The 288,358-nt window shown below is 28.5% G+C and overlaps 8 protein-coding genes and 2 long non-coding RNA genes across 14 annotated transcripts in view; 5 read left to right on the top strand and 5 right to left on the bottom strand.

The window, feature by feature from the left end:
* Positions 1-25,992, top strand: part of LOC101237052 (protocadherin Fat 4) — a 48,136-nt gene extending 22,144 nt beyond the window's left edge. The window contains exons 2-9 of the mRNA XM_065791374.1: positions 6,944-7,211; positions 7,282-7,349; positions 7,439-7,586; positions 7,675-7,857; positions 8,098-8,133; positions 15,009-15,088; positions 15,336-15,653; positions 25,861-25,992. Of these exons, the coding sequence (XP_065647446.1) occupies positions 6,944-7,211; positions 7,282-7,349; positions 7,439-7,586; positions 7,675-7,857; positions 8,098-8,133; positions 15,009-15,088; positions 15,336-15,653; positions 25,861-25,895 (1,136 nt within the window). The 3' untranslated portion in view covers positions 25,896-25,992. The remainder of the gene's footprint in view (positions 1-6,943; positions 7,212-7,281; positions 7,350-7,438; positions 7,587-7,674; positions 7,858-8,097; positions 8,134-15,008; positions 15,089-15,335; positions 15,654-25,860) is intronic.
* A 15,516-nt stretch (positions 25,993-41,508) lies between these two features.
* myc1 (myc proto-oncogene protein) lies at positions 41,509-43,498 on the top strand. The gene is given in 2 exon segments (NM_001280897.1): positions 41,509-41,881; positions 42,927-43,498. Coding segments are annotated over 2 exon segments (945 nt in total).
* Positions 43,499-82,138: 38,640 nt separating this feature from the next.
* Positions 82,139-109,086, bottom strand: LOC100215517 (choline dehydrogenase, mitochondrial). Of its 2 annotated transcripts, none has more exons than XM_065791368.1 (7): positions 108,808-109,086; positions 91,976-92,210; positions 87,794-87,966; positions 83,261-83,766; positions 82,941-83,171; positions 82,668-82,869; positions 82,139-82,552 (listed from the first exon to the last, which is right to left on the bottom strand). In XM_065791368.1, the coding sequence occupies exons 1-7, from the start codon at positions 108,869-108,871 to the stop codon at positions 82,236-82,238; spliced, it is 1,728 nt and encodes a 575-aa protein (XP_065647440.1). In that variant the 5' UTR covers positions 108,872-109,086; the 3' UTR covers positions 82,139-82,235. The 2 variants fall into 2 exon arrangements, with proteins under 2 accessions (XP_065647440.1, XP_065647441.1); XM_065791369.1 differs by lacking the exon at positions 108,808-109,086 and adding an exon at positions 106,387-106,677.
* Positions 109,087-111,131: 2,045 nt separating this feature from the next.
* Positions 111,132-112,270, bottom strand: LOC136076549 (uncharacterized). The gene is made up of 3 exons (XR_010636361.1): positions 112,031-112,270; positions 111,447-111,571; positions 111,132-111,258 (listed from the first exon to the last, which is right to left on the bottom strand). It is a non-coding gene; the product is annotated as an uncharacterized LOC136076549 (long non-coding RNA).
* A 1,165-nt stretch (positions 112,271-113,435) lies between these two features.
* Positions 113,436-225,271, bottom strand: LOC100200022 (choline dehydrogenase, mitochondrial). 4 transcript variants are annotated; one of them, XM_065791373.1, is made up of 8 exons: positions 150,482-150,571; positions 134,622-135,071; positions 128,441-128,675; positions 123,852-124,024; positions 120,012-120,517; positions 114,533-114,763; positions 114,255-114,456; positions 113,436-114,132 (listed from the first exon to the last, which is right to left on the bottom strand). In XM_065791373.1, exons 3-8 carry the CDS (start codon positions 128,524-128,526, stop codon positions 113,819-113,821), a joined length of 1,512 nt encoding a protein of 503 aa, XP_065647445.1. In that variant the 5' UTR covers positions 128,527-128,675; positions 134,622-135,071; positions 150,482-150,571; the 3' UTR covers positions 113,436-113,818. The 4 variants fall into 4 exon arrangements, with proteins under 4 accessions (XP_065647445.1, XP_065647443.1, XP_065647444.1 ...); XM_065791371.1 differs by lacking the exon at positions 134,622-135,071 and having other exon boundaries at positions 150,482-150,579; XM_065791372.1 differs by lacking the exons at positions 114,255-114,456; positions 114,533-114,763; positions 120,012-120,517; ... (2 more) ...; positions 134,622-135,071; positions 150,482-150,571 and adding exons at positions 184,856-185,057; positions 185,136-185,366; positions 197,717-198,222; ... (1 more) ...; positions 213,875-214,109; positions 225,085-225,271 and having other exon boundaries at positions 113,697-114,132.
* Positions 144,050-147,041, bottom strand: LOC136077033 (uncharacterized). Its single transcript, XM_065791367.1, has 2 exons — positions 146,791-147,041; positions 144,050-146,538 (listed from the first exon to the last, which is right to left on the bottom strand). The coding sequence occupies exon 2, from the start codon at positions 145,510-145,512 to the stop codon at positions 144,868-144,870; it is 645 nt and encodes a 214-aa protein (XP_065647439.1). The 5' UTR covers positions 145,513-146,538; positions 146,791-147,041; the 3' UTR covers positions 144,050-144,867.
* A 4,332-nt stretch (positions 225,272-229,603) lies between the features above and the next one.
* LOC136077032 (uncharacterized) lies at positions 229,604-235,201 on the bottom strand. The gene is made up of 3 exons (XR_010636781.1): positions 234,528-235,201; positions 230,162-230,316; positions 229,604-229,799 (listed from the first exon to the last, which is right to left on the bottom strand). It is a non-coding gene; the product is annotated as an uncharacterized LOC136077032 (long non-coding RNA).
* A 5,253-nt stretch (positions 235,202-240,454) lies between these two features.
* Positions 240,455-242,919, top strand: LOC136076548 (uncharacterized). Its single transcript, XM_065789882.1, has 4 exons — positions 240,455-240,906; positions 241,017-241,141; positions 241,328-241,575; positions 241,658-242,919. The coding sequence occupies exons 3-4, from the start codon at positions 241,521-241,523 to the stop codon at positions 242,806-242,808; spliced, it is 1,206 nt and encodes a 401-aa protein (XP_065645954.1). The 5' UTR covers positions 240,455-240,906; positions 241,017-241,141; positions 241,328-241,520; the 3' UTR covers positions 242,809-242,919.
* A 6,828-nt stretch (positions 242,920-249,747) lies between these two features.
* Positions 249,748-250,524, top strand: LOC136076136 (uncharacterized). Its single transcript, XM_065789605.1, has one exon. It carries the CDS (start codon positions 249,748-249,750, stop codon positions 250,522-250,524), a length of 777 nt encoding a protein of 258 aa, XP_065645677.1.
* Positions 250,525-277,092: 26,568 nt separating this feature from the next.
* LOC101240826 (delta-1-pyrroline-5-carboxylate dehydrogenase, mitochondrial) overlaps positions 277,093-288,358 on the top strand; it is a 75,573-nt gene continuing 64,307 nt past the window's right edge. Inside the window, exons 1-3 of the mRNA XM_065791366.1 lie at positions 277,093-277,249; positions 277,455-277,638; positions 280,335-280,382. Coding sequence (XP_065647438.1) covers positions 277,206-277,249; positions 277,455-277,638; positions 280,335-280,382 — 276 coding nt within the window. The 5' untranslated portion in view covers positions 277,093-277,205. The remainder of the gene's footprint in view (positions 277,250-277,454; positions 277,639-280,334; positions 280,383-288,358) is intronic.

Genomic DNA, 288,358 nt, shown 5'->3' with positions numbered 1-288,358 from the left:
GCTTAAAACTTCAAATAAAAAAATTATAAAAGATTTTTAAAAATTATAAAAGATCTATCCTTGCAAAATGTTTACATTAACTAGAATAAAAATCAAGTTTTTCAAAACAACGGTTTAGGATCACATTTCTGTTATTTTTATGCTTGATGGTTTAAATTTAGAACACTTATCAATGAATGTCTGTTTTATTCAATATTTGGTGTGCATAGATAATTCTTTTACAAAAAGTCTGTTTTTAGTGCATTAATGTTTTTGTTTGTATTTATAATAAGTGGAAAATGTAATACTTTTGTAATGTGCACTAAATTATTTAAATTTCAACCCTTTATGAAAATCAAATTCCAATAATAATTTTCTATATATTTTTTTAGCTATATTATAAAGAATGATTTTGAACTTAAAGCCTTTTTACAACCTTAAATGCATTACATCCCTAACTATAAATTTTAATGAAACAACTATTTTAGCAAGACAAGTTTTAAAGTGTAAAATAAACAAAGTTACACATAATTTTTTTCCATGAACAATTAGACTAATATCTTCTTTTATCAAGTGCATCTATTTGTCAATAAATATTGTTTCATTTGTTTATATCATATTTCTATTTAAAAAGAACAAGAACTGTGGACAATGCATATCAGTAAAGAACATATTACTGTGAAATCTATGTTGCTTTATCCATCTCCAAATGAAGTACTTTGAACAGTCTCTGAATTTGTGTTTAAGAATTTGAAAACTTATAATGAAGAAGTTTTTTAACAATTATCAAAATTGGAACCATCTCAACTCTGATAGTTTTTTTGGTGAAGTATTGATGCTCCTTTTTTTCTGGAGATAAAACTGGGTATTATATGATTTCATTTTGAAGTTGTCAATTCTAAATCATTTGGATCTGTGTATGATGTTACTTTATTTTGTATTTATCAGGGTTCAGATTGTCATGAGAATATTACCTTTATTCTTGAGCAATTATGTCAATGACATCTAGAAGAATTCCGTCGTCAGATTTTAAATTAAATTAAAAATTAAAAGGCGAAAAAATTAGGCTATTCTGAGGTGATGATTTTAATTTTATCTATGATGTTCCTGGAAACCAGGATTCAGCTGCTAGCTTTCCTAGTTCTACAGATCTAGTTGAGTTATAATATATGAGAAGCTCATTCTCTATGCCTTACACACCAGCTAATTCTAAAATCTTAGAAAGAACAATAAAATCTTTTAACAAGAACTTTTGTGAAAATAGACTTGCGGAAATTTAAAAACTCTTTGTAAGCTTTATTATTGAATTATTGCTCCTGTGATTTTTTTCATAATAACTTTGGAAAATGTAATCCCTTCTGTTTTGCATATTATATTAGGAAAGTTGTATAAATTATTACTAAAGGAATGTAAGACTTTAGATCGTCAGTCTGATTTATCTTTATGTAATAGTGAAGATGTGAGAATGTGTGAAATGTGAGTTGCTAAAGATATTGAATACTCTCACACAGCAGTAAAGATTTTAAATACTCTCACACAGCAGTAAAGATATTCAATACTCTCACATACTAGTAGTCTTGAACTGTTAGTGTAATATGTGCTTTTTTACAATGCTGAAATAAGTGAGCTTCTAAGTTATATAAGTTCATTTACTTTTAAATTTCGTGCTTGCTATCCTAAAGAAAATATCACTCAAAAAATGCATGAGCTGATTTAAAATGTAACACTTTTTGTTAAACAACTATAAAACTATAAAGTTGTTAATAGAAGGAAAAAAACCTTCATCTTGTTTATGGTCAGAGTAAATATGAATAAAATAAAAGATTTATAAATAAATTTAAGGGTTTCAAACTGTTACTGTATGTTTGTATAACAATTTTTTTTTTAATGTTTATTATTTAATATATTTTTTAAATTTTAATTAACTTTTTTTAATTTTAGATTCTAGTTTAATTATTAGCTTTTGAATAAGCTGATTCTATTCTCTTTAAGTCTTACCTACCTATAGCTGATTCTATTCTACCTCTTTAAGTCTCGCAGTTTGTTTCTGTTAGAAAACAGTGTAAACAAAAGAATTGCAGCTTGTTGCTGTTAAATTTTTAAGTAAACAGAAATTTTTGTTTAGATAAAAGAATGGAATAAAAAATTAGTATTAACTAATACATATAAAAAATTTTCTAATAAAAGTCTAATAATTTAGTTATTGGATCTACTAATTTGGTCTTGGTCTAATAATTTAACTATTGGATCAACTGAATATAAAACAATTTTTTTGTTTAACAAAATAACTAATTATCCAACAATTTTTTTGTTGTTTGAGTTTTTTAAAAAATTTTTTAAAAAGAAGGTTTTTAAAATTTTTTTTTAATTTGAATAATTTTTTTGATTAAAGTTAAATAATATTATTTAAAGTAAAATGTTTAGCAAAGGCTAGGAAAAGTGAACCCTGTCATAGCATAATTGTATTAAACTTGGTTAAGAGCATTTTTATCGATTTTTTTTTTTTTTTTAACATCTTCGCTTCCAACAAGGCTGCAAGCAGCCACTAATTAAAGTTGGAAGTTACTGCAAGAGAAAAGATGAAGATTGTAGAGCAAGATAACGATTGACGGACGATTTAAAAGATTGCAAATTATATGAATCAGGAAAGCAAGATGAAGGAAGCGAATTCCAAAGAGCTGATGTTCGAGGAAAAAAACTAGACGAATAAGCGTTTTTGGAGCACTTAGGAACAGTCACAGAAAAAGGATGACACTTAATTGAATGACGAGTAACACGAGAATGAATTTTAGTAGATGGCACAAGAGACGCTAGCTCTTTAGAGCAGTGCCTATTATAGTATTTGTAGAAAAGAGAAAGAGAAGCAACATTACGATGATGTGATAATGGTTGAAGGTTGGCTGCAAGAGCAGGTCCAACTATGTTTACAATGCGTTTTTGCACCTTGTCTAAAAGAGAAAGGGCATCATTAGAAGATCCGCCCCAGATATGGCAACAGTATTCCATACAAGGCCGGATTTGAGATTTATAGAGAAAGAGAATAGAATTCAGAGTAAGAAAGTGGCGAGCTCGATAAAGAGATGCAACCTTAGCAGATGCTAATTTTGCAACTGATTTGATATATAGTTTCCAAGAAAGATTGGAAGTAAGAGTTAATCCTAGAAGATGAAGAGTAGGTGACTCATCGAGTACATCACCGTTCATAAATATAGGAAGATCTAAATTATTGCGATAACGATTGGCTGAAAAAAATTGAGTTTTATCTGAATTAAAGTTCACCAGCCACTGTGAGCCGCATGCTGTAGCAGAAGTGATATCCTTTTCAAGCTCAAATGCCCCCTCCAAGCAATCAGAGGGTGTTGGTTTCTTATCACGACAAGAATAAATGGTAGTATCATCAGCAAACAATGCCACCTTAGATGTGAGAATATCTGGAAGATCGTTAATGTAAATTAAAAAGAGTATAGGGCCAAAGATAGAACCTTGAGGAACCCCTGAAGTTATAGAATAAGAAGAAGAGTGTTGTCCATCGAGGACAACTTTTATGCTACGATTGGAAAGGAAGGATTCAATGATCTTAAAGATGTTGCCGGATACACCATAAGAAGAAAGCTTATGGAGAAGACCAGCATGCCAAACTTTATCAAACGCTTTTGAAATGTCAAGAGCGATGGCCTTAACCTCTCCACCTTCATCTAATGCACGATAAAACCTGTCGATTATTACTGTTAGCAAATCAGCTGTAGAACGAGAAGATCGAAATCCATATTGATGGTCAAAAAGTAAGTTATTAGATTCAAGATGAGAAATTAAGTGTTTGTTAATTAAAGATTCAAAAACCTTGCTTATGATAGGAAGAAGACTTATGGGGCGGTAGTTAGATGAATCAGATCGCTCCCCAGAATTTTTGAAGATAGGGATAACAGATGCGGCTTTCCAGCAGGCTGGAAAACAAGACTCTGAAAAGCACTTGTTGAATAGTTTTGAGAGTATAGACGACAGCTCCGGAGAACACTTCTGCAAGACAATAACAGGTATGTTGTCTGGGCCACAAGCTGTAGAAGAGTCTAGGCAGGAAATCACTTTAGATACAGATGCTGGAGTGATATGAATGTCAAGCAATGGATCAACCTGTTTGTTGGCAATATCAGGTAGAACGCAATTAGTGGAATCAAGAGATGATATTGATGAAAAGTTTTTAGCAAACAGTTCGGCTTTGTCTTTAGGTGAGGTGACAAAGTCTGAACCATACAAGAGAGGTGGAATTATAGATTTGCCCTTATTATTGATATTATTAAAGATTCTCCAGAAGTCACGAGAGCTTAATTTTTGAGATGAGATACGAGATTTCATGACTTGAGAATAGCGGGTTTTGGCGTTAGACAAAACCTTTTTACAGTTGTTTCTAGCAGTAATAAACAGACGTCTGTTTTCTGGAGAATTGTTTTGCTGATAAATATGGAAGTAACGGTTTTGATTGGCAATCACAGCAGCACAGTGTGAGGAAAACCATGGAGGAGAGTGAGGCTTGACCTGGAATCGTCGAGAGGGAATAAAAGATTCCATGCCAGCCTGAATCCACGAAGTTATGTAAGAAGCACATTTGTTGACAGGAAGTTGAAAGATTTCTACCCAAGGGCCATCACGAAGAAAATCACGGAAAGAATCCCAGTCAGCTTTACTGTAGTTGTAAGAGGTTCGATAATAGGGGGATTCAGGTGATGAAGAAGAATGAAATAATAGTTTTAGAGAGATCAAACTGTGATCAGAAGAACTTAAGGGTGAATGTGAAGAAACTGAGCACAGGCTAGGATCAGAAACAAGACATAAGTCGAGTAGAGAAGGTAAATGTTTCGGGTTGTCTGGAAAGGGAGTTGGAAAGTTGACTATTTGAGTTAGGGATTGAGAAAGGCAAAAGTTGTGGGCTTTAATGCCTTCAGAGTCACTGACACTAGAGCCAAGCCATTCAGAGTGGTGAGCATTAAAGTCACCGACAACAACTATATTAGCTGATGGATAAAGAGAGAGGGCTTGGTCAATATGATCAGAAATAACATCAAAAAGAGTGCAGTCTTGAGATGAAGGAGAGCGATATAGAACAAAGAGAAAGGCAATAGAGTGAAGTGGTGCTAAACGAAAGCACATGAAAGAATAGTCTGTGGATTCAAACCTAGTTTCACGACAAACAGGTGAATTCTTACGAATGTAAATGCCCAGGCCAAGCATGTGGCTATTGGAGTCTTTACGAATCAGAGGAAGATAACCATCAACACTAAGATCACAAGATGAGACAGCCGAACTCAAATTAGTCTCACAAAGAGCAAGTAGGTCTGGTGAACTTTGCAAGAGATAAGACTCAACAGAAGAAAAGTTACTTCGAAGACCACGAATATTAGTGAATGATAGGTTTAGAGAACTTGGTGATGATGATGGTTTTTTGTGTTTTATAGTTTTTGGTACTTTATTCATTTTTAAATTAGATTGAAGAACTTGACTCAAAGCATAGATAGTACTCAGAACACCGTTTAATAGCCCAAGCAATTGCCTCATTACTACTAATAAACCCTAAGCCGTAACAAAGGGCTCCAAATGTGGCCTCCGCAATGCACACCAAAAGTACAAACAGGGACACCATCCATGCGCAACATGGCACTGTTAATACTTTAATATTTTTCAGCTGTTGATGGAATCAGCCTCTCTGAGAGCTACCACAGAGTTCGGGAAACCTGACTACCAGCCGGCCTCAGAACCATAAAACTGAGTTTTAGAGCTGTACCCTCATAAGGAGATAATAGAATGAGTTGCCTAGTCATAAAAACAGTGACACAAGCAAACCCATGCATTGAGTCAAGAAGATCCAGCATTCAACATCCTAAACTGGAAACAATGTATTAAAAATACATCTGCGCCAGCCTAATAGATGAAGAAGGGGTGCGAGGCTGGTCAACAGATAGAATCTGTTTACCCCTTAAGTCTTTGCCTAGGAGGCCTTCTACAAGACAGTAGCTGGATGCATTTAACATCTGCTCAAGATGAGTATTTTTATCGAGACACCATCTCTAGCCTTTACTCAACCAAGAGCCCCAAGGCAGGGGGTGTTTTAAATCGGAGTTGGCATCTCCTAGCCTTTGCCTAAAAAGGCGTATCCTACAAGGCAGCAGGACATGAAGCAGATTGTACTGGGTTACATGTTACCAGTAGCAGGATAACCTGCTCTGACAATATATATATATATATATATATATATATATATATATATATATATATATATATATATATATATATACACATATATATGTATATATATACAGTATCGGATATATATATATATATATATATATATATATATATATATATATATATATATATATATATATATATATATACAGTATCGGACGGATTAATAATCATCATTATCTTATTATGATAAATATGCACACAAAAAGTATATATGTAGAAAATAATATTAAAATATCTAATATACTTCAACACTCATTTAGTTTCCAAACCCCAACGTAGTTAAAAAGATTATCTCTAAATTTTTTGAGATTTTTTCGGATTTTATCTGTTTGTGAATGTTTAGCTTCAAGTAAAGTTTTTTTTTAGCCCTAGCTTTTTAACAAAAGCTGACTAATTTTATTAATTGTTCTTAAAAAACAAGAAGACGTATGTCCACCTTGAAATATTAGTGTATACTGTATGTGCAATTATTAAGAGGTTCTTTTTTTAAAAAATTATGAGCATAAAATTTCCATTACTCTTTTTACTTTGGATGGTTTCATAGATGAACTTGAGTAATTAGTACATATCTTACACTAATTAAAATTAGAATATTCAATACCTTCTTACTTAAAAATATTTCATCCAAAAAAACTTTTAAGATCCAATGTAATGAACAGACAAAAACAACTAAAATTTTTTTAGTTTTGCAGCCAGTATAGATTAAACTAAAATCTCTTTTTAGTTGGATACTACAGATTTCTTCCTCGCATTTCATGGTACGATGTTGTGTATAATCCAAATGTCAACAAAAATAAAATGAGAAAATATTTGGCTTACACTATCACAATTCCAAAGGTTCAATTAAATAACACAAGAAAACGAAGAGACACCAGTGGAGCTAATCAACTGTACACTTATCCTATTAGTTTTGGAACACAAGCAGAATGTAAAGATCCTAAGAATAGCACATTACCTTGTAATGGACCACTACCTACTGATAAAAATATAATGTAAATCATTTTTGATTTTGAAATTTTTTACTTTTTCATCCAAGAAATCTTTATAATTTTATTTCTTTAGGTATCAGTTAAGTGGAATTAGTTCGATGGGAAATGCTACAGTGACTCAGGTTTTATCTAGTGACCAAGGTATAAAATTTGATGCTCTTTCTTCTTAAATTTTGATTGATTGTAAATTTAATAAGTACAAAAATGTTAACTTAAAAAATTGCTTTTAGCTATTAACATGACAACAACTTCTCAAGACATAGTGACATCTGTTTCAAAAACATATAAAAAAAAGTATTACTTCGTTGGCTTAATTACTATAGGGGTTTTATTGCTTGTTACCATTATTGCAATTGGATATTTACTTTTCTGCTTGATGTAAGTTTAAAATGGTGTTTAAAAATATGAATTTTAGAATGTAAGTTTATATAGAAGATCTTTAGAAGAAAAGTTTATTTTACAATAGGGTTTTATACAAAAACAGGTGGCAAAGATTTAAAGTTCCCATAATATCAGATAAACAGATAGCTTTCAATAATAAGTTTGATGTCCCACCATTACCTTCATCACCTTCTCCATTCAAGTATTTTTATTCAGATGTTCAGAAGGTTGACTATAATCCACATGTTAGCAATGTTTGGGATAATGTGTATGTGCTTTTAGACATTTAGTTATTTTTCATTATTATATTATCACAATTTTTTTATAATTATTGGATATTTAAAATAATATGTTTGCAATTTTTTTGAAATTTTTTTTACAATTGCTCTTGTTTAAAAAATATTTTTCATCTTTCAATTATTTTCGCTTTAATCTAACTAATTTTTATTTGGACTTTCATCATCTTTATACATTTTTATACTTTTATACATTTAACACATTTTTCTAGAATGTTATCAGACATTACTTCAAGCTCAACAATCAGGTTGATTTTCAATTTTGTTTGTATTTTTTTGCATTTATATGAATAATTTAACAATTTTAATACTACAAATTTATAATAATAATAGTAATAATAATAATAATAATAAAATTTTTTGCTAAGAGTAAATTTTTGGTAAAAGTTTACTTTCCTTCAAGTTTCTCTCCAGTGGTGGTTGTTATGTGGATTATTTTTAAAGATAAGTTTGTTTTATATTTTACTATTATCCATTTAAATGTTATTCAGCCTGCTATTGCCAATATGTAATCCAGTAACAATCATAACAACTTGCCAAAAAATCAGTTATTAAAAAAGCAATCCAAGTCTGTTCTATTTTATTTTAATCCTACAAAACCGCAACACACCAATACCGCAAGATACTTGAAGTTATTAGAGAAATAATGTATGGCTTATATTTTTTGTTGTGAGATAAAGTTGGACTTATGATGTTTTTTCAATAACTAATATAAATATCTGGCTGCTTTGCAGGATTTTTTGTTGGAAAAGGTTTGAATTAGGTTATTTTAACATTAATTCTTTCCCATTATGCTTTTATTTGTGGAAATGCTAGAGTGTTGAAAAAAAAAATTAAAAAGTGTTTGATATTATGATTCCAGGAAATCCTTTGGGGAGATAATATTACCACCATTGGCAGTGCACCACTTCTGACACATTGACACATGCTAGATCATTATAGCCATAAATTTCCTTCAAATTACAATGAATTTTGACTGCACATTTGTTTATACTGATATAATGACATAAAAACAGTGCAAAAATACTTTAGTACAAAACTCAACATGTTTGATCAAATAGAAAATATTTTCTTTGTAATTTTAACTAAATTATAATTTAGGAAATTTCTTATATTTATAAATATTTGAAAAATAGGAATTAAAAAAATTAATAAAAAAAGGTACGCCATATTTTGCTATGAATTACTTTACACCTTCAATATATACCTCCCCATATTGAATGTTTCTATATGATGCTGTCAGTGACAATTTATGGCAAATTTGCTGCAATATAAGATTGTATCACTTTATATTTCTTTCATACTGTAGAACAGTAATGATAATATAAATAAAGAAAAGAAATATCGACTTCAGTAAACGCTAGAATCCCTAAGGTTGATTGATCTAAAATGTTTTTATGTTCTATTTCTGTTATGCAAATAAAAACACAGCAACAAAGCAAGATATAAATATGCACTACTTTTGTTGTGCTTGTTTGATTGAACTGCTTGTTTGACTATTTGAATATTTGAGTAACAATTATTTAACTATTTGAATTATTTAATAATGCCCATTAAAACATAAAAAATTTAAAAAAACCTAACAAATTTATAGTAAAGGAGACAAAACTGCCAACCTATCCTTAAGGGTAGTCAGGGAGACAGAACTGCTAATAAATTTTAGTATATCTTAAGAGAAGTCAAATTATTTTCTTGAATTCTGTCAGTAGTTTTTAATTCAATCAGGCTGATTTTTATACAGCTATATAGCATGATAAATCACATAATATATATTATATAGCATGATAAACCTTTCAATAATTGTTTTAGTAGAATTTATCTGTTGTTAATATCTCTTATTAAACTGATCTTCTTTTTAGTTTCTTGTTTCACATATATAACATCCTATTTTTGGTAAGTAACCATCTAAAGAAAACTTTTAGAATTTTCTTTTATTGGCTGATGAATAACTTTTTTGAATAATAAATCTTTCTTTATTGTTATCTTGCTGATGAATAAATTTTTTGACTTATCATAATTTTTCACAAATTTTTGTCATTTTCAAATTTTTTAAAGTTAATACCCAACTTGATTCTAAAAGTAATTTCATCATCATATACTTCATCACCACTTTTTTTTTCTCACAAAAATCCAGTTTCTTGCTATCTTGTAGAAAAAATCTCTTGTGGTGAGCAGGACAATCATATCTAAACTTACACATAACGCCTGCTCCAGCTGTTTTCAAATCAACAATATTTTATTTGAAAGTGATTATAAGTTCTTTCAAATGTTGGTTGGCAATTTTTTTAGTTTCTGCGGCATCATAACTCCCAGTTATTGGAAATAGCCCCAGTTGTAGAATTGTTATAGCTTTTTATTCTTTAAAATAAGACTAAAAAATTACTAAATCCATTACTTTAGATAGATTTTTGGGAAGGTGATACCTTTTATTAGAAATAGATTGTCTTTGATATTTACAATATATTTAAAGGAAAAATTAAAAGTCACTTTTTTGATCATGCACATTGCACAATTAAATCAATTTTAATTTGAACCATTAACAAATAATCTCTTAGAATTATCAACATTCTTTAACATGAAAACATCATACAAAATTATAACATATTTTAAGATGATGATGATGATGATGATGATGATGATGATGATGATGATGATGATGATGATGATGATGATGATGATGATGATGATGATGATGATGATGATGATGATGATGATGATGATGATGATGATGATGATGATGATGATGATGATGATGATGATGATGATGTGAAGATGATGGTAGTGATGATGATGATGATGATGATGATGATTAAAAATCTTAATAAAATATTTATTAGGTTTTTGCACATCTGATGTTAGTAAAGATCAGATGTGCAAAAATTTCTTTAGTGTAATGTGCCAGTTTATTTTAGTTTACAAAATTGTTTTAAAGTTTTTAAACTAAATAAGTCATATTTTATAAAAAAGATATTGCATTTCTAATATAAATTTTGATGGACTTGATCAATGACTATGAACTTTTTTTTTTCTAAATAAAATAACTATATTTATTATAATTGGTTTACATCAATTAAAGTTGATAACTTATTATAAATATTTTGAAACAACTATTATAAACCAAACAATTGTGATTCAATTTGCATATCCATTCAGCACAATGGTGTAAAAAATAAATGTAAAAAGTCATCCAGCAAACTAAAATTTGATACACATTTATTGTTGATAATGTTAAGTAATTATGCTTTTTAGGGTTGTGCCAAAAAAATAAAATAATTGACTTTTCTTAAATAAATGTTTCTACATTTTGAAATTTTTCATTAATGTTTAATTGTCAATAAGAGAAAAAGAAGCTTGTAAACCTTTAATGGTTGTTAGGGTGTGTCGATTTTCACTTTTTTTCAAAATTTGATGATGGCTAGTATTTTTTGTTGTTGTTTTTGTTGCTGTTGTTGTTGTAAAGCAGTATTCAAAGCATAAAAATAATTTTTTTTTCGAAAAAAAAAATGTTTTAAGCTACTTTATTATTAATTTTTTGGCCTTCGCATTCATATACTAGACCATTTAGCAAACTAAAATTTAACTCTGTCTACAAAATTATGTATTTCAAAATTTAGTTTAACAAACAATGTGTAAACAACAATTATATTTTGAATATTGTAACATAATATATAATAAAAGTATATATAAATGAAATTAGTTTATTCTACAAAACGTATCTACATACAATATTAGTAAAAACCATTCAAATACTTTCGTTTGAAATATATTTCTAAATAGCTAAAAAGTTTTGATATTATGCATAAAGTAGGACTTTAAATTTAAGGACTTGCTACAAACATGCATTTAACTGTATTTAAACAAGTGTAATTGTATAATATTTATTCTACAAAACATATCTACATACAATTTTATATTAGTAAAAAGCATCTAATTATTTGTTTAAATTATTCTAATTATACTAATTATTTTATTGGTTGTTAAAGTAAAATAAAAATTAGAGCATAAACATTTTTTTAAAGTTTTTTTTTTTAATTTATTATAAAGATGTCATATACCACCAAAACCATAAGTAAATCAGCTTATCAGCTTAGTAACTCAATTGGAAAAAGTTCAGAGTTTCTTCGATCAGAACTCTCAACTTATGGAGATATTCTCAAGTATGGTTTATATTCAAGGGAGATTAATGGAGAAGATTACAGAAACTATACTTTTGATCAGCTTATAAAAGATGTTATTCCAGGAATTTTGTTATTGTGGAAAAATTCTATTTAAAGGATAGCTTTAGTTCCAACTTTTTCCTTCAGAATTGATAACTGGACTTGCAAATTGATTATATTGAAACTTGGAAACAAAAATTTAAGGACTATAGAAAATCAGGTTTTACAAATGAAAAAATAAAAAACAGATCAGGAGATTATAAATCAAGAAAATGATTTTTACTTTCCCGAGACTCAGACATGTGAAGTCTGTCAAGATACAAGATACCGAGACTCAGTCTGTGAAGATACAAATGATAAAACTAAAATTAATATTTTGAAAACAAAAAAAATATCATTTGCATACTTAAGGCGTCATACAGGTTTAAGAGAATCTGCAGAAATAGTAACTGCTGCCCTTATTGATGCTAAAATTATCACTAAAGGAAACACTTGCCTAATTATTGACCATAACATATTAAGCAAACTCAAGAAAAAACTGTAAAAGAATTGACCTCAAAACTCCAAAATGAACTAAACAATAATGGTTTAAGTTGTACTTTTTTGCTGGTAGAAAAGATGAAACTAAATTTATTTTTTGATGTTGATGGCAGAAAATTTCCAGGTTTCATAAAAGAAGAACATTATACTGTGTGAAGTGAACCTGGTGGAGATTTTCTATTCCATTTTGTTCCTGAAGAATCAGATTTAAAAAAAATCTAGAGAGGTAATTGCCAATTATTTAGTTGAATGGAAGTTTTTTAATGGTCCTACTAAAGCCAGCAATTATTGGTCAGAACCGCTGAGTAAGATGTTGAATGATGCTACCAACCTTGAAACCAAGAATTAAAAGTGTGTGAAAGCTTTTCAATTATCTACCTCAGTTTTGACATTATCATAGTTCTAAGCACTGATCAGAGCTATGCATATCAGATTGTAACATCTCTTAAAATAGGAATTCTGCCTAAGAGACTGGCATTACTAGAAATTGGTCATTTTTGTCATAGTAGATGGCTAACTACTGCCTTTAAGATTTTGAAGAATCTGAGTGTCTAAATATGGATTAACAGGTGACCATTTAAATAGGTTGAGAATGATTACTGAGTACATAGTAGGTGTGTATGTTCCTAACTGTTTGAACATTATAGTAAATTCATGCTGGGTGGAAGGATAAATCAACTTACTTAAACAGATGCAATTACTAAAAAATCAAACTCAGGAGGTAATTGGCATTGCTTTACTCACTTTTAAATGATCAGCATGGTATGTTCACCCTGAATCAGTTTTGTAAAGTATGCTTTGTAATCAAATTGAAGATAAGAGAAAAGAAGCAGTTAATAAAATAGTTGAATTTAGTTGAGCTGGAAATGACGCACTTCAATTTGGAGATCTTTTAGGTTTCAATGACTCTATCCATCATTATGGAAGCAACCTGTTTGTATGAACTTATAAACTTTAGTGATATTACTGATCCACCTTTAACATGTAATTTATCAACTGAAGCAGTTAAAGAATTTATCAACTCTCCAATGAAAGTAACAAAATAGCCCTCTCATACATAATCTGTTGAAAGATGTGTAAAAATGACATGCTATACCTTTGAAAATTTGAGTTAATGGGAAACTATTTTTTTTAGAAGAAAATGACTTAAAACTAAAAAACCAAAACATTAAACATTAAAGCTTAAAACCAAAACATACTCTTTAGAACATGGTATAAGTTATTTGACTGAGTTCGAGAATGATCAAATATTGAATAGAATGATTTAGTCTCCCCAATCACATGATCTCACTCCTATAAGATTTGAATTAAAAGTAATAATAAAAACTAATGTCTAATAACGCATAAAATGTGGAAAAAACTTATTAGTTAGTGGCATAAAATTGACTTAGACAAGTTGGATAAGTCATTAAATAGAATGCCAAGCATATGTATGACAGTTATTGTTGCTAAGGTGAATAATACGCTAAGGTGAATAAAGTAAATTATAAATTTATCTAATGGGACTTTAAATTAATTTTTTTGTAAATGCAATAAGAAGTTAACATATAACTTAGAAAGATTTTGGTTTAAGTTTTTCTCCCAATAGTATGTAAAATTTTGATGTCTTATATTGAAAAGTATGACCATTCAAATAATTATGGATGGTAGTGTATATATATATATATATTTTGTTTTTTTTTGTTTTTTTTGTTTTTTTGTTTTTGAAAGGTATTAAAATTTAATAAGAAAGCAATATAAAAAGTTTTCAATTTGTAAAACACACAGTTGATAATAAATAACTTTAAATCATCATTCATATCATATTCATAATATTTAACTATTTAAATAGTACTTAACTTTAAATAGTACTTAACTAATAGGAGAGTGTGTATTTAAAATATAATTGTTGTTTACATGTTGTTTGTTAAACTAAATTTTGAAATGCTCAATTTTGCGGAGTGACTTAAATTTTAGTTTGCTGGTCTGCTAAATAAATGTGATCTTCTTTGGAGATTATGGTAAATTTCAGTTTCAAGAATGAAAATCAAGTCCAAAAAATTATAGTTTAAGGGTTAAAAAAAGTAGCTTAAAAAAATTTGTTTAAAAAAAAAATTATTTTTATGTTTTGTATATTGATTAAAAAAAGCAAATACTTTCATCATCATATTTTAAAAAAAAGTGAAAATACAAATACCATTACAATAAAAAAACTTTTATGAATTCAAAAATAATTTAAAATAAAAATTTTGGTTTTCTTAGGTATTTTAGTATTATTTTTATCTTTTCCTTATAATATAGATAAATATGTTTTTGGTATATTTCTTTATAATTAATAATTTCTTTATTATTAATTATTATTATTTATTTAAATAAGTAGTTGTGATTTTTCTATTCTTAATTCAACTATAATTTTTTTTTTAAATAATTTAATCTAATTCATTTAGTTTTTCAATTACACAACCAAATTTTATTACGCAACCAAATATTCATGGCAGCATGTCAAGTATCCAAACTGGAGATTCAGGTATGAGGAGAAACTTAAAACTATTCAACTATTTAATTGACTATTTTTTTGTTAAACTGAAAAAACCTTAAGTTAAAACATTAAATGTTATTATTTTTCATATTTTAATGCATTTTTTTTTTTAAATATACAATATGTTATATATAAATATGTTTTTCTTGTTGTTTGTTGCAGCTTTTAACTAATTTTGTTTGGTTTACAAATTCAAATGTTTTTGCTATAATAAAACTAACAATCTGAATTTTAGAACCTGAATCAAAATTTGAGACTTTTTACTATAATTCTAACACTATGACTGAATCAAGCATACATGGTTTTACTTCTCAAACTAATACTTCAATTGAATCAAACATATCAAATCAAAATATATATGATCTTTCTTCTCAAACAAGCTGTAGTGATATTGACTCAAGTAGAAGTCAGAGTACTATAGATTGTTCAGAGGTTGTCTACACTAACTTGGATTCAGATTTAACTGATCCTAACGATTCAGACTTAACAGATCTTAATGATTTGAATTTAAATGATGTTGGTGAAGAATCAACTTTTTCCGAAGATTCGCAAGGTATTAAAAAAATATTTTTAAGCATTTAATTTTGATTTTTTATTATAGTATAATTTTTTTTTACTATTAGTTTTGTATCTATAAAAAAATTGATAAAAGTTGAAATAGAAAATTTTGCGAATGTTGAACCTGACTTTTTTTAATGATCTATAAAATTAAGGGTTTAAATTTACTATTTCAAGTACTTTTCTATAAAATTTTATGCATTATATTTTCACTAGTCTCTGGCAACTTTTAAAACAATGATGTCTTTGTACCTCTGCAAGATTAAATAATCTTACAGAATTAAAAAATATAAAAATTTTAGAGTAATAAATTTTGACTAAATTATGTGACAAAGCATTTCAATTAATTTGTTTGGTTGAAAAGATTGTTAACTTGAAAAAATTAGGTCAAGTTGAAACAGGTTGTAAGCAAAATAAGACTGATAATTACTTAAACCACTGTCACCTTTATTCTCCAGAGTGTTGGCTGTATATAAAAAGTGAATTTGTTGAATGAGTGCATCATCAAGGTGAGTTAAATAAATAAAGAGCAAAAAAAAAAAAGAAAATTGATAATCAGTAAAAGTATGAATATGATAAAACAGAACACAACAGAACAGCTCTTCAAGATCAAGCTAAAAGTCACTGTTTTAAATAATACAAAAATACTAAAAAAGAGAAACAACAAAAAATTAAGAACAGCATAAATTTTTTTTATAGTTTGTAAATTTGCAAAGTCTGCAAATTTATGGAACTCACTGCTTATGAAAGTAGTAAAACAGACTTTAAAAAATATCTTGTATATATATTAATGGATATCACAGTATGCTTAAACAGATGCTCACTGACTCACCCAATTACTGCTTTATATACTAAGCTTCATACTTGTTGGCAATTATCAGCCATATTCTTATAAATTGGTATTTTCAAGAAATTGCCAAAATAAAAAACAGCAAGTTCTGATGTCACAGACAAAACAAAAACAATAACAATTAAACATAATGAAAACATAAAACTATTAGGCATAATTATTTTTGCCAAATAGCATAATATTATAAATTGCAATCATTGATCATTCACAAGAAAATGTTTTGGATTATGACCATGTTCGGAATAAAAAATCAAGGAGTTATCTGATAGATTTCAATGCTATTAATTTATATTTGCTAGATGGAATCTTAATTTTAAATTAGACAATTTTACACCATAAATAATTTTGACTTTTACACCATAAATAATTTTGACTTTCATTGTGATGATACAATTTTACACCATAAATAATTTTGACTTTCATTGTGATGATACTTTAGTATTTTTTAAAATTATTTGTGGTTCTCAACTGAAACAAAAAAGAAAATATTTTTAAAAATCTCTAAATTTTTTTTTAGTTTTCTCACATAAAATATACACAATTCAATTCAATGAATTCATGCTTTTGATGTTTTTGTCCTAATTTTGCATTATTTAAAAAAAACTTTAAAGTATAAAGCGTTGTATAAAATGTTAATATAATATAATATAATGTCATATAAAATGTTAAGGCTAAGTATAAGTTTTGGGCTAAAGTGATGAAAACTTTTTGTACCAAGTATTTTCCCACTTTTTAAAAGAAAATTTTTTCCATTTTTATAAACAGTCAACTTTAATACTTCAATATTGTTAAAAATGATTTAATGAAATTTGATATTTGATTACTTAAAGGTCTTTCTAAACTAACATGACTTGACATTCTTTGTACAACCTTTCCTAACGTTTATTAGTTTTTGAAAATTTTTCCCACCCATGCTTATTAAGCAGCTGTGGCGCTGTGGTAGCGCACTTGCCTCAGAAACAAACCCCAGGTTCAAACCCCAACTCTGGACAAGTTTTGCAACATTGGTTAGGAAGGAGTCATGAACTTCCATTTAAATGCTCATCCGCATCTGCTCAAGAAGTCCTTGTGCTCTGAGAGCCTAAGGACTTCTTGGGACTCCTAAGAAAAAAAAAATTAAGACCCATTTTAAAACTTAAAAAAAAAAATCAGAAAAATATATATCAGTCACTAATAAGAAATAAAAAATTTTAGTGGAAAAATTGCCAACCCTTGAAAAATCTCGTAAATTTTGATTTGACAAAATTTAGGTTTTTGTCTATTTCTCACCATAGTATAAAACTTATATAGGCATAATAAATCCTATTGAATTATATTGAAACAGCCACACTAAAATTAAGATGTTTATTCGTGTTCTGTAAAAAATTTCCACCCACTCATTAACTAAGACCAATACCTCCCCCACCCCCCATCCCCACCTTGTTCATCATATCTGGACTAAAATTCCCACCCCACCTTTTGTTTCTACCCTCACCACCCAATTTATTAAGCGTCTAAGAGAACAAAGCTATTGTCACAGTTATTGTTCTTTGAAATAAAGTAGAAAGATTTTTGTTCCAATTGACGTTTCCACTGTATGTGTGTAACATTACTTTATAATCATCAATTGTTGTTGATTGCATGAATCGTTCAGTTATAACAGTAGTTTTTGTTGGTTTAACAAGTTTCTTTAATATTATCAGTATCAAGTAGTTTTAAATCTTTTAAAGCGTTTACTCCACAGCATTATTGGCATCTATTAATTATGAATTTCATTGTTTATGTTTCATTTATTTATGTTGCATACAAGCTTAGAAATCAATTGTTTATATGTTAATTTAAATTTCATTGCATTTTATAATAAAGTTATGCTAATTTTATTATAAGATTTAGTTGGCTACAAATTGGTACAAATACAAACTGCATGAGTTTCAGATGACTCTGATGTAACATCCCATTTGGTTATAGAAAACAAATTAAAAAAAAATAATTAGATTTTCAGTTATTTTAAAGAGTTTTTGCATTTGCTGGTTTTTGCTAATATTTATGCAGTCTTTTTTGTTAATAATTATTTAATTTTTTTTTCTAATAGTTATGTAATTTTTTTTTATTTTTCGCTAATATAAATATATATATATATATAAATATATATATATATATATATATATATATATATATATATATATATATATATATATATATATATATATATATATATATATATATATACACATGTTTTTCTTCCATTTTCTTTGTAAACTAATGATCCTTCACTTTTTTTAAATGTTGTTTCAGGTATTTTTTTTTTTTATTTTCTTCAATTTTTAATTCTTTTATATCAAAATATTTAGAAGCATACTTTTTGGATCAAGACCAATTCTCGCAGTTAAACTTAATTATTTCTGTTTGAGTTTTTAATTATTTCTTTATTAGATTCGATAGGCTCGACCAAATCTTAGCAATCTAGCCCTTCCTTTTTTTCTTTTTTTTTTCTTCATAAATCTTATGGAGATTGGTTTTAAGGTTGATTTTTGTGAAATAAATTAGTTAATAAAATCAATCTAAACTTTACCAAAACCTCATGCACAATGCTTCCAAAATTTTCTTTAAATCTAAGTAAATCTTTTTAATGACATATTAATTTTAATGGCTTGTAGACATCAATTATTTAATCAATTATTTAAGACATTAGTTAATCAATTAACTATGTTTCTTTTATGTGCTGGTAAATATTTCTTTATGGCTTAATATTGGTACAGAGGAAGCTTTCTTTAGAAGTAAACCTCGCTATCTCTATGTTAATACTGCATGAAGAACATAAACTGGTAATGAAAAAATGTAAAACTGTAATGTACTTTTTATTTTAATTTTTTAGGCTTACTGCTGATGGTTTTCTCCACTTGTGTTCTTCATTTTTTATAATGCTATTTTCTTATCCAAGGCATGTTTCTATAATTCTATTTTCTTATGTTACTATAAGGATTACCATTCAAGTTTTTGAGCTCCTACCTATGCCCACAATTAAAATGAAAGGTTCATTTACTTATTTCCTTTTGTAATTTCTTAAGATATTTGGTGCTCTAAATCCCCAGTCCCAGCATATGAATTTTCTTTAGAAAATTCAAAAATTCAGATTCAGCTCTCAGTTTGGTGCTCTTTTTTGTAAAAATGAACTTTCAGGCAATATTGATATAGTCTGTGTGTCTCAACCATTACTTGAATGTTCTGTTTATTTTCAAATTTGACTTGAGGAAGTTTGGTTTATGACCAAAAATTCTTGATTCTGGAAAACATATCGAGGAAACACACAGCTGTTGCTATTAGCATTAACAGCGAGATAAGAACAAACCTTGCATTTTGAATTTTCATACTTGTTGAATTTTACTTTGACTCTTTATAGCTCTGTTTATGCTTGGTTTGCTTCTATTGTTGTTGGAGTCACAGTTGTTGCTTGGCTTATTTGTTGCTCATCATCAAAGTTAAGTTTACTTTGTTTCCTAGCTTTTTTCGTTGCTTTTTTGATGTTAACATCTTTCAATCTCTTCAGTGTTTCTAGTTTATTGAGACAGTCCGTTTTGCACATCAACATTTTTAAAGCGGCAAGTGATTGGACCAATTGTAACTGTTTTTAAACATTTTTTTTTAATTTCCTTTTGAATAACCGGATTTACTACAGTATTGAAGGTTGGTTGTAGGTTGAAGTTTGTAGGCTAGTTAATTTTGAAGTTGGTGTTGGGGCTGATGCTAGGTGTTGATGTCAATTGATGAACTTTTTTGACATCGCAATAAATACCATCATGACACGAGACAATTATCAACAGCATTAATTCAATTTCTAACTGTATAATGAGTTTTTTCATTATTGACGACTAATTCCAATTGTCATTTAGCACCATACCTACAAACTATGTATTACTTGCCTTGATCACCAGAGAAGCCATTTTCATAAAAATTCAACAAATGACATGAAATGTTTTCGTTAATAACTGATTCGTTGAATTCAATTTGCAGTGTGTTGAAGTATTTTTGCTACTATTTCTTGTATGCAAAAAGCTTTATATTAGAATAGATTTGATAATAATTGATTAATTGATATTTATACGAAGAATTTTTAGAGTTTTATTTGCCAGTTTAGACATTAATTAACAAAAGTCTTATTTACTAAGTTGCAATTGAGTAGTTTTTTCAACCCCATATTTTACTGTTTCTGTTTTAAACTTAACATTTTACTGGAAATTTAATTATGAAAAAACCTTCTTGACGGAATGTAAGGTAATGTTTTAAGTTTACTGATAGAAAGTTTTACTTCCTAAAGTTTGATGTCCATTTTTCAAAAAAAAAAAAAAAAGTTATTCAAACAAAAATGTAATCAGTTTTTTAAATAAAATTATTTTTATTAAAATTTTACATCATCTAATTCAGATAAAGATTCTCTCCAAAATAATCGAAAAATAGTTTCAAATTGTAATATTTCAATATTTAAAAGAATAATAAATGTCATTACTGTTTCATTACATTCTCAATTTCTTTCTACCCTGTTTTATTCAATATAATTGAAAAACAGTTGCTGAAATTGATGAACTATTAAAGAACTTATAAAACTGATAAAATTGTTTGCCTAATTTTAAAATGACTTTATGATTTTAAATTAAAGTTGAAAATGTATTGACAATAAAATTAACGCTAAGTTGTTAACAAGAAGTGCTTTTTTTTATAAATTATTTTACCTTCATTATCATCCTAATTTATTTGATTTTTTCTTCAGCTAACGTGTGCCCCACCTTTTCAGTGTTCTTGTGTTGTAAAAAATTTAGAAGATGTAAACATTTTAGTATTTCTAAGGAGCAGTTTTATAAAATTAAGCTCAAATTAGTCAAATCTAAAGAAAAAATTATTTTCTCCAATTGAAGAAAAGTTGTATTTTTTAAAAAAAGATTTTTTTAATAATTATTATACTTGAGTAAACTTTTCAATCGGCAACGTTTACTTGCGCTTAATTTCACTCAAGTAATTTTACAAAATTTTGTTACTTTTTCCACCTCTGGTACATACATGCATGTATGTATGCATGTATGTATGTATGTATGTATGTATGTATGTATGTATGTATGTATGTATGTATGTATGTATGTAAGTATGTATTAGGATGTCCAAAAATTTTACTTGGTGTTTTTTCCCATTCTACTTGATGTTCTGATTCTAAAAATATAAAAAAATTTAATTTTACACTTTACAAAGTGATAGATGTAAAAATTGAAAAATTTGAAAATTTAATAAATATTTGAAAAATTCTAATTGTTGTTGCAATATGCATATTACTCCTAGTAAGAAAGCTTGTGATCATTACATTTAATATTTTCTTGTGCTTATTGGAGTAGGTATTCAGTATTTACTGTATACACAACACATACAAGTGTACACAGTTTATAGTACAAGTGTATGCAGTTTACAGTACGAGTGTACGCAGTTTGCAATATGCATGCTGAGATTTTATATTAGAGCTGTCTTTGTTCTTATAGTTTTTTGTTTAAGATTTGTGTTATATTTTTTTCAAATTTCATTACTGTGAAATAATATTTACTAACCTTATTTAATTTCTATTATTAAATACGATTTTGATAAAATGGGAAGAATTAAGTGTAAAAGAAAAGCAAGTGGAGAAAAGAGGAAGAATTCTATACAGACTAACCCAAGAAAGCTGATTTACCTTCTTAAATACCAACTGAATGAGCTTCCGTAGAATCAACTTCCAAGTGTTGGCAGTGTGTTGAGACATTTGGGGTATGTCTGGTCAACAAGGTGACAGAATAACACAAGAATTGAGTTTTCTCATGTTTGCCTTTTAAAAATCTAGATCAAGTTTTTTGTTTATTTTAGATCTGCAAGATTCAAACCAACCAAGCAACTGATTGCATGTCCACAAGCTCATGTAGGGTTTGATTTACTTTGTAGAGATGTACTTTGTTCTACAACAAGTAAAAGATGCATTTCTTCATCTGTAATAGAAATCTGGAAAAAAGCTGGTTTTGGTGATTTTATATTGAAGGGAGCTTCTATAAGTCAAAAGATTCTAAAGCTAGATCAGAAGTATAAAAAGATGCGAAAATTACGCAGTTTAAACTGGGATTCAAGTCAAGATACATTTGAAAAGATGCAATTGGATTTTATTGAGGAAAGTAACTGTCTCTTTGATATTTCTATTCCTAATATTGAGGATAAGATTGCTTCTGACCGTCTTCATTCTAAGAATGCAAAAGATGAGGATTTGCTTTTCTACAAAGACCAAAAGGGTGAAAGGAAACAATATATTTCAGAAGAATTTGACAAAAACTATCAAAAAGCCATGATTAACAAAGAACAAAGATATCAGAGACTGTTGAGGATAAAAGAAACAGAGAAACAGAAAATCAATACATACTTTGCTCCAGCAGAAATGCATGAACAGATAAATTTCTTTGAGTATGAAAATTCTCACCCTGAACCTGATAATGAACCATCCTCTGAAGAAGATTCTGATAAGGAAAATATCCGACATAAATCTAAACCCAAAGGTTTTCATACATATCAGTCCTGAAGAACTGATAGAATGCACAAATGCAGCTGCTGCAAGATATAATGTTGGCATAAGACCTCAAACTTCAATAGTAGCAGCTATATATAAAAAACGTGGTGTGAATCTGGATGAAATCAACTTATCAAGGAGCACATAGTTCATAAAAAAAGATAGAGCACAGTTCATAGAGCACAGTTCATAGAAAAAGGTTTGAACAAATTGAAGGATTAGGTGATCAGATAAGGCAAGACATATTTGACGCATTGAAAGAAAAGAGACTTAGTCTTCATTTTGATGGAAAACAAGTGAAGCAGATAGAAGAACAGCTGAGCATAACTGTCACAGTTGAAAGAATAGCTGTAAGTGTCACTTCCCTTGACATAAAAAGTACAGATGACATACTCTTGGGAGTGGTTCAAGCCAAGAGCTACAAAAGTTGTGATCAAGTTGAAGTTATCCTTAACATGCATGGATACTATGGTATTACAGATCAAATTTATGCTATATGTTGTGAAACTACACCATCAAATACTGGGATATTTTCTGGAGCTGTTGCCATTCTTATCTCCAGCCTAGATGTTTCACTTTATGGTTTATGTGCAGGAGGCATATATTGGAAGTCCATATTTCACACTTTATGGAGGCTTTGAAAGGTGATAAAATAAAGGGTCCAAGAAGAGGTTTGTACACAAGACTGCAAAAATGATGGCAAGATGTTAAAGAATCTCCGAATATATATGATTTAGTGAAATTTGATTGGAGTAAACTAGAACTTGGTTCTCCTCTACTTACCACAGCCAGAGTAGCCCTAGAGTTTGGAGAGCAAGCTATTACGTTGGGTACTTAGAGGTGATTACAAGGAGCTGTGTGAGTTAGTGGTATTTTACCTGGGTGGAGAAGCTCCTAACTTCTCTCTTCACCAACCAGGAGCCTGCCATGAAGCAAGATTCATGGCAGATGCATTGTCTCTTCTTAAACTCACAATGACTTCAAAGATATCTGAAGTCATGAATGAAGAAGAGAAAATCATGATGGAAACTGCTTTCTTTCTTTGTTGCAATCTGCTATACTCCATGGTTTTTGAAAGCATATCTTACTAACAATGCTCCAAACAATGATCTTAATGCTTTTAAAGAAGTGTTTCATATTAAAGAGCAATATCCAGAGCTGGGACATGCTCTACTCAAAAGTATGCAAAGACACACATGGTATCTTGTTGAGGAGCTGGTTTTATTGGCTTTTGCTGATGCTGAACTATTAAGTAAAGGTAAAGATATTGAATAGACTGTTGGAGTTTGATGTGCCAAATAAATTCAAGGTCGGCAAACCCCAACTTCCAACAATACAAGAATTAACTGAGCTGTTTGATCTTGTTGGGCCTCAGAGTTGGATTCTATTGAAGGTTGCAGACATAGACACCACTGAAGTGGAGAGTGGGATTGAGGACAAAAACACCCCTAGTCTTGAAAGTTTCATATCATTTGCGAAAAACAGTATGTGCGTCAATGATTGTGCAGAGCGAAATGTTCGGTTAATTTAAGATTTTGTGAACTCACACAAATCTGAGGAAATGAAGCAAAATGTAATGCTAGTTGCAAGAGATAACAGAAAAAAGCTCAAAAAGGAGAAAAAACTTAAAGTATGAATTACTTGTTAAATAAAGATTTTTTCCACTATATATTATTTGCTCGATTTCTGTCAAAAACCAATATTTACATCTATCTGTTTTAATGCAGATGCAAACATTTTTTTTGTGATTTTTGGACTTCTAGGTAAAGGAGAATGGGAAAAAACTACAAGTAAGTTGAAATTCAAATGTTTTGGAAATTTTGGGACACCCTAGTATGCATGTATGTATGTATGTATGAATGTATGTATGTATGTATGTATGTATGTATGTATGTATGTATGTATGTATGTATGTATGTATGTATGTATGAATGCATGCATGTATGTATGTATGTATGTATGTATGTATGTATGAATGTATGTATGTATGTATGTATGTATGTATGTATGTATGTATGTATGTATGTATGTATGTATGTATGAACGCATGCATGCATGTATGTATGTATGTATGTATGTATGTATGAATGCATGCATGTATGTATGCATGTATGTATGTAGGGTAAAGGACAATGGGAAAAAACTACAAGTAAGTTGAAATTCAAATGTTTTTGAAATTTTGGGACACCCTAGTATGTATGTATGTATGTATGTATGTATGTATGTATGTATGTATGTATGTATGTATGAATGTATGTATGTATGTATGTATGTATTTATGTATGTATGTATATATTTATGTATGTATGTATCTATATATATATATGTATATATATACATATACATATTTATGTATATATATATATACATATGCATATGTATGTATATATGTATATATATATACATATGTATATATATTTATATATATATATATATATATATATATATATATATATATATATATATATACATATACATATGTATATATATATATATATGTAAATTATGTTAGTGTATTTTACAAATAGAGTGCTCAATGTTCTTAAAGAACAGAGCAATAATAAATTAGTAAAAAACGAGAAGAAGAAAAAAGTTAGATAAGTGTTTTTTACTAACTTATATATATATATATATATATATATATATATATATATATATATATATATATATATATATATATTTATATATATATATATATATATATATATATATATATATATATATATTTATATATATATATATATATATATATATATATATATATATATATATATATATATATATATATATATATATATATATTGTGTTTAGATACTTTTGATGCTTCACGGTTTGAAGACGAATAATGAATAAACAAAAAAAAATATCGCAATATGTGGATAATTTTTCAACCAAAAGTTTGCTTGTTAATTCATTTTTATAAATATCTTATTTATTTTAAAATTTAAAGTTTTTGTTTAATTATTTTATTCATATTTTTAATATTTGTATTATAGAGAAAACACATAACAAAATTATAAACATTAATAAATATTAAATTTATTAATAATTATAAATAATTCAAATTTAACTTCTATCGTTATTATTAAACCTTCGTTATTAAATAAATAATCTATCGTTTTTAAATATGTCAATTTCATATGGGGTGTAGCGGGCTTGTAAAAGTAAAAAAGAATGTAAATTTAAAAAATAAGATCTTATTTTAGAGAAATCTTTCAAAAAATGATCATAAGTTATTATGATGTATAATAAGCTATTTCGTAACTTGATTCCATTTTAAAAGTTTAGTGCCTAAAAAATCATTTTTAAGCACAAAATATTTTTTTCTGAAAAATAATTCTTAATTAGGTTTCATTTTTTTAACTTAACCCACTAAATTACCCCACTCTATTACCCAACCTTCTTTTAACTTTTACGATACAGTATAGTACTGGTATTATTTTTTATTCCAGAATTTTTCTATTAAAAACGGTTTACAATGTTAACGAAATGTTTCTGTGAGAATGTATTCTCTTAAAAATATTTATAGTAATATGTATAAATAGTATAGGTATTTTCTTTACTAATATAGTAGTAGAGAAAATGCAAACAAAAACGTAAAGTACTTCACGATCTTAGTAGTGTTATTAATCTATATCGTCTTGGTGATCAAAAAATATTATTAAAGCAATAAAAAATACTAAAAAACCTCTGCGGTTTTTAATTAAGTGCGCTCTCTCTGCTAAATGGATGAGTTTGTTGTTTTTTCTGACGTTAATGGTTTTTTATCTAATCAATAAATTTTTAAATAAAATAAAAAAATAGAACATACCAGAATAAGTTGTGAAAGAAAAACAACGAATTTTAAAAGATAGATCTAGAAAGAAACAATCTACGAATCAATGGAATTCATTAAAAAAAAAAAAAATCATGGGATATACTGAATAAAAATTACAAACATTCTTCTCTCAAAAACCTGGATTTAAAAAGATTTGAAATTGAGCGTGCTCAACGCACTGAGTTGAAAAAAAATGCAACGACAAAATATCAAAAAAAAATCGAACCATCTGAAAGGCATGTATACCTAAGTTAACAAAGATTTCATGTATACCTTAGTTAACATAGCCTTTGGATGATGAAAATGTAATGGTACAGCATGAGTAAAACTGTTTATCTTAAAAAAATCAAGTCCAAAAACAATTTTTTTAAATGAATAGCTAAGCATTCTTAAAAAAAACTTTAATATTTTTATTTATTCTTTTAATATTTACTAAGTATTAATTATGGCTGTAATTAATAACTTTGAATCTCTTTTCTTTTTTTTAACTTTTATGAAACTGCTAGTCTTCAGAAGAAAACTTAGAACCTTGCAACCATGTTCATTGTAACATTACTTCAGATTGTTCGCATCATTCCTAGCCAACTAGAAGTATTTCTTTTTTTAAAAATGGGATTCCTACATTGAGGCCTCAGTGTAAGAAGTTCTTATGTTCTAAATGCAATTTATTTAACGAAAAATTGTATTATATTAGACGAACTAAAAGCAATTTTTTACTTCGTTATCTTAAAATAATTTCAATAAAGAGGAAAACAAATAAGCGCGTTAGTGGTGTTCGCGAAAATTTTGAGCATTGTTTGAGCACAAAAACTCAATTCATTCTAAGAATGATTAGAATGTTTATGACAGCGATAAAAAATTGTAACTATTGAAGTTTTGAACTTTTAAATAAATAAGAATTTACTAAACTGTTATTCGGCCACCTTTTACTAAACTGTTACTCGGCCACCAAACGGCATGTCGTTATCATCAGCCATCTAACGGTATGAGCAAAAACCTGAGCAATCCAATCGATAAAAGGTAACATTCAAAAAAAAAGAAAACTGTATAATCGGTGGCTTAAATATGAAATACTTTCTTTATAATAATGACCAATAACTATCGAGTTAACATTTTATATGCATGCGCTTTCTTTAGTGTATCTATAAAACAGTGTTCCCGGATCAATTGAAAATTACAATGGTTATCCCAACTTATAAACAAGGCAATAAAACATGCATTAATAACTACCGTCAACTATCTACAAAGTTGACTGAAACAAACAATTTACTTTGTCGACAACTTGGAGAGTTTTGTACCGAAAGGTTTGAAGCTCAGTAATTTTAAACAATTTTAAAAACTTTATCAAGCCTAAGCTTGATTTATTAAATCAGCAGTAAGATCCTCTATAGTCTCGATCTCAGAGCAAATTTAAACTGCATGTACTCCAGCTTAATTAAAGCTATGGCGCCACAAGAAATATATAGAGCTAATGGGTTCTTTTGTAAAATTAGAGCTTGCCGCCGATATAAATTCCAGCCATATTTACACCTTTGTCGTAACCTTCACCACAATACTTTTTCAAATCAAGTCTTATTTTTAAACAATACATCATAAATCATATGGGAAATATCCACTCCTTTTTTCTCCATGTTTTCAACACAAAGAAAGTGTTCTCTTACCTCACAGCTTTTTTTGTTGAATTTGAAGTGCATAAAGCAAAGAAAAAAAATTGTTTGTTTTATGTGTGACACCTCCAGCATCCCATCGGTAATTACTGTAATGTGTCCTGCTTCTCTAGCTTCCCTTAAAAGAGTACACTGCACCAATAGTGCAAACTCATGTAAGGGAACAGTATTGGCATTTAAAAACAAACTCTACTATTATAAAAATATTTTAAACTTTATAAGCTATAACCTTGTGAAGTTGACAACCCCTCCAATCAAGGAGTTTAAATCTCTCCCTATTATTAAATTAATTTATCTAAAAAAGTATTTTTATCGTTTAAATTTGGTCGCCACTTTTGAACAATAAGAATATTTTTTTAGATAAATTAATTTGATGAACTTCGATCTTGGTACTTGTTTTTTCTTTCAGTCTTACATTTATAATGAAATTATAAAATTATTCTTTTTATTTCAAGCTTCATCTAAAAAAAAATACTCAAACATATACAGTCATGACCAAAAGTTTGGAATCACTCATAAACTTTCACGATTTTGATATTATTGACCCAACATCATTAATGGAAATCAAGTTGTTAAATTATTAAACTCTAGGGATCACAAGCGAACACTTATCAACTGCTTTCAACACCTCAGCTGTCTGTATCTCTCTATTCACAAAAATTCAGAGGTCAATACACATCGCATACGCTATTTCTTGGCGGTAATGCATAACTTATTCCTACCAATCACAAGCCATAACTGACAGTAAATAACTTTGTGATTAGTAGGCTGATATTGAATATTTTGCTGTTGACTGTTTTCATTTTCCGTTCATTTAGACCAAGTTCAGGTCAGCTGAAAGATTACAAAAATATGCCTGATGAAAATGAATGAATTTTTCAATTAATCTGATTAATTAAATTAGAATTCTCTTGTTTTACCTTAATCATTTTATAAATAATTTATAAGATTTATAAAATTTATGATTTATAAGATGATAAAATATAAGAAAACAATAGACAAAATATTTGAAAACAACAAATTTAATTTTTTTTAAATCAAATTAGTGTGTGAAATGGTGCTTTCTAAAGAATTAACAACTGCACAATGGGCTCAGGTTCATTTTCTGAGCTTACAGAACATGTCGCAACAAAAAACTGCACAGATTTTAACGTGTCCCAGTCATCAGTGTTCAAGGCTCTGATCAGGACAGCTGTCCTTGCGTAGTTCAGCCAAAAAAGCAAAGTTTCAAAAAAGAATGTCAAAGATTACTTGAAATTTTGTAAGCTGTACAGAAACTGAATGGAAGATCAAAGGATGAAAATCATGCTTTTTAATGAATCAATTTTCACAAAGTACACGTGTTACAACAGGGTAGATCGGAGACCCATCAACAAAAGGTATAATGCAAAATATGTGACCCCAACTGTCAAACAGGTGCCAAAGACCTTGGTATGGGGCAGCTTTGACTCATCTGGGCCAGGTGGTATTTGTTTTATGCCTAAGAATATGACCATTAATGGGCATGTTTACCTGGATATTTTGAAAGATAAGTTTCCCCCATATATGAGAATACACTCCCATACCCATTTTCAATATTATGGTGCACCTTGCCACCAGACAGCAGCTGTCAGACGCTGGTTGGAGGAGGAAGGTGTCCAGTTACTTGGTCCATAGCCTAGGTCAAGTCCGGACTTAAACCTGATTGTAAATATGTGAAAAATGATGAAGCAGTTAGTCAAAAGCATCAACGTTATAGAAAATATTGATAGACGCCATCAAGCACATATGGGTTACCGGTTTAACACCTAAATATCGCAAATCTTTAGCCTGTTCCATGCCTAATCGAATAGCGGTTGTTCTGAAGGCCAAGGGTCAGTATAATAAGTACAGAATCACAAGACTGTAATTATTGTAGCTATTAACAAATATTATAAATTATTAAAAGTGAATATAGTTCACTTATAATGATTATAATGTTATAATAAATAGTATAATCATTATAAGTAAACTTTTTTTTTACTACAATATAAATAAATTCTTATATAAATAATGCTTCCAAGTGATTCCAAACTTTTTTTCACAACTGTAGCTTGTGTTTTAGTAAAAAAGTTATTATTTTTTGGTTAGTGTAGCTATAACTTTTTGTTAAGACTTAAAAAGTTCAAATAACATTTTTTAATATACATTAAGATGATAAATCTATGTTAGATAATGTATATGTCATTGTACTACAAAACTATTTATGTTATATTTATGCAATAAAGAATTCGAAAAAAAAATTAATATTACCATAAATATCCTCACATAATTAGTTCTTTTATGTTAAAAACCGTGTTAACACCATTTTAAAGTATACAGGGTATACAAGGTTGTTTAAGGGAGTTGGGAACAAGGTTGTTTACATATTTCACATTAATTTATAATAAAGGGATTCTTTATTGAAAATTTCTATCAGAATTTAGATAATACAAACTCCAAAATAAAGTTTCAAGAAACAACAACTAGCTCTAATGGTAAAAGTGTTATTAAGCAACACGGTACATCAAATAAACATAAAAAATCTTTAGTTGCCTCGGCATTTTATTACCAAAGTCACCTTTTCTACAAAAGCTACTTTAACAAAAGTAAACAGATACTTCTACAAAAGTCAGCAGCCACTTCCGTAGTATAATCTTTGGAGAAAAAATTATCAATATTGGAAACAGTATCATACAATAATAAATAATCCAACTTTTCAATTGATGGACTGGAATTCTAAATTTTTAGGTATTTGAACCAAAGTTTACATGTCCACGTGCATAATACGAAACAATTATAAAACATATATTTACGCCTTATGTAATAAAGCAACTTTTAATAACTTTAAAAAAATGTTATCTTTTATCACTGATTTCTTTGATGTAGCAGAAATAATTTTTGAAAAAGATTCCAGACAACTGGCTTATTGTAAAAATATTAAAGGGCTTACTGAGACAGTTATAAAGGATAGAAAACTGTCAAAGGATTACATTCAAATGGTGGGGAATAACGTTGGAGGCGGATTTTTAAAAATTGTTTCAAATTTTATAGAAAAAGTGACAGAATGTCAAAGAAAAAAGTTTTGCCTAAGGAATAGACAATGAAAGATACAAAGTTTTTTCCATCGCTGATTTGTTTTTTTATAATGCAAAATGGAAACACAAATGAAATTTTTAGATTTTGCGTCATTTACAGAAGAAACATCAGATTTATTTACTACTTATTATAATAAACTTTAGCAATTTTTGAGCTGACAATGCAAATACTAATTTTAATGGGATTCAAATAAAACGGACAAATAAGGTTCATTATAAATGTTTTTGATGATACATAGCAATGATACATATCGATGATACATACTGAGGTAGAAAATTTTTTTTTTTAATTTTAATATTTACTCAAAATATTTAAAGAATGAACGAAGAAAAATATATAACATAATTATTACACGTAACATAACTATTACACGCAACATAATTATTACACGTAACATAATTATTACACGCAACATAATTATTACACGTAACATAATTGTTACACGTAACATAATTATTACACAAAAATTGATATGAATGCTATTTAATATTATATAATAATTATTAAATAAAATTCTACAAATAAAGTAATAGTAATATATTTAAATAAGTCTTTTTAGATTACATGACAAATAATAATTAAAAAAAAAAACGAAACCAATAAATTATACAAAAATTTATAGTTTGTAAAAATAAAAACTCTGTTCTTAAACGCTTTAACTGACAGAGCCATTTTGTATGCTATCGGCAAGTTATTCCAATCATTTTGACAAAATTGACGAGAAATTGTGTAGAAATAATGACGAGTGTTATTATATTTGAATTCACGCATTAGGACGTTGGATGGTGATCTACGAATTGGTGGATTATGCCAAATGATAATCTCAAAACCGTTTTCTAATTTGAACTGTTGGATCAAGTTGCCGCGTCGACTTTCCAAAGTAGTAAAATTGAGACGCCAACACCTTTCATCATAATGTAATCCTATTAAATCATAAGGTACTTTTGTTGCTTTGTGCTGAATTTTTTCAATTTCCTTTTTTTAATAGGCTAAGTATCATACGTGTTGCAACGTGTATGTGTAGATTCCGTTTTTGATTATTAGATATAAAGATACCTAAGTCTCTCTATCATTCATTGCATGTTCATGATTACTATTTCCTTAACCAAGGTGCATAATTTTACATTTTGCAACATTTAATTTCAATAGCCACTCCCCTGACCATTCTATAACAATGCTTTAATCCTTTTGAAGAATCAGACAATCTGCATCGTGAAACTCAGTTTTTATTTCTTGTAACGGTTTAGTGATTTTAAAATATGTTTTATGAAATGATTTTATCTTGTCCGTTAAGTGCTTCCGCTTAACACTCTATCACCTTTCTCTTTGTTCATTATGTTCTCCTTCTTCGCAAGACTGCACTCTTTTAGATATAACTTCCGATCAAACTGACTATGCCCTCTCTTTTTACCTCTCTGCCAATATTGTTGTTACTGGTGACTTTAATGCTCATCACAATGAATGGATTGGCTCTAATACCACTGACCCTGCTGGCACTAAAGCCTATAACTTCTACATTTCTCGATCTCTTACTAAAATAGTTAACTCTATGACTCGTTTTCCTGACAACCCTAATCATTTACCTTCACTCCTTGATTTATGTCTGGTCTCTGATCCTAGCTTGTGTTCAGTTTCTCCTTTTTCTCCCTTAGGTAGTTCTGAAAATGCAATGATCTCTTTAAATCTTTCATCTTGTACTTCATTTTCGTACTGACCCTATCATTGCACCACTTACTACTACCCTAAAGCTGACTGGGACTCTTTTCCTGATTTTCTTTGTTACGGTCCTTGGGCTGATATCTTTTCCCTCTCAGTTGAAAAATGCTCCTCCTACGTAACCTCCTGGCTTCAGATAGAAATGGATGTTTTTATTCCTTCTCGTCGGTTCCAAGTCAAACCTTATTCTACTCCATGGTTTTCACCCTCTTGTGCAGCTGCTATATCTAATCGTAATCATTTTTTTTAATCTTTTTTAAAAGAATAACTTTCTTGAGAACAAACAGTTATTTATTATTACAAAAGAAATTGATGTAAACAGGTGCTGTCAGATGCTAAGGTACAATATTCTCAGTACACTAAATCTTGTATTTTAACTCAGAAGTTAGGCTCTAGAGACTTTTGGAAAATCTTCAACAGCGTTGTTAACAAAGGAAGGTTCAACATTCCATCTCTCATTCATGGGACTGATCTTATTACCTCTCTAAAGAATAAGGCTGAACTATTTGCAAAGAACTCCTCTTCTAATTCGACTCTCGAATCTTATGGCTATTCTCTTCCTTCCATTCCAATTAAACAGGTTAACCCATTATTAGACATTCAAATCACTCCAGCTTCCGTCGCTAAAGTTTTATCTTAATTAAACTCTTCTACGGCTTGTGGTCTAGACAACATTTCTTTCATAGTCTTTCAAAATTGTTCTCCGGAACTCTCTTCAATTTTCTCTAAACTTTTTAATAAATGCTTGACTGAGTCTTGTTTTCTCACTTGCTGGAAAACGGCATCTGTTGTTCCAATTTTCAAAAACTCTGGTGAACATTCTGACCCCTCCAATTATTGTCCAATCAGTCTTTTTTCTGTTATTATCAAGGTCTTTGAGTCTTTGATAAACAAATTTCTCTCATACCATCTTGAGTCAAATGACTTGCTGTCAGACAATCAATGCGGGTTTCGATCTTCTCTCTCTATGGCTAATTTGCTGACTGCTGTGACTGAAAGATTTTACCGTGCATTAGATGAAGGCGGAGAGGCTAGGGGTATTGCTCTTGAGATATCGAAGGCTTTTTACAAAGTTTGGCATGTTGGTCTTCTTCATAAGCTTGTTTCATATGGTATACCTGGGAAGGTTTTTGGGATTATCCAATCGTTTCTTTCTAACCGCTTTATTATAGTCATCCTTGAAGGCCAACGCTCTTCTTTATTTCCTGTAACTTCTGGGGTAGCTCAAGGTTCTATCCTCGGTCCTTTTTTGTTTCTTATCTACATTAATAATCCTCCCAACAACCTTACATCTAAAGTAGCTCTTTTTGCTGATGACTCAACTTTATACTCCTGCCTCGACAAAAAGTCTTCTTTTTTCGATTTCTTAGAACAGGCAGCCGATCTTGAATCGGCTGCCTGTTCTAAGAATTGTAGTGAGATCAACTTCTGTAACAGATTGGGAATCACAGTAGCTTAAGAATTTTAACTTCAAAAAAACTAAATTATTTACTGCAAACAACTATTGCGGTACTGTCGACATTCCTATATTAATGAATGGTAGCCGTCTCACTGAGTCATCTTCTTTACGTCTCCTTGGATTATCATTTACTACTGACCTATCATGGAAACCATATATACAATCGATTGCTAAATTAACATCTGCTAAGGTTGCTTCTCTTTATCGTGCTCGCCATTTTCTCTCTCCTGATTCCATTCTTTATCTCTACAAATCTTTTATTCGTCCCTTTATGGAATACTGTTGTCATAGTTGGGCTGGTTCTTTTAATGATGCTCTTTCTCTTCTAGACAATGTCCAAAAAGTCATTGTAAACGTAGTTGGACTCGTACTATCTGCTCAGCTTGAGTCTTTTTTCCATTGTTGTAAAGTTGCATCTCTTTCACTTTTCATCAAATACTATCATGATCGCTGCTCAAATGAGCTTTGATCTCTAGTTCCATCGATCAAAACTCATTGTCGCTTGACTCGTTATTCATCAGTCTCATTCTTTTACTGTATCTATCCATGCATACTCCAAAAACTTTTATAAGTCTAACTTTTCCCTTGTAACTTTTCCCTTAAACTTGTCTGAAGGGTCAAATTTGCCGACTGGCTTGTCTAATAGATTAAAATTTGCCGACTAAATTAACAAAAAATTAATTGTTGAACCCCCTCCTTCGCGCTGGCCTTAATTACACGAAGAGCTTGTTTCAACTCTTCCTCGGCAATTTTATCAGCGTTTTCCCGAGCGTCTTCGAGCTGCTTTTGAGGTACCATTTTAAGCAATTAGCAGCGGAATAAATATAAAGGTTTATATATGAATATGAATTGCTTTTAACTCGATAGATACTCTTTGAAAATATTTTTATATCCGTCAACTTTTTTGAAAACTTTTTATTTTATTTTTTTATTTTTTACGTAATAATATTATTTTTCGTTGTGTTATAATAATATATTTTTAATAATAGGCGGGATGGTATTTTTAATTTACCGAATACCATTTTCGCGCTTTTTTTCAAAAGCGCGAAAGAAAATGAGAACAACAGAGATGATCCGAAAAACTAAAGTTCAAAAATTTATTTGAATAAACAAACAGATTAAAAATCAGGTGCAACGCAAGAATTGAAAACTACTAGAGAAGAAAAGATTCGAAAAACTCGTTTAAAAAAAAGATTTAAAAGTTAAAAAAAATCAATATAAGCCATATAAAAATATAGGCGAACTAAAGCATAAATATTTGCTTATAAATACATACTTTGTTCACAATCATTTATAAAGGTATATATAATAATATATAAATATAGGTATATATGCAAATTAAAACAAAACAAAAAACTATATTTGAATATCTTAAGACACGCCGAGGAGTGTCTAAAGATATTCGATATTTTTTAATATTTTTTAAAATTTTAAATATTCGATATTCGATATTTTTATCGATATTTAATCTGGCGCGCCAGATCGAATATCGATAAAATAATATGTATTATAATTTTAAAGTAGAAAAGTAAAGGTTAGTAAATAAGCTTATGAGATGAAGCGAATTGCAGAACAAGAAAGTATATGTAGATAATAAAATTAATGGAGTAAACGGAAAAAAGAAATAAAAACGATTACGAAAAAAAAATTCGTGGAAAACTTATGCTTAAATAAAAATGCGTCTTATAGACTCAAAAGTTTATTCTTGACTTCAATATCAGCTGAAAAGAATTTTAAAAAAACCTAGTGAATATATTATTTAATTCTTAGAAAATATTATGTTGAAGCTAAGAATCAGAAATGAAGGATTCGCGCCGTACTGTTTCGTGATTCACAAATAAAGTATCCGCAAGATGAGAGTTCTGAAAAGTGACAAATCTCTGAGGACTTTTTTTTCATTGTTGTTGTTGTTTTACAAAAAAAACTAAAAATAATGCTCAAAATTTGAAACATTATTCCATAATTTTTGACTGCACACCTGATGCTAGTAAAACAAGAGCAAATGACTATGATTTTGCGAACATGCATCAATAGACCAGTAGAAATTAATGAATACTGTGGAATTCCTACCTGTCAATGACTGAACTCGTTCAGGCCTCGTAGAATTATGCATACAAAACCTTGGAAATCTTGGTTTAAATTTTCAGAATTGCAGAGGCCAAGGATATAATAACGGAGCAAATATGAAAGTTTGCAATTGTAGTGAACAAAAACGTATACTTAAACTCAATCTGAAATCATTTTATGTGCCATGTGAGTGTCTCAATCTAATTCTTGGAGACATGGCGAAATCTTCAGTCATTGGTATGAGACTTTGTGGAATTTTGAAAAAAATTTAACTTTTGTTTGGCGTTCAACACAGCGACGTCAGATCTTTAGAATTCATTTAAAAAATCTGACAGTAAAGCCTATTTCCGATACACGCAAAAAATGCTGAATCAAAAGTGTGAAACTAGTTTGTTATTATATCAAATAGCAGCAGTAAACAATGCATTGATGGAAGTGGCATTGAATGCCAAAAAACCAAAAGTAAGGATCAAAACAGCTGAGTTGGCAAAACAAATAAAAAAATTTCCATTTTTTGGTTACTTTAACCATCTGGAACGATTTATTGTTTCAAATCAATATGCAATTTGACATAGGGCTGGAACGTATAAAAAGTGTAACCGAGTTTATGAGAAAATACATAGAAAATGGATCTGTTCAAGTTTCAGCCTGTAAACTGGCTCAAAATAAGATTTGGAACTAGTCAAAATCAAATTTCTAGTTGCCATTAGCGCATATGGCAGCGCTTATAGCTGGTGTTTGCGCGCTATTTTTCTTCTCGAACTTAAGCTCGAGAAGAAAGATAGCGCACAAACAGTTCATATATATATATATATATATATATATATATATATATATATATATATATATATATATATATATATATATATATATATATATATATATATATATATATATATATATATATATATATATATATATATATATATATATATGAGGAGGTGTTAAAATCCCAAAAAGTTGGGATGGCAGAGACCTGGGAACAAAAAGACCCTTGCCTGCCCAAACAAGAGAGCGCTGATATAGTAAAACTTTCAACTTTACTACATTAAACTAAATTTAAATTTATTGTCAGATTTTAAATTTTGTAGAAAAATATTGTAAATTACAAAAGTTATGACCATGCAAACTTTACACAGCCTCATTTTGGTTGGGGGAGGGGGGGGTCCGAAAATTTACATAGTCATAACTTTTGTAATTTACAATATTTTTCTACAAAATTTAAAATCTGTCAATAAATTTTAAATTTAGTTAAAGATAGTAAAGTTGAAAATGTTACTCCATAAGTGCCCTCACGTTTGGGCAGGGAAGGGGGAGGGCAAACGTTTTAGGGCTTTTTTGCTCCAGGCCTCCGCCATCCCAAATTTTTGCAAGGCCTCCTCATTTGGCATAGCTATGAACATACTTAAGTTTGGAGTTTGCAGAATGTGAGAAAGTGTCCTATCTGAAACATCAAAAAATCCCGATGGCGCCTATGCTAACGACGCACAGAGATGTGGCGTTGTTAAACGTGGTTTTAAAAAAATTAAAATCAATTTTCCATACAATTTATAAAGAATACAATTTTCAGTGAACTATTATAACCGCAAAATGAATAAAAGAGAGATCTTTGAACTGACATGGCTTGTATATTGTTTGAAAAGCGATAAAAATTTTGCTTCTGTTATAAACTTTTTGGGAAAAGTTCTTCCCCATTCTGACAAGGAATGAATACATGGGAAGGCTTTTCAAAAAAAAAACTTAAAGAACGTGAAAAATGCAGAGCATTTTCAGTGCTTCGAACACTAGATGACATTGCGAAAAGGTTCATACTGATTCATTTAATTTATTGTTTTATTACTTTTTTTTTTATTGTTAATTATTTTTTTCGATTTTAATATTGTAGGCATAGCGAACCAAGCGAACATAAACGAGCAACAACAAAAGTTGCTTCATAAAAAGCGGATTTTTTAGAGATCTGTGTCGGAAAGAATACTGGATATTACCTTATTTTTTCTGGAAGAAAGTTTGCATTTTGTGCTTCAGACACTGCCAATGGTACAAAGAGAAATGCAATTTCTCTTAGAATGTTTGAATTACTAACTAAGTTCAATACTAATCTCAATGAACTAATGCAAAGAATACAGGACTAAGAAACCAAGAAGCACTACATGAACAATGTAGTGCTTCTTGGTTCAATTCTCTCTGAACAAGTTGATTAGATTTTTAATTCAGGAGATTGAATCCATAACACTTTCTATGGTAAAAAAGGCAATATTCTGTTACTTTATATAGAGCATAGTTTGGCGATCAGTAACATGTACTCCTGGAAAAGATATTAAAATTTCCGATAATTTTTTCGAAAATCTTATGGCAAATAATAGCACTGAAAAATGCCTTTTAGATGCTTTTTTAAATCAGGCAAAAAAAATGGGATCTTAACATTCTTGACTGTTGAGGTCAAACTTATGATAATGGTGCTAATATGAAAGGAAAAGAAAAGGGTGTTCAAGCTAGGTTTCTGGGAATGAATCCTTAAGCTTTAAATGTTCCTTGTGCAAGTCGTTTATGCAATCATTCTTATTGCTAATGGTGCATTGTTTTCCACCAGTGTAATTTCGTTTTTTGAAGTTCTTCAATATTATATACACTTTTTCCATTGTCTTCTCCTTGGTGGGAAATTTTTAAATCTCGTGTTGCAATTTCTGTCAACCCACAATCAGATACCAGATGGGAAAGCAGAATAAGCTGTGTAAACCACTTCGATATTATCTGAAGGAAATTTTAGATTGGAAGAATATGTCTCAGAAAAGAGAGATAGGGCAACAGATTACTAATGAATTTATAAAAAAATGGCCTTTCTTATTATTAATCGTTATTTGGTATGACCTTTTATTTCAAATTAACCAATCAAGTAAGCTTTTTTAGTCTTCTACAACTTCCCTTGACATATTGGACAGTGAAATAAAGGCAAAAATCTTTTTTTTTATGAATATCGCATAACTGGATTTATAAGTTTCAGAAATGTTGGATATTGAAAATTTTTTCCAATAACGCGTTCACGAAAAAAAACAACGATTTATTCATAAGAGTGTGCTGATCACATTCGGCAGCGTGAACACCAGTATGAAGCAGTTTTCTTTTTTCCATTTATTAATATATCAATTGCATCAGTTAGAGCTTTTTGAGCAGATTAGTATTGTCACAAAGCTTTATGACTTTGTTTACCGGTCTGATAGTCTACTCGAAACCTGTAATAAAAATTCTCTTCCTACATATTGCTAACGTTTGCAAACGAAACTTGGTGATATAGATTCTGAGGATTTGGAAATGGAGTAAGAACAATTTTCCATAGCTGTACAAGAAGAAAAAAAAATACTCTCTTAAAATCTGCTCATGACTTCCTTAGTTATGTCTACAAAGAAGAGCTCCAAGAAACTTATTCTAGTTTAGTTATTACGTCACGAATCATACTTACTTCACTAGTAACCTTCACCATACTTACTTCACCAGTTGCAAGTGCAAAAAGTACCTTTAGCAAATAGAAGTTAATTAAGACTTTTCACAGGCCAGTATAAATAGTCTCGCTTTTTTATCCATAAATACATTTTGTAATACTTCTATGTATCTCTAATAGGTCAACAATTGTTGAAGAACGCGTGGCTTTTTTTATCAATGCTGTCAACTGAAAACGAGGTTGCAAAGAAATTAGGTTATGAGTGCATAATAAATGTTTGTAAAGCATTAAAACACGTCGCAAACCATTTCGAATACAAAAATTACAGCAAACATTTATTTAAATTAAAGCGTTGATTTTTTTGTTTTTAGTCTCATGATAAACGATGTGAACGGGTAACCAATGTTTTAAGGCTATCGTGCATCTATTATGCGCTTTTTTAGAGTTTTAAAAAATTTGGGGGGTCCTAATGGCAAGTTTTTTTTGGAGACTCCTAGACCCACTAGCCACGGCACTGTTTGTATATATATAAATTTTATTTTATTAATATTTTGATAGTGTAGTTTCTTTTTTTAAATTATCTAATAAATATTAAATTAGTTGCAAAATTAAAATAGTTTAATTAAAACTAATAATTTTAAATTATTTTATAGCTTTTTAGTTTTAAAAACACTAAACATTGTCCAATGAAAAAAATGAAATCATAAAGCACGAACGCCTAAAAAAAGAATGTATCCATTGGATTCATTATACCCAATTATTTAAGTTGTGGTGTGTATAAACTTTGATTCTTACAATAACGTATTCGTCATTTGATAAATTCTCTCAGTTAAAATATAATGGTTACATTTGTTTATTTATTATGCCAATATGGTTTTCATTTAGTTAACATTTTTTTTAAACAGTCGTTTTTTATTTTTCTGTAAAATACAATTAAGTTCAGTATACTGCTCCAACACCTATGATGATTATGAGTAAAGCTAGCAACTTTGGTTTACTTACTAGATTTAAAGAAACCAGGTGTCGTTTCTGCATTCTTTGATCTTTTCCACGCAACATAACACATGCGCTCATGAACAGGTTCCCAATTTTTACTTAAAATTCCAAAAATTCTTAAATGCAAACAATTTCTTGTTTTGGCTGCGAATTTAAATTACAGTCTTTGTTTGGCGTTTGACGTGACAGAAAAGCAATTTTGAAAATGTATTTTGAGAAGACATTTAATACAGATATTGAGTTGGAGACGCCTCCTATGACACCATCTTTCGGAGAAACTATGTTTAGTGAATTTGGTTTTGATGCGGAACTACTATCTTTTAATTTTGCTCTTCAAGATCTTGCAGATGGTATAATAATTTCAAATGTTTTTCCTTCAGAAGTACTGCGCGACGATTGTATGTGGGGTGAAAGTGATTTTAAATTCTCCAACTCACTAGATTCTAGACATTCTAGGTCATTGCTAGTGACACCAATTAATTTTGCTTTAAATCCTTCGCCATTTCCTACTAATGATGATCCCTGTTGTGATACCTCTAACGAATATTCGATATTAACTCCGGTTGATACAGAAAGCGGTAAGATATTGTTTCTATTTTTATTAGTTTGGTTTTTGTTTTTATCTTTTTTATTTTTCAAAACGGAAACATTTTGGGTTTTTTTTATATCTAACTTTAACATATTGTTGATATACATGAAATAACAGCGCGTGATTCTTCAAACGAGTGATTCTTAGTGCAAAATAGAAAGTGAGCCGAATAAATTAGATTAAGCGTTGCATATATTCTTGAAAATAAGGAGAAACGAGAAAAAAGTAAACCTATGTTTAGTAACTATTTTTTAAGTTATTATGATTTTTAACCAGTGTAGTTATTATTTTTTAATGCTATAGTAAATTTTTTATCTCTAAAACATTTAATTGAAAAAACAGTTGTTGTTTATTATTTTTATCTTTTATTTTTCGTTATTGACTGCGAACACAGTTTGAAAAGCTTTTAGATTTAATGCGTTTAAAACGCTTAAGTGAGTTTTCTTTTAAAATAATTTCAACGCAGCTTTTGTTGTCTGGCGGTTTAATTTAAAAAAAACAAAGCTTCTCACCTTCTGCTGCAAATACTGATTCGAAGAAACAAGAAAAAAAATTATTACTTTAAACAGCCAGGTTTTTGTCTTAACTTTAGCTAAACGTGCAAAAATATTATTTGCATTTTTTTTTTCTTTTGTAAAATGAGTTTTAAAGTAAAACAAGTATATAAGATATTTTGATTGTATTAACGAAAAACTTATGAAATTAATTAAATTGTTATGTCAGGACTCAAAGCTTAGCAAATGAACTAGAAAAAACGCGTTGGGTGTTTCACGCCAATTCACACCCAGCGCCTTTTTTGCGTATAGAGTTTTTAATCTGAATGTAACAAACTAAAAAAGTTAAATTGTATTTAAACGGTGTCAATTAAGTGGAATAACGGTATTAAGGTTGTTTCAAAGTATTGCGAGTTGTAAACTTTCTTAATATTACACCTAGAAAACATTTTTATATTCACTTTTTACGTTTTATAAGTCACTGGTCTTGACTATTTTCATTCTCAGGTTTTAATCAATGTTCCTGATTATTTTTTTTAGAGGACGAAGTTGATGTAGTTGGAATTAGTGATGGATCGGTGCTTTGTGGAAACGAAGACAACTCTTTAGAAAGAAATTCTTTATTTCTTCCGCCTTTTGACAATATCAGCTCTCAGACTAGTAACAATACTGAAAGTTGCTTCGCAACATCTTTTTTTGCCGAACATTTTCTTTTTAATAAAAGAAAAGATTTAACGTTGAAAAGAATGAAAACATCAAGGTCAAAAGCCAAACGGTTTAATAACTGTTATTCTTCCGATGATAATTCAAACGGTTCGTTAAGTCCTCGACCTCTCGAAAACCGGAAAACTCACAATCATTTAGAGAGAAAGAGAAGAGACGAGCTAAAACGCAAATTCGATGACTTGCGAAAATCGTTGCCAGAACTTGAGCTTCATGAAAAGGCTCCTAAAGTGATTATCCTTACTAAGGGCATAGATCACATAAAACAACTTGAAAATGAAGATAAAAAATTAACAATTCAAAAAAACTTACTAAAATCGATAAATTCGATGTTGTCAAAAAAACTTAAGATGCTCACGCGTCAAGAAGAAATGAAGTTTCGCTTTTAAACAAAAAAATTAGGAGCTTTTTCTTTATATATTGTCTTATGTATATATAGTTATAAATTGTATATAAACTAAATATTGTTTTTGTTCAATAAATAATTTTTATGAAGCTTTACTTTATGAAGAATTTATAAACTTCTAATTTTTAAATGAAATTGAAAAGTATGAAAATGATAATTGGAAAATAATTGAAAAATAAAAATGAACTTATTTACGTCTTTTTAAATTAGGTCTGTGCTTTATAAATATATATCATGATTATTAATTGATTCACAATGTTGATCTATCATCATGGGCCTCGGAACCGGGGGACCGGGTGGGCCAGAGCCCTCGAGAAAAAAATGATAGCGTCCTTTTTAGTTGTGCCTTTAAAAAATTATTGCCCCTATTTAAAAAAATTTTTCTTTCAAATTGTTAAAAAAAAATTGTTTAAAATATATCTATTTAAAAAAATATATTTATATTTTTGTATTAACTTTTTATCTTGTTGACACTATCAAATATCGTTTTGATCAAGCAGGACAGAAACAACTTGAAAAGCTGGAGAAACTTTTGCTTTCTGAAGATGTCACAGATACCATAGCATGGATAAAGAAGACATACTCAGATATTGACACGGACTTACTAGATGTGCAACTTGGGCTATGCAGAACAATGTTTGATGAAATTCCAAGATATGTCAGTGATGTTGTCTCACATCTCACACAGTTTTCCTCTTTTCAATTATCTTCTATTTCTGAAGTTGTCAAATTGCTCAAGCTGATTCTAGTTACTCCAGCAACAAATATTGTTAGTGAACGAGCACTTTCAACAATGAGAAGACTCAAAACTTTTCTGAGAACGACGATAAAACAGCAGAGGCTGAATAATTTGGCAATGTTACACATCTATTCAAACTGCGCAAACCAACTTGATCCAGAAAAAGTTATAACACAATTCTGTAAGGATCATCCTTATAGAACAAATTTATTTGGATTTTGGTGTCTTTATTTTGAACTTGAACTATAGTACTACATGTGTATACAGTTTTATGTACCTACAACCTAAACTATTTTATACTATTATAAATTATTTCTGGTTATTATCAGCATTTTGTATTCTCATTTTATATAGAATCTAATATGTACTATAGTACCCATATATTCCCTATTCAACAAATACAAAATAATAAAATGCAATTTTAATATGTATAACTCCAAAGAAACATATAAAACATTTATTTTTGGGGTACACCAAAGGAATGCGCCCTTTTCAGTGTGGCCCCCCAGTTCATAAAAGCTTCCCAGGGCCCTGACCATAGTAGTCTTGCAACATTTGGTCGAATGTTTTCATAATGGACAGGTATGGTCTATATATATATATATATATATATATATATATATATATATATATATATATATATATATATATATATATATATATATATATATATATATACCATAACTTTCCATCATGACAACATTTGGTCGAATGTTGCAAGACTAATAATAAATTCTTGGGAAAAATATGCATGGGAAGTTTTGCTTCACTCACCGTATAACTCTGACCTTGCCTCGTCTCACTGCTATTTGTTTTCATATATGTAGAACGCGCTCACTAAAATACGCTTCACTTTAAAACAGGGTATCCGAAATTGGCTTGATTCATATTTGGTCTAAAACGACAAACGGTTCGTTTGGCATGGAATCCATGACCTACTAGAATGATGGGAAAATATTATGGCCATGGAAGGGCAATACTTTGAATAATGCATCAATTCATTTTGTAATTGAAATAAAGCAATTTTTCAAACAAAAAACCAGAAACTTATTTCTAGTCCCAATATATATACATATGTATATTTTATATATATATATATATATATATATATATATATATATATATATATATATATATATATATATATATATATCAAAATGTCACCATCAGTTGTATTTGTTTAAAATTCAAGCAGAATTTGTCTTGACTTAAATATTACTTAAAATGAACTTCGATGTAATTTAACTGTGTCACATGATGATGCAGAATTTTGTTATTTCGTATGATATGCTGAAGCTCATATTGCATTAAACTAATATAGGGCTGGGTATTATTAAAACTTTTTAATTTTGGAATGTGTGCATATTTCTAGATGTTAAGGCACTGTTTTTAGTAATATGCCACCAAAGGGGCATAATGGGGTATTCCCCATTATATCCTAAATGTTTTCGTATAAATTGTAGACTAATAGTATATGACATTTTTATGAAAATAAAATAATTTTTTATCCTGAATATATTTGTGTTTCACATTACTTAATAAGATAGTTGTAAGAATTTATACTTGAAAACTTTTTATCTTAGTATACTTTATCATACTTTTGTACTTTTTGGTTTTTAAGGTTCTATATTAAATATTAATTGTTTTTCAAGATAAATAATGTGAGAAATTATAAACGAACATCAAATCGACAGGCATGGAGCGAAAGTGTCATGCAACAAGCAATTCTCTCTGTAATAAATGAGGATCAATGATATAAAAAAGCTGCCAAAGTATATAGTGTACCACAGACTACCTTTGAAAGAAGAATAAAAATTTATTAAAAAGAATCCTGATATTAAAAAAGCGTACGAAATGAGTAAGTTCAAATGATTTATTTACGGTATAGATACAATGTATTTAAAAAATCATCGGTATTATTACTCTTTGACAACTTTAATGTAATTTAGCCCAACACAATAATAATAAATATGTAAAATATGTTATAAATCTTTTGCTATTAAGTTTAAAACAGTATTCACCCCAGAGGAAAATAATGAACTTGTTGTGCACATTTAGCAGACGGAGACTATGTTAGTCGTGCCATGGACTTTAACCGAGTGGCTGTGGATTCTTTTTTTTCATTACTAGAAAAAATTGTGGATACAAACAAAATACACGTTGAAAATATCTGGATTTTGACCAAACATGTATTTCTACAGATCAAAAATGTATCTTTAAAATTGTTTCAACCAAAGAGAAGAGACAAGTTGGATCACTCACTTCAGCTGATAGGGATCAGCTTGTCACAGCCATTACTTATTTTTCAGCAAGTGGTACGTACATACCGCCCATGATGATTTTCCTCGTAAACGAACAAAGCCAGAATTAATGGATGGAGCATCACCAGGTGACTGGGCTGAATGCTATTTAAGCGGGTGTACACAAAACGAACTGTTTATCGTTTGGTTAAAAAAATTTATTCAATATTTATGGAGCAAATTAAGCTCTCCAGTCTCTACTTATTTTAAATGGACATAAATCTCACACTAAAAATATTGAATTGATTAACATTGCAAGAGAGAATGGTATATTTCTTTTGTGTTTGCCTTCTCATCGCACACATCAAATGCGACCCTTTTAGCTTTTATGAAACCACTTGACATTTAATATGACCACAATATCAGGAAATGGTTGAGAAAAAATAGCCTACAAGTAAACTACAACAGCCTACACGTAAACTACCACAATAACAAGTACCATAAACAGCTTTCAAATAACAGACATATAGCCAGTAAATAGAAATGCATTTTCCAAAGCGAACTTTTTTTGCAGAATAAACTAATAATAATAATATAATTGAAACAAACCCTGTTGCTGATACATGCGATATGGCTGTTACTAGCCACCTCTGTGCTTCTTGGGTTGTAAGTACCATTCATCCAATGGTACCTATAACCAAAATATCTACTTTTAGCAGCATATGTTATTGTTACCTTGTATACTCCAATTTGTCCTTAGCATGGGGTAAAATGGTTTTTTTCAAAGATTTTTAAATATTAAATAATTTATTTTTATTTAATGCTATAAACTCTTTCTTTTGCCAGTTGGTAGTTTGTGTTGTATTTTGTCATCAAAATTTTTTTTTTTCTTTTTAATTATTCTTGCCTGTTTTTTGATGACGTATTCTAAAGCACCCCATTATACCCCAATTTCAGCTATACACACACGCACAAACACAAATATATATATATATATATATATATATATATATATATATATATATATATATATATATATATATATATATATATATATATATATATATATATATATATATATATATATATATATATATATATATATAGAGAGAGAGAGAGAGAGAGAGAGAGAGAGAGAGAGAGAGAGAGAGAGAGAGAGAGAGAGAGTTATTAGGGTCAGCTACTTATGCTGCGCAACTTATTTTAAAGATTTAACTGACTAAAAGCTCTTTTCAATTTTTTTCTTTGACACGCAAATTACAAAAAATTTGTTTCATCCAAGAAAAAAAAGGATGACATGAAAATTTGATAAAAATAGAAATATTAGAGAGTCATCTACGCATCGCGCAAAAAAGATTTTTTTTTAAGTTTTAACTTAAAGTAACTTTTCTCTAAAACTGTCTTTTATATATCCATTTAACTTTTTTTTGTTGATAAAAATTATTTTTAAATTTGAAAATGATTATGAAAAACAATTTTTCACAAACCATTTAGTGAGCTACGTAAATGTTAGCTACGCAACAAGAGATTTTTTATTAAATTTCCAACTAAAATTAAAAAAAACAAACAAACAAAAAAAAACACGTTTCACAATAACTCTAGTTTCATCCGCAACTCCCATTCCATGCATTGCAGCAAAATAATGATAGTGAATTTTAATTGTTTTATTATGCTGTAATTCTTCAAAAATTACAGCATAATAAAACAAGTAAAACAAACTGTTGGATTGTCGCTAAATACTTGGATTTTTGTAACATTGTCTGTTAGAAACTCAATAATTTTGTTTATGTTTGCAACGATAGATAATTTTGTATGATTGTTTAAATCAGAAACTATTGCAAGAAATTTAATTTGAAAGTGTCAAATTGCACAGGTAAAAAAAAAAATTTGTTTTTAAAGAACCCAGGAAAAATGCAATTGGCTTAGATAAAAAGTATACAAATACATTATATAATTATTTTAATAGTTCTAAAATATTTACACAATGTGAAACATTTTTGGATGAACAACTAACAGATTCCTGGAAAGATTCCACAACATTGAACTTTCTAGAAATGTTATAAAGTTTTAAATAAGTGAAGTTAAAAATGGCTTTAAATTGAGGAAAACACAAATAAAATTTGTGACATTTAACTGGTTAGTTTCGGTAAGCAGCTACACGATAATTTTTATTGAACTATTTGATGCTAAATTTTTTAGATTCTTGCAAAACTTTAAAATGAAAAATTAGGGTAACGTAAATAATTGGCAAAAAATTGAAGAAAAAAAAAATCAAAATTAAAGAAAAAGCAAACTTTTCCTTCTCAACGGTCAGCTACGCAACATAAAAATATAACTAATTTGCTTATATCATGCCTAATATTTGAAAATTTATTTTACGTGCTTTAATAGTTTGAACTAGCTTTGCTGCTGATCCATTTATAACTGTTTTTTTTTTTAATTTTATAAAAAACCAGTCGGATATATTTCTGAAAGAGAAATTTATGACTTGATAAGTCTGATTTTAAAATTAAAAAAAAAAGCCTATAATAATAGAGCAGCCGTAGCGCATTGGTTAGTGTGCTTGCTTCAGAAGTTAGAGATCCTTGGTTCAACGCCACCTGTGGGGAAGTCTTATAAAATCGGTAAGAAAGGAGATATGAACTTCCTTTCAAATGCTTTTCGGTGGTGCTATGTGAAAAGACCGTAAGAACTTATCACGGAGGACTTAGGAAACATAAAAAAATTTAAAAAATTTTACTATTACTTTACTGGTTTGGATGTTTTGTTTCTAGACTTAGCCAAAGCGTTTGATTTAGTTACTTACGAAAGATTATTGTTAAAATTGAATGCTCTTGGTTTTAAATCAAAATTATTAGACTGATGCCAGGGATTTTTAAAGAACAGACTTCAAAAAGTGGTGGTAGGAAATAATAAATTGAATGGGGAGATGTCGTGAGTGGAGTACCACAAGGATCAGTGCCAGGACCACTATTAATTGTAGTGTGTATTAATGATATCTCCAACAAAATAAAATCAAGCTGTAAACTATTTGCTGACGACACGAAAATCCTTAGAGCAATAAAAAACGATAATGACATTATTGAACTTCAACAAGATATAGACTTAATAATAGAATGGACGAACGAGTGGTTGATGAAATTCAACCAGCAGTAATGTAAGGTTATGATTATAGGAAATAACCAGCACAAAGTTTTAATAAATAGTACAGCTTTAGTCAACAAAAGCATGGAAAATGATTTAGAAGGGTACATTTCAGATGATTTGGAATGGAAATACCATGTAAATAAAGCAGTAAATAAAGCAAATCAAAAGCTAGGTCAGATCAAACACACTTTTAAATATTTAAATAAAAAAATGAAGAAATTCTTGTTTATAGCCTTTGTTCGTCCACATTTGGAATACGCAGCTTCCATCTGTAGTTCTTATCGGCAGAATGATAAAGATAAGCTAGAGAGTGTCCAACAAAGAACTTCAAGAATTAAAAGTTTGAAAGAATACTGTTATGAAGAGAGATAAAAAAAGTTAGATTTACTATCGTTGGAGAGCAGAAGAAGAAGAGGTGATTTGATACAAATGTTCAGATATTTGAAAGGATATGATATCATAAACTTTTACACAAAACCCGAAATGCTAGATAACGGATATAAAGGGGTTTTCCATTAATTACTTCAACATTTTTTGGCGATTTCAACCTCCCCTTCCCCCTTGTCAACAACTTGTCAAACATCCGGAGACCCCTTAAAGAGACCATCCCTTTCGGAAAAAATCAAATTAAAATTTATATATATATATATATATATATATATATATATATATATATATATATATATATATATATAAATTAGTAAAAAACACTTATATAACTTTTTCTTCTACTTGAAGTTTCACCATTGCTGGATCATCAGGAAGAGTAACTCTTTGTAGAAGTAGAAGAAAAAGTTAGATAAGTGTTTTTTACTAATTTTTTATTGCTCTGTTCTTTAAGAACGTTAAGCACTCTATTTTCAAAATACACTTACATAATTTACAGCACTATTATATAATATATCATATTATACTTCTTATGAAGTTCTTACTAATTTTAAAGTATGCGACCTTTGCTCAAAACCTTATAATAACAACTTATTTTATTCCTTTAAGTTTTAAACTGTTTTACAAACACAGTTATGTAAAGTATACACTACATAAATATGTCTGTCCAGTCAGTCCAGAATAGCAAATAGAATAGCAGTTTTTTTTGCTATAGCAAAAGAAACTTTTTTTGCTATTCTGGACTGGTGTAATCGCGTAACTATCTCAATATTATTGCGTAATTATCTCGTGCTTGACGCAAAACCTTGCTCTTAATAACTATAGTACTTTATTATACTTAAATGCTAATATAATGTTTATGTATAATAAAATATATTATTTTTTTATTAAATATTTATGCTATTATTTACCTAAAGATTTTGTAAAAATAGCAGTAAAACTTTTGTTCCAAAAAAAAAGGTTTATATATATATATATATATATATGTATATATATATATATATGTATATATATATATATATATATATATATATATATATATATATATATATATATATATATATATATATATATATATATATATACTGTATTTACCTTTATATGTATACAAAGCCGGTGCAAAGGGCGTGTTGGGGTGGGTGCTGGTCAATTAAAGTAAGTTTCTGGCTTTTTTGTTTTAAAATATTCCTTTATTTCACTTACAGTTCAATATTCATTTAATGAATAACTGCACCCCATTCAATGAATAATTGCACCATTAGTCGGCAAATTGGGACTTTTCGAAGCTTCGGTCGGAACCTTTTTTTAAATACTGTTGGCGAAAGGGGACTTAGACAGTTTATTTTTATTCGACAATTTTGATCTTTTTTCATTTTATATTTTTTATTCGGAGAAACCCGTACCACCCACTTAACACCTTCATTCGCGCCGGCCTTATATGTATATACTTTTACCATTATATTATACACATATTTTATCGACAAATAAACAATCTTTTTACATATTAACATGATAAAAAAAATGTCTTAGTACATATAACTGTAATAAGTATTAATGGTATCTTATAAAAGTAAATAAGTTTTTCTCCTACAGATTTAAAGACCACCTGCTAAATGTTGTTGTAAGCTTTGATTTTTTTAAATTGTATTATGCACGCAATATTAAGGGTTATTATACACCATTAAAAATGGTCAAACTATGTTTAATGGTGTATATTAACCCTTTCTTTCCTAGTTTATGAAATTAAAAAAAAACGTTACAATGGCATTCAATATTTTTAAAAAACAATTGCGAATTGGCGCGTTCATTTTTAAATTGTACTGGTTGCCATGTAGTAGGAAGTAGCAAAACTTTACTTAAATTTAAAGAAGCAAAGCATTACTTAAAATTTAAAAAAAAATAAAAAAGGGTTATATTTTTGAATTTCAAGTTTGTGATGCTATATGGCAACATAGGGAAAGAAAGGGGGTTTTTTTAGTGCATTTTAGACGTTATTAAAATTGTTAACACATGAGGCACTATAAAATACCTTTGGCGCATGGTGGATTATGGAAGCAACAACGTTTACATTTACTCGCTCAAAAAAAGTTGTCTGGTTCACACGCGGAACACATATGCTGCTTAAAGCATTTTTTCAAATTTTTTTGTTTTGAAATTGATTATTCATCAAAAAGCTCTCATTCAGAACTTTTCTCATTCAAACTTTCTGGACCGTGTCAAATCAATAAACAAACTGGTGTATGCAAAAGTAAAAATAAAAAAAAATTATTTAAAAAAAGTGAAACATATTGTTCTTCAGAGCACTCTAATTTAAAATAAAATTAGCTTAACTCGACACTAAGATTACCTAAAACAACACTTTTGAACTTTTTTAAACATTATGTAAAATAACTTTGCAAAAACATTTGTTGTGCAATAATATGCGATAAAAGTTGTGCATAACTGATTGACAACTTAAAAAAACAAACGAGTGCTTGTTCTTTTTAGATGTCAAAAACGTGATTATTAAATGTCAATAACGTGATTATTTGTTTGATTTAAGAAAACTGAAAGCATATATTTTCTTTTAATTGATTAAATTAAGAAAAATTATTTAGATGATTCTATGATTCGTTTCGATTCTATCTTCGAATCAATCACTGTTGGATTCTTTGAATCTATCACTGTTCGAAAAAACTTTTCTATTTTAATAATGCAATTAAAATAGAACAAAATAAAGAATACACAATAGTAAAATAAAATACTTTTAAATATTGTGAAAAAGTGAAACTATGTTAAAATTTAAATATAATAATCATTTTAAATGAAACGATTTTTTTAATGCATAAAAATTTTTGTAATTAAAAATGAAAAACGTTAATTTTCACAAGTTTTTTGTTAACTTTTTTTTAACTTTCTCGAACGTCCATAATGCTTTTAAAAAACTTGTGTCATTTTACCAGTACAATAATATTGTTGGAAATATTTTTTGATCTTATTGGTTATTTCATATCGATGTGATATCAAGGGTTTGACCAGTGACGGATCCAAGGGGGGGGGGGGGGGGAATCGTGGTATGCATCCCCCCACCAAAATCTAAAAGTCCTAAAAATATCATAGAAATTGAGGACCTTTTTTTTTTGGGGACGAATATATTGTACAAAATATTTCAACACACCCCAACCAAAAATCCTGGATCCGTCACTGCAAGTTTAACTTAACGAGTCAAAATTATGGAGTCAAAATGGCAGTTTGAGTTTTTTAGCTTTTTCGTAAAATGTGTGCAATATTAGATGTAAAATAGTAAAACTGTAAACTTTTTTCATAAAAAATTATAGCCTATACAACAAAGTTGAAAAAAAAAAGAGCTTATATTAAAAAATGATTTATGTAGTGGTTCTTTGCGAACACAAAAATACTATAATTAAAATTTTTAAGTGCACTGCAATTACTTTTAATTTTTTTTAGTTTAGTGGCTTTTGTTAAAGACTTTTAAACTTGGCGTCAAATTATCTTATTTTATCTAAAACAAAAACACATTAAATTTAGATGAAAATTATTCAAAACATTTCAGGTAACTGATAAGCAAGTATAATTTTCCGTTTATTCTAGCTCTAATTACAGTATTGGAAATACTCGCTATAATATTAAAATCTAATACAGCCAGAGAGTTTCAAATCTATAAACCTATCTCATTTTAACCCTTAGAACAAATTTTATTTCACAGTGTACCTTTTTTTTTTTTCTTATTATTTTTTTTTTTTCAGTTTACAAAGTCAGTCGTTATACACTAAAATAAACTATTAAAATACTTTTACAAATATATAAATATAGCAGACTAACAATACAAACTAGGTTTCCAAAAAAAGATCACAAGGATCTTGTCATCGGGACCTTATAAAGTATAATAAAATATATAGTTTTTTACATCTTTTTTAATATTTATTTATTTACAATAATTGTGAAGTGCAAGGTATTATGAAGAATACATATATATTAATCTTTTACACGAGTTAAACTGTAAATATTATAAACTAGCAAAATATTGTAAACAATATAAAATACAAAACGTGAGAAAAAATAAAAAATAAAAAAGTTCACAAGTTAAAATAACAAGAACTTGAATTTTTTCAAGTGATTAGTAATATTGTAAAATGTTATCTTGAGAAAGAATCAACTTTTTTGCTTTGTTTTTAAAAAGATGAAGAGAATTAGTTACATCAAAATCAAAATTTGGCAAAACAAGTTTATTCCACAGGTGTGGCGCACGATAGGCAAGACAGAATTGATTAAAATTTGTGTGACAAAAAGGTTTTTCTAAAAAATTTATTTTTCTAAGTTCGTATTTGTTGGTTAGTTTTAAATTGAAGAGATCTTTAAAGACTGAAGGAAACCTTTAAGTCTATCCGAGGGACAGTTTTGTTAATGAAATTTTTTTCTTTTCATTTGAATAACTATTTATAGTTCCATCCATTTAAATTTTTTCAATCCACTAAATGTATTAAGAGATTATAATTAATAGACTTTTTTTTTAAAATAACACCTATCAACAAATAAAATAAAAAAAGAAAATTTTGTTTATTATATTTGTCGATAGGTCTTATTTGTAAAACGCAAAAATTTAAGAAATTAAAAAAACGTGGTTGCATAATTATACTACAAAATTTTTCTTAAAATAACAATCGTTTCCGAACAATTTTATTTTCAAGTAGAGGAAGTTTGTGTACCTAGGGCCGGATTCTTTCAATGCTCAAATTCAAGGCCCCTGACTTGTCTTAAAATGCTGAAACTGATATAATAACATCTCTATACTAATTGCTTTGTATTAGTATGAGTATATTGACTTATACTAAACTAAACTATAAAAGTCCGTCATGTTAAAAGGTTTTAAAATTAGTGATCCTAGGTACAATAAGCTTTTTTTTTAGTTGTACCTAGGGCCACTAGCTATTATACCTAGAGCCACTCTCTGAAAATTAGAATTAACTCCATATTAAATTGACAACAAAGATATACATAAATTTGATTAAAAATTTGTTTAGTCTTGGATTGTTTTCAACAAGTTTATCTAGTGTTACTTAATTGCGACACTTAAATAAATAACAAAATTTACTAATAGTTCTGAGCAAAATTGACAAATAAGTTAAGTGTAAAATGGTAGTCCCAAAACAACCGCGAGAAAAAAAAATTCTACATTGACCAAAATTCAACAAACTAGCCCGTTATCAAGTAAGTTCTTTTTTTCACGCACATATGGGCCAAGGTACAAGAAAACTATATGGCCCTAGGTACAAGAAATGATAGCCTGATAAAAAATATCATCGAACAACGGTTGAGAGGAAACTTATTGAACATCGTATTTAGTACTTGAATAATAAACAACGTATTATACAAAAACCTAAAGAAAGCATTGGACTGTATAACAATTTAAAATACTAGCAGCAAAAACTTAGTTTAGACCACCAAAAAGCGTTTTTCAATTATAACTTGCCATTGCAAGGCTCTCTGGGAATCAAAATAGGAGTAAAGAATAAATATTTTTATAACTTATCATCTCGATGAGAAGAATTACTTAGAAGTCTATAGTTTTAAATAAAGTGGGGTGTCCAAAGGTGAATAGAGACCCTAGGTGCCCACACTTTCCCTATTCTGTTTTTAACACTTGAGCATGTAAACAGGTAATAGTTAGATAACATAAGTCTTACATAATATTTAAGACATTTATGCTACTGTGTTAGCTAAAATAGGCAAGTTTTTGAGTAATTAATGGACTATTTCTTAATTATCCTTTAACAAATGATCCCTCAACAAATAACCTTTTTTAACGCGTCTTTTGCTTTTCAGCGTCTGAAACTGTTGAAAAAATTATTTGTTTCAAGGTACTCTTTAAAAAGTTCTTTGTTTTATAAATCTTATCTCGTCTTTGCATGGATAACTGTTGGAGTTCGGTAATAAGATGTAAAAAATGTGACTTCAAAGAACAGGCGCGTATACTTCAAACAAGAATGAGAACAAACTTTTAAAGTAAATGCAAAGTTTTCACGTATATGAAAACTGAGAAACAAAAACAACGTGTTATGAATAAAGATAACAACATTGCAATCGAGCAGCGCAGTGTCTTTTTGTACGTTATAAACTCTGGAACACTCAATATCTGTTTGGTATTTTCTCACTCAATACAGATTTTGAGTGAGAAAATACCAAAACCTATTTGGTTTTTACAGTTGCTTCACAACCACTAACAATTATATTTATATTAAATTGCAAGCAAGATAACATTGTTAAGCCGAATTACAATTGCGTAGAACTTTTTTCAGTTCAGCTAAAAAATCTAAAATATCATTTATTCTTGCAACATAGGTCTGTTTCACTAATCAAAAATTTTAAAATATTAAGTTTTTTCTTTTTTCTTTTTCTTTTTCAAAAATAGTTAACCTCACATAATCTTTTTGAATTAAAAAAGCTTCATACTATTTTTATATTAAATAAACATATTAACGTGCTACCAGAAGATTGGTTTATATTATAATTTTTGCATTTACGAAGCGATGGAATTGTTCGAGAAAAAAACAACAACTCAAGTGCGACACGTATCCTTTATGATATATTTTTGGATTCTTTTTAGGCGTTTAAAAAAATGACCAATTTAAAGTTAAAAATATTTGTTTCATGAAAGAAGTTATTTTTTCTTTGACTTATTTTGTATGTAATTTTAATGAGTTTTTGAGGAGATTTTATAGATCATATAACTTAAAATAGAAAAATATTGAAAGGTAAAATGGCTAAAAGGCGTTTAAGTGAAGATTTATTTGAATTTTCGTTAATTGACTGGAAATTGTGTTTGTATTGTTTTTGTCGAAGGAATGTTAAAAGAGAAAATCACGATTCTAGACCTACCTATGAAAAAGTTGCTAAAAACAAAGAAAAAATTAAAAGAACGGACGAGTCACCAATTACAATATTATTTAATAATGTAGATACAAATATTCTAATGGATAAATTTATTCAGCATGATGCAAAGTTTCATAAGTTGTGTAATAATAAATTTAGCGATATGAAGTTAGAAAGAGCTGAAAAACATGTACTACTAAACCAACTAGAGTACAAGAAGAAAGATGATGATGTTAAGCATAATTTTTATTTAATCAATCAGCTATTAAGTAAGAGAACTTCTTTAAGAGCAACTTGTTTTTTCTGTGAAAGCTCTGACGGTGCACTTCATTGGGTTTTAACATTTGAATTGGAAAAACTTGTTAGAAAATGCGCCACTATCCTTGAAGATAGTACTTTATTAGGTAAGCTTAGTGCTGGTGACATGATAGCCCAAGAAGTATCACTCTACTTATTTGCTAAGTCTCTATAGAAGATCTAATAGAAAAGATTTCGATAAAATGTGATGCAATAGTTCTGAAAAATAAATCGATTTCCAGATTCTTGCTGAATTGAAACATATGATACAAGAAGCAAAGTATGAAGATAACCGTGTATTTAAATTAGTTGACCTTGCTTCAACGGTTATTTTTCACAAGATTGCTAAAGGGCATTTGTTCCTGCATCTTTAAAGTCATTTGTTGACACGGTTTTACATAGGAATAAAAGTAATGAATGTAGTCAAGGTTTAGAACAAACACTTTAACAATCAGTCAATTGATAATTCACAATAGTATGAAACGTGTTCGTTATAATCAACAAAAAGCCAAGATTTGAAAAAGATGAAAATTTCGATACAGTCCCATAGGTATTTATGTAGGCATAATGGTTCATACGAAAACTCGCAAAAAGAAAGGTTGTACCACGTTGAAGATGACCACTAATAATGGAAAAAATTGAACAGCCAACACCTGTTATTACTTTTGACCAGGGATTTTGTTCCTTGGGTGGAATTGGAAAAAGTACTACGGAGAAAAGGCTTTTGTCATTATGATGGGGCCACTTCATATCGAAATGGCGGCGCCTAAAACAATTGGAGAATTGTTTTAAGTGCCGCCAAATAAAATAAAACAATTGATTGAAAGATTCCGGGTTGTGCTCTACTTTAGTTAAGGCAGAGATTTCATCAGCAGAGAAAGCTGAATCATACCTTAATGCATCACACGTATCAAAAACAGGAAGTATGCATCAGGTAAATTTTAAAGTCTATTGTTTCGTTTTTAGGAAAGATGAGTTTGATTTTGTGATATACAAACATTTACTAAACATCATTGTTCAGAAAATTTTTAAGTTGTGAACGTTTTAAGGAAAAAATGTAATTCCGTAATAGATAACTGCTGCTGCTCTTCAAATTTTGACAAAACAAGCTTATCAAGACTACGTGATTCGAAATGAAAGATGTGAAAAATCTTTTGATGATTGGAGAGAAGATTGTGAGCAGGTTTATTTGCAATTTAGATTTTGGTCAATAACATTCAGATTTGAGCTTGTTATATTAGCTTTTGGGCAATCAATAAGAACAAGAAATTTTAATTTGTATAGGCAGTGCACTCGACAACTGTTTTTTGCACTGGACCATACGTATTACTTGCACTGGTTATCCGTACATTTAGCAGATATGGTTCAACTGGAAGAAACAAATCGAGAAACTGCAAGACTATTTCAGAACGGCATGCTTGTCGTAAACAAAACAAAGAAAAAATTTTCTTCAATTGGGTTAGACTATGCACATGAGAAAAGTAACAAATGCGTCAAAGGAGAAGGAGATTTTTTTTTTATAACAATAACATTAAAATTTTTTATAATAATAACAATAAAAGAACCTTAATACCCATGAAATGGGTATCAAGGGGATTTTTATATGTTCAGATACCCATTTCATGGATATCTGAACATATGAAATTGATTGAAGTTGTTTTGGTAATAACTTTTTCTTACTTATAAGTGAAACTCCCATGCATTAAAAATAAAATATTTCAAACTTTATTAAAGTGCAATTGGATTGACGGAACATTCCCAAGAACTACTTCGCTAGATGATTTGCGGCCCTGAGTTAGCTCGATGGGTAAATGAGTTTGAATCAAATTTACCATACGCAGAAAATGATGAAGATGATTTCGTAGAAATAAATTTCAAACATCGAGAGCAAAATAAAAGTCATCAAAATTGTTCTTTTTTGTTTTGTTTTAAACATCTTTGCTTCCAACAAGGCTGCAAGCAACCACTAATTAGAGTTACTGTAAGAGAAAAGATGAAGATTGTAGAGCAAGATAGCTATTGGCAGACGACTTAAAGGATTGCAATTGGTATGAATCAGGAAAGCAAGATAAAGAAAGCGAATTCCAAAGAATTGATGAAAAAAAACTTGAGGAATAAGAGTTTTTGGAGCATTTAGGAACAATCACAGAAAAAGGAAAAGAAAAAGGATGAGACTTAATAAAATAACGAGTTACAAGAGAATGAATTTCAGTAGATGCCACAAGAGCTCTAGCTCTTTAGAGCAGTGCCCATTGTGCCCAGAAAAGAAAAGCAACATTACGACGATGTAATAATGGTTGGAGATTGGCTGCAAGAACAGGTCCAACTATGTTTATTATGCGTTCCTGCACCTTGTCTGAAAGTGAAAAGTTGCATCTCAAGTTGCTGCACCTTGTCTAAAAGTGAAAAGTTGCGTCTCAAGTTGCTGCACCTTGTCTAAAAGTGAAAAGTTGCTTTTTACGTTACGAATTTAGTTGACGTAATTTCAAACATAAGTAATCCATTTAAAGAAGAAAGTCTAAATCTTCTGGTGCTTGATACCCATGATATCAAAGACAAAGAAGTGGTAAATATTGTTAATTCAATTGAGAATTTGAAGAACAAATATTTAACCATTTTTTCCAAACCAGAATAAACGAGTGTAAAGAGTCTATCTTCAATCCAATAAAACGAAATAAGCTACCACTTTTTAGTTATGTCAATACCACTTTTTAGATACGTCAATACAAAAAGGAAGTTAAAAGCTCTATCGCAAATATCTGCGCTCAAAAAGAACTGCCAATTGTTTTCGCAACTGTACATTACCTGCAAGATCCGAGATGGCAACCTTTACGAGTTTTTTGCTCATGAAAACCACACTTTTTCACCGTTTTTTTCAAAAGATGGACGGCTATACAGTGGAAATAAATCAGATCTTTTAACTTGTTTTTATGATTTGCACAGCGAACTTAAAGATAAACCCAAAGTTGAATGTTTAATTTTTCATGGAGCTGTAGTTGTAAATATTTTACCACACAAGAATTTTTGAAGATTATTCAACCAATGTATTCCAGAATTTCATTTTGGAACAGTTACAGCAAGAGTTGATATTATTTGGGGCGTTTACACAGAAAACAGCCATAAAGAATAATTAAGAGACAAAAGAGGATAAGGTATTCGTTGTCGTGTGTTGCCGAAATCAAAAATTCTAAGTAATTGACAGTCATTTCTTTGCGTCAATCAGAACAAAAATAAATTATTTAAGTTCCTTTCAGTCCAAATATCTTGTCTTCAAAGCAGATAGATTGATTATTGTGACCTACGAGGACTCAGTGATATCAAACCAAAATATCAACAAATCTAATCTTGAGCCTTGCAAACATGAAGAAGCAGACACTCGTATATTTTTTCACACATATGATGCTGCTATAAATAGTGGACTAAAAAAAGTCATGACCAGAACTGTAGATACTGATGTTGTTGTCATTGGTAAAACTTACAATTCATACTTTAGATTTTCTGCAAGTCAGAAAATATTTCATGCCATGAAAATAATTTTTATTAAAAATCACATGATTATAATTTTCTAATTTTAGATTTAGGATTTTTTCATAAGCTATATTTTGAAGAATTATGGATATGGTTTGGTACTAGCGAAATCCAACGCTTCATTTCACTGCACGATCTTGTTAAATGTCTTGATCCAAAACAGAAATATTTACCTCTAATTCACGCAAAAACAGGTTGCTATCAAGTTTCAATTTTTGATGGAAAAAGGAAAAAACTTTCTTGGAAAACTTAAGGAAATTTTGAAAGTCTCACTAACGCCTTGCAATCATTTTCCAATAGTCGCTCAAAGGAAGATATCATCAGTATTTTCCACTTAATTGAAAGACTTTTTGACCTTATATATGACTCTACAAGTTTTTACAGTAGTGTAAATGAATGCAGAAAAGACTTATTTTCATAAAAAGGACGCTTACCAGACGCCATACCCCACGCAAGACGCTTTGCAACTGCATATCTCTAGAGCTGTTTCACCAGGCTTTGTATTGCTGGGCACAATAATTATGTAAAAATCGATCACTGTTTATTCATGTGAGTGGGGTTAGATTATGGAAGACATTATTTACGAAATTGTTTGGACGACAATTCCGGAAGCTTCCAAGTTGTGCAGTGAACTTATACGATGTGGCTGCAAAATAGAGAAAGGTTGTAGAGGTCTTTGTAAATGCGTAAGAAAATTACTTCCATGTACCGCACTTTGCAAATGTGGTGGTGATTGTGAGCCTTAAATTCATTATTTACCAAAAGATTTAAATATAACGGGTCTTTAAAAATTATTTAAAATTTTAAGGGGTACCTTTTGATCTACAACATTGTGTTTTTACCTATTTATTGAACATTAAAATTAAATATTTTAGAATTATTTTGAAGTTTTTTTTTAATTTTTATTAAGGTTAAACTATTTGTGTCAAAAGAACATTTAATTATAATTAAAATGCGATTTGGTACAAAAATATTACACTTATACCCCTGACTTTTAGGTCTTAAAAGCCCTGTTTCTAGTTACCGATTTATTGTTAACATATTGTGTTTTTATATTTTTCGCTACGTTTTTAAGAAGCTTTCCATTGATGCATAAATGACCGTTTTTAAGATTTTTTTTGTGCTACGGACATGATCCGGTTACCATAGAAACAAGTGGAGCTATTTTGGAAGTGGGTCTGAGTCTTAAAATGATTATTTCAATATAATCAACATATAGGCAAAGTTTCATGCTTTACCCCATATAGCACAAAATTATATAAAATTGTCACCAATTGACTGCACTATTTATTTCTTCTATTTCTTACAAGTTTTTTAAACGACTGTCATGCCGAATCCGAATTTGTATGTACACAAAAAAACTTTATAACAAATTAAAACAAAAAAAAGCAAAACAAAATTAAAGCAAAAAAAAACCACTTACAACCAGCCCCATGGGATTGGTAAACAATGTTATAAAAAAGAAAAATTTTCTTTCGTATTCCAACCGTGTAATTAAGGAATTGTTTAATTTTTTAATAATTTTAGGGGGAAAGTACTACGGGCTTGATTGTCTTTTATAAAAGTGTTTTTTCATAAAGAAAAATCAAAAAATAAACTTATTTTATATTCTAAATAAATAAAAATTTTTTCATAATTTTGTACATTGTCATTTAAAATAAAAAGAGCTGTAAGTTATATTTGCACGCAATTATTTATATTTATTTTACTCCCTGGATTTATAGCCTTTTAAAGCCCTCTAACTTGTTATCAGTTAATTATTTCCATTTAGTGTTTTTAAAATTTTTGCTTTATTTTTATTGAGCTTTTCATTGGTGTATAAGTTTTTAGATTTTGAAAAAATAAAATTTTGTTGCTATGGACAGGTGCTAGTTTCCATGGGGACTATTTATGGTCATTTTGAAAGTGGGTAAAAAGTCTTAAAACGAATGTTTTAACCTTATCAACATGTTCACCAAGTTTTATGCTTTTACCCTAAATAGCACAAAGTTTCATTCTCATTACAACTTTCATTAAACAAATATCTTAACTTTAATAAAGATTAAGATTTTTGTTTAATGAAAGAAGTTATTACCTTTTTTTTTAAATTTTATTAAACACATCTAATTGTCATTATTAAAAATGTTTTTTTTAATTACATTCATGTTCTCGTTAGTGAAAAAAAAGGAAATATACAGTATTGGACAAAACATTTGCAACCAACATCGAATAATGCTAAAAAGTGTTTCTAATTTTACATGTCTTAAAAACAAAATGAACTATACTACCACAGCAAACAGTTCAGGAGTCTGGAGTCATAGCATGTCATGACATGAGCAATCAGCTGATAGGTGACAGCACACAGGCAGAATTTCGTTGACAAGTGCCATTTTTCAGCGGACAAAACAAGTGCAACTTTTTTGGTTTGTTTTATTTTCTTAAGTCTGGTCCGTGTCAACGTCACGGAAGTGTTTTAATAATTAAAGGAAGTATCCAGAAGTTTCCAGAAGTTTCCAGAAGCATGCAGAAGCTTTCAGAAGTTTCCAGAAGAAGCATCTGGAAACATCCAGTAGCATCCAGAAATATCCAGAAACATTCAGAAGCATCCAGACGTATCCAGAAGCTTCCAGAAGCATCGAAAAGAAGCATCTAGAATCTTCCAGAATAGGTTCACACAGGTTCATTTTACTATATAAGAGACATGTAAATCGACATGTAATTCAGTCAGTATATGGAAGTCAATCAGTCAGTATTATCAAGACAGTTTATCGAAGTGAGTTTTATCAAAGTGTTTTATCGAAGAACATCAATACAATAAGTGAAATACAACAAGTGTTTCATTACATCAATACAGTCCACATCCAACCAAGACGTTGTGTTCCACAGGGCATTATTGTATCATCACAAGGTAAATGTAACACGGTAAACCTTGAGAAGCATGATTATTTATTTTTATTATTTTTATGACTTCAAGTGCAAAAATGGCTCCCGACAGTCTTGGATTGGAACTAAGAAAGAAAATTATTGGCGATTACGTAAGTGGAATGTCACAAAAAAGTATTTGTGATAAATATCGCGTGAAAAAATGGACCGTATCAAGACTATGTTCCAAATATCGTTCTACGGGGAAGTTGGCAGCAGATAACAAAAGTGGAAGTCCGCGTTCCACCACTTCTAGAGAGGATTCTATGATCGTCAGATCCGTCAAGAAGGATCCCTGGATATCATCAGTCGAGATACAAAAGCAATTAGAGCTGCCTGTATCGGACCGAACAATCAGACGACGTGCTGTTGAGGCCGGATTGTTTTCTTGCCGCCCTGCAAAGAAACAGCTGATTTCACTAAAAAACCAGAAGAAAAGACTCCTGTTTGCTACATCTCATATTGACTGGAATGTGCAGAAATGGCGAACTGTCCTGTTCAGAGATGAATCGAAGTTCAACATCATTGGGAGCGATGGTATTTGCTGTGTACGTCGACCGGCCGGAAAACGCCTCGATTCAAGTTACTGCCATAAGACCGTGTAGCATGGTGGAGGCAATGTAATGGTCTGGGGGTGTTTTTCTGCTAACGGTCTAGGTCCAAAATATCAAAACGATGAAATAATGAACCTTTTCATGTATAAAAATATCCTGAAAGATGTTATGTTACCTCATGCTGAATGGAATATGCCAATAAAATGGGTTTTTCAGCAAGACAACGATCCGAAACACACTGCAAAAGTAGTCAAGCAGTGGTTTCAAGACAACCACCTATCGGTGATGGATTGGCCGCCTCAATCTCCGGATCTCAACCCTATCGAGAACCTGTGGGAGATCATCAACCGCAGAATTATTCGTGAAGGTGTTTGTAATAAGGATCAACTGTTTGAACAAATCCAAAAGGCCTGGGCAGCGATTTCACAAAATTTCATTGATCACCTGATCGAATCTATGCCTCGAAGATTCAAGGCTGTGATCGACAACAAAGGATTCGCCACGAAATATTGATAGCGAAATACAGCTTGGTCAACATTTTGTCGAGTTGCACTTGTTTTGTCCAGAAGGAAATCAACTTTTTTTAATACTTTTGATTAATTTATTAATTTTCGTGTACAAATAATGAACTTTGTGATAAATAAAACTTGAAGAACTTTGTCTCTAAACAGTTACATAGTTATTTGTCTAAATTGAAAAAATGGAGCAGTTTTATATAAAGAAACTAAATTAGCATTATTTGGTTGCACTCGTTTTGTCCGATACTGTATAATTGAAGAGTACACGGTCAAAAACGGCAGTCTCATTAAAAAAGTTTTGAGAAAGTATATATTCATCATTTATAAAAGTTTTAATATAAAGCACAGAAGTAAATTTGAAAAAATTATTTTTTTATTAATTTATCTGAAGTTTACATTTTTAATAAAATATTTGTAACTTTTATTAAAAAATTTTTTTTTCCTAAACTTTATACAAAGACTTTCATAAATGATTAATATATACTTTTTAAATGTGACTGCCGTTTTTTCCCGTGTACTCTTCAATTATTTTACTATAAATGCACTTTAAATCATATAAATACATTAGGAATACTCAATAAATACTTAAAAACAAAACAGTTAATTGTTTGATTTTATCCAAATGCCGCTCTCTAAAAATTAACATAACTGATATTTAGGAAGTATAAATATTGTTTAATACTTTTATATAAAATCAGCTTCCAACTAACGAATATTTGGGTTTTAAATCAATTTCGAAATTTCAAGTTTTTGAACTAATTAATATTTTATTATGAAACGCAATGTAAATTTAAAATATAAATTTTTTAAATTTAAACTTTAGTTTAAAATTGAAATTAGATACTATTTCATAATGAAATTAAAAAAAAAGGTATTAACGTCTTTTTTTTCTTTCGAAAAATTGCTATCGTTTAGTAGACGCAAAAATTATAATATAAAACATTCTTCTGGTGGCATTTAAAACAAGAAAAAAGTTAGAATTTTTAAAAACACCAGAAAATACCAACAATTTTAAGGCATATTATGTATAAACTAAACATAGCTTATTACTTAACAAATATTTTTTTTATGAGCTCTATTGTCAAAATATTGTTTAAAAAATAAAAGTAATATGAAACATTTTTTAGTAAAAAAAAATTCTGCAGATTTTGAGCATTATTGTTTTTGAACAAAAAAAAAAAAAAAAAAAGCGGAAACTTGACATTTTTAAAGCATTCATGACAGCCTGACGTCATATCAAACGATTAAACCATTACTTTTTTTTGTAGAATGAAAGACTTGTTGTTGTAAATGAAAATTTTTTTACAAGAGTTTGCAAAATGGGTAAAAACGTGAGATACGACAAATAGTGATTTTGCCGAATACCGAATATTCAACAAGGCGTTCGGACGAAGCACCGAATATTCGGCTGCCAAATATTTGGCGACTCTTAGTTATTTTAAAGGTTCCGACCTGCTTCATGGAAGTGCATATGTTAACTTATCTCTAGGTGTTTTTGTCTCATTCGTGACTAGTTTGTGTCACAACACAAATTATTTGTGGAATAATCAAACTGTTTTAACTATAGTTTTGTATAAAAGTGTCATACTCTTCATACCAATAAAAACGATTACAAAAATAGCCAGCTTTGGTATATCCTGCATTTCTGAGGTAATTTCATTTATTTATTTCGTTTAATTATGTTAACTTTTTTTCTTTTTCTTTAAATAAATAAATAAAGTTAACATCGATACAACGTAAAATGACCTCAAAAAAGTTGATGTGTGTCATATAAATTTGTGTTTTGAATTTTTAGTTTATTTTGTGATTTAAAGGTTTCCAATGAAAAGACTTCTCGTATTCTTCTGCAAGTTTCCTTACAACCACATAACTTTATTATAATTCATTATATATGCTTTCAATGACATCCATAAGCATGTCCGTTGTAGCGCAATAGTGCGACGGATTTACAAATATTTTTTAAATGCATCGGTTAATAGCCTGGGGCCGTATTCTCATCTCTCCGTTAAGCTTAACGGAGCTTTTGTCTGAAATTTCATTACATGAAATTTCATTATTTCTAAGTAAAGAAATGACGAAAATTTATATAAATTCGTTAAAATAAAACTTATTCCAAAATAAAACATTTATGTTTAAAAAATTATAATTTTAAATAAATTTTTTAATGTAATTTAAAAGAAATTTTTGACTAGCGCTCCGTTAAGCTTAAAGGGGAAACCCCCTCTAAATTTTCCCAAATTTTATAAAAAATATTTTTATTTATTTATGCATTTTAATGTATGCAGAATTCAAAACTATTTGTTTGTTTACTAATTCTAATCATTAAATCCTTCAAGTTTAGCTTTTTTTTAAGGTACCTTGAAATTTATACCATAGCAACACCATAGTAACGGTGTAGCACCTTATTAAAAATCCTAATAACTTATGTGTATTTTTAAATAGCTGCAGTAAAATGCTTGGTTTGGCTTCTTTACTCATCCAGAGAGCGAAAAAAGTCTGATTTATCAAGTCAGATTACAGCTTTATGTTATTCTGAAGCTTTTAAAATTATCAGTTTTCTTAATTTTTTAAAAAAATGAGTAAAGCGTGTAGAATAAAATCAAGAACAAAATTTTAAAAAAGGAGAAGAGGTTACTTAGGGAAAAAATTTAACAGTCTTGACAAAGAAAATATCGAAATGGAGTTAAATGATAATCCTTCTGTAACAATTTTGATTGATTCAAATAATACAACTGCCAATAATAACTCTGTAAATAACGAATCTGGATTAAATTTATTTTCTACATCTGTATCTGCAAAGAAGGTAAAGTCAATCAAAAGTTCCAGAGCTTTTACAAGAATGAAAATATCTGGATATAGGATTATAGATTGCTCTATATTATCTGACATATTTAGTGCTTTAGCATGCCCTCAATGTTAGCGATTCCACGGCTTAACAAAAAACATTTGACGTTTGACAAAAAACACGTAATTTTCATAAACTTTGCTCTCTTATATCTTTTTGTATGGTTAAGCAAGCGCCTTGAGGTTTTTAGCATCAGTTAGTGTTACTCAACCTCTTTCCAACCATATATAGAAAGTACTAAGCTTTATATGGCTTCACTTATATATTATTCACATCTTGAATCCACTTTTTTTTTAAAAACTTGCCGCGGGAACGTTTTTTCAAAATAACATTAAGAAGGTAAGATTTCCTAAGCATGCAGACACATCCAATTTGATTGAAACTTTCTATCTATAGTAAAAAAAGGATGATGAATCGAATGGAAGGGGAACATTTTTTAAATTTATACGTAAATTCTTAGTTCTCAGCATTTGAATACTTTAGAGTCGATTTATTAGGGAAAAAAGTCTTGTTAAAAAATGTTCCCTCTCTAAAAGGCAAGTATAGCCTTTTCACTTTTTAAACCAAGTATTTATTTATGTTTTCCTAAGAATATGATACTTAGGATTTTTATTTACAAATTATGTATATATTATAAGGTTTATTTTACGCTTAATTAATGACGTTTTTTGTTTTGATTTTTCGCAAAAATCCAAACAAGTATTTTTCGTTAACAAACTTTTAACAAAGTTTTAACAAATTAAATGTTTTAAAGTTTGATGATTTCTTCTTTATACTAAATTAGCTAGCCAAATAGGAAAATTAATTTTATTAACATAATACATAACTGTTTTAAATAATATAAATCTTGCTTTTGTTTAATCTTTTTGTCTGATTTCAAAATTTTTTCCAACATTATTTTGACAAAAGTATTGTCAAAATAAATAAAAATTCTTATAACAAGGTTTTTTTATTTATCAAAATTTTTGTAAAATTATTGTTTTAAAATTTTTTAAATAACAGTTACTCACATTTAGTAAATGATTTACATTCTTATTCTGAAAATGAAATAGAAAGTGAAATTTTTATAATTTGGATAAAATAGAAATTAAAAATTTAATTATTTCAAAGGAATTCTTGCTGGATTTTTCATCAAAGAAAGTTTGGTCAAAGACCTCAATCTAGCTATTGTAATTACAGACTGGCCTTTCTTAAACTGTTTTTTTCAAAACAAAAAATTAAAAAATTTTCAAAGAAAGTTTGCAAGTATGGAAATATGTAAGAATTTTTAATAAGTATTCATACAATTTTTACTTAATAAAAAATACTTCTCCATTTTTTGAGACAATGTAAGTATGAATTAGTTCATGACATACTACAATTTTATTTTAGACAAGTTACCAGACTGTGCCAACAGTTCACAACAGTACACCATACCCCAATTTTCAAAACCAAATAATATAGGTGGGTAGGCCAGTTTTTTTGTAAAATTTATTTTCGAATGTTTTATTTAATTGCTGAAAGTAATATGATTTCTGATAATCTATGTTTGAGTATTCTTTTGTTTTAGGTTTACAAGTTAACAATAGTCAAATCAAAATAGTGGTTCCAGCTATAAGCCACAATAGTGAGTCCTACTTTCATACTAGATAATTTTTTAAATAAAGACAATGTAGCACACACATTTTGCATTTTAAAAAATTTATTTATTGAAACCAAATTTGATTGATCTTATTTTACTCTAATTTAAATTTTACTTTTTTTTTTCTTTATTTTTACCTACTTTTAATTAGTTTTACTTTTAATTGTAGCTTCCAGAGTATTGTCGGAAGACCCATTTAATAGCCACAACAATATTATGAATTTTTTAAATATTGAAGATGCAGGGCTTGTGATGAAGAAAATCGTCAAGCGTGTTAAATCGCGCTCGTAAAATTAGAAAATGTTTTCATCGAGCGTGATTATGTGCGCTCGAAATAACGTCGGCGAGCGCGATCATGAAAATTGCTGAAGGCGATGCTCATTAAAAGCTTTTTATTTTTTTATATCTTTTTTTATTTGTTACATAATTCTTTCGTCAAAAAATGTTTGAATTAGTATCACACTCATGAAACTACTTCAACGAAGTAGATTTTTATACTTCCAAACTTCTTGTATATTGTCAGATCGCGATTTTATTTTTAACTATTTATATTAATAAAAAAATTATATCAAACAAAAACGCAACTTCTTATTGATTTAGTATTGAAGTATAATTTAGTGTTTTGATTCGTTGTTTTGATATATGCATTTTAAAATGTTACGCGGTAAACTTAATTAACGGTTAATGGTTTTTATATTTTTTGATATTTTTTATTCAAATTAATTATTTAATTTTTTTCTAAAATTTATTTTTTAAATTACGTTTTTTTAACCTTAAAAAAATAACACAAGAATAATTTGAAATAATAATAAATTAGAATAATAAATTTCCATTTAATAAATGTTGACGTTATTACTTTGTTTCCTTTTCGAATGCGATTGCGAACATTCTAAACAACAGAATCGTTTTAAATTTGAGTTAAAATAAATAATAGTTAATAAAAAAACCTATACTATAAACAAAAACTAATTTTAAAAATTACTCTATTATTAATATTTATTTTTATTATAAACGATGTGTGGAATATTACAAACAATAAATCAAATAAATCTTACTTGATATTTTCACAAGATTAAAAATACTCTAAATAGATTAAAAATAAAGTTTTAATTTTCTTATAGTGGTTTTCTAATTTTCTATTCTTATTTTATTTGCGCATTTTTGTATTCACATTGTGTTTCCACGTGCACATTCCATAATAGAAATTAGTGACTATTAACGACTTCAAACTGCTCATTCATTACGTTAGTGCAAAAGAGAACGACATAGTGCTTTTTATATTTTATATTAGTGCTTTGATAATAGTATATCTTAAATAAAAAATCTTTTTTTAAATATTTTATGAAAATAAAAAAATAATCCCGAACTATTGGACGAGCGTTATTTTATACGCTCGTTATAGGCTGAACGAGCGTTGTTTATCGCGCCTAGAACGTTTGAAAATACCGTTTACGAGCGCGTTTTACGAGCGGAGCGCGATCGCGCTCGCTTCATCACAAGCCCTGAAGATGGCATTGTTTCCCTCAAATATTCAAATTTTGTCTTAACAAATAGCCATTATTTAGGCATTTGCAAAGAAAAAGATAAACATGATTTGACATGGCAAAATCTCTCTGTATTTTTCACAACCTACTGTAAATACCCTATCACTAGAGTAATGCTTGCTAAGTGTCTTAAAAAATCAAAAGACCATGTTGCAAAACTGAATTGTGTTAAACATTTTACTTTAAGGAATTCTTATTTAAGCTCTGTTCTTTCTTTTTGTCCTGAAGTTCCTGAACTTAATTGTTTGCTACCTTCTGATAATTGTTCTATCAATACTTCTAGCAACTCTTGTGAATTTGTTACAGAAGATGTTTCTGCTTTTCAAAGTTGTATTACCCCAACTTCTATTGAGGTGTATTACCCCAACTTCTATTGAGTTGTATTACCCCAACTTCTATTAAGGTCTATTGTACTACCCCAACTTCTATTGAGGTAATAGAACATGAAAATCTAGTTAATAATTCTGCTAATTGTGATTTTACCTATAAAATAAAGAAATATAAATGAAGAATTGATTATCTTAAATTGAAAAATAGACAATTAAATAGAAAATGTAGTGAATTTAAAAGAAAATATCAAGCAATCTTATCAAGATATAATGTCAGAAATGTCAACAAAAGAGACACTAGTAAAGTTTGTAGGATTAACCAATTGTTGCAAATAAATTTAAGATTGGAAAAAGAAATTGATATGGCTAGAAAGCGCTCACAATCAGATCGACAAAAGGCATGGTATTTAAAGAAAAAAATTGAAAACACTGTTTTAAAAACATCTGATGAAATGAATGATTCAATCTTAAAGCAGAGTTTAAATTACTTAGAAAATCTTACAGAATTGCTTAAGGAAAGAGTAAACATTATTGAAAAAAATGTACTTGAAGTTTTTGAAGGAGGTAAATATAAGGATGAAATTCGCTCGGTATATTACAACCTTTTAAGTAAAAATGTTTCTGTTAATAATGTTGAATCTGTTATCAGAACTGTACTACAAAAAATGGCTGGAATTTCATGTGGCGCACTTCCAAAAAAATCTTTGGCTGCTGAATTTTTTAGTGAAATAAACCTTTTATCAAAAGCTCAAGTGAGAGAGGCTATGTTGAATAGTACAAACAATGTTCTTCATACAGATGGCACAAAGTATATTTTAGGGAGGTAGGTAGTTTTCAAGTCACAATATCATCTGGTAGCTACACGTTTGGGATAGAAGATATGTTCTCGGGAGAGGCACAATCTAATTTTGGAGAGCTAAAAAATTTACTCACTGATATGTCTCAGATATTTTCTTCAGAAAAGGAAAACTACGAGGATGATCTTAGGAAACTTATTTTTTCATTTAAATCTTTGATAACAGATCGCACTATAGTTAAATCAAGTTTTTTTAGCCAATTTCTACATTGGAGAAAAGCAATTTTGCCTTTTGTTGTTGAAAACTATGATGCCATGGTTACATACTGGTAAGTCATGCTTTCTATTTTTGTGCTGACATACCTGTCAATATGTATATCCTTGTGTTTTTTGTATTTTTAAGTTATTATATGTATGTTTTTGTAGGTGCACCTGCAAGTCACTATATTTATACTTGTTTGCTGTTGAACCTCTGCAGTGGTGTTGATCTACCGGTAAGTAATTATTTGTATGTTTGTTTTTACGCAATACAAGTCACTGTATGTTTCATTGTGTTTATATACCCATTAGTCATTACGTGTATGTTTGTGTTCTGTTGGACCTCTGGAGCGGTGTTGACACACCCGTAAGTCGCTATATGTTTCTTTGTGTTTATGTACATGTCAGTCATTATGTGTATGTTTGTGTTCTGCTGGACCTCTGGAGTGGTGTTGACGCACTCGTAAGTCGCTATATGTTTCATTGTGTTTATGTACATGTCAGTCATTATTATGTGTATGTTTATGTTCTGTTGGACAGTGTGTTTTGTGATTGTGATGTTATTGTTGTGATGTTTTGTGTAGATAGACAACTTGGCTTACCCTCTCGCTGGTGTCTATTGTTAAAAATGATTATTATATTGTTTTGTTACTGAAACTTGCTACTTCTAATCATTCACTAAAAGCCAAGAAATAAGTTTTAGAATAAAATAATTTTTTTATGTTATTTTAATTTTTTATCTTAAGCATTGTCAATAGTTCACATAAACAATCTCAAAGAGTAAGTTTGTTATTATATACTTATTATGCTAACAACCTGCATATATATAAGATATATTTATACTTTTTAAAATTTAATTCTTTATAAAATTTTTGTAAACTAATTAAAAAAATATTTTAAACATATGATGTATCTTTGTTTCTAATAATAATTTTTTTACATTTTTAGGTAGAGTATCTGCTGTTATACCTGCCTGTTGCTGTTGTAAGTACTCCAAATTTCAGAAAGTTCAATAGCTGTATGTTATTTTCATTGAAAATTATATTTTAACTTTATTGAAGAATCTTCTGTCTTGTAAATAGGTCATTCCATAAAATTCCAACAGATTTCAATACCTTTGCACAGTAATTTACTGACCGGTTTGAAAAATATTTAATAATTTCAAAATATGTAGTATTTGTATTCCATGATTTGTTTATGCATATTTGTATGGTGTTATTAAAATATAACCCCAAATTTTATTTTCCAAAACTAAATAAGTAAATAAGTGAAAACCATCAGTCTGTAAAAAAGATAATTCTGGATAATCTCGTCAGATTAAAAAAAAAATTGGATCATAAAAAATTTCTAGTCAAATTTAATAACGGTTGAAAAATATTAAATATATTCAAAGTCGATATGCCCAATTGGTTTGTGCAGCCCATTTGCTGTAATTTACTGACCGTTCTGTAAATTATACAATAATTTCAAAATGATGTACTATTTGGATTCCATGATTCCTTTATGCATATCTGTATGGTGTAATTATATTTAACTCCCAAATTTTATTTTCCGAAACTAAGTAAATAAGTGAAAACTATCAGTCTGTAAAATTAATTCTGATGATGACTCTGGTTAATCTCGTCTGATTAAAAAAAAATGGATCATTATGAAAAGTTTCGAGTAAAATTTAATAACGGTTTAAAAATATCAAATATATTCAAAGTCGATATGCCAAATTGGTATGTGCAGCCTTTTTGTAGTAATTTACTGACCGTTCTGTAAATTATACAATAATTTCAAAATGATGTTCTATTTGGATTCCATGATTCCTTTATGCATATTTGTATGGTGTAATTATAATATAACCCCAAATTTTATTTTCAAAAACTAAGTAAATAAGTGAAAACCCTCAGTCCGTAAAATAGATGATTCTGGTAAATCTCGTCCGATTAACAAAGAAATTTTGGGTTATTTTATTTTTTTATATTTGTTGGATCACTATGAAAAATTTAAAGTCAGGTGTAACAATAGTTCAAAAGTTATTCTAAAGTCAATATGACACCAAAACTAAGTAAATAAGTTAAAACCCACAGTCTGTAAAATAGACGATTCTGGACAATCCATTCAGAATTAAATAAAAATATTCTGGTATATTATTTTCTTATATTTGGTGAGTCAATATGGAAAATTTCAAGTCAAATTTAATAACGGTTCAAGAATTATTCAAGAGTCAATATGACACTAAAACTAAGTGAATAAGTAAAAACCCTCAGTCTATAAAATAGATGATTCTGGGCAATTCCGACAGAATCAAGAAAAACTTTTTTGCATCTTATTAACTTATAGTTGTTAAATCAATATGGAAAATTTCAAGTCAAATGTAATAAGGTTTCAAAAGTTATTCAAAAGTCAATATGATCCAAAAATACTCTCTTTTTCGGTGCCATATCACTGCAAATTTTCCATACTTAAGCTCGATACCTTTGATCAAAAAATCATCAATTTTTGCACTACAAAAAATTCAATAACTTTGGATCCGCTTAACTTCAAAGGCTGAATGACCCCTCATTTTTAAGTCAAGTCAAGCTCTATACAATGATGTAAATTGTATATGCTTATTTGAATTATATAAAAATCGTCTGGAATGGCTATCAATGTGGTGAGTGTTCATCCTTGTCATTGTCCGAAAAAATGCAAGACAAAAAAGGACTTGCCTCAAAGTTACTTATCAAGTGCTTTAACTGCAAATATGAAAATGAGTTTTATACTTCAAAACAATGTAACAGAGGATATGATATTAATTGTAGAACAATATACGCAATGCGTGCACTTGGACAGGGACATTCTGGTATAAAAATATTCACCACTTTAATGAATATGCCACAACCAATGACTCAAAATAATTATGATAAGTTTGCTGTGAAAATAGGAGAATTGTGTAAACATGTTGCTAATGATGAAGTTTTTGATATTGGTGTGTCGTGTGATGGTACTTGGCAGAGAAGTGGCTTTTCATCATTAAACGGTGTCTTTTCTGCATTATCAATAGACACTGGAAAGGTTTTGAATGTCGAACCAATGTGCAGGTTCTGCAAAGGTTGCTTTTTAAAGAAAGATCTTTTAAAAACAAACCCTACAGCCTATGCCCAATGGAGGAACTCTCACATTTGTAAAAACAATTACAAAGGATCTGCAAGCGGTATTGAGACCACTGGTGCAAAACGTGTGTTTTTAAGATCTATTGACAAGTACAAACTGCGATATGTGAATGTTTTAGGAGACGGGAACAGTAAAAGTTTCATTTATGTCATAGATACTTACCCTGGCATTCAAGTTAATAAGTTAGAATGTGTGGGACACTATCAAAAACGTGTTGGTACACGACTACGAAATTTAAAGAAAAGAGAAAAAGGTCTTGGTAGGCGTGGTTGTCTTACAGATGCAGTAATCGATCGTCTGCAAAATTTCTTTGGTGTTGCTATTAGGCAAAATGCTGAAAACTTAGCAGGTATGAAGGCAAGCGTATTGGCTACATTATTTCATGTTGCATCTTCCAAAATAAATAACTTGCACTTTCCTCACTGTCCTACCGGCATCAACAGTTGGTGCAAGTTCAACTTTGATAAAGCAAATAAAACCAACACTTACAAACCGGGTCCAGGTCTTCCAATGAACATAATATTTGAGAAAGAGGGTATAACTTATGAACCAGGAGAATTTTAAATACTGTTTTTTAGATTTAATGAGGTTGATGATTGCTTTTTTATACATTTTTTGGTGTTATTTAATTAAAAAAATTATTAATTTGTTTCTTTCTCAGTATGAAGTATTTAAGACGCCGGCCAACATTGCTCGCCAACCATTCAAGAGCCATCTTTAAAATTTTCAGTGGTTGTTTATTAACTGGTATAGAGTGTTTTAAGTTGAATAGTTTTTTTTTTTTTTTTTTACATCTGCTGTTTATGCTGTTTTAGTACCATATTATTGAATATTGGACTTTGACTTCAAAATACCTAATTTTATATTTGCAAAAAAAAATTCTGTTTAACTTAAAACACTCTTCTACTCTATATAAACACCATATAAAAATTTCAACTTGGGTTGTTTTGCTCCCTGCCCACAATATTGGCCGGCGTGAAACCTGTTTTTGCTGTTTTTTGGTAATTTTTTATGGTTTCCATAGCAACATGTGACCATTTTTTTTTTTTTTTGTACTTTTTTCCTATTTTTTTTATATATGCTATTGATCTGACAAGTTTTTTTTTTCTAAAAATTGATTTTAAAACTAGAGGGGGTTTCTCCCTTAACGGAGAGATGAGAATACGGCCCCTGGTTGTAATGAGCTTTTAATAACTTGCCTTTATACTTTAGAAAATCTTTTATTTCATATTGACAATTAATTGCTTCTATTAAATATTCATAAATAAACCATATAATCTACGAGGAAAAGTAACAACTTACAATACAAACATTATCATGCTGTTTGTGTTTTAATGTAGATGTAATAATCAAGTAAATAAATCAAAAAATTAAAACTACTAACCAGGGCTGTTTTTACCATTAGACGAGACTCGGCGGTCACCTTGGGAAACAAAACTTTTTTGAACTTTTTCATTGTAACTTTTTTTATGGTAACATTACTTATTCCCAACTTAGCATAAGGGATCAAAATATATAGGAATCAAAATCATTTGTGATCTTAAAAACAAATAGAATAAAAATAACTGTAAAACTAACTGATAACAACTTATTAAATAGAACTAAAAATTGTAAGTTGAATAATAAAATAGAAAATTCATCTATTAATCTTTCTTAACAGGTGCGCAGTTTAGAAAAAGGAAAGAAGAAAAAAAAATTGAACTAACCATATTGAATAAAGGTTTTTGCAAAACTTCTGAGGCATCAACTTCAAGATTAAAAAAGGGTAACAATATAGGCCAGCCAGACAATTATGAGTTTAATAGCCAACAGTAAAATAAAACAACGGAAACTGCAAAAGATGTTCTTGAAATCAAAGATGGTGCTCAAGTAGCTTGCTTAAAATATAACTGATGAAAGTGTGAAAGTGAGTTTCTCATGCCCAGGTTTCTTAGGGAAACTTACAAATAAGTAGAAAAAAACTAAAAATGTTTTTGCCGAAACAATTTTGAAAATGTATTATCCTAGATGCAGAAAAAAAAAAGTTTTAAACAGTGCGTTATAAAAGAAAACTTCAAAACGGTGAAGAATTTTTTCGGACCTTCAGTGTTCTCTGATGTTCTTCAGTGTTCTCTGATGTTCTTCAGTGTTCTCTGATGTTCTTCAGTGTTCTCTGATGTTCTTCAGTGTTCTCTGATGTTCTTCAGTGTTCTCTGATGTTCTTCAGTGTTCTCTATTTACTGATAAAGTTGTCTGTTTGTGCTTCAATTACAAGTTCATAAGTTTCGCTCAAAATGGATGCAATAACTGAATGGATGCAACGATTGGCATAACACCTCTTCACACGAAAAATCTTTTTTAGCACATTTTCAACTTGATCACTTAGAAGCGGTTCTGCGCAAGTCAAAAGACAAACACAACTATTGGAAGCATTAATACAAAAAAGTTTAATGAAGAAGAAAAGATTTTAAATCAGATCTTAGAGCAAGTTATATCTTTTGAAAGAATTTTGAGTGTACAAAACTTGGATTTTTTTGGCAGCAGTGATAAACGTTATGCTCATGACAATGAAAATTTTCTTAAAGTTATAGAATTCCTGTCTTTTTTTGATCCAATCATGAATGAACATCTCAAAAGGGTACAAGATAAAGACATTTTCACAATTGGGTAACAATATTCAAAATGAACTTGATTAAGTGCTTTTAAATGGTCTCAGAGACAAAAGCATTTCATTGGTTAAAACTATATAGTATAGTATATATCTTACTGCAAGGAGATAACTCCTAGAGCACAGTATAAATACAAGCCCTGCTGTTTGCAGTGTAAGCAGGAAATTATATTGTACATTTTATGTAATAGCTAAATTGTTTTATCTAAAAACCTATTTTAATGGATTCTAAAAAAGTTTTTCAAAGTTTGTAAAACAACATTATTGAGAAGATTGTTCCAAGGATTTTTATTGATTCCAAGGGCTTGATGATAAGACGGCAGTCTTCCACTTGCTCCTGTCATTATTTTAATTTTTTCTTAATAATTTTTTTATTTTTGTCATTATTTTAATTTTTAATTAATAATCTTATTTATTAATTGTATACATATAAATATACTTGTATTTATAAATAAATTAAAGTTTATTGTATGTAAAAAATATGGTGACGAAATAGATTACAAAAAAAAAAGTTATTTAAAATTACAGCTATTTCTTTTTTTTTTTCAATTTTTAAATATTCAATGCAATAAATACGCGTTCTTCTGGCTTTAAAAGTGTCTAAATTAAGAAGGTGCAAGCGCTCTTCATAGCGGAATTGATGTCGTACTTTTGAAGCTGCTGATTTTGAATAATTATTACACGCTGGAGTTGCAAATTCTAAATGCAATCTGATTTAAACTGTGTATAATTTCTTTCATTTTTGTTGTCTCTAGTGATAAATTAATTTTTAATCCATCCTAAAATGTTATTAGCTTTAAATGCAATTTCGGAAGCGTGTGTATCCCACTTGCCGTTCGATATAGTGGTAATGCCGAGATCATGTTTTTATTCAGATTTCGCATCGTTTTGCATTTTTTATGGTTCAGCTTCGTGTACGATTTTTCAGACCATTCTGTAATAGAATTTCAATCTAGCTGTAGCATGTCCAAATCTGAAGCATGTTTTATTGTATAAGCGGTTGAATGATTCGGTCAGTATTAAATCTAAAAAACTTTTAAATTTGCTGCTTGAGTTGCAGAATGATGGATAATTAATTGCTTGAAAAATTTAGTGATCCTCGAGAATATGCACAAATCGATGATCTGATAAAGTGGTGCCTACAGGTGTGTATGGTGCAACTATTTTCCATGTTAACTTGTTAAAATTTCTCTCCAAAAATCTCCAGCTAATCACATTATATAATAATAATAATTATTATTATAAGGAAAAATTAAACTCAGCACATGGTAATCAAAAAGAAACATAGGTTATTGCCAAAGAAATTCTTCATTCAAATAATCCTAAAACTAATAACGCAACAAGAAGCTAAATGTAATACATTAAAACGATACTTTGCAAGCAAACTTAAAAGTATAAAAATAATATCCAAGAAAGACTTGCTACAATCCCAAAACTTTATTTCATCATAAAGTAACCTCCCCATCAAGATACTTTTATAACATTTGGTACAGTTATCTCCACTGATGTTTTTTTGCATGCAATCAAAACTAATCTCAAATCTCATACATCGCCACGCAATATTATTCCAACAAACATTCTTAAACCATGTTCAAAATTATTTATTCCAATTATAGCTCAACTCGCCAATCTCTCATTCAAATCTAGAATTCTTCTTGTCTTATTCAAGGTTGCTCAATTCCTAAAATATCAGGATAAACAGTATTTAAACTCATTGATCTGCGCCCCATATCAAATCTCAATACAATAACTAAAATTCCTGAAAAGAATAATTTATCTCGGCTTTTTCAACGTGTAACTAATCACTCAACAGAAAAAATACTCCTAAAAGTATGCAATAACATCCTGTTAAACATTGACGATGCTTTAACCACATTCTCTTCTCTCTGGAAATATCTGCAGTGTTTGATACAATCGATCACAAACTGCTAATTGCTCGTATAAAAGATGAATTTAGTGTCACAGATATTGCACTAAAATGGATGACATCATACTTGCAATCTCAAAAATCCTTTGTTTTTATTGACTTAACAAAATCCAAATTATCAGCAAGTTCAACAGAAGTACCATAAGGGTACTTATTAGGCCCATTTTTATTTTCGATGTTTGTTTCACCCATAAATGTTATTATAAATAAACATGACACAAACCATCTGAATATACCGATGATACCCAATTACTTTCATTAACCCGGGAAAAGATAACATTACCAAAATCACTGAATGTGCTCATGTAGTTACAAAATGGTTTCTAGGATATGGATTTCTGCTTAACCCAAGCAAAACAGAAACTATCTTATTTGGATCTAGGAAACAAACTGGAAAATTTTAAATAATTCCGAAATTATATTCTCTGGAACAACACTAACTACAGTAAATTCGGTCAGAATTTAGTGAGAATCTTATCTCGCATTGTCTCTCGCTCTCCTTTCCATTTAAAATTAGAAAAATTACTAAAATCGTTTCATAGGTAACCAATCCATCCAAAAGTAGTTTATAAAATATTTGTTTTTACATATAAAACTTTAAAAACCAAATCTCATACATATCTATTAAAACTTCTAGAAACCAGAACTTCAAAAAAACAAACACAAGACCATCAGACAGTTGCCAACTTACACGCCGCCTATCAAAAACTTCCATCTCATTCATGGAGAGAGATTTTGAGGATCAAAATCTCTCTCCATGAATGCATCTTGAATATGGAATGGGTTGTCTATAAACGCACGTAACTCAAAACTTAAGAAACATTCAAAAAAAGACTAAAATACGAAATTTTTGTAGACGCTTACAAGAACTTAAAGTAAACTTGTGATTTTTGTAAATAATGGCACTTTAATTTCTAATTAATATCAATATATATATATATATATATATATATATATATATATATATATATATATATATATATATATATATATATATATATATTTAATTTTTTTTTCTTTTTATAACGATTTTTTATGTTTATCTTTGTGTTTATATATAGCCCAGTCAAGTTAGGTTTTGACATGAAAAAAATTAGGAGCAAACAAAAAATTGCTGAAAATGTTCTGTATACACTCATGATTCATATTAGAAAAATTGGCCATAAGGCTACATATACCTTTTTTACATTCGCAATTCCCAATGGATCCAGCTTTGCAGTAACAGCTCACAAGATGCAACAAATTTTCTGAAGCTGGCGGTTGAAGGTTTGACATCGGTAAAATATTTGATTACATCATTTTCCAATCTAACTCCACTGGATCAAATGATGGTAGACACGGAATGAATGTGGCTTTGCTCGAGAAATTGTTGGAGGTAATACAGCAAAATCGAATGTTCTGTGAATTAGTTTTGATGCTTCTCTGCAGAAATATCATAATAACAAAATTTATCAAGCAATATTGGCTTGCTTTTTAATCCTTATAATGCTAGGAAAAATTGTTTTCCGACATGAGCAATTTCTTTGTGTTTGGCTTCTGGCGTGATAAATACATCAACAACTTTTTTTTTGCCGTAACGGTAAGGAAATAATGTTGAATCACATCCAGACATTGCATGCAAAAAACAATTACTGCCTAAAGTAGTCTCCAAAGCCTTCTCTTAGCTTGTTTGCACTTTAAACTTTGTCTTGCTTAGTATTTTTTCCAGGCTGCACCATGAAAATATTAGTAGTTAAATCCATTAGAGCCACAAGTAATACCAGCAGATCTGTGTCTTCTCCAATAATTACAATAGGATTGTTGAACCAATGTCTTGACAAATTAATTGCTGTATTGATAATTAGTCTTTTTTTGTGTGTGGAAATATTCAGCATGCACTCCTCATTAATTGGATTTTATCCTGTTAATGAGGAGTGCATGCTGAATATTTCCAGCAATTTTCAACTTGCTCATAATTTTTTCTAGGTAATATGACAACTTTTGCTAACTATACTGCAGTAATATTACTCAAAATAAATTTCGAAGTTTGTTGTTACTTTTTAATAGTTTTTTCTATTTTTATATATGGTTTTAAATGAAATATATGTGTATTTCAACACTTATATATGTCAATAAATACTATTTGCAGATTATTAAGGGCTTAGCAATACGAAAATTATGTGTCTATCATTGCCCCGGCAACTAGTATATTTTATAAACACAAGAAATCTAAATAAATTAAAAATTAAAAAAATTCCGGATAAAAAAAAATTGTTTTAGAAAAATATAATAAGTGCTTAATGAACAATTTTAAAAAAAGCTAAAAATATAACCGCTAAAAAATATACCACCAAGTTGTTTATAATTTGTCTTTTTCAGTTTATCAAAAAATAAGTTACCCTTTTTTAGAGCTTTTTACGGAATAAGAGCTCTTATATGGTTTTTAAATAAACTATCTTTGACCAGTCGTAGGAGTTTCATAAACTGGAACGGTAATCTGCGGTAGAGGTTTTTTGCCAAGAATAACATCTGCAGCTTTTTCTGCCATCATTATTACTGACGCATTTAAATTACCACTAACATTTGACGGCATTATGGAGGCGTCAACAATACGCAGGTTTTCGATACCAAAAACTCGCGTTTCGTTGTCAACTACAGCCATTGGATCATTTTCGTGTCCCATTTTACAAGAGCAACATGGATGATAGTTCGTCTCAGCCTTTTCTCTAACAAATTTATCAATTTCTGCATCTGTCTTCACTTTTATACCTTTTAAATTTAAAAGTATATAAACATAGCTTATGTTTTACTTTTTTATTATTTTTACTCTGATTATTTTCAAACCCTTCAAAACATTTTCAGATTAAAAAAATTAATTCAAAACCTGGCTGCAGCTCTTCGCCTCTAAATGGTTTTAAGGCATCTTGTGACAAAATTTCACGTGTTAATTTGACACATTCTCGCATATCAACTATGTCTTCTTGCGTGGCAAGATAGTTTGGATTCACCAAAGGATGTTCCTTTGGATCTGCAGATTTAAGTGCAATATACCCACAGCTGGTTGCACGTAAGGTTCCTACATGAACCTAAGATAAGTGCAGTGTCATAAAAAATACATATTGTTTTGTTACATAAAAAAAGTATAAATAAAACTAACTTGATAACCATGTCCTTTTTCTTCTTTTCTCCCATGATCACTGACAAGAAATGGTAACAAAATTAGTTGAATGTCTGGATGGGGTATTCCTTCTCTCGAGCGAATAAAAGCCCCAACATCAATGCTAGTTGTACTGCAGATTCCTTTTTTACTCAAAAGCCAGATTGCACCATCAAATGGCATTCTCCAAAGTTGTTTGTGCTTATATAACGTTATAGGTTGAAGACAGCGCTAATAAAAATAATTTTATGTCACGTAAAAACTGTTTTATAAATCATAAAAAATAATAGTAGAAATAATATGTACTCATTTTAACTTACATGTTGAACATATAGTTCAAGATGATCCTGCAAATTTTTACCAACTCCTGGAACATGTGCAACACATTGTATACCATGACGAGCAAGTTCTCCTTTTTCTCCAATTCCTGATAGCATCATCAATTGAGGGGTGTTAACAGCTCCTCCAGATAAGATCACTTCTTTGTTTGCTTTTGCTTTTCGAATCTTAGAGTTTTGAACATACTCAACACCTATTGCTTTTGTACCTTCAAACAAAATTTTGGTTGTAAAAGCTCCATGTTGAGCATCTAAATTCTTTCTTTTCAACGCAGGGTGAAGGTAAGCCTGTGATGTACTCCATCTTTTTCCTTTGTAAATAGTTCTATCATATTGTCCCATGCCTTCTTGTTTATAGCCATTTACGTCTTCAGTGTATGGGTAACCAGCCTGCTGACCTGCTTCCAGAAATGCTTGTTGAAGTGGATTTTCCATTGAGCCTCTGGTTACATGTAAAGGACCATTTCCACCTCTATACTGATCTTCACCTATAAGAAATAAATGAAGTAAATAAGAGTACTGTGAACTACGCGTAGGAAATTGATAATCATTAAAAATATTTAATCATAACTAATTATTAAAATTTAATTAAGTGACAATAACAATTAAGAAAATAATTCAATTATATAAAACTGTAGTTAGCGCTTTTTTAATTTTGTTCAAAAAATAACTTTTTTTCTTTTCGCAAGTATTATGAGATAAAAATAAGCAAGTAAACCTAATTTGAAGCTTTTAAAAAGATTAAACTCCACATGTAATATCTAACAAATTTAACTGTCAAATTTGCCACTATCAAATAATATTTTCTCCTTAAACATCTGAAGAAACAGAATCTGAAAGATAATTTCCTATCGGAATTTTAGAAAACTTTACAGAAAACAATGAAAATGTCAAGCAGATCTTAGATAACCTCATTTTTTAAAAATGTAGAGTTTACTATTTATTATTATTTGTTTTTTTTTTTGTTATGTTTTCTTGTTTTAAATTTTGTTCTTGTACATATTGAACCGACGGATATAAATATAAGTAGTGAATGTTAAACCTTTGGATATATTTGAAAAAAAATGCTGCCTTAAAAACTTTAGGTGCTAATACCAAGAGCGAGAGACTTTAAAGTTGTTGTCCGGAGCTACTTATTACGTTTACAAGTAAAACATAATAATGTTATAAACTTTTCCTGGCTTCTTGAATGAATAATTATCAATTTAAGACCTTTTCTAACATTGCGTCACCAAAATCAGTTAAGTTTAAAATGATAATTTTAAATTAATGACATTTAGCAATCATGATAAGCAACACGCTGAAAACAAGTGTTTGTCTCGGAACTCTTGGCAGCCATTGCGACCGAGATTATGGCGAAAAAGTGTCGCAGCACTTTGTTTTTAAGAAAATGTAAACGAAAGTTTATGTGAATATCTAACCTATGTAAACATCAAACTATGCAATGTTAAAACATATATCAAGTTTTATTGTGTAACTTTTACTTGAAAAGTGCGTTGCGGCAATATATCCTTAATTTTGATTTACAGCATTTATTTGCTGTTTAATAAAGTCTTTTGTTTATTAAATACTTCTAAAACATGTGCCGTACAATACATATAAATGTCCGAAGTGAATGGCTTGCAGCCTTTCTGATGCAAAGCGCCATTTTTTAAACCCCACTATTTGCCTTTTTTAAAAAAAAAAAAAAAATCTTTTTCGACTTTTAAAAATACAAAATAAAAACACTTTTGAAGTTCTATATATATTATACACATAATAAATATAAAGATATCAAATACTATAACAAACCAAAGGAAGAGAATTTTAAAAAATGCGGATTTGAACCCTTGCAAAACGACACCTATGACAGAGCACTACACCACTGAGCAATTAAAATTAAGCATGCAAGAGAAAAACGAACCATTTTATAAATCTCTTAGAACCTCTGCGTATGCAGAAAAGGTGCGCATGTTAATTTCTATTGCTCATAAAGCAATTTTTTTAAATAAATTCCCTGTGGATAAGAATAGAAATGGTCGGTTTTGTTAAGATTTGTATTTTACGGGTCTTCACAAATTTTACGGAGAGCTAGGATATATAGTTAAGGAAAAGGTGTCGGTTTAGAATAGACTTACAAAGACGTATTTTAACGGGTTCGGTCAATAATAATAATAATAATAACAATAATAATGATAATAATAATAATTATTATTATAATAAAAATTATAATAAAAAAGCTCTGATTACAATACTTTGTAGTACGTTTTTCTCATTTGATACTAGCATCAACTTACAGTAACTATAGTAACAGTTATATCAGTATATAACTTATCAGTATATAACTTATAGCATATCAGTATATATATAATTTTTTTAAGTTCTGATTCACTACCAACAAGGCTGCAAGCATCCACAATTAACTTGAGAGTTACTTGAAAAAAAAAGGAATAGAGTTAAAGAGCAAGGAAATCAGTTTACAAAAGACTTGTAATGTTGTAGGTTGTATGAGTCAGGAAAACATGAAGATTGTAAAGAGTACCAAAGGGATAAAGTGCGGGGAAAAAACAAAATGAATGAAAGTTTTTGTTTTTTGCGTTTTTGGACCTTGTCTAGAAAAGATAGAGCATCATTTGAGGAACCAGACAAAGTATGAAAACAGTATTTCATACAGAGGCAAATAAGATATTTTAGGTAGAAAATGCAATCAGGAGTTAGAAAATAACAAACACGATTAATAGACGCAATCTCAGCAGATTCTAATTTAGCAATTGATTTTGTATAAGGTTTTCATGAGAGGTCAGTAGTGAACGATAACCATTGTATGGTCCAAACCATCTAAAGGTGAACATGGAGAAGCTGAATACAAGTTAGTGTCAGAGACAAGACACAAATCAAGGAGTATTTATTAGGTTTTTATGGAAAAAGAATCACAAAGTTAACTATCTGAGTAAAAGATTGGGGAAATACAGAAGTTATCGGCTTTGGTGCCAGCAGGGTTAATGATGTTAGAGCCTAGCTATTCAGTGTGATGAGCAATAACATACAAGTCATAAGTAACAACAATATTGACAGAGGGAAAAAGAACGTGGTCAATTTGATTGGAAATTACACCTATAAGAGTGCAGTCTTGAGAAGAAAGAGAACAACAAAGAACAAAGAGAAAGATAATAGAGTGAAGAGGTGCTATGTGGAATCGCATAAAGGGGTGGTCAAATTATCTAAACCTGATTTTTTGTCAAATAGGTGATTTGATGCGTATGTATACCCCCAAGCTAAGCATGTGACTATTAGAGTCTTTGCAAATCAAAGAATAATATCGATACCAAGATCTGCAGAAGGAATAACCAAATATAAATCAGTTTCACAAAGAGCAAGCAAGTCTGGTAAAATTTAACAAGCAAGAGGTAAGATTTAACTGATGGAAAGTTACTTTGAAGACTACAAATATTTTTGTATGATGTATTGAAAAAGTTAGATGGTGGGGATGGTTTTTAGGTTTAACATTTTAGATTAGTTTGGGCTCCTTATATGGCCTCGACAATGCACACCAAAAGCATTGACAGGAAAACCATTCATGCACAACTTGGCACGGTTAGTACTCTGTAATTTCACAGTTTTTAATGGAATCAGCCTCTTTCAAAGCTACAACAGAGTTTGGGAAACCTTACTACAGCTGGCTTCAGAACCATTAACCTAAGAGCTAAAGTCTCATTAGGAGATTAAAATTTGCAATTTTTAATTGTAAAGAAAAACTGTATTAATAAAAAATATCTTCTTTTAGCGTAAGTACCATAACACTCACTCTGATATAAAATATGATATAAAAGTTAAATTTATCACATTATATATGAGAATATATAAATTTAAATCTATACGTAAATTGCAATATATGGGCAATATGCAATATTGCAATATATGGGCATATGGGGTTTTTGGTGTATGGTACGCCTAATTTTATCTGTCTCTGTAATATTAGGTAGGAGTACTATACTCCTTACTATTTCAGTGTTTATTTTATTGCTTTCTTTTTTAACAAAAACTTTTGTAACTTCTTCAGCATATTTCTTCTTGTATCAAGAAGAAATGTTTCTCAAAGTAGCTAATATTCAGAGTATTCACAGTACTATAAGTTTTACCAATTCAGTAAAGGTAAAAACCTAAAATCTTGCGTGAGAGTATAATTAATAGCTATAAATTGCAAAATTTTCCCTAAATATAGATATTATTTAAAATATTTAAATAGCAGAAAAATCCAAGGCACTTTCCTGAAATATAATATAATGATACATAATTTCACTGGTAATTTCTGGTTGAGATCATAAATGCAAAATGTAAGCCAAAAGAAATTCCGAAGTTATACAATGGATAAGGAGAAATCAACTATAAAAAAAACAGATAATCTACCGGTAGCAACGAAACCTACCGGTAGCAAAGATAATCTATCGGTAGCAAAGTGCCTAAATGAATAAACTTGCAACAACAAAAAAAAAAATTAAAGTAGAATTTAATCTAAAATTAATATATGTACAATACCAAAAGAATGGTTTTGTGCTTTTTTAAAGTATGGTAAACAATCTTTATATGACCATCCTTTAGCACCTTCTTTTTCCCATCGGTCAAAGTCTTGAGGATGTCCGCGTACATACACCATTCCATTAAGTGCTGATGATCCTCCCCATACTCTACCCCGTGGCCAATACATTATTCTAAAGAAATAACTGGTAGTTATTGCATAGTTAAAACCATGTTAAAAATAATATACCTCTCCCCCCTTAAAAAAAATAAATTCTGGATAAAAAGACAAATTTTACAAAATGTTAAGGATGCTTAAAGTTAAAACAATTATAAAATATTTTCATCCAAATTTATAATACCCACATAAAATGTGAATTAAACCCATTAAACACAAGACGCATTAAAATGTCTATAGACGTCTAAAAATGGTCTAGGTAGGGACGCAATGTTAAAGACTACTATTAGACATCTTCTATTAAAGAAAATTGATGCGTCTTGAACGAAGAAATTTATGTTTTTTAAAATGCGACTTTATTAAAAATATCCACGTACGTCTTAAAAAAGGCCTAATATCAACAATGTTGTTATATCTCTTTATACGTCTTACATATGTTAGATATATTTAAAATAATATAATTTAATAAGACGTAATTTTTCTAAACGAATATCCCTCTGTTGCTCATTTTAGTATTTATTTAATTTTTTACGCCTTTTTTTGATTACGTTTAGCTTTACCTGTTTTTATGATATGAGTTTTTACATTTAAACCTGGTACATGAAACTTAAAAAAAAAAATGATATTGATTTTATCTCTGAATTAGTTTCTGCTTACATAAAATATGTCAGACATATTTTCTATTGATATATTTGGTCATAATTTATGTTGAACATATTTGCTGTTTCATAATCGTGAAGAAAAAATCAATCTAACAAATTTATTGCATATTTCAGCTTCAATTTAAAGAGTAAAATGAAAATAGTTTAACTAATTTGTTGCTTTTGTGCAATCAGTTTGCTTCATAATATATATTTATTTAAACATACAATACAAACAAACTTCAGTAGTTTCACAAAGGTTTTTTTTTTTTTATCCTTTTCAACGATGTATTTGATAGTATTGACTAGTATTTATTAGTATTGGCGATTTTCCTAATTAGAATGTAAAAATCATTTCAAACTTAATTTTTATTACTGAAAGTGGTTTTTATTAGTATGGCTAAGATTAAAATTATTCTTTTGATTAAAATAATAGTTAAAAAATCAAAAACATTTTTATTTGTTTTTAATAAATGGTTGATCCTCAAAAGCTTTCATAATAAAAAAGTGAACCGCAAAAGATGTTATAAAAGAAACTTTTCACAGAATTTAAATAATTTTGTGTCAAATTAAAGTCATTTGAGCTGGAGAACTTGTAATATTTCGCAAAAGTTATACTCAGCTCCTTATATTCATATAAAGAAGATCAACAAGTAACAATTTATAACTAATTACGAATAATATACTTAAAGTAACAATAGTAATGATTTATTTAACAAAAAAATAATTGACATTTGCTTTATAACTGCGTAGTTAACTGCCATAAACTTGCATAAAATGTTTTGAGTGAAATATATAATAAAATAATTTTTTTTTTGTAACATTTAGTTTTCCTTATGATTTAAAGTCAAAAATCGAGAATAGTTTATTGAATGAGGAAGTGAAAAGTAAACTTGAAATTAATAAAGAAGGAGGAAAATGTAAAATGTGCAAAAAACTTTTACAAAGACAAATTAAGTAACCTCAAAGATCACCTTCTTTAAAAACACAAAAGAAAAAACACTAAGAATTCAAAATTTCTATAAATTGTCACAGCATTAAACGCTATATTCAACATGCATGTGAAAATATGTTTTTAATAATAAAAGAAACTAAAAAAACCCTTATGTTGTTGATGCTTGATAGCACATCGCGATATGGAAGAAAAGTGTTTGAAGTTAGCTGCAGAAATTTCAAGGACGGGGAAATAGAACATTAGGTATAATTACTCAAGGTGACAGTTTCGCAAAATATCGGCTGCTTAATAAGAAAATGTGATTGGAATATTTGAAAAATGTGCAAGTGATATTTAAAATTCACAAAATGTGCAAAATTCACAAGATCAAACGAAAGTAGTCCTTTATGGTGACAAATTGATAGATTTTGAAAACAATGAAATTGATTTTGGCGCTTTAGAGAATGAAGAAGAGAATTATAGTGAACTCATTCAAATTCCATATCTCATTCTTCTTCATCATTGTACCTCTTACTACCTTAAAGCTGACTGGGACTCTTTCCGTGTTTTTCTTCGTGATGACCCTGGGGTAGACATCTTTCGACTTCCTATTGACAAATGTGCTTCTTACATAACTTTGTGAATTCAGGCAGGCATGGAATCTTTTATTCTCTCTCGACAATTCCAGGTCAAGTCTCACTCTTCTCCATGCTTTGTGGCGTACATGTTTGTCAGGTAGCTGCCAACGACGTATTGCCAATGTTTGAAAATGCATTGAATAATATCATAAAGGTTGCTATTGAATCCAAAAAAGTAGCGTATATTTAAATAATTAAAAATCTAAAAAAAGTCTTGTATATACATTGCACCACGTTGAGATTCCACTTTTTTGATGATAGAAGGTTTTCATACCAACGCAGAAGCGTATCAAAGGTTAAGACAAGACAAACTTCTGAAAAAGTACGCCGTTTCATCAAATATACTGGAGAAGGAACAAGAAGGTATTGTTAATGCATTTTTAGAATCAGATGAAGATATTCGTCAACTATATATTAAATGGGGTTTTAATGAAGCGCGAGTGACATTAGACATTAAATCCAACATTCTTGCTTACTGGAAGAAAAATCAGAAAACAAAATGTCATCGGCTCTATGAAATATTGCAAATAGTTTGCGGTGCATCGTTCTCAAGCATAAAAGTTGAACGTGATTCGCTATGGTTTACGGCCATCTACGTATTCCCATTTTAAATGATTTCTTAAACTCTATCATAGTGGTAAAAACCATCTGGATTTAATTGATAAAAAAAACTCGTTTAAAAAACTTAACTCACATTTTCTTTTAGTCAAGCAATCGTTTTTCTACAAGGTCTCTTAATTTGCCATTGAATCTATTGAGATTCCATTTTTCGTTACGGAAACTTTTGAGGATCAACTATTAATTAGAAATAACTGAAAATGTTTTTTTTAATTATTATTATTTTAATCAAAAGAATGATTTTAAGTTTAGTCATACTAATAAAAACCAATTTCAGTAATAAAATTTCTTTTGTTTTTACATTCTAATAAGGGAAATCGCCAATACTAATCAATACTAGTCAATACTATCAAATGATAGAATGTTGAAAACGATTAAAAAAAGCCTATATGAAACAAATTAACTGATGTTTGTTTGTAGGGTTTGAAATAAAGTTTTTATGAAATATAATTGATTGCAAAAAAGCAACAATTTTTTCAAACTATTTTTACTTTATTTATTAAATTAGCTGAAATACGCAATAAATTTGTTAGATTGATTTTTTCTTCTAAGATATGAAACAGCAAATATGTTCGAAATAAAATTATGACCAAATATATCGATAAAAAATATGTTAAACAGAAAATAACTCAGCAGAAAATAATTCAGACATAAAAATATGTCAAATTACGTCGATACAAAATAGGAGGGACATATTTTATGTCGGCAGAAAATATGTCTCAGACATATTTGACAGGTAACAACCTTGTACTACGCATTTCCAAAAATGTCAAATCTTGTACTAAAAACCATTTTACAAACTATTAAAAATTCTATATGGCAATTAGCCGGAGGAGAATAAACTAAAAAAAAACAACAACAACAATAACAACAACAACAACAACAACAACAAAAACAACAACAACAACAACAACAACAATAACAACAACAAAGTAATAATTTTTATTTAAAAAAAACCAATGCAAAAACTTCAATTTCTACACACATTACACAAACTCATGAAACATTGAATTTCCCAACTCAATATTTAACCTTAGAAATTTTATATTTAGTTTTATAATACTATTATCTTGCTGTTTTCTTTTATATTAGTTTAATCATTTCTTATAATAAAGCATAATATAATGAATATATTTCTAGAATAAATTTGAACAATACATTTATGAGTATAATCTTTCATTATACAAAGATTACCTGTTATTCATGTGAGACTGTGGTACTGTGTTATAATACCAATTATACTTGTCGTTTTGCAAATTGTATTGAATAGCACCTGGCATATGTATTTTCCAATTCCACCATGAATCTTGAGGACCAGCTTCTAATGATAAAACCCTGTTATCAGGATTTTCTGAAAGACGATTTGCTAAAACACATCCAGCTGATCCAGCACCAACAATAACATAGTCGTGGGAGGTACTCCAAGTTACTTAAACAAAATTTTTCTACGGTTAATATTTTTTCATAAACTTGTGGTATGGAGAAAATTTAATAAATTTTTTTTATAAAAACTCTTTTAATTTATCAAAAAAAATTTCTCTTATTAATTTTAATTTTGGTTTTAATTAATTTCTATAGAAATTGCTATTAATAAAAGCCTTTTTTATATTTGACTTTTTTTCTACATATGTTCTTATTTTACGTTTACTTATATATAGGAAAAAAACACTTTTCTACACAAATAAATGCAATTTTCTTAGAAATTAATAGAGTTTCTTTAGAAATTATATTAGAATTTCTGTACAAAATAGAAATATATTGCAATAAAAACAGCTCAATTGTTGCTCCGTTTCCTAATTACAAAAACAAAACCCGGGTTTTAAGATGAGTTTCCACTCATCCGATTTTCTACGGGAACAGGAAAGGGAACGGAAAAATAATCACGTGAGCATGCGCAGTTTCCCTTTAGACAAATAAACTTTTATTACTCATGTTCACGTGATTATTTTTTCCTTTCCTTTCCCGTTTCCGTTGAAAAACGGATGAGTGGAAACTCGCCTTAAAACAAGTTTAACACGAAGAAGCTTTCGAATGAGCGTTTTAGCCTTAATGCGGATTTCAGTGACAACACGACGGAGTTGCAAAAAAAGCTTTTCAAAGAACTAAACTTAAAAGTAACATACATTAAGTTATTCGAGCGCGACTTATAAAAATAATTTTTTTTATTTTAAGGACATTTTTTTAACAACAAAAATGGATTCAATTCAGATTAAAAATTTTAAATCAAACTTTTTCCATTTGATAATTTTTTACTGCTTGATGATGGATCAGACCAGAATCTAAATTAATTTCAAATAATCTTGAACCTTGCAAAGTAAATTACTTTATATCTATGATATTAAAATATTCTTTTGATCAAAGTAAATTTATTGACGTTAATTTACGTAGTTAAATAAAAAATTTCAAAAACTACAACATTTATATTGAAGAATATTGTAAGCAAAAACTCGGTGTAGTTTGAATGACGCAAACTCGTATATTAATTTCAAACTGCTTAGTTTGAATTTAGCACGAAAACAAATTAACGAGCATTAACGAGCATGACGAACATTAGGACAAGTCGCGACATTGGCATTTCTGACTCTGCACAGTGTGTACCAAAGTGTGTACAGAGTGTACCAAAATAACAAAAAATCAAATCAGCATTGCACGGTGAAAATTTGTCACAATAATGAAGACATGTTTATTAGAGGAAATATCTAGTTAAAAAAACATTAAATATTAATTTAAGCGTAATTTTATGCGGTTATTTACACGTTAATTTGACATGTGTTTCAAAACGCTATTTTGCATTTTTTATTTATCAACTTTCTTAAGCTACTATTGTTTTAAATTAACTTCATTGACTTTCATTTTTAACTATATTACTTTAATTAAGAATGTTTTTTTCGCTCAGGCTTTTAAAAACAATTTAAAAGAATACCTACAAAATCTTTCATTACTGTTATAATATATAAGTTTTGTAAATATAAATCTAAAAAAATTATTTTATGACAAATACATGCATCGAAAATTTTTCACCAAAAAATAAATATTTTTTTTGATATTTTTTTATATTATATAATTACATGGTTATTACTTCATTTATGCATTTTATATATAAATATATCTATTCTAATAAAAAAAACTTCGAAAAATATATTGGCACAAAAAACTTGATTTTGTCCCACTGTGCTCTGATCAGAAGGTTTTAATGATTGGCGTTTTAACCAATAAAGCAAAAAATAGTTAAATAAGTTATATATCGCCTATCTTAAAAAAAGTAATCACAAAAGAAATTTTTCAACTTCTTTAGGGGGTCTAAGTTAGGATTGTTTTCAATATTACGTCATTAATAAACAGTTAAAGGTTTCATAATGGCATATATTTGAAAATCAAGTGGTTCCTTTGATTAAGAAACCAACTTGAGTTATGCATCAACTGTTTCTTTAATTAATAATATCTTAACCATGGATGTTTTTAACGAATCTTTAAAAAAAGAGGCATAATGAAAAAATGACTTATAAGAACATTTCTTATATTTTTTTCTATAAATATAGATAAAAAAAGTTGAAATCTGATTAAAAAAAAACTTAAAAAAAGCTACAACTTTAGCGACAATCTTGAACCATTAGAAGAATAGTTATTTATTTAAGCGTAATTTTAACGATAGAAGAATCTTTATTTATTTTAGTTTTAATTTATTCTAATTCATGAGACTCTTTTTCCAGCATAGGCTTGTTCGCCGTAAACAAAAACTTACGAAAATTTCGCCTTTTTATATTCCGTATTTCAAGTTGCTATTGCGGAAGTTGTACTTGCGCAAATTCACCTTCCGTAACGCATGAAACAAAAAAAAAAAAAAAAAAAAATTATTATTCCGTAATAACCCTTTGTGAAATAAAACTTACGAAACAAATCATTTCGAAAGAATATTTATTTCGAAAGGTTAAGAAAAAGAGGACAGGGGGGGGGGGGTGCTGAAAAGGAATTAAGGGGGCCTAACGCAGCTAAAATTTAAATAGAAAAAACTGAAACTTTGAATTAGTTTCGAGGGAAAAAACAACTCTTCCTCCGCAACATGTCTCTATGCCAGTTTTTAAATATATTTATATATATCAAGTACCGACTTTGGTTTACTTTCGACTTTCGGTTGTTTATTGCCTTCGGCTTAGCAGAAATGGAGGTTTACTGTTTATTTTCTCATATATAAAAACTTAGTAAAATTGGTTCCATTACAAACTTTAATTGAACTTAAAGTGTTGTTTGGCCGTTGTCATTTCATACTGAATCTTGCAATCAACTTATCACTACCTTTCAGACTAGCTACAGCTCTAAAAATTTCAGCACTTGTATAGTCCTGGTGAGCTTCTATGCTAAAATTGTTTCCAGGGACAAAGACCCGGAAAAGGGAGCATTGTACGTGCCCGATTTTTTGCTGCAAAACCTTTCAACTAAATTTTTACTGCTCTCCAAAATAGCTAGAGCTTTGAAACTTTCAGCAGTTGTATTGTCCCAATAACGTTAGGATGTTGAAAATTAAAATATTATCAGGGCCAACGATACAAAAGGCAACAAATGCCCTTCCCACGCTGACTTTTTTTTTTAATATAAAGGAAAACATTTTATAAAAAATCATTGAACAGAATGTCTTTAAATTTTTTTTAAATTTACTTGCTGTTATTGAGGTAATAAAAGCGAAAACGAATATAACAGCGCACCTCAAAAATAAAAAAATTGAAACTGACTAAACATAAAATTATTCTATTTGAAAACAAGTAAGAGCTATTTTTAGGCATTTTATTGCATAATTAAGTTTTGGCATTCGTCACTTAAATTAGGTCTTTTTTTGATTTCAACATAGACATTGTTTCCTGATTACGCAATTGCATTCGTATGTTAACATTGTTCAAGTTATCTTCATTATTTAACTCTTATTCATTAAATGACATTCTAGAAAGTATATTTTATGAAAGTCTTGATTTTTTTATAGAAGTTTAAAACTGAAACTTATAAATATCATATAAAAAATTAGTATTTTAATTACAAAGTTAATTATACGTATTTGATTCATAAAAAGTAATTAAATATCTTTATTATGCCGCGTTTCGTAAGTTTTTTTCCATTAAGAACTGTTTTGCAAGTTGCGGTGCGAAAGAGTTTCGTTTCGAAAGAAATTTGGTTTTTGATCATTATTTTAAAAAATAAAACCTTAAAATATTCATATGATGCAATACTGAAAATAAAGTTTTATCATAAACATTTTGGTATATAAAAACTTTTCTTTTTACAATTATATCCGTTTGGCCAACAAAATTTTTTTATAGACTTCAAAACGTCGTTTAGAGAAAGAGCTCGTTTCGCAAGTGCGATTTCCGTAAGCGCTACTTTCGTATGTAGCAAAATAGTTTTATTTCGTAATTCAACTTGCGAAAGGCTACGTTTTGTAAGTAGCATTAGCGAAATGAGCATCGACGGTTTTTTTTGTTTTGTAAAATTCGGTACGAAAAAAAAAATTTCTACTTCTCAATATCCTTCCGAAAGAATTTTATTTTTCCGGAATTATACGAAATCTTCTGGTTAACAACTCTATTCCAGAACTCTTTTTTTAAACGTTCTACGATATTTATAATTTTCTTGAAGTTAATTTAAAGCTCAAAATTAGAAAGTCTTTAATCTATAATCTATAATAATCTATTAACAAAACTTTTCATTAAATACTTAAAATCGAAAACAAATGGTACGAAGTTATATATATGCTGTTATGCTGAACCTTTTGAAAACCTTTAAAAAAATGTAAAAGAAACAACCTATTACATAAAATTACTTGAAAAATTTAAATTAAATTCAAAATACACTTTAACGTTGTATAAACGCACTAAAACGTTAATAATAAGAGTAGGCTACCAGTAGCAACAAATAAGAGAAAGCTAATGGCAGCAACAAAGCTTCCGAATTGGGGGACGGTGGTTGGTTTTTCAATTTATTAATTTTAATATTATAATTACTTGATCAATTTTAAACATGCATTCATATTTTATATTTTTATGTTATTATATAAGCGTTTTGTTTGCAGAATCCAGAGCACTATCCTGCGCACTAATATTTTTTGTAAGTATTTTTAGTGTTGTAAAAAGTATAAATAAATAAATGTGAATAATAACGAAACATGAGATTGTCAAAACCAGTTTGAAACTAGTTTTAACTGCTCTTTTTTTCATATACCCCAATAGCGACTTTCCATTCTTCATATACCCCAACAGCGACTTTTCATCCTTCATATACCTCAACAGCGACATTCCATCCTTCATTAACCCCAACAGCGAGTTTCAATAATTATTTCTTTTTTCTTTTAATGTGAGACCGCACTAAAAATTTTTTCTTGTACAATATATAACTGATTGAATTATCCGGATTGCAGTTAGGTCGGAACTTAGCATTTTATTAAGACTTAACGTTTAATCAGTTAATTGTTTTAGAGCTGATGAATATAAGGAGATCATTATCTTTAAATATTTTTATAAAGTGCTTCTTATTTTTTTGTTGGCCACTCCAGTTCTTAAATGCTGCTTGACCATTATCTCGAAACTAGGGTTGGCTCTCTTATTTACTTTTTTTTTCTTACATAAGTAAATTTTTATCAAAAAACAAATTACATAAGTAATTTTAAACGTTTAATGTAAATTTACATTTCCGTATAAGTAATTAATTTTTTGGAAACGACTTTCACTTAATAATATAAGTTTTTTTACTTTTAAAAGTAAGTTATATAAAAGAAGATTACATCAAAAAGTAACTTACTTGTACATGTAAAAGTAAGTCACATGAAAAAGCTGTTTACTTTTACATTTGAAAGTTAATTACTTTTGTAAGTTACATTACATGATATAATAGTTCTTCAAACTGTAATTTACTTTTACCTATAAAAGCAACTAATTAGAATAAAATTATATTAAAAAAAAACTTGCATATGAAAATTAATTACATAAAAGTAATATGCTACCAAATGTAAATTAAATTTACAAATAAAATAATATTTTTTAACTAGGAATTTTTTATTTTAAAAGTAATAACAAATCTTATTACAAATAAATTATATAAAATAGAGTTTAAATTACATAAGCTTACATTTAATACAATTTGTAAAGTTAATTAAAATTTTTATAAGGTTTTTTCGCCACTTTAATAAAAAAAAAGGTCTCATGCTCAAAAGTATCCCCAGACCCTGCAAGTCTTGGTCCAGCACTGGTTTTAAGAATTACTGTATTTTATGGGCGTGAAAAATTTAGAACTATTTATGGAAATATTTTTATCTGCGTGTAGTATCTGTGGCCTAACTACAGCAAGGCCAGTGTAAGCAACATTTACTGTCCCTCAAGCAACTAGGCCCAGGGCTGTGAGGTTTTGGAGCCTCAAGATATATTTAAAGACTTTTTGTGGTTTTTTTATTTTATAAAAAACAGAAATTTGGCACCTGGACCAGTATACCTGACCAAAAATATTTTGCGACGCCACTGTGTAATATACGTATAAACCGATTTATATGTAGATTAAGAAATAAAACTTGTGGTGATTGGACCTTGGAAAAAAAAACATTTTACCCTAAAACATTTACCATCCCTGCCCCAAATATGAGTGCAGCATAATTAGTAACTTATATTTCTTATTTTCTTACACTAAATTTAAGTCGACAGGTTTTAAAATTCAAAATTCAAAAGTTATGATTATATAAAGTTTACAACCAAACCGAATAAGGTGGTCGTTTCAACATTTTCCTAAACATTCTAATGTGATATAAACATAAATATAATTAAGTTTGGCACTTAAACATGTTTTATTTACCAAAAGTAAATTTATTAACCATATTCATTGGTTTTTCATAATTATATTAATATTACATCTCAAAATTTACGCAAGTAGACATCATTATATTATTGGTTACCATAAAGTCTTTAAATGAGTTTAATACGGTTTTTAACAACACATTAAAAGACATCATTTGTACGTAACTATTAATAATACTATTAGTTAAAGATGCTATTGATTAAGTAATTCTAATCGGTTTGGTGATTAAAGAAATCGCCGCATTTTCAAATTAAGGAACCTTTTAACATTGCTTTTGACGTGGTATAATACCACGCACTATTTGTAATTAAATCAATTTAATTTTGTATTTTGTTTAATTTGTATTTTCATGGATAATATTTTTTTCAACCATTTTATTTATATGTTAAAATAATAAACTTATTCAAAACTTGTGTTGTTTATGCAATATTTCTTCTGTTTTAGTATGTTATTTTAGAAAAATTTTTTCTCTTTTTTTTTAAATAACATACTAAAACAGGAGAATTTAGTATTTCAGCTACATATATATGAATTTTTTAGGTATATTCCCAAAAATATAAAACTATAATTGTCAACCAAAATAAACTTATTAAACTTCAGAAAACAGATGATCATCAATTTTTAATGACAAGTTTTTAATGACTAAATTATGTACAGATATTTAGGTAAAAATATAACTATTATTGTCTACTTCTTGCCCCTACCATTTGTATATTTAACAAAAGAAAAGTAATTATTTGTAACGGCAAACTTAGAAAAATAAAAAATTATAAAGATTAAAAATCAGCCATTGCATTAAAGAATGTCTTTATGTAATAAAAAAAAGCAATAATCAATGACCAAATTAAATTCAAACAAAATTAATTTGATAGTATTGTTTGAAAAATACGAATGATCTTGTAGTCTATAATAGTCTTTAATATAAGTCACTTATTAAAACTTAATTTTCTTCATTATTCTTCGACAAATTTTAACGATGAAATCTGCGTCATTTGATTATTTATTTACGAATGCTTTCACTCCGAACTTTTGAAAGAGGAACAGAATTTGATTGTCAGACGAATTTATAACTTAATTAAAGATAATATTTCCTAACTAAAGATAATATATCTCCTAAATAATTAGGGAGGTTGCTCAAAATTTATATGGTCATAATTTTTGAACAACAAAAGATTATTGCGTGACATTTGAGACTAGTTAATGAACTTAAATTTAGTTTAAAATGTAAAAAAATGTATATATAAATGTTATAAACTCGTTGCTCTCACAAAAATGGCAAGAAAGAGAGGTTAACATTTTAGGGGTTTATTGTTAACAGATTTCGATCATCGCAATACTTTTGAAAGCCTTTACATAAACATGAATATTAAGATGGGTCATATTTTTTTAATTTATTGTCACTACTATAAAAAATTGCTATGATATATATAAAAAAAAAAAAAAGAAAACGATGAAAATTCGAGCTTCCTTCAAAATCTTAGGGGGGCAACTTTTGTTTAAACTTTTTAAGTAACGCTTTTCTACGTAGTTCGAATTCACCAATACTTCGTATGAAGTACTTCAAACTTTATTTAATTAACTGTACCCATATTTGACATTGACCCTATTTCTAATTTCATTTTTACTTTATCACTCACTGTTCTATTGTATAAGGTTGGTGAATTATAATCGTACGAGTTAGATGTCACGTAAAGAAGCACGTAAAAACTCTTGCAATTTTTTATAATTGATTTTAAGGGTTATTTTGATGACTATGTAAGTAAAGAATTGTCAGGGGAGTTTTAATTTGAATTATATGATCTGTATATATAATTTGCATATATAAGATACTACAATTTGTAAGATATTATAAAATAAGATACTATAATTTGTATATATAAGGTTTTATGTAATGAACGTGTAAGAATCAATAACTATCAGATAGTTGTTTTTCAATATACAATCGCCATAATGCAACACTCGCAATATTGTGAGTGTTCTGAATTCATATGGTAATGTTAATATTGAAATATGCATACTCTAAATATGTTTTGATTGTTAATGTTAAAGTTTAACGCATTATAGAATTGTTTGAATGTTTGTGTATTGATTTGTTGGCACTTGATATTTACGTTCACAAGAGAACATAACTTTTTTTGATTCATTTTTTGTAAATGTGGATTTCGAATGATTTTTTATTCTTATTCTTTTTAGATTGCAAAACGAACTTGAAGGAAAAGTTTATCAAAACCAGAAGTGACATAAAATACTTAGTATATGGCCAACTTTGTAAATTTCCAGAAAGTCAATTGCAGACAAAAGTAGAAGTCTTTAAGCATTATATATACATCAGGCACACAAAGACTTTCTCACAATCCTTAGACACTGAAGAACCATCAATCAGAGACGTAAATAAGATAGTAGCTGATGATTTGGTAAACATATGGTCAAGGGTGGGGTTGCCAATGGTTTTATATAACGGCATTCTGAAAGGCTTAGATTGAAATTGGTTACTGATACAAAACGATTGAGGAATAATGTTGATGAAATAAGAAATTTATCTACGTTTCAGTGCCAACTTGGTTCGTTCAATAAAGTATTTTAAATTTGTCCTTGCAAATGTGTTAATCGTGGTATCAGGAATCGGTCAAACTGCCATTGTTTTATCAAAGTTCCTTTTAAGGAATGGGAGTATTGGCTCGATCAAAAGAGTAATTGTAAAATTTACATTGGTCAGATTGACCATAAAAAACCCAGAATGACTCCAAAAGCAGAAATTTTGTAAAGAACGGGAAATTCAGTTTGGAAAAAAGAAACATGCCACGCTTTGTCAATGACAATAACTCTTTCCTTCAAGAGCGATAAAGAAAGCAGCTGTTGTGATGATAATGGGCAACAGAGATGCATGCAAAATTGTTAACATTTGCTTGAAAGATATATCATTCGATTCACCACAATAGATATTAGATCCAGCAAAATTAAGTAGACAAAGAACCTGTGGTGTCAAAGAACATGCAGAAATTAGCCACAGAAATCATTGGAATCGGTTTTGATGGACGTATAGACAAAAAACTAAGGTTAGTGGAACAAGGCGATGGTAAAGTTAGCAGGACCACTTCCATCAAAGAAAATCATTACGTTATTTGCTCATATCCAACAGCAGCTATTTTGATCAGATTTGTCCACTAAGTGGTAAAGCAGCTGATTTTGCAAAAGACATCATTTCAGTTTTAAATGGCAGAAATTCTCTTATGACTTTACAAAGTGTTGTTTGTGATGAAACCAATGTAAACATTGGCTGGAAAAATGGTATCATTTGTTTACTCGAAACTCATATTCGTTTACTTAAAACTCGTATAAGCAAACCTCTTCAATGGTGTATTTGTTTGCTTCATTTGAATGAGCTTTCTCTCAAAACAATTTTCACTGCACTTGATGGCAGTACATCTGGTCCTACTGTATTCAAAGGCATTCTTGATGAACAACTATCTTTTGATGTTCATTTTCTACCGATAGTTGAATTTGCCAGTGTAAATGAAGTACTCATTGAAATATCTGGTAACGTCATTCATGATTTCAGTAAAAATCAGAAATACTTGCTTAAGACATGCAATACTGTTATCCGAGAATTCCAAAATTTGGATGTAGAAACGAAGAAGTATTTCACAAATACTTCTCCCGGAAATCTCAATCATGCCAGGTGGCTCACATTTGCCAATTGCCTGCTTCGGTTATACGTGTCGACCGTGAAACCCACGATGAATTTGATAAAAGTTGTTGATTACATCATCAAAGTTTACTGTTTCTGTTGGTCTTTAATAAAGAAAAATTGGTAATGCGTTAAAGGAGCACGGAATTTTTTCATGATTATGAAATGTATTTGTAGTTTTAATCAGCCTAATACAATACCAATTGTCCAGAAAGTATTGCGAAGAAACTGTTTTTTCGCTCATCCTGAAAGTGTTTTGTTGTAAGCCATCAAAGATGAAGGCAAAAAAAAAAACGGTCGATGCAGCAAAGAAAATCATTGCATTTAGAAGAAAAGAGAATACTGATGGTGTACATGTTTTCTCTCAACAAAAGATTTCTCTCAATTTTCATGCTTTCTCGTAATTAGAAATAATACACTGGTCAAATCTCTCCTCCTTCGATTTTATCTGGAGTGAATAATGAACACCTCTTAATCAATATTACAAATGACACTCTTCAATTTTCAAATTCCTTAACATTTTAAAAAAGGCATTTTATGCCATTTTTAAAATGTTGAACGTCTGGTTAAAGAAGTATCTAGAGTATCTAAGATTGTCACAACCCATGAAAAGTGTCATGGAATGCTTGTTCTCCGTCAAACTCAAAACTCGAATATCGAAAAATCGAAAGTAAGAAGGACTTTATATAAGGATTTTGCTTTTTCACATTCTTTTTAGTATACAAATGTAGCTTTTATTCTTTACGTGGTCTTTTTACTTATTTTCAGGTAATATCTCAGTTCAGTGCATCTCATACCCTATATATAAGCAAAGGTTGCCCCCTTTAAACTAAATTCAAAAAGGCTAATATTTTTCAGGCAGTCATAATACATGGTATAGCAACTTTTCCCAGTAGTAACGAAGCAAAAATCAGAAAAATTAAAAGTATGACCCACTCTAATGAATATATAACATGAATATATGTTTGGAGTTTGCTCCATGTCATTATATAAAGTTAAATTCTCAAACAAAAATAAAAAGCTTGCTACGGGTCTGATTTTAAATGTGATTGGAATGTGGTTGTCTAAATTTTGTAAATAAATATGTGATTGGAATCTGGTTGTCTAAATATTGTGATTTGCACTTTTTTAACTTTTTTACTTTAAATTTTTGAAAATTTAAGGTAAAATAGTAACAAAAATTTACTGAAAAAAAAGAACTTGATGTTATTTTATCTATATGATAAAATAACATCAAGGCACACTTTTCTTCACAATCGACCATATAATTTCAAATTTAGAGTGTGCTTTTTTGAACCATCCTACTAAATTCGCTATATTAAATAAATTAAAATAAGCGGCTGTTGTGGTTATAAAAAGTTATAAATTTTTTTTAAGTTCATTACATTTACTTTTTTAACTTTAATTTTTTTTTTTTTTATAAATCTTGATTTTATTTACATCAGTTATTTAAAAGTTTTTTTTAAAAGACAGTCTGGTTTATTACTTGCTTTGGAAATGGCTCGGCGTTTTGCAATTTTATTCTAACTTTTGTATTTTGGCTTCATTTATTTAGGTTGATTTATGTTAAAAATCTAACCAAAATGAAAGTTATTTCTGGAAATGACTAACAGGAATAATTGTTAAATAGACTAATTGAAATTAATTCATACCAGACAACAGTTTTATGAATAGCTATTAATAAATAAACAAAAAAAAAAAAGGCTAAATTCCATTTCCATTAGAGTGATTGTTACGACCAGAGCCTCCCGAACGGGAGGTGTAGGGGTAGTGCCAACCCCCATCCCCAAGCTGTTATATATGCATTTGAGTTAGCACATTTGTACATTTAGCATTTCAGTTGGCAAGTTTTGAAGTATAGTTAGCAAGTGTCAAATATCGAGGACCTTTTTTTGTGTGTGTGTCTCTAGTTGGCAAAAATACGCTACCACCTCCCCAAGAGAGACCTCTTCGGGACAGCCCTGACAACGACCGCGCTGAATAAGAGAAGCGAAAAGCAGCAGCATAGCTACAAATATGCCCGGCTCCCTTACGGTAAACTTTTATCGGGGCCACTAACCTATTTCTTCCCGACAAAAAAATTAATACTAAAACAAATAAATAATAAAATAAAATGCCTTTTCAAAGCTTTTTAGCAAAAAATCTTTCTTTCTAAAAAGTTATAAAAAGTTACCCCAACTTTAAAGAAAAAAAAAATTAGAGGAAAAAAAAAGAGGGTTTGCCCCCCTTGCCCAGAAAAAAATCTAACATGCATGTTTATCGGAACTACACAAATGCTGTCAAGATAAAGTAAAATCAAAGTAAAGTCTGAAAGATAAAGTTAAGTAAAAAAAAATTAAAAAACAGAGATTCAAAAAGTGGAGTTCTCCAGTTGGCTCTGAAAACAATTTTAACCTTTACGATTATTAAATTTACACAAATGCTCCTCCAGTATTTGTGTAAATTTAATAAACGTACAGAGCTCTAGCTAGTTTGGAAGGTAGTGAAAAATCAATCGCAAGATTCCGGGACAACTGATAGCCGATAAAAAACTTATGAAGTCAAACTAACGTTTGAAAAAAATTACAAGTTTATTCTAAATCACTATTTTAATTGAATAGGGTTTTATTTTTCTAATGATCATGGTGCAGGTTGGAAACCAACGCAACAAAAAGGAGGTAATTAGGGTGCCCACAGCCTATAGTAGAAGATTGACCAGCTTTCTATACCATCTTTTTTCAAATAGATTATATATGATAAAGCGCAATAAAAGATTATATCTGATTAACACTCTTTTAATCATATAATTTATATCAGATAGTTTAGATTTTTTTTTAAACTGTTTTTTATAAAACTGTTTAGCAGACGATGTCCTTGGGGATACCAAAAATGTTAAATTACGTCATATTGCCATATCAAAATATGGTAATATGACGTATCTTGATTGAAAAGCAAATATAAAGAAAAAACTGGAGAAAAAGCGCACTCTAACACAGTGACTTAGTCAAGATTTGCATGCATATGTAGCATCCAGTAGCGTAGCTGCTAGATGCTACACATGCATGAATTACCCATAGCTTAGAAACTATGCCCCTTTCTCCCGCCCTTTCCGCAAAAGTTACATAATGACTACTAATGGCTTTCTGCTTAACACAAAATAAGAAATAAAAAATCAATGATTATTAAGCAGCTCCCTATTAGCACTCATGCGGTAAGGAGCCCGTCACTACACTACTGGTATACCCGCATGTTGCCTATATTTGCTTTTTTCTTAGGTACCTTGTTTTCATTTGGCGCCCTTTGGATATCTGCCGCCCGGGACAACCTGTCCCTTTTCCCCACTCTCCCCCCTCTCGGCGGCCCAGAAACAGGAAATGGATTTGAATACGTTACCTCAAAATTTATGTTAAATCAATATGAAATGACTGTTTTTTAAGAAAGTAAATAATATAACTTACATTTTACTTACTTACAAAGTAAAGAATAAAATTTTAAAGACAAAATTTACTCTTACTTGTAGTAAATAGCAATTTTTTCAACTTTCTTTTATGTAAACCGTTTTTGCTAATTAGTTACTTTTACACGTTAAAGTAATTTGTTGTTATGATGTCGTTTTATTTTACTTTGTAAAGTAAGTGTTATGTTTTTTAAATATTATATTAACGTAAGTTTACTTCATAAATATCTTTTTTTACATATAAAAAGTAAATTACATTCGATGTAAATTTTTTACATACTTATAACCAAAATTACTTTCCAAAGTAATTTACTTAACACGACTTTCCATTAAAGTTACATTTACAAGTAAAAGTAAAAATGCAAATTACTTTTACTTGAAAAATAAATTACTTTTTCAAGTAACAGTCACTCATTTGAAAAACTTAACTTAAGTAACTAAGTTTTACATGTTATATAATTTATGTAAAAAAAAAACCGAATTACTTTTAAATGTAAGTTACATAATTTTATATGAGTTATGTAGTGTAATTTACGCTTAAAACTAATTCGCGTTTTTACATCAAAATAAGTAAAAGTGCCATCTCTACTCGAAATAATCCGAACTCATCTTGGTTGTAAAACAAATGAAATAATAAAAATATTCCAAATCACTCACAAACTTCTATTCCATAGAAAGTTTCCATGGTGACATCAAATTAACTTCGGCTTTTTTTCAAATCCTAACTTTCTATTGTTTAATAACACGTTAGCGGGGTGGGTAAGAATACCTCCTTTGTGGACTACTATCTATTAGCGGGTCGGGTATTTTTACCCGTTTGAATGAATTTACTTTAAAAGCGGCACAAAGTAATTTTACTCGATTGGTTTACATATGAAACTGATAAGACTAGCTCGTACTTTTTTGTTTAGACTCTTCAGACTCTTCAACGTAATTTCTTTAACATTTGTTTATATAATAAAGATAACGAAAAAACCATCAATTTTGTTATGTTATTGTTTACATTCCGATTGCTCATAATTTATATGCATAGACTAAGCAATCTCTAATCGTTTTCTCTTTTATATAAACATTCATTAATTAAGGAATGTTAAACGGATATTTTAAAAATATTTCAGACAGTTTTTATTAAGCTTTTGACGATCAAACATCTTTTTTTAAATATTTTTTTATTACAAAAATTTTTGTCGCAAAAAATGGATTCTGATAGTGGTAGTGACAGTGAAGTTTACGCAGACAATTTATCGCAAATTGCAAGTGATGCCGATATTGCAGAAGTTGAAAGCGAGTGTGAAAGTGATGAGGACTTTTTTCATCCTAGAAGACGTAGGACTTTACCCATACCGCCAAGCGATTCTGAAGAAAGTGAGAATGAAGAAGTGGAGTGGTCAGAATATGACAATCCTCCAATTATAAAACAATTTTTAGGACAAAGTGGCGTTGTTGTGATACCAAGTGATTCAAAAAGTGTAGCTGAAGTTTTTCAACTTTTTATAGGAGATGATTTATTTGATTACATGGCCAAAGAAACTAATCGTTACCATCAACAAAATATTGACAGGTTTAAGGACAGAGCAAAAAGTATAAAATGGAAAGACGTTTCTTCGGTAGAATTAAAAAAAATGTTGGGATTACTTCTTCTTATGGGCAAAGTTCGCAAAGATACCAGGGATAAATATTGGTCAACAGAAAAAGCAATTGCAACCCCAATTTTTGCGGGAGTAATGAGTCGTGATCGTTTTCGCCAAATATGGTATTCTTGGCATTTTTCCAACAATTCAAACGATCAAAATGAAAGAGACCGGCTTATAAAAATTCGTCCAATTATAGAGTATTTCTTACCCAAATTTGAGAATGTTTATAAGCCGCAACAAGAATTATCATTAGACGAAAGTATTATGCCGTGGCAAGGTTGATTATCATTCGAAGTGTACAACGCATCTAAAATCCACAAATATGGGCTGCTCATACGAATGGTCTGTGAAGCAAAGAGTGGATATATTTGGAATTTCAAAATATATGCTGGTGATGGCAGTCGTCTTCTAGAGACAGTTCTGCAACTTTTGCAGCCATACGAAAACTTGTGGCACATTGTCTACATGGACAATTACTATGATAGTGTCGAAACAAGCGATGTCTTGTTGCAACACAAATTTCGAAGCTGCGGTACGATACGCAAGAATAGAGGCCTTCCTGAATGCCTAAAAAATGCAAATTTAAAAAAAGGCGAATCCATGTTCCGTCGCCGAAAAGACATTTTATTGCATAGCTGGCAATCAAAAAGACCCGTAAGAATGATAACAACAATTCATTCCGCAAGTATTGTCGAAGGCGCAAATGTTGACTGGAATACCAAGCAGAAAATTTGGAAGCCGATATGTGTTATCGATTACAATAAGTATATGAAAGCTGTCGACCGCGCTGACCAATACTTATCATATTACTCAATCGTAAGACGCACAAAAAAATGGACAAAGAGGACAGTCATGTTCATGCTGAATGGCGCTCTATTTAATGCATTCAGAGTATTCAAAACTTTAAATAACAACTCAAAAAAAAGTTATAAAAACTTTCTACTCGATGTTGCCAAAGATTGGATAAGTGGTAAAGCTATTGATAATTCGGATGATCCAGTACCAAGTACGTCTGCATCTACACCCACAAGAAGTGATTTACCACACAGACTATTGGATGCCAAAAAACATAAAATTGTGAAAATAATTACAGTTGGTGGCCTAAAAAAGAACCCTCAAAAACAATACCGGGTCTGTGCTACATATAAAAAAAAAAGTTTAACGTGCTTTAGTTTAACGTACTACTACTACTACTACTACTACTACTACTACTACTACTACTACTACTACTACTACTACTACTACTACTACTACTACTACTACTACTACTACTACTACTACTACTACTACTACTACTACTACAACTACAAAAAATATAATTGAATCAAAATATTAGTTATATAGTTAATTAAAAATAAAAGAGCGAATATCAAAACTTGATACTGAAAACTCGATGCACAAAATCATTTTAACTTTAAATTAAAAATAAAATGCCCAAACTTACAAAAGTGACGGAAGATACTTTTCAACGCTAAGGAACGCGGCAAGTGTCTGTTTATACGAAGCATTTACGTTTTGAATGGTATTAAAATATTTATTGCTGTAAATGCGCAAATTATTTTATTTGCAACTATAAAAATATCGACACAACTGCAAAAGTTTTGGTTTTAACTTCAATTTGCATTAAAGGCGACAAAATATATTTTTGTACAATAATACAATAATATTTGTCAATGTCTATCAGCCTGCAGACTATACTGTTTATAATGTTTTAAGCCATTTCAAAAAAAAGTTATCTTTATTATCTGTAAATAGAAAATAAAATTTCAATAAAAAATAACCGCGATAATGTGCGATAAAAAATAAAGCACTTAGGTTTACTGTAGTGAAAAGATGTAATTAGATACATTTCGATTAGAAAGGTTTACACGTCTTTTATTTGTTTATTTTAGGATTAACTTGATGGCGCTTATGAACTCACATGGCAGTTTAAAAAAAAGTTTAATGATGGCACGCTAGTATTATGGTATACTGAAATGATAGCATACTGATATGATATTATACTGATATGATATTATACTGGTGCGACTAAGTTCAAATATTATGGATCACAATTTCTTACTTTCTGTTATCTATTCACTTTTCAATTAGTTATTTTTTTAAAGAGTACCCAACACAAGTTAAGTAATAGTTCAAAAAATAAGAAATTTTACAAAGATAGTGTTTATAGTATGAAGAGCTAACTCAAGCTAAAATGAGTTATTATTTTTGTAATTCAAGAGTAATTCAAGCAAGTGTATTATTGTTTTTACCAATATAATTTGTTGGGAGGAATTCTAACAGGTGTAACTTCATGTATCAAATCACCATGTTTATGTAATCAAAATTTATTTTTTTAATTTAAATCTCCATTTTTTTACCGACAAGCAATTATTTAACAGTATAATTTTAGCGGTTCTTAATGTAAAGATTTTGTATTCTTTTTAATGTATTACCAACCTTCGAAATCAAGACCTCGTACTTTTTTTTAGTTTCTGCATTTTTTATTATATTTTTAAGAAAATCTTTGTTTGCAATTTCTCATTTATTTTTTGGTAGAATCTTCTTTTATAACTCTTTATTTTTTTATATTTGTAAAATAAAAGGAAGAAAAACAAAAACAAAAAAATATATTTGTTATTAATATATTCACGTGATGCCAACAAACACCAATAGAACACATGTCACCAGATTTACTATAATCAAATCCGCAATGCGTTGTCATTTGCATTCTTTAGAGGAAGGTGTACCAGCTATTTCAGGGTTTCAACAAAATGTTTTATATACATCATATAAATTGAGTTCAAATGCAAGTTTAAAGAATGAAAAAAAATGAAACATCGATTTTTCCTTAGAAGTATGCAGTTTCTTATCTTTGAAACACTTTGTATTTAGCCAGAAAAAATTGACTTATAAAATTAAAAAAGTTGAGGAATTACTTATTGCATATATGCAACGCAATATGTATAGTTGTTGTAACACAATACTATTGTATACTATTGTGTAACAACAATTACGCCAAAGAAAAAAAGTTTTCTCATGATGTTATTTCCCAGAGAAAAAGTTAAGGTAAAAATGGCTTCACCAAGTTATATATATATAACTTATATATATATATACTTACACCATTAGCAATGGTATGTAGAGCGTATATTGGACCCACGTGGGCTGTTTTATGCGCCCAAAGTAGGAAGTCCATCTGATACCCATTAAAAATTGTCCGCGGTTTTTCAATCGATCCTATGTGGCCTAGCCCATATAGTTAGTCCATGTCGGACAAAAAAAACTCCAATGTTTTTAATGTTTTTTGTTTTTCTTTATAAAGTTTTTGATGGTTTGCCAACATTGGACCGAATTAAAACCTGTTTTCTTTTATTTACTTTTTGTTTATGGAACTGATGGTTAGCCCGTACTGGACCCAATAAACTTCTTGTTTTTTATTCACTTTGAACTATGTCCCAATTTTGATGGTTATTCCATATTAAATCTAATAAACTGTTATTTTTGTTTTAATTACTTAAACCTATATAGAATGTTCGATGGTTAGCCCATTTTGGGGTCAAATAAATTCCTATGTTATTTTATTTACTTTGACCTATATGGAAGCTTCATTTCCTTTATATTTATTTGAATTCGAGACACAATAAACAACATGTTGATTATTATAATATTTATTACCTTTTTATGTAAATCCAAGAACCTATATATATATATATATATATATATATATATATATATATATATATATATATATATATATATATATATATATATATATATATATATATATATATATATATATATATATATATATGTTCGCAAAATGGCTTATTGGTGAGCACCATTTTGCGAGTGACATTTCAAAATCTTTCGTACATACCGATGTCAAAGCATAGCGGTGTTAAAGCATTGACTCCTAAAAATAATCAATGAAATATAAATGTAAAACCTCATTCTTGTCTTTTATCTAAATCATATGCAAAAAAAAAAGGCTCTCACTAATTTTTAATATAGAATAATAACCAAAAGAAATTTATCTAGTGTTTGTATTAAAATAGTAAAGTAGCATATTAAAAAAATTTATTTTGAACTATGAATACTTACTATAAATAACTTGGAACACCTCAGTACTCCTTAAAACTTTTTTTGTCTGCTTACGCTGAAAATTAAACTGTAGTGCGAAGAACTTCGTCAATTTGTCTTCCTTCGAGCTCGGCTAACAAGTTAACCTGCAACACATTTAATCAAACATATTTTAAGAATAATGAAACAGAGTCTTAGCAAATCAGGAAATTCATGAAAATGAATAGTAATAATTTTCAAATGAAAGATTTTTAAAGAAAAACCTAAAAAATTGGAAAACTAGTGAGAAAAAATGTATTTTTAACTTTTCTATAACAAAAATTTAAATTTTTTTTATTTAACAGCTATTTAAAAAATAAAAACTCCTTACAAAATAAGAATTTAAAAAATGTTATATAGAAGCTAAATTGAACTCAACTGCCCTAACTCTTACCCTTGAGCAACTAATGTAAATATGAATAAAACTTATACAATAAAGTATATTAAAAATAAGCCCTTTGTTCCGGGAAAAACAACTCATACAGTTAAATAAAAGGTTGTAAAAAATCATTAAAAATTGTAATACAATAAAAAAATGAAAGCAGTTTAGGTACGTAGTATCTTACAATTTTGTTTGCAATATTGCTATCTTTAAGTTTTATTTCCATTGCATCAAACGGTTCTATGGTATCCATATATAATATCATTTCATATGGTATCTGTGATGCCTGCACTGTCACATTGCCTTGTCGAAGCATAGCATTTAGTATATTAGTGTGAATATTCTGAGTTTGCTGAATACCCACAAACACACGTTCAGCAACTTTACAACCAATGCATTTGTTGTTTTCATGTGTAACACGTATGTGTGTATATATTATATATAAATAAATTTATAAATATAAATAATTTTATAATGTATATATATAACTTATAAATTTATAAATATAAATAATTTTATAATGTATATATAGAATATATATAACTTTACTGAGTTGTACGAATTAAAGATTCAAAACACAATGTACAAAAAAGATTTCTCAAACTAATGAACCTATATTTTTGTTCTTATTGATGCGTGTTTGTCGAGACAAATAAAATTAAATGGAACCGTCAAAGTTCAAAAAAGGTTATTTTTTAGAAAAACTTTAGACTTAATGAATATGGGGATTAATGGAGCTAATATGTATGTTGAAAGGTATTTTTAACATTAAAAAATTCAATAAGCTTTTTTTATAAAATGGAAACACAAATATGAACGGTTTTTAGGTATGTGACGGAATATACTTTTTTTTATATAAGCATGAAGTATCTGTTTAAAACATTATTTCCTTAAAGTTTCAATAAATGCTTCAGCCTTAATAATATACCCTTTTTCACAAATGTTTACACTAAAAAGTTTTATTCAGAAATGTCAGGAAAAACTCTCAAAACATATATAATGAAGTTAATTTACGTCATTTTAGCTATTACGTCGCTAATTTTTTTAATAGATTAAACTTCCCACATTGTTTCAAAACTGTTTTGGTTTCTTATAAAATGATACAAACTTTCTTTAAAAAGATTTGGCTTCGCAAAGGAAGTAGAAAGTAAAAAGTCCTTGCTCCATAAAAATCAGTTTAATTTCGTTGAAATTACATTTTTTAAATACGTTTCTTACAATATGTATAAATAGATATTCAAATATATTTATAAATAAAAATAGAATTACCTATTATCTTTGTATGTAATGATTTTATATATAAGGAGAAAATTAAATTGATAATGATAACATTATATTGATAAAAAAAGTTTTCGGTCATTTTCAAACATAAATTAATATTTAAATCTATTATATCATTACTTATTTTTTTTACCATTAAAAAGTATGAAGAAAAAAGTTAGCTAATAATTTAAACTGCGCTGCTTTAAAAACTGCATTTTGGCCAAATTTTAAGAGTTTTTAAATTACTGCACCTTGGTAGGATCATTGCAAACGTGGGATTCAGTTCTGAAAAAACTTTGAAGAGAGCATAAAAAATGACTTGAAAGTTTTATCAAATCTAAATTTTTATTCAAATGACATAAAAGTTTAAAACTATTTTTGTTAAATAAAACATTTTCTTGAAATTTTATTTTAAACTTTTCAAAAAACATCCATTTTCCAAACGACATAATATATTAGCTAAAGAGTTGTTACAATGGTTGTTTTAGTAAAATTAAAAAATAGGTATCAACATATAAGATATAAAAAAAATGTTCATGTAAAAAACATGTAAAAAAAGTTATTATCATAACTACAAATAAAATAACCACAATTTTAACTTGTATTTAAAAAATTGTCTTTGTTTCTTTTTCAAAAATTTATCAAAAGCTATGATATGCTCTAAAGAGCTTCTCACTGAACATGAGCTCTTAAAAGGTTTTTAAATAAGTTATTGACTGGTTGCAAGAGTTTCATAAACTGGAACTGTAATCTGTGGGAGAGGTTTTTTACCAAGAATAACATCAGCAGCTTTTTCTGCCATCATCATTACTGGTGCGTTTAAATTACCACTAACATTTGACGGCATAATGGAGGCGTCAACAATACGCAAGTTTTCGATACCAAAAACTCGCGTTTGGTTGTCAACTACAGCCATTGGATCATTTTCGTGTCCCATTTTACAAGAGCAACATGGATGATAGATTGTCTCAGCTCTCTCTCTAACAAATTTATCAATTTCTGCATCTGTCTTTACCTTTAAACCTTTTAAATTTAAAAGCATAAAAAGATGATTTAAGTTGATTTCATTTTTATATTATTTTGTTATACAATGATTATTTTAAAACTCTTTAAAATATTTTTAGATTAAAAAATTAGTTTAAAACCTGGCTGTAGTTCTTCGCCTCTAAATGGTTTTAAGGCATCTTGCGACAAAATCTCGCGTGTTAATTTGACACACTCTCGCATATCAACTATGTCTTCTTGCGTGGCAAGATAGTTTGGATTCACTAAAGGATGTTCCCTTGGATCTGCAGATTTAAGTGCAATATACCCGCAGCTCGTTGCACGTAAGGTCCCTACATTAACCTAAGAAAAATGTATTGACACAAAAACAAACATTTCTTTGTATTTTTACACTAATATACCGACAAATAAAACTAACTTGATAACCATGTCCTTTTTCTTCTTTTCTCCCATGATCACTCACAAGAAGAGGTAAAAAAATAAGTTGAATATCTGAATGAGGCAATTTTTCTTGCGAGCGAATAAAAGCCCCTACATCAATATTATTTGAACTGCAGATTCCTTTTTTACTTAAAAGCCAGATTGCACCATCTAATGGCATCCTCCAAAGTCGAGTGTACTTATATAATGTTACGGGCTGAAGACACCGCTTAAAATATTATAAATCATTTTAAAATAATTTATACTACATAAAAAAAATTGGATGTCTAAAAATCAAAATGGTAGAATTATTCATATTCCAAAACAAACAAATATAAAATAGTATGACATATTATTTTTCTTTGCATAACTTTTTTACTTTTTTGCATCAATGAATAATAAGAAAATTTCAGGTCAGCGATGAATAATATATATGGTTTTAAAAGACGCAGGCGTGTATTTACTATGAGAAATTAAAAGTGCTAAACGGAGCTATTTGTTACTAATTCTCCGCATTAATTTTTTATTTTTTAAATCATAATTTTTTTTGTTTGTTTCAATTTTTAAAGCTTTTAATTTAAAAACTTGTTTAATTTTTCAAAGATAGTATTACCGCTTTGATTAACTGTGAGCCTAAAAAGACCACTTTTTTTGTTTTAAACGTTTGTTTACATTGAAAAGTTTTATGCATTTTCGTTCTTGGAACAGTTTGCTTTGAGAGTTATAGTTTAGCCTTTGTCATGACGGTAATATAACAGTAATATTTAAACTATGAAAATTGTTGTTAAAACCATTTTAATCTTTATAACAACTTTGGTACAGTTAAAGAATTTAATTTTAGAAGGCCGGAGAAAATACGTTACTTTCTTATTCGATAAAAATGGCGTCATAAGTTCAGTTATATTTTTTGGGGAGTTTTGAAGAGTTTTTTTAAAAAGTTTTATTTAACTTTGAAAAAACATAAAAAAGTTGCGAGAGTTGATCTTATGTGTTACCAGAGTTGATCTTATGTGTTTTATATGTGTGGATTATTTACAAGCTTATATTTACTTTCAAATTTTTCAATCTAAATTTAATCTCTATTCAGTTGTTTAATTTTTGTTTTATTTTTATAAAAAGCAATGTTACTTTCTGGTAAGGAATCTGTAAATGAAAAAGGTCTTTTTAATACAGCAGTCTGTTTTTCCCACTTGCGGGTGACTTTTTTACTTTAACTCCGTGTATTCTGATTACCCAGCAATATTGCGATAAAACATCAAAAAACTGATATTAATAAGAACCCGGCGTGACATTTGAAATTTCGAAATAGAAAAATCCGAGAAAAATTCAGTAATGATTTGCATTTGTAAACAAGAAATGGTAAAAAAAAAAATTCAAATATTTGAATAGGTTCCATGCTGAACTTTGAAACAATGAATAAAGTATAAGTTTTGTTTTCTATTCTATAGTGATAAAAGGCCCTTGAAATTTAGCGAAAAACTGGAGCCTTGTTTACAAAACTTTATAGGCCTATAAGTACAAACTTTGCACCTCCTTGTGAAACGGCATTAATTTTACTGATCAAACTAAGATACTAGTAAAATATAAAACGGAAAGTGTGGGTATCAGGGCTTAACATTTTTTCCTCACACTACGTGTACAAGATGCAGTTTCTTTCTATATAATAGCAAAATAGAATAACATTTAGAATTTACTTTTGACTAATGTTTGAGAAATAAAAATTTTTTTTTTTGTCTTTTACATCTATTGAAACCACTTCAACTTGAGTTTGACTCTAAAAGTGATTGGTTGTTGTTTGTAGATAAACTACCTTATTGATTAATAGAACTGCCAAGGGAGTCTTCTTTCATACTATCTTGAAGTATGTATCCATTCCTGTGATTTACTCAAGAAATTTTATGGAGACTAACTTGGCAATTCATCTTGTTGTGCATATTTTAAACTATGTAGATTACCAGTGGAACGTTGTATGAGGTTTTAAACTATGTAGATTACCAGTGGAACGTTGTATGAGGTTTTAAACTATGTAGATTACCAGTGGAACGTTGTATGAGGTTTTAAGGCGCTTGTTTTGCTTATTATTATGCAGAAATGATACTTAAAAATATATGTTGTCTTCTAGGCTATTACCGGAGCATGATCTCGGACCTGTTTTCTAACCAATGCATTACAACTATTTTGTTTATTATTTCTTAAGCTTAAGAATGAATCTGCACTTAAAACGAAAATCCAAATATGTCTTGCTTAAAAGGAAATTAAAAAAAAGATAAGAAACAAAAAAACAAATCGAGTTAAATCTAAATAATTTGGGAAAAAGAAATTTTTTTTAAAAATAACATAACATTTTAATAAAATATATACAATGCTAAATTTTAAGGAAACTACAAACTTAATTAAAAAATTTATAAAAACTTTTATTTCATCGTGACTTTAGACAGGTTATGAATTGTTGTCTGTTTTAGGCACATTGTTTTTGGCACATGTTTTAGACTCAGACAAGTGGCAAAAAGAGTATAAGTAATGGTGTGTGTATTTTTGTTATAACAAACAACTAATATGATTTACCAAAAATTTTATTAAAATTTGTTGATAAGTAACAAATAAAAATTTTTAAGCTTGATTTGTAATTTGTGAATACGACTAAAATATATTTAAACTAAAATATCTTTTGTACTCATAACATTCTTTGAGATTTTGTTTTTTTATTTATTGCAAAACGTGCAGATATCTTTACAGTTACTATAGCAACAAACTATCTTTAATTTGAGTTGTTTTAGTTAAAGAAAAAACAAGTATCATCCAATCAGAAGTGATTTACTTTTACTTGAAACCAGAAGAAGAGATAATATGCACAAATAATTAAACAAAGATTTCTATGATTTTTTTCAGTTTAGAAATGAAAAGAAATCCATAATCTAAAGGAACGGCTGGCAGTAATAAGCCATCTAAAATGAGAAGCAAGACCGAATTATAGGTTTATTAGGTTTCCACACTCATATTTATTATTGCTGTTTTAAATCTAAAACCGTGATTCTAATAAGTGGAAAGATTTCTAAAAATGGTCGGAAATTAAGTAATTCACCTGCAGTTGATTGAAGTTTTGTTGCTATTCAGCTTTTTATAAAGGAATTCAGTAAGTTTTCCTAATTCACAAACCAATTCTTATTTGATAACATTTTTCAATTTAATTCAACTATAAAATATTTTATTGTTAGGGTTAGTTCATTTGTATGAAACGCGCATAAAGATTTAAATTCAACTAAGTTAACTTTATATCCAACAAAATGATAGATCCTTTCTTCCTCCTCCTTCCTTCCTTCTCCTTCCTATCCAGTAATGACATTAGTTGAATCAATGTTTTTAATAATTTTTTAATACCAATATAAAACATTGTTTGAACTGACTAAAAATATTCTTTTAAAAAATTAGCGACTGTTTTGGCATCTATTTTTTCTTCAGGTAATTTTTTTTGATAAAAAAAATTAAAATCTATCAGCTTGTTTCATGCATACATCGAAATGTTCTTTGTCTATAGGTTCTAGAAAAAAATCATTACATTCTTTTACATTTATATTTACTTTGTTACACCTTTTTTACTATCAAATAAAATACAACGTCATTTATATTTGAAACAGCACCTTAAAATTAAAATAGCAACCGCGGCTCAGTAGTTATAACACTTTCTTTAGAAGTAAGAGGGTTCGATACCATCTTAGGCATTTTTTTAGGTTATTGGTAAAAAAAAGAAACATAAACTTTCATATTAAATGCTCCATTACTTGACTGTTAGGTCTGAAAATTGAAAAAAAAAATTCTCATTTTTTTTTTAGATTTTAATTTTTTTAAACTCAATCAATTTAACGACATTAAATTATTCTTGCTGATTTTTTTTAGTCAAAAAAAGTGCATAGCTTCTTCAAAAATCAATCTTGAAATTGAATACATTCTTTAAAAACCATCAATCAATGGAGCTGTAGTCAAAACTGCAGCAATCCCAAAAAAAACCTCTTAAGTAGAGGGAGATGCCAAAGACTAGACCACTGTTTATATACATGTTTTATAAATTTGCACGCATTTATGCCATAAAACACTGCCAATTTCTTTTGAAAATATCTCATATAATCACAATCTCCTCCTAATGTTGATATTGTTATGTACGTTTTTGAAAAGATTCTTAGAAAAAAGAATATGGGTAATACTTATATAGGTAATATAATACAGGTAATAATTAATTATTATTGTTATAAATATATATTAACAAAAACAATGCATTAAGTGTTTACGTAAGGTAAGCAGCATTACTATTTGAAAATATCCTAGATACATCTTTTCAGAGTATATTGAAAGTATAGTATTCTGAAAAAGATGCTTCAAGCCAAACTGTGGGATTTTCAATCGGTTACTGTTTCTGCTAAAAACACGCTAGTGTCTGAAGACATTGGCGTGTTTTTAGCAGAAATAGTAACCGATTTCTGCTAAAAACATGTCTTCAGACACTAGCGTGTTTTTAGCAGATTCACTCAACATCATTCTAAAACAGTCCATTCGTGAAAAAAAAGCCCCTGAATTACCATTATAGGTGTGTGCGTTATATTAAATTTATTAATATTTATACAAAAAAGTTGCTCATTTTTTATATGTAAACAAATTAGGTTGTCTGGAACCACCTTCCAAACATGTGTCCGATACCACCCGATCATTCCTCATTCACATTTACTAGTTTTAAAACCAGTTAATTAGAATATTGAACAAATTTTTTTTTAATAACTATTATAAATAAAAATCTTTAATCAATAAAAAGTTTGTTTACATAAAAATTAGGTATATTAATACGTGAATCAAATATGTTGATACATCGTTCTTCCGGTGGTGGGAAACAAAATCTTGCACTACGAGCCAATTGCTTTGGCATATTATGATAGATATTTTGTATATGCAGTATTTTCACTCAAATGATGATTTTATAGTATTCAAAATTACATAGCTTCTTTAGTTTAAGCTGAACATCAAATGTTCGGAGTTACCCGCCGTTCAGGGGTACCCGACTTACCCCTTCATACACATATATGTATGTATATATATATATATATATATATATATATATATATATATATATATATATATATATATACTATATATATATATATATATATATATATATATATATACATATATATATATATATATATATATATATATATATATATATATATATATATATATACATATATATATATATATATATATATATATATATATATATATATATATATATATATATATATATATATATATATATATATATATATATATATATATATATATATATATATATATATATATATATATATATATATATATATATATATATGATTATTACTATTTTTTATTTAATCGCGTCAGTCGAAGTAAATTAATTAAAATTACCATTTTTACGGATCAATATTTTAGTATATTAAATATGCATTTATACTTACTTGTTGAATGTATACGTCAAGATGATCCTGCAAATTTTTTCCAACTCCTGGAACATGCGCAACACAATGTATACCATGATGAGCAAGTTCTCCTTTGTCTCCGATGCCTGATAGCATCATTAATTGAGGGGTGTTAACAGCTCCTCCAGATAAGATCACTTCTTTGTTTGCTTTTGCTTTTCGAATCTCAGAGTTTTGAACATATTCAACACCTATTGCTTTTGTACCTTCAAACAAAATTTTGGTTGTAAAAGCTCCATGTTGAGCATCTAAATTTTTTCTTTTCAATGCAGGGTGAAGGTAAGCCTGCGATGTACTCCATCTTTTTCCTTTGTAAATAGTTCTATCGTATACTCCCATGCCTTCTTGTTGATAGCCATTAAAATCTTCGGTATATGGGTAACCAGCTTGCTGACCTGCTTCCAGAAATGCTTGGTGGAGAGGATTTTCCGTTGAGCCTCTGGTTACATGTAGAGGACCATTTCCACCTCTATACTGATTTTCACCTGCATGAAATGATATATAGAATAAATAAACTAAATAAAAAAGAGAACTCTAAATTTCACGTAAGAAAGTAAATAATCAGTAAAAATAACTAGTTATTTAGTTTTAATTAACTAAAAATAATTTCAAATATATTTTAAAGCGAAAACATTCCTTTATCAATTTTTCTCAATTTTTTTTTTCCATTTGCAAGTAGGTAGAAATAAGCGAGCAAACATAATTCTCAAGTAGGTAGAAGAGGCAGAACTAAGCGAGCAAACATAATCATCATATGCATAAAAATGTTTAAATCGATTAATAATGAAAGTAAAAAATGAGAAAGACGTCTAGATTATTATAAAGTTTTATATGAATATCTAAAAAACTTAATGATGATCTTTTGTCAGCAAATTATAAAGAATTTTTGAAGTATAAATACATAAAAGTGTCAAGAAACTTAAAAACTAGCCGACAAAGACTTTGTTTAGCCTGTTTCTTTATCATTGGCATAGGGCTCACTTTTGTCTGCAAAAGAAAAAAGACCAGCAAAATAGGTTAAGACCGATTAAATTCTGGCTATAAGAGTTGAGACACTAGTAATGCTGAAACAAACCTATTTCTCACTTGTCATTATATTGCGTAAAATGATTGGCTTTCTTGCTAAGTTTTCAAAAGAGTTTGTGCGTTTGGCGTTTTTCACCAAATCCAAAAAGAGAGCTACAAAAATTTCTTTTGTGTGTCACAAATGCAAAAGGTTAAAGGGTTAATGCAAAGAGTTGTTTTTTTCTAAAGAAGTTGTCTCCAAAAATTTTTTTTGGTGTTTGTAAATGCAGTGAAGAACAACACGTGACTTTGAGGTCCTAAAAGATGCAGATAAACACAAGCTTGGTATCAGCTATTGCGGAGTAGCAGTTTTAAGCAAAGATGGAAAAAAAAAACTGAAATTAGATAAAATATCACGGATCAGTTAATGATGTCATTAAATGAGAAGTCAAATGGAAATGGAGGGATGGAGACAGACTCAACGAGCTGTTGAGAGGTTACTCAGTACGGAAAACAAATATGTTGAAGCAAAATATAAAGACGAAATTCAGAATTAGATCAAGTGGAAATATTTAGTTGAGTATAACAATGACGTGACAACAGATTAAACAATGACAACAACAACTTTATTGAGGTTAACAACAAACTTTATTGAGGCGCATGCTAAAGACACAGATGCATGCTAAGTTGAGAGAAAGGAGTAAAATTGCAAACAAACCAACAATCATGGATTTACATAAGACCTGTTTCCAGTTGAATCCTTTGACCGTTCAAAACTAGCAATTATGTCAACAGACCTTTTGCAAAATATTGTTTGTTTAAAATATATAGTTATCTTTTTGGTATTAAATAATTATAAATAAGAAATCTTCTTGCATAAAATAGCACAAACAAAATATTTAGAACTGGTGTTATAGTTTGGTTGAGATCATCTGATGCAAAGTGATATACTAATTGGAAGCCAGGGACAGAAATCAAAGACGTTTCACAACATCTAGTAGACGTGCATGAGATGACAAACACATCAGACCAAGATTCCCTTAATCCTTGTTCCATAATCCTTAGGTGGAAATAGATGTGAGCAACAATCGTGAAGAGATTGTGGAAAATAATGAACAGTATAGTGATGGTTTTTCCCAAGTCTTTAGGAAATAGAGGTGTCTTTGCAACAATTTGCTCAAGAGATATGCACGTTTTAAACAATCTTGGTTACTATTTATATGACCCTTAAATGTCAAGGAGAAGTTCGATTATATTGCGTAAAATGTTGAAATGTACTTTGATGTTAAGAGATTTGTAATTTATGTAGGCTTTTAATTAATTATTAATTTATATTTGAACCGATTGTAATTGTTTTCTGTTTTATAAGCATTTTCATAACCACAACCATATTTATTACTTATGTAAACAGTTAAATTAAAGTTCACAGTTATTGTCTATATCTTTATTACTCTTAAACTCTAAAAGTTGGATACTTTCCAAAACGATATTTTCAAACGCTAAGACTACTGAAAAAATTAAACTGGATTGTGAAACAGAGTTATAATGTCATTTAAACATTTAATCAAGCTTCACGTATCTTTTAAGGCAAAATAACTCTTGTAGACTTGAATTACCTTAAAACTTCTCAACAACAAATAGTCTTCTCAATATTGAAATATCTTTGTATTACAAAACAAAATTTAAAATAATAAAATGAAATCATAAATGACACAACAAAATTAAGTTTTATACGAAATTTCAGTTTTGTACAAAAAGTACAAAATTTAATTAGTTAAACCATGAAACTAATCTTTTTCAGAAAATATTGACTAAAAATCAAAGTTCTCAAAAGAAGCAATGGTAATGTAACAGAAAGTTTTAAAAGATTAAAAGTAAACCATCAAATAAAAATTCGATAATAGGAATGATTTTAAAAAAATTATGCACCTTAACATTTGGATTCCCCACAATATTTAAGATATATATATATATAAGAATATATATATTAAGATATATATATATAAGAATATATATATTAAGATATATATATATAAGAATATTTTTTATTAAACAGCTAAAAAGCAGCTGCTTTTTTAGCTGTTTAAGAAGACAATTTCAAATTAAAATTTTTAAAATCTTTAAAAAGTTATGAAAATATCAAGCTGGTTATGTATATTATCATTTTTGAAAAGTGTAATTTTTTCTTTTCATTACTATGTTTTGCCATCTTAATTCGTATTTGAGCGTTTGTTGCTATGTATACACATAGAGTGCTTTTTAGAGTCTCTCTTTGAAAACTCGTAAAATTGTTATTTTACGAGTTTTTTTAATCATTTTTAGACCAAAATTTCTCATGCTTAACTATTCACTGACAACAAATGCAAAAAAATATTTATAAAACGTTGATGTAAAATGTTTTTGCACGTATATCACTAATTTATATTTAAATTTGCCCTATTCACAGAAATGTTCTTTTGCAAAAGAAAATCCTTCGAATTCTTCTGAGATACAAGATTATTTCACATATGTTTCCTGAATGAACGGATAAATATCTCAAGTTTTAAATTTTTAAAATGAGATCTACAAATGCAAACAATGAGTCTTCTTCATTGATAAATTAAAAAAAAATTTGGTTAATTCTGATAAAGAGAAATAGCAAAAATAGAAAAATTGATTCTACCTGAAGCAAAGTTAAACCTACTGGTAGCAAAGTCCCTAAATGAATATTGTGGCAACAAAAAATTTAAACAAAACGGTTATTGGGCAAAACAAAACAGTTATTGGACAAACTTTAAAAAAACATTTAGTCTAAAATTAAAGTATATAAAATACCTAAAGAATGGTTTTGTGCCTTTTTAAAGTATGGCAAACAATCTTTATACGACCATCCTTTAGCACCTTCTTTTTCCCATCGGTCAAAATCTTGAGGGTGTCCCCGTATATACACCATTGCATTAAGTGCTGATGATCCACCCCATACTCTACCCCGTGGCCAATATAGTGCTCTAAAAGAAACAATTTGTAATTATCATATCTTTTAAATCACATTAACAAAATTGTTCCCCCTCCCTTAAGAACCTGGATTAAAAGATGAAAATTTTTAAACGATGTTAAAACTTCACAAAAAAAAATACTGCAAATCAAAGTAATCATAAAAAGTATTTCAAGTCTAATCCAGGTCTATAATAAGTTTGTCTTTTAGTTTGATTGACCAGCACATTAAAATTTAAAGTAAAATATTTTACTCCATTTTTAAATCAAAGTATTCAAATGGTTACAACTGTACAACTTGCCATTTCTTGTGGAAAGAAGGAAGTTCATCGACTATATTTTTAGTCACTGATAAAACTAAAACTGGTAAAGTTACTGAAGAATTTGTAAAAAGCACACCTACAAAGTTCTTTAGGTTGACAAAGTTCCTCAAATATAGTTCTTCACATTGATAGATAAGTAAGTTAAAGTTTTGATGTACTGAAAAACTAAGTGCTAGCAAAATAATTCTATATTTGTAATTTTGAGAATCTTAAAAACTTTATCTTTAAAGTATGTACTCCAATAAGATTTACTCTCAGCGAGTTTTGCCTGCGGCAAAACTCGCTGAGAGTAAATCTTATTGGAGTCCCTACTGCATTAATTAAATGTTCATGATTGGTAGTTCTCTTTCCAGTAGCTTTATAGACCAAGGTTTCTTTTAAAATAAATTTGAATTGGTCGTTTGAATTGAGGTACTGTTTTTTGACCAAACGCTAAACTGCTTAATATAAATATAGATTTTTATCAAGATTTTATGAGGAACACATTTCATGAATGAATTTTAAGTCATTGGAAAAAGTATAGGCAGATAAGAATTGGATTCGTCGGAAAAAGTATAGAGAGTAAATTTTGGCAGTCTTTTGAAGTTCAGACTTCAAAGGCACTTTAAAAACCTCATGTTTTACAATGTCCACCTAACATTGAAGGATGAGAACATTCTGGATTAGAAAAATATCTGTACAAACTTACAAGATTGCTCTGTTTTCTCTCTACAAAGCGTCACAAAAATTGAACTTAAACTTCAAAGCGTCACAAAATTGAACAATGCAAAGAAATGAGTCTGGTTATTTCAGTCTGTTACCAAAAAACTTTTTTCAAAAAAAAATTCCCTCTTTTCCGTGTCGTTTCTTTATTTCTACATCGAGGACGTCAATTTTTCTGATTTTTGTGATGAAAGATTACAAGTGTACTTTTACTTTTGGAAGAGGAATATAATGCATTTATGGAATCTCTAAGAAAATTGACTTCGACGTCAGATTCGAATTCATCAATGCTGACTTCATCTTTTTCGAAAGGCTTTTTGGACAGAACTTTTTGAACTGCCGAATAAATTCCATACGTGTAACACGTTTGATACTCATTTGGAATTCATTTCTAAATTTAAACATCATGAAAGCTCCATCCGTAACTTAATCGTATCCGTAACTTGTCGCCAATGTTCAACCCATATTAGGCAAATTTTTCTGTGACAGCTGATGCAGCTTTTTCAGCCGACAGAAATACAGAAATTTGAGTTAAACCCAGATTCCAGAATGTGTTTTTGATGAATTTTAATTTTCAATAAAATGTAATCATCCAGTAAGTTTACGGTCACTTTTCATGCTAGCTGCTAACTTTTACCTGACTGAATTGATTGCTTTTTATTTTTTAGAAAATCGTGACATTTTTCATACATTGCAAATCGAAAAAAAGAGCTACTAACAATCGCATGAAAACTAAATCTATCCAGTGATGTAAGTCTTGAAATCACTTCTTCAATTGATTGCTTTAAAAAAAGTTAAAAGTCTAAGGCTTTTTTGATTTTGTTGCAGCTTCTGTTGTCAACTTTTCCGGAGTTAGTGTAAGGGTCCGGGTCAAATGCGTTTTATCGAATACAAATACAAATACACAAAAAAAAAAGGTTTATTCTAAATATCCAAATATAAAATTAAATATAAAAACATGTAGTCAGCTATTACTAAATACAAATGTAAATATTTGTAATTTAATGTCAGAAAGAATATAAAGATTTTTTTAAGACCAAACTGATACAATGGTCTACTATATAAAAGAATGAAAACAAGCCTCTCTAACAAATATTAAAAGCAAATTTTTAATTCATTTTAGTGTTAAAAAAAAAAAGAAAAAAAGAAAAACAACATCTTTGTGTTTCCCCCAAAAACACAGACTAACCTAGTTTATGGAAGTGCAAATATATTTCAATCAAATACAATTATAAATGTTTAAGTTTTTTTTTAGTCAATACGCGTACAAATACGCCAAATTAGCCAATTTTTACCAAATACAAGTACGTATTTGACCTCAAACTTGGTTAGTATAGTAAATATTATTATTTACCGAAGTTTATTGATATAATTTTACCGGTAAATATGTAAAACAATTTTACCGATTACCGATAAATTTTCGGTAAAAGCTCAACCCTAGCTATAATATTAATCATTAAAAAAAACATTGTAGGTTGAGGAACATAGACTTGTCATGACCCTTTTTATATGGATCCTTTCGGATAGTATTTGAATAATATTTTAAATTTGTGACTAAACTGCGATTTCAGTTTATAAAATATATAGTTCATATATATATTGCTAAACACTTGACATTGAATCAGCGTTGGATTTGCATCAGAAAAAATACCCAACATTTTCGATGGTTTTACGGTTGAAACTAAATTTCAGTGAGCAAATCCACGTTTTGCGTATTTTATAAAATTCTGACCCGAATATAATAAGCGTTTCAATACCGAATTGGTTTTTAATAGTGATAAGTTATAACAAATTTTGCTATAATATATTACAAATAACAAATTTTGCTATAATATATTACAAATAACAAATTTTGCTATAATATATTACAAATAGTTATTTGATATAATAAACATATTAAATTATTTATCTATCGAAAATTATTATAAGAAAATGAGTATAAACGGTTGAAATAAATTTAAATAATTCGGGTCAGGATTTTATAAAAACGCAAAAACCTGATTTGCTCACTGAAATTTAATTTCAATCTGGTTTTACATGCGTTGACCCAATGTATGTGTGCCAGCTGGGTAAGATCATTGATTTTATTTTATTTTTATATTAACCAATTTAATGGTTTATACATTCACGTTGTGATGGTTTTTAGAGATAAATACCATAATTCAGGTCGTAAATGGAAACCATTATTATTCAGAGATAAATACCAAGTACCATTAAAGATATAGCTATATATGAATTATAAATAAATGTGAACTTTATAAACTATACAGTTCACAGAGCCGAAACCGCCGGAGGGCAAGGGGGGCCAAGGCCCCTCTAACAAACAGTTTTTTATAAGAAACATATAGTAAAATATATAGAATGACTTTACTTCTATAGCATTTATTTTCTTGAGATAAACTTAAAATCTGCGAAAACTTACCATTTTCTTAATACGGCATTTTATTGCAAAAAATGAAGTATTTATTGTAATACACCTGAGGTTTTTACACAATTCGATTGTCAAATCGAATAATGTTATCATTAACTTTTTTTTCAAATTATTATCAGGACTCTATTATTAAAACTAATTTAAAAAGGTTTCTTTTAATTATTATGAGTTATTAATTTCAAATTTTTCTTGATCATAACCCCCCCGCCCTTTTTTTTTTTATTCAATCAAAGAAACCCCAGTACCCCCTCCCAATATCAAAGTTGTGGTTACGGCTCTGTAGTTCATATACATATATATATATATATATATATATATATATATATATATATATATATATATATATATATATATATATATATATATATATATATATATATATATATATATATATATATATATGTATATATATATATATATATATATATATATATATATATATATATATATATATATATATAACTTCATAGTTTATATATATATATATATATATATATATATAACTTCATAGTTTATATATATATATATATATATATATATATATATATATATATATATATATATATATGTATATATATTATATATACATATATATATGAACTTTATAGTTTATACACTATATATTTCATATATATTTTATTCATATATAGCTATATCTCTAATGGTATGTGGTATTTATCTCTGAATAATAACGGTTTCAATTTACGAACTCTTTCATGGTATTTATCTCCAAAGACCATCACAACGTGAATCTAAAAACCATTAAATTTTAAACCATTAAAATCTCATATTATATCCATTAAAACCATTATAATTTCAATACTCTTATCTAACTTTTTTATTTATTTTATTTACATTAGTCTAATTATTTGTTTTGATTATACCAATCAAAACAAAATAATAAACATAAAAAGTATATTTAAAAATAAAAAATATATATATTCTTTATAACGCATTCATTATGTAAAAACTACCTGTTATTCATGTGAAGCTGTGGTACTGTATTATAATACCAATTGTACTTGTCATTAAGCAAATTAAACTGAATAGCACTCGGCATATGTATTTTCCAATTCCACCATGCGTCTTGAGGACCAGCTTCCAATGATAAAACACTGTTATTAGGATTTTCTGAAAGACGATTTGCTAAAACACATCCGGCCGATCCAGCACCAACAATAACATAATCATGAGAGGTACTCCAAGTTACTTAAAAAAAAAAGAAACAGCTACTTTTACTCTACTAATATATGTTTTTAATGTATGTATGTAGTAGTACGGGATACTACATACATACACTACTACATACATACACTACTACATACATTCATTACGGTGTACTTTGGTACACCGTAATGAATGTTACACCACATTTCCTAATAAAACGACCATTTCATAAAACCCGATTGACGCGCAACATATATAATTATATTAGTCACGCGACTTTTAGATATTAGTTGTAGCGTGACATGTAATCTATTTATTTGTCATGAGGCATCTTTGACACTTTTTTGTTGCATGTCACCAAACTCAATTTGTCACGCCAACAATACGACCACGAAATTAAGTTTGTATTAAATTTGAAACGTTAATTCGGGATTGGTGACATACGACACGATGCTACTTTAGATGTCCGTAGACAAGTAAAATGTTTAAATGTAACACCATACTAAAAAAAAAGAAATAATAAAAATTATATTTTATTTGTTTAAAAAAAAAGCCATCATCAAATATAAATAATAAATTTTGAATTGATTTGGTGTTTTTAGTCTACGCGACGAGTTTTATGATTTCAATATGTCAATATTAAGCATCTGCGTATCGTTATCGAAATATCGAAACTAACCGATATTTTTCATGATAATGGGTTTCGATATAGATTGCTATGATCCGATATGTTTTGATATGATTCCGATAAAATATCGTTTGGGTTTCGATATGCACGATATCAGTATCGCTTTATAGCGAATAATATCGCATAATTTATCGGTAAAAAATGTATAACGATATTTTTTGAGCTTCGATATGATTCGATTCGTTCCTATAAAATATTGTTTAGTTTCGATATTTTACAATATTTTGTATTAGATAACTAAATCTTAATTTGTTTTATATTAGATATTTTGCAATATTTTGTATTAGATATGACTAAATGTTAAGTTATTTTGCAATACATTTTCTCAACTTATTGATTAAAATATGGATAAAAATTAATAATCGCCTGATTTTAAATTCCATTTTTTAGATTAAATTGTTAAAAACGGCTCAGGTGGTTAGGAGAACAATCCAACTGTTTAGTTTTTTAAATAAAACATACCGTGGTGTGACCTAACAAAGTCCTATGCTTTAAGAAAGTCCTAATTTAAGAAATGACAGGTTTTGTATATATAAAAGAAACATTTGCGGAAAATAATTTTGTTGTTTTAACTTGATATATGGGGTCATGATGATTTCCTAAATGTATTAATGTTTTAATCGTTTGTGGGTAAATCAATTTTTAATTACAACAATTGTAGTAATTCTTAATTGAAATCACGTGACAATTGAATCAAGTTACTATTCTCAAATCATTCTTTAAACGATCATCAAATATTAAAATATTTTCACTTACTCTATTTTTTATCAAATCATGTTACATACTGATCGTTTAAATGCCTTATATGCCAAAAATCAGTACAAAAACAAATCTATTTTATTTTTTCAAATATTTATTTATTCAAACAAATTTGAATGATAAACAAATGTTATAATTATGGAGTGTTTGAAGATTTTTGTTATTATTATTAAATATATATATACGTTGGAAATACAATTTTAAAGAAAGCTCTATAAATTTTAGAATGCCTTCTCAAAAATAACGTTGTAAATCTTTTGAAAAACTTATAGATTATAAGTACATGATATGTATTTATATGTATTTAAAATATATAATTATATGTAATATTTTAATATGTATATGTATTTATATGCAATATTATTATATCAAATCATATAAAAATCGTATCATGTTTCATATTAAATATAATATGAAACATGATACAATTAATACATAATATGATTCATATGTGATATGTATGCCATGCGTTTTAAAACATTCTGTCATTTCCAGCGTTTTCTGTGGTGGGTTTTGTCTTGTATGAATTTAAAGCATGAGCAATGATAACAAGCGTAAGCTGCACAAATATCAATTAGTTTATGGGTAGTACTAGTTAAGCTTACTGTGTTACAAAAAAATTCATTTGATGAAAACAGCAATAATGATTAAGTATCACCGTCGCTGTTTTCATGAGAATGTAGAACAGATGCCGCGCTAGCTCATAGACAAAATGTTACTAGTATTATTATTATAAGTTGCATTACTGCCTCAAAGTCACAGGAACTTCAAATTACCGTCAGTTTTTAAGCAGATCGAATCAGATATTTATTCACACTTTTATCCTTTAACAGCAAAACATTGACACTAATTGACTTTGGGGTGTTATAGATGAATTTTACGTAAATAAATACATTAAGTCATCGAACTGAATTTAGCGTGGAATCTGCTATTAAATAAATAAAATGCATCTACAGCCTAGAAATGCAAGTTAAACATCAAATAAAACCCAGAACAAACTGATAGTGATTTTTCAAGAGTTGAAACAGACTGTTGAATCATTATACAATTTTATAGGCCTTTTAATCCTATTCGACGAAACGACTAATATATTAGGATGAAAAATATTTTTTTAGGCGGTATGTTTTATTGATAATTCTAGTGATAGATTTAAAATCCGCAAGTACATTCTGAGTTTCGATTCACTTAAAAAATGACGTTTTCTGCAATTGAAAATACTATTGAATCACCGCAATAAATGTGGCCTGCAAGCAACAAAAAATATTTTGAAAAAAGCACAATATCTCAACAAATCGTAAAATATGTTCAACAATAGTTGGTAAAGAAGGCGGGGCTCAAGGTAAAATGCATTATAATTTTGCTTCATTCACTGCCCTGCGCATTGTCCTAATCTAGTCGTCGATATTTCAAAGTTTTTCAAGGAAACACAATGTGGAGGTACCTATTACCTCTTGTGTCATTGTTGTGTGAAACGTGAATTTTGGTAAAATTTGCAGTCAGTTACAAAACTTGACCAAAAAGCGAGTTAAAACGCAAAAAAAGTACCCAACAGTTATAGTGTTTTTGCACTTCACCAACTTTTGTTATATGTCTTGTGATTATCTCTATATACTCGACGATATTGGAACCTGTTTCTCAATCATTGAGCATTAAGGAGGATATACAACTTATCAATTTGTTGTGAAATTTTTACCCGGTTGTTTTTCATGCTCTGCTTATTGCTTTGAGTCATACCGGTAATGTCATACCAGTTTCTTTAGTAATTTCTACTGCATAAAAAATCTTAACTTTAAGGGTTTTCTCTACAGTAAAACTATACTCTACTTATTAAACCTTGAAATTTTTAAATTTAGGAAATGTTGACTGACACTATTCTGATTCCCACCGGCTCATATGAAAAACAAAAATCATTGATTTAAACTAAAATAAAATAAAAAAGTTTTATTGTCCTATTTTTTTTCATTTGGACTAGTTCCAGAATAGTCCGGAAAACCACATAAGTTTGGCTAATTTTATTCAAAAAACGATAAGCCCGTTTATTTTATAGAACTTTACAAAATATACTATAAATCATAGGGCTTTATAATAAACCATATACATGAATATAATGAACAAATCTACTAACTGATTCTTCACTCTTTGTTTTCTTTTAATGTTCATTAACGTTCTAATGCTAAACGATTTACTTTAAATATTTGTGGCTATAAAAAAACCTTTTATTTTTAATTTAACGCAGAACTGTCTATCAGTGTTGTTCTCCATTTTAGTTCAAGATATATAATTTTTTAAGGATAAGCAGTTAAAGTTTTTAAATATAAAGTAACAGATACTTAGCATTTTAAATTGTAGAATAACTAGATTGTTATATGTTGTTGCATCGGGCTTCAATAGAGTATTTTAAAAAAATTATCTAACAATTCTACTAAACTAGGAACATTTTGAGTTATTCCTAATTTCCTTAATTTCATCAATTCTTATCAATATGCATACTATACTGAATTAACTACATTATTCTAAATTTTTATTGATAAAATAATTTCTTGCATTGATGGAGATTATCAAATTTAACAGTTTGTAAATGATATCAAGTTGTACCAATCGAGAAATGATTAAAATTATTTCAGCCCAATCAGATATATACTTGACGAATTATGAGTCTCAATACAAATGCATACTCCCAATATTCTCATGTTTAAAGACATGAAAATTGTATTAAAGACAGAGAATGGTTAAGGGATAACGTAAAGAGGGCGAAAGGATTATTTAGAACTCTTTTCACACCTTGAGTAAGAGAAAAGATACAAAATTTAAATATATTTTTTTTTAATAAACAATAATTATTTAAAAACAAACTTTATTTACAAATAACAAAAATATAAATTTTTTTAAATTTTAATAAGTTTATAAAACTATAGACGTTAAATATTATTTTACTCTGAAGCCTTTTTCTTATAAAGATATGACACAATGAAATTTAAAACGGAATTACAATAGCTAGCAAGATAATGAAGGTACAAAAAAACAAATTACTATTAATTGATAATACTTCTGTTAATACCGGTGTCGATATGCAGTCAACCTTATTTTATTATCATTATTTTTTTTTTAAATTTGAACATTATATTTTGTCGTTGAATAAATATTACAAGCTTCATAAATTTACAACTAAAGTTATTTTAGTCTTATCGCTGATAAATAGCAAAAGAAAGGATCAAAGACGTATAAGGATCCTATTGGTCAAAAATCTAGAAAGGTACTTTTCTTCACTACACTATCATTACTACAAGAGGTAAATAGTGTATTACTATCTATTATTGAATATTTTCCAATTCATTTAGAATTCTATATAATTAAGATAAGTCTAAAGTTTTTAAACCCTCCAAATATAATATAACTTTCTTCCAATTCATTCAGATTGCTATATTAATCATTCAGATATTGAATCCTATGTGAATTGAGATTTTTTATTTTTTATAAAAAAAAAAATGTGAGTAACTATTTATTTATTTATATTGTTTAAATTTATTTGTATAAAAGTTTTTATTTATTCATATTGTTTAAATCTACTTGTACTAAAGTTTTTATTTCCTTAAAAAATTTAGAAAAACTTTAAAAAATAAATCTTAATTGCAATGTCAGAGGGCTAGCTTTAGTTTTACAAGTTATGTGAGAAAGAAAAACTCAAATGACAAATTCTGCATAATTACAAATAAATTCTGCACGATTACTTATAAATTCTGCATAATTACAATTTTCATTGTATATGTTTACTATCCCATGTGGCACATAAAACTTCTTGTCATTATAAAACTGTTTTAAACTTCTTTTTGAGACAATAAAACTGAAAATATACAAAAATTATATTTTAAAACCTGAAAAGAAATTCTTATAACTGCATTTCAGAAATTTTTCTCTACCGTATTTATGTGATAAAAAAGGTATATGAGTCCCATCTAAAGGGCAAATTCAGAGTTGAGAGGCGATCAAGAGAGTGTAACCCTTAATCAATATATAATCACACTTTATGGTAACAACACTTTATATTAACGAATATCAAAATATTTAGAAAAAAAAAACAAAAAAAGAAACACGAGTTCAAAATAAAAGAGGAAGTTAAAGGTTTCTCTACATCTCATACTTTTATTTTAAGGGTCCTATATTGCTATTCATTAATAACATTGCATCTCCAATACAGTAATTTCTATTTTCATTTGAACTTGTTTTCATTTTATTACAAGTGGAATGGAGAGGCTTCAGAATTGATTAGGTTGTCGATTTTAGGCCCTCTCTAAATAAAGTATACTTAGGTTGTGACTTTCTCCGTAACCACTGACCTATATAAAACAGTTATTTCAGAGATCCATATCCAGTTTTATTTTTCAAACTGAACAACAGTTGATATCTTAACCATTATTAATCAAACCCACTACAGTTGAACTGATTTTCTAGCATGTTATTACAGAGCTAGTGATAACATTATTGAACTTATAAAATGTCAATTTATAGTAGAAAATTAGTAACAAATAAAAAAAACTTGTTACCTCTATAGAAACATGGTCCAATCAATAAATCTTTACGAAAACACAAAAACACGAAAACACTGTGGTGCAAACTTTTACTTCTTTATTTTTCTTTTCTCGGTTTTTAGCTTATGAAATATATTATTTGTTTAAAAACACATAAAATTAATGAAAAAATGCAAGTTTTTTTATTGAGCATTAGTTGCCGCTGTGGTGCATAGTGTAGCGCATCATCGGCTAACTATCTAGTCTTTAAATATGAAATCTATTTCCAATGGACCGGAGAAAAACACCACATTGTTCTTGTTCTTCAGAAATATTTCTTTTTTTTTAATCTTTTCTTCTTCAAAAAATTTTTTTTTTATCTTTTAATATATACTTTATTTCTTATGGATCGAGGAAAAATACCACACAGTCTTTTATTCTTCAAAAAAATTTAAGAAAGTTGACGGATCACCTTTTCGTTTATACCTAAAATCAGAATGCAATTTTACAAGAAAAAAAATTTAAGTCTAAAGGGTGACAGATAGTAATATTAAATTGTAAATATCAATACTCAAGTATCACGATAATAAGTAGTATTTACGATAATTACTTTTCATCTTAACTTTGAAATGCTGTTTAAAAGATTTGCAGCTTGACAGTCAGAGCCAAGTGTGGTACATAGATTACTTACCTACTACATCAGCAATTACTTCAAACAGATGAAGATGATAGCTTAAGCAAATGTTATTTTAGAAAAGTGTTTAGTTTAATCACTGTTAAGAGTTTGGCAGAAACTCTGTTGAGGTGCATAAGAGGAAGCTGAATAATTTTGTTTAAAATTTTGATCAAAGTTTCCGCATTTTCGAGTGTAAATAAGAACTCCATTTCACAAACAATTTGAGAAATCGCGACAATATTAGTATATCCAATACAGAATGATTTGTAAGTGATATACACAATTGTATTATATTAGAAGAATACGTAAATGTATATATTAGAAGCACTGTTAACAGTAACATTACTTTTAATACACCTGCAAATCACAGCTCTAATATTACGACTAAACTTATTATTGCGTTTGTCACCATATTAGTCATGCATTTTTAGGTCATCTTATCTTTCTCTGCATACAAATTTTTTATTATAATGTCTTTATTTTTGCATTAAACTGACAAATTTTTTATTATAATGTCTTTATTCTTGCTTTTAAAGAGAGTTTAAATTTCGTCCTTTTTAAGCGTTTCTTGTAATTTTGAGACATGAAATAAAAATATTTGTTGATAAAAAACAAAATTTTTTGGAGATATAAAACAAAATCTTTCGAAAAATAAAATAAAACCTTATATTTTACATATTCTATTTACATATTCTAATTATATTCTAATTCTACATATATTTTTAAGTTGGTTAGTGGTTGTTTGATATATATTTTTTAATGGCTTCATTTTTTTAATTTTTTTGTGATTAAAGTCTTTCTCTTTTTTTAATGGCTAAATTTCTTTTTTTTATAGTTTAAGTAATTGTAAGGGATATACACAATTTATTACTTTTTTAATTGTTGAATTTTCTCTCTATATCAATACAGGCCCGTAGCAACCGGAGGGAGGGTGAGAAGACAGGAGGGGCAGCAGGAGGGGTTTTGCCCCCTTTCCCCCAATAGTTTTTGAAATAAATAATTTGAAAAATGACTAAAAAAAAGAAAAGGTTCTTAAAACTATTTTGGGGTTTTTTAATCCAGCGCCGACCCGCTAATAAAATTTTTGATCCTGTAATAAGCATGTCGACTTGATTTGATTTCTTATTTAAGCAATAATAAGTTGTTTTTGTTTTAATAGTGAAAAAAATTTTGACTACAGCGAATAAATATATTTTTTGACGAGATTGTTGTATGAATATTGGATAGTCGTGGCTAAGGAAATTTGTATTGTTGATTTGAAAATTTCTTGGTTTTTAACGGTTAGACTTTTAGCTTTTTTCAAATTCTTTAAACAATTGGTAAATGGAAGATGAGGAACTAATGATGAAGTTGGTGGAAGATGAGGAGCAACGAGAAATAAATTGTTGTACACAAACTATTTGTATATTATTTGTTTTTAAAACTTATTAGGAAAATTTTGTAGTACTGTTTTGTTTTTTCCATCTTTCAACTTTTGACTTTAAATAGTAAAGTTCCATCTGTTTTCTCAGAAAAGTTGAGTCTTGAAAATTGACGAGTGTTAAAAGAAAAAAATAATTTATGAACAAGTTTTTTTAAGTTTTTGATGATAAGCAGATATTTTATGCGTTAGAAAAATCTAAATAAAAAACGTCAATTTAATCAGATTTTAATATGAAAATTTTTTTTAATCAAGTATCTCTAAAAATAAAAATCTTTGATTTTAACTAAAAATGTTTAGTACAATTATAATGCATTTTCAGGACTTTCTTAACAGCGGAAGAAACACAAAGAGTGCCAAATCATTCCAAAATGCTGTGCATCCTCCACTCTTTCCTTTCAAAGACCAAATAAGTGTTTTAGAAGTAATTCCACCAATGGAATTTGGTTTGCTCATTGGTGTTGTAAATCATATTGTAAAAAATCTTGCTCAGATGTGGCCAAAGACAGTTGATAGGCTTGCTTCACTTCATATTCCTCTTCTGCCTTACCATGGCGGGCACTAAAATGGCAATGACTGCATGAAGCTATTGAGGAAAGTAGATGGATTAAAAAATTTGGCTGAGTCTAAGAATGCATAAAAAGCATTTGATTTTTGTAACTGTTTGACATTGTTCAAGTTGTTTCTGCTTGGCTGTATTTTGAATCTGGAAAATGAGTTAAAAATTGAAAAATTCAAGACAAGTTACCTAAAGTTGCAAATTTCAGTTACAGCAAAGCTCACGCAATCTTTTTCCTTGTACCATAATTCATTAAAGTGAAAAGACAACTGAGACAATGCACTCTTACTTCAAAACCTATTAGTAGAGATATAAGCGTAATAGCTCTCACCCAGATTACCCCAAACAACTTTTGAACTGTATTTTGGATTACCACAGCAAAAAAAAATTTAAAGTTATTGTCACAAAATGTTTGTAAATCAATGTGAATATTAAAAGTTCTATTGAATTGGCTTATATGAAGTTTAGAATATTTAAATTTTATTTTATGTTTAAAATATAACATTTTTGAATCTGTTCTTATTTTGTTTGAAATATATTTTTGTAGTTTGGAGAATTTTTTATATAAGATACTTATTTAAAAGAAATGTTTTTCTAGGACTTATAATGTGGTTTTTAAAAAGTGAATATCTCTTCAAGATTTTAATTCTAGATTTTAAAATTAGACATTTTAAGTCTTAACATCTACGATTCAAAAGAAAAAATTCTACGATTCAAAAGATTTTGATGGAAAGTGTTTTTGGTATTATGACTCAAAATTTACAGGGTGTGATTTATTAGCTCTGAAGTACAACACCTTTACAAAAAGGAATTATCGAACCTTCAACATCACCATGGAGATCACAATAAGTTGTAACAAGAAAAAAGAGGTTGAAAAAGTGCCTAGTAATATATAGTCAAACTATCAATCACCAGATCCCAAATAAACAAGAAGATCTCTCATATACTTTATTTGAAGCTGGTTTACATTATTTTACGCGTATGCCTTTTGATTTGACAAACGGAGTAGCCCAATTTCAAAGATTTTTTATTGCTGATGAGAAGTTGAAATATACTTTTGCTTATCTATATAATTTGACAATGTGTGGAGAGACACAAGAGAAACATGACTACAACCTCAAACGCTTCCTTTTAGCTAAAGCTAAGAGTTTAAGTTACAACAATGAAAAATGTATTAGTTTTATTATATCTCTGAACCTTCTTAACTTTGAAGTTCTTTAATCAACACCTCTACTAATGAAACTCCACATGAAAGACCATTTACGTATCAAAAACGTTCTGCTACACAATCACATCATGGCTTACACAACCTGGCACGGTATTATTAAAGAGATATGTTAAAAATTCTAAGTATGAACCTGACGTAGATGAGGTATTCCTAATGGAAGCAAACCCACAATATGCGCTTATCAAGCATGGCAATGGTCCTGAATCTACGGTTTCTATTCGTAATCTTGCGCCTCTAACCAACACACTGGCACTCAAAAAGTTCAAAATCGATAAAAGATGTCAACGAAAACTGTTTCCAGATCCTTTAAGAACTCTTTTTGTACATCACAAATCTGTTGAAATTAAAATCCTAGCTGCTTGTCCAAGATTTTTAAATGACATTCAAATCGACCATTTTTTTCTAATACCGTCATTGTCCGGTTTAAATTACTTAAAGCATTTGTGTATATTTCTGGTTTTAATTAAAAAATTTTGTGTTACTAAATATCTAAAACTCTATTAAACTAAACTAATAAAGTTTTGGGCTTTTATAAAGTAATTATAAACGGAAATGACAACAAATGTGAGAAGTAATAACAACGATATTATTCATCCATGTAAGTATACAGGGTGCGTAAAAAGTTCCCGCACTCCTCTGGCAACGACGTTATTTCTCTTATTTTAAAGCATACCGTTTATTTTACTGCATTATTTATGCTCTTCTCTAATCTTTGAATACGTTTTAATACTGAAGTTTTTAGGTTCCATGACGAAATCAAGAGATTTGCGGCCGGCAATCGAGAGGCTAACTAAAGAGAAAAAGAAAGCATCGGAGATCGCTCGTCTTCTGAATGTTCCGCGGCGTACGGTTTACGATTTATTAAAGCGACTTGAAGAAACTGGTTCCATTGATGATCGTCAACGTTCTGGAAGACCAAAAACTGCAACTTCGGGTAAAATTGTCAAAAAAATACGCGACGAGATTCGGTACAACCCAAAACGATCGATGAGACAAATGGCCAAGGATGAAGGGATTTCGGAAGGTTCAGTTCGGCAAATCGTCTACAAAAAGCTCGGAAAACACCCGGACAAAATTTAAAAAGCTCACGGACTTACTGATCGCATGAAAGCCACTCGTTTGGCCCGTTGCAAGGAGCTTCTCAAGCGATTCAAGAAGCCGGCGAACGCCTCGACGATTCTCTTCACGGACGAGTGTCTCTTTACTGTCGAGCAGTTTTTGAACCATCAGAATGACCGGATAATCGCTGGAAACGTTCAAAAAGCAAACTAGAAAGATCGAATTGCTTCAAAGACAGCTCACCCTCAAGCAGTGATGGTTTTCGGAGCGATTACAGGAGACGACAAGATGCCATTGGATTTTGTTGATCAAGAAGTGAAAATAAGAGCTCAAAACTACCTGGATGATATTTTGACGACTGAGCTATTAACTTGAACCAATTCACACTTCGGACAGCGGTTTTGGACGTTTCAACAGGATTCCGCCCTAGCCCACAAAGCAACGGTCGTCCAGGATTGGTGCAAAGCCAATTTTCCGGGTTTCATCACACGAGAAGAGTGGCCACCAAACAGCCCGGATCTTAATCCCCTCAACTATTCCATTTGAGGAATTATGAAGGCCAAGGTTGGAGCTGTTCGTCATCCAAATTTGAACTCTCTACGGCAAGCACTCGAAAAAGAATGGGCCACTCTTGAAGATGATATGGTGTCCGCCGCGGTTGAAGCATTCCCTAAGCGCCTCAGGGCGTGTATCAAAGCGAAAGGAGGACTTTTTGAGATCTGACTTGTTTTTGTTGTTTTGTATGTTATCAAGAATAAATGTTTAAACTTTTGGCACACTATGATAATTCTACGTGGTTTTACGTCGTAAATACTGAGTGCGGGAACTTTTTACGCACCCTGTAAAGTCTTTATCTTTGGCAACTTCTTTATTTTTTGGAAAATTATGAATTAAATCTTTAAAAAGAAGTATTGAGTATTATACTTTTGATATGCCCAACAAATCAGCAAATCATGATGAATCTAGAGTAAAAGTGTGTGCACCATGTGGAAAAAAATAATTTCAAAAAAAAAAGTCTCAACAGTTTGCAATCACAGAAAAGATAGCTGAACAAATTATAATGTATATAAATTCAGATTTTGACCTTGTAAACAGCAAATATCCTCTAAGTATATGCGGTACCTGCAGAATAACACTAAATGAACCAGACAAACGCCAAATTATGAAGACATATTATTGATAAAAGAAACTAGAACTAGAGGAGATAGAGAATGCAATTGCTATATATGCATCACAGCAAGGTATATTGGTTATTAACTCGTCGTTAAAGGAAGAGGTTTTAAAAGAAGATTGACTTCTAACGTTACTGAAGACAGTGGCTTACTGACTACTGCCGGAATTAGGAAGATTTCTTTAAAATCTTGTTCAGGTAAATATTATAAGCTTTTGCATTTATATATACATATAATAATAAACAAAAAGAGTGATATTTTTATTCGAAATTTATAAGTAATAATGGTTCAAGTTCAATAATCATTTGTTTGTATTGCAAATCAGAAATTGGAAAGGGACTGTCCCATTATTGCAAGCAAACTAAATCAGCAAAAAATATTGATTTTTTTTTTTAAACAAAACTTTACTAGAAAAAGAAAAAGACTAGTTAATAAATTCATTACTTAAAACTAAGGCAGATAATCAAATAGATTTAAGTAAAAAAAATATATGCTTAGAGCTTCATTCAAAAGGAAGATACAAATGACAAATCGTTTTAAAACCTGATATAGCCAAAAAAGTCAACTTTTCAAGCGAATGCGCGAATAACTTTCAGATAAATACTGGAGTATCTTCAAATGTGATGGAGAAATTTACTAATTTTTTTAGATCCATTAAAGGTAAAAAGACTGTTCCTGCTTATCACAGAGAACAGGCATCAGAAAAATCTAAATCTTTGAAAAATTTATATCAGATTACACAAGATATGTTTGATGAAAGGGTGAATCTAAAGAAAAAGCAAAGAGAATAATTTGTTAGGCAGATTCACAAAGCTCAGTTCCTCCAAGTAAAAAAACCTGGAGGAACTGAGCTTTCCTTAAAAAAAAAAGATCCTTGTTTTCTGAAGGGGGTACAGCTGGCAAAAAAAAAAGTTAACAGGTGTTCACAGATTAATAATGCTTCGTATAGTACCTCAAATCAAAGAATCTAATGAAAACATTAAACTGCTGTTTAATCTAATTAAGTTAGATAGAATTCCTTTTGTTTTTGTATCTGATTTTAAATTAATTTTGGTTGTTAATGGTCTTCAGAAAGCCACTTCAACAAACCCTTGTCCATATTGCTATGTTAAATTACGGTCATTCCGAGGATTAATTACACAAGTGGAAGAAAATATATGCGATGTAAACTGCAACTTAGATATTTTTTTGAAATCTTTGAACAATAGATGTGCAGGTTTGCGAACATATGGTGATCTGAGAAAATGCTACGAGAGGTAAAGTTTTACAACATAATGTTTTAAATAATTTTCTGTTATCAAAGTATTTTTGCCCGTTTAATAATAAACACTTTAAAATATGTTTAATATATATTTTATTAGGCTTCAGCTATTAGTAGGAATAAAAAAAAGATATGCCCCAAACACTATGAGCACAGTGAACCTTCCACTTTTCAACGAACCAGAATCTATGTTAGTTATAGCTAAATGCACTTTTCCTGAATTACATTTAATACAAAGATTCGTCAAACATGTTTTTTGGAACGGAATTTTGCCACTTTTAGGCAGAGAAAAAGTCATGCTATGGCCCTTAAAGTTAAAATTGATTTCAAAAAATTACCAGGTGAGAGTTTAATAAAAAATTTAGAGACTGTTTTTACTAATTAAAATCAAATGAGTAAATTCGTATATTGTATCGTATTTTGTTTAGGGTGAGGTCTTTGAAGGCAATGCATGTCGTAAGCTACTTCAACATGCAGATAAACTTCTTGAAGCTGATGCCCTTGGTAAAGTTAGCCCGTTATTGCTGTTACCTTTAGTTTCATTGCTAAAAGCAATAGACAATGTTGTCAAATATTGTTTTGGAACTGGAAAGGTTTCGTACAATTTATTTCATTATTGGCAAGTTTTGAAAACAATGTTTCAGGCAACAGATTTATCTGAAACTCTCAATATGCACATAATTCTTAAACACATTGAACAATGCCTTTATGAACTGAAATCAGATTATGGACTTAGACATATATCTGAACAAGCCGGAGAGTCAACCCGTAGGAATTTTTAAAGTCTTGGTCACGATATCAAATTAATATAATCACCGATGTGTCTTATGGGGAGCGATTGATGAAAGCTGTTGTGGAATTTAGTTCGAGAAATTTATAACACTTTTATTTTCTATTTATTTTAATTTTTTTCGTTTAAACCCCGTTTTTTTCAACATTATGAAAATATTGATAAAAACAATTTTTAACTTCTTTTTATTCTAATTCACTTAGCAATTGCTCCAATTGGATTTATAGTATGCAAAAGTGTGGGTTTTTTGTGTATTGTAGATTTATGATAACTTTCAAAAGTATTGCAGATAGCTGAAGTAATTAATAAATAGTAACAACTTTAACAACAAGAATCAATTGAGACTGCAAATCAGTTACAAAAACCACATGAGACTGTGTCATTGAATCTTCTTGCGACATCCAGCGAATTTTACCAAAAATTCGTAAGCGCACGGCTCCAAATTGATTGGAACTTTGAACAATGGACTACTTAAAACTTAAAGATGTCGGGGAAAATGTGATGAAATTGAATATATATACACATATATATATACATATATATATATATATACATATATATATACATATATATATATATATATATATATATATATATATATATATATATATATATATATATATATATATATATATATATATATATATATATACATATACATATATATATATATATATATATATATATATATATATATATATATATATATATATAAATATATATATATATACATATATATATATATACATATATATATATATATATATATATATATATATATATATATATATATATATATATATATATATATATATATATATATATATATATATATATATATATATATATATATATATACATTATGGTCATCAGGAAGAACTGAGTTTCTTTCTGATGAACCTACTGATTGAGAAACATAATGTTGAAGACAACTGAAAATTAGATAGGAGATTTTACTCATTTATTATTGCTTTGTTCTTTAAAAACATTGAGCACTCTATTTATAGAATACACAAACATAATTTATATATATATAAATATATACATATATATATATATATATGCATATAATATTAAATTGTATATCTATTCTTTAATCTTTAGTAATACACGTCTTGTTGTTAGAAGTGGAGACAATTTTCTGAATTTCAGACAATCTTTTCTCGTTGTAATTAAGTGTTGTAGAAGTGATTATATATATATATATATATATATATATATATATACATATATATATATATATATTTATATATATATATATATATATATACACATATATAACATACATCAGAATAATTATTTTTTTAAAAAATTATATTTTTCTAAAATGTATTTTCAATTCATAAACAAAAACAAAAGTAATGAAGAAAATTTTCAAACAACTGAAGAATTATTTTCACTCAGCCATTTCATTAATTATGGTTAAGTTACTTTTTGAAAAGGCACGATTTATTAGTGTTTCATCGGTCATGTTGAGGCTCTTTTTCGATTAACTACACCACATATGCTAAAAAACATTCAACATAAGCGGAGGATGTCGATATATTAAAAAACATGAGACACAAATTATAAAGATATGGCAATTCTTTTCTTTTCTCAAACCAAAATGCATTATAATGAGTTTTGTTGGTGAAACTATGGTTTCTTAAAACGTTTACAAAGTTATTCCTTTCTTTATCAGCTAGGTGTCCGATGCTAAGTTCTTTTTTGTTGTACTCTACCTGATCCAATTCTATGCATTGATAAAACTGATCAAAGGCTTCATCGTCAGGAACACTTTTTTGAGAGAAACTATTATTAGAACCACTTGCTGTCAAATCGTTTTTTTCGTTTTTTTTATTTAATTCGATTGCCAAGTTTACTAATGAACTTAGTCGAAAATTGACTGTGGCTTTTGCAATCGGTCTTTGATACCATAGATAAAGTTTAGAAACATTTAAAACTGCAGCAGCTGCATAAACAGCAGAGTTAAGCTCATGCTAAAATTGTTTTTTTACATTAGTTATCAGCAATTCGCAAAATTTTTTATTTTTACCATCTTTTTTAGCCATTTCCTCATATTGCATGATTAATAAATGTAAACTTGGTACCAAGTTACCAATATGTACGCGATTTTTTTAATTCAAAAGCGTAACTCTATTTGCTGGGAGCATCAATGATAAATAGAATTCAATCTCTGCTTGAGTAACTGGACATTTAATAGTTTCAAAACAATGTTTTCTATGTGCTTTGTAGAAACAAATCAACATTAAAAAGCTTGATGACCAACGAGTTAAAATTTCGTTTCTTAATCTATTTTTTTTTGTTGAAAGATTCGGGCAATTTGAATTGTCTAATGAGTTTTTTAGCAAATGAACAAAGCAATGACAAATAGTTTTTAATCGTTTGCATGACCTCACAGTATTACGTATAGAAATATTAAATTTTTGGTTTGTGCATGCAAAACGAGGTACTTTTCTGCTGCCGAGTTCAAACTCTAATTGATCTACTATACTATGATCCCCAAATTCATAATTATCAGCATCATCAATTCCAGTAGCATCAATCTCAGCATCAATCTCATTAGATAGTTTGCTGAATTTAATATCATTTGGGATTGGATTTATTTCTTCAGTAAGCAATTCGTTAATTTCAGGTTCAATTTTGTTTTCAGGTGAATCTTTCAGTTCCTGATCATTCTCATCACTGTCGTCATTCTCAAACAATTCTTCCCAAAAGTCTTCTTTAATCCAATTGCCGTTTTCCAATTCATAATTGAGCATTTGTGGAAAAGCTCTAAGAAAGCTTTACCACCATCACTCACATAACCGTCAACTTTAGATTTATCGAAATCATATTGATTTATTATTTGTTCCGAAACCAATATAATATTTGCAGCATTATGTGGGCCACTCATTCGTTGAAGACCAAGAACTATTAGCTTTTTACTGAAATCAGCAAAGGTAACCTGGCAAGATAAGGCAAAAAATTCAGCCAGCTGGCGGCTATATCACCTATTAATGTAATAGTTTTAGCTTTTCTAAGGCAGTTAGTGATTGTTTTTTTTATCTTTTCAACTACCAAAGGAACTATATTATAGACAAAAGACTTCTCGCATGGTAAATGAATTTTATGACGCTCTAAAAGTCTTTTTAGATGAATGTTACCTAGCTCTTGTGTTGCCAAAATGGATGACATTACATATTTAGTTAGATCCATAATATTGTCATCTAACAACGAGTCATCATCATTATCAAGACTTATATCATCATAAACCGTTTTCCAAGCCATAAAATCGTCTTTGCCGTTACATTGTGTGGAATTAAAATGCTTAAAAAAATTACCACTTTTAACTAGTGGTTCATGTAATACCTTATAGCATTAAATGCAGGTAAAATGTAATTTTTCTTTCTTTCCGGGCTTAAAATCGATTTCGGTTCGTCAATGGAAAAAGTTTAAAACCGAACTGTAAGTTTTTTCAGTGTCACCAAATTTGAAAATTTTACGCGGAAATTTATTGTTTTTCAAGTTATGTTTAATTTCATTAATCTCTTTAACATATCGTTTAATACTTATATTTGTTAATAAAGCATTGCTTATGCTTTCGCTGCACGATGGTTGACAATTTTTATTCGACAATACGGCTTAGGCACGATTACTTATATCAGAATTTATTTGTTTATTTACAGACTGATTTTCTTTATCTTCTTTATTAATACTTTTTTTTTTTTTTTTCTCAAACTCTTTACATTAGAGCCTGAACCTAATTTTCGTTTGGCGGATCTTCCATACATGTTAAAGCAAAAAATCTAAAATAAAACTTTTGTTAAGCAAATAAGCAATATTATAAAACTAGTTTAAATTACATTACATATATAAATTACTTTAGTTTATATAAGATTAAAGATTAAAATGATTTATTTTATTTATCTAACTTATTTACTATAGATAAAAAGATAAATACTTGCATCTTATATACATCTATAGCCTCATAAAAGTAACAAAAAATTATAAAAAAAGTCATTATTTCAAATACAAACGCTAGAAGTTTATCAACTTACAAAAAAAAGCAACTCAAAGTTTATCAACTTGTAAAACAGCAAATTGCAAACTGTTATTTGAAGCAAGATCATAAAGTCATTAAAAGCAATGCTACTTACTCCCTAGAGGCTTCAAGACGTGATTTTCGACACGCAAACCTTAATAATTTATTTTAAAAAACAAATTATAATGGTTAAATTATAATTTAGTGTTTTTGTTTATTATTTATAAAAAAATATATACTTTAACAACTAATTTATATTTTACACTCAAAACAATTGCGTATTTTTACGCAAAATACTCAAGAAATATGCGTATTATGAGTTGTGTATTGAGTATTCTACTCAATAAAAATGCGTACTACGAGTTGCGTATTGAGTATTATACTCAAAGAAATTGCGTACGTTGAGTTGCGTATTGAGTATGATATGAGTAGCATACTCAATACGCAATACGCAAAAAAAAAGGTGCGTTCGGATGTATGATATATATATATATATATATATATATATATATATATATATATATATATATATATATATATATATATATATATATATACACATATATATATATACACATATATATATATATATATATATATATATATATATATATATATATATATATATATATGTATGTATAATTTTTAATGTATTCTATAAAATAGAGTGCTAAATGTTCTTAAAGGAACAGAGCAATAAATTAGTAGATAATATAGATAGTAGATAAATAGTAGTATTCGATATATATGTATTTACCGAATGTTTAAATATTTAAGAACGCTTAAGATATATATATAGTGCAACTGATATTATATCTATATCAATAACTATTTTTTCGTATTTCATAAAAGTTGTTGTTCCAAGGGAGTTAAAATATTATGGGGAGTTAATTTGTTTCGCTAACAGTGGTTAATTTATTTCAAGGGGAGTTAATCTATTTCAAAATAGATAAACTCCCAGTTTTATTCTTTACGATGCGGGAGTTAATTTACTATAGGGATTAATTTATTTTATGGCACCAGCATTTAGTCATTTGTCTTTCAAAACGCAATAGCTGTAATTATAAAAGCTAAATGGATTTGTTTAACAACAAAAAATAGATTATTTAAAGCCAAAAAAGCATTTTCAATAAATTAAATCGCATTAAAAAGTAAGTTACTTCGATGAATTTTAGCATTAGATTTAGTAAAAATGATTTTAAAATATTAGATTTTAAAAATCTGCGCTGTTCTCTGGTCTGTAAAAGTTTAGTATCTTTTATATCGAGTAATTAAAATGTTATAAAAACTTTTCTGGTTGAAAAATGACTACGTTTCAGTGGTATATTAAGGCTTTTCAGGCCTGGTGTTATTTTTAAAGCAGGACATACTTTTCCATGTTATTAATCAAAATTTTTATTTGTAGACTTTTTGTTTTGAAGAAAAATCTTTTATTTTGAATCAACCCTCCTTAATCCAAAACTACAGCCATATTTAATTGATCGATTTTATCTTTGTTTTTTGTTGAGCTTGTTTACATTTGTAGTCGTTTACAAAAAACAAAAAAAAATACTAACAAGGCTTCTGAAAGACGATCATAATGATCTTATCGTCAGAACCTTTTATAAGTTTACAACTGTTTTTAACAAAGACATAAACAAGTATGAAAATTAGAATAAAGTGTGTTGTAAATTGAAAATGTTTGGAATGAGTAAAAAACGATTTTATAGTCATGTATTTATTCCGTATTATTTCAGTTTTTGAGCTGGACTTTATGGTCAACATTATTGAATGTCTTTGTGAAGTCAATAAAAACACTTAATATATAGTGAAATCGTTGAAAGGAATTTGAGATTACTCGTACAAATTGGATAATTGCATGTTTTGTGGAACTTTGAAATATTTTAGAATTATTATTTTTAAACCAAGTTGATTATTATATTAAAAATTATTGGAAATAAGATAACTGTATACACTAATGTACATAGTACGCTGTTAGATTTTTGAAAAAGTTAGATGAATATATGTTATATGTTGATAGTTACTGATATTATAACCTACTCAGTGCCATCCCGAAGAGGTCTCTCATGAAGGGTGGGGGTGTCGCATGTGTTTTTTGCAAATTGGGACCTAAACAAAAAAATATAATAAAAAAAAAGGTCCTCGATATTTGTCATTTACCAGCTATACTTCAAAACTTGCAAACTGAAACAACAGCTTTAGGGAGGGGGGGCGGTACACCCCTACACTACAGGTTCAGGATCCCTGAACCTACTCCTTTTTAAAATCGGAATAACCTTTGCATAATTTAGTCATTTAGAAAAAACTCCTTAGCGGACAGATGAATAAACTTTAAATATAAATATCATTAAGATGATCATAACCCTCGACAATTATGTCACTAAGATCATTATTATCACTATTAGTTCCATCAGCTCAAATAGCTCCTTTTTTTTTTAGTGATTTGAAAGCACTTATGAATTCATAAAAAAATAATTCTGAGTGCATATCTTTGGAACAGTTGCAATTATCTGTTGGTACTAAAAAATAGTTAAAAGCAGTAAAAGGAACCTTATTTGCTAATTCAGAACCGATTTCAATAAAGAATTTATTAAACTCGTCAGATAAAGCTTTTGATTCATCTATGCATTTGTTTTCAACTACAATCATCTGTGGGAGGGAGCCTGAGCATGCTTTTTTGATTGCCAGTAATTTTTTTTCATAACTTGCCAAGTGCACTTAGATTTATTTTCATATTTGTCTAATATTCTCTAAAGTTTTATTGGATATAAAGGGCTATTTTTGTTTTTTGTTTAATTAAAAACATTTTTGTTTTGTTTATTAGTTAAATTTAGCGTTGCATAATTTATGAACGATTCCTAATTTCTGTTTTATCTTTAATGACTTTTGAAACCCTTAATAACCGAAATGTTATTTATGTTTAATGTTTTTTCAATAATAGGTAAGTTAGCATCGTATACGGCGTAAAATGCTTTAAAGAAGGTCTTATAAATGGTGTCGGCATCTCTCTTGAAATTGGAATCTTTAAAGTTAAGGGTCAGAAACGTTAGGTTTAAAATGTCTAATTGAATTTTTTTTTATTTTTTATTTTTGTAGTTATTATGTGCTCCCATAGATCATTACGGTCTTATCACAGAGCACAATGAGAGAGCATTTGATTGTTTACCCTCCTTCCGTACCAAATTAAAAGTTATGGTATTGTCAATTAGAGACGTTGAGTTTTTTGTTACCCTAGTTGGAGGATTAATCAAACAGCTCCAGCAGTTTTACACTTTAAATAATTTTTTTTTAATAAACGAGCGTTAATTTAACATGTTGAACTTTGTATTACAGACTCGTAAAATAGACAATTAAATGAAAAATTAAACCCTTTATTGTAATTATATTAACACTAAACAAACAATAATCACAAAAGATATAACTGTAACATGTAATTGTAAAACATTACTTATATAGTTAGTCTCAACATTTTGTCTAAAATAATTATTCCTTTTCATCATTCATTATTCCTTATATTATTTCAAGTTATTAAAAAAAAGCGATAAACTAAAAATAAAGTGAGAATAAAAAAATTGACAATGAAAACTCAATGCACATAATTAATTTATAAACTTTTTTAAATATAAATACATTGTAAAACTTTGTTTATAAAAGTTTAGTTTTTTTATATATATAACAAATATAAATATATAATAATAATAACTTACAAAAACGATGGAAGATACTTTTTAACGCTGAGGAACGCCGCAAGACCCTGGTATTACTAAGCATTTATAGTTTATATTTTCCTAAAATATTTATTGCTGTAAATATTTAGTATTATATTTATAAACATAAAAATAATGTAACAGCTACAATGGTTTTAATTGCACTATAATCAATATTAAAGGAGACAATACTTTTAATAATGATTTAAATCAAATTTAGCCATTAATTATAAAATTAGTCATAATAACCAGTAAAATGAAGGAGCATTTTTTTTAAATACTGTACAACTAATATTAAGCAGCACTTAGGTTTACTTCAAAATATGTAACTAGATACACAACAGTTCTAACGAATAAGCTTAAACAACTTTTATTTGTTTTTTTAAGGATTAACTTGATTATAGTTCATTATTCACACCATGTAGGTATTTTAAAAACAGTTTAATGATAATGATGTACTGATATGATAGTATTCTACTAATACCAATTTTTTGTATTATGGTGTACATTCAATTTTAGTTTATATTTACTTTACATTATTTACTTTTGCATGAAGTTATTTTTTTAAAGAGCACCTATAACATAAGATAAGTATTAGTTCAAACAAGAAAAGTTTATTCAATAATGATTATAGTGTGGAGCCAATAGTAACTTAAGCTAAATTGAATTATTGTTTTTGTAATTCAAGCTCATTTTGTTTTATTGTTTAATTATTGTTTTTGTCAATTCAGTTCATTGAAGCTTTTGTTAGGAGGTATTGTTAGGAGGTATCGTTTAGTGATTACTTTATGTAATAAAGCACAAGACCTAATCGAGTTTCTACGTTTTTATAAGTTTTGTTAACAAAATATTTATTTACAATTATTTTTTTGTTTTTCAATAAAACTTTAGAGAATATTAGACAAATATGAAAATAAATCTAAGTGCACTTGGCAAGTTATGAAAATATAATATAATACAATATATATATATATATATATATATATATATATATATATATATATATATATATATATATATACACTGTTTTCACTCTTTGTATATATAATTCTTGTAAAGAAACTTTAGTTGTTTATTTACTGTATCACGACTAACATTGCAAACTAAAAAACAAATGTAAATGTAACTTTTGCAAGGTTTACAACTTTCCCTAATTTTTTGCCATGAAGTTAACAATTCTTCATAAATAAGCATTTTTATTCTACAAAAAAAAGCTAATATCAAGTTGACAAAATTTTCAAAAGTTCATGATAATGAATGTATGTAGTAGATAGTGCACACATAAACATGAAAAAAGAAATAGAATACCAAGAAATACATTATTGTCACCTAATTTGGTTTATATACCGCTTGTATTTTATATATGTTCTATACCTGAATATAACATTATAGACAATGCTGAAAATAGTAATTATAACTGATATTAATAATACTAATCATTTTAATATTAATAATTACAATAATATTAATAATAAATAATTTTTGACATTCATTCCACATGTTTAAATTTGTTTGAATTCAGAATAAAATAAAATTTCAATTGCTGATTTGATGCTCAGTAACCAAGTAGTAATGTTTGCTACTTAGAGAAAAGATATTTTGAAATTATGAAATAGTATTAAATCCATTCAAGATTTATGTGGAGCGTTGAAAATGTGTGTAATTTATCATCCTATTATTATCATTGTCTATAAAATAATTCTGAAATTAAAAGTAATTTGTGCGTGTTTGACACGGAACTTTTGGCAGCCATTGCAACCGAGGTAATGGTTAGAAAAAGTCGCAGCACTCTTTCACAAGAAAATATAAACGAAGTGTATGCAAATATCTAATTTTTTTTTATTTTTATATATGTTTATTTTACAACTAGAAAGTAATTAGAAGTAACCAATCACTTATTGGCAGTAAAGATATATAAATTTAAATCATAAATATAAAGTTCGAAATATACAAGGTAAATATAAATATAGTTGCTTACAACTCCGAGACATGAATAAAATAAATACTAATTACAACAATATAATATCGTGTAAGTAAAAATAATCCGAGAAATATATCTCTATATTACTTTAATTAAAATAAAAATACAATAAATAAAAGTAAATCTGCTGATTTTTTGGAGGAGAGTTTAGATGTTTCACTATAAGGTTATTTACCACATTTCAAAACAATGTTAGTGTATAAATATAATAAAAACAAAATTTGTATAAGATTGATGAGCTTGCAAAAGACTTAAGTCAGTCTTGTCATCGAGTACCTATTTCTTAGAGGTGTAATACACATAAAAAATCAGCATACGTGGTATATATGTATGTGTTACATGTATACCTTGTTATTAATATTATTTTTTTTATCGATTTGTTTTAAAAGTTAAGTTACATTTATTTATTTAAATTTAAAAAAGTTCCTTACAGTTGTTTAATTTGATTATTGTAGTTTTTAACTTTTTTTACATTTATGTAAGCTTCTTATGCAATGTTACAACTTATATCAAGTTTTACAGTTTTACTTTTACTTGAAAATTGCATTGCGGCAACATCTTTATAATTTTGATTTATACTTTTTTTTGCATTTATTAATTATTTAGCTTGCAGCTTTTCTGAAGCAAAATGCCGCGGTTCAAATCTTTATGCTGGTACACTTTTTTGAAGTTCTATAGGCATTATATACATAATATATAAAAAGATATTATACACTGAAATAAGGAAGTTAGAGAACTTTTAAAAAAGGATAAAATTTATAGAAAAATCTAGACACCAGGAAAAATTTGTTGCGCATATGTCATAATATAGATAATTACCTTATTGATGTGCTCAGGTAATTAGTCGTAATAAGCTGCGGACCCTAAGGGGATAAGTTTTTGAAAGTTACGTTCTAAATGTCTTTTAAACGTTTTATAAACATTTTTAAACGTTCTTTACCTAAGAATGTTTAGAAGACGTTTAAAAGACACTTAAAATACTTTTTAGAACGTAAGTTTTAAAAATAAATGCCGGCTGGGGATCTTTATAATTTTATTTTAATAACAAAAAGTCTTTTTTGTTAAACTAATTTATTTTTTATTTTTTTTACAATAAATATATTATGGGTACGTGCGTATCAGTGATTTACGGCACCAGACAAAAACTGCGACGTTTTTTTTACTGTGTGCTCGAAGTAGATGTTGTAAGAATGGATTTTTGTCGTCATTTTTTTAGAATTGTATATCAACTAATAATATATTTTAAAAGTAGTTTGTTTTAAGTTTATTAAATTTTTTTTTCAGTAATTACCATTTTAGTGATTTCATTGCTATTGAAAACTTCGTTCTTGTTCCGAAAGTGAATTGACATTGATAATATAATGTTTATTTTTTCATAGTCATATTTCTATACCTATTTCTATGTACCTGCCAATTTTCATTAAAAAATAATGACACGTTTATACCCTATTTTTGCAAGCAGCAAAGATACCAAATATTCTTATGTTGTAGAGGCTTGGGGAGATGGGGAAGAGGTTGTTGGAGGGGGTTTCATGATTACAAGGTTTTGTACATTTGATTTTTTATTCATTAAAAATTATTATTATTTTTTTAAAAAATGAAACTTTTATTAATAATATTGGTGACTTTTAAAAGTTTTTCAAAACATGATTTCAATACTAAGAAAAAACAAAGAAAAAACTATACTTTATATTTATAAATATTTAAATGACTCTTTTATCCTGTTACCTATAATATAACATTCTTTTTTAATTTGTAATAATGAATAAAAACTGATTCAATAAAATAGTTATTTTGATTATTAAAAAAGTCTTTAGTTAAATTTATTATGGGACCTAAAATTCATCTATTGGTGAAGCCAAAAACTATTTAGCTTGTAACTTTATACTGCCAGCTCATTTAAATATTGACTGTAGAAATTGACATATATTAAATATATTCTTATTCAAGATATAATATGGCAACTAAGAAACGAAAGCATAAAGAGAATTATAAAGAGTTAAGAGGTAAGGTAAAGGGCTGGCCATATCATTTTAAATAAGCTAAATCAGGTTAATGTTCGCAAAGAAAAGAAAACTCTTTATTTTCGGAAAAAAGTTAAAGAAAATGTATTTAAATTTACAGTTAAAAAAACTTCAAAATCTAATTTTTATTTTGAAACAACATTTGACATTTACTCAGAGCAAGTTATCTTCTCAAAAGGCTATTTTATGCCAACAACTTGCTGAAAAAAGTTCTGAAATTCTTGTATTGCAAAATGACATACTGATTTTACAGGAAAAAACGAAGCAAATGCAACAAAAAACAAATCAAATCAAATATACTTTAAAATAAGTAGTAAAATTTCAAGGAAATTTTAAGTACTAATATATAGTAATAGACACTATGTCATAAATGGACCCTCAGGTTGTACTTTATCCAACTTAAAAACAAAATATCCCATCATATAGATATTTATTAGTAAAATTAAAAACTAAACATTTTAGAAATCCAGGGGTGCATTTTGAGACAGAGGTGGTTCAAAACCGTATTGAAAATACTGATAATAGGAGGGCCGAGGTGTCTTGACGCTCAACTTGCTAAATTTTTATATAAAATATACAAATATATTTAAATTTTTGGTTTATATCCCCCTTCCTACACCTTCCCCAGAAAAAGCATACACTGCGATCCTTTCAATGTACTAAGACTCGCATTTTATGGTACATTGTAAGACTTGTTCGAATACTAATGAAAATAAATGATGACTTCATGCACAAAAGTAAAAACTTTATTTTTATAACATCTTTATGCTAAATTTTTATACCTTTATCTTTATATAATATATCATCTTATAATATTTTTTTAAATATTGATTTTTGCAAACCCAAATCCGGCCTCTCGGTGATTTGCAGGAAGAGGATAAATTTTATAGAAAGTTCTATAAAGCTTAATACACTGACAGATCTTTATTTAATTAAGTTACTACATGGCATTTATAAAGTTAATTGATATTGTCTTCAAGATACTATCTTCGACTTGACGAGAAGCCTGAAACTGCCTAATGCAAGCTCACTCCATAGTCTTTGTGACTTACATTTCTTTTGTATGTGGCCAAAGTTGGTTTAAACTTGAAGTGAATTGCTACTACAGTTTGTTCTGCAAATCTGGTTGGATTTTCTTCACAAAAAGGAACAATGTTGGTTAACATCATGTGGACCTTCCATGTTATGGGTAAGGTGTAATTATAGTCTTTTGAAAGTTCTATTAGGTAATTAAATGAGTCTTTTAATCTAGAAATTCAATGCTTGACATTTTGACTTAAGATATCAAAGAAGCAGTCATCCAAAACACACTTTAAATCTTTGAAACATGTAATAATAGGTATTAGCTGTCGACAATCATAAAGGAATGCCACCTATAGATATTGAGATTATTCAATATCGTGTTACAGTTCACTCCATCAAACCCTCCTCAATCATAGACATGTCTGAGAATGTATTTTCCAGACAGCCACTGATTAAAGTTTGGCCAGAGAGTAAAAACTAGGTCGCTGAGAACATTTATAAAACCCATACGTATATGTAATGATGATGGAAGAATTTTGTTTATCAGTCTAAATTCTGGATCTTCATCAAGATGAATAAGCCTTCTTCGTACAACTTTTTAGTACAGCTGTGCCGTTTCTTTTTTTTCTCCCGCTGCTTGAAATTCCGAAAGATGAAGAGTAAGGCTTCCAAAAGTTCTTAGAGTTCCTGCATTTATAGTTTTTTCACTTTCACATGATAAACATACATGGATGCCATCATGGTCAGATAATCCCATAATTATGTTAGCCAACTTTAAACCCCAAGCAGAATGAAAACTCAGGCTATCTTGCTGAATAATATTTAAAACTTGTTTTATATTCTTATATGTTTCAGGAACATCTTCAGCAATAGCAATAAACTGTATACGTTGCACACCAGACCCCATATATTCGTCTGATCCCCGAAATTTACTTCTGTTTTTTATTATTATTACTGTTAACTTATATTTCATATCCATCAAAGATGTTAACAATTATTTTCAATGAACCTCCTTATCCATTAATTGAAACTCGTACAATGGTATTATAAGGATTCAACGCTTTCTCACTTTTAATGCTCATAACAAAATCTGAAAAAACTTTTACAAAGACCAGGTTTCTATCAACCTTTTTATCCCCAGCTTCAATTTTCATGGACTGAACACTGTAATGATTTTTTACAGTTAATTCTAACAGTAACTTTTTCAATTCTGACTGAAAAATTCTCTTTCCTTTGTCCTTGTTAAGAGTAGAAATCAGTTTTCTAGTTCCTCTATTTGAAAGATTAGGATTTATTCAAAGTTGCATGAATGTTTCAAAAGAGATTTTTTGGATTTGATCTCTGTCTCCTTTGTTCTCAGGACATTCAACTCTTATTATCAGAGTTTTTCCGTAAGTGGCTAAATAAAATAGATTACCTGAATTTACTTGTTCTATGTTCATCCTTGATTAATGACGCCGCCTGCTTTGCACTGTGCATACCTTGTTCTAATGCCAATGATGTAAGGGTTTTTCAGCAATTGATTTGCAGCATTTGTGCTCTAAGCCACAAACTAAGTATATGTTCTTGATGATAATTTGACTATACCAATATCATGTAATATTCCAAAACTTTCTGCATATATTACCTACTATTGACAGACATTTAGAGCAGATTTTTAATATGTTTTCTGGAAGGGTAGAAAAGCTCTCATCGATTTCAATTGTAATAATGTCAGACTTGCGCTTCTTAGAAATCCAATCAATCTAAAAAATAATTATTTAGAAATAACATTTGATCTTTTTATGACAGAATTGACATTTGAACATCTTTATATTTTAGCAGGTATTATAAAATTATATTTTAACAGATGCAATTAAATTAAACCTAACCTTTTTTACCTTCTGTGTCCTCCCGGTCGGTGGTTTCTTTATTTTTGCAAACATGAACAAATGCAGAGGCGGATCCAGGAATAATATTGACTGTAGCAAAAGTAAAACCAGATAATCCCAGCAACAGGGGCCCTTTTTTTTTTATTTTTTTTTTTTAAACTCCAACAGATACCCTTCTTCTAAAAAGTCAAAAGTTTCAGAGGCACCAAAAACCTTAGTTATAATTACATTAAAAATAATAAACAATTAAAAAAATTTTTGTGATAGCTTTCAACATTAATCTAGCGGGCATTGTAATCAAAGTTTAATAGAATGAAAAATAATATCAGAGCTGTTCTAAAAAAGCAGAACTGATTAAAAGTATGTGATTTAATAGATGTTTATTGCAAGGTTATTATTAATGATATAAACAATATAGCAGTGCTTTTTTTCTAAAAAAAAAGGTGTCGGAAATCATTATTACTATATCATAAAAAATTACGACAAAGGTAACACTTTAAAGTTTTTTTAAAAAGGTAAAGGAACGGCGTTCGGTGCGTTTGAGGAGAAAAAACCCACTGCAATATTTTAAACGCAAAAACCTGTTTTGTAAGGTTACTAATAAACAAATTTATCCTTACCTTAATTGTATTCAACATTCTAAACTGTTGGCTAATGATCAATAAATTAAAGTTCAAATCATGAAAATTTACTAAATTCAAATCATATTTCAACAGTAGGCAACTAAAACAAAATAATTGCAAAAATAGAACTCAATAAATATAAAGAAATATAAATTTCATAAAAAGTAAAAAAACCTATAAACATTTTTAAAAAAGTCTTATAAGTTAAATATAATAAATAATAATAAAAGTATTCATGATAGCATTAAAAAAATATCCTGTAAATATTCTATCAGTAATAAATAAAAATATCCTACATATATTCTCTTTCTATATCTCTTTCTCTCTATCTCTCTCTCTCTCTCTCTCTCTCTCTCTCTCTCTCTCTCTCTCTCTCTCTCTCTTTCTCTCTCTCTCTCTCTGTCTCTCTCTCTTTTTATATATATATATATATATATATATATATATATATATATATATATATATATATATATATATATATATATATATATATATATATATATATATAGATATATATATATATATATATATATATATATATATATATATATATATATATATATATATATATATATATACATATATATATATATATATAAAGAGAGAGAGAGATTATATATATTTATATATATATATATATATATATATATATATATATATATATATATATATATATATATATATATATATATATATATATATATATATAATCCGTATAACTTTGAAGCAATTATATCTATTCATCAAAGTTCAATATATTTTAAAATTCCATTTTTTGTGGAAATGCAGTTGCAAATTTATCTAAAACAATATTCAAATTAATTTCAACATCTCGATGAATGTGCGACATTGCAATACCATTTAAACGACCATCCCCCATAGTATTGCGCAAGGAAGTTTTAATTCTTTTTGGAGTTGATAATGATCTTTCGCATGTACATGTTGTGACTAGTAATGTGCAAAAGATTCGATGTATAGTGGACATATTGGAAAACGTATGGTCATTACATTTTTGTAATGAATATGAAATGGTTTTAGGGGCACTGTCAGAGTGATTTTTCCAGTAAACTTTCCACATATCCAACTCAGCATAAAAATAGCTTGGTTCTGGTAAATCGTTTTGATATGTATGAACAAATTCATTAACTTTTTTCCTCCACTCCTTGTCAGAAATTAAATTTGATGTTATAATGGAGAAACTATCTAGCAATACTAAATTTTCTAAAGAAAATAAAGAATCTAGCTGTATCAGAATGTGATCAAGAAAAGGAATTGAACAAGTTACTCGATAATATTCACTTATATCATCTACTTCATGGTTATCACGTTGTGTTTGTTGACCACATGTTCTTGGTTTAGATGGCATTGTACTAGTAGTTGCGGCTATGCTAACAGCTTTTTTATACCATTCTGTGTGTGTGAAATATCAATAGAGCTCCGAAGAGATATAAGAGTATTCTTTAAATTTTCCACATCTTTCCGAGCTTTTGAGAAACTTTGATCAACTTTTTGCAAAGTTTTTGTCAGTGGTTTTGTATAGCCTTATAACTTCTTCACTATGATTAAGGCAATGATAAGCTTAAAAGAACAACATATTTCCACATATGCAGAAGCATCACCTATGGATTTGTAGTTCCATGTCACATCTTCTTTGATACAAATAAGAGATGCAATTTTAGCTGGATATAATTCAATAAAGGCTTCAAGACCATCAATCCTTTCAATTCACCTAGTTCTACAAACATTGATTGTATTTTGAAAAGATGATGTTGGACAATTAATTTTTGTAGATAGATCTTCTAACCTTTTTGAAAAATTATTAAAAAAATCAGAGACAATTCGAACATGATCCATCATATCTCAAATGGAAGGAATTGCACATGCTTTGGCAACACATAGATTAAGTTGATGGGAAAAGCAGTGGACGTATGGAGCTTTATGAAAATCTTTTAAGATTAATGCTGCTACACCACAAAGATGCCCTACCATGTTACCAGCCCCATCTTAACCTTGCCCACGACAATAAGACATTTTCAGACCAAGTTTATATATACTTTTCTTGATCTTGGTTGATAAAGAAACTCCACTTAAGCCAATATTACAAGAAACAAAATTTAGAAAATCTTCCTTAACTTTACAGCATTCATCCACATATCGATCAATTACAGCCATATGTTCTGTTTGGCTAACATCTGAAGCTTCATCAGCTAAAATAGAAAAAAACTTTGCTTTCTTTATTTTGTCTGTCAATAGCGATCGAACAACACCTGCAATATCAATCAACTCATTCTGCACTGTCTTTGATTGATAAGTAGCATTTTTAGGACCATTTTTGAAATGGTCACTCAAGGTCTTGTCACTGCATAATGCCATCAGATCTACTAAGCATTGGAAATACCAGCATTAGTACATTATTTAGCCACATGTTTGGCGTCATCTCTTTGTCCTCTAAGCGGTATATTCTGCCTACAACAAAAAAGAATTGCACGTGATATTGAAAATAAAATTTGTTAATTTCTAGAAATATTATCAGATAGAAATTTATTGAGTTGCAAATTAATTGATATGGCTTTATTACGATATCGAAATTTATAAAATAATTGAGTAGTTAAAGAGGCTTTTCCGAACAGAACACAAGAGATACAGAACAACCCATCATAGTATTTTGAAAAACACAACCATGAAAATTTTTTGAACCAAACAAGGTTACATTTACGATCATTAGTTTTAGGAAATATATAGTCAGAAGGTGCGCACATACGTTCATTAGAAGATTATACTTCTCATGCTTTGATAATTTTTCCACTTTGTCTACAAACAACCCAATATCAAATTTGTTACATTCATCTTCTGTAGTTGTTTTTCATAATTTACATGCAGTTTCGGAATCGTTACACCTAATATGAATTTTTTTAGTTTATTATTTAAATAAAAGATGAATCAGACACAGACAATGGTTTATTGTTCACAGAAAAAAAATTCTTAATACACGCTGAGGGTTTAGTCAAATTACTTTTTTGAATAGTAGAACAGTGGGGTATTTGAACAAGTTGGATATTTGAAGTGCGTTTTTCTCCCGATTCTACAATATTTTTTGTAGAATTTAAACTTGGTTTAGTACGAGCAAAATTATTTCAAAGTTCTGGCTGAGCGCTTTTAAAAGATACCAGAGGCGCTTAGTGATTAGGTTTGAAAAAATGCATTTTTCCCATATGTGTAAGGTTTCTTGGAATTTCTTTTTATGTGTCAACTTTGTACAGCATCAAGTGAATTATTTGATTGGGTTTATCGAATTTCTTAAAAGACTGTTGGTACAATGTACTTCAAAAGAGATATTCTAGACATGCATCTCCTGTAAAAGGATAAAAAATTTTTAAAGGAATCTAAAACAGAAAATAAATATTTACACAATAATATTCATATTATAAAACAATAAAATTTAAATGCTATATTACACAAATAAGAATATACTTTTAAAATATTTGATAGACATCACACAAACTAAAGATGACCATACACCAGATTGAGAATTATTTAATGCTTCAGCCAAAATAGCATCAACTTTAGACTTCTTAGTCTCAAACGCAGTATATGCGACATTGAAGATACCTAACAAAAAAGCGGATCTTTCTGATAGAAAAATACCACTTGAATGCCCAAGACGAAAAACAGGATGCAAAGCAAAAAAATTTGCGTTCTTGTATAATTCTATTGCACAAAGTTTCCAAAGAGTTGGTGCTAGTGTATTTTTTTCGATTAAAGCAATGGAGTCAGCAGAAAATAAACATATATATATATATATATATATATATATATATATATATATATATATAAATATAAATATATATATATATATATATATATATATATATATATATATATATATATATATATATATATATATATATATATATATATATACACACACATTTATTGATTACCATATATATAACATTGCTGTGGCTAAATATAGGGTATTCAGGTTGTGGTGCTTTGACTGGAAAAAGATGTTTTACGAACTTTAGGAATTGTTTTTATTATGAATCAAGAACTTCTTAAAGAAGTTCTTTTAATAAAGCAAATCTAACTAAAAATTATCTGTTTATCCACTGCGCTGCTCAGCTAGAAATCAACAAAAGCTATAAAAAAATATTACCTGACAGGCACCATGGAATACTTTTTTTCGTCTATAAGTTTATAAGCATACAACCTTGCCAAACTATTACTTGCTGCAGCATCTATAAAATCATCGGCTGCACTAGACAATTTATGTAAAATATATATTCCCTGAGAGTCTCGTTGCAGAAATTGCTTAATTCGGCGGAGTTACATAATTTAATCTGATCTTTTAAATAATGATTGTTTGCTTTTAACGCTTGATACAGCTCCACTTCTTTCATTAAAATAGTTTTTTAACCGTACATATAGTAATATTAAAAAAAAGCATAAATAAGAATCCAACAACATCTTCTCTTGGTACCATGCAAGAATCGCAACGCATATTTTCAACTGGGGAAGTTGGTGAGACGGGTGTATAAACAAAAAATTTCAATATATTTGTATATTTTATGTTAGATTTATTTTTTATAATAAAAATCTACCAAGTTGGGAGCCAAAGCCCCCTCCTTTATTAATATTTTCAATAATTTGGAACCCCCCTTCCACACCAGTCTAAAAATGCACCCTTGGATTTTTAAGTTGTTTAATTTTTAATTTTCTAAAAAACATAATATGATGGAATATTTTTTTTAAGTTGGTAATAGTACAACCTTAGGATCGCTTTATGACACATTATAGACAATGATGGAAATAGTAATAATATCTGATATTAAAAAGACTAATTGTAATAATATTAATAAAAACACTAATAAAAATAATAATAATAATAATAATAGAAGCAGTAATGATAACAATTATAATAGAAGGAAAATTTCACAAATAAAGACAATAACAGCAGCACAAATTTATTAAATAATGACAGCAACAACAAGAATTTAGTTCGAAGTAGAGAATAGTTGAATGGAAAGAGATAAATAAATTGAAAGATAAATAAAGAATGCCAAAATTTAGTACTAATAATAATATTATAATTAGAATGAAAAATTTAAAATCTAAAATTATTACTTTAAAAGTAATAAAAACGAAGTAATAACGGAGCACTTATATATGACATGCTTGAGTGCCAGATTCCTACACAAAGTGAGCCAACGCTGCTCCGTTGAATTGGATAACAAACTAGCTATCTATTTACTCACATTCTGCATCGCACAACTGTGAAGCAAATGATGCCTGAGCTAGGTGTAATTTTAGGCTTACTGACTGAGCTGTCTCAACAAAAATCTGACACTTGGTTTTGATGCAATAACACATGAATACTTAAATCAGTATTCATGGTTTTAGCTAAAGATCGACTTCCTGAAGGTACAAATTACAACTATCAGAGTCACAATACTAAATCTGTTGATAATCTTGACAAGTTAAATAGTGTCTTCTACCAGCTATAATTCACTGATGTGTGAAGCATTAGAAGCATAACTAATACCATGAGTTATAGAGTTGCAATAAACTGTGCGACAGTTACTAAGTTAAACCTTGTTAAAGTTAAAAAATAAAACTTGACTTTGGCTTTTCACCTAATGAAGCCATAAATCGAATTTTCTTTAATGGGGGAGGGGTCTTTACTATTGTTTTCTTTTATTATGTTTTTCTCCCATCATACTTTAGAGTTAGAATACTATTGTTATACCATTAATAGCAAATATTTTGTCCACAAATTTAATTAACATTATTTTATCTAAATTATCAAGTTGCTCGACAATTTGAATAATTACTAAACTTTTAAAAAAGATAGTAAAAAAACTCTCATTCAAACTTTGCTTTTTTCTATCATCCATATTTTGGCAATAGCAAAACGGCTATTTTGAAATCTTCCTTTTTTTATTAGCCATTTGAAAAATGGCCAATAAAAAAAAAAAGATTTCAAAAAAGCAGTTTTTACTTTATATTTTGTGAAACCTTGCACTTGATGCTTCCTTCTTGAGTCTCGGCTATCAAAAGAGCAAAATATGTCTTGTATTAAAAATTTTAGAGATCTTCTAGCAGAATAAAACAAGCAGAAATTATGTTAATAAGCTTGTCATTCATAGAGCATAAACTGGTTAACTATTTCTAGTTTATTGAATTAAGTACTCCCAAAAAAATGTGATATTCAAGGACAGAGTGCAGTTTAGATATATATTTACAAGCATTATTTTAAAGTTGTTTTTTACTAACTATATACCTTCAACGTGATCAAAAACAATATCCTCAACCGATATAAAAATTTTCTTATTTATGAAAAAAAAAACATTCAATTTTTATGTAATCTAAAATCTTTTGAATATTATATCAAAATATACCAGCAGTAAAAAAAAACACTGTAATATATAATATTTATAAAGTAAAGAGTCAAAACAAAACATCTTGATATTTGTATTTAATATATATATATATATATATATATATATATATATATATATATATATATATATATATATATATATATATATATATATATATATATATATATATATATATATATATATATATACATATATATATATATATATATATATATATATATATATATATATATATATTTTTATATATATAGATATAGATATAGATATAGATATAGATATAGATATATAAGGGTATACTGTATTTTTCAAAGTTTTTATAGTCTAACGCATAGGTCTTAGTTTTGTTCATTTCCTTTAAAAACACTGGAAAATAAATTTTTACCTATTTGGAGTACGATAACCCGACTTGCATCAAATCATGTTCATACAATTTGCGCAATATTTGAGCTTACGAACGTTATTTGTTAAAAAGGTAAATATTCTTAAAGCAATTTAAATAGATAATTTGTATTTAGATTATAGTTATCTACTAACAAATATTTAAAATAGATAATTTGTAAATAGATAAAAATTATTAATAATTATTAATTTAAAATAATTTATTTGTTATAGCACATGCTGATGCTTTCAAAAGGATAAAAATACAAAGTTTATTGTCATTTCTTATTACAATTTTATACAAACGCAATAACATCACGGTCAACACACCAATACCGATAATAGACTTGAGGAATCCTTACCATCAAATCACAAACGGCAAATTTGGAAGAACTTTGAAAGAACTTTATCACATTTTAAGCATAAAAGATTCTGTCTATATACTTCAGGCTGCAGTAGAAGCAATACATCTGAGCTGTGATGATTTCTCGATAAAGAAATCGTCTATTCGATGCAGTCGCACACAAAATATATATATACATATATATATATATATATATATATATATATATATATATATATATATATATATATATATAAATATATATATATATAAATATATATATATATATATATATATATATATCTATCTATCTATCTATCTATATATATATATATATATATATATATATATATATATATATATATATATATATATATATATATATATATATATATATATATATATATATATATATATATATATATATATATATATATATATATATATATATATATATATATATATATATATAAATATATATATAGAGATAGATAGATAGATATATATAGATACATACGAGGCCGTAGACAACTTTTTTGATGTTTGAGCTAAGCAACTTTGAAACATGAAGAAAACTCTATATTTAAATACGTTCATATATATGAGGAATGAGGATGTTATGCAAAAAATTGCAGTGATTGGAGACTGGGAACAACAAAAGATAGAACGAAAACTATAAAAACAGATTATAAGAATAATACGCCTAAAATAGTGACTGCTCACTAGGAAGAGAAAAAATTACCTGGAATGGACATAAGAAGTTCTAAAGAAGAAAGTCTGGCAATTTTTATTTTGTTTAGAGAAAAGCAACAACTAATGACTGTACCCAAACTAAAAGCTCCGGCACAAGCTAAAGCTGTGTTAAACGCACTTTATGACTGTAAACTTGATAAAAAATTACAAATAATGTGCTGTAGCACAATAGCATCTAATAAAAGGAACCTGTATACTTTTGTTACAAAACTAGACAGGGAATTACTACCTTTTGCCGCCATCACGTTTACAAACTGGTTTTAATTGTGTGATTGAAACAAAATCAACCAAGTCACAAGTAGCTCTGATATCCCAATGTTCAAAAAGTTTAGAGACAACTGGAAAAGTATTAATCTGGCTGCTATTGAAACATACCCTAACATCGTTAAACAACATTTTAGTAATAAAACATTTGAAGAATTGTTGACAACTCATAATAGCAAAACTGCAAAAAACTATTGTACGTGATGATTATCGGAAACTGATTGAGTTATCTGTTATTTTCTTAGGAGGTGGTAATGAGAAAAAAATTAAAAGCAGACCTCTTTGAACAATGCGTAAAGCGAGGTGGATGGCTAAAGCTATTTTCTCTTTAAAGATATGTCTGTTACTATCCCAGATCAAAATTAGCACCAAGGATAAATGAGCACTTTGAACTTGTGTCTGTCAAGAACACAAACTAATTTTCTCGATTCAAAGTTAACTAGAAATCCCTCCAGAGTTTTAACGTGGGATCAAGATGTTGTATATATAGAGGCATAAAAAATTATTCTTTCCCTAACTGCAGTTAATGATGCAGCTAAAAGAGCAGTAAAATTTATCAAAGTATTATTAAAGTATTATAAGTATTATTTATTCATGGTTTGATCACTGCAAAGAAAGAACAAAAGAAATTTTACTAAGCTGAGTGCAAAAGCATAGAAATCTATATCCAGAATGTAAAAAAGAGACACTTTAAGAAAATATCCAGCTTGATTGTAATTTTACATTCTTTAATAGATATTTTATATAATGTAAGTGCTTCAATTGATTTAGTTACGGGAAAGGTTAAAAATAGCAATTTTCAAAATCTTCAGAGTTTATAATATTTGTCTACTATAAATGTAAACCATACACCAAAAAAAAACGGCAATGTTTACGGGCCTGATATATATATATAAATATATACAGTATCGGACAAAACGAGTGCAACCAAATAATGCTAATTTAGTTTCTTTATATAAAACTGCTCCATTTTTTCAATTTAGACAAATAACTATGTAACTGTTTAGAGACAAAGTTCTTCAAGTTTTATTTATCACAAAGTTCATTATTTGTACACGAAAATTAATAAATTAATCAAAAGTATTAAAAAAAGTTGATTTCCTTCTGGACAAAACAAGTGCAACTCGACAAAATATTGACCAAGCTGTATTTCGCTATCAATATTTTGTGGCGAATTCTTTGTTGTCGATCACAGCCTTGAATCTTCGAGGCATAGATTCGATCAGGTGATCAATGAAATTTTGTGGAATCGCTGCCCAGGCCTTTTGGATTTGTTCAAACAGTTGATCCTTATTACAAACACCTTCACGAATAATTCTGCGGTTGATGATCTCCCACAGGTTCTCGATAGGGTTGAGATCCGGAGATTGAGGCGGCCAATCCATCACCGATAGGTGGTTGTCTTGAAACCACTGCTTGAGTACTTTTGCAGTGTGTTTAGGATCGTTGTCTTGCTGAAAAACCCATTTTATTGGCATATTCCATTCAGCATGAGATAACATAACATCTTTCAGGATATTTTTATACATGAAACGGTTTATTATTCCATCGTTTTGATGTACCTAGACCGTTAGCAGAAAAACACCCCCAGATCATTACATTGCCTCCACCATGCTTCACGGTCTTATGGCAGTAACGTAAATCGAGGCGTTTTCCGGCCGGTCGACGTACACAGCAAATGCCATCGCTCCCAATGATGTTGAACTTTGATTCATCTCTGAACAGAACAGTTCGCCATTTCTGCACATTCCAGTCAATATGAGATGTAGCAAACAGGAGTCTTTTCTTCTGGTTTTTTAGTGAAATCAGCTGTTTCTTTGCAGGGCGTCAAGAAAACAATCCGGCTTCAACAGCACGTCGTCTGATTATTCGGTCCGATACAGGCAGCTCTAATTGCTCTTGTATCTCGACTGATGATATCCAGGGATCCTTCTTGACGGATCTGACGATCATAGAATCCTCTCTAGAAGTGGTGGAACGCGGTCTTCCATCTTTGTTATCTGCTGCCAACTTCCCTGTAGAACGATATTTGGAACATAGTCTTGATACGGTCCATTTTTTCACGCGATATTTATCACAAATACTATTTTGTGACATTCCACTTACGTAATCGCCAATAATTTTCTTTCTTAGTTCCAATCCAAGACTGTCGGGAGCCATTTTTGCACCTGAAGTCATAAAAATAATAAAAATAAATAATCATGCTTCTCAAGGCTTACCGTGTTACATTTACCTTGTGATGATACAATAATGACCTGTGGAACACAACGTCTTGGTTGGATGTGGTATTGATGTTATGAAACACTTGTTTTATTTCACTTCTTGTATTGATGTTCTTCGATAAAACACTTTGATAAAACTCACTTCGATAAACTGTCTTGATAATACTGACTGATTGACTTTCATATACTGACTGAATTACATGTCGATTTACATGTCTCTTATATAGTAAAATGAACCTGTGTGAACATATTCTGGAAGATTCTAGATGCTTCTTTTCGATGCTTCTGGAAGCTTCTGAATGCGTCTGGATGCTTCTGAATGTTTCTGGATATTTCTGGATGCTACTGGATGCTTCCAGATGCTTCTTCTGGAAATTTCTGGAAACTTCTGGATACTTCCTTTAATTATTAAAACACTTCCGTGACGTTGACACGGACCAGACTTAAGAAAATAAAACAAACCAAAAAGTTGCACTTGTTTTGTCCGCTGCAAAATGGCACTTGTCAACGAAATTCTGCCTGTGTGCTGTCACCTGTCAGCTGATTGCTCATGTCATGGCATGCTATGACTCCAGACTCCTGAACTGTTTGCTGTGGTAGTATAGTTCATTTCGTTTTTAAGACATGTAAAATTAGAAACACTTTTTAGCATTGTTTGATGTTGGTTGCAAATGTTTTGTATATAAAACATATACAAAACATTTGCAAATATATATATATATATATATATATATATATATATATATATATATATATATATATATATATATATATATATATATATATATGTATATATATATATATATATATATATATATATATATATATATATATATATAGATATATATATATATAAATATATATATATATATATATATATATATATATATATATATATATATATACATACGACGCCGTAGACAACTTTTTTGTTGTTTGAGATAAGCAACTGTGACACAAGAAGAAAACACGATATTTAAATACGTTTATTTATGTGAGGAATGAGGATGCTATGCAAAAAATTGCGGTGATTGGAGACTGGGAACAACAAAAACTCCAAAACGTTAGCCCCCCTCCAGCCCCAAATAGGAGGGCAATGAGTCAAATTTGTTATTTTTTTGTAATTTTTAACTTATTCATATTCATCGACAAATTTTAAATTTGATTCGATAATCTCTTTTTGATCGGCTTTTATGACCTTGAAAAGTTTACACCCCCTCAAATTTAGGGGGAGGGGGGTGTAAACTTGATGAGGTCATAAAAGCCAAACAATAAAATATTATTGAATCAAGTTTGAAAATTATATGTTTAAATCTAATTATAAAATTATAGTTATTTTAAATATGTAACTTCATATTTAACTATAAACATGTAAATAAAAAAAAAATCTACAAAAATCTTTATAAAATATTATGTTTATGTATGTTTCTAAAAACAACACCTTTAAAAAATGTTCATCTGACGCTACCTAAAAAAAAGTTCGAAAAATGTGGCACAGAATAATAATATAAAATTTGGTTTTGTGGTCTAATGAACTTCCCTCCTCCAATGATTATAAAATTATTCAATTGTATTGAAGATAAAATCTATATCAAATATCAAAAAGTAGCTGATGTGAAAATAAAAAGTGCAGCAGAATTTCGATAATTTAACATCGTAATATACAACAAAATGATTTTAATATTAAAGCAGTAGCTAATGTTGCTGTTTCCTATGATGGAACTTGGCATAAAAAGGGTCATTCCCTCATTTAATAGTTTTGTCAATGTTGTTGCTAGTGACTCAGGGAAACGTATTGACTTTCAGGTTTTTATAAAATATAAAATGCGAAGGCATTATGGGAACCAAGAAAGATAGCGATGCAATCTTTATAAAAATATGATGCGTTGTCTTCAGTAAAGAATAACTTACTTTGGTTCAAAAGTTGCATGACCAATAGAAAGCAATTAATACAATATTAGCAAAAACAATACCATAGGCTGAAACTTGTGGTGTACCCCAAGGCTCTCTTTTAGGACCCTTATTATTCCTAGTTAATATGATTTAAATTCAGCAATAGACTTCTTAAATTGTATTTTTTTTGTAGATGACACCAATCTTTTTTATTTCCACAGAGATATTAAAACACTTTTTGAAACAGCTAATGAACAGATGGGTTAGGTTAATGAGTGGTTTATAAATAATAAACTGTCTCTAAATGTGGATAAAACCAAATTAATTTTATTTCATAAAGTAAATAAACTAAAAAATATTCCCATTAAACTGCCAAATCTAATAATCAATAACGCTAACATTAAAAGAGAAATTTCTGTAAACATTTTGGGCGTAATATAAGATGAACATTTACGCTTGATTGATCATATAAAAAGCATTGAAAATGCTTTTTATATGATCAATCAATGCAAAATATGCAAAAATATCGAAAAATATTGCCATGATATATAAGGCTAAACCATTTTTGAATAATAAATCTTTAAAAACTTTATATTTTTCTTTCAATCATTGTTATTTAATTTATTTTAATATTGCATGGGCAAGTATAAATCATGCAGAATTGTACAGTGAAAAAAACAGTCGTGCAGAATATTATTTGGAGCTGATAAAGTCTCATCAGAATCTCATCAGTCGAATTCCTGAACATGAGCATTCAAAAATCCATAAACAATGCTACATTCAGTGGCGTGAATTGGAAGCTCGAATGAAAACTGATCAGTCAATTGAACATTTGATGAATCGCCAAATTCTTAATGAAGCTGACACCTGGAGAAAAATCTTGGAACGAATCTTGTATGTGATTCTGTTTCTTGGTGAACGTGGATTGGCTATTCGTGGAAAATCTGACCTAATTGGAGATTCTCATTATGGAAATTTCTCAGGATTGCTGGAACTGATTTCGCATTATGACCCAATTCTTAAGGAACATGTGATAAAAGTTAAACAATCACAGGACAAGGGTCAACGTCTTCAGGCGCATTACTTGTCAAATCGTTCTCAAAATGAATTCATTGGCCTTTGTGCAGCTGAGGTTCGCAGGCAAATTATAGAAGATTGCAAGTTTGCAAAGTATTTTTCAATTATGGTTGATGCCACTCCTGATGTGAGCCATACTGAACAAAGTTCGTTTGTCATTCGATATGTACATGAAAAAGAACCTGGAAAATTTTTAATTGAAGAGCGGTTTTTGATCTTTGCAGATTGTGCCAAGAAGACTGGATCTGATATTGCGGAATTAATTCTGGAAACTTTGGAAACATTAAAAATTTGTTTTGAAGACTGCCGTGGCCAAGGCTATGACAATGGAGTCAACATGTCAGGAAAATATAAGGGTGTTCAAACAATCCTACAAAAGAAGAACCCATTGTCTGTATTCTCACCCTGTGGTTGTCATTCATTGAATTTGTGTGGACAGAATGCTGCCTCAAGCTGTACAGATGCTGAGACTTTCTTTGGAACTGTTCAAACCGTATATACGATCTTTTCTACTAGTCCGCAACGCTGGGAAATATTGCAAAAGAGACTTCACGGTGTGTCTTTGCATGGACAATCAGGAACACGATGGACTGAGAGACTTGACAGCATTCGCCCTTTCTATAATCACTTGAGCCAAACCATTGAATCTTTGAAAGAAGTTAAGAGCTTGAATCTCACGCCTAAAGCAAAAACTGAGATTAGAGGTGCCCTAAAATATATGAGCTCCTTCAAATGTGTTCTCATGTCTGGAATTTGGCTGAAAGTTCTCACATTGATTGACCGCTGCAACCAGGTCATTCAGGCAAGAAAAGCAACTATTTATATTGAGGTGGAAAATTTTGAAGCATTGATTAGTCAACTCAAATCTGTTCGGGAGGAATGGCCTACAATTTTAGAAGAAGCCAAGTTAGTTGCAGATGTTGCAAAAATCAGTTCTGAATTTCCAATCCACAGAAAAGTGAAACGTAAAAGTTTTTTTGGGAAGCAAATTAAAGTGATGAACAAATTACGGAATTAACAGAAGCAGAATCAGGAAAGGAGGCAACATTTCGGAGAACGGTTTTTTATCACATTTTTGATTCTGTAATTGGTGGACTTACTGCACGTTTCACAGCAATTCAAGAAATCCTTTCTATATTCTCTTTTTTGTGGAAGTATCAAAAACTGTCTGAAGCAGAAATCAAGAGTGCTTACTCACATTTTTCGCAAAATATTCTTGTGATGTGACCGAAAATGAACTGACTGAAGAATTGCTTCACATAAAACAAATTCATACTGCAAATTTTGGAAAGGAACCTCTTGCCCCATTTGACTTATTAAACAAAATTTCTGAAATGAAGCTTGGAGAACTCTTTAGAAATATAGTAATTGCATTGCGTATTTTTGCTTCAATTCCAGTGACAGTGGCTTCAAGTGAGCGTTCATTCAGTAAATTGAAGCTCATCAAGAATTTTTTGCGCTCAACTATGGGACAAGAACGAACAAGTGATCTCACCATTTTGAGTATCGAGTGTCTATTAGCAAAAAATATTGATTTCCATGATGTGATTGAAAAGTTTGCTAAACAAAAGACAAGAAAAATAATATTGTAAGAAACAACAGCTGGACTATTTAATTATACTTATATTCCAGTAATATAATAAAAAAATTTAAGCAGGCCTTTTTTTTTTTGGAGTAAAGGGGGTGGGCCCCTAAACTGAAGGATGCTCAGGGCCCCCAAATCCTGTGCACGGCCCTGTATGCAAGTTCAAATTTTCTCTTCTTTAACAAAATTAAAATATGGATGATCTTAATGATAAGATATGCATTTTCTTATAAAAATTTATATATATATATATATATATATATATATATATATATATATATATATATACATATATAAAGCTTGAAATAAAAATATAAATTTTAACATTCAAAAAATTATTCTAATGATTAGAGGAGGAAATTGGTTATTGTCAATGAGAGAATAGTGGATCAGGGTTGTTTTCATTAGCATTTATACTGCACTTACTATAAGTTTGTTATTGTTATCTACAATAAGTTTTGAAGATTTTCAATTTCAAAATTTAAAATAATTATAAGAGAAATTGCAATACACATTGAGAAATAAAACTTTTTATTTGTTTTATTTTTTTTGCAAAAATTGCTAAAAAATATAATCATTTATTTATTTTTTACATGCTAAAAGTTCCTTAAAAAAGTATTTTAATAAAAATGAATAAATTTTAAAAGTATAACTTTATTTTTTAATTTTATTATAAAATTTTAAATTTGGGGAATAGTGTCATTAGATTTAAAAGTAATTCTAAACAGACTTGATAAATAGAATATTTTATAATTTATAATAGAAAATAATGATTGAAACGAAGCAGAACAAACACTTGCAGATTTAGTATCCAATACTTAATGCAGTAGCTCAACATAAAAATTATGATAACTTTATTTAAAGCCAAAAACTGTTCCTTTGATTGCATACAAGAAATAACCGATTTGATGAGAAGCTGAAAGAAAATAATACTTTCAAGTTATTTGTATGATTTGCATAATTTTTATATTGGACTTTTTTTTTAATATTCTCTATATGTTATTATATTTTAAAAAGTTTACTTAAATTAGATATAATTTGAAAAATATAAAATTAAATTAGCAATTAAACAGAGTTTTGATATATTATATGTTTTTAGCTTTTAAAGAGTCTAATTTTTATATCTATATTATTCTGAAACTAGCAATAACTAGAAATAAACAATTATGGTTAATTAAGCTTAATCATATTAAATGCATTGAATGATGTTAATCAAGGTTATTTGCTCAATTCTGAGGAACGAATATTTATATATTAATATATATATATATATATATATATATATATATATATATATATATATATATATATATATATATATATATATATATATATATATATATATATATATATATATATATATATATATATATATATATTATCATACATAATATATAATAATTATTTAGATATAACATGCAGGTTGTCGAAAACAATTTTCTCAATCGGCAAAGAACAATCTTATCAGAAGGACCGATCATTGCCGTTAAACTTTGCTGGCAGGAGTGGAAAGGTTGGAATCGGCAACTTAAAAAAAACTTTTCTTATTGTCATACACAATCATAATTCAACTTAACTTGGTATTTGACAACTATGTGCATTAGTTCAAAAAACTATTATTATATACAAATATACAGTCATGAAATAATGTCGGCATTCAACAAAATAATAATTCTGGAAACTAATCAAAATTTATTTTTATAGAACTTAATTTTTATGTTGTGGTCTAAATATTATTAATATATAATCAAGTAATAAACTTAGAAAAGTGAGCTTTTAATTTATCTTTTATTTGTTAATAGACTAAATATAATTTATTTTATAATAACTAGTAAATATTTTAATTAAATAATAAACAGAATTAATAAATTTAGTAAACAGATAACTTTTAGTCGTAATTAGAAAAGTATAAATAATAGTGTACCGATTAATCGGCATCGGCTTAATAGGCCACTTTTTGCACAACCGGAATCGGCATCGGTCTTTTTTTATTAATTATCCGATTTCCCAATCGATGCATCGGTTGGGAAATCGGTAAATTAATAAAATACAAGATAAAAATATTAGAATATCATTGCGATGGTGTTTTTATACTGCATTATGGTAATAATTAAATAATAAATAAACTAAACTTTTCGCGTTAGTCAAAGTTTTTTTGAGAAATATTTTATTTTGACTTTGTTTACAGGCAATATTGTTTATTCTTAAGATGATATTTATAAGTTTTATAATAACAGCTTAATGTACTTATACTTTTATTGCCATAATGTTTCTTTAGAATAATTTTACTTTGCGTTGTTCTATTGTTATATTTAAAAGTAACCTATTCAAGCATTTTTATCTATGTGTATTCAAGAACTATATTTCTATACTTTATCTACTTATTTTACTTTTATTCAATTCACCCCCCTAAAGGCCATGAACGCCACTACAATCGAGGAGCCTACTTTAAATCTGGTTACAACTGTCTATCAACTTTATAACTCCGAAACACAAACCTTGACAAACAAGGCCGCTGTGCGGAGAAACAAGTTGAGCGCGGTACTAGCAGGGACGTGGTGGGGATCGAACATTACAAAATAAAATTATTTAGAAACAATTATTTAAATTACTAAAAAATTAATAAAGAATTCTAAGTAAATTGCTCATCTTAATACCATTTTCTTTTTAAAGTTGATATAAAAAGCGTTCCTCTAAAATTGTATTTATTTTTTTAAAAGTTTTTTTTCATAGCAATAAAAAACTAAAAAGTGTTTTTTAAGAAACGATCCCGAACAAGAAAGTAAGCGATCACGTCAAAAAAAATCCAAGATTCTATCGGCAATCAAGTTTTATAAATAATTGTAAAAATAATATAGTTTACCTGTTTGTTCATATGAAATATTGAAAAACACATTAGTCAAAGACTTTTTTCTCAACTTTTATAATCAACAAGCCAATAAATTTTGATGTTGATTTTGGATATTGGTTTAACGTATTTTAAGCATTGTATAAACGTACCATTATAAAATTGGGTTAGTGATATTTTCAGTATTGGCCAATGAGCATTGGAAGGATCTTGCGCCAATAATCACCTTGGTCTTAGCCCAATGCATTATGCCAACATTGTGCCAATGTAAGTCAATGCATTCGGCCAACATTGTCCCAATTATTTCATGCTAGCTGGGTAAGCTCTACGAATGCGGAAGAAGTGTACATGTTAATTATTTTTTTGCTCTTTAAGCAGCTTTTTAGAACTATTTTATTAAATATAGTTAAAGTAAATAAGGAATATGTAGAGAAATTGTGTTGAATATATAAGTATAGAAATGGTTAGTTTAGTAAAGATCTGAATTTTACGGCTCCAGAAAGCTAGGGTATATAAAAAACAAACAAATTATAGAAAAGGTCAGTGTAAAATAGATTTAAAAGAAACCGTTCTTTTACGGTTCCGGTCAGCTAGTTATTGTTGTTATGTGCGTATATATATACATATATATATATATATATATATATATATATATATATATATATATATATATATATATATATATATATATATATATATATACATATATATATATATATATATATATATATATATATATATATATATATATATATATATATATATATATATATATATATATATATATATATAAATATACAAATTAGTAAAAAACACTTATCTAACTTTTTTCTTCAACTTTAAGTTTCACCATTGCTGGATCATCAGGAAGAGTTACTAAATCTTAAAAAAGGTTTTAATTTGAATTATATGATCTGTATATATAATTTGCATATATAAGATGCTACAATTTGTAAGATATTATAAAATAAGATACTATAATTTGTATATATAAGATTTTATGAAATGAACGTGTAAGAATCAATAACTATCAGATAGTTGTTTTTCAATATACAATCGCGATAATGCAACACTCACAATATTGTGAGGGTAATTCCGCATCAAATCACCCAAAATTTAGGAAATTTTGAACCATGGGTCCTCAAATTTTTTAAAAACTTCTTTGGCTGTTGCATCTTAAAAAGAAAAGTTGACACATAAAATTTCAGCTAAAAATGTTGAGCGGTTGACAAGATACTGCAATTTAATTATTGACCTGGTTTCCCAAAATGACCCGGTTTTCATAACATTCTGAAAAAACATTTTTCTTATAAAAACAGGAAATTAAAATGATAAAGTTATGAAAATAAACATATATAATGTTTTTTTGACGCTGAATTCAATAAATGCACTTAAAATGCTGAAATATAAGAGGAACATGCTTAAAAGTTAATAAAACAACTAGTTTCTATAAACCAACTTTGGGGCCCAATATCTCAAAACACCCCCGTCAAATTTTTTTTTTTTTTTGCTGTTAATATTTTCAGCTGCTTATAATCTCACTAGGCACAAAAAATCTAACTGGAAAAACAACTGAAACATATGGAACTTTAATTTCAAAGATATATCAAATTTTCAATAAATTATTTTAAAAAACTTGCAAATAGAGTTCTGTAAAATATTAAATTTGGTTTATAGACTCCTTAAAAAAACAAAAAAAACTTTGTTATATTTAAAGAAGTCTTAATTGATAACTTAGTTATTTGATCTTAATAACTGAAAAAAACATTTTAATCAGTTTTTATATAAAAACAATTGTTTTTATTTAAAAACTAACTAAGTGTGATATTGATGTGCATTTGTTTAAAAAAAATTTTGACAACTATATTTTGTATAAGTTTATAATAACTAGTTTATAAAAAGTTCAGTTATAGAACAGCATTTATTGGTGAAATTTTATTCAAATTTTAACAAATTAACAATTTGATATATATGTAGATTGTATATATATAAATATATCTATAAAGAAAATTAACACTATCTATCAGTGTAAAAAATTATACAACAAGGATTCTGAAAAGGTTTGAATTATTTCTATATTAAATTTTTTTTTCTTTTGAACTGAAAATTAAGTAGGAAAGAAGAATTCTCTTTTTTTTAGGAAATACATTCATACTAAGTAATTTATTATAAGATGTGTTCTATTGGCTTAATGACATCAGATGCATGCAAAGGCCAACAAGATGTTATTGAAACTTTAAGCAATGAAGAAAAAATAACTATATCATTACGCTGTAACATTGAACTATCAAACTTAATAATGTTATGTGAAAGACATACTACAAAATATTTGAAAATGTATCCTAGATGGCAGAAAGCATGCTGTGATCCATTCCATAAACATACAAAGAAAATCACAAGTAAGTAGAAGTAGAACTTAAATATTTTAATATATATACTTTTTTAATTTGTGTTTTTCAAAACATAAACAATGTTTTAAACAATTGTGTAGATAAGCTTTATACAATTCAATTACTTTTAGAAAATCTCAAAGTAGTTACAATAAATGAATCACAAATCATGATGAGAAGTAGTTTAAATATTGCTCCTGGAAAGAAACTTTGCAAACTTTGTAAGCAAAAGATTGCCAGACAAGCAGATCTTAAGAAAGAGAAGCAAAGTCAGGTTGAACAAGATGAGGATTTTCTAATATCATCATTCAAATCAAAAAGACAGGAGATCAATGAAGAACTTGAAAATTTTACTATATCTCCTCTAAAATCTCATTCAAAGTCATCAAAACATATACTCTCAGAAGGAAAGCAAAAATTTGAGTGCATCAATGAAATGGTAAGTAACGTTACTAGAAAATCTGAAAGTCAATTCAATGTTCCCTCAAAACTGTGTTATGAAACAAATAACATGAAAAAGAAGGCTGAAAACTTTGATGAAATTATGAGCTTGATAAAAGAAAAAATTCTATGTTCTGACAAAAGGACTATTGTTCAACTTTTAACACTGGCACCCCCAAGTTGGTCAATATTCGAAGTACAAAATAAATTTGCAGTTACAGAATACCAAGCAAAAATGGCTAGACAAATTTTTAATAAAAAAGGATTGTTAGCTATCTCTCCGTTGTATAAAGGTAAAGTCTTACACAAAGAAATAGAAGATTCTGTTAAATTTTTTTAAGAGTCGAGTGATTTATGTAGAACTATGCCTGAAAAAAAGATTGTTAGCATTCAAAAGAACGTCCATAAACAAAAAAAACTGCTTTTGTGTAATTTAAAGGAACTATATGTATTATGCAAAGAAAACAATCCAGAAATACAAATAAGTTACTCAAAATTTGCTTCACTTAGACCAAAGTGGTGCATTTTGCCAGGTGCAAGCGGTACACATTCTATTTGTGTTTGTTCTTATCACCAAAATGCTAAATTGCTAGTAGATGCCTTAAATATTGGACTAAAGTATAAGGATTTACTTTCGAAAACCGTTTGTTCAGTAGAAAACAAAGAATGCATGCTTTCACAGTGTGATAATTGTCCTGGTAAAGAACCCCTTACCAAATATTTGTATGAGATTTTCGGAGAATACGAAGATGATTTTGAGATACACTACAAGCAATGGCAAACTACTGATCGTGCAACACTATTGAGTTTAACAGCAGATGTTCCAACATTTGTTGAACTATTAGTATCTTGCTTTGAAAAGCTACAAGCTCATTCTTTTATTGCTCGCTCTCAATCACAGTACCTTAACCAACTAAAACAAAATAAGGATCAATCAAACATTATCATTATTGGCGACTTTGCTGAAAATTATGCTTTTGTAGTCCAAGATGAAATACAAAGCTATCAATGGAACACCCAAAAATGTTCTTTACATCCATTAGTGATATACTATAAAGATGATAAAGGTGTACTGAAACATATTTCTTACTGTTTTATATCAGACGACATTACACATGATGTAACTTACATGTACAAAATATTTCAACTAATCATACCAATATTAAAAATAAAATTTTTCAATATGTCCATATAACATTTATTCACTGATGGTTGTGCAGGACAGTACAAAAATTGTAAAAGCTTTTACAATCTATGCCAACTAGAGAGCGAATTTGCCTTTAAAGTTGAATGGAACTTTTTTGCCATGTCCCACGGAAATTCACCACGCGATGGGATTGGTGGTACTGTAAAAAGATTAACAGCACAAGAAAGTTTAAAACAACCATACAGAAACCAAATTCTCACTTCAGAAGCTATCTATGAATTTTGCATTGAGAAAATCAAGGTTGTTAACTTCATTTACATAAAGGAATTGGACTTACAATTGCAATGTGAAGAGCAAAAAGAAAGGTACACTGGTGTAACAACTCTACCTGGTACTCGTAGCTTTCATCAATTTATTAATCTTGGAGATAACAGGTTTGGGACAAAGAGGTGTAGTACGGATACTAATTATACAATAATCCACAATCTTAAAAAGAAACAAGATATATTTCAAATTGATACTGTTACTTTAGGAGGTTATGTAGCTGTAGTCTATGATGATAAGTGGTGGATTGGCATTGTAACTGAAACCAATCTAGAAGAAGTTGATGTTAAAGTTAAGTTTCTTAACCCAAAAGTTCCATCAATCTATTTTAACTGGCCTGAAAGAGACGACTACTGTTTTATTCCCAACACCAACATATTGAAAAAACTATCTGTTCCACAAGCTTGCTCTAGTTCCGGTAGAAACTATGTGTTTGAAAATGCTGAAATAGAAGAAGTACAAGTAAAATGGGAACAATATTGTGAACTATTACAAACACAGTCAAAATAACTTACATCTCCGATACCTTTGAAAAGCTTGTTTATTCAAGTAACTTTTTAAATTACGATTAACTTATTTTCTTTTTATTTACAAATATTGTTTGGGAATTTCTTGAAAAAGTAACACATCTTTGAAATTAAAGTTTTATATGCTTCAGTTGTTTTTCCAGTTAGATTTTTTTTGTCTAGTAAGATTATAAGCAGCTGAAAATATTAACAGCAAAAAAAAAAAAATTTGACGGGGGTATTTTGAGATATTGGGCCCCAAAGTTGGTTTATAGAAACTAGTTGTTTTATTAACTTTTAAACATGTTCCTTTTATATTTCAGCATTTTAAGTGCATTTATTGAATTCAGCGTCAAAAAAGGATTATATATGTTTGTTTTCATAGTTTTGCCATTTTAATTTCCTGTTTTTTTAAGAAAAATGTTTTTTCAGAATGTTATGAAAACCGGGTCATTTTGAGAAACCAGGTCAATATTAAAATTGCAGTATCTTGTCAACCGCTCAACATTTTTAGCTGAAGTTTTGCATGCAATATTTTTTTATAGTTAGAAATAATGTGTCAAAATATAACACAAAAAGAAGACACATGGTTCAATGGACTGGGTGATTTGATGTGGAATTACCCGTGAGCGTTCTGAATCCATATTGCAATGTTAATATTGAAATATGCATACTTTAAATATGTTTTGATTGTTAATGTTAAAGTTTAACGCATTATAGAATTGTTTGAATGTTTGTGCATTTGAATTGTGAATGTTTGTGTATTTTTTTAAGATTTAGTAACTCTTCCTGATGATCCAGCAATGATGAAACTCAAAGTTGAAGAAAAAAGTTAAGTGTTTTTTACTAATTTATTATTGCTCTGTTCTTTAAGAACATTGAGCACTCTATTTGTAAAATACACTAACGTAATTTATATATATATATATATATATATATATATATATATATATATATATATATATATATATATATATATATTATATATATATATATATACATATATTAAAGTTCAATTAATACAGCTGCGTCTAAACTTTTTCGAAAAATATATATTTGTTTTTGTTTTAATATATATTTTTCTATATTTCGCTAATTTATAGTGATCATATATATAATATAGTGATCAGCGTCATCAGATATAATAATCTATAGTGATCAGCGTCATCAGATATAATAAAAAACGTTACAAAGAAAATCGTTATAATAAATACAATCTCTATAAATTAACAAAATCTAAAGAAACTTGAACTTCATTGTGATCTATTTTCCAATGTCTGGTTTCGTTAACAAAATTATTTGAATTAATAAGTCTAATTTTTTTTTGGTTTAGTGTTGGTTGAACAATATTAACAATGTATTTGGAGGTTCCATATGGTGGCGTGTTAATTGTTGATACAACAGGACGCATTGAGTATTCTTTTTCGAGTTTTTGCGTCTTAATCATTCTATATTTTCAAGGTGGTACGCAATCTGATGAATACATTTTAAAATACGTAGTTGTGTCTAACTTACCCTCTTTTCTTAATTTATACAATTGTTTTTGAAATTTTGTAGTAAGTGTGGGTGTTGGGTCATGATCAATAGTTCTACTATTTTTAATTTGTCCTTCTAATTTAAGACATGCATCCTTTTTGAATAGTAATGCAAAACCTATGCCTTTATCGTAGGGATAAATCCTAATATCCAAAATCATCTTTAATTTTCCTATAGAATTACGTTGTTGTTGAGTTAAATTATCTTTTAATCTTAGTTTTAACAAATTTGTCAAAATTTTAGAACAGTTTTGTCTTAGAGATTCTGTCTGTGTTGATTTACCCTGTTTTTCAAGTTTTTATTTCAACATTTGTTATTATGTCCATATAATGGATTTTCTTCTGTAATTGCACTAAATTTCGACCTTGATTGAGTAATTCAGTTGTTGCTTCATCCAAAATAACATTAGTTAAACTAAGTATAGCAGGCTTAACAACTTGATTCGCAGGATTTATTCTAAGAGTATTTTTTATATTCGATTTAGTTTCTAATTTATCATATTTTTCTTTCATTTCCGTTTTTTTCTTAATATAATGGTAATTTTTTGATTTGTTAGTTATGTTATTAATTGATTCATAGTCTTATTTATTCTGAAGAGATATATTTAATTCATCAATTAATTTCTTACTTGAGTATATTCTGTGTTTTGCTTCGTTACGAGCATGAACTAATAGTTCATTTCTGTATTCCTACATTATGTTTTTTGCTTTTTTAGTACATGTTGGAGTTTTATTTGAAACGATATTAGAATTATGTTATTTGATATGCACTTTTGAAGAAAAACGAGTTGGTTTTTTGCGTCAGCATTTCGTATCTTCAAATCTTGTAACTTTTTGGCATCATCGTACATCTTTGTGCTGTTAAAAGCAGTTATATATCTTTGAAAGTCATTTTCTTGTTATACAATACAATGTTATTGATATTACAACTGACTGGTTTTTTAGAACATATTCTTTTTGCGCGGCATAAAAACCCTTTGAATATTCGAGTGATAATAATCGGATTAGGATGCCATTTTTTATTAGACCATCTGACGTCAACATTTAATCCTGTTTTGTATTTTCTCATGCTCTTTTTAATTTTATCTTTTAATCATCAATCACTATATATATATATATATATTTATGTATGTCTATGTATGTATAAATATACGTATTTGTATATATATATATATGTTTGTATATACCAATTTAAATTCCTAAATGATATACACATTTACCAAATTTGCATAATTTTCCACCCCACAATTTACTTCTTAAAACAAAAAATATAACTTTTGCTTTAAGAAATAAATTTCTAAACTATGAAAAATGGGTTTACGCTTTTGCTGTGCATCTTAAAACAAGAAATATATTTTTTACTTTATGAAACAAATTTGATACCCGGCAATTAATTTCGTATAAATAGAAATAAATTTCTTATTTTAAAAAATAAATTTCTACAACTATGGGAAATTGATTTAAGATTCTCCTGTGCAATTATTAAATTCAATAATTTTTCACAAACCATCTTTATCTCAAAAGATTAAATCCAAAAATTTAGTTGCTTTATCATGGGTTTATTGAGCCTTAACTTTGAAAGTACTTTTGTAAAATTGGCATTATAACGATCTTTCATTTTGGTAACTTCTTAATATTTTATGCAGAAATCAAAACTACTTATGACTAGTTAACCAAGGTTGTAACAGTTTGGTTGCACATAAGGTGCGTGTTAAATTAGAGAGAAAAAAGAGTTCCACACGATTCCAAGAACATAAAAGTATGCTACTGAAACCAACTTGGCTGTATTTGGAATAATGAAATATGAACTTGGAAAATACTTAAGCATTTTTTGTTGTTTCAAACAAATACACTACATAAAATTTTAAAGCCATTGAAGTACAACGTATGCAACGTTCCAACTTTAGTCAACAAATTTTAATAATGACAATGGTAATTTAGTAATGACTGATCATTGGAAATTTTTTCTCGTAAAATTAAAATATTTTGAAAATATTACGTATGACATGACTTTTTTATTTTTACAATAATTTTTTAAAATGGTTTATTAACGCGTATATACATACGATTTATATAAGTGTAACGGCTCTTGCTAAATGACACAAAAAATTGCCTCAAAAAATAATAAATAGCATGATGCCGACTATTATTATATAGTATTATTATTACACCTACTGCTAAAAATATTTTTTGAACTAAAAAACCTTCAATAACGTTATTTCTTTTTTTATAAATTGTATTTGTTTGTTTGTTTTTTTCAGATTTTGCGATTATCAAAATAAGACATCCTCAAAAAATAAATAGTTTATCTTTGACCAGTTGTAGGAGTTTCATATACTGGAACGGTAATCTGCGGTAGAGGTTTTTTGCCAAGAATAACATCTGCAGCTTTTTCTGCCATCATTATTACTGACGCATTTAAATTACCACTAACAATTGACGGCATAATGGAGGCGTCAACAATACGCAGGTTTTCGATACCAAAAACTCGCGTTTGGTTGTCAACAACAGCCATTGGATCATTTTCATGCCCCATTTTACAAGAGCAACATGGATGATAGATCGTTTCAGCCTTTTCTCTAACAAAAGTTTCAATTTCTGCATCTGTCTTCACCTTTATACCTTTTGAATTTAAAAGTATAACAAATTTAATTTATGTTGTTCTTTGTTTTGTAATATTTTGTTGTGCTTTGAGTATTTAAAAATTGTAAAAAAGAATTTTTAAGGAAAAAATTTACTAAAAACCTGGCTGCAGCTCTTCGCCTCTAAATGGTTTTAAGGCATCTTGTGAAAAAATCTCGCGCGCTAATTTGACACTTTCTCGCATATCAACTACGTCTTTTTGTGTGGCAAGATAGTTTGGATTTATCAAAGGATGGTCCCTTGGATCTGCAGATTTAAGTGCAATATACCCACAGCTTGTTGCACGTAAGGTCTCTGCAACCACCTAAAAAACAAGTACTTTATAATAAACATTTTTTTTAACACTAAGCAACTAATTTTAACATAAGCAATTAAAATTAACCTGATAACTATGTCCTTCTTCTTCTTTTTTTCCATGAGCACTTATAGCATAAGAAAAAAATATTAGTTGAATGTCTGGATGGGGTAATTTTTCTTGCGAGCGAATAAAAGCCCCAACATCCATACTGTTTGTACTGCAAATTCCTGTTTTATTTAAAAGCCACATTGCAAAATCAAATGGCATCCTCCATGGTTTTTTGTGCTTATATAATGATACGGGTTGAATACAACGCTAAAAAATATTATAAAACATTTGAAAAATAATTACGCGTTGCGCAAAAAATTGTTTTATAAATCATAAAAACATAATACGAGAAATAATATTGTTGATTATCAAATAAATTTTGAATGGTATTACACATCTTGGCATTTTTTTTTCCTTACATCAATCATTGATAAGTAAATTTTGGTTCAAGACTCAAAAAAGTTTAACATTCTTCCAGGCGTCCAGTCGCTAGAAAGTTTGAAGAATGTTTATATAAGCTAAATGATACTAATTTTTTATTTATAAATAAAAAGAGGAAGATGGTTCTTAAGAATTAGTTTCTTTCGAGTTATAAAGTTACGCTTTTTAGATATAGTTAAAACTTTAACATATATTTCTCCATAAACCTCGAAAAATAAAGAACAAACTAAAGCTATAAAATTAAGGTACAAATTATCAAACTTTAAATTTGTTTTTATTTGCGTAATTCTGTATCATGTAATTTATACTTAATGTATACCAATGTAAATTATACTTTAAAAAAACTTAAAAATAAGATCCTTATATCTAAACGAAGCGGCCACGTTGTTAGGCTATCTGAAATTTGGGTTATAAGATTTTAGATCAAATAACGGTTTATTTAAATTTAAAATTACTTTATTTGCAGTAAGTTTTATGTTTTAGAGGCAAACCAAATATAAAAAATATTTTTATGGGTTAAGTGGAATTTTTTTATAAGAATATTTACTGAAATTGAAAAAGTTCGAATCTTTTTCAATTTCATGCAACCTCAAAACTTAACAAAGTTGTCGGAAGATGATCTAATTTAATCTAAAGCTAAAATATTACATCAAAATCACTGAGACATTTAAAAAATAAAATCCAAATAATTAATCCAATCATTTTTATTTTAAAATGATATTACAAAAACAACTTCAATAAAAGATTTAGCCAACATACTGCTCATCAAATACAGGTTTTATGGAATGCAATTTAGCCGGTGTAAACCCAGCAATATTGCTATAGATGACAATACCTGTGATAGTTGCTAGTGCAGAAACATCCTTCAGCAAATCAAAACATATTTAAGAAATAGAACGTCTCAGGAACGTATTGTACGATATCTAGGTGGACCACTTTACAATCAGTGGTCCAAACAAAGAGCAGAGAACATTGGGATATATTGAGAATACTTCTTATTTAAGATCTAAAAGTGCAGTAGTCTACGAGTTCAAGCTGAAGTGTTTTGCGGTGTTGGCGAACTCTACAGTAGCTAAAGTGAAAGTTGCTATAAATTTTTGGATGTCAGACCGTTCCGGAGATTGTAACATGTTGTTAAAAAAATTTGGTCTTGAGGATAAAAAAAATTTAAAATGCTGCGTGCATTTAATACTGGGCATCAATCATGCATTCAATGAGGTATTTTACGTCACCGAGCAGAGATTAGGGGTTTAGAAACTCTTGGACATATCACCTGGATAGAAAGCGTTCACGTCTCTGTCAACTTCAATACACTCTCTTGGAAAAATTGTCATTAGCCAAGTTACTCTCGCCAAGTCATGCAAGTCAGTGTATGGATCTTCAAAATTTTAAACAGTACGGATTCAGAGATTTAGTTTCTAATCGTTTCGGGTTCTTTGTTGAAATAGCAAAAGATTTCGTAACTATGAGTCAATCAATCCAAGACTTTTTTGAAGCGATTGTTGTCAAAAAATCGAACAAACTTGTAATAGCCGTATCAGTTTTTATACAAAACAAATGGTTTAATCCCTGTTAAGAAGTATATGCCAAATTGGCGACGTGTTTATTTTTCCGACAAGCAATTTCTTAGAATTGACAAGATAAACAGACAGACCGAGAACTATTAATATAATTCAAGTTGGAGCGGTGTGCGAGAGTTTTTTCAAAGAAAATTTATCACAACGGAAAGCTTTTTGCTGCTATTTTGGCTAAAATTATAGACACATTGACTTGATAGTTAAAAGAGATGGACTTTTTCTCTCTCCAGCCATCAATCCAGACTCTAATGACGTATGGAATGATTCTGATCTTGAAAGTGAGTGAACAGACGGCAAATTGAGCACGCGCCACTGACAAATCTCGGATGTTAGTCGGAGTTCACAAAGCTAAACAACTGCATAAAAGCATGTGGTGGAACTACTTTAATCCAGACCATTTCTAGAAATAATGTTGTGACAACCAAATACAACTTGCTGAACTCAGATTTTTCAGATATACCTGGAAGCGAGAAAAAGAAATATTAGAAATGGGCAAGGACTTACTGCAAAGTAGGAATAGTCAGGAAGCTATATACTGATTACTTAGCTACAGTGAAACAGGCTCGTCAAGTAGAAGTGATTAAACGTCAAAAATAAAGGTAAAAAAACATGGAAAAATACAATAGTCCCGCGACTCTAAAAACTGTCATATCTTTGACACGCTCAATGAGAAACAAATGATCAATGAAATTTCGTTCCAAAGTCCAACGATAGCGCCCGAAATCAAACAGCAACGATGAATAAAACTTGGTTTTGAAAAAATCAAAGTGCTAAATTTTACAATTAGCGAAGTTAGATATTCCATTCGTAACGCAATAAAACCTGAAAATGTACTTTCCAACAATATTGATACACTACTTAGTTCAGTCCTGTGAAGACATGTGAATGTTTGTTTATGTGATTAATGATATTGATTATTAAAGTGGTTCGAGTTTATGATTTTTAAACATTTTGCATAATTTTGAGTTTTTAGAGTTGATCGTATATTGTATTGGTGTCTAGTCATTTTTAACAGTGAAAAATCAAGATTATTAGAATATTGAGCTTATGAATGCGTGAAACGACTGTAAAAATGAATTTAGCAATTCGAAATTCTATTAGAAGCGGTAAAGGAGGCCACGGTTGTGGCTTTAGTACTTAAAGTTTGAGGTAGTGGCTATTTTTGGCTGCCATCTTGAAAAAAATGTACTTTTCTGACATAAATTATCATATTAGCTTCTAGAGTTGAACTCTGTGTCAAATTTTTGCCTCAGAAAACACTCGTTATTTTGAACTTTTTGAGAAAACTTTATTACTTGCCATACCCTACTTTTTCTAATTTATAAAATAAATATTATTTATATAATTAATTGTGTTTTATTAACTAGATATAAATATAAAACTTGTATCTAGTAAATAAAACTATTTTTAAATATAATATAATAAATTCTTTAGGGGGGAGGGATCAATCATTTAATTGCGGGGTAGGGGGGCGGGGTCCGAATTTGTTGTTACGCCTCTAGTCAAACAAATGCCCTATTTTAAAATTTCGAAGTTTTTTTAATTAAACTAATTTATGAATTTTTATTAGATGAGTGTAGTTGAAATTATTTGTTTCTTACAGTTTTTAAGGCCTATTGACACACCACTTATTTGAGTCTCACCTTATAAATAATTTATAGTTATTTGTGAATAGCAGTGTATGTTAGTGTAACTAACAAGACAGTCCTTATTCATATTAATTAAAATATGTATCTTTTAAAGGGGGAGAGTTAATGATTAGTGTGACTGTCTCCTACTTTTGAAAAAATAATCTTTTACAATAAAAATTGTAAAAGGTTTTAAAATAAAATTTACTTTGGTTTTACTTTTATTTTCATTTATAACGTTGCGTAAAATTTAATAATAAAAATTCCTAACTCCACCAACTTTAAAAAAAAAAAAAAATTTTCAAAATTTGAAACTAAATACTATATAATTTCTTACCAGTAAAAATTCACTATTTACATTAAAACTCCTAATAAACTTCGTTTTATTGCATTTTTTAAGACAATAATTAGTGCAAAAGAACTGGTTGGTGAAAAAGTACTTTTTTAACAGCCATTGTCAGATAATTTGACGAAGCTGTCAAATAACGAAGCATAAACAACGTTGTCTATTCTTTTTAGTACTTTATTAAAGTGAGCAATAAAAATAAGCAATAACTCTCAATAAGTTAAATAATTAAAAAGTAGATAAAAGCGTTTAATGAAAATTAAGTATAGTATTTAGAACTACTACAGCATTGCTTTTTTAAAACAATTTTAAAAAATTAAGAAATTCTTTTTTTAAAAACAAAATTTAAATAATGCAAACCTAAGTATAAAAATATATAGTAAGAAAGAAATATCAAAAAAGTTAAACACCACAACTTGAAATGCAAATAAAAACAAGAAAACTCAGTAAAAATAAAAAAACAAAAAGATATTAAGAAATAGTAAAGCTTCCTTTATATATATATATATATATATATATATATATATATATATATATATATATATATATATATATATATATATATATATATATATATACATATATATATATATATATATATATATATATATATATATCTATATATATATATATATATATATATATATATATATATATATATATATATATATATATATATATATATATATATATATATATATATATATATATATATATATATATATGGGTTATATCAAACATATATATATGGGTTATATCAAACATATATATATATATATATATATATATATATATATATATATATATATATATATATATATATATATATATATATATATATATATATATATATATATATATATATATATATATATATATATATATATATATGTTTGATATAACCCATGACAAAAGATTTTTTGTCATGGGTTATATTAAACTTCGCATTGTAACTTTTTGTGCACTATTTTTTTTTTTTTTTTTTTGCATAGAGCAACAGAGCCTGTGTCTTTGCATCGTTTTATAAGACAAAAAATACAAAAATGATCAAACTCATTTCGCTTAACTATTTCTCTTGAGCTGAACTTCACCTCTGACAAAAAAATTGCTTAAATACATTGCTCTTGTTTAAAGTTGTTGCGACTTGAAATTGCAGTTGCGTGCTTTTCGCTTACCATTTTAATTCAATCGATTAATTTGATTTTTGATTTTCTATATAACATTATGACTTAAATCCATCGTTGATGTCATTTAAATAATAGTATAGCAAAAATGGTGAAACACTTAATTTAATCGAAAAGTAGGTTTCAATTAGCGGTGTTTTAGCTGTGTTTTAATTGCCTGGAAATTATATTAAATAATATTATTTAAAAAAATGACTTAAATTTTTGTTTAATTTTAAGTTTCATTTAAAAATAAACAAAAATAGGAAAAAGAACGTTTTCAAAACACTGAGCGATTGCAAAACAATCAGCCATGAAACAAAAACCCTTCATCAGTATGTTTGTTTTATAACAATGATTTATAGCCCGTATAAATCATTGTTATAATTTTCAGTATGCAAATAGAAAAATTTGTAATGAAAAATATAATGTAAAATTTGTTCATTTGTCATTTGATCACGTGACCGGGAGAGGTAGCAGAAAATTAACATGCGTTGCAAAAAAATATTTTAAAAAGGTCACACGCAAAGGACACTACCCATTAGTATTAACTGAATAGCCATTTTATTAATTACCTTTATGATATTTAAAAAAAAACCAATAGGTATTTTAAAGTAAAAGATATAAATACAGTTTTGTTTCCCCCCATTTTAAAATTTGTTTTGATTTATTATGTGGAAAGCTTGCCATTTTGCCCCATTCGATATCTTTGCCCCATTTTCCTCAACATTTATATATTTTTTATAAACATAACAATGCTTATAAAGTTTTGTTTTTATAATTTTACAATTTACAATATTTAAAATGAAATGCTTCGATGAAAAAAGCTGTTATCATATGTTCAAAAAACTGTTACCGAACCTTTCTGATGCCCCAACCTTTTGATATTATTTGCCAAGTTGTGGCAACCCCAACAATAAAATAAATAAAGTTGCTTCTTAATCACTGCATTTTTGTCTCTAATTATTGTGTTTTTTTACTTTTATTTATATTCTTTTGTTAAGAAATAATTAGTAATATCTAATAATCATTTTAACCACCATGTTTTTTTGTTACAAATTTATATATATATATATATATATATATATATATATATATATATATATATATATATATTTATTTATATTTATATTTATATATATATATATATATATATATATATATATATATATACATTTTCTTGAAGTTATTAAGGCGCTCCCTTACGGTAAGTCTTTACGGTTTTGTATTTTAATTCCCTGTCGTTTAGTAGAAGAGTTTGCCTAAGATTTGTTTTAAATTGCTTAAGCGAAAAGAGTGTTTTGAGATCATCATTTAAAAGTGTATTCCATAATTTAGGTTTTTGATTTGCAATTGTGTATTTAGTGGCTAAATAATAGGTTTTGGATTGACTAAAGTTATTTTTTGAGAAACTTGTGCTGTATGTATGATTTATTTTTTTAAATATTGAGTAAAATAAAGGTTTTTTATCAATTTTAGTTATAAATATAAGAATTTGATAAAGTTTGTTTTGAAAACATTCAATATATTGAATGTTTTCAAAACAATACTTAAAAGTATTTTTGTATGGAGAGTCGACCTTCATTTGTAATAATCCTAATAGCATGTTTTTGTTTGCAGAGAAGTTTATTTATTTTTGTAACGTTGGTGCTGCACCAAGCAATATTTGCATAATTTAGGTAAAAACGTATATAGTTGCATAGTTTAGGCAAAAACGTAAATGAAAAGTATAAGTATTTCAAACAAGATTGGTTTAAAAACTGTTTAGCTTTATACAGTATACCAATATTTTTTGAAATTTTAATCTCAATTACATTTATATGTTTTCTCCAACTAATATTTTTATCTAGAATTACGCCCAAGAATTTTAACGATATTTCCCTTTTTATTAAGTTATTATCAATAAAAAGATTCGGTAGTTTCCATGGAAAATTTTTGTTTCAGAAGGATGATGGAATAATATGTATTTAGTTTTATTAATGTTTAAGGATAGTTTATTGGATTTAAACCATTGGCTTAGTTTATCAAGTTCTTTGTTTACTGTTAAAAATAAAATAATAATATCTTCATTAGAATAAAACAGGTTAGTATCATCAGCAAATAAAATTGAGTTTAAGATATTAAAAAAATTATTTAAATCATTAATATAAACTAGAAATAAGAGTATTAAGTATAAGGGTATTAACTTAATGATTGATTAATAAAAATAATATAACTTTTCTATTTAAAAATATCATTAACATCTAGTATTTTACAATATGTTTTATAAAACTCTTAGATAAATATTGGTATAAACAGTTCTTTGAAAGTGAATCTTCTAATGAACTGTCTATATTTATTTCTAAGGCCTATTTATTGATTTAATTTTTCTGCATCCGAATTAATAGATGCTAAATTTAAACCATTAAAATTAACAAATGATAATTATTTATAGTTTTATTTTTTGCGAGGCAATAACTTTATGAAGATATTGCGAAGCAAACGTATTAGAACAGAACTTAAATTCTAAAAAAATGTAGAAAATTAATTAAGGTTGAAAATAACAATGAAAAAATGAAAACATTCGTTTTTAAATATTATATAAATAATATTAATAAGATTAATATACTAAAATTACATAATTCGTCCGGGGGCGTCCGTTGGACGTCTTACGGACGTCTGGACGTCTAGGAGACGTCTTACGGACGACCTACGGACGATGCATATAGTTGTAAATAAAGTTCCTAATCTTGATGCTAAAAAAGGGTGATGCAAAAAGTTTGCCATTGAATATTGCGTTACTAAAATACATAATCAAACTGACTTTAATTTTCATGGAACTTATTAAGCTGAGTATTTTAAATCAAGTTTATGTGTACTCTAACGAAAACTGAGGTATTGTGAAAGCTTTACTATAAATGATAATTTTTTAAAAGTATTTCAAATCAAGTTTATATGCACTTTAACGAAAACTGAAATGTTGTGAAAACTTTATAAATTTTTTTAAAATATTTTAAGTTTTGCAATTTATCAAAACAATCATCAAAAAGAAAGTTCAGCGCATCTAAAAAAGCTGCTATTTTTATTAAACCAATATCTCAAGATTAACTTCTCAAGATTAACTTCTCAAGATTAACTGCTCAAGATTACGTTAAGAACTTATTTATATATTTAAAAAAAGTTACTGAATTTCAAAATATGTCTGGGCTTGATCAGTTTAAATTTTGGCAAAATTTTGGCACCTGGTATTTCGCATGCAGAAAAACAAAATCTCACATTTTATAAAGTTATTTTGAGAGGAGTAGCAAAAGTGTTTGAAGTTATCTCCAATTAACTTAAGATATTATCCTATAATAATTCACTGGCATCAATAAAATAGTTAAAATTTATGTTAGTTTTTTTTTATTTTAGGTCTACCAAACGACATAAAAATTAAAAAAAAATTAAATAATAGTTTTTGTATCAAACTCAAAAGTTTGAGCATAAATATTAACTTTTTTAAATTTTAGTATAAAAAAAAATTTAGAAATAAAATGAAATAACTTTAAAGTAAAAAGATATATTTGCAAAAAAAGTTACGCTCATATAGAATTTTTTTTCAGAAATGAATTTCTTATTTCCTGAAAAAAGTTATAACGGAATTGCGGAAAATATGTTCGGGTAAAACTGAACACGAATAAGTTTCACACTATTATTTGCATCTAATTAATTAGTTAGCTTTTCAACTCTATTAATAATTATCTTGTTGCAACATTATTATTTCTTATTCTTGATTATAATTTACCTACAACAAATACCTGTCCAAATCTAAACCAATTTAATTTAATTACCAAAACCAAAATCAATTCAAAATGCTAAAACATAATAGTAGTGCGATTGAATTAATATTCGTAGAAATTATGGCAAAATTATCAGATTGGCGTTTTGGTAGAACACAAAGCCAAATCATAGATATTGTTGCCAGTTATATAAAAGTTAAAAATCAAACCAGTTTATTTAAAAATGGCCTACCTGAAAAAGAATAGTTTTATAATTTTATTATCAGATGTAGTCACAAATTAAGTATTAGAGCTGCAAACAACATATCAACACTGAGAGCAGTAGCTTACACTAAAGAAATTGTAGCAAAATATTTCTAAACATGTGAATAGCAAGTTCTTGTAGCAAGTATTAATGAAAATAGTTCGTGCGATTTATGAAATTTTGACGAAATTGGGTTTTCTGGTGACCAAGGCAGGTAATCAATAATTTGCAGACGCGTCGCTAAACGTTCATTGAAACTTGTCGGTAATAATCAAAAAATGATTTAACAGTTGCTAATTGCGTTAATTCAGCTGGAACCACAATTCCAACATTTAAAATATTCAAGTCAAAGCAGCATCTATACAGCAGGTGGCGTATAGTCCCCAACGAGCACGGGACCTAAAAAAAAACATCTTTTGAACATTCGAAAGACGTCCAAAATGATAAAAAGGCGTTTTTTTTTTGTCTTGTGCTCTCTGTGTAGGTGGTCAGTCAAACGCTGAATATACAACTCACCGTCAGGACGGATGGAAGATAAAAAATTTATACAATGGCTGAATAAATTATTTATACCAACAATTGAAAAAACTCCAAGTACACATGTTTTAGTAACATAATAAGTTGCACTAACATGCATTCAGAATAGTATCAATTTAATATGCTTCCCAGCTCACTTCTGCTACATAATTTTAACCATTAGATAGGGTGTATATTATCATGTCAGAAAGGTTCCGCAAAAACTATTACAACAGCATTAGGCAAGCACACTATGCAGCAATTTATCAAAAGAAAGTTTTGTTCAGCTTCAAGCTAAACTTGTTTAAAAGTGGTGTAGTATTTACACGATTACAAGTAATAGAAGGACTTTAAAATACTGGTTTATTTTCACTTGATGTAAACAAAATTGATAATCTAAGTTACAAGTTGCTGAAATAATTAAAAACTTAACCTGCACAAGCTTAACTTACTCTAACTCAATCTGATAAAAATCTCCGCCCACCATCTCAATTAACACAACGTTATTTGTTACTTATTGAAACACTAATATTTTGCATTGAATGAAGCAGTAATTGAACTTTAAATATCTTTAAAAGGAACGTTTTCAAATCCAAAACGTCAATACAAAAAAAAATATTTATAAAAAAAGTGGTACAAAATATTTTTTATATATTTTAAAACTATTACCACTAGAGGCCTTGCAAATAATCATCAGTAGTACTGATGATTATTTGAACGGCCTCTAGTGCTAATAGTTTTAAAATATATAAAAAATATTTTGTATTGGTAATTTTGTTAGGTAATTATATTGTTTTTAATAAAAACATTGTGAGAAAAAAGAATTACTGGATTTTCTATTTGTTTCACTGTTCTGACTATTTTTGAATTTATATATATATATATATATATATATATATATATATATATATATATATATATATATATATATATATATATATATATATACCATTACTGGTTACAACCTTTCCATAAATAAAATGATGTGGTAAAAAAAATGTCTGAACATGTAAAATCTTTTTTTTTTTTGTAAATTAATCCTATCTTTTTAATTGTTAAAATTAAAAAAATATAAATTAATTGTTTTCTATTTGTAAATTAATTGTTTTTATTAAAGTTACTTTAATTAAATCACCAATAATTTAACAAGTTCAGTTTTAACTGAATTGTCGGGTAAATCTTAACATTTGTTTTTCAAATAAATTCAATTTACTAAAAAACTTTTAATCGTTTTATTTGATTTTTTTTACGTATTTAGGTAGAATACATATTTAGGTAGAATACATGTTTAGGTAGAACACAAATTTAGGTAGAATACATATTTAGGTAGAATACATATTTAGGTAGAACACATATTTAGGTAGAGCTTATTTTCCTCAACAAAAACAAAGCAAAAAAAATTCTTTAAATCGTTTTACTATAAAAATGAAATTAATTAATTATAAAAATGAGTGTTCTGCTTTACCATTTTTTATTGCATTTACTTTTCTACTTTAGAAGAAGTTACTCATATTCCTTAATGCTCTTATTCCAAAGTTATGGACTTTTTAATATGCTGTTTTTAATAAAATTTTTGTTTAATTTTTTGAAATCTTGAAAGCTTATAACTTTTCTTTAAAAAAAAAACATATAAATTTCTATAAACAGATTAAGAAGATCTTCTAATGAAATAAGTTCTGTTACTTTTTGACTTTATTAAGTTAAAAAATATTTTTTAAAAAGATAACCAGCGCATAAGAGTCTTGTGTTAAAGTATAAACTATTTCTTTGCAATTGATAGTATAAGATTTATTGTATTCAGCAGTACTGAAGAGGCAAATAACCTTTTATTTACTTTCCATAAAACACTACTATAATGAGATTGTAGAGAGTGAAAATGTTGTGAGAGAGTGATGTAGTGGGTAGTGGGATATATATTTAAATAATATAAAAAAGCAGCAGTCAGATAAACAAAGACAAAACTTGCAATTTTAAAACTTAAAAGAAAATTACAGCTTTGGCTATGATTTTAAAAATTATTTAGTGTTATATAGTTAAAAAAAATAGTTTATATAGTAAATAATATAGTTTAAAAATATAGATAAATATATAAAATATACAAATAATAAAGTTTAAAAAAATATTTTGTAGAGAACGCGGTAAAAATTTTCAGCTTTTCCATAAAATGATGATTTAGACTTTTTTTTTTACTAAAGTATAAGATTTGACTTCATTCATTTTTAAAATATCTATTTGATTTTAAGTTCAGCTCTTGTTTTAGCTGGGTAGCATTTATCTTTAGCAAACTTATCTGCATTCTAAACTAAGTTATTTGGCAATCAACTAGAATAAAGAAAAAGAATAACCTCTGCTTTTTCTACTTTAGAAGAAGTTACTAATATTCCTCAATGCTCTGTTCCAAAGTTAAGGAATTTTTTAAAATGCTGTTTTTAATAAAATTTTTCATTAACTTTTTGAAATCTTAAAAGCTTAAAACTTTTCTTACTAAAATAAAGAATAAGAATAACCTCTGCTTTTTCTTATTCTTTAATAAAAAATTTTGTAAATTATTAGAATAAAAAATAAGCTCTGCTTTCTCATTATTATATAAATAATTTTGATACCTACAATAATAAAGAAGAGCCTCTGTTTTCTCTTATTCTTTATTATCTTTTGAAACCTACCATAAAAATTTATTGGTAACCTTATTTTTGTGTTTGGCGTTGAGATGACAAGTCAGACTACCTTGCGATATACACCGTTTCATCCAATAAAATGCATAAATATACTTTCTTTATTTTGGTTAGGATAAATGTAAACAGGTAACCTACTATTTGAGCTAAAATTGAGGTTTGTTTCTAACAAATAGCAGCTCAATGGCAGCTAAAATAGCATCGAGTTCATCCAAATTTTCAAAATGTGCTTCAGAAAAATTTATTTCAAAAATATATGCAATTAAACTTACATGTTGAATATACACGCCGAGATGATCTTGCAAATTCTTTCCAACGCCTGGAACGTGTGCAACACAATTTATACCATGACGAGCAAGTTCTTCTTTGTCTCCGATGCCTGAGAGCATCATCAATTGAGGGGTGTTAACAGCTCCTCCAGACAAGATGACTTCTTTGTTTGCTTTTGCTTTTCGAATCACAGAGTTTTGAACATATTCAACACCTATTGCTTTTGAACCTTCAAACAAAATTTTGGTTGTAAAAGCTCCATGTTGAGCATCTAAATTTTTTCTTTTTAATGCAGGGTGAAGGTAAGCCTGCGATGTACTCCATCTTTTTCCTTTGTAAATAGTTCTATCGTATTTTCCCATGCCTTCTTGTTGATAGCCGTTAAAATCTTCGGTATATGGGTAACCAGCTTGCTGACCTGCTTCTAAAAACGCTTGTCCGAGAGGATTTTCTATTGAGCCTCCGCTTACTAGTAAAGGGCCATTTCCACCTCTATACTGATCTTCCCCTTCAAAAAAGAAAACAAAAAGAATAAAAAAGTAAATTAAAATTAAACAAGTAAAAGAGAAAAAATGAAAATATGTATGAAAATTAGTATGAAAATAAATAGTCATAAAAAATAAATATTGCAAAACTAATTTAATTAAATCAAACAATTCTGAAAAAAATGTTTAACCATTTTAAACTGAAAATGACGCTTTTTTAATTTTTATTTATCAAACGTAAGTCTAAAAGTATTCCTTTAAATTTTTTGAAAATTTTTTTTTCACCTGTCACTATTAAGATCATATAAATAAGAACGGTATATAGAATAAATTTTATTTCAATATACAAAAATATAATATATTAAATAGCCAATATTATTGGCTGTATATTAGGGAGCGTCATTTTTCATCAATTTTTTCAAATTAAATCCCAACCACCTGGGTTAGTTGGCTGGTTGGATAAAAATGATACTACGCTGAAAAAAAAATTTCGAAACCCGTATTTGAGGTCCCCGTTTTTACAATTTGTGCCCCGAAACCCCCACGTTATTAACCAAAAAGCAGGGACCTTAAACATTGAAATAAAACACCAATTTTTTTTCTATGAACTCTAAAAGACCTAAGTATTAATTTGGAATTGGTTAGGAAGTTAACATTAAAAAAATATTTACTTTTTTTAGACCATGAAAAATTGTTTAAAACGCACTAACTTAGTATTATTTTTAAGTATATTTAAATAGAATGACGCTTGCGATCAAATATAACTCACTTCACAAACAAAAACAATCTTTACTTTTCGAACTATTTATTCTAAAAAAATTAGAAAAGATTACGATCAAATATAACTCACTTCACAAACAAAAACAATCTTTACTTTTCGAACTATTTATTCTAAATAAATTAGAAAACGATTAAAAAACGAAATCGTGCGATACTTTTACTAAAGCTAAGAATATTTTTTTTATTAAAAAATTTAAACTTTTACTTTAAAATCTAAAATAAAAAGATTTACAAAAAAATAAAAGATGCTACCAAAAAACACGAGATCACTTTCAGAGACATTTTTAGCAATATGTCCTCAGAACTGCATCCTTTTTGCTAAAAAGAAAGCGTGGATCGATAGAGGATATAACGACGGTATATTACATGACAAGCACATTAGGTTTGCTTAATAATATATAATTATAGTTTTTTTATTTTTACCGAATTTCAATTTTGCTTATATTAATTTGTTAACTTGACTCGTTTCACTGTCTCTGATATGAGGCTACATTAAAAACTTTTAAAGCTATTAGAAAAAAATTCAATAAATATTATGTGTTCTAGGTAGCTACTAAATGATCTAATTGAAAAATGGGCAACATTGAAAAAAAATAAATAAATAAAAAAGGCAGCGCAGCAGAATTAGCAAGTAACATCCTCTCATAAAATGTAAAGAAAGTTTTTTGGATGGGAAAACCTGATTTTTTCTCAATTTTAAAGCAGAAACATGGAAACAACCTAGATTCACAAGTCAGATGAACAATTTTTAAAAGATCAAATGACGAAACGTAAAATTGCACTTGGTTAAAAGGATTTAGCATATTACCGAAAGATGAAAAAGATAGAAGAAAGAAGATTGCGACAATTAACATTTATTGAGCGACAAGAGGATCAAACTGAGAAAACTGAGTTTTTAATATCAGAGCAAAGTGAGGTCTCTTCCTGTCAGGATTCCAACTATTAGGCTAACAAGATTAAGTCAGACATTAGTGCTTTAACAGTATATCTAAAAAACTTGCAAAAGAAATTACGCTTGCAGGTGTTTCTAAAAACATATCATTTAGAAATATGATACACTTGCTCTCTGACATAGAAGTTACTTCTGAGGGCAGTTTTACAGGTTTCTTACTTTCTAAATCCATCATCAGACGTGCAAAAAAGAAAGCAGTAAGTACAAGTGCAGCTAAGTATCGAGAAGATATAATAAAAGCTGCAATGCAAAGTAAATTTCCAAAAATCGCACACTTTCATGGAAAAATTTTGCAGGTTATCACTACCGGTACAAAACGAAAAAGAGATCATTTTGCTGTTCTTGTAAATATTGATGTTGATTTAAAGCTTCTTGGCATTCTGCCAACGGAACACGGTACTGGAAAATCTCATCATGATACTTTAGCATGGTACTGGAAAATCTCATCATGATACTTTAGCAAACAGTTTGGATGAAAATAAGCTAAGAACTTATATAAAGGGTCTGCGCATTGACACAACTGCAACTAATACAAGAAAATAATCTGGCACAAACATTAGATTCTGTCAAACACAGAGCTCAATTATACTACAGTTTGCATGTCGTAGACATGTTTACGAGCTCCACTAAACATTTTGTGGAAAAAGTTCTCATTAGTAAAACTTATGCTCCTGAAAATCTGATGTTCAAAGATTTCCACGCTAATTGGAACGCAACAAAGGATAAATTAAATTTCAAAAAGTTTGAAAAAGTTGAAGTTATAGGAGCGCATCTAGAAAAACAGATTGAAGAAACTGTTCATTTTTGCAAATACGCACTTGCCAATTTAGTATTTCCAAGAGGTGATTATAAAAAACTAGTAGAACTTAGACTCACCTACTTATGTCCAGATGTAAGCATTAATGTTTATGCTCCGGGTAAGTCTCCCATGCATATTTTATGGCAAAGTGTATATATTAACTTAAAATTCAAGTTTCAAGTAATCAGTTACCCTACCAATTGACAGGTTGTTTACAAAAAGAAATCAGTAAAATGGCAGAATTTATTTTTATATTATATACTGTAATTTGTGCGTTCTTCTTTAGTTTCCTATGCATCTTTTCAAGATATAAAAGAATGCTGGCAGATGTTCCAGTATAAAAGTTGGGTAGAATTTTATGATCCAAGAGCTAATTTTGTACTAGAGGGAATTGAAGAAATATTGAAATTAATGGAGAGATATAGTTGGTATTTGGATCAAACCTTTTTTTCATTATGTCTTGGAAATAAAGAACTTGAAGATGACGAGAAAGAAAACTTGCAAAAGTTCTTTTCTCACAACCTGTTATATATTCGGCGAATATTCTACACACGTATTAATACAGTTGGTTTGTAGGAACTCGTGGTTTATTTCGGATTGTTAATTTAAGTAAAGGCGATTATAAACCTTAGCTGAACCGTCATTCATGTTTTTAAGACTTTATTGGGCAATTTAAAACTTTCATTGAATTTATTCGCCGAATATATGTAGTCAACGACTGCTCTGAACAGGTAGTTAAGCTACTGTCAGAATTTGTTAATTCTGTTCAAAATGAAGAGGACATGCAAGATATGTCGGCCGTTCAGCAAAGTAGAGATCTATTCAGAGAGTTAAAGGACAAACAACGGAGAGTGGCAAAAAAAATGGCGCTTACAATGCATATTTTGGAGAAAATTTATTTGATTCTTTTACCAAAAACATAAGGAAGGGTTTCTTAAGTTATAGTTTTACAAACTGTTTTGAAGAAAACTTTGTCTTGATTATTTACTAATTTATCATTGTTGACTTAAACATTGTTGTTATATATTTTTCTTAACAGAAAATTTATTTTTTCTACCTTAACCATCCCAGCTACATGAGATTGAGCAAAATAAAATTGTTTCATTAAAACGCATATTTTTCAAATCTAATCAAACTTTATGTAAAAATAAGACTTCAAGGTAGATAGTACTTAAATATACTGTAAAAAAAAAAAAAAAAATGGACGAATGAGTGAGGGGCAGGAAAAAGGGGGAAAGAAGCGAACCCCTCCACCACCCACCAGTAGTCCTCCTATAGGGGGTCCCTATATTAGAAATTCATTTTAAATTTAAATTTTAGTTTAAATTAATCTTCGTAAACAAGAGTTTGAAAAAATTTGTTACGGAAAGTTCGAGAGATAAAAAATTGGTCAATTGGTATATCAATAAATTTACCTAAAAATAGAACGTTTCGCCCATTTTTCCAGGGTCAAACTAATCAATTTTTTTTAAAAATTAAATTTCCAAGCAATTCCAAGTAAATATTTAGGCATTTTAGAGTTTATAGAAAAAAAAATTGGTGTTTTACTTCAATGTTTAAAGTCCCCGCTTTTTGGTTAAACAAGTGGGGGCTTTGGGGCACAAATTGTAAAAGCGGGGACCTTAAAAATGGGTTTCAAAAACTGTTTTTCAGCGTAAAATCATTTGTATCCAACCAATCAACTAACCCAAGTGGTTGGGATTTAAAAATTGTTGAAAAATTTTTTTTTAAATTTGGTCAATTTTGAAAAAGGCTTGGCATTCTTTACCCTCTGTAACTTTCAAGTTAATCCCTTTACACCGAGTTTCTAATAAGAATAATTTTGCTGCAAATTATCTCCAAATTTGTAAAACTGGAATCAACATATTAAAAAATTTAGCCTTAAACATTAAAAATATTTTGATATTTTTTCAGTTTCTATAATTTGATTTCATATATACATAGTCGTGAGGTAAGCATTTAAAAATCATCTGGCCAGCACATCATGAAACTTATCTTCAAAAGGATTAATTGGACCTTTCTTTTTTGACGCTATAGTGACTGGTCCTTTTTACGTGAACTTGATGCAATAGTCTTTGAACAGGATGAGTTTTATTTGCAGCAAGATGGGGCATCTCCACACTAACATCGCGATGTTAGATCCGTTCTTGATAAAACCTTGCCAAACAGGTGGATTAGACGGAGAGGTTTTGTCTAATATTCTCCACCTTCACCAGACCTCACACCACTACACTTCTTTTTATGGGGATACCTAAAGAACAAAGTCTACGCACAGAAACCTGCAATAGTTGTTCAATTAAGGGCAACCATTGAACATGAATGTATGAATATCCCAAGGGAATTGTTCCATTATGTGTGCTATTCCATCGCTTCGCGTTGTCAGCAGAGCGGACATCAGTTTGAGAACATGTGATAACAAGACAATAGAATGATATTTTAAGAATCTTTTGCATGGTAAAAAGTGCTCGAACCATAATAAACCCCATAATGCAATTATTTAAAGTGTGTATACACTTTTTGGGACACCCTATATATATATATATATATATATATATATATATATATATATATATATATATATATATATATATATATATATATATATATATATATATATATATATATATATATATATATATATATATATATATGTATATATATATATATATATATATATATATATATATATATATATATATATATATGTATATATATATATATATATATATATATGCATACCTTATATATATTATATATATATATACCTTATAATATATATGTGATATATATACCTTATAAATATATATATATATATATATATATATATATATATATATATATATATATATATATATATTTTTATACATATACATATAGAGTTAATTTTTTTATATAATTTTCACGACCTTATCCTCTGTAATGATCCAGATCGTAACGATAAAATCAATGTCAGACCTTCTCTCAGTTGCACACAAAAATAACCCTTTTTGGGGAGTTTAAATTTTAAAAAAAACCGGTCAAATCAATTCGCTTTAACAAAATCAAGTAGTATAACCGCAAAGGAAATTACGTTGAATTTATTAAATGTCTTAATGCTGTCGATTGGGTTAATTTAGTTAATGGTAAGTCAACTGAGTAATGTTTCAAACTTTTCCATCTTGAATACAATAAACTGTGTTAATTATATATCTCTAAATATATCACTAAATTTTGTTACAATAAATGTTGTTCTAAATGATTTAATCCTAGAATTAAAAGCTAGTTACAACAGATAACAACAAATGTAAAAGTTAAATTATTTTAAATTTAAATCCAATCCAAAATGCCTCTATTAATATATGAACAGTTAAAAATCTCGTAAAGGGAAATTCTTTCTTCTTTTGAATAAAATCGTAATCAAGTGGTTGATAAAAATCTATTGCAGATTATTTTAATTATCATCTTTATAATTTGTTTCCTCCAATCACAAATAACCTAAGATTGCCAGCAGAGACGTAAAGTTATTTGTAAAAGAGGCCGCCTAAAGGCACTAATTTTTTAGGCGCCCTCCTTTACAAATAACTGTAAGCTTTGATATGGGGTGATTATTAAAAAAACAAAAACATTTTCAATGTAAACATATATATTAAGTTAATCTCACTTAACATTAAAAAATCTATATAATTTTCTACGTGAGTTTTGTTTTATAAATGTATTTACACTATTTATATATTTTTGTTTTATTAATGTATTTATATTTATAAGTTCATATCTATGGTAAGTGGGTAAGTGCAGATTCAATAGATAGAATTGCTAACCTTTAAGACAATCACCAGTCATCCTCAAATAAGACTTTACCCTCTTTAATACTAAAGATGATCTCTTAGCTGAACAATTGGACGTTGGGCAGGATAGAAATATCCTTAGTGCTGTATCTACTTATAATAGATATAGCATTAAGGATAGTTATATAGTTTTTGAAGTTTATCATTTCTGATCATTTTACAAACATCTATTATAGTTTTAGGTCTTATCTTTTCAGTTAAGTTCATTAAATAACTTCTGAATTGTATTCACTCGTTGGAAAATAAAGTTGAAAGATTATTTATTTATATATTTCTTGAAGAATTTCTGCTTTTTTGTAAATTTCTGATGGTGATAGTATTATAATTTGAAATAAAAATTTAAACTTTTTATTGGCTTTATCATAACACAACTTTTTTCTTTTAGTTTTTTTAAGTTTTAGTTTAGAATGTAGTTTATCAATAATAGCATATTATGGAAAAATCCTTAAAGAGTTTCGAATTTCAAAATTTGTTTATCCTTTTCTTTTTTTATCTGCAGTTAATTTTCTTTTTCTTTTGAGTATTTTTCAATATTTTTTGTGTCCCGATTAATTAATTGCTCTCTCTCTTATTATAGATATCAAACATGCTACTCGGATCTAATCTATATCGAATTCACGATTTGTATAAAATTATAACTGTTTCTAAATTAATCTTAACTGACTGCAATTGTTTACTAGTTTTGCTGAATCCTTCTAGTATATCACCCAATGGAGTGGCCAATATATATCGTTTTCAGATAGTCCATTAGTTTCTGATCTTGTGATTGAATTTTTTGATTTTTTATCTTTAATAAAAGACTGTATATCAATTATTTCATTCCAACTTTTTGTTTAAACTTGCATCAGATCTTGCTGATCACCTGGTATCTGATAGTTTTTTAAGTGATACGTTTTTTGTTTTAATTAAATTGTTTTAAGGTATTTTCTATCTAAATGTAGAAACAATGAAATATTTATAGATATTTTGAAGCAAAATAAAAAGTTTGGAAGCATTTTTCAACAGTCTACAGCGCATCCACCATCAAGATTTAAAGAGTGTGTCAAGCAAGGTAAAAATATAGCTAAAGGATTAACTTCTTTAATGCAAACTTTGAAGTCCTGTATACCTACCAGACATGTTAGACATATTGTAATCGTAATCACGACTATTGTTTATATCAAATCCATGCAATTCTAAATCTAAAAGTATAGCATCTGCTAATTCTTCAGATTTATGGCCAGAGTTGGATAAAAAATCTAACACTCTTTCTACCTCGCAGTCATTGTTTTAAACATACCGAAAAATGAACACAGATAATCTATATGGCTAATATCAGAAGTAGAATTAATACTGATGGAAAAATATTTAGTTTTTTTGTATAGTAATGGCAGAAAATTTTATGTAATCATTTGTTGTATAAAATTACCTGCTGTTATATCTATGAACTGCTCATATTAAATATATATTAAAAAATTGTTACGATTCTTTAAAAAAGATAGTATCCTCTAAAAAAGGATCAAACTGAGCAGCGTAACTTTTTTTTACCAAATCAACGTTTTTTCATAAATAGTTCGCGCATAGTTATGTATAATTTGCAAATGGACTTTGATTGCTTTTTAAATGATACTTTCTTGTGCCAACCATACACATTTATAAAAATGAATTTGCAATCGGTATAGTCTCGTTTAAAAAAACTTTGCCGCAAAGAACATGGAGATTTTAGTAGACTATGAGTCAATATATAATTTGGACATGATAATAATATAAAAATTTTTGTGATAATGTGTGCAACTAATCTTTCAGAAGTATTAAACAGTATTACCAAAACTCTTATTGATCGATGCTCTGTATTACTAATTCTTTTTAGACTTCAATAAAGCGTGTCTCACACATTTTTCTTCTCATGAAACTAAAGGATACTGCTTCTATGACATTATCCTTAATTGGATAAAAGAATATTTGAGAAATAGAAAAAAACGTATTGCTCTTGGCGACTTCTCCTCTGATTGGATAGATGCACTATGTGGAATTCCTCAAGGCTAGGTTTTCACTCCACTTTTGTTTTTACTTTTTATTAATGACATGCGTGAGTTTTTATCTAACTTCTGTAAGTTACTTGTTGTAATATTAAATTCATTGCAAAAATTGAAATCTTATCATAATCAAGTTCAAAAGGTCACTCATTAGATTGAGTTATGTCTGTTCACTAGATTGGTTTAAATTTTTGAGCATGAAATTCAGTATGCATAAATGCAAAGTAATGGTATTTTATTGTGGTTTTGATGTTTTAAACTATTTTGGTACGCTTGATTCATCAAATATTCTTTTTTTTTTTTTTGAAAACGTCTGTATTGAAAAGTCACAATAAGTTTATTTTAACAAGAAACATAAGTTCTAATAAAAGTTAAATAAACAATGCAGCATTAAAAACTAAACAGATGCTTGGCATTCTTAAGAAAGCTTTTATAAATTGGAATCCAATAATGTTTATAAAACTATAGACTACCTATGTACGCCTGCTGCTTGACTTCTGCACTCTAGTGTTTAGCCCCTTATCAAAGAAAGATAATGAACAACATGGAAAAATTCAACGAAGAGCCACTAAACTAGATCCTCAGTTAAAAAAACGTAAATTACAAGTCTCTATTTGCAAATTCGTCACTAACTACACGTTCAGAACAAATAACGAGAGGGGCTTTGATTCAGTATTTCAAAAACAAGAACTTTAATAAAGTCAAGTTCCTAAACACAATTACAATTTTTGCTGGTTTTTTAAATTGTCCTGCAGGAAACTTACAAAACAATATCCACAACATTGTCTGAGAAATTTTAATTTGCTTCCATAGACATAACTACCGACTTAATAGAATTGCATCTCAATTTTAAAACAAATACAATAATTTGCGTTGAACCACGGTAATTAAGTCTACTATAACAAGGCCTTGCTAGATGTCCTGTTTTAGATTCTAACTAATTTTGTTGTAGAAAGTTTATAATAATATTAATAATAATAATAATAATAATAATAATAACAACAATAATAATAGTTATATATATATATATATGTATATATATATATATATATATATATATATATATATATATATATATGCACGTATATAAAATACCTAAAGAATAGCCTTCTGGCTTTTTAAAGTATGGCAAACAATCTTTGTATGACCATCCCTTAGCACCTTCATTTTCCCATCGGTCAAAGTCTTGAGGATGTCCACGTACATACATCATTGCATTAAGTGCTGATGATCCACCCCATACTCTTCCTCGCGGCCAATAAATTACTCTAAAAAAATTAATTGATAATTATTTGATTGTTTAAATTATACTAAGAATAATATGCTTTCTGAGCTCTTGAATTAAAAAAAAATTGTTGTATTGTTGTATTTAATTAATGTTAATAAATTTAATTAAAAAAAAAACGTTAATAAAATAAAAAGGAATCATTAACACTCTAAAGTGGTTCCTTTTAATTAGTTTTTAAAAGCAATTTATACTTTTGACAAATTGTATTTTTGTTTTGTGATACGATTTTATTACAGATATTGGGAGCAAGTTTATGTAATTTTAAGTAGTCCTGTTTAGTTTTGAAATAAGGTTCACTTAAATAGCCATTTTTTAGCGCAAATTATATTTAAAGTTAGATTTACTTTCATATAGATCATTAAAAATTAACGGGCGTTATGTAAATTTACTTTAGTGGTTTAGACGTTATTGGGTACACTTTATTGATGAAATGTTATCCGTAAATCGAAATTCTAGGGACCAAGAAAAACAACTTGAATAAACCTATATTTGACTTAAGCAAAGTAAAACAATGATTCCTGTTTTCAAGGTACTATAGCCCCTCCCACTCTATGTGTACAAACGTACACATTACTGCAGTCTTATAGTATATTATAATATTGCATGTTTATTAGAAGTGCTTTTCTGACATCTACACTGTTTTGACAGTTGATAAGACACAATTTATTATGTAAATAGCATTTGTTTAATAAATTAGCAAAAGAATTTCTGCTTCAAATATTTTTTGAAAAAAAACGAACCTTAAAATTTTGTTTCAGGAAAGCATACTTAATATTAAAAACTATTTTTACCTCACTTATGACTATAAAAAAATCTTCAAATTCATAACAGCTATTCTATCTTCAGACGTAAGTCTTCATAATATTAATACCTTTCAAAATTCTATTAAGGACAGAATAAAACATTTAAGAATGTCTTAATGTCTTATATTGAGGTTGCACAAATTTAAAGACTTATTCCTTTTCTGTAAGTTTATCACTAATTAGCACAATAACAAAACCTTTGGTTCCATAAAATATATTAATCTAAACTTTTTTTTCAGCGTATTTTTTCCACATATTGTGGAATATGCTGACACTATTGTAAAAAGAATTCTTTAGAATTCTTTACTTCTGCTTTTTTTTAAATATATTTTTAAAGAAGGTATTCAAGATTTTTTTATACTTTGGATTGGCTTTTCAAATTAAAAGTTGGTTTTATTTGTCACTTTGCTGTGGCTTAAGAACTAAAAAATACGTCTTTTAAACGTGCAAAAGACGTCCACAATGTTTGAAACACGTTCAGAAGGCGTCTAAAACGTTTAAAAGAAGGTCTTAGTTACATCCAGTACCCACTGAGTTACTAAAAATAAAGTAGCCTCTAATTTAATCTTGAACTTCAGATTACCTTATAAAGAGGCCGAATAACGATAACGAGGCCGCTTTGTTTTAAATTAAATAAATTTAATAAATTATCAAACGTAAATTATGCTTGAAAGTCTTTTCAAGCATAATTTACGTTTGTTAATATGTGACATAGAATTACCCAAATAAACACAAATTCAAAGTTTAATATTTTGTCTCTTAATTTTAGAGCGTCAGTTTGTTCTTCTCTTTTTGAACTTTTTAAAGAAACTTCTGTTAATGTTTTAAATATACAGTATCTTTAAGTAACTTTTTTATCTAAAATACTTTTATATCTGAATAACTTTTGTATCTAAAAAACGTAACTTCATAGCTAATTAATATTTAATTCATAAGGACCATCTTGTTGAGCTTAATTTTTTTTTTGATGTTTTTTCCGACTCCCCACCGAAAATTGATAACAAATCCCATCATTTAATACTGCGCCAAAAAAAAAAGTAAATTTCTTGTAAACTTATAAAAAACTTGTTTACTTTCCTACAACCAGAACATTTAAGAATACGTGAAAAGTAATAAAATAAAAAAATCGTTTTTTTTAAACAGAGATTCGTACTATTCATACCTACTCAAAAAATTGAAATTGTATATATAGTGTGAAAAATACGAGTAAGATTCGATACTCCCTGCGGTCTCCCTAAGCTTCAGGACCTACACTACCTCGCTGGGTTCCCTAGTTACGTTATTGATTGCTATTCGTGTTGTTAAGCAGCTTAAATTTACCCTGTCGAAGGAAACCTTCAGTACCTCAAGAACTAAGTTTTATTTTAAAAAATATTTTTTAAATTCAGAATTAAGTTTGGTTTCAGAAATATATCAGAAAAAAATCGAAAAATATATATTTATTTTTGGAAAAGATCTTTAAAGATATATTTTTGTAAGATAATTGAAGCCTGAAAATAAAATAACCTAAAAGGTTTGCTGCCCCAGCCCCAATTACGAGGGCAGTGAGTTATAAAATTATTTTAATTTACAACATTAATTTATATTCATTGACAGGTTATAAGTTTCGTTTATTTTCTTTTAATAAAAGTTAAGACATTTTCCGCCTTTCGCTTATTGAATGGGATTGTAAATATATTGAATTAAATTTTAAATATATTGTAAATTAAATTTTCCACCCTTTCCATATTGAGAGGGTTATACATTTTTTACTTTTGATAACTAAAATATTATTTAAAAACCTCTCAATTATATTTAGTATAAGATATATTAAAATGTTTTATAAACATTTCAGATTAGGGCTGCAAACATTTTAGGGTAACTTGTTCCCAGGCTCCGAACACAGCCACTTTTTATATTTCTCAACAACCTCTTTCGACCTAAGCATTTACCTACATAAGTTTGGTATTTTTCCGAGTAAGCACAGAACGTTTTTAAACGTTTAAAAAATGTTTTGTGCTTACTGGGTCGCTTGAAAGTTCCATTACTAAAATATCAAAATATCAAGTATCTACCTCAAAATATCCTGCGTCTACCACTGCGCTTTACTCTTAGTTGTACCTATATATATATATATATATATATATATATATATATATATATATATATATATATATATATATATATATATATATATATATATATATATATATATATATATATATATATATATATATATATATATATATATATATATATATATATATATATATATATATATATATATATATATATATAATTAAACCTTTCTCAGGCATAAGGCACCATTATATAAAATTTCGTATCAATAGTTGGCAAACTAAGACCTTTTTGTACCTTGAGTCAGCAAATTGGAACCATTTTTTTAGTCGGCAAAATAGAATTTTACTATTTATCTCTCGCAGCCGTAATCTCAAGCAGCCGTGGAAAAATGGAATTTTACTATTAATCTCTCGTAGCCATTATTTCGAGCAGCCGTGGCGCAGTGGTAACGCACTTGCCTCAGAAACAAAATATCTGTGTTTCGAACCCCAGCTCTGGGCAAGTTTTGCGACATCGCTTAAGAAGGAGGCGTAAACTTCCAATTAAATGCTCTTCCGAGGTGCTCTGTGATAAGACCGTACGGACTTCTTGGGGCATTTAAATATTAAATTGAAAAAAAAATCTCTAGTCGGCAAATTGGGGAATTAGTAGACTTTTCTTTTAGCCAGAAAAAACTTCTAATGAAAAGCACCCCCCCCCCCCCAAAAAAAAAAAAAGATTGAACTTTAAAAATTTTACCAAGTTACAAGTTACCCTAGTTACAAGTTATTTTACTTGATTTTTTAGTTTTATTTTAAGTAAAATTAATCATGATATTTTGCTTTTGGTTGGGAATTCTGGGATCCCACAGCTTTTACAATTCCAAAATCTAAGAATTAGGCACTTTATCCGATTTGACTTTTTATGCCTAAAACAGAAAAAAAGACATAACTCCTATCAATTTTTGTTTGTTTTTTTTAGTTTTCTTTCAATCCCGTATATTATCAAACATTTTTAAATTTAAATATCTTTGGTTATATTATATATATATTGTATATATGTTTAAATAAACTTTCTTAAATTATAATGGTTTCTTACATCGAATACGTAAATAAATAAAAAAGTAATTGTTTTGAACAATTTCTTGCGAGAAGAAAAAGAGAAGAGAGCAATGTTTAAGCTGACTGCAAAAAGATTTTAAATTTTTGAAATGATTAAACAAAAGGTCTATACGCACACATGCGCACTTACTTCTGCCCATAAAACTAACTTCCCATCAGCTACTTTTACAGCAAATACACTTTTGATAAATGGGCATCACTGCGCAACTGCTGCTACTTAAATATTAATTTACATGCACAAAATTGTCAGTTCTGGAGCTAAGGCATAATTTGTATAACAAGATCAATGCCTACAGATACATCTATTGGTCTATTAAAATAAAAGCTGGCATTTCATGGTCGTGTTTGCAAAAAGATATCGCTGGTATTATGACTGAAAGAGCAAGTTGTGCAAAAAGGGTGAAAGAATTACCTTTAAATCAACAGTTATGTTTGGCCCATAGTGTGCAACTAGCAATTATTGAAGTACTATATAAAAAGCAGGATATATAAAGAGAAAATGATCAACAACTTGACGAATACAAACAATCAGATATAGAAAGCGATTTTTTTGGAGAGTAACTCTTGCAAGGATGATGTTTTTTCTGAGACCAATGAATTGGTTGTTCTCATTAAGTCTGTTAATTACTAATAAAAAAATTACTACTAACAAAAAATTATGAATCTTTTGCTTTATCTAATAATAAGATTAAAACTGCATCTAATATCATTCATGCGCTAGTCCCAGTAAAAACAATAGTTAAGGCCCTTTGCCGTCGGGATTCTAATTTGTTTTATATCCTATGTTGCCATAACTTTGTTTAAAAAAATTAGAAGAAACTAAGAAAAGACGCACAGATATAAGTAAAATCCTTCAAAATCTACGCAATGGTGTAACCAATTTTCAGTCTAAATAGAGCTAGAAAAAGTTTCGCCTTTAGTAAAATGCGTTAAATTAATAGTTGAGTTACTTGAAAGACTGGACGGTTTAAATTCAGCTACATCATTAACAGTTTATCAGTCTGAATCTGAAGTTGAACTTTCTGTTTCAAATGACAGACTATTCAAAATTGTTTTTGATTTTACTGACTCTCGTCGAAATTTAATTTTTTTTTTGCTCTAGAAGGTATTTTTAGCATTCTAGATGAATTTAATAAAGCTATATACAAAAGCAAGTTTATCCAGCATATCAATTCGTTGTAAAACTCTCACGGTGAAAACACGCAGTGATTTTTGCAAAAAGCGTATGTTTTTCTAATGAATATTAAGCATACTAGTGTAGAATCTGAACGTACTTTTTCTGGAGCAGAGCTTATTGCAACAAAAATAAAATTCTTTGGATGTGCTCTGCTTCCCCAAAACGTAATTTTAAATGATCAAAATTATCTCATTTGTATATTATATTTAAAATTAAAAAAATAAACTCTTTATAATTTATTAATAAATTTGTAAAACATTATAAAAGCAAAGAATTTCTGAAAAACCTATTTTTGAATGTGTGGTTTTATTAACAGGTATTAAAAAATCCCGGGATCAGTTCCGGGATTTCGTAACTAGATAAACGTAAAACTGATATTCCGAGATTAAAAATGTAGCGTTGGGTTAATAAACCCTAATTGTGCTGAGGTAATAATAACTTTAAAAAAATAACTGTTTCTGTGAGAAACATAGATCTGTCATGACCAGTTTTAGGTTTATCCCAACTGATCGTAAGTTAATAATGGTTTAAATGTATAACAAAACAATAGATTTAAATTTACTAATAATATTTTCTACTATATATGGTGTTCTCTGACTTTTTAATGGTAAATAAAAATCAAAACGATTTAAGTTTGTGATATAAAAACCATGATCTTAATGATAATAATCAAAAAAGTATGACTTTTAATAACTTTCATTAAGAAACAAAAGCAAAAAACTTTTGTTTTAACACACAAAAGATTTTAAATTTTATTCTACCAATATTATCTTGCTGTTATCTAGTTTAATTATTTTGCATCGTTAGTATAATTAATCATAATATGATTTATGAATATAAAATTTATTTATTATACATTCATTATAAAAAGGTTACCTGTTATACATGTGAGATTGTGGTTCTGTATGATAATACCAATTAAATTTGTCGTTTTGCAAATTGAATGGCAGAGCACCCGGCATATGTATTTTCCAATTCCACCATGCATCTTGAGGACCAGCTTCTAATGACAAAACACTGTTATTAGGATTTTCTGAAAGACGATTTGCTAAAACACATCCGGCTGATCCAGCACCAACAATTACGTAATCGTGAGAGGTACTCCAAGTTACTAAAATAAAATGTTGTTGTACTTGTTTTGCACTGAAACATCTTTAAACTTTTTTTAAGAAATACTGCTTTTGTGCATAAGCAGTACACTTGCTAAAGAAACCGATTCAAATTTTATTTGTAATAGTTCAAAAGCGTAAGGATTTTTTCGTATCTTTACTTTATTTCTTTAAATAGTTAGAGATAATAATGAAGGTTAGTTTTAGTTTAAATAAAACTAGTTGACCAATTTTTTAGTTCAACTTAAACTAGCTGACTAACTTTAGCTTGACTAAAATTAGATTTATTTTAACAAATACTGCATAATATATGGCAAAAAAATAGTAAACATACTGCAGTTTTTATGTTATAAGTAAATGTCTTAGCAAAACACCCTTGTGTGACACTAAGGCAATTTACTAAGGCATTTTTTAGGGTGGTGTACTATCATTTGGTCACCGTATACGCACCGTATACGTTGAATGGGATTATTTAAAGATAACTAGGAATTATTTTGAGATCGAATTATTAATTAATATTGGGAGCATAAGGCTACACAACTAATAATAATCAGATGTAAGTTATTTGAAACTAAACTTGCTTTTCTTGCTATTAAAAAGGCAGGATTATCATAAGGACAATACAAAACTGGATTTGAATTTTTTTATAATTATATTAGGATTTAACCATAATTGAAACGATTATTTTTTATTAGCGATTAGGAACACCCAATAATAAGAGCACACCGTCCTTTGTCTCCACAAACTCGACATTTAATGTAAGTGTTATAATGTATTAAAATTCAGTTTATGTTGCAATGAGTTTGTGAGAATAATTTAGAATGTCTTAACTCAATTGGTGCCACAAAATAACTAACAGGCTTCAACAATGCTTTCTAGTAGAGCTGATAATGTTGTCCGGGAGGCAAAACAAGACTTTTTAGGGAGGCGGAAGCCATTGGTGGTTGGCTCCAATTAATTTGTTTGAGCAGCAAAATGTGCAGTCTTCCTGCTTCAGTGGCTTCCACTTTTCTGTTGTCGGCCACATAATTTTGTGGCCGCTTCCAGTGTCTTCTGCCTCCTAACTGGCTGCGATCGCCAAATTGGAGTTGAAAATTTTACTACCATGCAATTGGCAAAAAAATCATATTGACAAAAAAATTTATAATTTAAATTGTCAGATTTTGAATAAAGTTTTTCTTAAAGAAGTTGACATTCTAAAATTTTTATTTATCTTATTACTTACAGTAATGTTATTATTTTTATTAATTAGATACTATAAAAGTTATTGAAATAATATCATTTAATATTCATAAAAGTTTTCGACCACGTTGTATTTAGGACATAGTTGGATCCAAGATCCGGAACCAAATACCCGGTTACCTGTACCAATTATTTGAGATCCGAATCCGGATCTATTTGGTTCGGTTTTTCGGTTCCCGGATTTTTTACATAAAATTACTTTTTAAAATATTGATGTTGGATACCATTATAGCCTACACATAGTTTGAAACTGTTGCACTTTGAAGCATAATAGTATTTTAAATCAATTTAGAAAAACAATTTTTATGACTTTCCAAGAAATTAAAAGTTATGCTCCTGTGTGAAAGCATTTCTTAAAGTGCAAAGTAAATGAAACTGCTCAATGCAAGAGGAATGTGAGAAAATTTTGAAGTTTCAAAATAAAAAAATATTTTTTAAGTAAACTTTGAATTTTCTAAAAATATAAAAATCATCTCTGTAGGTTAAGTATTTTAAAAGTTATGCAATTTTTAAGGTGTGATTTTTGATATATGAAAACGCTATGAAAAGTTGGACTCAATTTTTTTTTTTTTACAAAAAAATGTATATCTCGCTAAATACTTTTCATATTATTTACAAATTATATATCAAAATAAAGCTTCGTTATTTTGATATAAGATAGAGTTATATACGTAAAACTGAATATAGAGTTAGAAATCTGAAAATAAATATAGCGTTTTATTTGTACAAAAAATAAATGAATAATGATGTATTTTACCTTTTTTTTTCTGTAACAACTAATAAAAAAAATTTTTTATGAAAAATATATTAAGCAATGAACTGAAATTTTCGTCAACTTGCTGACCTACTCTTTTTCTTGTTTTCTATTTAAATAATTGTTTAATGTCAGTGTTAGTTGTTACGTTTTATCAGTTTTTTAACTGTTTGTAACTGTATAACATTGTACATTTGTGTTTATAAAAAACATCTAATTATCATTATTATTTGGATTACTATTGTTGTTATCATGGTGGCCACAGTCCTGGAATGTCCTGGATTTTTGCAAGTGTCCTGGAATGTCCTAAAGTGTCCTGGAAAATTAAATTTTTTTCAAAAATGTTGTGAAATGTCCTGGAATTTTTAATTTTCTGAATCAAATTAAAAAATTACTAACATTTTTGCTAGAGATGGCAAAAACCCCGGAAGTTTTTAGTCCCGGGATATCGGGATTGAAAAAGTTGCCCCCGGGAAATCCCGGTATATCCCGGGATTGAATAGAAAAAAACGCAATTGTAGAAAGGGAAGCATAAGAAAAACTAACGTTTTAAGTACTTATCAAATACTTAAAAGTGATTAACTTAATTATGATACAGCTATTCACGAAAGTTTAAATGATTACAGAATTTTAAGGTCTAATCTTTAGTTTTTCTTGAATAAAAATCTAACGGGAAAAGATATCAAATTAATTTTTTTTTCCAATTTGGTAAATAGTTTATTTGTTAATAGAGTAAAAACAAGTAGGATTTGACTCATCACTGTTTACTCAGAAATTTCATTAAAAGGTAGGTGATACAAATTAAGAGATGTCACAAAAGTTTAAACGATTTTATTTAGGATCAATTATTTGCTAATTAATTGATAAATCCGGTGCGAAAATTTTTTTTTACTTTTAAATAAAGTTTAAATGAGTAACTTACAATCAAAAAATTCATCATAACATCATCTGGCAGCTTTTAATTCATTAAAAATCAACTTGAAATATTGAAAATTTCAAATTAATTTCAATTGCGTGCAAATGGGTCGAAAATAAGTTTCTAGTGAGATCAAGTGGCAAGTTATTGGTATGGCGAGGACAAAAAATCACACAAACGTTCAAATAAGCAAAATACTTCACGTTTCTGAATATTAAGTTCGGAAACCATCAAAACCTGCGAACTTACCGAGGGCGTCCCCGACATGCCGCAAACTGGGAGACCATACAAACTCAGCAACCATGGCAAAAGTGGTATATTCAGAATGAGCAGAGAAAACCCCAGACTCAGCTACAAAAAGCTAGCACAAATCTTCAACGAGTCAAAAAATAATCCAAAGTTAGCAGAGAGCTCGTGAGACAAACATTGTTGGACAAAGGTATTGGAACGTACATAGCTGCTAGAAAACCGATTATTTCAATCTCGGATAAACAAAAACGACGAGTGTGGTCCAAAGAAAGGCTAGACTGGTCTGTAGAACAGTGGGCAAAAGTTATTTGGAGTGATGAAGCTAATTTTTAAGGTGTAAACCAAAAGGGAGGAATCTATACCAAAATATTTGCAACAGAGAAATATTCAGACAGGTTTTTGCAACATTGTCGACAAGGCGGTGGAGGTTCGGTTGGTATCTGGGGATGTTTTTCTCAAAAAGGTATAGGCTTCTGTGAGCTGTACGAAGGCCGAATTAATCAATACACCTACAAGAACACATTGGAAATGTGTTTAGTTCCATTAATCAGACACTTGTATGGCAGAAGCAAGCAATTAATCTTTCAACAAGACGGGGCTTCAGCTCACACAGTAACTCAATCAAATAATATTTTCTGAAAAAAAAGTTCAATCTGATGCCCTGGTGCCCTAGATCACCAGATCTCAACCCAACTGAAAATATTTGGGGTGGAATACAAGAAGCGAGCTTGAGTCAAGTTCGACTTGAACTTTACATTGAAACCAATTGCGGCAGAGTATGAGTTTTCCCTTCAAAAAATACTCTGCCGCTATTGGTTACAAAGTAAAGTTCAAGTCGAACTTGACTCAAGTTCGTTTCTTGCATTCCACCCTTGGTCTATGATCGACAATCAACTGACATACCATGAAATTCAATCAACTCAGCATTTGAAGCAACTTTTGAATGAGTACTGGCCGAAGGTACCTCGCGTAATGTGCATGAATTTAATTGAATCAATGCATAAACGAGTTTATCTTTGCTATAAAAACAAAGGAGGACACTTTAAATATTAATTTTGCTTTATTTTTCATTTTTTGTTCAAATGTTGTAATTCGTTTAAACTTTTGTGCTTCTTATTTTTCATATATGATTTTTTGTAATTGTTTTTTTCTAACTAAATATTAAATTTTTATAATATGTTCATATTCATTTTATAGCTAATTACTATTTTTTTAATAAATAAAAAAAATTAGTTCGATATCTTTTTTCAGTTTTTTTTATTAAACAAAAACCAAACATACTTGATAAAAATTCTGCAATCGTTTAAACTTTCGTGTATAAATAAAGTACTTCATTCATTAACGAACCTAAATAATTTGTATTATAAAACAATACTTTAAAATGATACACATTTAAATAAAAAAACACAGTATAAATAAAAATAATAACTAAAAATGATATGAACATGCATGAATATACATGAGTTATATTTTTTTATGAAAGTACTACCCTAAAAAATCAAAGTGTCAATCATTTCATCGCTTAATCATATTTGATTTTTTGAACATAAAAACTGATAATGCTTTTTCGAAATTCATACTTGCTGGCCGTATAGATAATATATAATCATATTTTTTTAAAAGTGATCTAATCATGAGCTACTACTTTCAAATAACAGTATTTCTTTTTGAATTTTATAAGTTATATTTTACCTTTATATTTTGTGTTCGTATAGCCGCCAATCTTTTTTCCATCTCTTCATCTAATTTGTTCATTTTAATTGTTTTGACATTATTCTACTCAAGTCTGCTGCTGTTATTATATTTGCCGAGTATAAACACTTTATCAGGTTTATCATAATTTTTTTATTTTTGGTACTTGTATTTGGTAGAAAAACTTCTGGAACTTTTTATAAAGTAACCTAGCCACGAAGAGAAATTAAGCTCCTTAACGGTGTTCTCCTCTCTTAAATTCGGTGACTCAAAGCATTATACAATTGCTTTCCGATTTTAGATTGTTGTTCATTTATTTTTGTCAACATAAACTTTTATGCATTGTCAGAAGAAATTAAAGTTGCGTCTTTTCGACAAAGTGCTACCACAGTTGCTTTATTGGGAGTACTACTAAATTTCATCTTAATTGAATCATCGATGTTGGAATCCAATTCTAAATCGAGAAGTGCCTTTTTAGCACAATAATTTTTTTTAATTTTAAGTTCTCATTTAGGCTGCTATATCGGATTTTGCAATCCATGATTAAATGGATGATCTTTCTAAACTCAATTTTTACGTACTGTAAAAAGTTGGGAACCATTTAAACATTTTTATAATTTTAATTAATCCAATACTCAGTTTCATAAGCACTTTAGTCTTTTTTTGTAAAAAAAATATTTTTGTTGACCTTGAAAAGTTTTAATTTAAGGACTTTTTGAAATGACGGATTCAATTACATCTTGCCACTAACAAAACCTCCGGATATTTGTATATTTAATTTTGTCTTGCCCTAAATTATTCGGTTGGTTTATATACATTTGGTTTTGTGTAGATTCATAATTATGAATCTGCATATAATCCATATATTATTTTTAATAATTTATCTTAGATCTGTTAAAGATTTATTATTAAAAACAATATGTAGATTAATCTATATATTTTATTTAATAATATATCTTAAACAGAACGTTGAACAAGCATAGCATTTGCGTAGGAAACGTAAAATCTGCAACTAAACTAAATTGTTCTTAACGCCTTTTCAATTATTTATATGTATATTTGTAATGATTATCTTGGCTTATCAGTTGATCTATGTGACTTTGCCAGTATATAAGGATTAGCCTTTGACGAATTATAAAATAAATATATAAAACTCTTGTAAAATAAGAAACGATAACAGGAAAGTCAAACAAACTGATCAAACAGCCAGTTACTCTTTACTCTTAAAGAATAACAACTGCTATTCTTTATGTTAAACAGGTTATGAATACTTAATAAAATAGATATATTAGAAACTAAAATAATTACAATCCCTATCTTCTATAAGATAATCCCTTGTCTATGAAATAATTATTCTTTACTTTCCATAGGCTGTTACAGCTTTAATAGTTAAAACGAAGTAGTTATAATATATTTAAATAATTTAATAAAATGATTTATTTAAAAAAACTGTTTGTATACGTAACATTAAAACTGACAATTAAATGGCAATAAACCATTTTAAACTAGTTGTATTAACTCTACGAGGAAATTTAATCAAACAAATTTAACAATTGGTCATCAATCATGTTGTCTTAGTTAATCAAACAAGTTTAACAATTGGTCATCAATACTTCTATAATACGAAGTACTGAGCAGGTTTTTCGTTAACTGAATTAAATATTTTTTCATTATTTGTTCGATAGTAGGAATTAAAGATTTCGGACTATTATTTTTTTAGTAAAATTGATTGATCAAAAAACCTTGTTAGGTTATGCAGAAAACCATTTTTAAAATACTTAAATATTAAAAATATTAAACTTAAAAAAAAGTTTTTTTTTATTTGTTATCATCTTGTAAACTGACTTGGTTTCAGGCCAATTATCATCATGATCATCTTGCTATTGATAACATGTAATCCAGTAGAACTTGTTACATGTTATGATATCTCGTTGGTATTACTTTCTAAATGAAGACTAGAAGAAGTGAACTTCCGGTTATCAGCACTATTTAATATCTATAATATCATTAATTGTATCAATTTTTATATGTTATATAGTTTGAGTTGTCTTAGTTACAATTTACCTCACCCATAACTTACTATATGCGCTTTTTGTGGTTCGTTTAAAACACTGGTGTTCATTTACTATATATATGTTTTAAAGTACTGCTTACAAAAGTAACTTTTTTTAACTACTTCAAGTAAGGTCAGGTTCAGGATCATCGCAATCATTGTGTACTGGTATGATATAATTCAGTCAACCTGGACCATAAAACTATAAGTCCTGCTGCCTTTTAGAATTTATTTTTCTGGGGAAAAGCTGGAAGAAACAAACTCTAGCTTAAATTACCCCTTAGGTCTTGAGCTCTTGGTTGGTTAAAGTTAGTGTCTTGATAAAAATACTCATCTTGTAATGTAAACCTGTTTTACATTGTTTCCTGCCTAGAATGATGAATGCTGTCTTGAATGGTGAATGACTCTGCTCATCAATATTTGCTTGTGCCTTTATAGTTTGCATACATAAATTGGGCCGACCTACATAAAATAAGCGCAAACGTTGGTCGTTTTTCCTGATGCAAATACAACGTTTATTCAATATCATATGTTTAGTAGGGTAGGGTGCAGTAATGTGGGTCTAAGTGGTTACGTAGGCCTAAACAACATTTATCAGTTTTTCAAAAAAAAGATTTTAGGTAGAAGTTTTTCTCTGTTTATTTATAGGTGGTTAAACAGCTCTCTAAATTTAAATAATTAGCGTACTATTTATAAATGAAAAAAAAAGTGTATTTATTATTAAAAATGGCGCATTCATTTTAAAAGAGATTTATCGAAAACCTTAAACTTTAGAAAAAGGGGGCCGAAAAGCGGGGTCTAACACATAGAAAGAAGAAAAATCTAGAAAGAAAATTACTTGATAGTTAGGTTCAATTAGTTTTAAGACGGAAAGATGCATTGTTTTTTGAAATAAAAAATATTTTTGGGTAAGGTGATCATTAAAAATGGGAGGATATCATGTTTTGAATTAAAACTAGTAGATAACGCAGTGTAGCAGTTTTGAAGGATTGCACATTGAATTATTATTATATAGACTTGTTGTTTTTTTAGGACAATGAATCTCTAATGTGTATCACAAAAAAATTTTGAATAATTTTCAATTAAACTTTTGCTAGAAATTCTTCTTTAAACATAGTTTTATCATGCTTTGACTTTTATATGTACTTTGACTTTTGAATTTGAATATTATATATTCAATTTGAAGAATTATAATATGATTTATTCTAAATATTAGGAAAATTCGTAAACCACAAAAATATTCTGCATTTCTTGGAAATTAGCTAACAGAGGTAAAAAAATATATATATATATTCATTTTGCGTTTCTAATTTAGGGCTTAGAACGAGTAAAGTTTTATTTGCGTTTAAAACATCTATGAAAGTACTATAAGTATATAAATTTAAATTTAATACATACTCAATGACTGCAGTCACATTTTACTATAAGTTGGTATACTTCATTGAAAAGACAAAATTGTAATTTAGACCCACATTACCCCACTAAATAGGGTAAGGTGGGTCTATACAATACAACTCAAATCAGCGCTCCTTAGCCATTTTTAAAAACTATGCATAAACTTTTTTTTATGTAGTTTACTAAGAATATTGTCTAATCATGGTTTTTAGATATTTTAAGATTTTTTTTCAAAAAAAGGTTGTTTTGCTAAACATGTTTTTTGCCTAAAGTGAGAAAAATAGGTAAAAATAAGCTCAGATTACCCCACCCTACCTTAATGATTGCAACTAAAAACAGCCTGCGCATGTTTATTGGTCCAGCATATGTAAATTGGTTGTTTTTACTAACTGAACTCAACTTTGATTAAGTGTATATAACCTAACGTTGATTCAATGCATAAAGAAAAAAATTAAAAAACTTAAATAAAGTTTTCTATAAATATTAAAATATCAAATTAAAAGCTATTGCTATTCAGTATTCTATTAACTAAAACACTATTCTCTGGTGCTTACTATCAGTTTGTTTTAAATAAAACTACTAAAATATTTTAAAAGATATAGATGCAAGCAAAAATTAAAAATCTTTTTGAGTGGTATAGATATTTATCTGGCAATAATAACATTAATGCGCGTTGTGTCAAGTTAGTTTACAAAGCCATCTACAACTAGAGTGAATAAATTAATATTATGTAACAAAAATAGTGATGGTTTAGAATTTGGCAAATATACGAATAAACAATATAGTAAAGTTATGCAAACTTTTGCCAGGTAATTGCTAGCCTTCCAAGCTGACTTTTCATAAGTCTCTCGAGCCTAATTTCTGAGATAAGATACTAGATTTAGTAAACTAGCAATAATGGCGGTTAGCATAAGACAACAACTTTTTATTTTGATTTCTCGCAATAATTAAAAGCCCATTGTTTTCAAAAGAGTTATTCTTGTATAAAAGATTTAAAAAAATGATTACCATTAGATATAGCAGTCTATTACAAACAAACCATTCGTTTACTTCTTCGTTAACTACTTTTAAGATGGTTTTAATATCCCTATGTATCGCTGTCTGTTTGGTAAGCGTTCTTTAAACCATAATAAGTTGTTGTTTTTTATTGTTTATTGTTCAAGTTTTTTTAAAAGAATGACGCGGTTGACCATGTCATAGGGTTTAAAAAGATCAATTAAGATTCCAATGTAAAACAGCTTTCATTAAAGGCATTGGTTACATGCGTTAGTAGCCCTGTCAAAGCATTGAATGATTTCAAATTTCAAATCAGTTAAATGATTTTTTTTTATAGCCATGCTTGTTTTACAACATGTTATTTACTGTTAAGTAGCTCTTTCTATTATACATTAAACGTTTGAGCATATTAAGAAAGCATGGTAAAACTGATATTGGTCTGTAATTTGAAGAATCCTTGTCATCACTAGACTTAAAAATAGGCTAGACTCAATGCGATTTTTAATTATTTTGGAACTGTGCCAGATTGAAGAGAATGATTAAAGATGTGATGTAAAGAGGTTTTTGTAATATGAAAAACTAATTTTAAATCATTTATGCTTATATAATTGAAACCTGCACTTGTGTTATTTTTAGACCATCTAGAGCAGATCGCAACTCCTTAACATCTTGTTTAGGTTTTCCCATGACCTTACTATACGTTTTTAAATAAAAATTGTATGATGAAAGATGACTTGATGGAATATTTTCAGTTAAGTTTGGACCAATAAGAAGATAAAAGCTGTTTAGATTTTCAGCTATAAATGACTTGTTGTGTAATATTTTACCATCTACTGAGAGATTTTTTGGCTGAATATATATTTAATTATTTATGAATAAAATATTCCTTTTTTTTTTTTGCTAATTTAATTATGTCTGTTATTTTTGCCTTTTTAAGTATGTCTTTTTTGAATAGTAAATTTTTTTTGAGTGTTGTTTTTTTAAATATATTTTTACCACGTTTGTAGTTTGTTTCATTTTTGAGAACTTTCTGTATAATTTTTTTTCTATGATTTTAACAAACCTTTAGTCATCTAAGGAACTTGAAGTGACTTGGTATTTACAAAAAAAATTTCTCAAGAAACGCTTTTTTATATTTTTTGCAAAAAAAACTTGAGAAACAGATCAAAGGCGTTGTTTACCTCATTCGGTTGCATTAAAAGATCCCAATCAACGTTATATTTAAAAGGTCTTGAGATTTTTTTTAATAGTTTTTACTGATCTGCATCCTGTATATCATAGATTTAAAAGAATTATAACTAATTGTTATATTTTTATTTTAAAAAAGTAGGAAAATGATCCGACGAGTCTGTTTTAATTATAACTGTGAAAGCAGTTGTTACAAAAATTGTTAGTGATTATAACCCAACATAAATTCAACGTTGAATCAACGCCTTGTGCCCACTAGGAGTCATCTGTTCTCTTTATATAAGAAAATTTAAATTATTAATTAAAATTTAACAATTTTCATTATAATTTAAATAACCAAAAAATAAATTGAGCTAGATTTAAAAACTTTAAAACAAAAACGCGGTACCCAAAAGTAATTTAAAAAGTTTATAATACTCAATAATCCCAATAATTTGTAAAAAAAAATAATTTTTGAAAGTTTCATTTTTTATACATGATATAAAAACTTACAATAGCGATGGAAGATATTTCTTATCGATGCGGAACGCCGGAATCTGTTTCTACTCAGCATTTTTATTTTGAATAGTTTATATTTTTCCTGTAACTATATTAAATATTTTATTTGTAGCTAAAATAAAAACGTTAGCTTCACAGGTTTTAGTTACAACCATAATCAGCATTAAAAAAAAAAAACTATATATACTTGTGCTAATAACACAATATTATTAGATAATATTTATCATTCCACAGATAATACTATTAGTAATGTTTTAAGTCATTTCTCAAGATTTATTGCATACATCAAGTTTATCTAAATAATCTGTTATGAGAAGCGAAAGTTGCATTAATAAATAACAGCTATAATGTGCGATAATAAATATAGCACTTATGTTTACTGTTGTAAAAAGATGTACTCGATAAACAACAGTTTCGTAGGAAAGGTTTAAACAAAATAATTTATGTACTTGGGAATTAACTTTTTAAAATGGGAACTCAATATTAGGACAAAGTGGGTATTTTTCGAAAAAGTTTAATGATTGTACAATTGAATAATATCACGGTATGCATCAAGTTTTAATTTATAACAACTTTCTTATTTTTTACTTATTTGATTTTCCATTGGTTACTTTTTCTAAAGAGCACTCAACATTTGAAAAGTATTAACTTAAATAATAAACATTTTTACAAAGGCAATGGTTTTAATGTGAATCCTTCTTTAATCCTAACAAACTGAAATATTTGTTTTGTGTTTTAAGCATTAATGTTATTATCGATATATTTTTGTTGGGACTTATTGTTAAGTGTTTTTCTTCAACTATCAAAGCACATCGTTTATTATTACTTTTTTAATCTTAATGGAAATTATTTATCAACGTGCATTTATCTAATAGATTTATTTGTTCCAGTTTATCTAGCTAAATCTTCTTAGTACAACTGAAGTGCTATATTACGCAACTTTAACGCTGGTAACTAACACACTAAACGAAATAATTTAGGCAACTTTAACGCTGTTATTTACTAATGCATTTTTCACTTACGGATTAATTTTAGTGACAAGACCTATGTTGCTGTTTTTTTGAGTTTCCGCGTTTTTTATTGCTTTAAAAAAATCTTTATTAGAATTTATTTATTTTTTAAACAAAATCTGCTTTTTTATTTTTTTAACAAAAATCATATTTTTATAACGATTGTAATAAAATAAAGTAAATAATCTTATCTTTATTAAATAATATTATATATAATATTAATAATATTAGATAATATTATATTATCTAATGCAAAAAATTGCCCATAGAGGGTTTTATCAAAAAACCTTACGTACAATTAATAAAACGAGCTTAAGGTAGTCGTATACCAAAAACTTAAAATAATAACTTGAGTTGTTTTTATTAGTTCATGTTAAAATTTATTCACGATATTTCTATCAGGGTCAATATTGTTGACTAAGGGTCTTGTAACCATTAAAAAATAACTTTAAACTAAAAAAATAACTTTTAAAAAAAGTTATTTTTTTAGTTTAAAGTTATTTTTATAAAAAAAGTTTTGAATCAAATTTTTGCATTTTTTTTCAAACTGATGATTTTTTATTTGATGATAAATCAGATCCAGATCTAAATTATTTTAACGGAGCTGAAGCTCTTAAAAAGTAATTGCAATTACTTTTATACCAACGAAATAAAAGTATTTCTTAAACTTGATAATTTAAACGCTTTGCATTTAAACATAAGAAGCTTAAAAAGAAATTTTGATAATTTTTGTAATATAATTGAGGAAAAATTGTTAAAATCTTTAACGTAATTTGCTTAACCGAAACGTGGTGTAATGATGATGATGCTTGTGCTAATTTTAATTTGCAAGGTTTTAATTTGATACCATTAGCGCGAAAAATTAAGAAACGCGGAGGCGGTTCGTTTATTACGTAAAGAAAAATTTTAAATTTTTTATCAGGCATGACATGAGTGTTTCTGACAACAATATAGAGTTTTAACTATTGAAATCTAAACTAAAAGAACCAAAAACATTTTACTTAGCTGTTGCTATCGGCCACCATCTGACGTAATTGAAAATTTTAGTACATTTCTATTTCACAACATAATTAAAGTTTTCCGATATTCTTTTTAATACTAATAATAAAATATTGCCACATACAAACCAATATCACGTTAAACGTATTTTTAGTGAAGCAAATTTGACATCATCTAAGGAACAACTATCTTTACTACATTGGGAACATATTAATATTCTAGATAATGTAATCTTAGTCAACAACAATTTTTTTTAAACATTCTTTGTTGAACGAATCAAATTTCCCACAAATAAAAATTAATCTAAAACCAAAAAACAATAAATCACCATGGATTACCAAGGAACTGAGAAAAAATCTTCAAAAGTTAAACAAAAACTATACAGTCATGGACAAAAGTTTGCGACCACTGCGATTTTTGCATATTTGTTAATGCATTCTACTTTAAATTGCTTTTGGGCTACTTTAGTGCTACAATTTTGTACCAATTTGTGCTAATTGTCAATTAGAGTCTAAAATTGATGTTTACATGTTTATTTTCAGTTATAACTGAAATATTTTGGAACATTTTATATTACGGAGACCTTATTTGAAGCAGTACTAGTTAAAATGGTACGTTGTAAAGAACTGTCATCTGAAAAGCGAGCTCAGGTCGTTTTTTTGTACAAAGAGAACATTTCTATAAGACAGATAGCCAAAAAGCTCGGTATTTCACATTCCACTGTTGTAGCTACTGTAAAGAGAAATCAAGAGCTGAAAAGTTTTAAATCCCGTTCACGCGCTGGGCGCCCGAAGGTTACAAGCAACCGTATGGATAATCCTATAATAAAGGCAGCAAAAAAATCACCAAGAGCATCCTCAAGTGCTATTAGAGGCAAACTGCCTGGATCACCATATAAGAAACCAAACAGTCGGACAATACGCAGACGATTATTTGATGCAGGCTTGAAATCTTACCGACCAGCACGGAAGCCGAAGCTTTCACCAAAGAATATTTGCGATCGCATAGCGTTTTGTCAGAAGTACAGGCAGTGGACACCAGCCCAGTGGAAACAAGTGATGTCTTCAGATGAGACAACATTCACGCAATTCTACTCATTTTGTAGACATGTCAGACGCCCACCAAATCAGAGGCATAATCCAAAGTACGTTATACAAACAGTCAAACAGGCTCCAAAAGTTATGGTTTGGGGAGCAGTCTCTAGTAGCGGTCGTGTTGGCATTTGGATTATGCCTAAAAATACAACGATCAATGGTGCTGTTTACTTGAGTATACTGATAGATAAGCTGCCACCATTTGTACCAATACATGGCATCACTCATTTCCAGCATGATGGCGCACCTTGTCATGGTACCAAGGCTGTTAAGGACTGGCTGCGTTCTGAAAACATCCCGCTACTGGAACCTTGGCCAGGCAACAGTCCAGATCTCAATATTATTGAGAATGTTTGGACTGTAATGAAGCAGAAGATTGTTGCACATAGCCCAAGTTCTGACGATGACCTCATCAACTGGATTAAACGCGTGTGGGTGCAGGAGATTACGCCGGACTATTGCAAGAAACTGTGTGAATCGATGCCAGGACGTATTGAAAATATTCTCAAAAATAAAGGATTTCATTGTAAATACTAAAATATGAATAGACATGCTGTTTAACCTGTATAGTGTGAATAAACACTAGAAATATATGTACTGATTTATATTTTACTACTTGTTTTTCTAAATTTTGAGTGTTTTTTGTAAAAAATTGTAGTGGTCGGAAACTTTTGTCCATGACTGTATATTAAATATTTAAAATAAAAATCAGTAGAAATTAAAATTATTTATAAAAATCACGCTACAATCTTTGAGCGACAAAAAAAAAATCTTAAATATACTATACTAATTTGCTAGAAAAATATAAACTAAATTCTAAACGCACTTGGGAAATCATTCGAGAAATTACAGGCAGTAACAACAAAAATATCTTTGCCCTAATGATTAAAATAAACAAAGAGTTCTTGATTAATCAAGAAAAGATAGATGCTGAACTAAATAAATATTTTGTATCTGTTGGCCAAAACCTAGCCAAAAAAATTCAACCAACTACCCAGTAAACATTGAACAGTTGGTAAATAGGTGGCCATATCCTAATAACCAACTATTAGCTACAGTTGGGCCAACAGTTGGCTATTTAGTTGGTACCGTGAAAAAAACGTAACGCTTTTATCAACACTTAGCCAACTGTTTTATAAACTGTTGGCAAGGTGTTGGGCCGTTAATGGTACATTAACGGCCCAACACCTTGCCAAATTGTTTGCTCGGCACCAGAAAAAAAAATTTTTTGTTGACCTGTGTAATAATACAGTAATAATCATTGTAATAACAACTGTAGTAATAACAATAACAACTACAACTACAATAATAACAGTAGGAATTTACAACAGTAGCAATAATAAAAAAAAATAGCAGTAAGCAACCCTTAATAGGGATTATGAGTAATTAAATCATTAATAACAAAAACACTTTTATAACTTGATATATTATTTAAAAAATTAAATACAAATTTATCTATAAATAATATTTTATTTGACTCCCTACCAGCAATATCATTGCTTATATTTAACGACATAAAAACTGCATTAACATCAGTTAAGTTCTTTTTAAAATCTGTCACAACACAGGTACCAGAAAATGGAAGTCAAGTAAAGCCTGCAAAAACCTAAAAAAAGAAATAAAATAAAAAGTCATAATTTTTCATTAAAAAAGTGTTATTAGCATTTTATTGTTAGTAGAATTAGGATAATAATATAACAGAAAATATAAAGAATAAAAAATAGCTATAACAGCCTAGGTCTATCAACACAAAACACAACAACAATAGCGCATAGCATAAAATATTTGTAAGCACACAATACTGTCTCCCGAGTAATTAAAAAAGTTTTATTTATTCTCCCTCTCATCTAAGAGAGAGAGAGGGAGAGAAAGTGTTTCCAAAGCAGCATGTTAAAAAAAAGTAAAAAACACGCAATAAATAGTAGTAACTGGTTTTATTATGTTACCAGTAAACAAAATTATTTTTACCTTCGTTTTAATTTCCAGCATTTCTTAATTAAGCTCCAGCTTCGCTCTAACTATTGACTAATGAATAATAGAGTAAATTTCACATCATATTAAATTTACAAAATTAAAACCATGTTTCAACAGTAAGCAAACTAATCAAGTGATGACAAAGGCAACTAAAAAACAAAAGAACATAATTATGTTTGAAATTGCAAAAAAATTTAAAATCATTTAAATTCAAAACTGTTATTAATTGTTACTATAAATAGTAAACTTTATACTTTGCTTTGTTCTAAATTGTCTAAAGTAAAATCAAATTAACAGACATTAACACTGCTTGACACTTAATTCTGGCAAGTAAGTTTTCTGCTCGCTGAGTAGCATTTCTTACATTTCCACAACGATTAATTTCATCTTGCCTAGACCTATCTCTTTTACTTAAATACAACTATTTTCAAGTTGCCTATTAATATTTACATTAATAACTTCTTTGAGCCTAACATTATCCACTTCAATTTCACTATTATCATTTAACATTGCCAGTAACCAAATATGCCATGGCCTAGGGGCCCTGCAAAAAACAAAATTAAATTTGAATTTTTGGAAAGTCCATACATTTTTATTAGAAAGTAACTGTGTAAAAAATTTTACTTTTTTATTTTTCTAAATATTTTCGTGATTAAAAAAAAAAAAAATATTTTAAGACGAAAATTAAGCAAAAAGCATTTTGCAACATTTTGTTCATTAGTATAAATAATAACTTTAATGAACAATCAACTCAACAATTTTATTTAACATTTGACATTTTTTTAATAACAATACGTTTTTTTATTAAAAGTTTAACCGAGAACCTTCTAAAATATTATTTTCTAGAATTACTTGGTTCTTATCAACTTATCAAACCAAGAAAATAACTATAATTAGGGCTGTTTTTCTAATTAATTAAGGTTTACAATAGTAGTGAACATTATTTATTTGCAAAACAGCCTGATTAATTTTCCAAAAACGGTAGTTAATAAATTATTTTTTTCATTATTTGTGCATAATGTTTTAAAATATTCGATTTAAAATAAAATGAATGTGTTTATTTTAAGAAAAATTTACACGCTTTTATGTAAAATGTCTCAGTAATTGAAGAAAGTAATTGTTTTAAATTTTAAATTGCATCAAACTTAAGAGATATTTTAGACGCTTTTAAGTAAAGTAAATAAGCGGGGAAAAAGTAATCATAAATTTTTAACGTTTGTTTTCCTGTTTATTTTTAACAAACTTTCGCTTATTTATGTAGGCAAACTTTCGCTTATTATGTAGTTATTTTACTTAATTTTAATAATAAAAAATAGTGGAGTGTTATCTATTAGTAAAATCAGTGCTCGTAAACAATAGCAATTAAATTAATTAAATGTGTTCATTTTCAGAACTTTTTAACAGATATGGGAAGAAGCTATGAAAGTGGAGCTGCAAAAAGAAAGAAAAAAAAAAAAGAAAAAAACATAAAGAAACATCGAAAACTTGATAGTTTTTTATTAAAAGCAAAATGTCATGGTAATTCACCAACTTTAGCTAAACTTGCAAACTGTGGCATAAGTAAAGAGGCAAAAATATTGTATTTTGTAGAGGACTCAATTAATGAAACTCAAACTTTAAACGAGCAATCAAAACTCAATAAGGAGAGAGTATGTTTCCCTATCGATTTGCCATTTAATAGGAAAAGTGATCCAGGACTTTGGGAAATTCTTTCAGCTGAGGATATACAATTTTGGATAGAGAACGGTCCGTTAAAATGTCAAAATACAGATTATGACTTTGAATCCGCTAAAATGATGTATCAAGATCATGATCGATATTGCTCAAAAAGCTTGTTAATGGGGAAAAAAGTAAATGGTGAAACATTTAAAAGAGAATGGCTCATATATTCCACAGCATTAGATTGTGTATTCTATATTGTCTGCAAGCTTTTTGAACCCCTTAAAATGTGCTTTAGCTTCAACAGGACATAAAGATTGGAAAAATTCAGGGGCATAAATTCAGGGACATGAACACTCATCAGACCACAGAAAAGCTTCATTAGCATACTTTCACAGAAAAAATAACAAGGTTTTTTTAAATGATCAACTTCTCAACAAAATTCGCAAAGAAAAAAAACTACTGAAGAGAGGTTGTAAGAAGAGTTATAGCTGTAATTTGCACATTGATCGAAAAAAACTTAACTTTTAGAGGTTCAAATGAAAAATTTGGGTCTGAGAGCAATGGGAATTTTATTGGTCTGCTTGAGTTGATTGCTCAGTTATTTATTGCCTTTATTGGCCAAATACAAAAAAAAATTATGGTGACAGTGATTCTGGAAAAACAAACCACCTCTCAAAGAATACATATTTTGAATTCACCGTATTGATGGCAAGAAAAGTTTTGCAATCAATCAGCGACGATGTTTTGAAATCTAAGTATTATGAATAATCAGTAGATTCAACACCTGATGCGAGTCACAAAGATCAACTATGTGTGATCTTGAGGTACATTGATCAAATTTCTAATGTGCCTATTGAAAGATTTGTCAACTTCATTCACATCGATAATCACACCAGGGAAAATTTAGCAAATGCAACCGTGGACTTTTTAAACGTAAAATTGAACTTGGAAATCAGCAACTGCAAAAGCCAGTTTTATGATAACTCAAGCAATATGACTGGAAAATATAAAGGAATGAAAACTAGAGTTTTGGAGTTCAATAAGCTGGCAAAATTCTTATCATGTTCAGGTCATTCTCTTAACTTGGTAGGAGAGGCTGTTGTAGATTGCTGCATCGAGGGAATCAATTTTTTTGGTTTTGTTCAAGAACTGTACAATTTTTTCTCTGCTTCTACAAAGTTGTGGCATGTTTTGAAATAGTTTGCAAGTAGTTCATTGAAATCATTATCAAATACTTGGTGGAGTGTTCATGCTGACTCGGTCAAAACCATTCACCAGAACTAAAATAAATTAATGGAAGGATTGGTCAAAATCATTTAGTGTGAAAGTTTTGAAACATAAAACAAGAGCTGCAGCTGGAAATTTACTATCGAAAATGGAAACTTTTGAATTTGCTTTACAAACAATAACATGTGATCAAATTTTGCAACGAATGAATGCTGTTTCCAAATCATTGCAAAGTGCAACTATTACTCTAGATACATGAGCTGAACTTTATTCATCTCTTGAAGATTATCTTCTTGGATTAACTAACACATTTGATTTAATAGAACAAGATGCAAAATTACTGTTACCAGACATAGATTATTTACAAAAGAGACACCGTAATAAGAAAGCGCTACTAGGTGAAAACCGATCAGAAGAACCTTAATTAAATCCACGTGAAGAGTTTAAGACAAACGTTTTTTTAAAAACTATCAATAATCTTATTACAAATTTAAAAGAAAGAGCTCAATGCTATCAGGAACTGAATAACAAATTTATATTTTTATTAGACACGAGATTCAACAAAGATAAGCTGAAGACATGCATTAATCGTCTGGTGAAAGACTACACGGAAGATATTGATGATAATTTATATGCAGAAATTGAACATCTACATCTATACTTAAAAGAATATTTTAATACTCAAGTTCTTGAATTTTCCCATTTGTTTTTGTACAAACTTATAAAGGAAAAACAAATGGAGGCTACATTTCTAAATACTGAAATCTTTCTTAGGATTTTTAAATGTTTCATGATATCCAACTGCTCTGGAGAAAGGTCATTTTCGAAATTAAAATTAACAAAAAATGATTTGCGATCAACTATGTCGCAAAAAACGTTAAATAATTTTGCATTATTATCAAGCAACGCAGACAAAATGAAATCAATCATTATAGATTTATAAAGATTTTGTTAATGAAAAATACAGAAAAAAGATTATGTAGATTTTATAAAATATTAAAAAAAAATTGAAATAAAACTTTTAATTAGCTATTCTAGGATTATATTTTTTTAAACTAACATATTACTTCTAAATATGGGGTCGCAGGCTTATTTTTGGCCTAGGGCCCCTAAAACTGTAAATCCGCTCTGCCATTAACATTACTATTGTTAAAGCTGAATAATAAAAAAATGTAAAAGAATCTTACAAATTGTGATCTTTTCTAATCTAAGACTACATCTAAACTTAAGATTTATTGAAATCCATATCTTTTTATGTCTATATACATATGTCGTTTAATAAAAATATTAAACAATATTTATTTACATCAATTATTTTTAATTTAACAAAGAATCTAGACTACAATGCACAAAATTATTTAAGTAAGTGATCAACAAATTACTGACTGTAATTTCCATGTTAAATACATAAAATATATAACTAATATAAAATAAATCCAATATAAAATAAATAAAAAAATAGTAAACTTACTCAAATCAGTACCAGTTATACTGTGTGAAGTGACTAAAAAACACTTCAGTTCTTTCCAATTGCACTAAAAAATGGCTTTCAGCTCTTTCCAATTGCACTAAAAAATAAAACAAAACTTGCTTAGCTAAGTTGCCTAGTTCTTAAGAATCTGAAAACAAATAAGTAAAAAACCAAGAACAAACAAACATTTATTTATTAAAACTACTATATTTAAACAAATTAAATTAAACAAAGAACAACATCAATTCTCCTTAAAGGCTAAAAAAAATTTTCAGCTTAAATTTGTTTGCAGACCTTGCTTGTAAAAGCATGTGAATAAGAAACACATTTAGAAAAGCCTAGAAACTACTTAAAAATGACATAAGCAACATTGAAGTTTAGACATCAACTGGACTAGTTATTAGTAGATGTTTTTAAAAAATTAATACAAATTTACAATACTTTGTTCTTCTATATCGCATAAATCCATCATATGATAAATATGAAATGAAAAAATATAACAAATAAGTAAACACAAAGAAAAAGACATCATATATGAATTGAAAATCAATGCATTGATAGATTATTGTCAATAGCAATAAGGACATAGAAGTAGTCATTTAGGGAAGTGCTAAAAATAATACCATATAAGCTATACCTACATTTATAGATTCAGTCATTCTCAAACACAAAATGCATACATATAAATTATTATATTATAACATATATATATATATATATATATATATATATATATATATATATATATATATATATATATATATATATATATATATATATATATATATATATATATATATATATATATATATATATATATATATATATATATATATATGTATATATATGTATATATGTATATATCTGTATATATGTATATATATATATATATATATATATATATATATATATATATATATATATATATATATATTTATGTGTGTGTGTGTCTAACTATCAAAAAATAATGGCAACATATTTACATTAGGAACCATCAACTCACTGGAAACATCAATGAAAATGAAAACATCACTGGAAACATCAACTCAATGAAAACATCAACTACAATGTTAGCAACTAGCTGGAACTTTTTCATATAATAATCAACAGCTTCAGAATAATTTTCTTTTCTAGTCCAGTAAAAATAGTAATAGCCTTTCTATGTTTTTTTTTAGTTTTTCTATTCTGCTATTGTGCAAGACTGTCATTTCTGTATCTGAATCATATCATTCATAATTATTACTGATATAGTATGTATTAAATATATATTATATTATAGTATATATTAAATATATAATATACTATAAATATAATATACTATAAATAGTATATTAAATTTAATATACTATAAATATATTATATATGTCTATATATTTTTAGACAAATATTAGTATATTAATATATGATATACTCCAAATACATAAAAAAGCAATATATTATATTATTATATGATATAAAGCTTTTTAATATGTAATAATGTAATAATATGATTGGACTGGGCAAAAAACATGTATTATTGATTTAATATATAATAAATGTTATTTTTACATCGATACTTTATAAATGTATTATTAGTACTCATATCCAAAATATATAAAAATATAGAAAGTATAGAAAAATCACATAAATTTTTTAATAATTATTATTATTGGCTTATAAAAACGAATATTTAATATCCTTCAGTACCCCACCCCCCTTCTCCCCCAAACAGAAGTCGGAAAAACAAAATTTAGGTACCAAAAGTGAGGGTAAAAATAGAGTATTTGCTAGTTAAAATAAATTCTTGAAATTTGGCACGTGCATAGAAAATGTATAAACTTAAAAAAAAGAATAGGATAGAAAAAAAAAAGATAATATCTTCAACAATTACTAAGCACAAGAAGTACAACACACTTTTTGATATTAATAAATAACACTTTAACTTTCGTCAATATAATAAAAAAAAACTCTTTAAAAAAGTTATAAGTTATATAAATGAAAACATTGAAAATATTATATTATTTTAAATGTTTTCATTTAAAAGTAGAACAAATCATCTTAATCAGAGAAAACATTGTCTTGTTGGAAAAGTTGGCAAAAAAATTCTAAATTAATTTTTGAAGTTTTTTAAAGTTGTTTACATTTGACAAATGTCATTTGTGTCTATTTGTCAAAACCATGCTTACATTTTTTTTTTTTACTTGGATTTTAATAAATTTGTTTTCAAAAATTGTTAAATTTCACGAGAAGTGAGACCGAGAACGAGACGTGACGAGAAATTTAACATATATATTTAATATATATATATACATATATATATATATATATATATAGAGAGAGAGAGAGATACATATATATATATATATATATATATATATATATATATATATATATATATATATATATATATATATATATATACATATATCTTGTACTGATTTGGGTAAGCAGTGTGACATCATACTGAAAGTCTGCTCCCGGGGACTAATAATTTTTAAATCTAATCTTTAAAATAGAGCGAAACTTTTTTCATTTCACACTAAGGTTTCATCAATGAAGACTCATCAGAAACCTTATATAACAGTGCCGTGACTACTAGATCCTAGAACCCCCCTCCTTCAAAAGGGCCCTAATATTCTTAAAAATTTTTCCAATAGATAATACTAAATAAAAAAAAAACCTTACATTTGTAGAAGGGCCCCTAAATTTGCAAATGAGCTCCCTGCTTTTATATATATATATATATATATATATATATATATATATATATATATATATATATATATATATATATATATATATATATATATATATATATATATATTTATATATATATATATATATATGTATATATATATATATATATATATATATATATATATATATATATATATATATATATATATATATATATATATATATATATATATATATATATCAGAATGTAAACTAACCCTGTGGAGTCCCATCAAAAGTGGTATTCCCAAATGCTCATAAAATAAAAATAAAAAAAAAGTCCTTTAGAAAAAAGTGGTGGTGTTGCTTATTAAGTCTTACTGCAAAGTCTATTTCAAGAAGTACATGTGCTTTGTCAATTTAGTTTTTCAAAATATTGAAAAGTCGTTTGCGTCAAATCCTTACAAAATTTTGATCGAGTATTAGGGTCTTCTAGTTACTGTTTTTGTTTTTTTGTTTATCTTTTATTAATATTTTAATAATATTTATATTAGTATTTATTTTTTTTGTTTATATCAACTGAATTAGGTGATCACATTGACTATTATCTTTTTTTACTCATCGGCATCGACTAAAATTTTTTTTTACCTATCTACTACTTTTTCTCGACTTTTTTAATGAAAAAGCTGCTGAAATATAGGTTAAATACAAAAAATATTTTATGATTATAACAAAAAGGTACTAGAAATTTATTCAACAAAGAAAATAGATTCTTTTACTTTACTGCTCGCTTGTATTAAAAGAAATTCATGTACACGAATGCCCACCAGTGAAAAAGAAATATATATTTAAAAGAATACTCATAAAATGAAAGCAGCAATGATATATTAGGGTTAAAATATAATCAAATATATAATTCTTAATAATAATTAATACATACTGATTAAAATAATATAAAAATATATAATTCTTAATAAAAAAAGTTTAATTTGCCGTTGTGAAGCCTATTTAATTTTGTGTTGATTTTGTATTCATCTTAGAAAAATGTTACAGTATTTTTTTTAATGTTACAGTATATATATATATATATATATATATATATATATATATATATATATATATATATATATATATATATATATATATATATATAATAACTAAAAAGCTGCAAATTTCTCAAACATAACCTATTCGTCACAGGATTCGTCTGCTTTTTAAAACCTTTTTAACTAAACCATTTTTTTTTGTAATTTCAAAACAAATATCACCTTCATTAGCTGAAACAAAATATTCTAAACGTTAATAATTTTAAATTGTAAACAGTAAATAATGTACAACTTATACATAATACTATGTATATTATGATATTATTGTTAATATTACAAGCGTACAATTTTAAATCAAAGTTAATAAAAATCAATGATTAGAAAACGAGGTAGATTTTTTGCATTTATATGTAAACACTTAGTATTTATATCTCACGGTGGGTAAACTTCGTTAACATCAGTCATTTTGCTTGCATAAAATATAGAAAAATCAATGGAAAAGAGTGGATCTGTAAAAACGATTTAAAAGATTTAAATTCCCTATATATAACCTATCCATAACAATATTTGCCTGTTTGCTCTTTTTAAATGTTTCTGACTAAACCAATGTTTTGATTAAACTCAAAGCAGTTATTACCATCAATAGCAGAAAGAAAACTTAATATTTTGATCATTTTAAAAATGCAAACAGTCTCTCAATGGAATAGTTACTTTATGTTTAATATTTACTGGAGCATATGTTAAACATATATATTAAACTTTGTAAATTTATTTTTTTTTTAATATAAAAAAATTCTTTTATAATGGTAATAAATGAAATTTTAAAACAACGTCTTTTTAATGGAGTTTCACAATGAAAAAATACACCGAAAAAAAAATTTCTCTTTAATTTCAATGCAAATATCATGCATACAAAAAATATAATGCATAAAAATTAAATTTTTAAATTTATTTCACGCACAATACGAATTATAAATGGCAACCATCAAGTATGCTTTGTTATGATTTTTTTTCATCATCAGTTTAAACCTTTTGGGAAAACTTAACCTTATGGGAAACCCGTCAAATCTCCAGATCCTTCGGCCCTGATAAAAAAAAGATAAAACCCAATCAAACAAATTTGCTTTATTTTTTTAACCATATGGGGCCCGTCCGGAAACCAGAACACGTTAAAATCCCGTTCCCGTAAGCCCAGACAAAAACCATACGGTACCCGTCTGTCAATGTTGACTGGGAATGTATTGTTTATTGACCAACTCTAATTTGTTTAGTCCTACGTTTTACCATATGAAGAACGGTTCGTATCTTTTATTCTCAAGCGTGCTAAGTGAATAAAAACTACTGTTATCTTAATATTTATATTTGTAATATTTTAGAAAGTGTCTCTATTTGGTTTATATGTGAATCTCCAAAAAATGTCAATGTTTCTGAGATCACCTTTAGTGAATAAAAACTTGTTGTTATCCAACTGATCTCAACCCTCACTTATTAGTGTATGTATTTATTTTGAATTAATTTGCTCCGCAACTAATCAAACTAATTAGATCTATGAATCTGGAATCTTTCACATTGACTCATCTTTTCTAACTTTATAACAAATGCTGCGACAAACTGTTCCAAAAAACTATTAGTTTTAACATTGAAAAGATTCAAAAGTGTTGTTTGTTTATCAGTTACGACTATAATGGCTGTGAATTTGATAGACTCAATTATGTCAAAGCTTTGGGTTCTTTGGATGAATTGACATTCTTTTCTCTTGTTGAATATCTGAGCTGTGTTATAGTCCTGATAAAAAAAAGTAGTTTATTGTTTTTTAAATTGCTTTTAACACTTTTTAGAACGTTTTTAATTTAATACAGGTAGAGTTCCCTTAAAAACTACGCAAATTTTTAAAATGGGGTACAATTGTTACAGGTCAACTATTTGAAAATTTTTTTTTCAATTTGAAAATACCTAATAATGGGTTTTTCTTTCCTGGAAGTCATTATTCTTGGTTTGCCATATTTGGTGAGAATTAGCACTGTGAATTTTCTAATTTTTTCACAGATTCCCCTTAAAAACTACAAGGAACATAATTGTATTTATATGGATGAAAAATTTCTGAAAATTGTAACTTTTTTTTTTATTATGTCATAAATCCGTGTAGTATGATATACAAGGAGGCTGACTAACTTAGTCCAACAAAAAATAGCATTTATTCTTTTTCTACCAGCAGAAATCTTTAAGATTTCTGCTGGTAGAAAAAGAAGTAGAACAAAAACAAAGCCAGAAACTCGAGCTGAAGCAACAGTTTACAGAAAGGACATAAGAGCTAAAGAAAATCAAATATCAGAGGCAGTAGATTGGTGCACAGAAAATAAAAAACGAGGACAGGCAGCATTAAAAACAGGTAAGTTTCCTTTAATTAAAGATCGTGGTACAATAGACAGAAGGTTAGATGGAAAAGTCAAGAATATAAAAAAGGAACATTTGAGAGTGTTACATCCAGATGATGAGAAAGAAATAGTTTGTTTTATCAGAAACAAAAACAGAGCCCACCAGGGACTCTCTAAGAAAGAAGTTTCTGAAATTATTTTGGATGTGCTGAAAATCAGAGATCATTTGAACAAAAATGGAAAAGGTGGAAGAAAGTTTTTAAAACTATCACCAAGTGGAAAAATGGCACTACAAAATAGAAAGTAAGGAAGTTAATCCTTTACATTGATTTTCTCTACATCCCAACAGGTAGAAGGGTACAGTAGATATAAAATAGATGTAAAATATTGAGCATTTTTTTCCAATTATTTAGACTTGGGAAATCATTTTGGAGAAGATGGCATGCTGAACATGATGATATTGTCATTAAGAGGCAAGGCCGAGTTAAAATGAACAGAGCCCTAAATTGTACTAGGGAGATGGCTACAGCTCATCTAGGTAAAAATTTTGGTATCACATTTTTTTAGTTTATCCTGAATATAAAAAGATTTATTGTTAATTTCATTCTTAAGTGTTTTCATTCTACAACTTGGTTTTTATACTTGAATAAGTTTATATGTTTTGTACGTTGATAACTTTTGTAACTTGATTTTATTATTAATTTTATAACTTTTTTTAACCTAGATGCCTTGGCTGACGAACTGATTGCTTGTAGAATAATGAAGAACTATAAAAAAATAAAAAAAGGTGTATGGGTCGGTGGTATTGCAACAGAAAGAGTTTTCAATCATGATGAAACACCACAGTTTATCAACTGCGGTGTAGATGGTACAACCGCTGGGTTAGTTTATGCTGGCAAAGGAGAGACATGTAAAAAATGATTCGCGAAAACAGAGAGAGCATAACTATAAACCCATTTGTTTCAATATCAGGTGAGTCAATTTTAACAACTAAAATTGTTGCTTTTATAGTATTATATTTTTAAAAAGTGAAATATAATGTTTATATTTTTAGGAGTGGTTTCATTGTGTCAGGTAATATTTGCTGGCAAAGGCATAACGAGCCAGATGACACCACAAAAAGCTGTCAGTAACATCAAAAATTTGATTATCTCAACGACAGAAAGTGGTTCGCAAGACAACTGTTCATTATTGGCTGCGTATAACAAGCTTGATAAACATCTCACCGAGCAAGGTATAGAGCGCCCAGTTGTGCTTCTATCAGATGGTCATTCATCACGTTTTGACTTTAAAGTTCTTAATTTTTTGCGTGAAAAGCAAATTAATTTATTTGTGTCTCCGCCTGATACTACTGAAGTTACACAGCTACTTGACCAAGCACCTAATCAACAGCTCCATCGCTATTATAATAACACGCGAGATGAACTCTATTCCTCTTTCCAGACAATAAACCGAGAAAGATTCGTGAATATCCTAGGAACAATGTGGAACAATTGGGCATCTGCTGCCAATATCGTATCAGCTGCTAAGAGAGTTGGTATAAGTAAGAATGGTCTTAATGTTGATGATATGCAACAGGATAAGTTCGAACAAGCAGCTCTCCTTATTGATAAAACTGATGATGTTTCTCTAACATCTGCTACTCCTAAGAAAACAAGAAATGTGACATCAAAAGATGGACCCTTAGCAACAACTCCAAGATCTCAGTCAAAAGTAGCGCAAACGAAAGGACGGTATGGTTCAGCCGAATATTGGAAATCAATGTATGAAATGTCCCAATCATTTATCGAGGAATCATATGAAAAAAGCCTTAATTTAGCAGAAGTGCCTGGGTTACTTTCTGTAAACCGGGTTAAACCCAAGGAGGTTAATCAAACAAAAACAACAAGGGTCACTAATGTGCACGGATCTATGGAGGCTCAAGATGTGCTTTCAAAAGTGGCTTCTCTCGAAGGAGAAAAACAGAAGAAAATTTGTGATTCAGAGGAGAAAGAGAAACATAAGCTCCAAGAAAAAGAACTGTTTTATCGTTGCAAACTGCAATGCTCTTGTGTAAAAGAATGTCTTGCAAAATCTTTAAAGGAGTGTTCGCAATGTCATTCTATTCTTAAATCTGTATGTAGTAAAATGGCTTGTCGCATTGATAACAAGAAACCGGCAATGATTCTTCCTGCATCTGCATCATCATCATCATCCAAATCGTAAATAAAAACACAATACTTTTGTTCTGAGTCAAACATTTCAAATTTTAATGACTCATTTATGTTTTTTAGATAAAATGTTTGTTTATTGCATGTCTCTTTTTCAGAACTATTTTATGCTATTCCAAATATACATTGTTATTGTGTTAAGAAGTATATATATATATATGATTTTTTATGGTCATTTTATGTTATTCAAAGAGTATACTATTATTGAATTAAATATATACATTTCTTATTTTTTTCTTACTTCTGTTTATTCAACATATACATTGTAATTGTATTAAAAGCTAGATTTCCTATTTTACAGCTAGTGACCCCTTAAAAACTACATCCATAGCACTGCGAATAAAATGCAAAATAAACATTTTTAGGTGTTTGTAAATTAGTTTATATTATATTGGTGGATTAGAACAAGTCTAACATTATCTAGAAATAAGACAACTGCAAACTTAAAATTAAATTTTTATACAGTAAGGGGTCATTATGCATAAATTCAACCATTTTAAAAATAAAATATTCACAATGTATTCACTTTTTTAGGATTTTAAAATAGTAAAAGAGGTAAATTTTTAATTAGTTTGTAATCTAGGATGTTTATAGATACTGATTCAATCATTGTTTAATAATTTCATTGAAATTAGTGGAACCCAGAGCTGAAAGTTTCTACATGTAGTGTTTAAGGGGGTATGTGTTTTTAAGGGAACTCTACCTGTACAGATGCATATGCAACGACCTTTTTTTTTTTTTTTTTGTAATTCACCTCCCCAAGGTTGAGAAGGCCACTACAGATGAGGAGGTTACTTGTGGTTATATCTCTCTAAACTCGATAACTCAGAAACACGAACCTAGACGAACAAGGCCGCTGCGTGGAGAAACAAGTTAAGCGCGGTACTACCAGGGACGTGGTGGGAATCGAACACATATTAAATACTTAGAATATTAGAAACTGTTCGTTAAGTATCTTTTTGACAAAAGTAAAAATAATTAATATAAAACTCGCTAATAAAAATCAAATAATAGATTATTCATAAAAATTTAATTTTTAAAATGTGAAATAATTATTTCAGTCATTTTGAAATACGTCAGAAACTTTTTTCATATCTTTCTATTGTTTAAATAAAAAATCTAATGATATGTTGTGTAGGGGGTCGTCCATAAAGTAGGGGAGATGGGGGCGCATTGATCGCCGTAGCAGTGTTTTGAAAATTGCGCAGAACCTGAAAGAGATGTAAAAACTTATTAACTACGAAACACATGTAGAACTATCTAGCTTTTGGAATATATAAATATTTTGATTTAAAAAAATGATAAACATGAATAATTTTAACTTTTAAACAACCCTCTCAAAAGATCAATGTACCCCAAACTATGGGGTACTATGATCTCCGACTTGGGGCACATTGATCTTATATGCGTAATATTATCTAAACGTTTAACACTTCTATAACTAAATCTTGTAAATAATTTAGTCAAAGGGTAATATTGTATAACATATAATACATCTAAATTTTTTAATTATTTTCTAAATATAGCAGTTAAACCCACTAGTCTAATTTTTAATTAAAAAATGTATAAATCACAGCAGCTATAAGCTACCCGCTTTATATACGTTTAAAACTTTACAACAACTTGAAATTTATAAGAACTGAAATATAAAGACTAAAATAAGAATACAACTTTTAAGTTTACAAAACTTGTTAAAAGTACAATATTTTGATTAAGAATATTTCATCATTTGTGAAAGTCAAGTTGTGAAGCAGCTTTTGGTTTACATTGTTTTTTATTCCTAAGCAAGTAATTCTTAGTTTCTTTCTTATCTTTTGTGGAGACTTTTTGTTGATTTTTGGTTTGCTTCAAAATTTTCTTTTCTTTTGACAAACGAATTTCATTTCTGACAGGAGTATCAGTCAAGATCCTTGTTTTTAACTGCCTACTTTTAACATTTTTTTTTCTGGCAGATGCTTTTGGGTAAGGTTTTAAAACCTCAGGTGAGATTATAGAAGCAACACTTGTTGACACTTTGTTTAAAATACTTGTTTCAATATTTACTATAGTTATTTCAGACTCGATGTGATTAACATGTGCTGGTATCATTTCAGATTCCATGTTGTTGACAGGAGTGATAGTAACTGTATCTGGAGCAGCTCTATCTGTAACTGATGATGGTAAATATTCGTCATCTTTGAAAATTTCAGAATTGAATGGCTCAATGCCAGCTACTCTAAATCCTGTCTGTATATTAGATGGTGAGAAAGCTTTTGTATACGGTTCTCGAACTAATGAAACAATATCATAAATGGTCATTGGTCTTGGGTTTGAAACCATCCAATTATCACATGCATAATTGTAAAACCTTTTCAATGGTCCAAAAACAGTTCTATCTAATGGCTGCAATTTATGGCTGCAATTGGGAGGAAAACTTATCATTGTAATTCCGTGTTGAATTGCAAGCTCCAAGCCTTTAACAGAAATATGACTTTCATGACTGTCGAGAAGTAACAAAACTGGAGATTCCTGAGAACAGTTTGAATATTTAACAAAATGTTTAATCCATTCTATGGATTAAACATTTTGTTAAATAACTTTACCCTAGGAAAAATAAATAATGGAGGAATGGAATTTCCAATAGCATTAGAGGCACAACATGCAGTTACCAATGTTCCTCGTTCTGCAGATGTGATTCTTCCAACTTGCTTGCTTCCTCTACCAGCTAAAACCTTTACCGGCTTTTGAACGGTTGTTAAACCAGTTTCATCAACATTATATATACAGTTAGGATTATATTTATATCGATTTCTTACCGTTTTAAGATTTTGAAAAAACTCTCTTACAGTGTGTTTGTTAAAAGCTGTTGATCGAGCGAAGCTCGTTGCTTCAGGTGTTCGTAGAGACAACTCTGGTTGTCTTTTCATAAAACCTTGCAACCAATCAATGCCTGCAATTTTATTTTTGATCCATGATGATGGGCATATCTTATTGTTTTTTAAAGCAAATTCATATGCCAATAACCGCGTTGACCTAGTTGAAAGGCCATAGTTCATTTTTGATGCAATTAGTAAATAACTTGATAAACTTTTTTCATCTTCTGCTGTAAAAACTTATCTATTGTTGTAGTTAGGCTTGAAAGCTTCATTTGGATTAAGCCTCTTTTTACGACAATATCTTTTAAAAGTCATTCTATCTATGTTAAACTGACGTGCTACAACATTCAGTTGTGTTCCTTCTAAAACTTTATTAACAGCTACTTTCATTGTTTCACTTGGTATAGCAACTTTATTTGTTTTTTTAATTCTATTTCTAACCATTTTAAGATCTGTAAAAAAATATATCAATAAAAACATATGTTTTTAATAAATCCTAATATTTAACATAATAATATTATGTTAAATATTTTTTAATTATTATGTTAAATATTATTCTTTTGATATTATAAAATAATAGTATTATTATTACTAGCTTATAACATAAGTAGATTTAAAAAATGAAATGCTAAAAGCTATTGTTTGTTTGTATATAGTTTTTTTTTAATTATAAATACAATTCCATTCGTTTAACTGTATTGCTTATAAACAAAAACATGGGGCACTTCGTCTTCTATGGGGCACTTTGATCCTCCGATCAATGGGCCCCGCATAGTCAAAGATCAATGTACCCCAATAGGTATAGGTAACATATTGATAGCAATATCTACTGTATAAATTGCAGCCAAATAAAAATTATATATTATATTATACACCTAACACTTACAAATTTAAAATAAAATTGTTGTTACAGACATCTAAATAAAAATATATTTGAATTATAGTACGATTTAAAAAAATCACTTTTTATGACGAAAAACAATATTTTCTTTATTTTTTTTGACGCTGATAACCTTATGAAAAAATATTACGAATAATCAATTAGGGAAGCATAATGGTTAATTAAATTGCAACCTCACTTCTAGTAAGGCAAAAATGAACGAGTAAAAGCCCAAAGATCATACTGCCCCGGCGATCAATGCGCCCCCATCTCCCCTACTTACGCTCATGGGGGGGGGGGGGAGTCTTCAAAAAGCGTACAAAAGCGTATGGGGAGGGAAGGGGGGTTTATTATAAAAGTACTTCGATTTTCTAATTTATTACAATTAACCAGCTAATCAATAAAAAAGTTAAAACTCTGACTAAAGATCCTAGTTTGCCAACATAAAAAGATGTGTGGTATAGGGAGCAGAGGGTATAGTTACCTTCTATGCACACACATGCATGAGCGCCCGCAGAATTTTTTGATGTTCCAGATAGGACACTTTCACTCATTGTGCAAACTACAAGCTTAAGTATGTTTATAACTATGCCAAATGAGGAGGCCTTGCAAAAAATTGTGACGGCGAATGGTGTCATTTTTTGAACAAAAAGCCCTAAACATTTTAGGGCTTTTTGTTCCCAGGCCTCCGCCATCCCATTTTTTCAAGGCCTCCTCATTTAGCATAGGTATAAACATACTTAAGTTTGGAGCACAATGTGTGAAAGTGTCCTATCTGGATCATCAAAAAATCCTGCGGGCGCCCGTGCACACATGCCACCTCATATTCTGGCCTTGAGTTAGGCGTATTTCAGGCAACCTATTTTTTGAGTCGACAAAAACAAGTTTTAGCAGCGCCGTGGCTAATGGGTTAGATTCCCCCCCTCCCCAAAAAAACAACTTGTCATTAGGGTCTCAAAATCTTCCGAATTTTACCGCAAGGTTTTGCTAAAATAAGAAGCTCCTTAAATATTAAATATTTAAAGACGTTTTTCTAATTGGGATTCTGTGCCGCAAACAAAGGGCTTTGGGGTAGTATAAAGTATCTAAGGTACTTCACCTCCGCCTTTTATTTTTTCAATAAACTTTTTTATTGAAAAAAAGAATTTGGGGGATTTGAAATATGTAGGTATTTTAAAGGGGGATGGGGACTTAAAAGTACGCATGGCAACAGGGGAGGGGGGAAACAAATTTCAAATTTTTTGGCGTACGTACTTTATGGACGACCCTTAGGTTGAAAACTGGACGGCAAAAACATTTGCTTTACAACGGTAGCGTATGTTGGATATCTAGTAAATATAAATCATTGAAAAAAGCCGATGTCGGATTCCATTGACTTTGCAGATATAATCTCTGCATTTGCGAGCTTAAAATTCCGACGAAGAATTTTTTAAATCAATCATTTATAACAAGGTTGCTAAAATTCTTATCAAATAACGTGTTTTTGTGCAATAACTAACTTGCAATTTAAAGTCGCGGGGTAAAGCTTAAGTGGCGATTGACGTTTGTTTAAATACAAAAAAAGATTTGAAAGCCGTAGCTTAACAACTAAAATGTTTTTGTTATCCTTGACTGCTCTTAAATTTAAAGACTTGGAATCAATCTGGGGCAAAAATGTCTAAAATACTGGGAGGCCAAAAGTTCTTAAACCGGCTCTGAATGAATGAAATAATTATAGTAATAATACTAATCAGCCTTGTCTTAACCTATAAGCAAAAAAGCACAACCCAGTAAACATTATTTTACTGGATTTGCAGTGGACATATATAAACATATTTTAGGGGTTAATTGGAGTTTTGCTCATTGGTTACTTAGTGCACCATTAGTGGCAGCCGCTATAAATGGCAAACCGATAACTTTCTGACATGTTAATAGTGGCTAGTCATCGGTTTGCCACTTTTGGTGGTTGCTACTAATGATCCAGTAAGTAACCAATAAGCAAAAATTTTTTTTAAACTTTATTTATAGTTGATTGCATATTGTAGTTTAAAACTAAATTGATTAAAATCAACACAATAAACTCCATAGACATTACAAACAAACACAAATATAGTAAAAAATGCCATTAAAAATCAGTAACAACTAGGATAACAACGAACTTAAATAAAGTATTGTGCGTAAAAATCTTTAAAAAGAATAACTTCTTAAATATCGTAAAAAGCAAAATAACCTCGTAAATACCGTAAACAGAACAAACAAATTTATAAATTCGTAAATATGACATAATTAGTACTAAAAATAAATAAATTTAAGTTTTACAAATTTTACAAAAATATTTTTCCCATTCCAATGTAAAATATTATTTTTGACCACGCGGAAACGTTTTGAGCACATGCCTGTGCTCAAAATATAAAATATTTTATAATTTCCTTGACAATAAAACCATGGTTTTATTGTCAAGGGAATTATAAAATATTTTATATTTTTTTATAATTAAAGCCTTTGGGTAGTAGCATCAATTTATTGCAACATCTAAGTAAAAATTGTAAAGTTTTCTGTAAATATAACCTCTTTATAAATTCAGGGTTTAAGCCATTAAAGGGTGTAAAAACTTCAATCATTAGAAATGGGAAGTTTCGAAGATGGATTCTTGGATTATTTGATTTTAACATTCCAAAGTTTTATTAATTAGGCTGTTATTGTATTTTGAGCAAAACATCCAAATCAAAGCACAGTATTGAAAATTTGTCAAAATATACGCGTTAAATAATAGAGTAGCTTGTTTATAAGATATAAAACTACTCATTCGGGAAAGGGCAACGCACTTACTATTAGCTTTTCTGCATAAAGCTTTAATGTGACCACCAAATTTTGGCGCTAATTTACATCTCTACTCCCCTATTTTTATTTTTGATTATGAAACGGAATTTTATCCTGATTAAGAATCGTTAAAAACATAGACCTGAAAACCAAATGAAAGTTCTCTAATTCGATGTTGAAGTATCAAAAAAATATGCCAAAAACGCTAATACTTTTTATAACACTTTAAGATTAAAATATTTAATTATGGTTTCTGTAGTTTGAAAGTAATTAAAATACTCATGAAAATTCTGAAAGTATTCATGAAAATTCCGATGGAAAAAATTTGCTAAAAACAAAATTTAGTTATATAAGACTCTCTCTTTAGAAATTGTTTTTGTATTTCTGTTTTAAAATTAAAATGGCGAATGCTAGACGACCGACTATTATTGAGTATGATAGCCTTAATTTACCAGAAATTGGTCGTAGGTTTAAAAACAATAATAACGAGTGCATCCGGTGGTGCAGTAAGTTTGGTTTACTTGCTATCAATATGATCTGTCCTCGTTGTAACATCCAGTGCAACGAACAAAATAGTCATAATGTCGATAGAAAGATTTGGAGATGCATGCTAAAACAATGCAAAAAGAAAATAAGTATTCGTTTTGGAAGTTTTTTTGAAAGATCTCAATTGAAACTTTGGCAAATAATAGGTATTGCCTATATTTGGATGCGTAGCGCCGGAAAAAGTCGTGGCCTTTCAGAAGAAGACATTCAAAAGGATTTAGAAATTGGTAGCAATAAAACTGTAGTTGATTGGAATCAATTTTGTAGAGACATTGCCGTTACTTATTTCCTTAACAACCATGTGCAATTAGGAGGGCCAGATTCAATAGTGGAAATAGATGAATCACTTTTTTCAAAAAGGAAATACAACCGAGGTAGAATTGTAGTAAATCAATGGATTTTTGGTGCGTATGATATAGCGACTAAAGAAGGGTTACTCATTTCTGTAGCGTACCGCGATGCAACAACCTTATTACCAATCATTAGACAATGGATTCGTCCTGGAACTGAAATATGGAGCGATATGTGGGCAGCATACCGAGGTTTAGCAGCGCAAGGTTTTCAACATGGTATAGTAAACCATACTTTACATTTGTTGATCCTGCAACAAATGTTACATCAACAGGGTTGAGGCAATGTGGCAAAGAAGCAAAGTCAAATTTAAAGTTATGTTTGGGCCCACAAATTGAGAAATGATTCCCGATTATTTGTCAGAATTTATGTGGGCGCATCAAGAACACTCTTATTTTCACTTTTGGAACCAAGTTGTAGATGAATATCCTGTTTGATTATTATTTTTGTATATAGTAACATTTGTCTATCTAAAATCATTCATATATTCAAAAAAGTATGTATAAAAATCCGAAAATAAAAAAAAAACATTGAAATTCAAAGTTTTTTCAAGAAAAAAAAATACTAAAATAAAAAGAAAATACACAACAAATTTCTCCATAAAATGTTTTAGGAAAATAAAAACCGGGCACTAACGTTTTTTTAATGATTTATTTCATGTTTACCGCCTTAATTGTTAACTTTGTCGTGTTCAAAAAAGATTATTAGCGTTTTTGGTGTATTTTTTTTGACTCTTTAACGTCAAATTAGAGAACTTTCCTTTGGTTTTCAGGTCTATGTTTTTAAACGATTCTTAATGAGGATAAAATTCTCTATCACTATCAAAAGTAAAAATAGGGGTTAGAGATGTAAATTAGCGCGCAAATTTTAATGGCACTTTTACTTATTTTGATGTAAAAACGCGAATTAGTTTTAAGCGTAAACTACTTTATACATGTATAACTCATATAAAAATATATAATTTACTTACATTTAAAAGTTTCGTTTTAAATTCGTTTTTTTTACATAAATTATATAACGTGTGTAACTTAATTACGTAAGTTAATTTTTTTATGAGAAGCTGTTACTTGAAAAAGTAATTTACTTTTAAAAGTAAAAATTATTTGCATTTTTACTTTTACTTGTAAATGTAACTTTTAACGCTAAGTCGTGTAAAGTAAATTACTTTTTGAAAAGTAATTTTGGCTATAATTATGTAAAAAATTTACATCGAAATGTAATTTACTTTTTAAATGTAAAAAAAGTTGTTTATGAAGTAAACTTACGTAAATATTGTATTTAAAAAACATAATAATTCACAAAGTAAAATAAAACTACATCATAACAACAAATTACTTTTACCTGTAAAAGTATCAAAAACAGCTTACATAAAAGTAATTTGAAAAAAATTGTTATTTACAATTACAAAAAAAGTAATTTTTTTCTTTGAAATTTTATACTTTACTTTGTAAGCAAGTAAAATGTAAGTTATATGATTTGCTTTCTCAAAGAATAGTCATTTCATGTTGATTTAACATAAATTTTGAGATAGGTAGCGTATTCAAATCCATTGTCTGTTTGAGGGCACTTCTGGGTAATAATTCAGGTAATAGTCAAATGATGTGGGTAGTGTTTGTGGTGGAACATTGGAAAAGGATTTTTTTCACGTTTATGTGACGCATCTGACCAAAACCAGTCGGATGTCGCGTTATGTTATATTGAGAAAACCATCAAAACATCTCGAAAATTCAATTTTTATCATCATTTATTTTTTTGTATGATTGTTTACATAATTATGTAAACAGTTATGCAAAAAAATAAATAATGATAAAAATTGAATTTTTTGCATAATTGTTTACATAATTATGTAAACAATTATGCAAAAAAATAAATAATGATAAAAATTGAATTTTTGAGATGTTTTGATGGTTTTCTCAATATAACATAACGCGACATCCGACTGGTTTTGGTCAAACGCGTCACATATCTTAAAGGGTAGTTCTATTACAATCAGGGGCTAATATAGTCAACATGTGGGTATACCAGTAGTGTAGAGACGGGCTCCCTGCCGCATGAGTGCTGATAGGGTCTGCCAAATAATCATTGATTTTTTATTTCTTTTTTTTTGTCGAGCAGAATAAGGTTAGTGGCCATAATAAAACTTTGTCAGGGGATGAAGAGGGAAGAGGGCATCATTTCTAAGCTATGGGTATTTCATACATGAGTAAACCTTGACTAAATCACTGTTTGTTAGAGCGCGCTTTTTCTCCAGTTTTTTCTCTTTGTATTTGTCTTTTCAATCAAGTATTTTGTTATGGTAATAAGACTTTTGGTATCCGCAAGGACATCGACTGCTAAATCAGTTTTCAAAAAATTATAAGTCATTTACACTATCTGATATAATTTATTTGATTAAAGAAGTATTTATCAGATATAATCTTTTATTGAATTTTATCATATATAATCTATTTGAAAAAAGATGGTAAGGAAAGATGTTCAATCCTCTACTATAGGTTGTGGGCACCCTAATAACCTCCTTTTTGTTGCGTTGGTATCCAACCCGCACAAGGATGATTAGAAAAATAAAATCTTATTCAATTAAAATTCGTTTTATTCGTTTTATATTAAAATTCGTTTTATAAACTCAGTTAAATTCGTGCGGCCGCAGTGGTTAGAGCACTTGCTTTATAAGCAGATCGAAACGAGCTTTGGACATGTTTTCGCATCACGGTAAGGAAGGAGGCGTGAACTTCCTGGTTAAATGCACTTCTGCGGTGCTCTGTGACAAGACCGTTAGGTCTTCTTGGGGCACCAAATAACAAAAAAAAAATAGTGCTTTAGAATAATGTTATTTTTTTTCAAACGTTAGTTTGACTTCACAAGGTGTTTGTCGGCTATCAGTTGTCCCGGATTTTTTTGAATGATTTTTCACTACCTTCCAGACTAATTAGAGCTCTGAAGCTTCCAGCATTTGTGCAAATTTAATAAAAGTACATCTTAAAATTGTATTCGGAGCCAACTGGAGAACTGTACTTTTTTGAATCTCTTTTTTTGTTTTTGATTTTACTTTATCTTTCAGACTTTACTTTGATTTTACTTTATCTTGACAGCATTAGATGATTTTTTTTTTTTTTGATTTATTGATTTATTGTACCAACTTATATTATGTTGCTTTAAACATTGTTTAAAACTTTTAGTAATAATTCTTTTGTCGGGAGGAAATAGGATAGTGGCCCTGATAAAAATTTACCTTAAAGAGTCGGGCATATTTGTAGCTATGCTGCTGTTTTTTTGCTTATTGTCAGGGCCGTCCCGAAGAGGTCTCTCATTGGTGGGGAAGGGGGGAGTGGTTGTATGTGTTTTTTGCCAACTAGAGACTCACACACACAAAAAAAAAAGGTCCTCGATATTTGACATTTGCAAATATACTTCAAAACTTGCCAACTGAAATGCCATAAATATAATATATCGTTTGGATATGGCTGTCATGAATATGTCATTTGTAAAATACAACTACATTATATATATATATATATATATATATATATATATATATATATATATATATATATATATATATATATATATATATATATATATATATATATATATATATATATATATATATATATATATATATATATATATATATATATATATATATATATATACAAACCATTGACATTAACTAATGTTTTATATTATTAAGATTCTGTTTATTAATAAACATATTTTTATGACATTATCATAAAAAAGTTATAATTAAGTAAAGTTAAAACATAGATTCCAATTTGCAATATTTACAAGGTTTTTTCCGTTAAAACTGATAACAGCTTTTTTCAAATGTTCAGAAAAGGAGCTGTTACTTTTGGAAACTTTGAGTCCATTCCAAGGTTCATTAACAAAACTGCAATGAATTGCTTCAACAACTTGTTCAGAGAAGCAGCCTAATCCACGCCCTCTTACTGCATAAAAAGCACCTATATGTTTTATAATAAAATGAATTTTCAATGAAACAGTGATTCCATAGTCTTCAACAAGTGTTCTGTTGTGATCTTCAAAGTTTTTAATATGTGTTTCAAATCGTTATGAAGTTTTTGTCCAAAACAAGACTCAACCAAATTGTTTAAAATTCTAAACCCCCCTTGCCAATGGCTTTAAATTAATTGGCAATGCACGCATGTACTTATAATAATTTTTAAGAATTTTACGGGAGGCGTTGCCATCAGAGGCATTATTCTAGACCTCTTTTGAAATGTTTAAAATCATATATTGATATTTTGGCTACTTCGTTTTTCACCACCACATTTCTCTATATGATTATAAATATGATTAACAGCTCCCTCCATTAGGTGTAACTCTGGCGGGAAAAGATAATCTGCCACTAAGTGGTCGTTTATTTCTACGTGTATCAGTGGAGGATTAATAACATTGCAAAATTTTTTAACATTACGTTTTATTGCACCTGATTGAAAAAATTTTGTGTAATGTTCCTGTAAAGAACCAAAATTTCTAAGCTTCTTTTTTTTAAATGGTAACATTCGTTTCCATTCGCATATATGGCAAGGTTGTATAGCCATAGCGCTTGGAGATAAACCACACATTATTTGACAAAGCTTAAGATCAGCTACAAATGAGTGTTTTGTTTTATCTAAATTTAGACAGTTCATTAATATAGAAACATTGTAGCGACTTTCAGGAACATTTGGAACTAAAGCTAGTAAAAAAGAAGCTTTTACGGAACCTTCTTTATATTTTGAATTCTGAGGTTCTTCATATGTACTCATTGTAGTTTTGTCTTCATGGTTGTATTTGTCAAGTTCTAAACCTTCGCTCTCACAATCTGACAATAGATTCAAACAGATCTAAGATAAGATATTTTTTATTATTACAATTTTTCTTTTGTTTTGACTGAATCATAGTTCTCATAAACATATTTAGAATAAAATTATTTACCTTCCTCCATTAATACCGAGCTTGACTGTTTGCTTGCCTAAATTCACCTCTTTAATCACAATAAGCAAATTTACAAACTCCTCAATATTGGTGCACTTAACAATAGGGAGATTTTCTTTTACTTTTAAATTTCCTTTTTTAAATTCAAATTCTTGATAATCAATATAAATAAATCTTCAAGTGCACTATCAACTACTGGAAGTACTTTTTGTAGGTTTGCTTGTATGCAAGTTTTCCCTTTAATTGATGTTCTATTAGAAAAATATATATATATACATTTAGGCTAACTAAATTGCATAAAAAGAGTAAGAAATACTTTATTTAAAAGTCGTTCTTACCTGAGTTCTTTTGCTAGCTGTATTAGTTTCTTGTTGGACAAAGTAAGTCTTGATTGAATCCTTCATAAATCAATCAAGGTGATCTATCTAGGTTTATTTTTTAAGGACCCTACTGATATTTGTAGAAAGTTTAATCCTTTTTGATCCTTGTTCATATGATTTTTCTGAGATGACTTGAGAAGCGATCTAATCCTTAACTTCAGCTGAGGTTTGAGGTTTTTCTTAAAATATGTAAACTAATTAGTTTGCATATTTTACATTGACAACTAGTAGAATTTCTGGTTAAAGGTGTAACGACGTTTTTAGTCCAGTCTTTCACTAAATGCGGCAACTAGTTTTTTTGACGTGTATTACTCGTCATTTATCACATTTTTCGGTTTTTGTCATGATCACACTTTTTTGTGGATGCGACATTATAAGTATATATAAATATATATATATATATATATTATATATATATATATATATATATATATTATATATATATATATATATATATATATATATATATATATATATATATATATATATATAAAATTTTCAAGTTATAGTTTTACTTACGTTCTGAATTTGGGGGATAAATTCCTAAATTGGGTTCTTTCGGCCCCTAAAACGTAAATATTTTGCTAAAAGGAGTTTTATGATTTCGGTGACATATCAACCCTAATTCTACTCATTGTAACGAACCCAATGATGTATGACAATGGCCAGGGTCAAATCGCAAAACTAAAAAGTGGTTGGAGGCAGGTGTGATTGGTATTTTACAACAACCACACTGAATAAAAGAAACCAAAATACAAAACTTAGAATAAAATTGCAAAATGCGGAGCCATTCTCAAAGCAAGAACAATAAACGAGACAGTCTTTTAAAAAAATATTTAAATAACTGATGTAAATAACATCAAGATTAATTAAAAAAAAATAAAGATAAAAAAGTAAAATTAATTAACTTAAAAAAAGTTTATAACTTTTCATAACCACAACAACCTCTTATTTTAATTTATTTAGTATAGCAAATTTAGAAGGATGGTTCAAAAACGCACACTTTCAAATTTAAAATTATATTGTCGATTGTGAAGAAAAGTGTCTTGTTATGTTATTTTATCATACAGATGAAATAACTTCAAGTTTTTTTTTATTTCAGTAAATTTTTGTTACATTTTTTTTTTTTTTAAAGTTAACGAAAGATCAATTCACAAAATTTAAACAACCAGATTTCAATCACATGTATAAAATCAGGCCGGTAGCAAGCTTTTTGTTTTTGTTTGAGAATTTAACGACATTATATATACATGTTTATGTAAAGCTTTTCAAAAGTATTGCGATAATCGGAGTCTGTTAACAATAAACTCCTAAAATGTTAACTTTCCTTGCATGCCATTAGTGTGAGAGCGATGAGTTTATAACATTTATATATACATTTTTTAACATTTTAAACTAAATTTAAGTTCATTAACAAGTCTCTAACGTCATTCAATGTCTCTAACGTCATTCAATAATCTCTTAGTGTTCAAAAACTATGATCATATAAATTTTTAGCAACCTCCCCAATAATTTAGGGGATTTAAAATGTTATCTTTAATTAAGTTATAAGTTCGTCTGACAATCAAATTCAGTTCCTCTTTCAAAAATTCGGAGCGAAAGTTAATTTAACTTTTTTTTCGTGAATATGTAATCAAATGACGCAGACTTAAATTATTTGTCAAAGAATAACGAAGAAAATTAAGTTTTTTTAAGTGACTTTTATCTACAAGATCATTTGTATTTTTCAAAGAATATTATAATATTGTTCAAATTATTCTTATTTTTATTGTTATTAATTTGATAATTATTTTTTTTTTCAAATTTAAATTCGTCATTGATTTTTGTTTTTTTTATTACATAAAGACATTCTTTATTACAAAGGTAGATTTTTAATTTTTATAATTTTTTATTTTTCTAAACTTGTAAAACATATAAATGGCGGGGGCAAGAAGAAGACAAAAATGGTCTTATTGCCAAGCCCCTAAATATCCGCAGGGGAATCTGGGGCAAAATGAGACACTTTCAGGGAGAATGTTCATAACTTGAGAAGAATCGCGTTTCACAACATGAAATTTTGCAGGCCACTAGCATATTATGTGCCTAATGATCTCTGAAATATTTGTGGTGATAGGTTACTGTATTGGTACAAAATGGCAACAACTACCCTGTCTCACTTTCCCCTAAACCTGGGGCAAAGTGAGACAGATTTCATTTTAAGAAAAAACTAAGTAAAAATATAATTTTCAATGAAATTAAAGCAGACTTTTGATTAATTCGAGTAGTACATACACAACAAGCTATCCAGTCAATTTGGGTACCATTGCACCATTTGACAAACTGGACAAAACCACTCCTCTTCATTGTTTATATCTTTTTCAATCAAGCATTTCTTTAATTTTCTTTTCTTTTTGTTCCTTTTTATATATTTTTTTGTTTAACTTATTGTCATTGTTCTTTTCCAGTAAATTTTTTTTCTTATTGTTCTTTTTTTTTTTTCTATAGTTTTTTTCTCATTGTTCTTTTAAAGTAACAAAAATTCTTATATGGAGAGCTAGTTATAATCTGAGATTTTTCAGCTAATTTTCTTTTTGGAGGATAAAGTTTTGGAATTTGAAGTATGTTTTTAATTGGCTTTAATTTATCATGGCTCATTAATTCTAATGTAGTTAACTCTGGCTGTTGTAAAATTTCACTTTCTTTTTTGTTATTGCATTTAAAGTAAATTTCACGAGGAATGGATAACCTGATTTTATTATCATTATCACTCAAAGATGTCCTTGGATATTCATTTTATAACATATGCCGATTAAATGGGACAATTCCAGTTGCTCTAAAACTTGAAGTAGCATTTTCCATATTAGCAGCTCTTAAATATGCTTTATTAAAAATTTCTCCAAGAATTTCTGTTTGTATTCGTCTTCCTGAATGGTTTTGCATCCATCTCATACATGCTTGATTAAAAAAGGTTTTCAAAGGCTTAAAAAATCCACGATCCAATGGTTGAAGTTTATAGGTCGTGTGTGGTGGTAGCAATAGCAAAAACAATCCATTGTCTCGAGTATAGTTTATAAGTTTTAAGCTTCTGGTATGAGAACGATGACCTTCAAATATAAGTAAAACTTTGTTGATCAAGGTGCATCGTACATGTTTAACAAAATGTTGTATATATTCAAGAAATAAACTAGTATTAGCCCAGCCATTTTCTGAGTATCCTTGAATAGTTCCAACTGGAATATTATCTGTGAGTAATAATTTCTTTTTTTTGCGCTTAAATATCATTATGGGTGGTACATAATGACCAACAGAATTAATTAGTATGTAAACTACTTTCAAGTAAAGCCTTTTTAATTCGCCGATGTAGTGAATCTTTTGGCACACTAAAGTTTTTACAAGCTTTTCTTAAAGACATCTGCTTCAACTTTACTGCTGTAATAGCATTTTTCGTGTCATCTTCGTTCCAGTTAGCTTGATTAGTTTTTTTCTTGTAGTTTTTCATTTAAAAATTTTTGGTCACTAAATGACAACAATCAATCAATCATTTATTTCACTTTATAAAGTAAATGCAAAGTTAGGATTAGTCACAAACAGTTATTTAACTGACAAAAACGCGACGACCTACAAATCTTCGTTATAAGTTTGACAAAATGTATAACTAGTACATGAATAATATCAGGTAACATTATAATAATAATAATGATATTATAATAATAAAAAACAAAAACAAAAAAAAAAACTAAAAAATAATTTTTTTTAAAAAAGCACTAAAAAAAAAAAGAAGCTAAAAATAATAAATAGCAAGCTTTTAAATAGAACGATGTAACAAAAACATTAGCAAGAGCATGTTGTTCAAGAAAAGAGGTAAAAACAACTCGAATTTTACAGGTAAAAAGGATAAGGTGAAAAAGTCATGAAAAACAATTATTACAATAAATAACACAGCAGAAGCTTCACTTATTATTTTTATCTTGGATAAATTCCTTGACTTTGTTGATGAAGAGAGCTCTACTTCCTTTTTTTAGATACGCTGTCTTGATTTCAGGGGGAAGACGATTCCATGATTTTATGGATTTTTGTTTAATGGAATTAATGCCATACTTAAGTATTTTCTATAAAGGCATTACAAGATTGTTACATGATGCTGATCTAAGATTATGGCAATGACTTTTATTAACAAATTTATAATAACTATTGAAGCCTATTGGTAAGTTATTATGCAAACTGTCCCATACGATTGCCCAATTCAGTAGAAATATTAGATCTTTTAAATTCATAATTTTTGAGAAATTGTAGAGGATTTTAGAGTCAAATTTATTAGATTGGAAATAAGTTATTTTAAGTGATTTGTTTTGAAGGCTTTTTGGACTTTGGATCTTTGTGGACTTTGGATCTTTGTGGACTTTGACTGATTTTGCCCCCATATCTGACAACCATAAAGCCTATGCGAGTTAAATATAGCATACCATATATTTAAGAGTCTCGTAGCTAAAAAATGCCTGATCTTTGCCAACATTCCATTTGCACGGATGAGTTTAAGGGCAGTCTGCTTCAGTTGGTGTGTGAAGGAAAAATTTTCATCTAACATTATTCCTAATTACTTCATTTTACTAACAAGATTTAACTTTTGACCACTGATTCTGAAATTTAATTTTTTATGAGTTTGTTCAGAGTGTGGCTTAAACAGAATCATTTCGGTTTTTTTAGCATTTAGGGATATTTTATTTGATCTTAACCATTGAACCAAGCCAAATTGTAATTAAGGTGTTGATTTATTTTTTTTATGTGAATTTTTAGTTATTAGGACATTAATGTCATCAGCAAAATGATATGTTTTTGAGAACTTGCTGCATGCGTTTAAGTCTTTGCGTTTAATTGATGTAGATAAGAAAAAGGAGAGGGCTAAGAATGGAACCTTGGGGAACACCTACATTTATTGATTTGGTTTTAGAAGAGATATCAGAAATTGTAACAAATTGAAAACGGTTCGTGAGATATGACTTAAACTATAAGTGAGCAACTCCTCTGATACCATAATGATGCAATTTTAATAACAGAACTCCATGATAAACACTTTCAAATACCTTCTGTAAGTCAATAAAAAACCCACAAGTAAATGTGTTATTGTCTAAAGCTTCGCGTATAGTTTCGGTTATGTCTATGAGTGCTTGGTTAGTACAATGTTTTTTTGCGAAATCCAAATTGAAGCTTATATAGACAATTGTGATGGCTTAAAAAACTTTCTAATTTCTTATACATAAATTTTTCCAGTGGTTTACTGATATTAGATAGTAGTGATATTGGTTGATAATTAAGATGATTTGTGTTTGAGGTTTTTTCAAGATTGGAATAATCCTAGCAGTTTTAAGTGGATCAGGATATGTTCCGGATTTAAATTATTGCTATTAATGGATAACTTAGTTCTTTTGATGCTAAGATAAGTATATTTGTGGGAATGCTGTTGGGACCTGTGTTCTTTTTTGAATTCATTGTGGACAAATAATATTTTACTTCTTGTGGTGTGACTGGGGATTTAAAAAATAAGTTTGGATTACGGTTTTTTAGTAAGTGGCTAAAGTTATGCCTAGAGGGTATGGTTTTTGATTGTCTGCAATTGAGCAGAAATAATCATTAAATAATTTAACAATATGCTTTTTGTCAACAATAGTCTAATTATTTACAAGCAAACTTTCAATAGTATTATTTTTATTTGCTTTTATATTTATTATGTTTTTTATTACAATCCAAGTTTCATTGAGGTCATTAACGTTTTCACTAAAGTATTTAGAGTAATATGTTTTTTTTGAGACACGAGTTAGGTTGTTTATTTTGTTTCTGTAATGTTTGTATTGGTTGAAGAATTCCAGTTTTAAGAGCTCCTGCTTACATTTGATGTACTTTTTATGAAGTTTATTCTTTATATTTATGGAACTAATAATCCCAACTGTTACCCATGGTTTGGGTGAGATTTTTTTTGCTTTAATGGTAGCCAGTACAAAAGGTGCATGATGGTCAAGTGCCTTGTTAATGAGTTCTAAAAATTTTGAGACAGATTTGTTGATGTTTTTTTGGCTTCTTTGGTTACAGGATCCCAATCTATTGTTGTGAGATTATCAAGAAATGCACTTTGATTAAAGTTTTTAAAAGAGCAACGATACGTTTTGTCGTGAACAGATTTTTTGGTTTTACATGGCAAGGCAATAAATCGGATAAGATGATCAGCAAGAGATACTGCTAGATTACCTGATTTAAGATTTGGAGGGTAGAAGTTTACAAAAATATTAACAATGAGTGTTTTAGATTGTATAGTGATTCTTGTTGATATAGTGATAAGAGGATAGAGAGGGTTAGAATTCATAGAGTTAAGAAAGGCTTTTGCCTCATTAGATAGATAATAATTTAAGAGGTTGATATTAAAGTCGCCTAAAAAAATAATATTTTTATTTTTTGTTGATAACTTAGTCTAGTAGAGTTTGTAAGTAAATGTCATTGAATTCAGTGATGTACATACAAGGGTGACGATAAATATATCCAACAATTATAATTTTCAGATCACAGAATTATTTCAATAAAGGTTGGCTCTAATTCTTTTTGTTTGCTGATTTGGAGATCAGTTTTAAACTAGTAGTTTAGACCGAATTTTATATATAAAAGAGTTCTTTCTTTATTAGAGTATGAATTGGTTTGCTCAAGTAGATAACGATCTAAGGATATATTAGTTCTTGGTATCTTTTTTTTTTGAAGACGTGTTTCAGTTGTGGCAATAATAATTGGTTTGATTTTCATGAGAGAAATTAGACATTTAAGGTCATCAATGTAGTACACTAATGATGATATATTAACATGTAAGTATATTTCAGAATCTTTGATAGTATTGTTGAATGCTGCTGTATTACAAAGTTATGTTATATTCTTTTATGTTTCTGATAAAATTGTGTTTTACTTTTACATAAAATTCTTTCATAAAATGGTGATAGCAAGTCTATAAATTTGCCGTCCGAAACGTTTACTTTGACGATCTTTTTCAGTTACTAGAGTTGTCGCACTTTTCCCGTAAATGTGAAGTAGGGTGTCCCAAAAAAAAAATTACCTCTCAAGCTTTTCCCAATCTCTAAGATCTAAATGGGCTAAAAATACCACACAAAAGTTTTTTGTTTCAGTAAAAGTGATATCTATAAAATTTCATTTTTCAAAAAAAATGCAATTTTTTGGAAAAAAATTATGTCTTTTAGAAATTCTATTGAAAATATATATTTCCAGTTTAAAAAATTAAATATTTTTGACTTGTTTTTTTGTCAGGTTCTTCTTCAGCTTCTTTCTGCTGTCTCTGGCAACCAGCGTGAGGTTCTTTTTTAATGTTTTTCAACCTGTAGCCTCCAACAAAGTCCTGGATTAGTCGGATATTCTTTTCAGCTTAGTCACTGACACATTTAATCGAGTTCAAAAACCTTTTAAATATATCAAATTTCTGACTGACATCTCCGCCTATCCACTTTCCCACCTCTCCAACAGGGATCTCAGATACCTTGAACAAGATCCAGTTCTGCAAATCTACCAGCTCAGTAAGCTCTGTTGACCTGCTAATAACGGTAGCTTCGGTTTTCTCATATGAAACTGGTCAGGAACATTACACTTGACCAACTTCTCCAATCTTTTCTTCTTCACCTCGTCGTCAACATCATCGTCAGCTAGGGACAGAATAACTAACTGTTCTGTTAAATACCAAGCATGCTACTGCATGCTAGAAAGAAGGGCCTGTCCAAGTTTTTGGTAGTGATCCCTTGTGTTAAACAATGACTTAAAGGCAGCCAAGTCATTTGAAGTCCAGGGCCCATAACATACAGAAACAAAGAATGCCGTTGTCTTTACCATCTTCTTCTTTTTCTCGTTCATCAGCATGGCTACCTTCTCAGTCATCCTCAGGGTCACCAGGTATAGAGCATCTGCCATGAACCTTTAGAATAAATTATTATTATTAAATATGTTAGAAAAACTTGAAAATGTACTTTCCCCTAAACACAAAAATTATTGATAATATACTATAACTGTGCCTGGCTTCATGGCAGGCTGTAGGTTGATAAAAATGAAATCCTGGCACATTTCCTCCCAAATAGAAGACAATAAGCTTACAAAGTTTCTTGTATTACCCCCTGTTAAATGTCTCTATCGTCAGTTTCCTTTTGCAAACTCCAGAACCTCCTTTGCAATGTTGTACAATTATGCACCAACATGTAGCTCATTTCAATCAAACCTAATGATCTCCTTTATCTTGTCCACCTCCTCCTTGATGCGTGGCCAGGTTTTCTGCAGTCTTACGTAGAGTGCTTTCCTTGGCCTCTTTGTTTTCTCACAAGTAAGAGCCTCAATAAAATGAGAGATATGTAACTCCAACATGTATCACCTGCATAGAAACCAGAGTAAAGGAATGTGGAGGATGTTTGGCATGCACAGCATATGGCAAAGATCTGATCAACAATATTGTAATATTCTATAAAATTTAAGATCACATCTGCCTGGTCAATTCTTTTGGTGCTTTTAGCTTGAACTACTCTAAGGAGAATGTCATTTGTGTCGTCAATATCAGGAGATATAACACTAATTGCAATCCTTTCAACATTAACAGTAATTATTCATTGAATCTTATGATTGCTAAATGAATGATTGAATTCATTTAGCACGTTCCCCCCTCGCTCCCACCCTGCCTACAGGCTTGGTTTAAATGGGTTTTACTAAAAACTCGTTTATTTATTTTAAAATAACATGTGAATAAACCAAATTATGGAAAAAATATTAAACAATATTTGCATTTTTAAATCACAATTATTTTTCATAAGAATGAATTGTTTTCAGCAACATCTCATCTTATTCAGCTTTTCCTGCAAATTTTGAGCAGCTATATTTTCTTAAAATAAATTTAATGAACAAAATAGCTGCCAAAGTTTTGTAAATTGGGATTTCCCTTCCGTCCAAATATCATTGGCAATCGAAAACAATCGCTCTCTGTCGACTGAAATTTAGAGTTAGAAAATAAAAAATAAAAGTTACTAATTTGTTGTCCTCACATTTGGGGTAGGGATGGTAAATATTTATGGATTTTTTATTTCCAAGCTCCCATCACCACAAGTTTTATTTTTTAATTTACGTATAGACCATTGCTTAGCTACAGCTTGGGTTATACGTATACTACATAGTAGTGTAACAAAATTTTTTTGGTCAGTAGACATACGTGGCTAAAGTGCCCATTTTCTGTTTCTCTGGAACAATAACTTATCTAAAAAAAAAACCCTTTTAATATATCTTAGGTCTCCTAAACCTTGCGGCTCTAGGTTCAGTTGCTTGTTGGACCGTAAGTTTTGCTTATACTTGCCTTGCGGTAGCTAGGCCACTGATACTACATGCAGATAAAGATATTTACGTGAAAAGTTCTAAATTTTTCATACCCATAATAAAGTACCGTAGTTGTTTAAACCAAGACTTTAAGAGCTAAAGAATATTCTTGAGCAGGTGGACTTTTTTCGTATCCAAGTGGTAAAAAATCTTTACAAAATAAAGCGTCCTCTTAAAAAGTTTGGGGCTTCTTTATCTTCAGGTCATGGTGTTATAGCCCCCATAATTCAGGACAGGTTTAAACTTTCTCTTTGTAGTTTTTAAATAACCCCATTTTTAATTACATCCTAGATAACACAGAGGCATCGGGCCGATATCGGCGCGACGCCCACATTCGATTGGCTAAAAATGTAATTTTTACATCTTTTTGACGGGCGGCTGCTCATCGGTAGACGTAAACAAAAACGTTAAAACCACATCGGCACGACGTCTGCATTTTGGTTCATATGTAATTTTTACATATTTTGGATAAAACATAAAACGAAATAATAAAATTTGACAGTTTTTAGTAATATTTTTAGTAACATTAAAACATCGGATTGTAAAATAAAAATATAACTGACAATATAGTAAAACATTACCATAGTTACGCGTTCAATAAAATAAAAGGTTAAGCAATAAAGAAATTAAGTATGTACAAAGAAAAAAAAACTTTTTGAAAAACGAAGTAATAAAATTAAAACATTTTTTAGTAACAATTGCTAAAAGGCTTCTGCATTTGTTTTGGCTTCGGCTCTCTTTTTACGACCTCCAACCTCTATCCGATGAAACACGAAGCCACGCTTTTATCGCCGACTCAATTTCAGCATTTTTAGCATCTTTTTTCATGGAATTTGCATGAACGGAATCTGTACAATATACAAATTTATACAAATATACTTGAATCACCTTATAATCAAAACAAACAACATATACTACTAAAATCACTAATCAAACATATACTACTAAAATCACACTGTGTTCAATCAAAATTTACTTTAATAATACTTAGCGCAATACAAAACTCCTTTAATAGATTAACAACCGGTCACAAATCAGCATTCGCCATTTGGCATATTATGTATGCACAGAATGTGTGGAACTTTTGTTATGTATAGTATATACTTAACTCAGTATAAACAAACAATTTCATGCAATATTACTAAAAAGTATAACTGTTATGCAACAATGCATAATAGTTGAGGGAACTTCCACTTTTAGAAAATCATGTTTAATTTTATATCAATTTACTCTTTTTTTGCAAAATTTAAAAGACAATTATTGCACGACTATATGCAAATTAGCCTAAGGTCAAAGATACTCTTTTACAAACAGTAATAACAAAAAATATCAATAAACTCAAATAATAGGATTAGAAATGTTTACTAACCACAAACAATGTCCTTAATATGAAGAGCTGAAAAAGCATGTTTGTTTCCATGGCCCATGAAGTTAAATTTGTTAGCCAATTCATCAGTCATGACCATTTTCATAACTGTTCTGACAGTTTCCTTCACCGTAACACCTCCCTGAAGACCCAGATGTTGAGTCTAAAGAAATTATATAATTTAAACTTACACTAGACATGTTAAAAGTTTGTCACAATAATAAAAAACTTACTGATTGTAACTTGTCTAGTACTGATAATCTCAAATTTTTTTCAAAACTTTGCACTTGTTTAAATGTTTACAATGGCAAATTTAAATTTTCGGGCAACTTTGAATAAACTCCCTGAACTTGTAAATCAAGATGCTTCAAAATCACAATATATTTTGATTGCTTTTTTATTTCTCTGTCCTGTTGCAGTCTTAATCTCTTTTCCTTTGCCTCAAGTTGCTTCAGTTTTTTTAGTTTTGCAGCCTCAACCTTTTTTTATTTTTTTTTATTTTCAGATCATTAAACTTGGCTTGCATGGCTTCAGGAGAAGTTAGAACAAAATACTTTTGTTTAGTATTTCTATTGTTTTTTGACTTATCGACAACAAAATTTGGGTAAGAGAGAACATCATGATCATTGTCAATGGTACTTTTCAATGAACTTGTTTTAATAGATATTAGACTAGAACAATCAACACAAGTATTTGGTATAGAGACAGAGTGAATATCAGTTTCTATTGATAAAGGAATTGCTACAGCAGCTTCTTTTAATGAGAGATCAAAAGAAACATTACTGATTGCATTCTGGTTTATACAAAAGTCTTTGTATGCTAAATACAAATTGTTAGAAATATCAAAATCATTTTGATAACAGAAATTAAAAGCATTCAAATGTTCTGGAGTTAACTATTCCATAATATTAATGCTGTATCATTATAAAGTTGATCTAAATCTACATTCAGAATTTCTGATCCAGACAAGATGCCTATAGTTTCGGTTGTATCAACGTCATCAATAAAAGTTCATTTTGAATTGGGATCCACCTGTTTTTCAAAATTTTTTTTTAGTGATATTCCAGATTGATAATTTATGGTACCATTTTTAAAGGAATCAAACCTTGATTTAAGCAAATTCTCATTCCCTAATAACTGTTCAGAGTAAAGTGAATTGGGTAAGTAGGCCTCATATGGAATTGCAAAAGGATTATAGGGAAATATATCACATGATAGAAAACCAGAAATAATGTTAGCAGCAGTTAATGCTTGATCCCAAGCTTTCTTGAACAATCCACAGAAGTTTGACTTATTGATTGCTAAAAAATATTTGGAAACTTTATGGATTGACATGGATTGATGTCGAACAGATGATGTTCCTTCAGGTTTTCTGAAAAACCATAGTTTTATGTCGTTTTTTAAATAACCGCCACCATTTTTCTGATGGGGTATCATGTTTAAACTTTATCTTGTGTTTTTTACTAAGCTGTGAGACATATTTCATAAATTATCTTTTTTCAAATCCAATACCGCAATTTGCTCTATATGTGGCATAATCAACTAACTTTTTTTCTATATAATTTGGTAACTTTGGTGAAGGTCCAGGTCTAACTCCAATTACGGAGTCTCCTCTGAGATATATATATATATATATATATATATATATATATATATATATATATATATATATATATATATATATATATATATATATATATATATATATATATATATATATATATATACATATATATATATATACTTCCTGAAGATGCAGTAATGGTGAAACTCAGAGTTGAAGAAAAAACTAGATAAGTGTTTTTACTAATTTATGTATATATATATGTATATATATATAGTGGAAAAACCGGCGTTGTCACATTTAAAAAGTATTAAGAAACTATTTATTGATCATTAATAAAAGTCTTTATTTAAAGCAAATGAAACTAAGCAATTTAAAAAAATTTATATTATAATTATTTTATTTAAAATTTATTCAAAACAAAACATTTTGAAATTTTTCTTTGCTTTAAATAAAGACATTTATTAATGATCAACTAATACTTTCTCAATACTTTTTAAATGTGACAACGCCGGTTTTTCCACTGAGGTCTTCATATATATATAATAATAATAATAATAACAATAATAATAATAATAATAATAATAATAATAATAATAATGTTGCTCCATCCTGCTGGAACCACATTCTAACTCGATTTTCAATTGCTGGCCTTAAGAAATTTTGAAGCATCGCTCTGTACCTCTCTGCTGTCACAGTTACAGTCACGTATCCTTTCTTTGATTTCATCCGTACGAACAGCTTTAGGTCTTCTAGAACGTGGCAGATCACTTACAGCTCCTTGATCTTCAAATCTTTTAACCATGCTCTTAATTGCATTCCTATTAAGAGCATCTCTCACATTGAAATGCCTTCGATAAGCTCTTTGGGTTTGAATTATTGAGCCTTGATTTTGATAGTAAAATTTTACAATTTGTGTACATTGAACGGTACTGAATTTCTCCATAATTAATTTCCAGGATCTGAAAAAAAAAAATATTAAAAAAAAAAAAAATATTAAGAAATAAAAAAGATATTAAAATATAAAAAGGGTCAGTGACTTTTGGCCCACCCTGTACAAGTAAATTACTTTTTGATGTAATATTCGTTTACATAACATATTTTTGAAAGTAAAAAAACTTATATTATAAAGTGAAAGTCGTTTCCAAAAAATTAGTTACTTATACGGAAATGTAAATTTACATAAAACTTTTAAATTTACTTATGTAATTTACTTTTTGATAAAAATTATCTTACTTATGTAATTTACTTTTTGATAAAAATTATCTTACTTATGTAATTTACTTTTTGATAAAAATTATCTTACTCGTGTAAGTAAAAAAAAAGTAAGTAAAAGAACCTTAATCTGAAGCAAAAATCTTGTCTTCGCCAACCATTATAAATTGGCTGTTTGAATATTTTTGACAAACAATAAGAAATTGAAATTTTTGGGGATTTTAGTGTTTCGTTTTGCAATCAAAGAATAACACTCTCTAAATTATATTACAAACCTAAAGAGTATTATCGTCAGCAAAATTGCAACTCTTAAAGACATTAATAAATAGAAAAAGACCATTTATAAATATATTAAAGAATATTGGACTAAGGATTGATCAATATTCTTTTTCTTTATAGTTGTGATACTCGGATGGTTTATATAACTTTCAAAAGCTGTTTTAACAAAGTATTGCAAAATTATAAAATGCTTAGAGATCTCGCCATCATTATTAATAGAGGAAGAGACGTTTATGAAAAAATCGTTAAAAATATTTGAAATTTAATTGTTGTCAAAAATCACTTTACCATTTTCCACCAAAAGTTATACGTTCATTGGAATTGACAGACTTTTTTGAAAGAAATGATTTAGAAATCATTTTTTTCAAAAAAAAGTCTGGCATATATATCTGCGTCTTGAGAGTGTACTGGTTACCCCTAGTGATATACTAGGTAATTCAAGAGCGTTGGCTGATGCGGGGAATTACACTTGTCGCTGTTGTCTTACGAAGCAGGACAAAGATTTGTGTACACGATGGGGGTTAATGAAATGATCTTAAACATGATTGTGGGTGAACTCTGCGGATCAACTCAACTTATTTCAATGACTTAAACATAAACTTATTCAATAATTGCTTAATTTTTTGGCATATCCTTTGTAATCCATAAACTTCGTTTTGCTCTGTGTCATTATGGTAGTTAATTTATATTATTATTGTTATTTGTATTCTACCCTCCCTCATCACTATTTCAAAAGTGTCTTGCTTCTGCTGAATGTTTTCCGAAACTTTTTATTTACATTTTTAATACACGTTCTTCAAACATATATAATTATATATAGGTAGATATATAGTTATATCATCAACCAATCACTTTACGCTTTTATCTACCAATTGATTTGCTCTTTCATTTACAAATCGCATATACATTTGCTGAAATTTAACTCAAAGAGCATATTTTCTGTTGTTTCTACTTTTCACCGTTTAACCGCAACATGCGTCATAGAGCATCGTGGTACATTTTTAGTAAACTTTTGCATGCGTTTAATTATTTGTTCATTCACACTTCACGAACAATCCACTTCAGTATCGCAAATTTAAAATCTTTTTTCTTTTGTTTAATCAATTTATGGTATGTAGCATGTTTATCTTTTTTAATTAGTGTTTACTGTCTTTAGGGTATGTAATGTACATTCTATAAGTTGCTTATAAGTAAAATTAATTAATAAAAGTATATATTAGTATTCAGTACCTACTTGGCCATTTGGTATTATTTTTTAGATTTAGTCCCTTAAGACTACCTCTTGCGCAATAAGTTCTACTAACTTCCTTGAAAGTATATGAGTGTGTATTTTTTTAAATGGGAAAGAGTTAGGGTGTTTGGCTCAACAGTAGTATGCCCTATCAAATGTTGCAACATAAGAAGGCTTTGACAACGTAGAGGTGGGTTTTACTTGCTTGTTTTGAAAATGATACCCCGACGGGGGTTTCTAGGAATGAGCATTAAAACATTCAAAACGTCTTATACCAGAGTATTGAATTCTTATAAGGGTCAATACTTTATCCATTTCCTGAGAAGAACCTGGTATTATTCTACATAATTTTCAATTTTACTTAACGCTGATATATTTTTATACTCTTTCTTTACGTAAATATGCGCGCACTCTCCTTATTATAATATATGTTTGTTTTTGTTGTTTGTTGTAATACTGCTGCTTTATTGTTGTGCTTTATGTATAATAAACTGATTAATTTTGTTATATTATGCTGATTGGTTTATCACGATGGCAATCATTTATAATTGTTTTGACATTTTTATAATATTTTTTGTATATACTTTCTTTTTAATTCTTATAGTTTTATTAAATGTTTTTTATTTGGGGTTGAAAAGTTTGTATTGCATGAAGATAAACAATATTTTCACTAAATCGGTGCATATTTTTATAGAACAAATAACTCCACTAAAACGGTATAAATTATATTTAAATCTGTACCAAGTATAAAACAAATAGTTTCATTTTAACGGAATAATTTCTGATTTAATATAAAGTAAGTATAATACAAATATCTCCACTAAAATGATATACATTTTTAAAAGCAAATAACTCCACTAAAACGGTATAAATCACAATTTTATATAAACTAAGAATAAACTAAGCATAATACGTTTTATACGATTGTCATAATACGAGTAATACGCATAATACGAGTTCACGAAACGGAATAACTTATAATTGAATATTAACTAAGTATAATACGAATAACTCCACTAATAGGGTATACAATTTTAAAACGAATAACTCTTCCAAAACGGTATAAATAATAACTTTATGGTAACAAAGTATATTGCGCATAACCAGAGTTGTTAACAAAGCCAAAAGTAGCTAAGTCAAGGCCAAGGCCACACGTTACAAGGCCAAGGCCAAGACCAAGGCCAAAAGTTGCAAGGACAAGAGTTTTAAGGTAAAGGCCAAGAATAAGGGTTTCAAGGCAATGGCCTACGCAAACATTTTTAGGATTAAAGACTTAAATTTTTGCCTTACGTTAAGGCCAATAATTAAAAAATCTGTAGGTACCAATTGCTGTGACAATAAAACCACATGTTGTGAAAATAAACCAAGGTTATGCGCTTAATTCAACAAGTCAATAATAAAACATACTTGTAGATATATATGAAAGCCGAAAACAAAAATACATAAAATAAAGAATGAAAACTTTTAATTCTTTAGTTTTATGTTGTTGTTTGTTGTTTTTTTTTAAGGCCAAGGCAAAAATAATCAAGGCCAAGGCCAACAGTTTCAAGGCCAAGATCAAGACCAAAGCCTTAATTTTTGGCCTTAAGGCAAGGTCAAGGCCAAGGACCACTAATTCCTCATACAACTCCACAAAAACGGAATAAATTATTGCCTTAATTTTTGCTATGACTGCGAAATAAAGTTGGAACTTCAGTAAACCCATCGCTCCAAACTTTGATATAGTAATAGCTGCATGGCAATCGCTTCCCAATCAGTCGAGTAGAGCTTTTAGTTGGATCATTGAGAGTGCCTTCTACTGGTACATTTATGCTTCAAAGTCAACATAGATAATGTATGTCACTCACACTTGCTTGAAATTTTTGTGAAACTTACAAATATCATCTTAACTTTAAGCTCTTCTAGTTGTTGGTTACACTTTGATGAGCGATCCGGATACTAATTCCCGTATTTATAACCGTATCCGCGGTTAGATTTAAAAGGATCTACAAGTTATAGTACGCTAAGAAAAGCCCACTCAAAGCATTGGTTATCCATTTTTTTAAATTTATGACACAAAGCTTTGGAATGTATCCATTAGAATTGCCTCGGTATACCCTCCCCCCCCATTTGGGACTTTTTTTTAGGAATATTCGTTTGTAAATTGACTATTATACATAATTGGACTATATTACTAACAAATGAAATTGACCATTATACGTAATTATACGTATATGAACTTGATTATTACACTAAAGTACAAAAAATTTAAAAAGAAAGTTACTTATAAATCAATATATGCGGACCTTTTTTTTTTAAGACCTTTTTAACCCCCTCCTTGAGGAGTAACAAAACTCGCCCCTGCACAAAAAATCTATCTAATGTTTTAAAAAATAACCAATATCCACCGAAAATAATCGACACTGAAATTAAATTATTTGTTGATAGAAAGTTAAATTCATCTGTTATAAATAGTATTGATAACCCTAATATAAGAAATTATAAACTTTCATTATTAGGATTTTACACTAATTTTACTGAATCTAAAGTTAATAAAATTATTAAAAAATATTGTAAAGATGTTATAAATAATTTAATTTTTACTACCAACGAATTACAAAACAGTTTATGTGTAAAAGATCCACTTCCGAAGCTGCTCAAATCAATGTTGTTTACAAATTTTCTTGTGCTGGATGTAATGCCAGTTATATTGGTGAAACCTCATGACACTTAACAACAAGGGTTCATGAGCATCTTACAAGTGACAAACAATCTAATGTTTATAAGCATTTAATTTCATCTGTTAATTGTAAAAATCTAAGTAACTATAATTGTTTTAAAATTTTGGATACTGCTTCTAACAAAAACAAATTGAAAATTATAGAAGTACTCCGTATTAAACGAAAAAACCCATCTTTAAATAAACAAACTGTTCATTATAATATAAATTTGTCAATTTAGTTGTTTTTTTTATTTATTTCTAATCTTTTTATGCTATTTACGGTATCATAATTTGTATAATAATTTTTATTGGTTTGTAACAATTCTATTTGTCTGTTAATTGTTTCGATGACATTTCTTGTAGTACTTGATCATTTATTTAATATATAAAGCATAAAATAAGTACTAATTTTTAATTTATTTATGTAATATTTCAGTCTTATTAGCTCAGACCGTCATCAGACGTAAAATAAAATACAATAAGAATCTTACAAAATAAAAAAAAATAAAAAATAAAAAAACGTATGTAAAAAACCGTTTAGAAGATATTACAAAAATGAGCTGACGTAACGTGAAAAACTATTTTGAAATTTCTATGATATTTTTAAAAAGCGGTCGCCAGCTATTTGAAGCAATTTCAACACCGTTGTCCTCGTTCAAAAGCAGCGGGAAGCGTATTATCTCGTAATTCGTTTGGGCATGATTAATTAATCTCAAGTGACTCTCTTATTTTCCTTTCATGGTAGTTAGAATTTAGTGCGATCGTTTTAGGGTGCATCCAATTAAATATACCGTGGCAGTCTTTGCAGTGTTCTGTGGCTTCTGAAGCATGCCAATTGCCTTTCATGCTGTTTACCTGATGCTTAATACTTCTTTGTATATTTTTCTTTTTTGTTTCTCCAATATAAACGCTACCGCATGAACACGTAAGCTTATACACACCTGGCTTGCTATTTAGTAATAGTTTGGATTTGTTATTACACAAAGTTCTTTTTTTAAAGTTGGCGGTGTTGTAAATATAACTTTAGCGCCATATCTCTTGAGCTCTTTCCTTAATTTTGATCCTATTCTTGGAATCCATGGGAGTTTTATTGTTATGTAACCATTTTCTGTGTTATCTGCAATTACACCAACAGTGCTGTTTTTGATTTTGAGATAATTTTTTGTTATAAGCTCTGACTCTGATCTTTTACGGTCATTTTTGACAAGTATATTTATTATAAATTACATTTCATCTTGAAGGCATTTTGGGGAACAAATTTATGAAGCTCTTGATATAAAACCTTTAAAGACTCCAGAAGTTATGGCAGGATTGTTTGAATTAAGTTTTATTTGTATATTCGTAATTGCAGATTTTCGATGGGTTTTGAAATTAAAGTGGAAATTGTTTGTATTTATTACTGCTATACCTGAAAAGCTGAACTCCTTCCTTTCGTTTTCTATTTCCGATGGGTATTGAATTGCGGGATCTTGTTGATTTAACAATTCCAAAAATTTGTCGCGTTTTTCTAATGAATCAAATCTTGCATGGCTGAGATCAAATCGCTTTGTCTGTTTATATTTCTTTGTAATGCCTTCAAATTTTGGTTTTATATTTATATCTAGAGTTTTAAATTGTAATTCTTTTTTTTGAAAATGTAGTATGTTAACTACGAATAATGTCAAGAATAAAAAATATCATGTTTTTCTTAAAAATATGTTCACATTTATTGCTATTATGTTCAAGAAATATATATTTATAGATGTATATGATAAAAATTGGTGCAAACTATACCCTATCAGAAGATTACTTTGCAACACGTAATAAAAATATTATTTAAAAAAAAAATAAAGATGCTAAAAATAAATTATCATGTTAACAAATTTAAGTAATAAAATAATTTAACAAATAAACTATATTAAAGAAATAAATATATATTTTCGTAAAAATAATCAAATAGAAAGAAAGTAGAATATTAGCAATTTATCAAAATTAAAAAGTAAAATAATTTCAAAAAAAAAAATATTTTCATAAAAATAAAAAAACATAAAAAAAAAGAATATTTGCAATTGGCAATTAAAATATATAATGTTTTTAGTTACACAAACATAACGTCGCAAATTGCGGCAGAATTGCTTCAAAACTGGACATTTGACGAAAATGACCTTATGAAATGTTTTGAGGAAAAAAGAAGTTATGAAACATTTTTTGATGATAATATAAAAGAGTCTCTGGTCGCGTATTTTTTTTTTTAGGGTAGGACTGACCTTTAACCCTCGTGAACCCATAATCTAGCTCAACTCTTTTGTTTAAAAAATAACTCGCTGGCGCGAGTTATTAGTATTACTTTGTTTTTAAAGTGTTAAAGCTTTAGTTTGTTAAAAGTTCCAAATTTTTTTCAAGATTCTTAAATATTTAGGTTTGCAGCTTTCTTTTGCTAATGAAAACTAATTTTAAAGTGCTTATAATATATATTAATAGGTCTTTTAAAAAAGTGCATTCAAAATATTTTATTCTTATTTTAATTTAATTTCAATTTAATTATTTTATTTTAATTTTTACAAACTATGCGCTTTCTGTTTTTGTCCTCATTTAGATGCAGTTTTAATTTTTTTTTTTTTGAAATTGCTGATGATTACAGATTGTAAAACTTTTTTAAATTTTTTTAAATTTGCGTATTAGTGGAAATGTGTCAATTTCAGTAGAAACCAGGTAACGGCGTTCTGAAGTTGACGTTCTTTTTTTTGTATGATTTAAGTAATGACGATCTTTTTTTTTTTGTATGATTTGTTTTTAAACGTATAAAACTAATCTAGTTTTTGAGTAACTTTTTTTGAGTGACTTTTTACATTAAATTCGAATTACTGTAATTTATTTTAGTGAATCGATTAAAATACGTTTCAATATTGTTTATTCATGCAAGTTTTTGATTTCTTTTTTCTATTACTTACCGTTTTTTTTTTTAAACTTTACTCGAAATTACTCAAAAATACAATAAAAACGTCTGACAATTGTAAATAAATCTTTAAAAATCTATGGAGCATTTTTTCTTAAAACTAACAAGAGCCCTTAAAATAATTATTTAACTTAAAAATCCAAAACAAAACAAAATTACTTTTGTTCAGTTTTAAAGCTATTCTGCCCAACTGTTCGTCGGTCGTGAAGAGTAACTAAAAACCGTAATTTTTTTAAAAAACTCAACTTTTTCAGTGTTTTTTTATTTATTTGAAAGCTTGTTTATCTTTGTTTAATGAGAAAAATAAAGATAAATAAGATAGTTAGTAGCTATCGAATAGAAATAACTTTTTTAAAAAAATTTCAGTCCTTTTTCTAGTTAAATCAACTTTTGACTTCTTTTATTTAAATATCTTCTTTTCTTTGTTGTTACTCATTGTTTTGCTCTTTTAAATATTTTTTTTTTCTTTTTTTACTTTTTTTTTTTAAGCTATTGTTTTATTCACTTTCTTTTTTCAAAACATTTTTTAAAACTTTATTTTTATCTTTTTTTTTTCTTTTCTTTCAAAAACAATATTTTGAAAATCTTTTAAAGAATAGTTTAGAACATATTCATTTGAATAAAAGAAGTTTTAAACTTCACAATCGAAAGTGACTTGTAACTTAAAAGTGACTTTTAATTGTGAATTGATTTGTAATCACTTTTTCATAAAAGTTTTAATGAATAAAATTTAAACTAACGTGATTTAGAAAATTTTATCGCATCATAATTAAAATCGTACTTAAAGTAAGTTTTCAAGTAGATTTTAAACCTATTTTCATTTACTTATATGGAGTTCAAAATTAAGTCGAAGCTTTTAAATACGCGTTTAATAATTACATATCGTTCGCTTGAAATTTTTACGCTTCGCGCGTACTGGGATTTTTTATACCTGAAAACTTAAGGCTTGAATTTTTTACACCTTTAATTTTTTTCCTTATTTCATTAAAAAAATGCAAAAAGTCTATAGAAAATCAATACCAAACATAACAATCTGGTAAGAGTATTATTTTAAATAACAAATTATCATAAAATAAAATACATTATTTTAATTTTAAGTTAAGCTTATACGATATAAAGGAAAACGTTTTAATACATATGCATTTTTTAGGTAATATATAAATAATTTTATAAATTAATATAAACCTGAAAAATTTAAATTTTTTTTTGCTTATAACATATATACCTTTTGCTTATTTCAGTTTTCGTTCTATATACAACCATCCAGATCTTCCTCCTAATGAGCCACCTACAAATTTAAATGATCCTGAAATAAGAAGAATACTTCAGTTGAATATCAATAATGTGAAACAAAATTGTGAAGATGTACCGATTGTTATAGGGGGAAAAGAATTCAGAAACCACGATATCAAGTATCAAGTTTCGGTAACCCTTTATTTCGTATATCTTGTCTAAAGTTTGTCATAAAATTGTGTTGTTAAAAACATAATCAGCTTTAATTTTCTGCAGAGAATACTAATTTGTTACATAACAGACCTATTTGACATCAAATTTAAAAAATGAGGTGATTAAGGAAGAAAGATTAAAAGCTCTCTTCAAATTTAGTAATGCTTTATTTTTTGCTCATTTCTGCTACTATGGTTCATCTGATTCCTCTTTTCATAAATGATTTAAGCTTTTGGGAAATGCTGGCTTAAAATTGGCACTTGCCTGTTTAGTAGTGGGTAGTGAATCCAAATATGCAGAGAAAATAATTTTTTTTAAGCTGCAATTTTTTTAATTTTTAAAATTTACAAGTTAAATTTTCCATTAACACAAGTTGTGCTTTTATTAAGTTGCAGAGCTACCTAATATTAAGATAGCCTAAAATCTCAGAGAGAAGATGTTAGTTCATCTTAATATAATAGTTTTGGTCTCTTAAAGCATAATTAAGATTTTTTTTCCTGAAAGAAGAAATCTTAGATCATCTTAATATAAATAATGATTTATATCTCTTAAAGCGTAATAAAGATATGGCTATTCATAACTTTGAAAATTTTACCCTTTATTTTATGAAAGTTTACATAGAAATATAGTTTATGTTATACATTATTAAAAATTAAATTATTTATTTTACAATAGTTTACTTAACATAACATTGTTTAATACTTACATAATATTTTTGGATAATAGGCGCATTTTAGTCACTGCTTGCGTTTAATCATTTAGAAACTTAAGTGTGTTTAATGTTTTGTTAAATAAGAAATAAAAATGTACATTTTTTTTTGAAAAAACAAAACAAAATCTCTCTGAAAAGCAATAACAACAAAAAAAAAACACAAAATTGAAATAGGATTGGAAAGCAAGTTTTATTCAAAGTTTAAGTTTATACCATTTTGACATTTTTTTATATATAAAAAAGGGAAGTTAAAATATTTTTACTGATGAGATAAAAGATGCTCAATTAAAACTTTATTTCATATTTAAAATGTAGTACTGAAACATAGAAGGTGTTGACAGTGTTTTAACAGAAATGACATTTGTTCTTTGTATCATCCCAGTTTGATTTTTGCTGTGAAATCAACTTTCTCTTTATTACTTTTATAAACTAGACCAAGCTGACATAAACAGTAAAAGTTATATATTATCCTGCACACTCATCAGAAAAGTATTAAATTTTTTTTTAATTGTGGGACAAAGATTTGATTTGATTAAGAACTTTATTAATTATATAATAAAAAGTATCTGAAATTATGCAAAACAAGATGTCTCCTATTTCTCTTTTATGTATGAGATATCCGGATCATCATTTTGTGTCAGATACTAATATAAAAAATTTAGCGCAGCTGTTGAATTGTGCAAACTTTTGATTCTCTGCTGAAAGCAATTATTTCAAAGATTTCATTTTTGTTTATTATACACATAGGCAAAAAGTGAAATTTTCAGACTTGCGAGACCATAGATTTATTGCAAGACCATTTTATAATTTTAACCAATAGTACATATTTAACAATATGTACTATTGGTTAAAATTTTGAATTTTAACCAATAGTACATATCACTACATTGATATGTACTATTGATTAAAATTCAAAGAAAATTCGTTAGTTAAAATGCATATACTATAGTAGTGTATACAGAAAACAAATTACCACTAGTTTTTCCTAATATTATAACATGGCATTTTCAGAAGGGGGGAGGAAAAAAAAAGGTGAATAATGAAAGAAAAGATTGCTACCCTGTGCCAAATGTATGAAATAATTTTTAGTTTTGAGGCAAAAAAATCTTTTTTATTTACAGGGAAAATGTGAAATTTATTTTAAAGGGACAGTTTGTTTGCCCCTCCCCTCCTCTCTCTCTACATTTGTGTATAAGTCCTGTGATGTCACACTGAAATAACCTGTTGCCGGGGTCTTCAGTTTATACATCAACTATCTTATAGCCAGCTTCCACAAAGGAGTGCTGCTGCATTGACTAAGGGTTTGGCATGGTGCAGCAATCTTTACTTTTATTATTCTGAAAAAGCCGTATGATTTAAAGATATGTAACTAGTAAGTATATGCTTATCTAAACACATATTTCTCTCAGTGGTTTCTCAATACAAACATCAAAATGGAATTTTTCTTGCTTACATTTCTTCAAGTCTATTTCAAAATAACATTTATTTTGAAATAGATATGGAGAAATGTTGTCTCCGAAGTAATAAAAGAACTGTGAATCTTGAGCTGTTATTTAATGCTCTTGAAACAATTCCCCCAGTAATTGTCAAATCAGAGCAAGTGTTTTCAGCTGTAAGATTATTTGTTACATAAATCTAAAATTAGTATTAACTTGGTTTACAGTTAGTGCTTCCTGAAGGCCCATTTTTCTTTATAAATAAATTATGAAACTGTTTATTTTTTAAAGTCTTTTGTTTATAAGATTGAGTTATCAATGCAGGGGAATCAAAATATATTATTATTTAAAAAGAAATATTCTTTCTTAAAAATTTAAAATTAAAACCATTAAGTTCATTAATTTTTTGATTTAAAACTAACTAATGGGATTAGGGCATTTATTTAACATAATTTTTAATAACTCTAATAACTAAGATAAATAACTTCAATTTGTAAGTTCAATATATAGCATTTTATGTTTTTTAGCCCTACGATCATCAAAGAAGAATCGCCAAGTTTTATTATGCTGATGAGGTATAAGTTGTTTTTTTACATATATTTTAAATTACTATTTATAAAAAATTAATGTATTTTTATAATATATAGAAAATCGAAAGTATACAAGTTTTTAAAGTCATGGTTTTTGAACTCTCTATCAGAAGCTGGTGATAAATTATGTCGGCATAAAATCTGTTGATGAAAATCACATCTTAACTCAATTAGTGTAATGTTTTGAACCATGATCAAGAAATGAACAAAATAAAATACAAATTTCCCAAATATTTTCAGAATCTCTGCTGAATGGATTATGCAATTTTCTACACAATGATTTTTCTTTAACAAAATATGAGTTTTGTGACTTCAAGGATCATTTTAATTGTCAAGAACATGTATCTGCTTTTTGTCATCATATTCTCATTGCCATAAAATAGGGCAGTTCAACTTCAAAAAGTGCTTCTGTGTCAATCTTGAAAAGTTTGTTGAGAAAAGAGGAAAAAGAGGAGTTAAACCCAACTAGTTACACTCAAAATAGTGATTTGACATTAATGCATCTAATCACTTTTCAAGAGTCTAGACATAAGTCTAGAGTAGAATAAAGTTTGCTATGGTCAAAGATGGCCACCCTGTAGTTAAAATTGGCCGCCCTATTTTAAGATCAAGTAATGTAAAATATGATAAATACCTTTAAAGAATAATTTTGAAAGTTTAAGTTTCATACTTTTAAAAAGTATGGTTAAATATTACTTTAGTTTTTTAAAGTCGGTTCTCATCTTTTTCTGATTCTCTTCTTTTTTTGGATCTCTTCTCCTTGCTTCAGCTTAGAGTAAACAAGTAAATAATATTTTATCCAGATTCTACTAATCACATGTAAAATCACATGTAAATATACTCATCACGATTTAGAAATCATGATGATTGTATTACAGATCCATTTATAACTGGGATAAATTTGCAAGGCATCAAACAGCGATTACTAAAAAACAGTGCAATATGTTTGAATAAAATGTTTTTTAAAAGCTAGAACTTTGGAGTCTAAGTATAAAATACTAGATTCTTCAGTAGCTGCAATAACCAAAATAAAAAAAATAAAGCAATCAAACTCAAATTCTGTTTCAATATGCTTGAACTGTGGGGATGAAAGACCAGCCAAAGTTATCTGTCTTGCTAGGGAGTCAGTTTGTTATAAATGTGGGACAAAAGTTAACCACTTAGCCAAGCTATTTAAGTCTTTTAAACTTATAACATCAGAAATAAATCTTGTTAATCAATCTTTGAACTCATACAATCCTTCACTTATTTAACTAGAGCACCCTGAACATAGAACTAGTTTATAGAAATTTGCAGTCTTCAATTCAGGTTTGACTAAATCAACAATACTTATGTTAGTTAATGGTTCATTTATAAACTTTCTCATTGATAGTGGTAGTACTAATACTTCATTCACTCTTGTTAGGTAGAAAAATTAAACTGTTTATAGAAGTAACTAAAAGCTGGTATCTATGGCTTCATCCTCTTTGTCTAACAAAATATTTAAAAAAAAAATAAGGATTACAAACAAGTGAAACTTAACACTTTAAATAAGTTATGCATAGACGTTATTCTGGGTCTTAATTTTCTAAAACAACATTAATTTTTAACCTTTAAGTTTGAAAGAAAAAGACCCTTACTATTAATTTTTGGTTTGTCAAAGTTAATATTATCCCCACCTAACTTATTTGGCAATTTAATGTAAACAAAATCTCGTCGATGTATCAAGGATCAGTTGTTTGTTGAAATAAAAATATAATGTATGCGTTGTTCCAATTTAAACAAATGTCTTTTGGAATTGAAAATGTTGCTTGTTTTCAATGTACTATAAATGACCTAATAGAAAAAGAAGGGCTTTTAGATATTTTTGCTTATTTAGATAATGTGACAATCAATGTAAGAGATACTCCCGCTTCTTGTCAAATCTTTGAAGTGTATTATTGTACTTTTCTCATACTAGTTAAACTTTGATCCCAAGCATCTCTTACCAAAAACACCAAGTACCCCTTAGATCATTTGTATATAAATAATTTCAATCAAATGCTGTGAATTATGTGAATGAAAATATTCTGTTCAAAGTCTAAACTGTTGCATACGATATTGCTATAGCTGTAGTCAGAATGGTTGCCCTGTTGTTTCTTAAGGATTAAAAAAAAGGCATGCACAATAGTAGAAGCAGTCAGGCATTATAGACACTACCTTACTGGATCCCATGATAGACTAATTACTGATCAGTATCAAATCAAAAACAAAAAATAATTAAATTTATCAATGTAAAGTTGAATATTGTGTTACAATTATGACATTGTTTACAGAGTAGGGAAATAAATTGTTTTAACTGACAGATTTTCTAGAATACATTGCTCATCCATTAATACTGACAACTTAATTTAGCTTCATCAATCACTCTGTCATCCTGGAGTAACTAGATTTAATGCATTTATTGAAAATCGTTATTTACCTTTCTCAGATGATGATATTAAACTAATAACAAAAGCTTAGATACTACAAACCATTAAAATCCATTTTGATAAAGATGAAACAACCATTGGAATGTTTGAACCTAGATTTTAAAGGACCTACTTATTCAGAAACTAATAACAATTATATTATAACCGTAATTGATGAGTTTGCAATCCCTTGCACTAATGTTTCATATCAATGTTATCTGGATGTGTTGTACCCTCGTGGTCAAGCATCCTGGACTAATACTGTTAAAAAGGTTTACAAGTAATAATAAGTATGAACCACTGGTAAATGAAGTTCAACTCATAGATGCTAACTCTCAATATGCTTATATAAAATATCTAGACAGAAGAGAAACCAGAGTCTCTTTAAGACATTTAGCCCCAATAAGTTCTTTTCCAATCACTGATCAAACAAATTAAATTGAAACTTCACATGAGAATACTTTTAATCAACCTTTAAACCATTAATACCTGAGAAATATGGCATTATTGATAACTTAATTTGAACTCTATTATTTTATGGCTACAAAGTGTGTTGCGGTTTGATTGTTTATTTATCTCCTTTCAAATTTTTTATTATAACTTTTATTACTGTTTCTCTATCAAATTCTCTCTTTCTACAATTAGAGTCTACAGAGCATTTTAATGTTTTAAGCCCAAATTCAATAGATATCGCTCTATGGATATTGTGTTTAACAAAAATTTTAATAAAGTTTATAGAGAAAGCACTTGTGTTAATAATAATACAAAATAGTGACAGTATGAAAAACAATATGTTGTTTGTAATTTTCTTGGGTGTGGAAAATAATTAATGCAGCTGTTGGCAATACAAGTAGACTTCATACATGTTTGAGAAGTGCTCACCAAATAAATATATTAAAAAGAGGTGCTAATAAAGGTACAGGATCCAAAATACCTATAAAACCTTCATGAATAACACAACAAACATAAACTGAGTTACATTATATTTTATTAATAAAACTGATCAATCATTTTCTGCAATTGTTTTTTGCATGGTTGCTAAGAATGTCTTGCCATTTAAAATGGTTGGTAAGGATGGCTTACCATATGAAAAATTTAGTTTGTCAACTGATCTTTGCAGCTTGCTACTAGCTAAGGTTTTCAAAAGTATTTCTAAATCTCCGCAAAATAATTGTTACGGACTATAGAGAAAGTATATAAAAAAAAAATTACTCATGAATTGCAACCTTTTAAAGTACAAGGTATGAAGTTCAGTTTAACATTGGACCAGCGGACATCACTAAGGAATTGGTGGTCTATAAATGTTAACATTTATGCAAATGGTAGGTTTTATAAACTTTTTTTTTTATATATGGTAAGTTTTATAAGTTCTTTTTTTATAAATGGTATATTAGTTTTTTTATAAATGGTATATAAGTTTTTTGACAAACTAAATTTTTCATATAATCTTGGCCTTACTCAAGTACATGGAAAAATGCCTGCAGATAGATGTTTGGAAGTTTTAAAGTCTAAATTAGCCTTGCTTAAACTTAATTTAATAAACTGCCAGCCAGTACTACTGACTGAGCTGCGGTGCTGAGCTGCAGATATAATTTGGACAACATTCACAGATTAATCATCAATTATGTTTAGCAGTCGACATTCAACTAGCCATACTTAAAGCTTTATACAAAAAAGAAAAGGTTTTACTTGAGATCAAGAAAATTTAAATGACTTAACAAACATAGATAAAATTTGTTCTGATTCTGATGAGGAAAATGAATCTGATATAGGAATAAATGTTACAATTGCAGTGTTTGATATAACGGCTGATCAGCGATCAATGATTGTCTACTTTTCAAAAAATTGATGTTTTGATATCACAATATCAATTCTAACCAATCAAATTTGATCTGCAAGAATTGCAAAGCAAACTTATTAATAAAAAACTTAATACTTTCAAAAACAGAAAATTGAAATTATAAAGTTAGCAGCCAAATGTTTTTGATTATTGGAATAAAAAAAGTTTTGAGACCATAACAATCTTTAGTTTTAAGATTATTTTTTTTAATTTGAATTTTTTTGAATGAGTTAAACTAATTACAAGAAATGTTAACATTTTTTTTAAAGGTCAAATAATAAAAACAAATAATTTTAAGCAAAATAGTTTTTTTTTTTTTTTTTTTAACTTAAATTGTCAATTATCTAAAAAGTTTGAGATCATGCAAAATGCTGTGGTTCAAATCCTACCACTAGCACAGTTGTTTTTTTTTGTTTAAATCTTTTTCAACTTTTCTAAAATACAAAATTTTTAAAGTTTAATAGAGATTATATACTATAACAAACAAAAGGATGAGAATTTTAAAAAAAGCCTAATATTTCTAAAAACATCAAAACCCCAGAAGAAAATTTGATGCTCATATGTCATGATAGCGATACTTATGTTAATAATGTGCTCAGGTAATTAGTTCTAATAAGTTGCGAATGGTCTGAAAAAAAGTTATGGTCTGAAACTTTATATAAAGAAAAAATTTAAAAAGACAGTCCTGCTACTTCAGAAATTGCTGCTGCAGAGGAGAAAAAAGCCAGTACAGGGCTCAAATTAAGTTATTGTGAAGGTGTTTTTCACACCTTTGCGATTAGTTTTTTCTTTAAAAAAATATTTTTGCGTTTTCTTTTTTCCTTAATTTTTTTTCTTTTTTAATTAAGCATTTTTTTGGTCATTCTTATAAGATAGGTTTTTGTCTAAGTTTTTTATATCTTTTAAAAAGAAATATTATTTTTGCTCTCTTGCGCTGAGGTTTTATTTAACATAAAGCGGTTTTGAATTAAATTACTTTAAATCTCTGCGTGCAAGCCAATATTATTTTAAAGTTATATTTAGTTTGATTTACTAAATGGATAAAGTACATCAGTAAATTTACCTTTAAACTAAATCAAAACAACCAGTTAAGTTACTACAGTAACTTACAGTTACTCAACTATTTAATTTACTTAGTATACTCAAAGACTCGCTAAAATTCCTAAAAATAACTTGCTATAAAATCGCAAGTTATTTTTAGAAATTTTATTTAAAAAGAAATCTATTCGAACAAAATAATTTTATTCTTCTAAAATTCTCTTATTCAATAAATTTTGCAATTTAAATTTGAAAGTTTAAAAGAATTTTAACCCTCAATAATTATTAATTTAATTCAGTGACATCCATAATATCCAGCACAGCGAGAATCGTCATTGAAAGCTAAATGTTTATCTAGCTTCAGCAACAATGTCGGATTTAGAACATAGTGCAAGTGGCAAAGAAAGTTTTATTTAAATTGTAAATGTTTTGAATAGTTAATTATATTTTGTTTCTTGAAAATAGTTTTAAAAGTAGAAACATTTTATCGCAAACGTTAAACCAGTGATTGTAAAAGTTGAAATAAAAATTAAATATAAAAAATTTAAATTAAAGTTAATAAATTATTTCACTTCTGTTCAAAAAAATTTTATTTTAAAAAACCAATTAAAGCATTTTCTTAAACTTAAGGAAATGATCTTGATCTAGCGTATATTAAAGTTTTTAATATATGCTAGATCAAGAAACAATAAATTATAAAAAATGTGGTTTCTAATGTTTTTTTGCTTTGGCCTTACCTGTTTGGTCTATAGATTATAGACTCGTATGGTCTATAGATTATAGACTCGTATGGTCTATAGATTATAGACTCGTATGGTCTATAGATTATAGACTCGTATGGTCTATAGATTATAGACTCGTATGGTCTATAGATTATAGACTCGTATGGTCTATAGATTATAGACTCGTATGGTCTATAGATTATAGACTCGTATGGTCTATAGATTATAGACTCGTATGGTCTATAGATTATAGACTCGTATGGTCTATAGATTATAGACTCGTATGGTCTATAGATTATAGACTCGTATGGTCTATAGATTATAGACTCGTATGGTCTATAGATTATAGACTCATATGGTCTATAGATTATAGACTCGTATGGTCTATAGATTATAGACTCGTATGGTCTATAGATTATAGACTCATATGGTCTATAGATTATAGACTCGTATGGTCTATAGATTATAGACTCGTATGGTCAATAGGCATGTTTTTGTGCAAATATGAAATTTAAATTTTAGTTTAAACAATTCTATTTATTTATTTTGTTTTATTTTTACATGCGTTTTATATTATAAAGGTTATAAATTGTACAAAACACCAATAAAATAGCGTCATAAAGTTGTTTTACATTAACAGAAGCTCTTTATATTGTTAAAACAACTTAACAAATTAACAGAAGCTCTTTATATTGTTAAAACAACTTAACAAATTAACAGAAGCTCTTTATATTGTTAAAACAACTTAACAAATTAACAGAAGCTCTTTATATTGTTAAAACAACTTAACAAATTAACAGAAGCTCTTTATATTGTTAAAACAACTTTGCAGTTTTAATGCTGTTTTATAGCCTTTTATTATAACAATTAAATACTCTTTAAAAGTGTTTTATTGTCAGCATGAACGTATTTAATAGTTTTCTATGCCTAATTAAGTGGTTAAAATATTGTGATATTTTCTTTTTTTACTCTTATCATGTTAAGTAAAAATACGTTTCTTGCTCATTACACTATAACTGCAACTTAAACTTTAAATTATAACATAAGCTGTAAATTGTAACAGTAATTTATGCTTTTAAACTCCGCCAAACAAGAAAGTTCTAAGATAGTATTTAAATATGAGAGATAATATGCTAAAAAAATAACAAATACTAATGCAACAGGGAGGGGGGAGATTATTTTGTATTAATTTAAGCCCTGCAGTAGCTAGAAAAAACTTAAAAATTTTATTTTATCAATTAAAATTTCTTTTTTGCTGTATTTATTTTTTTGCTAAGTAAATAAATACAACCAGGTTAAAAAAAATTGAAAATGTATTATTTTAAGGGGCGAATTTAAACCCTTGCAAAATCATACCAATGACAGAGCATTAAACCACTGATCTATCAAGTTTATGCATGCAACTAAAAAACAAACCATTTTTATAAACTCTTATACTGATCGCAATTAACACTTTTTAAGTGGATTCTCTAAATAAGTGCAGCCTTATTGCATTGCATCTAATATAACATAATTAACAAATATGTTATATGCACATTAAGGTGACAAATAAATGCATTAAAAAAAAAAAATTCTTTCTTTCTTATGCTCTCAACCTTTTATTTGGTTCCATTTAATAAAAAAATGATATTGGGAAATTTTTGATGCAATATGTTAATATTTAGGGGTTGCTCAGCCAGTTTATTAGTTTTGCAAGATTGCTTGAGCACACAATTTTTCATATTTCTTATCACTTATTACATCTATTCTACTAATTATGTTGAGAATAGTTTTTAAATTTTGCAAGATTGCTCGATAACACAATTTTTCATATTTCTTATTGCTTATCACATCTATTCTACTAATTATGTTGAGAATATTTTAAAAGGCGAGTTTTTCAAACTTATTTTTTCTTTAAAAATAACAACAATGTAAGAGAAAGTGCAGGCCTTG

This window comes from Hydra vulgaris, chromosome 02 (genome assembly GCF_038396675.1).
Source record: "Hydra vulgaris chromosome 02, alternate assembly HydraT2T_AEP".
NCBI classification, from domain to species: domain Eukaryota; kingdom Metazoa; phylum Cnidaria; class Hydrozoa; order Anthoathecata; family Hydridae; genus Hydra; species Hydra vulgaris.
The sequence above is the reverse complement of the archived record's forward strand: the minus strand, read 5'-3'. Positions and strand labels throughout refer to the sequence as shown.

Bases quoted from the DNA above. Each gene is read 5' to 3' on its own strand.
- LOC100215517 (XM_065791368.1), bottom strand. From the start codon at position 108,871: ATGCTTCGTATAAACAGACACTTGCCGCGTTCCTTAGCGTTGAAAAGT. The intron at 83,172-83,260 runs GTAAGTTAAAAT...TATTTTTATTAG, and splicing joins TTGAACTATATGTTCAACAT to CGCTGTCTTCAACCTATAAC. The intron at 82,553-82,667 runs GTTTTGAATTAA...TAAATTTAAAAG, and splicing joins AGGCGAAGAGCTGCAGCCAG to GTATAAAAGTGAAGACAGAT.
- LOC136077033 (XM_065791367.1), bottom strand. From the start codon at position 145,512: ATGCTCAATTATGAATTGGAAAACGGCAATTGGATTAAAGAAGACTTT.
- LOC100200022 (XM_065791370.1), bottom strand. From the start codon at position 225,145: ATGCTGAGTAGAAACAGATTCCGGCGTTCCGCATCGATAAGAAATATC. The intron at 214,110-225,084 runs GTAAGTTTTTAT...ATTTTATTTTAG, and splicing joins AAATATCTTCCATCGCTATT to TAACTTGGAGTACCTCTCAC. The intron at 184,733-184,855 runs GTTTTTAGTAAA...TAAATTCAAAAG, and splicing joins AGGCGAAGAGCTGCAGCCAG to GTATAAAGGTGAAGACAGAT.
- LOC136076548 (XM_065789882.1), top strand. From the start codon at position 241,521: ATGATTCGCGAAAACAGAGAGAGCATAACTATAAACCCATTTGTTTCA. The intron at 241,576-241,657 runs GTGAGTCAATTT...TTATATTTTTAG, and splicing joins CCCATTTGTTTCAATATCAG to GAGTGGTTTCATTGTGTCAG.
- LOC136076136 (XM_065789605.1), top strand. From the start codon at position 249,748: ATGGCGAATGCTAGACGACCGACTATTATTGAGTATGATAGCCTTAAT.